The sequence below is a fragment of the Barbus barbus genome (assembly GCF_936440315.1).
Source record: "Barbus barbus genome assembly, chromosome: 30".
In the NCBI taxonomy this organism is placed as follows: Eukaryota; Metazoa; Chordata; class Actinopteri; order Cypriniformes; family Cyprinidae; genus Barbus; species Barbus barbus.
Window position 1 is genome coordinate 18177597 of NC_136758.1, and position 288358 is coordinate 18465954.

Consider the following 288358-nt stretch of genomic DNA (forward strand, 5'->3'; position numbering starts at 1 on the left):
TTTGCTGCAGTGTCTTCCTAATGGTGGTCACTATAAATAGCTCTGTCCTTCTTGAGAGAGGTGAACCTCATGACAGCAACACAGACAATGAGGGAGGCCTCGCTGCACAGAAAGTTTGGCTTCAAGAGGATCATGTTTAGATACAAACAGCTCCCTCTAGCGACGATAGTACAAACCAAAACACAGGTGATAAATTATATTGCCTTGATCTAGAAATGACATCGTGGCTTTTCCCTATTCGTGTGACTGATGGCTAACCGGTGTAGCAATGTTTATAATCTCAGCAAATAGTTTATAGCGACAATGTGATATATTCAGCTTTAAAGAAATTCACAATTGTATATTTTATCGTATATTTTAGCAACCGGAAGATGTGGATTATATAATACCTTCATCCAAAATGGTTAGCATAGTACTTTCATTCTCTAAAGAAAACAAATTCATGCAATTCTAAACACCACTGCCAACAAAGCATTTGTTACAAATAACAATAGACAAAAGAGCATTGAATGATGAGGATATGACCTTTGACCAAGTACTGAGGGAATGAGGGCAGCTACTGTCCATCCACCTTTACCCTCGCTCTGCTGGATCTCGGCTCGTTCTGTTCCTTATAACTTATCTGATTAGCCCAGGTTCCTGTCATCTGTATAATTTTTATTACAGCTTGACATTTTCCATCTTGACGTTTAAAAGTTAATTAAGAATCTGCATGACACATTGAAAATCTCCTATTCTTCTGAGCTTTCCATTCATCAAAAAATCCTAAAAAAAACAAAAAAAAAGCATCACAGTTTCCACAAAAATATTAGCTAGCACAACTGTTTAACACTGATGATAATAAAAAAATCTTTCTTGAGCACCAAATCAGCATATTAGATTGAAGGATCATGTAACACTGAAGACTGGAGTAATGGCTGCTGAAAATTCAGCTTTGCCAGGAATAATAAATTACATTTTAAATATATTAATATATATATATAGATTTAATTGTAACATTTCATAGTATTCCCGTAGTGCTGTATTTGTGATCAAATAAATGCAGCCTTGTTGAGCATAAAAGGCTCAACATAAAAAAAAAAAAAAAAAAAATCACTGACCCCAAACTTTTCAATGGTAGTGTAAATAAAACCGTATCATTTTTTTTTAAAGAGTTCAAAACACAGATGGAAATTAACTGGTAGTTTAATAATAAAATGGCAAGTAAAGGAAATCCAATAATAATTGTTTTGAGTCAGAGTGCTATTTAGAACCACATGGTCTGCTGCCTCAGAACTGTCAACTTTTCAGAGTAAGAGAGAGACAACTCTTGGAAAGAGGTGGGGGTTGTGATGGATCTGGTTCCCACCAGCAAAGAGGGAATTAACACATGATCATTTGTGTTCTTGGCTGGCAGGTGGCCCAGCACTGTAACCCAACCTGCCTGAGCTCAATCAAACACCAACTGTCACCAAAAAAGGCAGACCAGCTCATGGAAGCTCCCCGCCTCCCCCGACACATTGCAGAACTTTCTACTTCCCTTTCTTGTTGTCATGGTGACAGTTGTGCTGGAAATACTCTTCAATGATATGACTGACCGATCATGAGATAAACCACGAATACCTTCCTTTTTTCAAACACATGACGGAATTGTGTATAAGAGGACTGCGTTTACACGTACAGAATTTTTCCAAATCAAACTCCAGGCAATTACTCATTTCATGAGAACTTGTAACAGCAGTAGTACAAAAAGACACAGGTTTATTTTAAAGATTTTTATTCTACTGCTTCTGTATTCTACCTCATGTCACATTGGTCCAAATGGCACAGTTGTGATAGTTTCAGTGCAACATAATCATGGACCCCACAGGTATTAGTCGTCAGCGTTGCTCTTTACCCAGTGGCTTCTTTGTGTACTATACAGGTTTGAGTCATTGCATTAAGACGGCTTAAAGTGCAGGGTCAGTACCACGGAGATGAGCTTTGTCTGGTCACCTGAGTCGGCTCGATTGAAGCAGGGACATTACAACACACTGCGGCTGGGATGAATCCTGAGCTAGACATGAGATGATATAACGCAAAAGGTGCAAAATAAACAGTACTAGTGTAACACAGATTAGTGGGTGCGACCAATTCATTAGCAGCCAAAAGCTTGTATTATTTACAGTGTAACTGATGGTTTTATTAGGTCCATTGTTCATGTTCTATAGCTACAGTTATGACATCAGTGACCACACCAGCAATCCATTCTTCTCCCAGGACTGTAACGGAAAAGACTCTAATGCTAATCCTGCTGTGTCTGGACGGAGTTTGGGAGAAAGATGGGGTGAGGAGTGGAGCAAAAGATGGACGAAGAGAGTGATGGGTTATTCTGCAGCAAGCTCTTTTACGCCTCCTTTTCAAAAACTCATCCACTTATCTCCACATTTTCTCTAAGTCGGTCTCGACGGCCCCGAGCGGGTCTTCGCTCTAAAAAAAGACCAAAGTGCTGGTTAAAAATGGAATGAGAGAATAGGAGAAAGGGAGTAAGTAAAAAGGTAAAATTAAAGCTGCAAGCGAGTCAATTACAAAGTAAAGCAATATTATATAAGCTGTAGGCTTTGGGTCTTCCATTAAAAGTTCTTCTATTTTAAAAGGATAGTTCACCTAAAAATGTTTAATTCTGTAATCATTTTCTAACCTAAATGACTTTTGTTTGTGAGTGAAACACAAAAAGACAATATTTTGAAGAATTTACAACCGTTTATGTCTGTACAATAAAAGTCAGTGGGGTCCAAAACAGCACTAGACCCCACTGACTTTCACTAAACAGACTAAAATATCTTTTGATATACAAAGAAGAAAGATTTATGGGTGAACTATCCCTTTAAATTTGCCTGACAAGAGCAGACAAGCCAGTTTAGTAAGTGCGCCAAAACAAACATGCTCCTAATCCTTCCAAATCTCATGATTAAAACCACGAATCATAATTTGAAACACTTCCACTCGTTTGTGCAGTGTCCTCAGTGCTGGAGGTGACTGTGGTACCTTTGAGTTTTCTCTGAGCTGCTGTGTCTTCCACTGGACTGAGAGGCGGCCTTAAATGGGGCCTCCAGCCTTGAGTAGAGCCCCCCTGCAGGCTGGAACCACACAAACACACATGGGTGCAAAATACTAGAGTACAATGTTGGAATACTGCTGTAAAAGATGGTAATAAAACAACAACAAATCAGAACACGCATGTGAAAACTTCAAAAACAAACAGTCTTAATGGTGCTTTAGCAGGTTTATCTAAGAGAGTAAAGATGTTTCGTACCTCTTTTGTGTCTTTAAACTTTGTCTGCTCTTGATCACCAAAGCGTATTTTAGTGAGATTTGCTATAATCTCCTCCATTCTCCTCTGATCTAGAATGAGTTTGAACGTATAAACATCCATCAAGATCACTGCAAATCTACACATAATCTACTTGAAAGCTACCGTGTCAGAAACGCAGCCAAAAATGCCTCTAAATTATTTAATACCATTGATTAATCACCATTACAAATCATTAAATAATAGCAAGGCTACAGTTTTAATCCTATTTTGAATACAAAAGTGTTTATAAAACAAAAAGAGTGATTTAGTCTTCTAAAGAGCTGGCAGATGTACATGCTGATGGCTGGATTTAACTTTCTCTGATGAGATTTTCTAGGGTTTGAGTGGTTTTAAATCACGACTCTTTATTATAAGACTCGCTCTACCGCTGTGCAATTGTAAGAATCTTTGTTACAGTCAGAGGATCTGAAAAAGGTACCTACCCTCCTCCCTCTGTGCGTCCTGATTGTACCTCATGGAGCGTTTGCTATCCCACTTATTCCTCTGGATGCTGACGCTAAGAGCGAAAGGACAAAGAAAGTGAAAAATGTGCCAAATGTCTCATTCAGAAGCATAGAAATCCCTTCTCAATCACATGGTATAAGCATTACAATACAGTGTTTAAAAAAATACTGAGATCCCTCATACAGAAAACAGTATAACTTTGGAATTAAGTAAATTAAAGCTGCAAACAAGTATATTAAAACAAATAAAGAAATAAAGCAATACTACAGTATATAAACAGAGGACTTTGCTCTTCAATAAAAGTTCTTGTATTTTAAAGTGATAGTTCATCCCAAAATTGTAATTCTGTCATCATTTACTCACCCTCTTTTAATTGCAAACATATATACACATTTCTTTTTTTTTTTTATCTTCAAGTACAATTCAAGTAAATGGGGTCCAAAACAACACTGGACCCCAATGACTTTCACTATATGGACCAAAATATCTTCTTCTGATTTCCAAAGAAGAAAGAACAACATGAGAGATTAATTTTTGGGTGAACTATCCCTTGAAATTTGCCACTTATTCTTCTACAGAAAACTGCAATTATTTGGAATCACTTACATGAATGGGGTTGAGTCTCGAGATGGTGCCTTTAAAACAAAAGTATAGAATGAATGAAACCAGAAAAGTGACATTCAACAACAACTAAACAAGAAGTTTTCCCACATAAAAGTGCTTTTGCTTGGGAAAAAAAAACAAAAAACAATCAAGCATCAATCCATTTGTTGCACTCACCTTTTCTCCAGATTTCTCCTTACGCTGGAAACTGGGGGAGGACACTTGCCTTTTCAAAGGTTTTCCAGATTTCCTTGCTTTCTTTGCAGCTATGCACATAAAGTCACAAAACCATCTTTCAGGTCAGCCTCGTTGAAATTGTACATGACTGCCACCTTTTGACCATAGTGAAGTATTGCTTATTAAAAATTATCTGGCGATTTTATTTTTACTAATGTGGAACATTTTAGTCCACCTTGTTTTTTTGATGTGTCTTCTTCATCCCCGACCTCATCCTCTGTGACCTCTGACCCTGTAGTGTACTCCTCATCTTCAGACAGCAGAGACTGCTGCCGCTGCAACGTCAGAAGTGTTTGTCAGTTTAGGCATATAGGAAAGGTGTTGCATTTAACATTTGAGGAACTTGCTTCTTACCAGCTGAAGACTCCAGTTTTTTAACAGTGAAAACTGCAACAAAACAAAAAAGGTGCTTACAATTTGAGCATATACAAACAAATTTAGATTAAAACATTTAAACCAATGTACTTTATTGTCTCGCAATTTTGACTTAATATCTTAGAATGTAATTTTATATTATAATAATGCAAATTTATCTCACAATAGCAAATGTATTTTTTGTAGCTGTGACTTAATATCTCACTGTGAATGTCAATGCATTTTTTGCAATTGCATATTTATATTACAATTGCAACTTTATATCTCACAATGTGAAATTATTATTAAATGTTCTCTCACAATTATCACTTTTTAACAATATTGTTACAATATACAGTCCGAGATAAAAATTGGTTTCCATACAATAAAGCAGGAAAGATCTTGGAAAGGAAATTTATTATGATTTATGTTTTTTTTATGTACACAATATATGTTTCCTTCATTGTTGTTGTATTGTTTTGTGTTAATTTCTGATTGTACACTACTGATTTGAATTAGGATTTTTTTTAAATGTGTTTGAAAGAACTTTTATGCTTACCAAGGCTGCATTTATTTGATCAAAAATACAGCATCAAATCCAAAAAAACAAAATACAAATCAGCATCAAATCAGTATACTAGAAAGATTTCTGAAGGATCATGTGACGCTGAAGGCTGGACTAATTATAAAAAATTAAAATCAAACACTGTTTAATTGTTTAAATTGCAATCCAGTAATATATGGTGTTGATGATTGCATAAAAAAAAGAAAATGTTCAAGTATATAAGTCATAATGAAATAAAATAAAAGTCTCACAGCTGTGGTTTCCTTGGGTCTGTGAGCTGTAAGCACCCCTGGCTCCAGCATTACATCACATCCTGGCACACGTTCACTGCCTGCAGAAGGGTCCTCAGAGCTACAGCTAAACAAAATAGATTAGAACATAAAACATTGTCAAAAGACCCAAACGCAACACTAGGCAAAGCATCAAACGAATCAAACATGGCATGCAATAAAGAACCCATAATTTTTTTTCTAAAAGAAGTTAGTATAGTCTGACCTCTCTGGCACACACACAGCCTCTCTGTGTAGCAGCAGGTCATTGAGTATTCTGGTCTGGGTTGAGTTTACATTGTGATCGCCGCAATCACCACCATCTGCTGCACTCACAATGTGGTCTCTTATTTTACAGCCCTACACAGACAAAAGTCAGACAGGTTCAAAGGTCATCTGAGTTTAAGAGAACATATTCTAAAGCAACAACACAAACCTTGGGCATGGAGGAGGGATCGAATCTCAGGACTTTCTGGTTGCAGCAGGTGTAAAGACCAATGCAGTGCCATCTATGTTCTGCCCCAATGCCAGGATACACAACCGCCTCTGGGTGGTACTTACACTGGCCCAAATCTGTACACAGGAATACCTGCCAAGAAGATACAAGATGCACTTATTTCCCATTTTTATTTTTAAATTACTCAAGGTGGCAGCCAACCAATCAATAGCTATACATACTCGATGTCCATAATTAAAGAAAGTGTTCACCCAAAAATGAAAATTTGCTGGAAGTGTACTAACCTCATACCATACGAGTTTGTTTCTTCATAAGAACAGATTTGGAGAAATTACATCACTTGCTCACTAATGGATCCTCTGCAGTTAATGGGTGCCGTCAGAATGAGAAAGCATTTTAATAATCCACATGACTCCAGTCCATCAATTAACATATATGAAGCAAAAGGCTCTGTTTGTAACAAATTAATTCATCATTAAGATATATATATATATATTTATTAATATAAATATATATTTTAATTTAAAATGCATTTATGATGAATTTGTTTCCCATGAACATGCAACTTTTCACTTCACAAGACATTAATTGATGGCCTGGTGTCATGTAGATGACTTTGAATTATTTGGATGGATTATTATGATGCTTTTATCCTGTTTGAACTCATTCTGATGGCACCCATTCACCCATTCAGGATCCAGTGGTAAGCAAGTGATGTAATGCTAAATTTCCTGTTCCAATGAACTCATCTGCATCTTGGATGGTTAGAGGGTGAGTACATTTTCAGCAAATTTTTCTTTTCGTGTTATTCCTTTAAATCTTCCTGCCCTGTAACAAAGTCTTAAATTATGATCTGTGAAGTACACATTTGTTTACCTGTTTGCAGTGTGAACAGGTAAGGAAGTTGATTGTGCCCCAGATCCTCCAGTAGACAAGTACCCAGGACTTCAACTCTTCATAAAGCCCATTCACAAACTCATGTACCTCCCAGGTCTTATGTCTACAGACACACCACAATTACCAACATGTCAACGTATATGGGTACATGTATGTGTGTTTGTGTGTGTGTGTGTGCATGTGTATATAGAAGACTGGAATATACAGTAAGCATTTGGAGTGTTCTAAACACTTTATATGTATGTGATTAAAATACGGTGTCTCATATAACCTGGTGTGAGTGAATACAATATTTCCTCGGACATCTATGTTGATTTTGTTTGGAACACAAGGGATTTTTCTCTCTGTTTCTTTGGTTAAAAGCTTAAGGCAAAGTCCACATCTGGAGAAAGAACCACAACATTAAATTATTAAACTGAAATCCACTATTGCATCAGAAGAATCATTTATAATACTTAGTGCATGTCTATACAATAATACATCATGCTATTATCATGCTAATACAGTATTATTGCTTGCACTACAACACAAAAGTCTCTCACCTGTACAGAGTAGATGCGTTACCAGGGGAATCGTGATTCTGATAACCATCAAATAATCTCTCAATCTTCTTCTGAAACAATTTACTGGTGAGAAAGTACAAATCATCACAAATAAAATAGTGGAATACTTATATGATCTTATATGGCATATCTTATATGAACATTATATGTGACCCTGGACCACAAAACCAGTCATAAGGGTCAATTTCTCAAAATTGAGATGTATACATAATCTGAAAGGTGAATAAATAAGCTTTTCATTGATGTATGGTTTGTTATTGGTTTGTTCATTGATGTATGGTTTGGCCGGCAGGAATTGTAGGTGGGGGGAGGGAATGTCCAGCGCTCTCTCCACCCTCAATACCACGACTGAGGTGCCCTTGAGCAAGGCACCGAACCCCCAACTGCTCCCCGGGCGCTGCAGCATGGCTGCCCACTGCTCCGGGTGTGTGTTCACGGTGTGTGTGTGTGTGTGTGCATTTGTTCACTACTCACTGCTGTGTGTGTGCACTTGGATGGGTTAAACGCAGAGCACCAATTTCGAGTATGGGTCACCATACTTGACAATACGTCACGACTTATGATAGGACAATATTTGGCTGTGATGCAACTATTTGAAAATCTGGAATCTGAGGGTGCAAAAAAAATTTAAATATTGAGAAAATCACCTTTAAAAGTTGTCCAAATGACGTTTTTAGCAATGCATATTACTATACAAAAATTAGGTTTTGATATATTTACAGTAGGAAATTTATAAAATGGATATTTACTTAACATCCTAATGATTTTTGGCATAAAAGAAAAATGGATAATTTTGACCCATACAATGTATTGTTGGCTATTGCAACAAATATACCCCAGCGACTTAAGACTGGTTTTGTGGTCCAGGGTCACATATTATACATAAAAATTATATTATCTATACACTACCATTCAAAATTTTGGGGCCAGTAAGATTCCTTTTTTTAAGAAATGGATGCTTTTATTAAGCATCCATTAAGAATGAACTGAATTGATCGAAAGCAGCAGTAAAGAGATGCATCTTCTTATATTCTGAAACTGCAGCTTTGAAAGTTATTTTAAACTGTAATAATATTTCACAATATTATTAACCGTATTTGATCAATTAAATTCAGCCTTGGTGAGCACAAGAGACTGTTATGGCCAATAAATATCCATCACCTGTAGATAATTCTGTTTCTGTTTCACGTGTGTGCTGTTCTCACCTTTTGAATTTATCCTTTTTGTCCTTGAGGTCATCTGCCTCATTGTGGCTGAACAGTTCAGCGATGCGTCCAGCCAGGTTGTTGTTGATGCAGTTCATATTGCATGGCGTTGCTATGATGGCACTCATATGTTTGTGACAATACTGGATACACTCCTCAACCTTCAGATCCACAAAACACAATGATAATCAAGCCCCTGAAGCCCATTTAACAATTGGATAAATAACTTCTGATGAGATAAACCAGCATGCTTTCTGCACACTGCTCAGACAAATTTTTGGATAATAATAGCGATCTGATTATTGATAATTTTCTCCAAGCACATAAAGCCAACAAAATTCACCAGGTCTTTCCTCAAAATTACAATGGTGTGTCTCATTAGTGCTTGTCTGGGCAGTGCACAGACTTGTCCAGAAGAACAACAACACAAATGATAAAACAGCCATCATGCATCATGCACTATTACCTAAAGGTCACCCAGCTCAGAGCACACTTACTACATTACCCAAAACATTGTCACCCCTCACAACACTTACTAAAGTTTCCATCTTCAAGAACTCGGAGGAGATCAGGATTGAGATGACATTGCTGTGCTCTGCAACCAAACACCACATAACATAACCGACAACATCACAAACAGCGAAACATCAAACTCACAGCCAATGCATAACCGTTTACAAACACATGAAACACCATCCACCACTTACAAACACCATTCAGCCAGGTCAGAGAACACAGATTACACAACACCTCTGATGGTATCTTTGATTATAGAAATTAAAAACAGTAAACGCACACAGAACATCTGAAATAGTTACCAAAAGACAATTACCCAGTTTGGGTTTGTCCATGTGTTTTCCGTGTGAATGTTCAGTGTTGTGACTCTTGACGTAGTTCATGAGCCAGTCGAAGATCTGGATGTCACAGTGGACAGAAATGTCCACCTCGTCCCAGCGCTGTGGGTCCACAGAAAGATACTCTTCAAAGTAACGCATCTCTTTTACCAGAAGGTTCCTTGGACACACAAAGTCCTGCTTTAGGTTCTTTGCTTCATCACAAACGTGGATTACCATGTTGGGGCTATGTGAAAGGAAATAAAACAAAAAATAGCCGGTCATTTTTGGCGAAGACGATTCATTGATGGCCTGATTGGTGTGAATGTGCTTCACCTTTTATTCCCTTCCGTTTTCTCAATCTTCTGAGCAGGATCTGCAATCTCACTCTCTGCAGAGGCTTCTCGACCAGTAGAGATCACAGTGAGGCCTGAATATATAATTCAGTATATTAAGGTGTAATCCAGCATTAAATGACAGATTGGACATTTTTATCCAGACCCCACCCACTGACTCACCCGACACTGAGAGAATGGCTTGATTGGACGGTGGTTCCCCTGTATCTACAGTAATGTCCAATAAATTGGATTTGATGTAGGTGGAAAAGGGTTCTGATGGAGAGCTCACTGCTCCGGTCAGTGGGTTACACTGGTCATCGACATGAGGGAAACTGCCTGTAGTCTTTAACTCTTCAAACCTTTGTGCACACTATAAAAATATACGAGGAGAAGCTGAACAAGTTAAACATTTGCTGAGAAACTTCTGGATCTTCGTGTGAAAAGTGTGGGTGTTAAACTCTCAAATGTATGCACTGTGTTTGACAGCATTATGTGATTGACAATATTATTGTTATAAAATTACATATTTTATTACAGTATATTTATATTTTTAAATATCTTTTGGATTACTATATTAAATATTTTTAATAAATAGTTGTAGAATAAAATAGCACAAATTACATTTTTTTCTTACTAAGGTTAAATTCACTGGCATTCTACATAAACAATTATATATATATATATTTTTTTTTTTACTAAATTAAAACTTGACTGGACATTAATAACATTCAATGTCTCATATTTCATTTCAAGCATGCTCACTGATGCATTGTTTATTTGGTAACCAAGTACACTAACTTTAGTAAAACAATGTTGGCTGTGATAGAAATGACCCCACAACTATATAAATGTCTATATCTATCACTATAGGCTAATATCTGTAAATATCTATATAAAACATTTTCATACAACAACCATGGAAATAGTTTTTCTTTCTCATCCTTTATTTCATCATAGTCTGTGGTAAAATGAACAATGACTTTTTTAAAAACCAAGAATATATTTTTTATAGTTTATAACAAAGCAAATATAATTTATATAGTTAAAGGTCCTCATATCTCTTACCTCTTTAGGTGTGAACCCAGGGACCAACTTGGCAACATTCTCCCAGTTGATTGGCTGAGATGAAGCCCATAGTGAGCTCAGGACCATGTCCAGCACCAGGAGGTTGTTATCATATGGAAAGTTATTATTAACGGAGCACAGACGATTCATTTCTGCGAAAAAGGAAAAAAAAAAAAACCTTTATATTTTAAGAATAACCTTGACAATTAGCATCGACTAGCTCTCTACCGTCCCTTTGTATTGAGAAACAAGGGACAAACTGAGAGAATGACAGCTGTCGCATTTGATCTGGTAAAGTGATATTATGAGCTCAGATTTAACAAAAACTAACAGTGATAAGACAATATACCGTTTGCAGCAAAGAATATTCATTGTGTGCAGCCGTAAAAATGCATAGCTAGCATAATAAATAAAAGATCGTGGCACTCCCCACGTTTTGTGTCGAATCACCCTGTGAAATGCTAAGCTAATACACACACAATCGGTTTACCCTGTTCCAGATGTATGCGCTGTTTCCTCTGGTAGCAATGCTCTGCTCTTCTTTCATTCCAGCTGAGCGGTGCTGATAACGGGCTGGGTTTGAGTAACATCAACAGAGATGCTGTGCTTTACTTTGATTTTATCCGGGGAAACAAGTAATGTTCACATCCACACAGCATATACAAATAATAATAAAAACAAATACTAAGCGTGAAATTCGCAGATTTGGTGGGCATGACTACCCACATCCGTCCCTCTCCTCTTGTTAAAATGCCAGAGATCTCACGCATGGAGCTCGGAGCGCGTGTGCCATCATGATGATGCTCGCGCTGCAGTGTCCCTCCTCTCCGCTGTCTGCTGCGATGTGACGGAATGCCAAAGCTTGCCGACCCGAGCCTGAAAGAGGAAAATAACTGAACGACTGAAGGCGACGCGAGGCAGAGGATTATCTCCACATCCTTTTCTGCTCTCTATTTCCGGTGCCGCAGTGCAGCAGGTGTGCGCCGGCGTCCCCGTTGCTAGGCGACAGCCCCAACATTCCATTTGATTGATGGGATTGTTTTTAATATGGGGCCCAGACAAACTAAAATGCATTTGGTCTCTATAATCAAGTTAATTAAATTGCTTAAAGACAAATAGCACTGTAGATATGCTGACAGACTAAACACTTATTTTTAGACAGAGATGTAGCCATGGATAAAACTTGTACATACTACCGTTTAAAAGGTTGAGGTTAGTAGTATTTTAATCAGCAAAACACACAATTGTTTAAAAAAAAAGTGACAGTAAAGACATTTTTAATGTTATTTTAAATAAACGCTGTTCTTTTGAACTTGCTAGTTATCAATGAACCATGACAAATTTAACATTGCTTCCACAAAAAATTATAAATACAGGATCATGTTACATTTAAGACTCGAGTATTGGCTGCTGAAATTTCAGCTGTGCCATTACTGGAATATATAACATTTGAAAATATATTAAAATAGAAATCTGGAGATTTAAATTGTGGTAATAATTCTCAGTATCACTGTTTTTACTATACTTTTAAAACTCTCAAACACAAAACTAAAGCACACACCACTGGCAAATTGCTCAAAGTGGGTGCTCGGACAAAAATAACTTAAAAAAGAAAAAAAGAGATAATGTCGGCACACCACAGCTCTAAAAATATAGAAAAAGACTCTCAAAAAGGGGACGTTTTGAGTTCTCTTCATCAGATATGACTGCTGACTTTATCAAATGCAGCCTTAGTGAGCATGAGACATTTTTCAAAAATATTTTAAAAATCTTACTGACCCCAAACTTTTGACAGTAGAGTAACTGTTGGTAAAGCTGCAGTGTAACACAATTTTATTTATAAATGCACCTCAATTTCTTACCCAGCTAAATGTCAGTCTGAAATTTTCTGTAATCTTGAAAATGCAGGAACATTATAAATGACAGGAGATACATTTTTAAGCAGTTACTGGCAAAATAATTGCTCATTGTGTTAGTGGTATGAAAAAACAAACAAGCCTGAAAACACAGAAAAATGCACAAACTAATCCTTGATACAACACAACTTAAAATATTAAATATTCACATTGCAGAAAGATGAACAGTAATCTAAAACTCTTACATTAGGATCTTGCATTATAAATTTAGATTGATATGAGAACTCCCAATTTAAACTAATCAGATGCATTAATATGTTTGAATTTCAACATATTTGTGACATTTTATGCTTGATGCGAGCATATGAAATCAAACTGAATCCATTTTTCCTAATAATTATTCAAAATAAATGAATGGCTCTTATTAACACAGTCGTACAAACTATAATGTTGAAATACCCAATATTTTTGTAGAAAAAAGAACATGTGGACAAATATTGGTAATGGCTTTGAGCCTAACAGTCTACTGAAATCTGTGGAATTATACAGTTCATACATTATAAAGGAAAATGACCTCCCCTCCATAACACCTTCATTTTTCATTTGTTTCTCTCCTTTTTTAGGTGTTGCATTATTAAAAGTTATAAAGAGGGTGATACATTCTAATGAAGGATGCACTTTTTTGTCCCACCAAGACACACACCTTCCCACACATACAAATTATTCATAAGTCCATCTTTTCTGAGGTTATCACTACAGTATCACTGTTGTTGTTTGTGGAAGGCTGCACCTCCAGGGCAGCATGATAGCCTTGTGTTTCACCGTAAGCAGACTCCAGCAGCTCATCTGGAACTGATGTGGTAGGGACCACCAGCCTGGAGTTGGGAACAGAAGCTGTAGCCAGAGCAGTTTGAGGTGCAGGAAGGTTCTGTGCAGCCTGCTGGACCTGTGCCATCCTCTCTAATTCTGCATGCTTTCTGCCTCTCCTCCGGCCCAACACTTTGACGTAGTTGGCAGGTATGAGGCCAGTGGTCTGCCCATCCACGCTGGCTAACAGCCAGCCACGCACCCTGGGCTGTTGTTCTGAAAATAAGAGTGAAATACGCAGAGTACAAGCTGTAAGTTAGTGTTTATAATACTTAGGACAAAAGGTAAATATCAATATGCTTGATATCAGTCAAATTTAAAATATTACATTGTTTAATATGAGATGTTGCCACACTAGCTATTGTTTTTATGCATGTCAAAGTGTTTAAGTACACTTATGTTCTGAATTTTTCTTGTTCTTTTACCTTTAGGGGCAAGATTAAGCATGTCTCCAGCTTGTAGAGATATCTCTTCTTCAGATGCAGCTGTGAAGTCATACTCTGCTCGTGCTACCACATGGTCATCCTCCCCACTTGCCCAGTTATCGGCTATAAAATAGAACACAGACACATGCTTCAGAACTTCCATCAGCACAAACATACAGACGCAGCTACATATTCAGACGCATACAAAAAAACTACATACAAACACATTTAGGTCATACAATATTTTCTATAAGCTGCTGCTAAAGATGTGCATTTCTGAATGATAAAAATTACTTAACTCTGCAATAAATTCAGTAACCTAAGTGACCTACTCTTCTAAAACTTGGTTTTTGATTATAATATTTTGCATTAATTTGATAAAAAATACAGTAAAACTGCAAAATATTATTACCATTTTATTAATATTACAGTAACTGCTTTTTATTTTAATATTTAAAAATTATTCCTGTGATGGAAAAGCTAAATTTTCAGCAGCCATTACTCCAGTCTTCAGTATGACGTGATCCTTCAGAAATCATTCTAATATGCTGATTTGCTGTTCATGAAACATTTCATCATATTATCAATGTTGTAAACAGTTGTGCTGCTTAATATTATTATGGAAACTGTAATACATTTTTTTAAGGAATCTCTGATGAATAGAAAGATATTTTTATTTAACTAATTAATTTGTTTTATTTACCCTAATTATTTAAAACAGAAATGTTTTGTAACATATTATAAATGTCTTAACTGTCATAATTAATGCATCCTTGCTGAATAAAAGTTTTGATTTATTTAAAAAAAATCTTACTAATCCCAATCTTTTGAATCATTCTCAAAACTGTTCCTTATAGTCCCACATTAAAGCCATCAATCATATAAATAGCAATCATATATATTCAGCATAATAGTGGTCTCTAAAATTTTCACCACTGTCACAAACAAATAAACAATAAATGGTGAACAACAATAAAGCAAAGGTTTCCTTGGTTTTCTTTAAGAAGTCTCATGTCAGACCAAAAATAGTGATAAGAGTGTGTGCAGTTTAAGATGAGAACAGACAGAACAGGAAGGGAGAAAAATGTCTCACCATTTTCCTCAGGACCCTCAGCAGACCGCAAAAGCTTCCAGATCAAATACGGCCCTCCAAGAACTACAGCAAGAAACAAGAAAATGGGCCATGATTTGACGGAATTCGCTCTGGGGTCGTCTATCCCTGCTCCTCTGGTTCCTGAAGCAGACACCATGGGGGAAGCAGCACTGTCCGCCCACAATTCATCCACCTCTGAATCCTGACGCAACCCCAGCAGCCTCTGCAGCCTGCGATAAAGGTAACTAAGGGTCCTAACCAGGGCGAAAGCAGACAGCACTTTTGTGAAATGTACGCGCAAACGGGAGAAGTGATTGGCCACATCCAGAACAGCACGGAAGCTGTTATAGACGGCAGAGAAAGTAGCATCCATCATCATGCTGACCGACGAGAAGGCGTGCACAATGCTTTCAATGGACTGAAATGCTCCACGGCTGCTCTCCTCTGCCTGCTGAACAAAGCGGCTTGGTGGGATGTCATCCGTTAGGTTATAACGGTTATAACCCAGGCCGCCTCCAGCTCCATAACCACTGTAGCTGTAGGGGCTGTAGCCCCCATAGATGGAACTCCCATAAGGGCTGTATGAGGAGGGAAATGAGCTGTATGTAGGGCGGTATGCCTGTTGAACGGGTCTTGGAGGGATGGGTGGTGCCACACGTGTTAGAACCGGAGGACGAGACACTGATGGCCCACTTTGTGATACTGATCCAAAGTCAGTTGAGCTAGATATAAAAATAAAAAAAGTCATATATATATACACATATATATATATATATATATATGAGATCAATAATAATAATGATAACAACACTGTTGAATGTTATAAAAATAAATGTATATTTAACAGTAAAAGACAGAAAACAGCATGGGTATGTTGGAGTGAACTTTGAAACTTGCATACAAACACTTGACGTGCTAAGCATTAAGTTTGCGTAACTCGTTAGCAAGTAAAAGTGTCAACACAACGAGACAGTATAGTTTTTTTCAGTTCGCATTAACACCAAACGTATGAACATACTTGTTAATTTTATAACCACATACCGATTTGTCAAGTAAATATATTTTGGATATATAAGAACTCGACAGCTAACAGGCTAACGTTCCTACACGTCGTCTTTTGGAGATTCTGACCAAAATAAGACGAATTTTTACGAACCGATAGTTTAGTGGTGCAGTCATGGTTCCAGGGATTCGCCTTTCCCATGGTTTTGGTGGAGGCTGAGCCATTATTTAATATTTCAGACCAAAGTCAACCTGCACTGAGCAACAAACGTTAGAACATAAACAACTGGCCCATTCGTCAGACAAAGCAATCGCTCAATCACATCGTTCTGATTTTCTTGCGACGCGAGACTAAAGTAATCTATCACTGATCGATTGCAATGTGCTTCTTTCTTCCTTTTTTGTTGCCATGTTGTTGTAATCTTTAACCAATAATAAATAACTACACTAATGTGTACGTGAATAAATTCAATATGCATTTAAGATGATCTGCCGCTAAAATGAGTGAAACTAGACTCCTACTCGTCTGACGCTGCACATAAAGCAAATCACTGACTAAATCTGACACACTCTCACCCGGTTTCACAGACAAGGCTTAAGCCTAGTCCTAGACTAAAATGAAATTCTGAGCGGTTTCAACGGAAAGAAACTTGCACTGACTGATCTTAAAATATATCAGTGCCTTTGTTGTATCTCAAGATGCACACCAGTAATGTTTTTTTCCAAGGCACATTTATAAAAATGACTAAAATGTCTTAAGTGAACTATGGCCTAATCCTGGTTTAGGCTAAATCCTGTCTATGAAACCGGGCCTTTGTTTTTTACATGAAAACCGTGACAGTGAGACGTGACTGCTTTTGAGCTGTTGTAGATTTAACATGACGTTCTGCGTGAATAAACCTCGTTTTCAGGTTTAGTTGTGTCTCTGTAAAAGACTCTTGTCATAAGTGGGTTTTGAACCCACCAGAAACTCATTCTTTGGGAAGGTCGAAACCTTGAGCGCTCGGCCATTCTGACAGAACGATGAGAGCCCTATGTATACTGGTACAATTAATTTGGGAGTCCAAAATGATTCATTTAAATGCAATGTATGAATTCTGAAATATTTATTTTGAAATAAATGCAATATATTAAAAACTAAAAACATCTCGGTTAGAGAACACATAGCCTACTGCTTAAGTCATATTTTTAAAATAAGCATATAACGCGTTTTTATTTCATATCTCTTAGTAGAAGTGGGATTTTGAATGCTTGTTGCGTTAAAGGAATTATGTCCGTTTTGTTCAGCACTATCTTTGACAGTCCACAAGATGGAGCTGGAATGTTCACCACAGTTTGACTTTAGTTTACCACTACTGTAATCTATTATAAATGTGTGTCTCTGGACTGAAATAGATCAGATCTCCAGCAGCAGTGAAACACGAGTTGATCAAACAGGATTTGTGAGAGGGTATTTGCTGCCAGCCAACATGGGGATTAATTGTTTCAATCAAGTTAATGGCTGCACACCCAGTGGTTAAACATATGCATTGCTATTGGCTGAGAACTAAATTCTCAGAAGTAGTACCCTGATTTAGTATTAGAAAATGGGTTTTGGAGTAGATCAGGCTCGGTAATGTTTTGAGAAAGCTGTTTAGGTCACGTAAGTGCCTCTTCCCAATTCTGTTAAAAATGTTACTTGCAAACGTAGGCCTAAATACAGCATGTGCATTGCATGAAATATGACTGTCTGGGCAAGATTACATTTCTCAGCAGACAGGGTTTATTTTTTCAAAGACAATATTAATGAATAGATATTTGCAGTAATAAAATAAAATAATATAATATAAAATAGGCTCCAGGCTAAAAGAGTTATGCCGTAAAATGCATCACTAAAACTGTCATTTCACAGTTTAAGCCCATTAATCTCAAAGGGGCGGCTTGTTTGTTTATTTATTTATTTAAAATATATGCATATTAACATAAACAACACAATGCGAAATGTTCCATAATAATATGCAACTTTTTAACTGGGTAAATTATATAAGCAGTAAATTTTAATAATAATAATAATAATAGGCATAATAAAGGTTCCAGAGAGGAAATAATAACCTCTAAAAATTGTAGTAGAAAATGGTGCTACTTCAGACAATGCAAAACATTTCACGTTTATTTAGTAAATAAAAATGTTTTGGAGTCACATTGTTTGATTTAAAGTACGGAACTTCCTATTCAATAAATTTGTATGTTTGTTTTTTTCTCATGGCCTTTGCATTATATCATAATTTCCATTAAGTTACAAAAAAATACATTTAGTTCCCTCTTAATGATATTTGTCAGTTCAAAACATAATTTTTGTAAACTGGCTATTTTATGGAAAAATAAAGTTAAAAAATGCTTTCATTGTCATAATAACAAACACACAGGAATAATCAATATTCAGCATACAACGTTCCAGTAAGTTTCTTGTGACCATTTTTATGCATTAGCCTATTTGTCGCGATCACAGCCATTCGGTCGCTGCCCGGCAGATGCCGTCATGACGCAGGACTTCCAGCGCGTTGACGCGATGTTACGTTCCACCAATCAGCGGCAGTTTCCGAAGCCCAGGAAAGGAGCAGATGATATGGCAGCTTTGTGAGCGGCCAGGTGGAACTCGCTTTTGTTTAATCGCGTTGACAGCGGAACATGAGTACACTTTAACCCGCACGCCGCAGTGGGGGATCCGAAAATGATATACCTGATATTAATTTCTGCCTTCTCCGGGGCCATCGTCACGCTCCTTCTGCAGCTCTTACTGTTGTACCGGAGGAGCCCAGAGCCTATCGCTAGGACAGTTCAATATGTCAAAGCAGTTCCTGATCCCGCACTGAAGGATTACTTTAGCAACCAACAAGCCGAATCAACGCAGCAACAATCAGACATCACATCTGCCTCCAAACAACCAGAGGCCGCTTCTCCCAAGCAGCAAGAGACCACCGTCCCTGGCAGCAGCCCCAAACAGCAGCCGTCCTCGCCACCGCCTTCATGGAGCGACACTCGGCACACCTCCAAAGCAGAGACATGCGATTTCCTCAATGCCATATTTCTCTTCTTATTCCGCGAGCTCCGAGACACTCCAGTCGTCAGGCACTGGATCACCAAGAAGATCAAGGTAGAGTTTGAGGAGCTCCTCCAGACCAAGACCGCCGGGCGTCTGCTGGAGGGGCTCAGTCTGCGGGATTTCTCTCTGGGCAACTCTGTGCCCGTTTTCAAAACCGCCAGACTCATGAAGCCGATGGCTGTCAATGAAGACAACATGCCAGAGGAGCTCAATTTCGAGGTTGACTTAGAATATAACGGCGGCTTTCATCTGGCCATCGATGTCGATTTGGTATTCGGGAAATCTGCTTATCTGTTTGTGAAGATGACCCGAGTGGCAGGCCGCTTGAAGCTGCAGTTCACCCGCATGCCTTTCACGCACTGGTCCTTCTCCTTCCTGGAGGACCCGCTCATAGACTTCGAGGTGAAGTCTCAGTTTGAGGGCCGTCCTCTGCCCCAGCTCACCTCCATCATAGTCAATCAGCTCAAGAGAGTTATCAAGAAGAAGCACACTTTACCAAACTACAAAATAAGGTAATGTCTCTCTCTGTGTCTTACTGCAGTACTTCTCGTCTGTCCCTTGCCTGAAGTTCATCTGGGGTCTCAGGTCTGGAGTGAATGTCCTCAGCTTTGGCAGAACAGTCAAAGTTAGGGGCCTTGAAGATAAATGATTACAGATGATCCCAAAGTTAATTCCCTGCATTGTTATTTTTCAGCTGTGATGTTGGACAGTGTTTAACTAGATCTGTTTTATTATGCTGATACCAATTATTTTTTGTTAAATAGTATGTCAGACCAATTTTAAGTTATTTCAAAATATTGTTAATTATTTTCCCTGATATTTGACAGTTAGAACTGGTCAATGTAAAAGAAGATAAAATATGAACTTTTTTTTAAAGAAAGAAACTAATAACAAATAATACTAATGCTACTACTATGATAATTTTATATGTAAAATAAAAACGTTATTATCACGTTTTTTTATTGTTTTATTATAAAGATAATGATTTATTTTATAATAACTATTATTATTATTATTTCTATTATTTATGCCATAATATTTGTTAATTATTACCATCTAGACAGTTTCAATTTTTTTGTCAGTTGTTAAGCGACAAAGTCTCACTGAAGAATGAAAGACCATTCAAACAACACATTCAATAATTTACCGTTGTTGGATAATTTTATTTAGAGACCTCCCGAATAGTGGCAATTATCATTAGACCTGTTATTAAGATGAAAAGTTTAATTATCTGTAAAAGATATCTCTCAAGCTATTATCTGAGCATTGCTTCGACTGCACATGAAGAGTCAAAAGAGGTTGTGAAACCGGTAGCGTGTGTTCATGTCTGAATGGTGTTGTGAAAAGTGAACAGACAGAAGTACTGTAGCACTGCAATAACTGAGCTGATTGGTAGTCATGTGTCGAGAACAGCAAGTGTGCTTCATTTTCTCAGGGTGAAACTGGAAATGGAGGCCATCTTCCCCATTCAATCACGATTTGCTTTGCTCATATTCTTGACCGTTAAAAGTGAAAACAACTCCGAGAGTTTTGTTACGTCCTGTTTTTAGCCGAGTAAATATAAGGTCTGTGACTAAGGCGTTCAACCAAGCTGTGAATTGATTGCTTGCAGGATTCATCCACCTACACCTCACGGCTCTCTATTACTCAGCATTATTTGGAACACCTAAAACGTTTGTTTGCCAATAAACATCAAGACTTCTCAGCGACTGTGTGTGCTTTGACTGGATTTCTCAGGTTGTAAATTCTTTAGGTTTAGCATTGTCTTTGTAAGTCAGCAGGTGCACAGAATAATCTGATGCGCAGTCGTTTTTTGCTCATCAGTCTCATTGCTTGTTTTTGTTGACATACCGTGTCTGTGTACAATCAATATGAACATAATATGCAAATCTCAAAGTCAAACACAGCATTGAGCACCACACTGTGATTTTTATCCATTAAGTTAATTGTAGAGTCCATAGAAGGCACAAACAGTGAGATAAATTTAATCTGCGTCAGTTCAAATGGTGCATTTGAACTTTGACCCCACACAGCTGGGATTGTGAATGGTGAATTAGATCACTGCGCATCTGGTTAAACGTCACATGCACTTAACTATTGATTAGAGTGTCTCAATAGTAGTACGAAGAGTTTGGCTTCATCACAGACTTCTTTTCATAACGTTTCTCTCTTTCCTTTGGATTCAGCATCCTGGCATTGATGCGGTGCCCTCTGGTATACACCATAAGGACGCGTGCTGCAGAACTAAAGAGTTCTAGTCATCACAGCACACAAGCACAGCCGGCAGCAAACTTACTGAAGCTAAATGCTTTACATTACCCAAAGGGAAAGAACTTCTCAATGATGTGAGACATTAAATGATACACTCATTTTCTCAGTATTCGCATCTTCCCAAACGTCAGAATCACTTCATTGGTGTTTGAGACGAGAGATGTTTCCTCTTTGTGTGTGTGGATGGATACAGCACTCACGCACTAGTCATGTTTTACCGCCTCAGAGTTCAACGGTGTTTGTTTTAGGGCTGAGATGAAAAGTACTTACTGTTTAATTTGTCACGTGGGAGGTGACGTTAAGGAGCTGACAATATTCTCTTTTAAACAAGTGTGTGAGTGGGAACTTTGTTTAAAAACCAGACAGCATGGCCCAGGGACAAAACAAGCGGGCAGGCCAAAATCCGCTTCAGTCGTCTCTGTGTGGGATGAAAGTGTCACAGATGGAGGTGGTGTTCAGAACAGGACAAGTGTGTGTGTGTGTGTGTGTGGACAAAACTGCCAGAGACTTGAATTACATGGTGTGGTTTTAATATACTGTGACAATAAATATGGGATGACGAATCAGATTTGCTGTATTTCTGTATTTTAGATAGCTGTTTTGTGCGTCACCAGGATGAAAAAAAGATTGACTTGGTGATTATAGTGATGCTTCTGGTGAAAGTTGAAATGATTAATGGAAAGGATGAGAGAATTTTTTTTTTTTATGGTTTTGTTTTTTGGAATGCTACTCGTACTGCTGTCTTCTATTTGAATATAATTTTTGTCCTGTGACGACAAAGCTGAATTTGTTTGTAGCCATTATTCCAGTTTTCAGTGTCACGTGATCCTTCAGAAATCATTCTAATATGATGATTTGCTGTTCAAGAAATATTCCTGTAACACTTTAGTACAGGGGACCAATTCTCATTATTAACTAGTTGCTTATTAGCATGCCTATTATTGACATATTGGCTGTTTATTAGTACTTATAAAGCACATATTCTGCATGACCATATTCTACATTCCTAATACAATACCTAAACTTACTTAACAACTACCTTACTGACTATTAATAAGCAGCAAATTAGGAATTTGAGGCAAAAGTTTTAGTTAATGGTTTGTTAATAGCAAAAATTGGACCTTAAAGGGATAGTTTACCCAAAAATGAAAATTGTCATCATTTACTCACCCTCAAGTAGTTCCAAACCTGTATGAATTTCTTTGTTCAGCTGAACACAAAGGAAGATATTCTGAAGAACGTGAGAAACAGAGCAGTTTTGGGGCACCATTGACTTCCATAGTAGGAAAAAAAAATACTATGGAAGTCAATGGTGCCCCAGAACTGCTCTGTTTCTCACGTTCTTCAGAATATCTTCCTTTGTGTTCAGCTGAACAAAGACATTCATACAGGTTTGGAACTACTTGAGGGTGAGTAAATGATGACAGAATTTAAATTTTTGGGTGAACTATCCCTTTAAAGGTGCAATAGGTAATTGTCTTCAGAAACATTTTTTTGTTATGCTGGTTAAAAATCTCTTCACATACCGATAGCAATCATTAGGTTAAGTGGTCTAAATGTATTTATATGTTCTGTGGAAGGCGTAGGACCAAGAAATGTTCGTCCAATCAAAATGCTTGTTACAAGAAATTTGATTGACTTTAATACCTGCCTGTCAACATATTTGCATACCTCTGCACACCCTGTTCGTGCAGACAGGGTACGTCATCAGCACGATCACGTACGCTATGCAGACTGAGCGAGAATGGCAGACAAACAATCTCAACAACCTGATCTTCCTTCCTACTGGTATTGTAGTACTGTTACTAACTGTACTATGAAGTTTTCACTGGTTAATGACATATGATGTACTGTAGTAATGTCTCTGGTCATCTGATCTGTGTGCGTATATGCGTTAAGGGGCGTGGCTTTGGACAGCGATTTGAAGGGAGGGTGGGATGTACGCTTTCAGTACTATCAGGCTAAAGTGAGCATTTTCCAAAATGTCCTACTGCACCTTTAAAATACAATGTGACCAACATTTCTTATCAGTGTTTAAAACAGTTCTGCTGTTTAATAGTTTTGTGTTAAAAATGTTAAACATTTTTTATTAAATTACTAAAATGCAATATACTTTTGACTTTTTGGACCATTGCACATTTTACATATACGCTGGGTTTGCACTGATTCAGTGAGTCAATGTAAAGGGGCTTTTCTCAGCAAACATCTTTTGTTATTGTGTAGTGTAGAGGACAGCCTATTATGCTTATCCAGCTCCTTTGTCCAAATGTAGATCTTAACAGTCCTCAAAAAGCAGGATGACAGGAGGTCTTAACTCGGTTTAAAGTGAAATTGCCATCTTTATCTGTAGCAGTGTCATGTAAGATCTGCAATATTGGGAGATATGACAGATACAATGTATGAACAGAATTAACCCACACTGGCTTACTGTTAAATGCTGAGTAATACTTGAAATAAAATACTCTAAACTAACTAACTATAGAAAGGTTTATTATAAGCTATTCGGTGTACAGGAGTCCTGTTCTCTGTACCTGTGGGGGTGTTTATAAAACCCAAGACAATATGACGTCATCTCTGGTGCATCCTGGATGGGCTCCATGTCACAGATGGTCAAAACATGAAAGTCAGAAATGTGCATTTGTTTCTGCGCGTTTACTTGTTCTTCAGGCGTTAGTGTTTCTCAGGATGTTGTAATTAGGGAACTAACTGAGAAGGTTTCTCCCTTCCCATCATTAGTAGTTTTGTTATCACAAATAAAGTATGAATGATGTTCTCAGATGTTGTAGATGTTTGATATATGGTGTGGTGCAGGTGCATGTTGTGTGTGCGTAAGAAAGCGTTTTTATAATCTCTAAGGATTAACCCATACAGTTCTCCGGTTACACCAGTTGATGTCATGTCTGGTGTGTTTGCGTGTCTAGCTGTTATTGATAGGTGTTTAATGACACCTTCTGTTCTCAAAGATGGAGCGAGGATCGGGACAAATTTTCCTGACTGTGCCAATTTAATGGTCCAGTGCCTCAGAGGCATTAGAGAAACACATTCTCAGTAGAAAAAGACACGGCGTTCAATCCATCCATCCATATGTGTGACAGTGATGGAGTTTGGCTTTTTAAATGCCCCTTGCTGAAGAAACTTGTTTGAAACTGTCAACTTACAGCTTCTTCCTGCGGAGCACATTCAGAGCAAACAGGAATTGATGTGTCATGATTAACTAGTAACCTAGATTTAAAGTGGACTCATTTGTGTTTACTGAAGGACAAAGAACCAGAAAAATGTCAATATTGTAAGCACTCCCTTGGCAGTAATTATTATTTTTTTTTTCCTGCCCAATTTCATGAGACGGCAATGTTTGTCTGGACAAACTTTGAAGGAATTGTTTTGTAAGATGGACACATTTTTCCCCACACAAGTATTGTTAAATATTCTCTAAAAAAAATTATCAAATGTTAGATAGATTTAGTTTGAGACACCTAGCACATTAATTGGATATTCATGAGAAGCTATATTGTTTTGTCTGTGAAAACAACCATTAATCTATTTCAGATATGGATGCACAATATATTGATACCACATTGGTAACTGGCCAATATTAGATATGTTTTAATGTATTGCATAGTGGATATTTAATTGTGCTTGCTTATTTCCATGCCTTTCAAATATTATTTTGAGTATTGTTTTGTTTGGTATCAGCCAGAATTAATAAAGGCCATATCAAGAGAGGGCAGTTGAGAACTATTAAAAAAATTGTCATAAAATCTAACATATATTACGGATGCATATACTATAAAAGCTATTAGAAACTATATTTCCTTCCTATTGCTTTTCTATTATTACCATTAGGTTACCTTCTTGCACTCAAAGTTAAACTTTAAAACCAGTAATGATTCACTAACACTGTCATGTGTAATCTTTAGCAAATCTCAAAATGAATATCCATTTCATAATGTATATTATAATGTTGTGATGACTAAATTCACTGGCATTTAAAGTGACTGACTGACTTTAGAACAAACGTTTTCATTTATTTGGACAAAATAGGCGTAATGTAGAATTTAAATATATAGACTGTTTATTGATTTTCAGGAATGTCATGAAAAGGACAAACGGTAGATATAGGTTTTGCTTAGTTAACTGTGCCTTTTCTCCCTAGTCGTCACATTGAAAAGGACATCCTTGAGTGATCTATCAGTGACTCAGACTCAGTTCGTCATCTGTTGACTGTGCAGTGCGCATTGCGGCCGTCTCAGATCATCAGCCGTGATTGACTTGACCGTGATGGAAACTTATACCTCATTCTCTCTTCTTTCCCTCTCTCCGTCTCTAAAGTCCACTTATGTAAGTGCTCTTCCGAAAACATCTGCTGTACTTCCGTTTGCACGCGCTTACAAATACTTATTTTACATCCCCCTCTCACGATACACGTATTGTCGTCTTCTCTCTCTAGCCTCAGCAGTGCATTTAAAAAAATAGTAACCTGTCCCGAGCCAGATGGCACCGTGACATCAAATAATAATAATAATAATTGATAATTTCAGCCGCTTCATCTGACCACTGAGGAGATTAAACCTCATATCTCAAAGTGTAAATTTGTAGTGAAGGAGCTTCTGTGTACATTAGCAAATACAGTCAGGCCAAAGTTCAGCTGGGATGAAATCCCTTTATTTTCGCCTTCTCATGCTCTCTTTATGAATAGAACATCAGAGGCTAGAGAAAATGATCAGTTTTGTAATCACTTTCATTTGATTACATCACACAAACTCCTGGGAAAATACAAACATTCCTAAGCTCCATTTCCAGAGATATTAATGCATTTAGCTGTTGTTTTGTGTTATTTACTAAGGCCTGAAAATTCTCTTTTATTTGTAGATTTGTGTAAATTAGGGTTGCATATAAAAAAAAAAATCATGTTGTGACTCATTATCAATAAATAGCCTTTACTATTTTGTCTAAATCAATAAAAATAAAATCACTATAAATTAATCGTTTTGAATACTGCAAGTAAATTTAGGTATCACAAATGTGCAGTATAAATTTTCATTAATATTTTTTTTCAAAATTAAGGGGGTGTTTGAAGGTAATAAATAAAGGAAAAAAAGTCAGACAAAAGTCAGAATGGTACTCATATTGTTCATGCCTAATGTAAATTGCATTTTATGACAAAGTTTGTAATGGTTCTTAAGAGCCCTCTCCTGATAACTATTATATCTGTAATTTTCGTCTGTTATCAAATAAAATACTCATTGTGCAGTTACGTTGCAGTACTTAGACGTGCAGTGTAAAACAGGCACATTTTTTTTGCAGTCAGTTCGCAGAACACACATGATAAGCTCTCACAGCTTTCACCTGATTGGCCAAGTCATGGGTTTCTTCCTGCTGCACATAAAAGCAAAGCTGATTTGGTTTGTCGTCAGTGACCTGGCTGTGGTGAATATGAGCTATATTGGAGAGGTGCTGGTGATATGCGTGGGTTTTAATCCGGTCAGCAGCACATCCCCAGTCAAAGACACAGCAGGTGTGTTTGTGTAGCTTTAGCTTATATAAACTTTTATTACACTCATCTCTTACTGTATAACTCTCATATACTGTTTTTATTGTACTAATGACTGTTAGACGCTGATTAAAGCATGTATTTGGACTATAAAACCTAATTTACTGACATTTACTTTCATGGTCTATCAAAAATATATTAGGTGCATTATGAAAATGAATTATGCATTGTTAATTGTTAAATGACTGAAGACAGTCATATGCTTTATACTAACTGAGGCTTGCGTGTGAGTATTTGCCTGTTTCAAATGTGCGTGTGTGTATGTTTGTAGTCAACCAAGGAATTTCCTGTGGTTTCAGAAAAATTTAGCAGATATGGCAGAAATCTGAAATCTGTAATCTAACGCAATTATTGTGCCATTTGATTAATGATTTAAAATGGAAATGTTTTTAACTGCTTACACTTAACACTAGGGCTGCAACAAACGATTATTTTGATAATCGATGAATCTAACGATTATTAGAACGATTAATCGACTAATCGTCAATTATTTCACTGGTTAATCAGTAGACTTTGATTATTCAGCTTTCACAATCAGTCAAAATATTAAGTTATACATATTCTAACAAGGTCACTTCAGCTTTAGAAAAGCATATTATGTAATTACAATTATTATACAATTAATTGGTAACACTTTACAATAAGGTTCATTAGTTGACATTAGTTAATATGAACTAAGAATAAACAATACTTCTACTATGGAGCCCTTTATGGGACATGGTGGTAGGAAAAATTCGGGGTGGGAGGAAAAAATATTTTTCAAATGTTTTGCATTCTCTCTCAAAACTATTGCGTTCTCTCGCAATACCAGATGAGTTCGGACAAAATCTTCCTGTTTACTTTACAGCTTGCAGTGGTTCATACAGCTCCGTATGTTCACAATGAAGCAGTTCATAGAGTTTTATTTTGAACTTGGACTCAAATAAAGAAATACGTCAGTGCTTTCTACGCTTAATGTGGCAAAAGTTTTGCAAGAGACCGCAAAAAAAAAACAAAAATATTTTTTCCTCCCACCACAAATTTTTCCCACCACCATGTCCCAGAAGGGCTCCGTACTTCTACAGCATTTATTAATCTTAGATAAATGTTAATTTCAGCATTTACTAATACATTTATAAACATCACAAGTTGTTTTTTAGCATTGCTAAATGCTCTGTGAACTAACATGAACAAACAATGAACAACTGTATTTTTATTAACCAACATTAACAAAGATTAATACATAAATGTAATAAATGTATTGTTCATTCATGTTAATTAATACTTTAATGTTAACAAATGATACCTTATTGTAAAGTGTTACCAATTCATTATACAAATAGATGTATTTGGCACACAAAACAATATGACAGACAGAGACACACTCTCACCATTTAATTGGCTACATGAAAAAGTAACATTCTGCCAAACATCTCCTTTTGTAAGTCATATAGATAAGAAACAAAATAAAAGGTAAGTGATAAGACGCTTTGGACAAACTATTTTATTCACAACATAATGTCATAAAATACCTTATAGGGTTATGATAACCAAAACAGTCCAGAGCTAGATCAAGCTTTGATCTCTGTAAACCAAACTGTCACTTTAATGAAATAATTTTTTTCTCTAATAAAAATATTTTATCATTAGCTAGCTCCACACTGAGCTGCTTTATAACAGAAAATCAAGTTGTAAACTGAAAGCGACACTGACTGTTTTTCATGTTTAATACAGTAAAGCTGCTTGAATTAAGGCTATCTATTGCATAAAGTACGGACTTTACTGGAGTAACGTTACTGAAAAGCAGAGCTCATGCAAACATCCACATCGTTGTAATCAGATGCATTTTTAACTGTTGCTTTCACACTGCTGTCAGTTTTTGTGTTTCTGCTCAGGTTCGGGTGTTTCTTCTCTTGAATTGGATCCAGGAGGGCTGAACACTGGTCAAACCGCAGTATTTCAGGCTCTTACATTAGTCATATGAGATCAAACGACTACTCGACAACAAAAATATTTGTCGACAATGTCGACTAATCGTTGCAGCCCTACTTAACACTTGGTGATAGGCGAGATAAGGTCTTCACAGTGGATAGCCGTTTACTGGCCTTTTTCCCTTAGAGCTGCTTACCGCAAGTATTCTCTCACTTCTGCTGGAAGCCCTTGAAAGTACTTTAAACAGCAAAGTGTTTTGCCATACAGGTTAAGTGTTCTTCATTTCAGCTCAATGAAATTCATCCCCTTGAAGAATATCTTCTGATATATTGCGTCCTACTACATTTCCTATAGCAAGAGAGCCATAAAGTTTCCTCAGAATGACTTAAGGTGTTTTAAAGGAATAGTCTACCAAAAAATGTAGGTCCTGTCATCATTCTCTCATCATTTGCTCACCCTTGTTTCATCCCAGACCTACATAATTTTTAACATCATTGGTTGTTAAATATGTAATAATTGACTGTGATAGCTTAAATTTGAAAATGCTGAGGTGTTAATGAGATTTGAGAATAAATGATGCCATTATTGTAATATATTGCATTATAAACAGTTGTTGCTTTATTTTCCCATGATGTTTCCAACACCAGGAAGCACACAGAGACTACTTTATTCACTGACTAGAACAGTCTATTGACATGAATAGAAAGACAGCTAGTCTCACAGTATGTTAGGGTAATTACAGTTATGCTTAAACCTGTCATGCTTTATAATTGAACTCTTTTGGCCATATATAGTACTGTACATGTAACGATGGATTTGCGCAGTAACTGTATATTGCCTGTGAGATAATTACTGCTGTTAATATACACTGGTGTATGTGTGTGCTTGTAACTGCTTCCACTTGGCTTAGACGGCAAGGTCCAGACTCTCTAGGCATTGCAAGCTTCTTTCTGTGAGGTGGGTGAGTGTTGTATTTTTAATGCTGCAGGCTGGCTATGTTCCTGTAACGGTGTAGGTGGTAAGTTATAGGGCTGCGCTCCATGCCCTGTGTGTGCTCAGGAACAAACTGAAGTCATGTCCTGCAATTAAGCAGCTGGGAAATGGAGAGGAAGGAAGGGGCACAATGAGAGTGTTACCATACCAGGTCTTGTTCCTAGAGCTTTGCATCATGAGGTGTCTGGACAGGAAGGAAGTAGAATCACTGAACTGCCCATTTGAGTCGCACAACATTTTAGACCCTGTTTACACCATTGTTATTTTAGTGTAATTTATATGACATTGTGGTATTTAGTAATATTTGGAATGAGCTTTAATTGTTATATTTCAGTTAGTTTTTTTTGGTTCTTTGTTTTATTATTATTTTTATGTACTTCAACATAAGGTTTTGTTTTAGTTTACATTTTGTTTTAGTTTACATTTCTCATTTTCTTACATTTTTCATTTCATAATTTTATTTGATATTAGCTTCATTTAACAAAAACAAGTTTTAATAGTTTTAGTTTTAATTACCAAAACCAACACCCAAAAGCTGTCCACTTGTAAATGGATCATCCAAGATATCCATAAGGATATAAACTGGGTCTTTAGGTTAACAGAGCTAGGGTGAAAGATCAAGTTTGTCACAGAATCGCATTTTACCTAGTTTTAGGTGTTTTAAGTAGTTTGTAAGGGAACTCCGTGGTCACTAATACATCTCAGGCTTTAATTTAGAGCAAGACTAAAGGAACATTTTAAAAATGTAGGTCTTCCAAATCCCCTCCTGCTGGAATGGGTCGGGCTACCCTCAGAACTCTCTTTATGTAATGTTTCCTGTATTTCCTGTTAATGGCTAGAATAGAGAGGACAGATGAGTAATAATGTAATGAAGAGACAAAATTTAACAAAACTAAGCAACACAGACACAAAAACGCTGTCTCAGTTTTGGCATAAAAGATATCACTGGTACTGTTGATAAGATCTTTTGAATGCTGAGACATGCATGTATTGTTCACAGACTTTGTTTGCACAGTGCACATTGTTTTTGATTGTGAATTTTTTGTTCTCAAAGCAGTATGTCCATGTGACTCCATTAAATCGTGTCTTAATCTCAGGATTTTGCTTTTGAAAGCCTCATTAGTGTTTACATTATAGGATTGAAATTGCCTTTTGTCTGTTTGTGTGGTTTAGAGGAGTGTTTCGTTTCACTTTGACCTTTCACTTTGTGAAAGCATGTGATTGTTTCATTTTTTTTTTTCAGAGAAATGGCGACTTCACCCAGCATGCGTTCAAAGATCTGAAATGTTTAGATATTAGCACTTTGTGTTCTCAGAATATAAACATTCATGCAAAGTCCTTATATCCTCTATTATCTATTAATGATAGTGTGAAGATTTTATGGGTCATGCATAAAACCCAACGATTGTTGTTGAAAATGGGTCCTTCCTTAGCCTGTTTCCATGGCAATTTATATGATGATAAGACAGAAAAACAATCTGTCTGGAGAAAAAGGCCAATGAAGCAATTTCTGAGACTGACGGCTTTTATAATATTTTGTATCTCACAAGGGCAAATCGGAGGGCTTTGTGTACGGAGAGAGAGAAAAAGACACTTCCTGTTTTAGGAACTGTAATCTCTCAGGTTATTATTACCAGTAAAGACTCCTGAAATAGCACAGAACCGCTCTCCTCAGAGGAATGCTGCTAAACTCTCTTATCAGTGCTGCATTCTGCATGAGGAATCACCCTGTTTATAAAGTTCCTCATATTCAGTCCGGTTTCACTGCCAGTTATGATCGACCACATGATATAGACACATTTTATCACATGGACAAGTATTTCATTTTGAAACAAACACTTACTTAATGTTGTTAGTTTTAAATACTTGTAATATTTACAACACCGTTATGCACAAATAGGGGATGATCAGTCACTCTCCAGAATGCTGAATGAAGACAACTCTTTAAGAAAGAAGAATCTCCCATTACTAAACCATTTAGTTCAATATTTGGACTAAAAAATATATGGGAAACTCTATAAGTGAGGAGGTAAATGAAGAGGAGGAAGCTCAGATGAGTTTTTTCCCTGTTGACTTTCGGATCCGTTTCTCTTCATTTCATAACCTTTTTTGGTGTGAAATAAAAAGTGATTTCACAGATGATACAAGAGGAACAGAGTCTGGGTGTTTCCTAGCTGAATTGCATGCAGTCACTCATTAGGAATATTTTAATGATGATGTAAGGGCTTCCATGAATAGGGCACAAAATAGGGCCTAAAGTTTTAATCTGAAGTGGTTAACCTTCTGAAAATGTCAGCATTAGGAGGTTTGAAATGTATATGAACTGTTTGATTTTTTTTCCCCATTTATTTATTTTAAGTAATACTCGGATTATCATGCGGGGTTGATGGATATGTTAGAAAAACTACTAGTTTGCACAAAACGGTAACAGCAACAGGATCTTTGCCTCTGCTGCTTTTAAAATCCATGAGATGCCAAGGTGTAATTAAAATTCATAGAAATTGCTGGCTAATGAGTAGTAGCAGTGAAAAAGAGACCTTGAGCAAAGGCATAAGATTTAATTTCACCTTGATGCAATCTGACATTTAACATCATAGTTTTCACTTTAGTTTTGCTTGAAAGCCTACCTGTCTGATGATTTGCATAATTCAAAAGGGCCTAAAAATCCTTGCAGCAGTATTTAACTGAACCTGACCCTCAAGTCTTTGTGTGAAAGGACGAAACACACACAAAGAGCTGAAATGCTTGTTTTTCCAGTAAGGGTAGAGTGAATGGGTTACACACACCCTAAATGACCGTTGACTTTGCAAACGTTTCCTGTTGACCTCACGATTCAAGTCATGACTTACTGTTTTGCAATAATGAACTCGGGGCCAGAATTACTAACGGCTTTCAACCGCACAAACCCTTGATGAAAATGTGTGGACAGTTTTTGCAGATGACCTTATTGCGTATGCATTTGTAGGAGTTTCCCTTTCAGACATTTAAGGGAGGAGACTAAGAATCACGCATGCGGTTGTCAGTTTACTAATATGTGCACCATTATTTATTGCCCCCCTAAAAAAGCAGTTTTCCAGTTGACATGGCATGGATAGTTGGTAATTTGTGGTGCTCTTTATAGATTGCATTGGTCATTATGGAAATGAGCAGGATGTGTTTTACGCTAAATTACTCTGTTTAGTAAATCTGGCTTTTAATGTGTATAAAGCAAGGATTATTTCTGCCAGATTATTTGTTGTCTGATGATTCTGTCTGTTTTTGATCAACAGGTACAAGCCCTTTTTTCCTTTCCAAGTGCAGCCACCGCTGGCGTCATCATGTGACCTGGACATCTCCATCCGAGACACACTATTGGTGGAGGGGCGTTTACGTGTCACACTTGTTGAATGTAGCAGGTAGGGCAGATTCTGTTGCTGTGTGCGACACAATCAACATTTACCTTTCTATCTTTTTTTATCTTTTTGGGCAAATGAAACATGGGAGGTTAGTAAATACACTTGATTAGGCAACAATAGGCATAATAATGCTGGCCAGTGTAAGCAGATGGTTATTTATGTTATGGCCGATATCAAACTTCTATGTTGTTTTGTCTAAATAATATTAAAAATAAAACCAGTTATTTTAATGCTACAAGTGAATTTAGGCGTCTCAACATTTTAAGATTTGGTACACATTTAAATATAACAATGTTATTTAATTATTGGTGTATTTAAAAACTGAAGTGCTCACTTTAAGTGAGTATTAAATGAAGGCAATTGGAATACAACTGGAAAAATAAGGGAAATGATCTTGCACAGTTGAATATTTAAGCACAGCTTGTCTTGTGTCTCTTGTGCAGTTTTCAGTGTCATCCCAGATCAGGCATATTAAAGTAAAAAAATTTTATTGCTAGCCTCTATTTTGTGTGTTTAAGTGCATTTACACCTGCCTTTGTTTTCTTTAATTCTCTTTACTCATACGTAATTCTTCAAATTAGTAGCACATATAAAAGTATAGTACAAAAAGATTCATATAAAAGAGTCTGAAATCATTATAGGTGTCTATTCAGGGTAGTACACACTGCTGTTTCAGTTTTCTTATTCTTTTGGGACACAAAACTCATAGACAGCCATAACATTCTAAGCCAATGTAATTTGAAATGGCCTGGTCGCAAGCTGTTGTGTTTGAGAACACACACACACACAAACAATGCAACAAAAGCTGAATTCTTCTCACCATTGTGTGTCTTTGTGTTTTTGTCAGATTATTAACAGACTTCAATAGTGTTTATAATGGGCTTTCTATTAATAATGCAGAGCTTTTAACAATTACAAACCCAAATCGAACCTGATACGCGTGCGCGCACACACACACACACACACACACCACATAATTTGTAGTCTGCACACTGGAAATTGAGGGTTTTATAAACTTGCTGTTAAATAGCCATCCAGTGTGTGTTTGTGTGCGTGCACCGGTCAGTTTGTCTCAACTGTGCTGGGCTTTTCCACCACCAGAGGGCAACAGGGGACTATAACTTGATCAGCATTTACAATGGGGTGACCAGTCATGCTTCTGAAGGGCCAGTTGGGTTTTTGCATGTTGAGGATTTTTTAGTTACGGTTGGAGCTCAGATCTGCAGAAAGGAGGCTCTTCAGGAGCAGGATTGGCATCACTGCCTTAGTTACAAATTTGATGAAATTGATATTTATATTTGTTTATTATTAGAGAAATTGTCAAATGTTTAATAAAAGCACAATGTAAATACAGTCTGGTCAGGCTGTAATATTTCCTTATTACCTTTTATGTATATCACAAGGCTTTAATAATCTTTACATCTGTTCTTAAGTATTAGATTTTTATATTTTGTAATGCATTTACACTACCATTCAAAAGTTTGTGGTTGGTATGATTTAAAAAAAAAAAAAAGCTCACCAAAGCTGGATTTGTTTGATCAACAATACAGTTAAGCAGTAATATTGTGAAATAATAATAATAATAGCAAAATAATTGTATATATAATTAATTAAATATGATATTAATATAATACAAAAAAAATGCATTTACTTGAAATTAAATCTTTTGTAACAAAGGTCTTTACGTTTAATTTTCAAAGTATTAAAGTATTCATTTAAAAAAATCTTACTGATCACAAACTTTTAAATAGTAGTGTGTATGTATATTTTTTTATATCCCATAATGCTTCTTTTTAGTGCTTGTAATGAAAAAGTTTGTTAGCTCTAAAATACATTAGCCAGCAGATGGCAGTAGTATCTTATAAACAGTCATTTGAACTCAACGACTGTTGATCAGGTTTCAGAGCTGAATTTGCCCTATTCATTTCTTTTGATCACCGCATTATTTGTTTGTGTGAGCACATTCAGTTATTGTATATAAAGTACTGAAATATACCAGTACTTAAAAAAAAAAAAAACTTTCTCTGTGTTCTTTCTAAAGGTTGTTTATCCTGGGTTCATATGAAAGGGAGACATATGTTCACTGCACCTTAGAGCTCAGTTCTGACGAATGGCGGGAAAAAACTCGCAGCTCCATCAAAGAGGTACACATTTCACGTCCTGCTGCATGTGTTTCTCTCTGCCTGAGGGTGCTGAACTATAGGTTTGCTGCGCTGCATATGCATAAACACGCATGTTTGATATTCATTAATAAATACACATGCATAACCAGACATGCATGCACACTGTTGTCTATGACTCGGGTCAAAAGTCAAAGATGAACCAGTAAACATCCAGCTTTAATTAAACTATAATTCTGTGCTATTAATTTTAGTGTTTGCCAATGTAAACAAAACAAAAAACCAGGAGATAATGATGTGCAGCACAGCTGTACAGGTTGAAATGACTTTGGAAAATGTTTTCATAGTAACACTTTATAAAAAGGTTCATTAGTTAACAACATTAGTAAACGAATGAACAATACTTCTACAGGATTAATCTTAATGTTAATTTCATTAAAATCACAAGTTGTGTTTGTTAACATTAGTTAATGCACTGTGAACTAACATGAATAAACAATAAACAACTGTATTTTCATTTACTAGCATTAACAAAGATTAATAAATAGTGTAATAAATGCATTGTTCATTGTTTGTTCATGTTAGTTAATACATTAATGTTAACAATGACATCTTATTGTAAAGTGTTACCGTTTTCACTTCTGGGGCTGTTGTTTGGGACAATGTTCAGGAAGTAAATGTCGGTCATCATTAATATGCAAGGTTCATTTTGGTGGAAGTTGGTGTTGCTCATTTGTTCTTCTCTATGAGGAGATATTTAGACTCTGTACCAAAAATGTCAAATTGGTTGTGCTTTAGCTACTTTTTAGTTCAGTTTGTTTTATTGTTGCTTATCCACCAAAATGGGCAGCTTTGTGAAGTGGCTGGCTCGTGTCCATAATAAATCTGTAGTCTATTTCCCTCTATTATAAATGTCTGTTTGTCTTCATTTTGGAGGAAGGACAAACACCATCTAATTGCTATTGATTTAAACATATTTGCAAAAATCTTTTCCTTTTCAACCTGTTAACTGCGACTTCACCAAGCAGGCAATGACAGCGGTCAGAAAATCAACTTAAATTGCTCCGTTCTAGTGATTTTATTTTGTCTCTCATCTCCTATTAAATCCAGCAGCATCCTCACATCCGGTGTAGAAAGAGTAGGTTGACGTCACAACTTTAATTAATGTAGAATTCAACTGATGTACAGTATGCTCACAGGTGTTTGTATATCAGCTATTTCATAGAGGTTCATCCATTGTGATTGGTAATTATTAACTATTAATCTTTGAGTCTTTTGTTTTTAATGTGGGTGTTACATAATGTGGATCTGTTTGTGCACTGATGCCAGTCTCATCATTCATTTATTATGAATAATATTATCTTTTGGTTTGTGTCTGAACAAGCTGCCAATTAAGAAGATGATTACCAAAAAAGATGAAGCACTGTTCATTTGTAAAGTGTTTAATTTACTGGAAATTAATATCCAAAAAGATGGAAATATATAGCAATATAAATGTTTGAATAAATTGGTTGAATTTGTAACCAAAATAACATATAATAACATAATTCTTATTTTTCTTATTATTATTTAATTACTGTTTGCTTATTCATTCACTTGTTTGTTTTATATTATTTGATTTTTAGAAGTTCGATAATACATCTGAAATGAACAGCTGTACAGAAACTACAATATATTTCTTTGTGTGTGACTGTAGACTCTACTTAATTAAAAAACACAATAAGCCAGCCTCTGTCTGTGTGTGTGTGTGTGTGTGTGTGTGTGTGTGCGCGTGCGCGCGCGCGCGTGTGCGCGAGTGTGAGAGAGAAAGAGAGTGAGAGAGAGATCTGATCACTATAACAGGCATGCACCAGCACTGACACAGCATGTTATATGCTTGATGACTCTACATTGACTTAAGGGTTCACATGTAACATTGACCAATCCCATCAGCAAGGACATGCAGTGTTTAAGCAACTGCTTGCATGCTTAAGTGTGTGTTTGCATAGATGCTCATATGAATGTGCACAAATGCAGGCATGTTTATTTGAAATACTGAATTGTGCACGGAGATGCAGATGCACACTGGCCACTGTGCGTTTCACCTGGTGTTTATCAGCTTCCCCCAGACCCCCAGATTCAGAGCCCTCAGCAGGGACTCAAACACAGGATTAGTACAGATATCATCTGGAAAAGGTCATTGTTTTTCTTTCTCCCTCTCTCTTATGTTCTCCCACCCTTCTCTTTCTCTCTCACTCCACTGGGTATCTCTTTCCTCTCTCTGTGTTTTTCATCTCTCTATATTACGTTCCTCATATCCTAAAGTAATTTTACATGTGAAACAACGCTGTGATCTCAGCTCATAAGTGCAGTGGTTCATATACACTGTATTTACATGGGTATAACCATGGTATGTGCACAAAAGAATATGTGCATGGTAGCACTTGTGACACCCATTTTGTCTGTGTGCATGCTGGGGGATTGTTTTTCAACACAATCTAAACGCTGAAGTGTTAAAGCATGTTTTCCTAGCTTACGCCTCTGGTGCAGAGAGGCTAACACCGCTATCAGTAATAAGTAAGTGATACTGAGCCTCTGGGGTCTTTTCATTTGTTCTTATCTCCTGCCGTTCCAGCCGCTCTCACCATCGACCTGCACCGCCCTGCAGTCGCTCGCCCGCCGATGCCCATTTCCAGCAAACATCAGTGTACGTGGTCATCTAGATAAGTTAGAGACTGTAAGAAATGTCCATGCAAAGAAACCCTTTTTTAACATACATATGCTATGTAAGGTTCCTTTCACATTGGAATGCCTTGAAATGTCAGGAAGTTCTAAATAAATAAAATTATTTAAAATATAATGAAAAATAAGTAACTTTTAAAATATTAATATATAGATAGTATTATTTTTAATAATATTTTTTTTATATATATTTTGCATTGCTAAAGTGAGATCAGCTGTAAAATATTTTCTAGAAATGGAGAGTGAAAACTCTATAAAATGATTCTTAATAAATTCATAAATGATTAGTGAGGAATTCTTATTCAGTTTATTGCCCGACAGACGTAGCTCTTTTCCAATAGAGCAGCAGCAAGTGAGTTGACGTATATTTGCACATCTGACTGATCGTTTCTTTTAACAACCTGTCTTCATCCGGTCAGCGAGACCATAGTGACCCTTGGACAGAGGAAACAAAGCTTTATTTCTGTGTGGCTGTTTCTGTGCTGTCATCGGGCTTTTGCTCCTGTGAAATATTTTCTGTTGTTGTTATTCCAGCTGCAAGAAGCATTAGAAACTTGTTAGACATTTCTGTGAGAATAACGCTTTGTCTTCTTTCTTCAAAATATGGTCTGTGCGAGTTCCTTACAATCCAAATAACATCATCGAGCGCTGCAGGGGGTGTGTTTATTTGTGTGTGTGTCCATTTATATGTCAGTGTGTGTTATGGGAAGCTAGTTTTGTCACTGGGATTTTTCCGTCATCGTTGTTTAGAGAGTCGTGATGTTGTTTAAAACGTTGCCTGATCAGTGGCTTTCATTTCCTTTCCTTCATTTTTTTTAGTTGATTGACATGCATTTTGCTAATTTCAATGTGTTTTATATTTGAAGTCCTGTTACGTCCGTTATGTCCATGATGTCTTTGTGATGCTCTCATTTCAGATGTTTGCTGTTGAATGTCCCTCAGACATGCACGCACGCATACAGACTCAATTTTGTCTTCAATTTGTGGCGTGTGGGTTATCCAGCTGCCATGTTTGCGTGTTTCCATTTGCCCACTAGATTTAAATCTTATTTAAACCAAAGACAAATAACCCTCTATATACATGCTTTGTCAAGATATCAGTTCAAGTCCTATTCATCTTTGCCTATTCAGATACAGACATCTCTCATAATGGCTCTAAGATAGCGGTTTCATGCGCAGCACCTTGTCTTATCACAGTCTTTCCCCCCGAGGACTGCCACTATGATGCTGTGTTAGTGTCTATTTTATATATCTAAAGTAATAAAATGTTGTTATTTAATGTATAATTAGAAATATATATATACATTTCATAAATATAGAATGAAATGCAGAGAAAACTCTGCAGTTCTTCTTATGTTTTTTATGTTTTATTTGTTATTTTGTTGTTTCACGTGTTAGATGTTGTCAGTATAACTGTCTACGATAGATACACGCTTTTAAACATTGGTTCCTTCGTCGCGCAACGCAAACCGGACTTTGAGTTCCTGAACGCCGGCGCCTTGTTTACAGACACCGCATCAGAGCCCTTTGTCTGGGCTGCACGATCGCGACCGAAGAAACGCCGCCGGAAAAGGGGGAAGAGAGCCGGCGTCCTTGTCAGACTCAGACGCCGTCCCCTCCGACCTCCTCTCCCAACTATTTTGCTGGCTAACGTTCAGTCACTGGACAACAAACTCTGTGAACTGCGGGCACGCATCTCATACCAACGGGAAACAAGGGACTGCTGCATTATTTGCCTCACAGAAACCTGGATGTCGGCAGTGGTTCCAGACTCAGCCATCGAGCTCACGGGGTTCTCCGTGCACCGCTCGGACAGAACGAAAGAGCTCACAGGGAAAAGCAGAGGCGGGGGCGTCTGTTTCTTTATCAACAACTCGTGGTGTGATGAACGGAACCTACACTCTATTAAATCCTCCTGCTCCCCTGATCTGGAATTTCATATGCTTCTGTGTCGACCATTCTGGCTACCGAGGGAATTTACAGCGATCATAATCACAGCTGTTTACATTCCCCCTCAAGCCAACACAGACCAGGCACTCAAGGAACTGTACGGGAATATAAGTGAGCAGGAAACCGCGTACCCAGACGCGGCGTTTATTGTTACGGGGGACTTCAACAAAGCCAACTTCAGAACAATAGCTCCAAAATACTTTCAACACATCACCATCAACACGCGTGGTGATCGTGTACTTGACCACTGCTACTCTCCATTCCGGGACGCCTACAAATCGCTCCCCCGCCCACCTTTCGGCAAATCGGACCACACTTCCGTTCTGCTCCTGCCTGCTTATAGGCAGAAACTGAAACGAGAAGCACCCGCCCTCAGGACAATTCAATGCTGGTCGGACCAATCAGACGCTATACTACAGGACTGTTTTGATCACGTGGACTGGGACATGTTCCGGGCAGCGTCTGATGACGACATAGAGGCGTACTCAGATACTGTAACGTGTTTCATCAGGAAGTGTGTAGAGGATGTAGTACCGACAAAAACAATCCGCATCTACCCCAACCAAAAACCGTGGATTAACAGCGATGTTCGAGCAGCCTTGTCAGCGCGGACATCTGCCTTTAAATCCGGAAACTCTGACGATTGCAAACAAGCCAGTTACGATCTCAGGAAATCAATCAAAGCTGCCAAACGACAATATAAAAACAAAGTTGAAGAACAATTCAAAACCAACAACGCAAGAAGCATGTGGCAGGGTATCAACAACATCACAGATTTCAGAGGGAATAAACCAGCTACTGTGAACATTGCCGCCTCTGTACCGGACGAACTTAATAACTTTTATGCTCGTTTCGAGGCTCACAACACCGCCCACACAGAGCGCGCTCCCGCGGCTGTAGCAGAAGAGGCGAGCGCACTTTCCTTTTCTGTCGCAGATGTAACCCGATCCTTCCGACGGGTGAACATCCGCAAGGCTGTGGGTCCCGATGGCATCCCAGGCCGTGTGCTCCGAGCATGCGCATTCCAACTGGCCGGGGTTTTCACAGACATTTTTAACCTTTCCCTCTCTCTGTCTGTGGTTCCCGCATGCTTCAAAAAATCCACCATTGTGCCCATACCAAAGAAAAATAAAATCACATGCTTGAATGACTGGAGGCCCATTGCTCTGACACCCATCTTCAGCAAGTGCTTTGAGAAACTCATCAAAGACTACATCTGCTCTGTGCTGCCTGACTCACTGGATCCCCTACAATTTGCATATCGCAGAAACCGTTCCACAGACGATGCTATTGCCTTCACCCTGCACACTGCTCTCTCCCACCTGGAAAATAAGAACACCTATGTGAGAATGCTGTTTGTGGACTACAGCTCAGCATTCAATACCATAGTGCCTGCCACACTGGTTGAGAAGCTCCAGACTCTGGGACTAAACGGATCTCTGTGCAGCTGGATCCTGGACTTCCTGACAGGCAGATGTCAGGTGGTCAGAATGGGCAACAACACTTCATCCCCGCTGACCCTCAACACTGGTGCTCCTCAGGGCTGCGTCCTCAGCCCACTCCTGTACTCCCTGTACACACACGACTGTACAGCAACACACAGCTCCAACGTCATCGTCAAATTTGCTGACGACACAACGGTGATAGGCCTGATCACTGACAACGATGAGACGGCCTACAGAGAGGAGGTGAGAACCCTGACTAAATGGTGTCAAGAGAACCACCTCTCACTCAACATCGACAAGACCAAGGAGCTGGTGGTGGACTTCAGGAGACAGAGCAGAGAACACACACCCATCACCATCGACATGACACCTGTGGAGCGAGTAAACAGTTTCAAATTCCTCGGTGTTCACATCACTGAGGATCTCACATGGTCCGCTCACACAGATGCAGTGCTGAAGAAGACACACCAACGCCTCTTCTTCCTGAGACGGCTGAGGAAGTTTGGAATGAACCCCAGCATCCTCAGATCATTCTACACCTGCACTGTGGAGAGCATCCTGACAGGCTGCATCACCGCCTGGTTTGGAAACAGCACCGCTGGCAACCGCAAAGCTCTGCAAAGGGTCGTGCGAACTGCCCGTCACATTGTTGGAGGTGAGCTTCCCTCCCTCCAGGACATCTACACCAGGCGATGTATAAAGAAAGCCCGGAGGATCATCAATGACTCCAGCCACCCGTCCCACAGACTGATCTCTCTGCTGCCCTCAGGAAGACGTCTCCGCAGCATCCGATCCCGCACTAGCCGACTGAGGGATAGCTTTTTTCCTCAGGCTATCAGGCTAATGAACAGTCAGAACTAATACACCCTACAGCACACTCCCACTTTACAATATACCACGCACTGCACTTTAATTCCACACAGTTCAAACTGGACTACCAGTACACTACTGCACAAATACAACAATCTTTTTGCCAGCACCGGATACCATCCAATGCACATCCATGACATTTGCACATCCGGTTTATATATAATCTGCTGCATCTTCGCATATTACTGTGTGTATATAACGTAGAATGTGTACTACATACTGTGTATAATGTGTATCGGTAACTGTATGTCTGTCTAATAGTACACTGTGTGTACTGAGTATATGTATGTGTATATTACACATTGTCATCTGTATAAGTCTGTACGTATGTATGGTAATGTCTATATGTAAATTGTTTTTGCAGTGTCTGGAGCACGCTCTCAAGAATTTCACTCACGAAGGCACACGTGCTGTGGTGATGTGACAATAAAAGTGATTTGATTTTGATTTGATTTGAAATATATAATTTAAATCATTGGAATAATTTATAATAAAAAAAATTCTTATAGAATACATAATTCATTACATTTACAGTGCCCTTTTCTAGACACTCAAAGCTAGACATTGTGTGTAAGAAAGTCATTATTATTTATTTATGGTCTGTCATTAGGCTTTTCCAGGCTGTTTTTCTAATTTATATTTCCAATTGATTTTGCTCTGTGCCAATGACGATCATCCAACTAATTTGACAGCCATACTTGTGCATGACGGAGCATCTGATGGGTGTATTACCAATGCCACAGAGCTAACACTCATTGCTGGTTATTCCGGCCCCTTCGCTAAATGAATCCCAGCTCCGCCCTCCACAACAGAAAAAGCTGAACACCGATTGGTTGGCCGAATCTTGATGCACGTGAACACGAGCAGTTTAATTTTTATGTATTCAAAAGATGACGCAAGTTGCAACAGATAACGGAAATGTTACAACAGTCCAGATCATTTGTAATAAATCAATATTACGGAGATCAATTTAATGGATTTCTATCTTGAGACACAGACAATGTTTCTTAATGACAGCATTATTTTGCAAAGTGGTATAAATCCATTAGAGCCGCATTTTGTGAGGCGATGTATGGAGAAACCTCCTTGTCTTTAGTCAGCGCAGCGTGATTTTCAGCCAGTTGACTCTTGTTCCCCAGTCGAGTGTACGGGGTCAAGGACCAGGGTCTTGAACTTTGTTCTGAAGTATGTATTGGCCACAGTCAGCTACTGCTGTATTTTTAGTTAATTGTTGTTTGTACTGGGGTGTCTGACAGGCCAGCTGCTCTTTGTCTGTGCTGTTACGATTTGATGCAGTCTGAAGTATATTGCTGCTAAATCTCATTTTTATGCAGTTTATTGCTGCTCTCTGCTTGGCCGGGCACCTCTTCTGGAAATAAAAGGATTGGAGAGAGAAAGAGAGAGCTGCAGAGACGACTGTGAGGCTCTTTTTTTTTTCTTTGCTTTGATTTGCTTTGCTCATTTTCTTCGTTGCTTTTTCCATTTCCTTTTTCCTTTTCTGATTATCTTTCTCTTCTTTCCTTATTTTAATCTTTTATATACTTTCCCTTCCTTTCTTTTACTTTTCTTCCAGTATTTCCTTTCCTTACTCCCTTTACCTTATTTGTCATCTTTTCCTTTCATTATTTCCTTCCTTTCCTTACTCCTTTTCATTATTTCCTTCTTTTTTTCCTTTCCTTTCCTTTCCTTTCCTTTCCTTTCCTTTCCTTTCCTTTCCTTTCCTTTCCTTTCCTTTCCTTTCCTTTCCTTTCCTTTCCTTTCCTTTCCTCTCCTCTCCTCTCCTCTCCTCTCCTCTCCTCTCCTTTCTTCTTCTTTCTTGAACTTTCCATTCATTCACTAAACTTTCCTTTCCTAAACTCCTAAAAGTTCATAAAGTTTCCTATTTCCCTTTCCTTAGTTCCTTTTTTTCTGTCTTTCATTCTTTTAGAAATATATATTTCATACATTAATTGCTTGCAGTCAGATTGGAGCCAGGCGCAAGTCTACCCTTCAGAGTCCATCGCTCTTTGAAGCAAAATGTCACCTGTTGAATATAGAGCTGCTGGTGAGGGTGTTAAAAAGCCATGAATCTTCTGACAGTATCAGACAGCTGCCGATTGCATGGGAAGGGACATTTGAAACTCCACTTTTAAGTTACTGCCTCAGTTTAAGCTGAGAGAATGAAAATGACAAACAAAATGCCAGAGTGATAAGGACGCACTCTTGTTCCCCCCCCGCATGTTGGTTGGCCTTTGAGCGTTGATAGGAGAGACTCTTCATTTTCCCTTCCATCTTTCATTTGGTCATTCCCATTCTACCTTTCGTCCCATGCGCATCGGGGTTAAACCGGGGGCGGGTCCATGTAGATGAGGGGACAGATCCTGAGCAGCTGAATAACAATGAAGGTGCTAAAAACGGAACCGACTCGACGGACGTTAAAGAACGCTCTGGCCTCTGCATGTGAACAATTGCAAATGAGAGGGATGAGAAAGGTCTTGTTTTTTGAATGTCCCCCGTCTCCATAACAACCCTCCCTTTTGTGTGGCGCTCTCTGAAAAGCCTCATCCTATCATAAAAACATAGCGGCAACATGAAAATTCAGCCCATCCGTGATGAGACGTGACTGCATTCATCCCAGCTTTGAACAAATGCGTGCAAATAGAGTGTTTCCTGGAATAGGTTCGTCCACGAACAGAAAATGAGAAGCAATTAGTGCAACTCGCTGAACCCATGGTTGAGGGTTTCTTCCAAGAAATAAAGGCTTATTTTGTTTTGCACATAAGCTTGATTTGGAATCAGCAAATTTGTTAAAGTTTTTATGATATGTATATATTTAATAGATAATATTTAGTGCAAATTGACTTCCTCTAATTTAAAACTTTGAGTCAGAAATGGATATGGTAGATTTTGTAAATTATAACCTCATGTCATGTAACTATGTGCAATGCAGCGTTTTGTTAATTTGCGTGGATTGGGGGATGGGTGAAATGAAGAAGAGCGAGTGATTGAATTAGGCGAGAGTTGGAAAAGGGCAGTGTTGATGATATTCCACCACCGCCATGAGTTATTGTGCTTGATGTGATTCAAACCAGGCAACTTAATATAAAACACATTAATCCACAGCAACACTTCCTGTTTAATTATCCTCACTTCCTGCCAGCTTTGGCTGTCAGACATTTTGAAATTGAATTTTCATCAAGCTCTGAAATTTCTCAATATAATATTTCCATTGCTTAATTTTTAATCTTGTCACTAATGGGAAAATTGAGAATATTTTTTTCTACTTTATCTGAGGATATGTGAATCCTTGCAGTTTTGTTGTAACACTGAGTGGGGGGGGGGGGGTCATTAAGAACATTTATAGATAAATATGTGTATTAATTTTGTACTTCGTAGGCATTTTGTTTTCAAAAAAATTAATCATTGATTTCAGCTTATGTGATCGTGTTGATGAAGCGCTTGCCAGGTCATTGCAAAAATAATTTTCCAGTATTTATTATTTTTTTGAGGATAAACTATTTTATAGTATACAATACAAGTTTACTTTAAGGAAAAAAGTTAAAGATATTAACACTATTTTTCAGATAATTAATATATGTATATGTATGTTTGTATGTATGTGTGGCATGTACTTCACATAAAAAATATGAATTCTTCCTGGATGGATGGATGGATGGATGGATGGATGTCCCCAACAGGACGGATCTCTGATTGGATTTATTACATAAATTATCTAATATAAATGGGATATTTTTATTTTTATTATATTTTATTTTAGGTGCAGTTTTTTACTGGAAATCAACAAAAACTTTATGTACAATACCACTTGTAAAACAATCAAATTTGTTATTTGAGAAAACATGTTATTTTAAAATCTGACATTCACTTCTGTTTTCACCAGATCCTTCTAAAATCCTCTATCTGGCCACTTCAGCTCATCGATCTAAGCCTCCTTTCTTTCACGTCTGTTACTTTTTTTTCCTTCTTCCTTTGAAATAAACTATTAATCGCTAGAGCTCTGTTATGCTGTGCGTGCGTGCGTGTGTGTGCGCGCATGCCTTGCGGGGACTGCTACCCTATACCCTAACACTAATCTCTCTGACATGTGCCAGATGATTCGATTACTGGCCATTGCTCTGACGGCTCTCACTACTGCATCTGACCACTGAACTGAGGAAGATACAGAATGTTTGAGGAGTAGACCTGGCCAGTATACTGAAGCTAAAATAGATATCTTAATATTTTTCTGCCTTTTCTTAATGTTATTTTGTTTATTTGCTCTGACATGGCTCAAAGGGATGTTTTTTTAATTAGAGGAATCTTAATTTCAGTTTAATAGACATTGTGGCCAATTTCTTTCAAAATGTGCAATGTAAAAAGTAAAATACAAAACAATCTAAAAATGTTCTGTTTTCACACTCTTTTTCTCGAAATAAACCATATTACATGGAGAAAGTGAAAAGTTAGCGTTCTTATGCATTCATTTTATTCAAATTTTATTTGAAATATTATCTAGAGAAAGATATTTCTTTGTTGTTGCATGACTCTTTGGTTTGTGTTTTCTATTTTTGCCAGCTGGTGGGAGTGAGTCTGAATGTGCTTGTCGATCTTAATTTCATTAGCTCACCTCAGTAGTTCGGCTTGTGGATAAAACTAACAGATTAAAAAAACAAACCTTTAAGAGAAACAGGCTCAGAGGAGACCGAGTGCTACACTTTTCTCTGTGATTCTTCGTGCATCTGAAGTTTCTGAAGGTTGCTGCCTCGATCCTCGATGTTTGTCACTCAATGAAACACGTCAAAATGCACTACATTTCCAGTGAGTTATTCCATAGTTGTTTGACGATGGATCTTTTTACCAAACACCTCATTCACTCAACAAAGGACCAAATAAACCTGCTGCTTCATTGTTGATTCTGTCGATTTATCACATGATCACTCCTGGCACGAGTGTTTGACTTGGCACGGTCTCTGTCATCCCTCAGAACTTCTGTGCATTTGATCTGGAAGCTATAGGTGTGATCTAAATCATCACGATCAGATTCATCCAAGGTTTTAGTTGGCCAGCCTTTAGTAGTTTTATTCTGCAAGGAGACCTTAAATTGATCAATTTCAAATAAATGCTGTTCTTTGGATTTTCTATCCATTTAAAAAAATGCAGTTTTGTCATCACAGGAGCAAATTACATTTTAAAATATATTAAAATAAAAGTTATTTTTAGTTATAATAATAATAATTGCAATTTTGATCAAATAAATGCAGCCTTGGTGTGCATAAAAGTCTTCTGAAGAGCCAAAATATAATTTGTAAGCAAACTACAAAGAAATAATTTTCCATGTTTTTTTCCCCCTGAAAAGGGTAAAGCAAAGTATATATCAATTTTGTGTTGTCTGTTGGGCATCATCATTATCGCCCGTGTTGCTCAAGTAAAGGATGAGAGTCTGTTCTGAAAAGGGTAGATTTATAAAGGCCAGTCGAAGAGAAAGGTGGGGGATGAAGGCAGTGGGAGGATGAATGAAATGGATAGCAGGAAAAATGGAGGTAGCGAGAGAGAGATAGAAATGGAGAGTGGGAGGTTTGGCTGAACACACACAGTCGCTCCTCCAGCAACAGGTGTACACACAAGGCAACTGTCCGTTCTGCACAATAGCTTCAATGCGCATCTGTCAACAATCACACCGGTGCACGTAACACATCTACCACCTACAAACACGCATGCACTCGCTGACACCTGATGACTAGAGGAAAACTTCCATTTTGTTGTACAGAGTGTACTATATCTGGTGTCTGTGGAGTGTGTAAGGCTAATTTTGTGTGGCATGTTTTCTTTCTCTGAGCAGTTATTCATCTGTCTGTCAGTCTCTTTGAGTGCACAGTGCGATTTGATATCTGTGCGCATTTAGAGGCAGTATTAGGGTGGCCAAGCATATTGCTGTATGTTTTGTGTTGTGCATGTTGTGCAAAAGTTTGATGCTGTTTTGTTTGCCTCTCTCTCCTCGTCAGAGATGCTTTTGTATTGTAACATTGTTATTATTCCCTTTAAAAGACTGTCTCAAGATTTAGTTTTGTCGATTCAGCTTAAAGGTTTTAACATTACTTCAAATCAGTATTTACTCACCCTCATGTTGTTCCAACTTCATTTTACATTCTATCTTCCATGGAAAACAAATGAGTTTCACTAATATGTTATGTTTAGTTTACACGTGTATATTTAGCTGTGTTTTGAACATGGATGTTTTTAAAATGCATCACTTATGTTCACCAGAGATGCATTTATTTGGTCAAAAATACAGTACAAAATTAATATTGTGAAATATTATACTTTTAAATAACTCTATTTTAATATATTTTTAATGTCATTTATTCCTGTGATGGGAAAGCTGAATTTTCAGCAGCCATTACTCCAGTCTTCAGTGTCACATGATCCTTCAGAAATCATTTTGATAGGTTGATTTGTTGCTTAATCAATATTGAAAACAGTTGTGCTTGCTTAATATTTTTTTGTGTAAACTTTGATAGATTTTTTTTTCCAGAATTCCTTTAAGAATAGAGAGTTTTATTTCTTAATGAACAACATTAATTAGATTTTTTTGAAACAATGTAAAAGTCTCGACTTTCACTTTTGATTAATTAAATTGTCCCTTGCTTAATAAAAGTATTAATTTCTTTGAAAAAATGTTGCTTATTTGTTAAAAATATTGTCAGGCAACTACAAATCTTATGCCTTCTGAAGAGTACTTACATGCTGCTTTTATACTTTCTTGTAAGCTCAATTCCATATTTTAATAACAGAGAAGCAGGAACCAGCACATTATTCACAATATATATTTCACAGAAGTAAGTCATGTGATTGGCGTGATATGTGGGTGTGTAAATAATGACAAGAGGTTTCATTTTTATTGTGGTTCTATTGAATGTGTGTTGTGGTATGTAAGTGTTGTGTTTTAATTCTGACATTTATGCTGTAATCAATTGAACTGACCTGGAAATGTCCCACAGGGCCCCTGTGTTTGTTGTTGAAAAGCTGTTTTATATTTTCCTGATACTTGATGTGAGGGTGTATCTGTGAACCTTGTGGTGATGAGATGAGACGGACGACAAATTGGCACATGAACAGTGTCCTCACGTACCAGTCGGAGCGGCAGCAGTCCGTTTACCTGCACTCAACACATGCAGACACACAGTAACGCACACAATGAGTGTGTGAGTGTTCTTCCTGCTGTGCCTTTCCATGGTTGTGTAATTACCCCTTAGCCACCGCTCAGCTACAGAAATCGCCTGTAATTGCTGCTCAATGCCGCCGTTTGGTTCCTGTCAGACAAATCTTTCTTTTTCTTTAATTTCTTCTCTCTCTGTCTTTGAACCTTGTCATTTTGTCGTTCTAAGAGTGGATGTTGAGTGCAGGTGTCTCTTTCACCTTCTGCTAGTTATTTTTATTTTTGGTTTAAGGAAAATCTTCTTGTTTTCTTCTGTAATTCTAGTTTGGTTGTGCACTTTATTGTAATGAAGTCTGATGTTAGCACTCATGTGGTCATTTTCTTTTATGTAGATAACTTGATCAAATATTGCTCATTCTATCTCCAAGTCTAGGCATCATTTAATGTAGGTCCAACCAGGTTTAATGTTGAGGTAGGGCATGATCCTGTACCAGAAGACTTTGATCTGAATGTTTGGAAGTAATTTTTAGTGTTTAAGGTGAATATCAGATAAAAGCCTTCTCTTGATCACAGCCCTTGCAAACAATGGTGTCTTGGTTTCTATTTTGTCATATTTGTTTTAGTAATCAAACTCATTAAATCTAGAACATCAATTTTTTTCCTCTGGATTCCTCACATACACTTTGCTTTCATTTTCTTTCTCTATCTTGAACAGGCTGCAATAAATGATCCCAAACATGCCGGTAAAAAACAACATCAGTGTCCTCAAAAAAGCCTGAAGCTTTTGTTTTTCTCCCACAGACCCTCTCTGACATGTGTAAAGGGTGGGATCAGGTTGTGTCCTGAGGGAGGAAATGTTCAGAATTAATCATCTCTGTGGAGAGTTTAACAGCAGCCCTTCAGTCATTAGGATTTATGTTCCTGTGTATTTATTTTGTCTTTTATAAACAAACTTATCTTCAGCATCTTAGCTGACATGTATGCAAATAGTATTAGAACAAGTGTTCTCTCCTTGTCTCATTTCATACTCACTCCTATGGCTACCAAAAATGCCCTCCTTCAATTGCAATGCAATTATGTAAAAAAATATGCTTCAAAATAATGTTTGTGTGACCATTTTAAACAGTAAATATTCAAAAAAACATTTAATGTTTTTATGTTTAATCAGTGGCAAAATGGAAACAGCAACATAAGATATCAATGTTAAATAGTTATATTTATTATTAAGGTAGACCCACAGAAAAGACAGACCGATATTAATATTCAATATATGAAGTTAAAACTATCCATTTTATACTGTTGAATTTGGGTGTCTTTTTGGAAGTTGCCTTGTAAGAACTTTCAGTGGTTTCTTGAATGTTTCAATAGACAGTTAGTCATTGGTCAAAACTGGGCAAGTCAGTCTTCCGCTTGCCAGCTTGAGTTGATTGTCTGTTTTTTCATCCCATGTTTAACTCGATCAGTGCCCTTCTCAAGGGTTATAACAAATGACAGCAGCAAAATTACAGTCATCCATCTCGGCAGTGTAGATCTGCATCCTGTCTTTTCTTGCCCACCCCCAGCACAAACAACAGGGAGAGAGAACACGGGAGACATAGAGAGCATATCATAGAAAGATCAATGAAAAACAATCATACTGGTGTTTGTGCAACTATTATAAAGTCCAGATCATCATTCTTGCTTCTTGGTGGTTCTTGTGGAATCTTTCCACACTTTGGCACACTAACTTGCTCCTCATGTACCTGCTGTTGTATGGTGTCACCCCTAGGTGCAGGTGGACCTGCAGGTGGATTTTTTTGATGCGGGCTTTGTGATGCAGCCAGTCTGAAACAGCAGCTGCTACTTCGTGTCACGTTTGCAGTGAAATTAGCAGTAATTGCAGACCTCCCTTCTTTCGTTTTAGAGAGCATTGTTTTATCACCATGAAAATTGTTAGATGTGATGGGAAAAGAGAGCTTTCTATAGAAGTGAAGGCTGTCTTGTTCACATCATAATGTAGGTTGTCCGCCCTAATTATAAACTGCTGTTGCTGTCAAAAGATAAGCTTTAAAAAACACTGTCTTTTGGCTTAACCGCTAGTGCTCTTCTCAACTAGTAACAAAAGCTTCTCCAAACTTCTCCTTTCCTAACCAGTCTCAGTTGTTGATCTTATGACAACATAATGTAATGTATGCCAGAACAACACCTGCAATAAAAAAGATATTACAATTTACTAAGCTACTTGGAATTTAATTATAATTGTGAATCCCAAGTTTCTTTAAGTACACAACCTTTTCATTAATATTATTCACAAATCTGATATTGTTTCTCTTTGTCTGTTGCAGACTGAGGTGATCAAAGGACCATCTGGGAGCGTGGGAATGACGTTTAGGCATGTCCCGGCCAGTGATGGTGACACGGTGCATGTGAGCATAGAGACTGTCACCCCAAACTCCCCAGCTGCCCTGGCAGACTTACAGAGAGGAGATCGCCTCATTGCTATTGGAGGTTAGTGATTACATACAATTACTTTTACTATTCAAATGGAATGTTTGACATGGTAGATAGTTCATTTGATGCCCAATTTTGGAAGATTTTAGTAATAGATTTGCAAAGCTTCAAATGTTCTTCATTGTCTGTTTGCACAGGAGTCAAAGTGACATCCTCTGTCCAAGTGCCGAAGCTGCTAAAACAAGCTGGAGAGAGAGTGATAGTCTTATATGAGAGGCCGGTCCGGCACCAGGTGTCTACTGTGGGCTTGGGGACACTCCAAGAAACCCTAGGCCCAATGGAGGAACCCAGCTATCTTCATCAGCCTGGGGGCTATGAGGAGGACCCAGCCCCAATAACCACCATGGAAATATCTGAAAATAGAGATAATGACTCTGAGTTTGAGGAGCTAATCGTCGAGTCCAAATCAACTGCAGCTCCAGTCACTGTTGACACTAAGGAGGATTTCCTGCTCTCTGTAAACCAAAGTCCCAAAAAAACTGTGGCCAACTTGGCCAAGCCCCTTGGTTCCATCTCGCCAATTCTCAACCGCAGACTGAACCTTCAGTCCCCACTCAAACCCCAGCCCAAAGAATCACCAAAGGCGCCAACTCTCAAGACTGCTGAATCTTCTGAACCACCACAGAGACCAACGGTGCCCCCTCCACCACCTGCACGCCCTCCTGTCCCTCCTAGGCCTCATATAAAAGTCACATCTGCCTCCTCGGAAACCCAAAGCCTGGTTGAAGGTAACGAACCTGCAGTGGAAAAAAGTCCAGAAAAAACGCAACCCACTCATGCCAATGGTGACAAACCGGTAGAGAAAATCGCTGTTAAGTCACCAGAGCCGAAGCCTGTGAGCAAGCACCCAGAGCCTGCAGAGGAAATCTCAAATATTCCAGCAACAAACAAGCAAGATTCAACCAAAGACAAGATATCCGAGAGCTCCTCCAACACTAGGGACAGTGTCGATGAGCAGGGTCTCTGGGAGTCGTCTGAAACCATGTACCGCAGCAGAGCTGCCCGCTGGAACAAAGCCTCTGTGATCCTTGAGGTGGAAAGCCACCACAAATTCCTTAATGTAGCACTTTGGTGCAAGGACCGATTCAAGCTTGGTAGTCTCTTGTGCTTGGGGCACATCAGCTTGCGCTTGGAACACATAGCGCTGGAATGCTTAGCTACGTCATCTGCAGAATATCAGAGCACCTTCCGTCTATGTGCTCCCGAACCAAGGGCCAGTGTCAGCCGTACTGCTTTGCGCAGCTTGAGCACTCACAAAGGATTCAGTGAGAAACTCTGCTATGGTGATGTTACACTCAACTTCACTTACCTTGCAGATGGGGAGTCAGACCTCTCCAGTGGACTGGTAGAACATGAGCGAGAAGGGAGTCTACAGGAAGAAGACTTAAAAGACCGGGAAAAGGAACGGGAGCAGGTACTCATAGTAACCCGGGATGAACCAAGTTACAGCGGCATGCAGATCGGAGAGATGCGGCACAATTTTCAAGACACTCAGTTCCAGAATCCCACTTGGTGCGAATATTGCAAGAAGAAGGTCTGGACCAAGGCTGCCTCACAGTGCATGACCTGTTCTTATGTCTGCCACAAGAAGTGTCAGGAGAAGTGTCTAACAGAGCACCCATACTGCGTAGCCGCCTCACACCGGCGTGGGGCTGATCCTGAGGCCAAGTCTACCATCAATCGGGCAACTACTGGCCTTACACGTCACATTATCAACACTAGCTCTCGACTCCTCAATTTGAGGCAGGTGCCCAAAGCCAGACTTGCAGAACAGGTTACAGAAATGGGACCAGGGGTGGTGGAACCTTCTCCGAAACACACACCTAACACATCTGACAATGAGAGCAGTGACACAGAGACTTATGCTGGGGCCAGTCCTTCCAAGCAGCCACCTGGAAGCAGTGGCTCCAAACTGGTGCGCAAGGAAGGTGGGCTGGACGACAGCGTCTTCATCGCCGTCAAAGAGATTGGTCGAGATCTTTACCGTGGCCTCCCGACAGATGAGCGTTCACAGAAACTGGAGTTTATGTTGGACAAGTTGCAGCAGGAGATTGACCAGGAGCTGGAGCATAACAACTCTTTGAGTGTGGAAGAGCGAGACACGATTGACTCTCGACGCAAGGCCCTCATCTCGGCAGCTCTGGCCAAGTCCGGTGAACGACTCCAAGCTTTGACTCTGCTCATGATTCACTACCGTGCTGGCATCGAAGACCTAGAGTCTGTAGAAAGCACCTCACCATCTGAACAGCATGGCTTTCCGAAGGCCAAAGCTGAGGGTCTGGAGGAGGCGCTGATGGGCACAGAAGTGTACGACAGTGACATTTGCAGTCCTGTTGATGTTCAGATGCTGGATGAGATTACAGAGGAGCAGATCTGTGTGGAGGCATTACAGTAAAGATGACAAAAGGCATCAGGGGCTTGGGATTCAAGAACAAAGGCGTTTTCTCATGTTTGACTTGGTTGACCTGTGGGTGTTCCACAGGTGATTGTGAGGTTTACAAAAGTATTCCTAAAGATCATTGCAATGTACTGTCAATTTAGGAATTTTGTGAGTCTGTCAGAAGTTTAACACTTTTTTTTTTTTTTTTACATTTTAATTTTTTTTATAAATATTTTTCCCCATCTTTAGTCTTTAGTTACTGTTTTAGAGGACAGAACCATCTGTAGACTTTCAGCAGTATTACATAATACACAGAATATGAGTTCCCATGATCAAACCAAGTTTTACCTGCCTTACCTGAAAGGTGCAGTCAATTTTTTAAGCATAACAAGCTTCAAAAGGGAGAATTAGTGTGAGCTTGAAGCAAGATGAGCTTGAATATGTATTTTTATTTTAACTTGTATTGGTAGAGACTGAATTATGTACATGTGTGCTGTTAGTGATGTTCATGGTTGGAAATGCACCCTATTCATTGTGTTTTGAGCTTCAAGCCCCTCTGCCTTGCACTATATCCACTACAAAATGTAGGTTTATATCCTGAACAGCAGTCCATAGAAAATGCCATTCCTAACCAATATTTTCCTCTCTTATAAGCACATTTTCTCATGTTACTTTACAGTTGTTGCTAATTTTAAAGCATAATTTCTTTATTCTTTCATGTTAATTTTGTTATTTTTAGAATATTTCATGTTGAATTGAGGGGATCGTCATAGGACAGATAATCTTGATGCTATTATAATACTGGGGACCATTCTTTGTCTAATTTATATTTGTCACAAAGCCATAGAGACTTATTATTTCTTCTTTTTTTTGAGGGCGGGATATTTATATTGCATATGTATGTTTCATAATATATGTTTCCAATAATTGTCACATCTCATTTCATAATCTCACAATTAATTTGCTTTGAGCCTTTATGAGTTCTAAAATGGTAGCGATTATTCTCAAACCAATTTGGATACTTTTTATCCACCATCAGTTGGTTCTGGTGAATGGTTATGTTTGTGTGAATGTGTCAGCCTGCTCCTTTTTGGTTTGGAATATGTAGTTTTATCATCATGGAAGCAAATTTTCAGTATGTCTCACATTTGTGTGCTTTGGTATGATTTGTTGCCATTGAAAGTTCATTTTACATATTGTACTAATGAATGTATCTCCCAAATGACTCACTTTACATTCATTATTCCGTTCACCTCTCAACACATCACCTCTCAAAGTGTAAAACATTATTAAAACTCTTTTGTCAATGCATACAGTATTCCTTAATTCCCAAAGCTACTGTGTAAGTTCATGAAAAGTCTGTAACCTGTCTGCTGGGCACAAAAGCTGAGAGTGTGTTGTGGCCTCTGTCTGTGTATTGCTGGTTAGTTTTCATTTATTTCATTTACTTTAAATGGACTTGGAGTAAGACTCTTTTTTGCTATTACTTCATGTGGTTTACACAATAACTACTGTAATTGGCTATATGCATTACTGAATTACAATTTTTAGTAAAAACAAACGACAAACCCTTTAGGTGGCGAGGACAAAACTCCTAGCCCAGGGGTGGCCAACTTCATCCCAAAGAGCCACAGTGTAGATTTCCTCCAACCTTGATATAAACTGACCTGCTTGTAGCTTTCTAGTAACCCTTAGAGACCTTGATTAGCTTGTTCAATTGTGTTTGATTAAAGTTGGAGCTAAACTCTGCAGTGGCTCTCCAGGATTGAAGTCCTAGTCCGGTCCTTGTTCAACCAACCTGTGTTAACAGTCGTGCTGTCCTTGTTAACATTTCTGCTGCTATATAATCTATTCAATGGGCCTGGGACTTAATTTTTAAGGTTTGGTCCCCTCACCCCGGCCCAGTGAGTATGTATCACCATAGAGGACCATAGTGGACCCCCCCCCCCCCCCCTACTCAGCTGGTGTAGAATTAAGTTTTTGCTTGTGCAATATTTGCATAAGAAGTTCATTAACCACTCAAACCAGAAAATATTTTTTTCCTTTTGATTCACTTGAAGGAATAACATTTAAATGGTAAGCTTTCTAAGTTTTTTTTCTGGCTTCTTGTCTAGTAGATGCTACTGTAATCCTGTGATTTTCAAATACAACGCCACCATCATACGCTCTCAAAATATTTCTCCAATTATCTCTATCACAATAAGAAAAAAAACCAACAACGGTAAAATAACAAGTACGAAACATCACATCCTCTTCGGCAAACTGTGGTTAAGCTTTTCTGGGAAAGCTGTTGTTCTTATTGGAAGCTGTGTCATGTTTAAAGCGCTATTGTAAATAGCATAGTAATGTAGGTGACTTTCGACCCTGTTCTTTCTCCCTGAACTTGTATAGTGCTCAACATGTGGGTTCATCCTTTCTTTTTTCTTTTTTTTGGTTGTTGTTGTTTTTGCTTCATGTAAATATGATTTTGTTCTTTTGTGGGTTTTATTTATGGTGGAGGGCATCTTCTGACAAAGTGCACAGCTTTTAAACTTGCTGCAAGACCTTTACGCACTGACATATCATATTTGCTTATGCACTTGAGATAAATAAATTATTAGAAATGAAAAAAAAGTTCCTCTGTAATTTTTGCACCTTCCCGTTCTCACTGCTCTGCTGTAGGCTAGGTATATCAACAAAATTCATTTTTAAGTCTTCAGTGGTCATTTTCGCTATACATTTGATAGCTGTGAAGCCAGTTGCGTTCTCAATCCTGTATTTAATGGGAAGGTAGCACAGTGGAATGGAAAATGTGTTTAATGTGTGAATGACTCCTTACATTTAGTGGGTTAAACTTTATGGACAGTCACTTCTGAAATTCCCTGCGAGATGATATCAGGATTATCAAAAACTAAATGTTCATAACATTAGCCATTTAGAAGACATTGGGAGCAGGTGGCATTTCGTTAGTGGTGAAACCGTTAACAAGATTGCCACACTGCAGAATCAATAACAGGAAATAACACTCTTGAACCTTGGTCCAATTGAGTAAAGAAAAGCACATTTTTAAATCAATAGAACATATTAAAGTTCGATTTGATTGGATAATGCAGTCTTGAATTGTCATTCTAGCAGGTTCTCTTTTCATACCAGTACTAAAATGAATTATCAATCATGTAAAGTCTGTTGTGTTTGCAAGATTATGAAGATCATTGGGGGAAACAAGCATTATGTCTTTTTAAACATTTATTTTCTATTGCGGTCACACACACATTACCTTCAGAGCTCTAAAGCTGATGTAAAACCTAACCACCAGACCAAACACTGGATATAAAACCATCAACTCAACCTCCTAGTTGATATAGTTTAAACACAAACAAGACACACCAGTCTGAAGGCACACACTGACATTGGCACATACACTAATTTCTGATAAAACAATTTGAAAATAAATGTCATAATACTCTTAACCCTTACTGAGTAAACGAGTTAAAAAACAACATCGAGGTTAAACGACACTGCTGCAACTCAAACACTGGCAGCACATTTACCAATCTGATTAGAGTTTGCGTTTAAAAATCAGAGCTTGTTTTAGATCATTGTGTTACTGGCGAATTTTGACTGCTGACTCACGCGCATTTGTTCTGTCCACAACTGCAGTTGTTATGATAGGAGATTGGGAGCAGGGCACCGTTCCTCACATCTAACACAGACATCCTCCAGTTGTGCAGATACTTAAAGCTGAGCTAACAAGATTTTTCTCAAAGGCTAGTTCTGGTCGCAACTGATTGCAGCTCCAGAGGAAAACATCTATGACTTTATTTTCCTGGATGTATCCTGCAATAAAATGGATGTTTCCCTCAGTACAACAATGCCAAGCAAATAAAAGAGAATCAAGCTATATTGACGATTTATTTCTAAACTGCTTTACCTGTACTAGTCGGATAATTTAACTCCAAAACCAATTATTTCAGCTCATATGAAAATGCCTGATATAATCTACTTGATAAACAAAAGAAGGGAATTATACATGTTTTTAATATTAGATTAAGCTGTCATTTAGCATATGAAGAATATGGTCCATGGTACAATAAGACTGAATTCTGTTTCTCAAAAACACATTTACAGCTACTTACCATTAAATGGCGTTTGCAGCAGGTTGTCTGATTTTAAGGCATAGAATGCATCTTTATTTAATAATAATATAAATAAATATTCAGACCTGCACAGACCTCTGACTTGATAATTAAGCTCATTGCCTAAATAAATATTTATAGTCTTGATAAAACCCCAGTAATTTCATATATGGCTTTAAGATTTAAGGAGTTCAATTTAAGGCCATGTTTCATTTCACAGCCAGTTCAGTTCTTAAAAAGAAGATCAAGATAACACGAAAAGTGAAAAATGGGAAAGAGCAGTATTGAGGCATTCTTTAACAAATGAACGTATTAGCATTCCAGCACATTCAAAGGACTTACTAAAATATATCAATATAAATCTATATATACTATATACACTTTAAAAGCAAAATATAATCTAAAGTATCTGGATGTTTTACAGCAATAATTTACTTTAAACTGAAACAGTTTGTCACCATATGTAATCAAAATTTAGCTGTGGCTCATCTTTAAAAGTACAGTACATCATTTTTAGCGGACATCACGCAAGTCACACAAACAGAACGTGACAGGAGGAACTGCTGACCTTCTGCTTGATTATCTTTTGCTTTTTCAAAAATCTCCTCTCAAAAGCCTAAATGAAAACAACAGCAATGGAATCATATAATGTACCAGATTTGAAGAAATCTATCCCAAACGTGAAAATTCAAGTTTTAATTGACCTAAAATGTTCTTAAGCTGTTCTCTATAATATATGATGTAGTTTGAACTGATTATGATATGTATAGCAACATTTTAAGGCCCATTTCAAGGTGAGTTCTGACTCGAATACACTGACATTTACACCTATGAAAAGACTTTAACAGGACCAATATATACGTATATATGAAGACCATACTTTCCTACCACCACAGACAAACAATAAGTATCCAGTACATATCTGTCCATTAAGTCATACTGAATGAATCTGATCAACTACCCTGTCTGACTTTCGAATGAGAAAAATTAATATTGTCATGCTGAAGAAAATTGTAGTTAATGTTTTCCTTTTATCCTCACTCAATTCCCGCATTTTGAATCACACACAAATGTTATCCATATCGATAAGGCTGTTGGTTAGATATTTCACCTCTCCCACATTGAGAACAAACAGCAATGAAAACAACTTTGGTTTGCTTCAGAAGAACATGACCATCACAACCACAGGACAGTGTGGGACATGGGACATTCTCACCAATTAGCATTGTGGTTTTCTTTAAAGTCTGTTGTTTTCCTCTTTCATACAACAAAATAGATACTCTGGGTGACATACTTGGCCGAGGGCTTTGATGAGGCTTATTCAGGGCTCTCGGGATCAAAATCGTCACCCATTTGGTAGCTGGAGCCCTGGGTGGAGTAGGAACGGGTCTTCATTGAGCAGTTAGAGTCCATCAGAATGGCCTGAGAAAGACACAGAGATAAGAAACCATCACTGGTGTACAGGACACCTTACATTTATCTAGAATGATCTTATGCCACATACAAACCACATCAAAGCAAATATACTGTGCGTTTACATAAGACTTAGCATTTATGTATTTACACAACAATTATGTATGCAGGAAACAATTCATTACACGCTCCGATGTTGATTATCAATTTGTTTATGCAAAAGATTGACATGAAAGAGCAGCAGTGTACAGACGGAAAGGAAGAAAACTTTTGGAACATCATTCTGGAATCACAAAATCACGTCTGTCTCATTTATATAATGTGAAATTTTGGCAATTTTTAATCTCCAATGCTACTGATCCTCTGTAGACGTGCAGTTATGAAAGACCAGCAGTGACAAACAACAACATCATTAAGGAATCAATGATCAATTTATTAAATTAAACAAAATACAAATTAATAACCTGTTAAACTGACAAATAAATAGATGCACTTATAAATAAAAAATAAATAAAAAATATTATTTATTTATAAAATAAATGAAATGAAATTATTATATTTATAAAATTAATAATTATATTTATAAAACAAATTAATAAATCACTTTTCAAATTTAAAAAAATAAATTCTGAATAAAATAAATAAATGATACCTCATTTAAATTTATGTTTAGAATGTTAGCTATGTAGTAATTTATTCTGGAATCTATTCTAGTCTATTTATTTGTCAGTTTGAAATTATTTGTCAATCTGTGTTTTTTATTGTTAGTTTATTTATTTTTATTAAATACTTTAAAGATTTCTTCATTTAATTTGGTTAATTTTGAAGGTAGGGCTCTGTGTAAATCTGGTTGGCTACTGCTATTGACAGAAACTTTAATTTCAGAAAAGGACAAATAAGAGGTCTAAATTGCATAACCTCACTGTCTTTATTAGCGATGCGATTTCACACCCAATGGAAGCATATGTGACGTCATCAATTGTGGGCGGAGCTTATCTCATTGGCAATGCACCTCTGCTAGTTAGAGATGGTGGGTTTATTGCACTGTGATTGAATGAGGCTTTGATAAAGACGTACAGATCTGGCTTGTGTGCGTGTGCATGTTAGTGCTCTTCAGGAAGAGTGTAGTGCTCCTCTTGAGAAAGAAAGCCTGTGATGCTTGGCTTTGATCACGCAGCATTTGAGGGCAAATGCACAAGTCTGTTCAGATCAACATCACTCTTTGATCTTAGCTTAAGGGCATCCTGCGCAGTTTTTATTTGTAGCTATTAGGTAACAATTTTCTATTGCAGTCATATTCTATCATGTCAGTTACTTGAAGTTAGAGATGAAATCAAAATGAAAGCGAAATGAGTGAATGGCAGGTGGAGAGTGAACATATGGTCATTATTGGAATAATAATAATGATAATAATGAAGAGAGTATGGATACGAGTCAGGATACATCCGTCTTCCATCTTGCAGCGAAGTGCAATTGTATAAAATCAAGTCCCTATAGTTCTTCGAATTTAATATCCAGTTTCACATGGAAATGGTCACACTTTAGTAAAACAGATTTCAAATGAAAATTACTTGGAATTGTAAATATATGCATATGAGCTATAACACTGCATTAACATTTGTGTTTGAGAGTGAGTAGACTAGAATGAATGTAACATATGTTGAATTGATGAATGGCATGTTGTGGGGTCTGACCATCTTTTCCTCGTTGGCAGGAGGATTTCGCAGAAAGAAACAGAGAGGAGCAAACAGGATGTCTACCACACCAATGATGGTCATGAGCCAGGGGAAGCCGATGCTCCGCGCGATCGCCCCGCCTGCTGATGGACCTACACAACACACATGAGTGTTAAATGCTGATTACACTTTCCTCTAAAAAAACCTTCAAGTAGAAATTCAAATTAATTCATGAAAATGAATAACATAATTTGAAAACTTACCAAATGCGAAGCCCATGCAGAAGGCAACATCAGCAATGGCGTACACACTCCCATACACAGACACGTGCCTCAGATCTACTAGGTAACCCATGATAGGCATCATGGAGGAGTCCACCATACCTGAAGACCACAAAATATGGACTGTTTCATAAAGTGGGTCTGATGCCATTAGTGAAAATACTTCTATTTTCTGAATATAAAAAATTTTCATTACAAATTATATAGTTTTATCAGCACAACAAAGCTCACCTATTGCAAATCCAACTCCAAAGTTTGGCACAATGAGTCCGTATATGTCTTTTGCAAGAGGCACCTGTTGGACAATTAGAAGCGCTCGATAAAGGAAGCTGGTGGATATATATCTTATGAATTATTACATTATAAGTGAAAACACCAAATACAGTGAAACATTCTGTAGAACAGAACACTGATTTGTGCCTTTCCATAACCTTTTTAAGCCTGATGTTTTTTCCATATGAATAATTCCAAATGTGTACTTGACTCTCATCTGAACTTGTTTTCCAGTCTAATCTGATAAGCATCTATAAGAGAACAGACTGTCTTCCTGCTAAGCAGGATATGTCTAGGGCAAAGAGAGTCAGACCTCTTTTTTAAAATAAACTTTCTTTCCAGTCCTCAACTGTGCTAGTGGGCAACAAAACATCTTAGGCCACTCTGAGTCACAACAGTATTGAAATGACAGAAAGATTAGGTGTTGAAATATTCACAGGTGTGGCGTGTTCTTTGAGAGAAGGGACAACTTACGCAGAGAATGCTGATTCCAACCAGAAGCATCCCTATAAGCGAGCACAGCCATCTACACAGAGGGAGAGAGAGAAAAAATTGAAGATGAGGCCAACAAATGTCTGCTGTTCTGAACCAGAGGTTGCTGGGGACTAAGACATTCAGTAATAAACCTAGGTCACAAAGCTCAAACAACAGCACCAGTCCTAATAGAGATGCATAAAATTTGTAAAATGTCACAGTGCAAATCTACAGGCCCTGCTGAGTTTTTCCACTGACAATTCAAATGCTTTGCCAGACATGCCAGTCTTTTCTTAGAAACATCTCCAGGCATTTTTAAGAGAATGTCATATGTGACATGGATATGCAAACAAACATACATCCAGGGCCCAAAATTAACACTCAAAGTTTGGCCTGTAACTGTGCCATAATTCATAGTCTACAAGTTAAATTGTATAAAATGTTAGTTTGACCCTATTTGGCTCATGGAGGTGACAAGTATAAATAAAAAATGATATACACTAACATTCAAAAGTTTGAGGTCAGTAAGATTTTATTTTTGAATTACTTTTATCTTTTATTCAGCAAGAATGCATTAAATCGATAGTATCAAATGTGATAGTAAAGGCATTTTATAATGTGACAGTAGATTTCTATTTTACATAAATGCTGTTCTTCTGAACTTTCTATTCAAAGAATCCTGGGAAGAAATATCAGGTCTCCACCAAAATATTAAGCAGGAAAACTAGGTTTTTCAGCATTAATAAAAATGTGACCCTGGACCGCAAAACCAGTCATAAGGGTCAATTTTTCTAAATAATAAATTATATTTAATGTTAATGAAAAAATATTGTACAAAATATTTATAGCCAATAATATTCTCAATCCAGTTGACATTGGCAGGTGTGACTGGTAATTTTGGACCCTGCAGACAGGGCCGCATTATCTAATGGGCAACACCCAGGGCCCCAAATGCTAGGGGGCCCCCCCGAGTCAATTCTCTTTTGCATTTTATACAGGGTTGCCAACCGTTCCATATAATACGGATTCGTCCCGTATTTAAGGCATCAGTTTGTCCCATATTTGCAGTCATACAACGTATGACCACCTAGACCAAACAAATAAATTCTTATTTTTCCAAATCATTGTTTGATTTGCGAACGTAGCCGCTCAAGGACGGCTTTAACCCCATGCGGAATCCTCTGCCGCCTATCGCTCCCGCTTCACAGCAAGTGGGACTCGTGTTTTGATTTCTGCAAATTATTTTGGTCGAATGCAAAGACGTGATTATTGATCGCAAGCATGTAACATCCAGCTAGAAAACATATATCTAGGCTACCTTTTTACTATCTGCAATAGTTGGACCGAGGCTATGGAATACCTTTATCTGTGAAAGCTTCAAATTCTGTCTATGACTAAATTAGCCCAGGGCCCTGCAAAGGCTTAACGCGGCACTGCCTGCAGACATAACATATTCTAAAAATGGGAAACATGTATATGCCTCTTATAAGAGCTTATAGTTCATTAAAAGTAGTGAGTATAGTTTATAGTATAGCTTAAACAAACAAATAAACAGCATGCTGCTGAGACTGATTTTTAAAAACACAATTACAAAACCTGGCGACAGAAACTCATTTAGAGCCGTTTCAAAATAGAGGAAGCTGATAGCAAAGCGGAGGAAGATAAGGCAAGAGAAGTAGGGGAAAAAAACACATTCATTTCCCTCTCCTACCTCCCCATTTTGTGAGCCAAAACGGCAAAGATGTTGGTCCCTATTAGATATGAGATGCTGGCTGGCACGAATGCAACCCCTAAAAGGAGAGAGGAGAGAGGGGGGGGGGGGGGGGGGGGGGGGGCTCAGATAAGACGACACAATATCAGTTTGATCTCAAAGCTACTGTTCGTCTCACAGACGCTGTTATGAAGCTGCTTCTCTCATTCTCCTGCTCCTTCTCTTTCATTAGCTCTCTTGCTTTCCTTTGCCTGCCAATGACACCTCAATATCCTGCCAGACCAAAGACACTCCCTTTCCTGCCCTCACTCTCCCTGTTTCTCTGCTTTCCTTTCTCTCTCTTTTCTTTATTATCTGTCAAAGCTTTGTAAACAGCAGGAAAACCATGGAGAAACCCAGAAGAAATTAACTGTTTCAATTGTATTTTACAATCTGGAGTGTTTTACACAATTCTGTAAGTATGTGGAAATTAATTTTAAACTATTTTACTACTAAATTTACAAAAAAATTTAAAAAGACAAAAAAGTAATTTCCTCCTAAAATGAGCTTTAAATTTAATTCTCATTATAATAAAAGAAATTCATTCTCGTTACTACAATGCAAAAAAAAGTCTCATTCTCATTATTACAATAACGAAAATCATTTTATAGTAATTAAAATCTGCAATTACGTTCAGTAAAACAAATACTAATATGATGTTTACTTAAAATTGTACTTTACAAACATATTTTACAATTTAAATTATATTACATTACAGCAGTTTCAGAATGAGCTTCATAAGGGAACTTCAGGGGGTTGTGAGTTGATGAAAAGCTAATAATAAATTAATTAACAAAAAAGATACAAATTGAAATAAATAAATAATACTATTCAAATAAATAATATATTTTATTTAAAATACATTTTAAAATATACATTTTTTCTTCATGCAATATATTTTTTCTTTTAATTTTGCTGTAAAATACAACCTGGCCATTTGTATTGATATTTACTTGACCTTTTACTTATATTCACTGTCTTTTGCTTGTGTCCCTAATGTAACATTAAATTACTAAGAAATAAAACATACTTATTTGCTGTTTCTTTCACTTTGTCCATGATTGTTATTTGTAATTGTCCATAAGAAATTCATTGTAATTTATGCCCTTTTTCTATCTTGCCCACAGTAACCATCTCTCTGGAAAGATGGGAATTAAAGCAATGTGTAAGTGTGGACATTAACAAGAAGCACATTCTCCAACCTAGCTGCCATTTCCTGGAACACATAGTCTCCATCATCCAGATGGGCAGAGCTGGCTCCAGCATAGCAATGGCCATGTTAGCAAAACAAATGGAACCTGAAAAATAAAATGAGGAGGGTAAGTGGATTCATTCACTGAAGAATTCTGTCTTTCTGTCCATCTCTCCCCCTCCTTCAACGCCTATTCTTTCCCTTTCTCAGATATAATAAACAGCATCATTTTGCCCCTGCACTCAGGCCACTGTAATTGGAGAGGAGGGGAGGCAGAGACAAACACAGATGTGTTTCTTGACCACTTCACTCTCTCTCTCTCTTTCTCACATATACACACACTTGACACTTTCTTATCTTCTCTCACAGAAAGATGACCCTCTTAAATGTGACACACCCCCAAAGCACAACTAATGCCACACATAATTGACTAAAACATTGTTTTCTTTCTTTACATGTATTTGAAAAAAACACAATTCTGCATAAAAAACATTCACCTTTTTAAAAAAAGGTTTGATAAAACAGTAGGAATGAACAGTTAATTTGTGTTTACTGATCTGACCTGCTGCGATGAGGATGTATGGATCCTTCATGAGGGTAATTAGTGAAGTTCCTTTTTGGCTCTGGGAAAAATTAAAACATGAGTCCATTAATATCAAGTTTTTTTTTAATTGCAAACAATTTATCCTAAACATCAGTGTTACAGTGGAAAAACAACAGCAATGAGGCCGTTGCCAGTCAAAAACGTATCGTACTGTGGACGTGGTCTTGTGTCACAGGAAACAAATCCTGAATACCATAGTTATCCATTTATTCCTATGGGGAAATTTAAAAGAAATTTTCTATAGATTTGTGCTGTATCTGAGGTGAATACCACAACTTTCTGGAATGTTTTTATTAATTAAAGCCAAACTTTACATGTTTTCTTTATTTATGAGGATATAATAAGACATTATTTATTTGATATGGGATTTGATCACATTCCATTAACAATCATGGCCTCAATCAGGTCAGGCGAGTTTTTCTAAAGGGATGTACGTCAGGGTATATAATTCTATTTGAGAAATCTTCACCACAGCGGTTCCCATGGAGATGGGCTCCTTGAGAGTCACACAAGACAATATATATAATGCCCCGTACGCAGTCTGTTCCCTTTATGACACATCTAAGCGATCAGTGAAAAGAAGTGCCTGCATTGACACTTTTTTTTTTTTGGAGCAGTCACCAGGCAATGACTAACAATTACCTCCCTCATTAAATCAGCACTGCTTTGCTCCCCTTCACTGCACATACTGCTCCTCTGCGGACATATCATCCCACTCAAAACACCCTGTCACATTCAGTGGTACTGCCCTAACCAGGTTAATTAATTCTGCGAATGGTCTCATTGAAGATCACTGTTACGTGTATGTGTCTTCTCAGTTTCCTGTTTGCCCTTATTTGGTTTTGTTCCGGTTCTTCTCATTAGTTAATTTGCCTAATCATCATTTAGTTCACCTGTGTTTATTAATCATCTCATTTACTCCTTTGTTTCCATTTCTTTATAAACATTCAGTTTCATTGTGGTCTTTGTCCAGTCTTAAAGTAACTTTCTGTTATTTGGAAACGTTGTCTTGCTCCTTACTCTTTATTATTAAATATATTTTTATCATATCCTCGCCTCTCGTGTTTGCCTTAAGAGGAGTGATGTTACAATCATGACCCCCAAATAATTAGTTGTCACTCGCTGCTATTCTTTCCCATAATCCTGTTGGATATTGACACTCAAGGGGGCTTCTGAATGAAAGATCTGTCTGAGTATAACTACGACCTGATGTCCAAGCATTATTGATTTGATTGATTACTATGTTGAGATGACAGGTCCATCACCTTCTGGCCTCAACTGTGGTATAATGACAAAAGTAACTGACCTTTTGTCACTCTGATCTGTTGAAAATATAATCTTTATGTCACATAATTGTACAAGTATTAGCTTTTCTTAGTCAGTCTATATTAAATCTTAGCTGGCAGAAAGTGCAGAAGGACATTTGTCCCTAAATTTTTATTGCTGCCTTAAAATGTTATTTTACTTTTTCACATCACTAACTGAAAATTTACAAAAATAAAGGTTCCAAAAGAATTTCCGTGCAGTTATGCCATAGTATAACCATTTTGTGAACAGTTCTTAAAAGACAATTTTTTTCTTTCCTTTTTTTATTTTATTTTGTACAATAAAAAGATTCTGTGGATGTTAAAGATTCTTCATTGAACCATAAATTCCAATAAAGAACTTTTATTTTTAAGAGTGCAGCAACATTTCCCATTAGATTTCTTTTAAAGCTTATTTATTGCTGGAAAATAGTTGGTGAATTGCTTCATTCCTCCTATAAGATGACAAAATCTCATGGATAACCCAAACATAGATTTACACTACATAAATACACACACTTGGGGTCTCTGTAGTAACTGATACCCATCAACCCCATTGATCAAAGTCAGACATGCTTTGATTGGATCAGCCACTCCACTGTACATTTCCTATTACTGTGACGCGAACCAAAGCACTATTCCAAATACACTGTCCCTCTACACACATCAAACATGCACTACAATCTACGAATACATACACTGTAATCCATATAAACCAGTGTGAGACCCAAACTCCCCTTGCAAATCGTTCTAGTCCTGTTACTGATAAGACTTGACCAATCATAGTAAGAAACACACATCATCCCTAAAGCTGCTTCTCCCAGTTTTTGCCCACAAGAGGAATACCAAGTAAAGATTCAATGTAATGTGAAGCTAGAAGTTACATTTCCCATTAAGGTACAATTACATAATTACAAATATGAGCAAAGCAATTACAAAAATGAGCCCAAATCATGATTAATAGACTGTGCAAATCTTTTGCTAGGTCATGGTAAGCCTCTTGCTCAGGATATTATACCAAATAATTGTAATTTTAAATCCCAAATATCAGTGGAGCTATAAAACCCAAGTATTTACACCAAAACACACATTCTTTGTCAAAATGTTCACACAAAGCCTTTCAAATGCAGAGCTTGCCCTTTAGGTAAGCATTTACCTAATGCTATACATCACAACTAACCCCCCCCAAAAAATTATTCTTATCAGATCAGGAAAGAAGGTACTGTACTCACCTCTGGTTCGACCTTCGAAGGCTGAAGCACAAATAGCTGCAAAGCTGCTCATGACAATAAGAAAAATACATCAGATATGAAGCCAATCTTGTTCAGCATCAGAATTTTTTTTTGTCACCAGTATTCAATTCCACACTTGTATCACAATAACATGAAGCTTTGCTACTGAATCTGTCATTCCCATTGTTTTGATTGGAAAAATGTTGGCAAGCTTAAAAAAACAGATATTAATGATCTCACCTCCATCAAGCACCGCCAGCACTGCCAGGATAAGGAAAGGAGCCGTCTTACCAACAAACTCATACATGACACTGCCAAATGGAGGGCCAACTGCACAAAACACACACACACATATATACAGTATACTGCATACTACTCACAGACTTAATGCAAGCACTGCACCTCAAAGTATCTTCACTTTGAAAACTCTTGACGTTGACAATATGCTTTGAATCAACACAGGCCACAAATCCAATACTAATTGTCCTGCAGAGCATTCACATAACCAAAGTTACCAAACCACAGTAAAATAATAAATTGTGCTGCAACAACAAACCCCTTTCAATTCTCAAACCATCCAGATAGTTTTATAGGTTTTGACTGAAATTATTGTGCTCCATTTTTCAGCTGCACTCCACTTGATTAACAAGTACAGTATTTGTGCACTTTAATGATGACAGCAAAATGTAATCACTTAGGACACACAAGACAGCTCTTATCCGGTGGATCATTTTTTTTTAAATATACGTTATAATGGACTATCAAGGATTAAACATTTTACATTTAGTCATTTGGCAGACGCTTTTATCCAAAGCGATTTACAATTGGGGAATACAAAAAGCGATTAATCTTGAAGAGGCAATCAGACAGAGGAAGTGCTCGTAACACCAAGTCTCAGTCATTGTTCAAATAAGTACAAGCTAGTAAGCGGAGAGAAAGATAGAGGGAAAGGGTTTTTTCTGCAAGAGTGGTTAAAGCAACAGTGGTTAAAGCATGACGTCATTAACGGGAAGCACTAAGTTCAGGCCCCACTCAGGGCATTTCTTCTGACCACTACTCTTGGGCTTTAAACATGGCACTTAAAGTTACCTCCCAATCTTAAACTCCAAGGCACTTAATTCATAACCACCCAACTTAACGTTTCTCTCTTTGCTTGGTATGCGTTTCAAGGGGTAAGATTAGAGTTAGGATTCAAGATCTCCAATGTACCTGTGCAAACCAAGTTTTGCCGATCAAAATATTAAAAGAAATCCTAAACATACAGTACACACCCAAAACTCCCATGGCTAGTCCTCCTAGGGCAATTCCTATAGCATTTCCTCTTTCCTCATCATCTGTGTAAACACTCGCCAGCATCCCCATACCTGCAGAACGACACACAGAATTTACAGAGGTTAAAGGTTTTTTTTCTTGTCTGTTATATTAGTATGTCTGCTTATATTAGTATTTTGTGCAATAAAATTGATTTCTTTAGCTTTTTTAGCATTCATCAGTGTGACATCATAAAAAAGTATTTGTATGTGCTTTTTGGGGTGTACATTTAATTCTGTGTTCAAGCTCTTTCAAAAGATTGAGGCAAATATGATTCCTCACAATATTAGCCTTTTAAATTCTAGCAGTAAACCCAAAAATAAACTAGTTTTGTAATCTAGATCCAAAGCAGTAGACATATTTGAATGGGAACAGGGTACATTTTACACAAGCACCCAAACACCATTAACATTAACAGTGGCTTTATGCATGCAGAGTTCTGAGAACATCAAAGTCAAATGTGTTTTAGCGCACTCAGGTTTACAAATTGTGCACTAAATAACCATTACATTGCAGCTTTTGACAGCATCCTTTTGTATTCTAATGTAAGCACAAGGTTACATATTCTAAGGTTGCACAAGATCTGTTACCCGCCACAGAAGAACAGGAAGAGCCGACACCTTGTAGAGATCTGGCCAAAAACAGCAACGTATAGCTCGATGAAAACGCAAACACTTCACACAGAGTAAAACGCAGACAGGAGAAAAAGAAAAAGTAGACATATTTATCATAGAAATACACACAGCAGATAGTTTGTGGCTAAATCTTACATTGTATAGTGCATCTTCTCCACCCCTTTTCATAAAGACACTTGTTAATCTTTAAAAAAAGGGTTAGAAAATATGCTTAATGTACTCACTTAGGGTTGACACAAACATGATGCAGAAACCAGCAAACATCGGGATCTGGTATCCTATTCTGAAATTATAAATATGGAACTTCTTGAACCTCTTGCACCAACATTTTCCATTTGACCACAAACATTAAACTTGCAGTGCTGGCATCACTCAGAAGTAAAATCAAGATGTCATTTTACTATAATAATCATAAGATCATATAAATAATGTGTTTTTGTTTAGTTTTTCTTTTGCTTCACGGCTTGTGAGTTACTCTTAGTGCATTACTAACGGTGATGCGCACTGCTAAAAAATGTTATAACTGACTGATCCCAAGATTTTGCCATGCATAGTGAGATCCGTTCTATGCAGTGGTGCTGAATTAAAGTGGACTGGCCAATACTCAGCAGATAGTGGGGTGAAGGCACATGCACGAGTGATCACACTACTGCTGATCACTCAACAAACAGAGACAGAAAGAGAATTGCACTGCAATGTTCACCTTACTTACACTCCATTTACACTCACTGCATGCACAAACATATCATGCTCTTTTTGAGAGAAATGCTAGTTGCTGTACTTTCAAAGATAAACGTGTGATTTGTCTTAACCCACCTGTTGGTTAGGGGCCCTATGAAGGGGTTAGTAATTAACTGTACTGTTGCTTTAGATGCAAACAACAGACCCACTTTCACATTCTCATTCAGAAGCTGGTCATTTGCTTTGGGGCAGTCAGACTTATTTTGAGGGGGCATCACAGAAGTAGGGGCCAAGGTCATTGAGCTAGCCGTGCTCATCTGTAGGCTGAAGCCGGTCAGGCGTGTTGTGTTATCGTACAGAGACACAATGCTCTGAAAGGTGCCAGATGGGGACAGAGGGGACATGGAGTGATTCCGAACCGACTGAGCAGCCTCGTCGTCCACTGTGTACAGGTAGCTTGGAATAATAGGCACTACAGAGAGGAAAGAGAACAGATAATAACCATGAGACAGTGATTGATATCATTAATATGTTTATACATGGTCTTAAACTATATCCTACATTACTTGAGGTCTGACAGTGAGCAAGCTTTGTTCTACTCTTAAAACATAGCCTAGATAATATTCAGGAAATCACAAATCAGTTTTAGAATCAATGTTTACCAATCATTTTCCAGAAAAACTCAAGTTCAAAGATTTACCTAGCTGTGTAACACCACATTTGACCTTTCATGTGAACAATTGGGTTTGACATTATCATGCGTAAATAACCCACAGGGACACAGTGTGCGATAACGCTCAAAAGCCTCTTCATTCAACACTTGAGCCAAAGAATGACAGGTTCATTTTCCGCCTGGTTCCATCTGTATGTACTCACAGGCCATATTCATCGTGTGTATTATTTCCAGCTTAATTGCCGTGCCCGTTTCTTGGCTCGCGGACGTGAGAACAAACAGACAATTTAGTGCGCGCGCGTCACTGTCACACTATGAGAGCAAGCGCGCGCGGTCGGAGCTCTGGCAGCGTTTGAGGACATGATACTTTAATTCAGATCAACTGCAGCCACTGGAGCAGCCGACAATTTCGAGTTTACACGGGGAAACAGTCGTTTAGGATAGTTATAGGTATTTTATTCAGGCCTATATCCTAGGCATATTAATCAGATTTATCATTTTACTTTTAATGCAAGTTTTTTTTCTCGAACAAATTAAGTATTTGAAATCATTTAAATCAAACAATTAATTTAAATTAGTACTGCAAACCCGCTTTAAAATCAATTACTGAATAAATAAATAATTATAACCTATATGCAAAAACATTTTTTCCAATGCTAATTTCGTTTATTTAAGAAGACCCACCCTATAATTATAACATTTGTATACTCTTCGCGAAGGTTTGAGTTTTGTTTGAATTCACATTGTAATAATGCAAACATAATGCAAAATATGAAATATTAAGTTTTGTGAATATTACAAATATATTATGAAAGCATATTAGCTATGTGATAATATAAGCTGTTATCATTAAATGCAGCACGTTTATAAGGCGTGTTTGCATGAACAGTTTATCATTGAACGCTGAGGGATATCAAATATGCCTACACATGTAACAGGTGTGAACAACAGTAGCACTTACCGACCACCGTCAACAGCATGTTGTCCAACAGCAAAGCAATGAAAACGATCAACAGAATCAGCCTCCGAGACTGTCTTTCTTCTCTTAGCCATGTTAATAAACTAAAATCTCTAAGAGCATCAAATAGTCCCATTTTAATAAAATCCAAATCCAAAAAATCCAAGAGCGAGTGAAAAAGATCCTGCAACAGAAAAAAAAAGACTGCAAAAAAACATCAGTGGCATCAAAACATTATAAGATATGTTTAAGAGAAACTTGAGTGGATGATTACTAATATGAGAGAAATATGTCAAATATTAAAGTAAATTGACACTTTTATACAATTATAAATATATGCACCGAAGCTCTCTGAAAATAATAAACTGTCAACAATTGTGATTTTTCTCTTTCGTATGCTAAGTCTAAATATTTGCAATGAATAATACACCAAGTATGATTTTAATTCTTACCTTATAAGGACATTTGCATTGAGCTTAGCTGTCAGATCCCGGGTGAAAGGCACGCTGGATGCGGAGCGTTTTAGTTGTGTGACTGCTGTTTGACGTCACATAGTGAACTCAAACTGGGGGTGTGGGGGGGTTTGTGACACGGACGAATGAACCGTCACACAAAAATCAGATAGGCAGGAACACCTTATTTACTTCTTTTATTTTTAGGTATAAAGCTATCTAGCCACTACTTCATTTAATATCAAGTTTTAATTTAAGTTCTTTATAGGCTATTGTTTTAATTAAATAATAATTACTATGATGCAAGTCGTATGTATGCTTTAAGATTGTGTTGCTGTTGTTTTAGCCGACTTGACTAATGCTAAAAAGTTATTTGCTGAGGGAAAGTTACAATCAAAATTACTTGTTGAGATTAACTGCAGCACCAGCAACACTAATTTGACATCAGTATGATATCCAAGTGTTTCAGCGCGTTTTACTAGATGGGAGAAATAAGCAGAATTCTCTTCTTCAATAGTTTTACAACAGCGCCGTCTTGTGGTGCGAGAGGAAGTGTGCTACTATGAATTTGGTAGATGCTTCTTTAATGAAAATTCCATTGTATAATTTTGCATTTAAAAATGTTAGACGAACGTTAAACATTCCAGGAAAAAAAAAAAAACGTTCCATGAAAGTTGTATAAATCCTGAGTTTGTGCTAATGTTTTGAGAACATTATTAAATTGCACACGAGCGAACGTTCCATTAACATTAGTGGAGAAACGTTTGCTCATAACTTTGAGAGAACCCTGCCAAAATTATGATAATGTTGCCTGTTAGTGTTAAATCTTTGACTCACTCTAGCACCAGTTGAGAAAGAAAAGAAGAGACGTGGATAGATATTTTTGTAAGCATACAAACTCATCAAATGACACAGAATGATTCATTTATTCACTTAGTTTCAAAGTGCATAATATTACGTTTCACAGTCAAGATATTACCGGTGCTCAATCATATATTTACATACTAGCTTTTGTATAGAGAATAAATTAATTTTACATACACACGTATTTTCATAATATTAATTTCACTCAGAAAAGTAATAGCATTGATCAGAAAGTTGAATCATATTACACTCTTGGCATTGAATGAAAAACTAAAAACAATACTGGTTATATTATCAGATATATTATGAATACCCAGCTATACAGTACAAACTTCTTGCATGAACATGAACAAATGCCAAGAATAAATGGATTTAATAAGTGGCTTGCATTGCTAGTGCGTTTCTGACAAGCAACATATCTAAACAAAAATAAACAATTTCTCATGCATTTCCTTGCTTTTGGCTGAAATAGTTAACAGGAGTGTCAGCTTCATTTTGAGCCTCTTTCTCCTATACTTGTTCACTGCAGCAGGACTGTGGTTCATTTCCCTTCAACCCACTGTATATCAAACTGGCAGTGATACCCTCTAGATATTAAAACACATTACCATCTTGTGTTGAGAATGCTCGTGCTTTCCTGTAGTAATTTCATGTGCCATTAGCAAAGCCACAAAAATCAACTGCTTCTTTCTGCCTTCAGTTACTGTCTAGGTCTTTGTGTATTCCTACCTTGCCCATGCTAACAGACATTATGCACCGCCTGTAAAAGCTAACAATTTGCGATTGGCCGAGTTTGAAGGCCATACTCATAATGGCCATGCCTGTGATAATAAACAAAAAGGTAACCATGAAGTAATTTGGGTGTTGAGGCACAATGTCACCAAAGCCAATGGTGGTCAAGGTGATGAAGGTAAAATAAAAGGCATCAAAATGGTTCATCTGCTTCTCCCAGCATCTCAGAATTTGACTGCAGACCACCATATACGCAAATACCACCAGCAAGATGACCAGCAGAGGGACTTTAAAGCGGTCCATCTCCTGTCCGATGCCAATGAAAAACTTGGAGCTGGCTTTTGTGGTTGACATACGGTCAAGGTCTGGGCACGAGCAAGATTTTGTCAGAGCTGTTTTGAGCTTGAAGTTCTCCTTAATAATCATGCGGTCAAAGATCTCTTTGTTGTTACGTATCTGCAGGGAAGTGCGTCTGAGGGACGACTGGGTTTTTATCACCTGTTGAATGTTCCTTGTCTCGTGCATCACAACATCTTGGCTGAACATATAGGTGCCGTTGGTATCAGCACCTTCAACTTGTTTTGGAGATGATGCCTTTTCATGCCTGTGAATGCATGAGCGATGTAACTTCTGTTCTCTGAAGAACAGGCTGAGGCGAGTGTACGCTTTAGAAAGAAGAACAGCTAAGATATCTCCCACATCTGAAATGACTAGCAGCATGAGAGGGATGCCCACCATCGCATACAGAATACAAGCCACCTTGCCTTCATAAGTCACTGGATACATTCGTCCATAACCTGTTATACAAGAAAAACAGAGCAGAACTGAGAGTTAGAAATTCTATTTCTTACAGAATTTCCACTTTTTTTCACCTATTATGGGCAATCGTGGCCTAATGGATAGATAGTTGGACTTGTAACCACCGAGTCTCAGGTCTAGCAGGGATTGTAGGTGGGGGGAGTGAATGTCCAGCGCTCTCTCCACCCTCAATACCACGACTGAGGTGAGACCCTTGAGCAAGGCACCGAACCCCCAACTGCTCCCCGGGCGCAATGGCTGCCCACTGCTCCGGGTGTATGCTCACTACTGTGTGTACATGGGGATGGGTTAAATTCAGAGCACAAATTCTGAGTATGGGACACTATACTTGGCTACACACCACTTCCCTTTTTCCCCTTTTTTCCCTATTAGGCCAGCCAACCCTGTTCCTGACGATCGACTGTCCTGCAAAGTTTAGCTCCAACTCCTAATCAAACAGACCTGAAGCAACTAATTAAGGTTGATTAGATTGTTTGATTAGAGTTGGAGCTAAACTTTGCAGGACAGTCGATCGCCAGAAACGGGGTTGTGCACCCCTGTATTAGGCCAATGTGGCTAAGTACTGCCATCTGCTGGATATCGTTATCAGTGCATCAGTAATGCAATGCATAATAATAAAGCATAATTATAATGTATTACTTTATATAATGAGATGGCCTGAAACTGTCCTCATAATATGAGGCCATAAATTTATTTGAGATTTTAATAGGTTATTTCCATGGTCACATGGATGTTATATTTTATTTTATAAAGTACTTTCTCTCCAAAGTTCACCTGTTTTGCTGTCCCATTTTGTCCAAGCATCAAAGCCAAATTTTTCAACATTTCAAAGCAATCAAAAACATTAGGTTGTTCAACATCTGTAATTGCTTTGTCAGACAACAAATTGTTGCCACTGTTTGGGTAGGTAATAATATATTTGTATTTATTTATTTTTTATCAGAGCAAGTGTCAGAGAGTTTGATGTAAAAATAATACGATACAGAAGGAAAGTAAGAGAAAGAGAGATGAACTGATCTGAACTCATCAGCCTCTGTTGCCTCAAAAACCAATACTCATTAAAGTTAGCTGCAGAGATAATCAAAGATACGCCCTTCTTAGAGAACATAATGGACATCCACAACAATAGACTGCTGCATTTGGCACTTTTGCAATTTGCATAATGCTTTTCTGCACGAAGTTTAGAGTTTAGATTCAATAAACCAATAATATCTGAGCTGTGGTTAGCTGTGACTGACAAGTGGAGAGAGATTTTTTCCCCCCACATCCTCCACTGCTGTGAATGTAAAAGAATAAAGATATGCCACTGAATGCAGACAAAAGATGTGCTGCTTCCATGTGATTCTGTTTGGTAAATCATAATTTGATTACTATGCCTCTCTGAAGAGAGGCCCATTAATAGTTTACTGGAAATGGTTTTGCTCATTTGGGCAAGTGTGTAAATCAGTTAGTGCATAATTCCAGACTCTGCCCATCTGTATTGGAACACTGTCTGTATCTTGCTGGCAATTGCTTGAAAAGCATGATTGTCTTTGTCTGAAACTTGTATTTTTAAGCTACAGCCTATTCAGGCAGTGGGCAGGTCACCTGAGTTTGAGTCTTTTCTTGAATTTCCTATGCCTCACTGTTGTTTCCTGTTTCATCTACACTTTCCTATCTAAACATCTCAAACTGAATATGTTTTGATAAGTCTCACAAGTTTGAATAATTTTTTTACATGTTTAGTTTTTGAAGTTTTCTACATGAATTATTCTATTTTCAAATGTCTGCTCTGGGAGTAGGCCTACGTAAAAAAAAAATTGGTGAATGGATACGAAACGCAAAAAGGGCAGATTGTTTTACGGCAGAAACAATTGCACGTGTAAAGCTATACACTAATTATGACAGTCAATTCCTCTCACTTCACTGTATTGGGCACCAAAGTCGCAAAAATACACAAAACTACATACAGTTGCTGAAATTATTTTGATATTGACAATTTAAATCGTAATATTAATATTTGTGTTTACTAACTAAAAAAAACATAATAATGGGATTGCACGCTTTTGATAATATATTTCAATATATGCTTGTTTGGCAAGTGCATAACGGTAGAGGACCATAACCATATCATATTTTATCTCTCAGCTTAAACCTAGTTTTTGCCCATTGTATGAATAATGCAACACAATCAAAATCTAGAAGTCTTTTCAGTGTCTTAGGAGTCTTCCATAGGAGTATCATCCAGTTTATACTCACTGATATTAATGGATAGCCTATATGGAAACACATGATTTAATGAAAAAAAAGTCTAAATCTTAACATGCTGATGGTGACACCTGTTTTCTGTCTTATCATGGTAAGGCTGGTTACTGTGGGCAACAGTGCAATTGTGTCTGTGCACTGCAAGAGACTACAGCCAAAGGTCAGAGCTTCTCAAGCAAATAACAAACTCAATGGTGCACTGAATGCAACAACACTTTGAGACAGACATACTTAAAATATATTGGTTCAAATTAAAGCACAAGAAAACAGAAATCTTTACAAACTTTGTGAAGTGCCAGAAAAGCAAGACTACTCACCTACAGTAGTGAACAATGTACAGCAGAAGAAAAGTGAACCGTAGAAGCTCCAGTTCTGAACCTCCCTTTCATTATGGAATTTGGTCAAAATAATTTCTATTTTACTGAATAACGCTTCCTGTGTCGAGGCATCTAATTAATAAAATGAAACGGGGAAAACGCTAATTAAAACGTAAGCATAACAGAAATAGCCTACCTTATTTGAAAATACATAAATATTTACATTACTGTAGCTACTATACTGAATCACATAAAAAATAGAATGATTTAAATGCAGTGAAAGAACACAAAGCCTATAGGTTCAAATAAATGATAAGCTCAAGGTAAAACCTGTGTGATTGTGCACTGCCTCCAGCACTTTGCGCGCCACCGCACTGATGTTCTCCGGCTCACTGAATGGTTTCTTCTCAATGTGTTGAAAGATCTGCGCTCCTAAAACCGCATATAAAATGAGTGATAAAATGAGGAAAACATGCGGAAACAAACGCCAAAACAGTTTCGCGCATCTTCTTTTTGAGTCTGACTTTCGTCCCTCTTCTACCTCCACGGACATCTCTCAGTCATTCAGTGAAGCGCTAATGTCTGAGGAGATGAGACTGTCTTCTCATGGCAGTGCGGTTAAGAGCCGGATGAACACCACCCCGCTGCAGAAGCAATCTGCAGACCTAAATTGCCTGTTCAAATTAACATTTAATATCTTAAACAATGACCCCACTAGAGTCACAGCTGTACGCCCACAAAAATGTAGAAAGACTTCAGTATAATTTCACTTTGAACATAAGTTGCACATTGTTACTTTCGACCCCGTCGTAGTAAAAATACATAGAATTTTTGTGTTACTCTTGTTTTTATTAAATATACATGACTATGAGCTTGTTAATATGTAACTACAAACATATTTTGTCCTTTATTTTTGCAAAAAACATTAAATTACATTTTCATTTTAACATTGTACTGTACAAACGTGAATTGTTTAAAATACTTATTTATTCATATTTTTTTATTAAATGTATTTTTTAAAAACTTTTTTTAATAGATTGAACAATATGAAAATTAAATTAAATTAGCATAATATAAATTCTCAACATAATGTAACAGTAGGCCTATTCATGTTTCCATCCAGTTGTCCATCCATGCATAAATTCAACATGTGCATAAAAACATCTGGAAACACTGCAAATTCATAGGTGGAGGTGGAAAAGCTAAGGTATGTCTAAAACTTAAATATGACTAAGGTAAATGTGACATAGCAGCTGCCCTGAGACTGATGTTCCTGACAGATAGGCCTATGTCCAGAAACGCCCTCTCATGAACATCTGGCTGAATCAGACCTCTGTCTGTCTCTCTGACCCTCACTCTTTGCATATTCTATTGGTATAAAAGGACATAAACATGTTTTAATAAATGATGCAAGACACAGAAAGTCACAACATTAGCATGCAGCGGGACGAAAGAAACACGTGTTGTCACTGTAGGGGGGACATGTAACAAGTGTTTCTTTTGTCCCGACAGGAACTTCTGGCATTTAAAAACGATTTACTTTTATACTGAAAAACTGTGAGAAGGCAAACTTCAGGATGTGTTACAGCTCTAAATAACCTGTTTACTGATCATTACTGTGACACATGAAACGAGAAACAACACAATTTGAAAAAATTACAGCTTCCATAATTTACTTATTGTACTTGAAAACTGCTTTCTGGACCTAACCTCGGGAAACAATGACGAAATCACATGATATTTCTCAGCTTCAACAAGGGCTGCGTGCTGAATGTGCTGTCATAGCTTGGAAAGCAAATGTAGTCAGGGCTCTGAGAAAATCGCTTTGTTACTTTCGTCCCCGCTCTCCCCTACTTTATAGGCTAATATCGGTTCGTTTGCATGTATTAAATATAAATAGCTGTACAAAGTTTTATTCTATCTTGGTTAAAAGTTCTTATGTGAAGGAAAAGCAGCCAACAAATAGCCTACTCAACAACCCCGGGAACTCCTTTAAGATTGTTGGAAAACCATTCCAGCAGGTGGCTACCGCAAGAGTGAGAGAACACCAAAAGTTTCCTTGAAGAATCGAAAATATAAAACATATTCAGTGTTATTTAACAAGTTTTTGTTGACTAGGCTACATAATTCCATATGTGTTCTGCTATAATTTCAATGTCTTCAGTATTAACATACAGTGCTGAAAATAATAAAAATTAAGAAAACCCACTGAATGACAAGGTGTGTCCAAACTTTTGACTGGGACGGATGGATGGATGGATGGATAGAAAGATGATTGACTGATTTTTTTAAAGGCATAGGTATATCCAGATATCTAAAAATTGTATGAAACTTGCATATTCAAATATTAAAATGCTCATCACACATCAAAATTATTTTTTTTTACTGTGAGATGCTGGTTATTGATTTCAGTGCCTGTGCATTTTAGGTGTGGCCTTTTACTAGTATCTTCACATGTTTGAATTATTTATGACCATACTGACATGTACTTATCTAATACACCTGACTCTTATGCATCTTCAGTGTTTCAACCAGCAGGGTTATACAAAAACTGCAATGGATGTTAAAGATGCACTTGATGGGTCACTTATAGCTTATTAACTCGCAAGTGATGCACTTGAGGGGACCTTAAGTCTGACTGAAATCATTCAGCTTGCACTGTTAGACATTTCTGTCATTTCTGCAGTTATTTACTGTATATCACCCAGTGTAATACTGGAAATTCCCTTTACAATAAATAATAACTGTAATACCCTTTGCATCATGAGAATTTTCTGTGACGTCAAACCCCACATACAGAGACTTACTGTATTTTTAAAAATTGCTGTTGCTGTATCGGCCACTTTGGCGCCAGTGTTGCCAGTAAGTTACTGTAAAAACCCTTTGAAATGTCGAACAGTGTACTATAGCTAGACTGCATACACATATCATAACTATGTCAGCACATTTCCTCTCTCACTTTCACTTCACATCAAACTGAATCTTAAAACAGAAGCAGTGTGACTGCACTTCACAACCCATATAAAGAAAACCATTCTTTGTATATACCTGGCTTTGGAATGCTGTCAGAAGCTTTGACAGCTCCATTGTCTGGTTAATGTTCTAAATGAGTAAATATTTAAGCAGAAAGCCATAGTGTTGGCCACCCACAGATTCCAGATCAGCTACTGGGCAGATGCAGCTTCTTCATGGCCATTGTGGAAAATGATGTAATTTTGTTGGTCTGTAAGCAATCCCTTATAAACAATGGCATTCCTCAATCTGAGACTTGTGTTTGAGTGTTGCCCATCACGGGTGAACACACAGGGACATTCTACACATCCTCTAGCTCTTGCACGTTTGTTTATTTAATATCCTTTGCTAACTTCATTGCAAAAATCTGATTAATCCTCATGAGTCTGAGTTTGTATATCATTGGGCCATGTGGCATTGCTTTTAGTTGGGCAATAAATGAAAAAAGTCAAGTGTTTAACCAAACTGCCATTTCTTTCATTTGAACATCACAGCAATCTACATTTGCTGTTGACTTGAGAGATATGCTATTTTCACCAGCTGTCTGAATAGGTTAGATTGTTTAGATACTATTCAAAATATGTTTAGTATGAAACTTTAAATACCGTTTTGAATTAGTTTGCGTTTGGATGACACAAGTAAACATGAAGGTATAGAAGCCCAATTCTACCACATAAGAACGAAATGTAATTAAAATCATACTAATGATAAACATCATAATTCTGACATTAAAAAGTCAACATTATGTGATAAATGTAATAAAATACATAAATACATATGCATAAAAAAGAAAAAAAGGGAAAAAATTTAAGTTATAAATAAAACATTATTGGAGTATGTTTTACAAGAAAATACTATTTCAGTCTTTCGGGATTTCAAGATTTACTTGCCTTTTATTTGTGAAATTTACTAGCAAAGACTAGGTTAACAAGGTGAAAACCAAGTCAAAATGAGATAAAAAAAAAATCATAATTATGATATAAAAATTTAAAATTATGAGATAAAAATGTTACTTCATGAACATTACTACATTAAAAACTCAAAACTGACAATTTGTTTTTACAAATTCAAAGTTATCTTTTTATGTAATAAGTATATGGGATATGGTATATTAGAGGGCTAGGTTGCTCCAAATAAAATGGGGACAATACAAATTTACTTAAAGATAATATGGGCCACGTACATTTACTAAACAGGGCAAATTAGCGTTGAGTCACAAACAAAGCCATTGATAATCAGGTGAATGGAATCTGCTAACAACACAGGCACAACATTTTTAAGACATGCTTCTTTGGGGCAGTAGCGTAGCCAGAAACAGGACTCTGGGTGTGCATCAGAAAAACTGGGTGTGCCACATTTATTACCAGATTAATGTGCAAAAAAATCAGACTCTGCGTAACTACGTTACAGAACAGACTGGGCTGATATAGCCTACTCATGATCAGGCTAGCTACGTGCCCCTCCAGATTCTTCTTGTGCTCCTCGATCATCCACAGGATACTTATTTTTTTATGATTGCACACAATCTAAAAAAATCTAAACATTAAATTAGTTGCATATCAAGTTTTGGTTGCATTTTTCTTGCGCACCCCTACAACTCCCCTCACTAACAGAATTTCATGTGAAATGTTCTCGCCATATTACCGTCCTTTTAGATTCCGACTTGTAAGCATTCATGTCCTCGTCCTTTTATGAGCCATTTTCCAAAGCTTTCTCGCTCCTCAAGACAATCACATAACAGCTCTTTAACTGCACTATAGTTTCTAGTCAAACGCGCTCAAACCACGAGCCTACACACACGTCATAAATTCCTTTTAGTCCCATTTAGTACCATTTATGTTACAATGTATTTTAATAAGACTGAATTTGTATTTAACCTGATGATCACAGGTTTAATATTGTAAATTGCATGTTGCCTTTAGTAATACGTTTTTTTCAGATAGGCATTTACACACAAATTAAACGGTTTAAAAGTTTACATATAAGCTTGTTGCTTAAACGGTCCGATATGTTGTATTAAGAACTGTATTTAAAGAAAATAAAGGCAATTATCCTGTAAACATGTCGTCGTATGTAATATAGGCCTAAGTTTTGAGGATTTATTCGCCTATCTGTAAGCACGTGTTCATACGAAGTAAAAAAGCTAGTGTTTTTGTAAACAATCAAACAAGAAAGAAAGTTCCTTGTTTGATTGTAATTTCAATCTCTCCCATCAATTTTGCACCTAAAAGGGAAACTCCAGAAAATGACTGTCTACGCCTTTTCATTGCGTGTCTTAAGTAAATCCTGACCGTAGTTTTTATTGAAAAAAAGAGTTAGCGCAAGCTGTTGGTAAATCTGGCAGCAAAACAACAAACTGACAAACATGATAAAAAAAATATAAATATAAAGAATCATTAAATGTGTCTGACTACGGTTTACGTCATGAATATTTAAAAAAACACTATAGGGCCTACTTGCTATTGAGGAATAGTCAACATCCACTAGATATACTCTCAGGATGAGTGAAGCTATGACTAGAGCTAAAGTCACTGTCAGGCAGTAAGAGCTGATGAAGAACAGCAGTCATCTAATTGATTCTTGGAATACAGTAATGGAAAAAAAATTTATGGAAATTTAGACAATACAGAATATTAATTTTTATTCAATATCTGCCCCACTCGGTGCCTCACATGAAGAGATTGTTTAGCACAGGTTTACATTAGATAAAGTAATTTGACAATGCTGAATTTATGATTGACAATGAAAAGGAAACAAAACAACAACAACATGCATTTACAGTGATAAGCCAACACTCTGTTCACTTCTCAAGTCAATCAGTTGGCAGTGTAACACAAAGCTTAATTAACAGTTTAACGATCTGGTTTTCCCAATTAAATAAACAAACACTTTATAATTTAGAACTTAATATCTTCTATAACCCAACACTGGTTTTTATGACTTTTCCATGGTCTCCCAAAAACAAAACAAAAAAACAAAAAAAAAAGAACAAATAATTCTGTGGCATATAGCAGCCATCCATATCCACACTAAATGTTAAATTACGGTTGCGTATTGGTACATGTCGCACATTCACAGGTCTGATTCCACTGTCAGTTTCATTTGAAAGACAAAGCATTAACCCATCAGCATCCATCAGGCTGTTACTGGGGGGAATACTAAAACAGTGTTTCTGCCCTTCGGGTTTATTAATGGTCAGGTCACTGAAGTGCAGTGTGTTGAAGAAGTGTGTGGCACCATTTTAAAGTGCTTCTGATTATCCTTCCAGTTCTAGACTGTGTACAGTCACTGATTGTACATTCACATTTCAGAGATTCATTCAGTCGTTTTACAGGCCTGTCATTCAGTCTACCGGTCACAAATAACACTAGTTTCTATTTGCATTCTTGCTCCAGAGTATTTACAACACTTCTGGCTATTTAGCAAGAGACTTGATGATTCCCTTTGGCTAGCAGAAGCACATTTTGAGCAGACACACTTCACATTAAAGCAGCAGCCCTCGAATACCTTCTTTTACCAAACTTTTATAGTTTGAAACTACACATGTGTGACCCTGGACCACAAAACCATAAGGATTTTTCAAAAGTGAGATTTATACATCATCTGAAAGCTGAATATATAAGCTTTCTACATTGATTCATGGTTTGTTAGGATAGGACAATATTTGGCCGAGATGCAACTATTTGAAAATCTGGAATCTGAGGGTGCAAAAAAAGAAAATTAAAATCGAAATATTGAGAAAATCACCTTTAAAGTTGTCCAAATGAAGTTCTTAGCAATGCAGATTACTAATCAAAATTTAAGTTTTGATATATTTGCAGTAGGAAATTTACAAAATATCTTCACGGAACATGATCTTTACTTAATATCCTAATCATTTTTGGCATAAAAGAAAAATCGATAATTTTGACCCATACCATGTATTTTTGGCTATTGCTACAAATATACCCCAGCGACTTATGACTGGTTTTGTGGTCCAGGGTCACATATAAGGGTAATTTACTTTGACAGATGAACATGTTATGCAGTATACAACAATATTCCATGTTATTTAATGTACAGATTATCCTATCTACACACACTTACATCGTGTAATATTGTAAACATTAAGTCTGTATAAATAAATCTCTTCTGACTTTCCTTAATATTAGGATGGTTTCAAAAGCCTTGCTTTGATTCTTTATGAAAACTATTTTGCAGTAAGAGTCTGATCTAACCTCATGATAAAAACTTTGGTGCATTAAATGAGTTAAGGAAACACACGCTGAGGCCAGTCACACAAGATGTGTTCTGGCACACATCTGCACCACTTTTAGTTGTTTTGCTATGTAAACATACCCCACACAGACATCTCGGACCACAATCACTGCGTTTTGCATGTTAAAAACGGTTAAACTATTAAAACTTTTATACCTTTTTTGAAAGCAAAAACATGTCCTGTATGAACAGCCCTTCAGTCGTGACAAAGTTTGAGCAGTGTTTTGTCAAATGAACAGTATATCCTGATCAAAAAACATCAAAACTAGTCCCTCCTATATTTCATCGGTATTCTGTTTGCTAGACCAATGGATGATACCGAAAAGAAAAAGTAAATCTTCATTATGAATAACTGAACACAATCATCCAATTTTAAACACTAGGTGTCATACATATTGATGACCGGAAGTGTGTGTGCTCAGGGTTAGATTTGAAGGATTGTTGTAATGTGAAAGGCAGAACTGCCCTCCCACATTCAAAGCTTCTATAAAAACACTGCCTCTCTGAATGTTCACAGGCCAAACGAAATATTTAGACATTCAGACATTGCGGGTTAACACGTTATATAAACGTTTAAAGAGTCTAAGGTGAATGTATTGATGAGTGTGTGTGTATATATTACATGTATATGTACTGTATGTTGAAATATATATCTGTGTATGGAAGAAAGGCACTAGAAAACACTGAAGCTGCACAGGTCCCAGCTTTCAGGAAGGTACAAAGATATTCTATTTGGACGACACTTTTTTGGAAAATAAACCTGCAAAATATTTAGAAAAAGTCTTACTCCAGAATTAATAAAATTATTACAATTATTTCTTTTTAAAAAGAAATTCTGTTTCTATAACTTCCAGTTTATTCAATACAGTTTTGGCAGGTAAATGAACTTTAATGACATATTCTGCCAGACCAAGTCCATCAAGAAGACTTTGTTCTCTATCAGACTTTATAATTTTAACTATTATAAAGAGCAGCAAATCAAATCCAGTTGTTAGATGCTCTGCTCTACATATACATACCTGCTAGGGACATTGAAATGCTTCAAATACTACAAAATGATCTGTGTATAGGAGTCACAGTGTTCAACCAGTTTTGCAGGGCTTGACGGGAAGAGTGGTTTCTCTTTTAGAGTCTCACAGAGCTCCAGCCAATCAGGAGCCATGGGTCATGACTCACGGGAGTCCAGCTTACTGTACTTAACCCGGGCGCACGTCATTGTTCGTAACAAGAACGGCAGCTGGTAGTTTCGAGGCACAATGCCACGGACGTTACTCTCAAAATATTGGAATGGACCGAACCACCACACACGAGAGAACAGGTTGCCAGTGGAAATTTCCTTTAGAGCCTATAGAACAGCAGAGGAGATTAAGTTAGGAGACTTAATAGACAAAATCTAATGCCACAGTTTTCCAGAAATAGTTAAAATACAGATGTTACTGGGTGAAGACAGTTGCCCATGAATTGTAGCGAAACTTTTTTTTTTAGCTGCACACCCTCAGAAACCAACTACTGGCTTGATCAAAAGGTCATCAATATATATATATATATATATGTGAAAGTATTTATTTCTTCATAATATCTTGATAAATGTCCATTTTATATACTTTATATATTATACTGTTCTTGACTTTTAAATCTTATTTTTTTAATTACTTAGCACAAAAAACTGTTAGTTATATTGCATATTCTTTTTCTTGTCACTACTAGATTTATGTATAATTCTTTGTATAATAATATATGCATTATTATTGTATTGTACATATTGTAATTTTACATAGACATAATTATGGCAACAAAGAATTTCAAATTGAAAAACCGAATCGGATTGTTTGAAGAAGTATTTGTGCAAGGGTAGTGTAATTTATGTAACACACACACAAATAATAAATTTACTAATTACAACATATATGTCTTTCATTGCAGTTCTATTGAAGTCCATTAATTTGTCTTGTCATGCTGTAAGCTGCCTAAATAAGAAATGCATATAAATATTGATTACCACTTTAAATAAATCTTAAAAAATTGCTAATTTATAATTGATTTAATTTAGTACATAATCTAATTTAGTCTGCAATGAATACCTGCTCTATCATATTTGAGAAACATAATTACAGCATGTTTTTTTTAAATAAATCTTGTATGAATTATTATGCAAGCACAAGATGCATAAATCCAGTAAATAAGCAAAGATTTCCTAGTTTTAATCTACAAACGAACCTGCTGATTGGCCATTGTATGGTACCACCAGAAGAGGCGTGTGGTCATGAAGTAGGCCACCACCACGTCGATGGTGTAGTGATCATGAGCCAACAGGATGCAGAAGATACCGATGGCACTCAGGCACCAGCAGATCCAGTGATACCACCAGAACCTCCGTGGAGAATCTGTAAAAAAAATAAAGTAAACAAATCTGTATAATAGTTTCAAAGTGCAGGCAGACATACCAAACTCACAAATGTTATCAATGGTTTTAAGTATTTTAGGGAATTGTATAACACGTTTTAATGTTTGAGTTATTGACATCATATCCACTAGATGGTGATATCAGCCAATCACAACAACATACAGAGGCTAAAAATCTAATTTTTACTGCATATTTTGACATGATTGTTCATAAATATGTGTACTCACACTCTTTAATAAAGAGGTATGTTAGTGTCAGCATCACTGTGTGTCCACTGTACAAGTAATCTCCACACAAAGAGTGAGAGCCAGTGATTGACAGGCCACCACCGGCCATCATTTTCATTACCCGCCGTAACTGTGCCTCCCAGTCACCGAAGAGCTGGAAGACACACAAGCACAAAAACATTTAAAGATAGACAAACAACCAACATGTTATTTTCATTTCAGTATCTTTATTACTTTATCCTCTCTCATAAAATTTGATTCAAAAGGAATCCCACATGAAAAAAATACTATAGTTAAGTGTATTATACTGCATACAGTATTTACAACACTTTGTTAACAAATGCTACAGCATACTGTTGTATTAACTCTAGTGAACAGATAAACTGTAATAAATACTGTAGTATACTTTAGTTTTTACTACAATAACCTGTAGTGTTGTAGTATAATATACCCTATAGTTGTAGAAAACAGTACAGTATTGGGTAAAGTAATTTGTTTATATTAATATAGTTATATAGTACATTAGCAACTATTACTATAAATTACTATAGCATTTTTCATGTCGGATAGCCTTCACTGCCTTTTCTAGAGTATGGTTAATGCAAATTATCTTACGCTATGAAACCTGAAACTACAGTGTCACCAAAAAAACAGCCTTTATTTACAAAATATAAATGTGGTGCACACTGCTTATATGCTTCAGCAAGTGTTACAAGCTTTGTAAAAGCTTGTAACACTAACAGAGAACTCTAACAGAGAAGACCAGAAGTATAGGTCATTAGTCACAGATTATGTCTGCTGTAGCTCTTAAACATCAGTTGTGCATATTCATATTTAGAAGCAAAAACGATATCTGAAACTATGGCAGAGTTCAAGATTTTTTTGATGTCACGTGTTTTCATCTTGAGCACTTCACCCTGTTTAAACCTGTATTTAGCACTATTCGCTTTAAGTAGTATGTCTATTCTAGACCAACATTAACCTGCATAAAAGTCTAGTTTCAGTAACAAGCTATAAGTATTCTCATCCTTAAACAGTTACCTTTGGGGAGCACTTGAAGTGCATGCCTGGTACAGGTAATGTCGTAACGTACATTGTCACGCATCTGTACAAATACAGTGTTCCCACAATAAAAAAGAACCGGCGACCGATTATGGACCTGCAAACAGAGAGAAATCAGTCAAAAAATAGCCAGATCATAGGATAGGTCATAGTTTATGGATCGTAATGCTAAAGAAAGCATTCTGGACTGTTTAGGAGTCACGAGTCAGGAGATGATTTAAGTTGTGATTCAGCTGTTTAGGAGATTATGTCATGAAATAAATTTAACAAGCTGGGATGTGCTTTAGTTGATGGATAATGCAGTGGTTCTCAACCTGGGGGCCGGTGCCCACTAGAGGGCCTTAGCAAACTGCCAAAGAGGAGGTGAAGAGGACTTAAAATAACATACTTGTATGTATGTATGCGTGTACGTGTGTGTGTGTATATATGCTGTGTGTGTGCGCGTGTATAGCCAGATATATAAATATATTATTATTATTATTAGTAGTAGTAGTAGTAGTAGTAGTAGCATTATATTTTTTTCTAAAATATTTTAATATATAATATATATCTGATATAAAATAATTTATTGGGTAGAAATTGTAATAATTAAATATTCTTATATTTATTTAATATCCAATAAATAACAACGGCTGGAAAAGATCTTTAATCAACAATTATAGTTACTGTAATTTCTTTTTTAAAGGAATAGTTCACCCAAAAATTACAATTTTGTCATTTACTCACATTCATGTCGTTCAAAAACTGTATACGTTTTTTTCTCATGTTGAACATAAAAGATGATATTTTGAAGAATTTTAAAAGAACCAAAAGAGTTGTTGGTAGGGAAAGAAATACTACTTGAACTATTTGATTATCAGCATTCTTCAAAATATCTTCTTTTATGCTCAACACGAGAAAGAAAATCATACAGGTTTGGAACGACATGAGGGTGAGTAAATGACAAAATTCTGGGGTAAACTATCACTTTAATGTACAGAAACTAGGAGAGTTCACAGATTAAAAGCATTCGAAAAATGATTAAGGAACTGACCTGTGTTTAAGCAGAAGCCACTGCATAAACCACAGTCCCACAAGCAGCATGCCGTTGATCTCACAGATGGAAAACACCCACTCCACACGATCGAACAGATCAAAGAATTTATCTGGCAGGGGCGGAGAATCTTCCTTGGGTGGGACTCGTTCGTGCACCACTGAGATCACAACTGTTGTGGTGAGGAAGCAGAACAGAGCGTAAAGGAAGGCCACACCTGTTTTGAACCACTCTGTGGGATACGGCGTGCGCTCCTGCTCAGGCAGCGGCGGAATCAAGATGCGAATTGGCGCTGAGTGCAAGCCATTCTTTGGAATGCCATTGTGGACCTTGCCATTGCTCACATTGCCGTTGGCAAGAGCGATGCCAGCGTGACCGTTGATGTGGTGCCTGTTTTCATGGTTGTTGTTCTTGTGCGCCTTCATGTGGCTGGTGAAGCACAAAGTTTCTATGCGTTCCAAAAGCTGTCGACCACTGTCCCCTGTGACCAGGGACAAAGGCGAGGCCTTAAAGTCTTCCTCAGAAAGTTTCAAGAGGGCAGGGCCGCCCACGTTCCGCAATGCATCTGTGTACTCCTGCAAGCCTTCGTCGGTGAGCCAATCAGAGACGTCACTGGCTGTCCACAGCCTCACCTCCTTCATGTCTGGGTAAGAGAAAAAGTCAGAGGGCTGTTTCAAGGGTTTTCACTCAGCAGTTTGGTGCCCCGATAACAGTCATAGTGTCTCTGGGACATTGGAGGAGTGTAATTGGGAGGTCCAATTTTTCACCCCTCCTCCTCTGCTGTTGTTAAATTGAGTAATGGCAAAATCCGACTATTTTTTTAGTCTGAATCCCTTAGTGTCAGTGTGCACCAATGTATGGCCCTGAAAAAGAAAAGCACATACAAGTTAGCTAACAGAACAAGATTTGTTATTACAGAAAAAGTAAATAATTATTTGCTTTAGCTGCCCTAGAAAACACACATTTTTGCTGACAGTTACAGACGTGTGTTTCATGAGCATACATCCTGTTCGACAGTGTGGACCAACGACAGTAACTGTGAGCACAACATGCACTTTGTGTGAGTGTATTAGAGGAACATTTCATTCTGTTTGTTAGAGTGTTTCCCAACCATAGCAACTGTAGTTTAGGAGTCGCTGTAAAAAAATAAAAATAAAAAAAAATAAAAAAAAGATTTCCAACCCATACTTGTCTGAATCACCAATTTAATCTACAGTCGTTCTTCAGAATTTTTTTTAGTAGAAAAAGAGCACATTTGCTTCTCCAGAAGTCAGTACTACTGCAAGTCAATGTGAATATAACTTAATTATAAAGAATATAACAACATTTATTTAAAATTAAATGGAAAGAAAATCATGCAATCTTCTCTTACACTATTAAGGTACTGAACAATGGTTTGAACAATGTAAATATCATTATTAAATATTTTTGAAAGAAGTCGCTTATGTTCACCAAGGCTACAGTTATTTGATACACTACAAAAATAAATAGGTGTAAATTGTTCTTAATTTAGAATAATGTTTCTATTTTCATACAATTTAATATCTACTGAATTTTCAGCGGTCAGTCTTCAGTGTCACATGATCCTTTAGAAATTATTCTAATATGCTGATTTGGTGCTCAAGAAATATTTCTTATTAACATCAATGCAGAAAACATTTGTATTGCTTAATATTATTGTATAAGCGCTTAGACACTTTTTTTCAGGATTATTTGTGGAACAAAGTTCAAAAGAGCAGAAATAGAAACTTTTTGTAACATTACAAATGTCTTTGTAAAAAAACTTTCACGGTTTACTGTTTTCTTTGCTGAATTAAAGTATTATTTTCCTTTTTTTAATCTTATTGAGCCAAACTTTTGTGCATGTGAATAAACTTGAAAATAATTGTAATCAATAGTTCATAATGATTCAAGGAATGAATCATAAAATATATGATTTAATAAAAGTACAATAAGGAACATGAATGGGCAAAACACTTCCTGAAGCAACAGAGGGAGGTCACTGCTATGTTATATTCTCATGTATTGTTAGGCCCATAAAATTGAGTGGTTCACTGTAGAGCTGTACAAACTTTATTTAAAAGTCAATACGTCCAGCTTATGTCGAATCAGGAAATACATAGACATATACAACCCAAATTCCGGAAATGTTGGGACACATTTGAATAAAATAAAAACAAAGACTTCAAATCACATGAGCCAATATTTTATTCACAATAGAACATAGATAACAAATGTTTAAACTGATACATTTTTAAAATTTTATGCACAAAATTAGCTCATTTCAAACTTGATGCCCGTTACAGGTCTCAATATAGTTGGGACGGGGGCATGTTTACCATGGTGTAGCACACACACCCTAAATGTTCTGAAATGTGGATTATGACTTCTACCTGCCAAGCTGTAACTTGTATGTGTGTGTAACGGAGCACAAAGCAGAATACAAAGAGCAAACTTAGACTGAGAGAGAGAGAGAGAGAGACTGAGAGACTGAGAGAGAGAGAGAGAGAGAGAGAGACTGAGAGAGAGAGAGAGAGAGAGAGAGAGAGAGAGAGAGAGAGAGAGAGAGAGAGAGAGAGAGAGAGAGATTAAAAGACTGACTCAACACTATGTTTAGAAGACCTTTGGTTATTAAATCAGCTTAAGGGGGAAAATTCACTCACACACACACAAAGCAAAACCAGCAAGCGCAAGAAACAACAATAACAACAACAAAAACAACAACAAGTAAATAGAAACTTGGAAATGATGCCAAATAACCATAGGCCATATGTCAGATGACCAGCCAACCATTAGCTTTCATCCTTTTAACAGATCCGTGTTGCTCTTAGAGAAACGGCCTGTGGGTAAGAAGCGGTTTAGTTTACCACAATATTTATTTTAGATTTATTCTACTTTTTTTGGTCAGGCCTTAACCCTATGACATCACTAAACCGGTTTTATTTTTGGCTCACGGGAGGATATGCCACATTCACCAGCTCATGCTGTTTCCTGGTTTCTTTTTAGAAGTTATCCTGATACATATTATTGTATTTATTATAAATACAAGTATTTATGATGGAAATCAACAGCGGTGAAACGTTTCCTTCCTTGACATACCTTTTTTGCATATTAAAAGTGTAAAAGTTGAATTTTAACTTACTTGGGTGGTTAAAATTCAACAAGATTCTGTTAAACAACAAGAGGTCAAGTTGCAGTTCATGGCTTCTGAATCTTGGTAGACATTTTTTAAACATTCAGAAGTTAGAAAATGGGTCACATGAGCAAGTTCAATTCTGTTATATAAACATTCTTAAAATTCAGGACACACAGCTCATTCGGTTTAGTCAACTCACCCTGCAATATATATTAGCAACCTTAATCTTGTAAATATCTTTAGAGCCTCTCTACCTGACATTTTCAATTTAATAGTCCTAAATCAATGCATTTCCATTTAATATACGTAATCATTAACAATGAGTGTTGAGATGTTAATTATGTGTGCATCATTACAGTTTGTACCAGTTTTTCCAGTAAGTTACCTATATTAATGACAAACTGATTACATGAATAAACAAACCAAACGCACAGCATTTCTTCCCGAAAGTGTGACGTCCAAAACAGCCATGAATGAAAAAGCAACAGCATTTGACAGAAAAAAAACAAGCAGATATTGTGCGAGAACACCCACGTGGATAAACACAGACTTCAACATGAACAGCTGACAGTACAATAAAAACCAGCATGACTGATGAACACAGCAACACAATATTAAATTAACATAAAATCCCTTTACAAACACAAGGCTTTTATTTCTTCCTCTCTTTTATCAGATATCAGATGTTTTCCTTTGCTTATTCTCATCAGAAAACTAATTACATTCATATATTGTATTCAACATTAAACATTGTAACACTGTTTTAGTATTTTACAAATTTTTCCAAGGTTGTCAGTGATATTTCAGCAGATGTGGTGGGGCCAAAAAAAACAAAACATAAAACAACATGGGTGATTCGTCAAAACACCTGACTTCCCGAAATCTCAAAAATGAAACTGGATTGAGGATCTGATCATAGCCTCGACCTCCCAATTTCACTGCTTGATAATTACTACTACATCAAGGAACCATGAAAATTTATGGAACTGAATGCCATACAACTTCATGAAATTCCAAGGGATCTCATGACATACTTTGCACCACACTACAATAACATTCCATAGAATTCTCAATTCATTTCCATGACATTACAAAACATACAATTATATGACATTTGGTATTAAAAGTTGGTATTAAAAGTCTGGGTGGCGGACAAGCCCAAAATGGAGTGCAATTTAAAGGTACATCACAAAAGATTAAAATAATATACTTACTATTATCCTTTAAAACGTAGTATATTTAAAAGTAGGGCTGTACAATTAGTCAAAATACAGTTTTGAATTCGATTTCAAAATCACTTGCTGCTTTTGACTGAACAACTTTTGTAGCTTTAATAAGAAACAAATAAAGTTGAATTCTTACAGTAAAGACTATGCGGTTTTATTTTACATTAGATTAGTTATTTTCAATTATTTTGAGGACTTTTTTTTGTTTTTTACTAATATTAGTTACCCTAGTATTCTGCTATGGTATTGAGAATTGTGTTATTTCGCAGGTCTCTAAAATGTAGACGTCATAGCAACCTTATTTACAGAAAATATATATTTGATATAGATCACTATCTTTAAATAAATCATTCAAATAAAGTTTTGGTCACATGACCAACTCATAATCGTGCTAAATAATCGTGATTACAGTGTTGACCAAAATAATCGTGATTATGATTTTTGTCATAATAGAGTATTGCTATTAAAATGTATTTAAACATTCCTTTCCTTTTAAATAATCTGGGACAGAAAAATGTAATTATTAGCAAAACCATAAATAGTTAGAATATGACAACTGAAGATTAGATTACAGTGTGTTCACCAAATTAACATTTTTGCCCCAAACCCACATTTTTGCATGACTCAAACTGCATGAACATTGTTTGAAATGAAATATGAAATGTAATGCTGTATATGCAAGAGCTATATTAATGTAGCTACTCTCTGTGAGTTGATTACCTCTCATTTTACATAATCGTAAAACAAACATAGCCTCTTAACACACCTGGCTCAGTTCCTATTCACAAAAGGTGGTACATATTTACATACACAACACACATATACAAGGACACATCTCCTAGACGCGTACATGCAAGCAAAAGAAAAAGAGATCACTACAAGCTAGCAATATGAATAGAAGAGTCATCTGACCATTGAAGTCCACATCAATAATATTGTCTGTTCTTTAGCAGACAGACCAACTGATGGAAAGGTGGAAACAGTCATGCGTGTCATTGGTTAAACTTTTGTTTAACATATTACACACATGAAATTCATGTAAAACACCTGCTACCACACAAGAAGACCAATATTACATAAAAGACCAACGTATGGCCAAACAGCACACATTGATGTCTTCACTAAATGCAGTTAGTCACGCAACAGCACACACACACACACTTGTGCAGGTCAATACACAAATAGGACAGCTAAGCACTCTCTCTCAGTTTCTAATTATCATACTGAGTGTACTGGCAGTAAAGCCGCAGTTCTCTTTAAAATCATGGCAGGAATAAATAGCTTATTTACCTTTACTCCGATAAAGCACACTAGTTGGATTTGCTTACAACTGGACATTCTGGTTAATATTTAAATTTTACAGGCAGTTAAATGCATCACGCACATTACAGTATAAAAGCCATTTCTGAAAGCCATTTCAGAATTATAGAATTGGAATACATAGTTTTACATTTGTGGCATCATACTTTTTGGCTTTGATTTAGTTCATAATTTAAATCAATAATGACTCAAAGTTTATACCTTGCCCAAAAACTGTTAGGCAAGTTGCGTAAGGTTTGCTTAAGTTGAGTTCCAACCACCATTTCATAAAATTGCAGAAGTGGACATGCAGTTATAACCAGGGCTTGACATTAATGCTTTTGCTTACACTATGGCTAATGGTTTAAAAAAAACTAACCACTCAGTATTTTCACTGGCCATAATTTTGTTGCTGGGAAATTACATTTAATGCTGTCAAACGATTAATTGCGATTAATCGCATCCAAAATAAAAGTTTTTGTTTACATAATATATGTGCGTGTACTGTGTATATTTATTATGTATATATAAATATACACACGTACACCATATATTTGGAAAATTTACACATGTATTTACGTGTATATTTATATTCATATAAATTAATATATTTAATATATAAACGTAACATTTTTTCTTAAAAATACTCATGAATGTGTGTGTATTTATATATACATAAATATACACAGTACACACACACATATATGTAAACAAAAACCTTTATTTTGGATGGGATTAATCGTTTGACAGCACTACATTTTATATTATTAAAGTTCATGACTACATACTAAAATGCACTTAAATTGATTTCCAGGTAATTTTTGCCTATATAAAAGCAATCTTTTTACTAACCTTATTAAATGTGTGCATAATTTTTCATATCAAATAGTTAAATTTGACTAATAATTAGTTAATATAATAAGACACCATAGTGCTGTTACCAATTAAGTGAAATCAGAATCAGCAAAACAGATCTTTCCACTGCAGAATAAAGAGAAGCAGCTGAAGTGGCATTTAGACGCATTTTTACAAAGACAAATGTAACGAAGCTCAAATGTAGCATGCCATTAATTTCAAGCCCTGGTTATCACCAAACGTCATACACGTTATCAATTGCGATGTATTTTTACATTTTTACTTGTTTTCGGAAAAACTAAAATCAAAATGACAACATATAAAAATTCGAATTTAATAGATGACAAGCATTTTGTGTCGTGTTTGTAACTTATCTTCTGATTTTGCAAGAGAGAACAGTAAAGCCCAATGGAACCACCATAATCGCTAAGAGAGATTGTTCTTGAGAGCTTCAGTTTCTCTGTTTTCCCAAGCTAGTTTTTTAGCAGGTTGTGGAAAAGCAAATGTTTCTTTAGAGGAGGAATGCAAACCATCTACTAGATTCTCCAACTGTGCTCTGCAAGTGTGTGTGTGTGTGTGTGTGTGTGTGTGTGTGTGTGTTTTTCCATTAGGAGAGGTTTTCAGTGTCCGTCTCTTTGATTCAGAGATCAAATCAATCATTTTTGCTCTACCAGCCCTGCATGAGGAAATTACAGACTTCAGAAGCAAGTTATGGCACAGATTAATTCATCAACGCAACAAGACAACAACACTGTTTTGGTGCTATCCTGGCCTACATCCACGGCCTACATCCTCCTCACAGATGTGTACCTTTACATAGCACTGTGATCTTCAATACATCACAGATGCTATTTTTGTTGCGTTTATTTTCACTTATGCATTAGGCAGCCACTTTTTATCCAGTGCGACTTACAGTATAGGTTTACAATATGCGTGTTCCCTTGGAATCAAACCCATGGCCTTAGCGTTGCTCTACCAGATACAGGAACGCAGCTTAAACAGCTGATGCCAGTGGATTTTTTGTTTTCTATTTATATAAACAGAGAGAGAAAGTGATTTATTTAAAGTTCAGTTCAGTTAAAGGGATAGTTCACCCAGAAATGGATATTTCCTCATCATTTACTCACCCTCAAGTCGTTCCAAAGGAACGGAGGAATATTTTGGAAGAATGTTTGAACTGTCTTTGTCAATACATTGAAAGTCAATGGGGTCCAAAACAACTGAACTCCACTGACTTTTATTTTATGGACAAATAAATAAAAATAAAATAAAAAAATAAAATAAGTGAATAAATTAAACAGACATTTCCATAGAGGAAAGAATATCCTACAGCAGGGTTTCCCAAATTGATGTTTGGGAACCAACGGGGTTTCTTAAGAGAACTGCAGGGAGTTGATGAAAAGCTAATAATCAATTAAGTCACAAATATACAAAATCATTTTTATATATATAAAAAAAAAATACAATTAAATAAAACACTTAATAAAGATGACATTTTCATTGTTTACTGCATGTCATGTGATATATGCAAATGTGTTATTAAATTGTTTAAATACTACCTTCTCAGGGGTATTATATGTAAATATTTTTGGTCAAAAGGCAGTTTGGAAATCCCTGTACTACAGGTTAGAAAAGAGATGAGGGTGAATTTTAAAAAAAAATTATATACATAAACCATAAATTAATTTTTTGGGTGACTATCCATTTAAGAATAAATTACTCCTGACCAGCAATATCTGTGGACTAAATGTATTTTATGAAAGTTGTCCATTGTTGCATAAGTCTGTTGAAGGTCTCGTGGTTCCCACACCCGGCCTGTGTATGTGGATAATAAAAAGTAGTAGCTGATACTCTTATCAACAAAATACAGTACTTTATTTTCTCCAAACTTGAAAAGAAATACAATTTAACTGCAGTTATGCAAAACCTGTACTCCTCTTTTAGTGTGACCTTGACAAGGTCCTCTTTCAACCCAGCTCCTCTAAACACCTGCGACGCTAAGAACAAACTCCCATAACCTCACCTCTGCCTGTTTTACCTCTGCACTTGAAACATTTTTATTAATTAACCTTATTAGTATGCATGTTCTCATAACCATCCCCTAAGCTGGAACTATCTGACCTCTACATAACTTAAGACACTTTGTCCTAGAAAGCCAGCTCCTCCCCGCAGGTCACACATTCACAATTTAATAACTCAACCACAAAGCACTTCCTTGAATTTAAATTCATTGCCAAATTTCCAAATTTCTCTTTTTCTATTCCACTTTTTCCTCCTGCATTTGGTTTCTCTTAATTTAACTTGCAATGCACAATTCATATGAATAAACATACAACCAGTAATGGTAATATAGAGTAAACCCTTGACAGTTTTTTGTAAACATTTGCTTTGGCTTACACTATTTCCTTTGCATTCTTTGCCCAAAGCATACTGAACCACAGAACACAAAAAACAGACACATTCATAAACACTGGCACACTGAAACCAAGCTGTCATTAGTGTGTAAAGAGTGAAACGTCTTTGTAATTCAAATGTAATCTTTGTAATTCAAAATAGTTTTCTGTGCCACAAACAGAGGGGTATTGAGGGTGTTTGGGTGATTTATTCAGTCAAGGGCAGAGATGAAAAGATCTTTGAGGGCTGATCAGGTCTCCCAAAACATATACTTTAAACTTGTTATTACCTCATTATACTCATTCACCCTGTGCCGGGGCTTTAGTCTGCACATGTTGTTAATAAGATTAAATTCTGATATTTAACCTCCTTAATATGCATTGAGAACAGTAATCGTGTATTTTTATGCATGAGATGAAGTGAAGTGTGTAATCAGTGCATTAACTGGTTGAAAACACTGCTGGAATACTCCAGAGTCTTGCACTTAAAACCACATCAAAACACCACCTGCCATCTAAATGCACTAATAGAAGCTTGACTAACATTCATACAAACACGATTGCAAGGTATAGTTGCCATTTGTTTGCATTTCTTTAGAAAAGTCTATAACAGATGGAAAAGTGAAACAAACAGATGACTAGAAGACAGAACCAAGCCAGTGTACCTGAAAAGTACTGAAACTTTCCCCAAACTCATACACTTTCACTTGTGGTCTTCCACAACAAGGGGGACCTACTAATGTCTTCTATGATATAGTGTCGGCTCATTTAAAAAAAATAAAAAAATTCCTGGGTTCCATGAACTTAAGGCTCTGCTTGTGAATGTTGTTATTAACCTCCCTGGGATATTGATGATAAAAATACAGACCTCTTCCTATAATTAGACCATATGACATTTCACTTTAAGTAGGGCAAATTGTATGATAGGAAAAAAACAGGGACAAGAGGATGTGTGTCTGAGTAAAAAAAGAAAAACAGAGAGATAGAAAGAGAAACCACTAGAGACTTTGACAGAGAAGGGTGGAGCGTGAAAGAAACTGAACAGATGTCACAAAGACTCTACATCCTCATACATTCATTGCAAAACCACATGAATCACCGGTTTTAATCTTACATCACATCTAAATCACCTGAATATTTAGGATTACATAGATACGTAGAGTACATGACTCACCAGAGAGATTTAAATCTTCCTTCATGCTTAAGTCTATAGGTGAAATGTGAGTATGTTGTTATGTCCCGCTTTCCTCCACTCCTTTCCAGTAATTAGAAACATTTTTCTCACTATAGCTTCCGTGATGTGGCCCAGTTTCAAGTCATTCCAAAGAAAAAAAAAAAAGTGGTTTAGCACTCTTGTGCTTCTTTAGACAGAAACAAACTCTAACCGTGGGTCTCAAACTACAGAATTGTGGCCAACACAACAACACAGAAAACATCTGAGTCCAGATTTTGTTCTCTCCATGCCATCTAAAAAAAAAAAAAAAAAAAAAAAAAGAGTCTGAGGCTTAAGTCCAACTGTTTTAACTCTCCTATCAAAAGCGATTTGGTTTTGCAGCATTTTGACGGGTCAATATTGTCTTCCAGATATCCTCCATGTAAATCAGAGCGTACAAGGTCAAAGTCCTCACTACTGGCAGTAAATTAAGTGTGAACTGTGAAGACACAGCAATAGTTTTGCAGCTCTAGTGGACAAATTTGAATCATTCAGTAGAGATGGTCATGGAAGAGTGATAAGGGCTTACTAAACTGTATCTGAAAGTGAAAGTAAAAAAAGTGAAGTAACATACGGCCAAATATGGTGACCCATACTTGGATTTCGTGCTCTGCATTTAACCCATCCAAAGTGCACACACACAGCAGTGAACACACACCCGGAGCAGTGGGCAGCCATTTATGCTGCGGCGCCCGGTGAGCAGGTGGGGGTTCAGTGCCTTGCTCAAGGGCACCTCAGTCGTGGTATTGAGGGTGGAGAGAGCGCTGGACATTCACTCCCCCCACCTACAATCCCTGCTGGCCCGAGACTCGAACCCACAACCTTTGGATTACGAGTCCGACTCTCTAACCATTAGTTGACTTCAGTGCGAAAAATTCACTGGAAGTCGGGTACAAAATATTTTTCCTGACCCTGTTTAGACAGACCTAGATGTTTATAGGAATAGTTCACCTCAAAATGAATACTTTGTCTTTTTTTGTTGTTACAAACTCATAAGACAAAAAATGAGATCTTAGTCAGAATAATAAGACTCTGCCACAGTTCATTTTCAGTTTAAGGAACAAAGATGAAAAAGAAATGAATGCGTTTCGAACTAGGGATGGGCGATATGGCCTAAAAAATTTATCACGATAATTATTGCGATAACGATACAAATGACGATAATATATATATATATATATATATATATATATATATATATATATATATATATATATATATTTATACATATAAACACACACACATACATATACATATATATATATATATATATATATATAAATAAATTAAGTTTTAAAGATTAAGATTATTTCATATAGTATTATTAATGCAATTAACTTGAAACTTTTGTTTTTACCTTTGTAATGGCATTTTTCTAACTATTAAAAGTATGGCATCTTTTATGTCAAATTCAAATTGGACGTTTTTCCACTCTTTGTAACCACCATTTTTCTGTACACTTTGCATATTACGGTAGTTTGCTCCTCATCTGATTTTCTGTAACCAAACCAGTTGCAAATTGTGGAGGTAGCTCCTCGCGTAACAACAAGCTCCTCCTCATGGTGCGTTCACACCAGACGCGACTGAAGCGTTAAGCGCGAATGATTTACATGTTAAGTCAATGCAAAGACGCGAATAGACATCCTGCCGCGCAATTCGCGCGAATGACGCAGCGCGAATTGAGCGTTTAGAGCGAAATTCTATATTATGCTCTCTGTGGCAGTCATACATGTGCGCCTGGCAGAAGCCCCGCCCATGACGCGAATTCGCATCTCTTGTGCAGTGAATTTATTCGCGATTTATTCGCGCCCGGTGTGAACGCACTGTCAGCCTCACGTCCGCCTTCCGCCATGCTTGTTTTCACTCCGCACGTGAACAGTGAATCGGGCGCGTACAAAACTACGTCATCAACTAGACTTATCGTTATTATCGTGAGGAGACAAATTTTTATCGTGAGGAGAATTTTCAACGGTATATCGCAAACGATAAGATATCGCCCATCCCTATTTCGAACATCTGCTTTTTTATTCCACAACTAACTAAATATTGTTTTTAAATACAAGCATACATCTCTGTATATATTTCAGCTACCAATTTTCCAAAAACATTTTGGTAAACAGAAAAATTAGATAACAGTGCGAGTACGCCACGTGTACGCTCGCGAACAGAAATCGGATTTGAGTTAGGAGGTATCATAGCAACAGCTGCTAGACCGCGTGCCATCGAGAAATAGTAAGTGCTGTCTTTATTTATCGCTTTATTGCACACTTATACCTCACAATAGATCACGATAATTGTTAGTGTTTAGTATAAAACGTCTTTAAAATGGATAGCGATAAGTGAACTGGAGTCGCCAAACTACAATTTGACTCGAGCGCATCGAAAACCGGTTTACCATGCGCTGAATACTGTATTACAAACATAAATAATTCTGGCAAATTTCTCAGAGATTTTTAATTTTGGGGTGAATGATCCCTTTAATCGCTCGGGGGCATATTTGTAAACCATTTAAAATAGGACATGCTACGTAAACATCCCCAGACAGCAACATGTGGGCGACTCAACGTCTAACAAATGTATCACCCACTTTTTCTCGCTAGACTCATCAGGCTGTCACTGAGAGATATAAGTGAGATAAATTGTTACGGTTTTCGTCAACTGACGCGTCTGGCGAGAGAAAAGCGTTACAGTTCATTACGGCCATCGTGATCAGGCGCTTTTTCGACAAATGCTTTCCATTAATACGTGGCAAAAGCTGCCATTATCTCCCGGTGTGTCGTGTCATTACGGCTCTTTACCTTTAGAAACGATAGAGCTGATGATTAAGCAAGCGATTAAAGAGAGATTACACAGCAAAGGTTCACTCGATCCTAGTGGAAAACAAATTCCCCGGTTAGAAGAGACCCACAGAGGGCTAGTGGACGTCAAAATACAAACAATAAAACGTGTTCTTAGAGAGGCCCTGGAAAGTGAAGATCAACAGCTCCGTTGAGTCCAACTCACCTTGTTGTTATTTTCCCCAAAAGGAGACTTGTAGCACGTCCGATCCGATGCGATCCAGGCCAAAACAACACGCCTCTCTTGACAAGCCCGCTGTCGCGTAAAATATCCCCGTCAGAAGAGTGTAACTGTATTTTGATGGGGTTGGTGGTTTTGACCGCGTATTGCAAGCTGGAGACGTGGGCGGATTTAAAGCGTCTACTGCGTGAAGAAGAAGAAAGGGGTGGGAGGGGGGATCCCGTCTTGTCCCAAGTACTCAACGCCCCGCCCCCTCTTCTAGGTCCAACCAGAACGTAACACTGGATTTATCTGTGTATAAAATATACTACATAAAATATACTACATTATTAAGTATAGGGTTTTTTTCAGGGGACCCCTATTTTAACATTAAAATTTTCACCGACCCACCCAAAAAAAAATGAAAATAATTATGTATATATCATACATATACATCATTAAATAAACAAAAAATATTGGTTGGATGATTACAACACATGTTAACTACTAACATGTCTGACATATTAAAATAAAGTTTTGACAAAAAAGTTTTAAAAAGATAAACCTTTATACTTAAAACCATTTATAAGAAAAGAGATGAGTCAAAATTATGAATGATTATATTATTTTATCAGATTTTTATAACATTAGGTCATTTTCATCAACCGGTTAAAATTTACAACTGCATAAATTTGTTTTGATTTTTGCGTTGATTTGAACAATAAGAGACAGGCCAAAGTGGGCGAAGATAAAAATCTTTGTCATTATTTGATCTTTCTTATTAAAAACTATGAACAAAGATACACATTACAAATACATATAATATATAAATAAAACAAACAGTGCTTTATTTCCAGGTACAATAGGTGTATTTAGCAGGAGGATTCAAGAAAATTGAATGAATATAAAAATAAAAAAACTATATAGACTGATTCCTAAAGCAACTGTATTCAAGCTTTTCAGTCAAGAGTAGTGAGTGATTTTTCTCTTTGCGTTTTGTTGTTTTATTAACGTTAAATGAATAGTTCCCCCAAAAATAAAAATTCTGTCATCTGTCTGTCAATTCTGTCATGATGTTTTATTTTTCTACCATCATTTACTCAAAAGTTGTTTTAAACCTGAGTGAGTTTCTTTCTTCTGCTGAACATAAATGCTATTTTGAAGAACATGGAAAACCAAACAGTTGCTGGTCCACAGTGACTTCCATAGGATTATTTCCTACTATCAAATTCAATGTGGATCAGCAACTGTTTGATTACCCTCATTCTTTAAAATATCTTCTTGTGTGTTCAGCACATGAAATAAATTAATAGAGGTTTGGGACAATATGTGAGTGAGTAAATAATGACAGAATTAAATTTTAGGGTGAACTATCTCTTTAATGACAGTCGGCAGCATGTTTAGTTCTGTCCCTTTAAGACCTGCACGCATCTAACACAGGCACTGTATCCATTTTTCTCTCAACAGTTTACTTTCATTTTAGACATAACCCAGTCTATATGTAAACGTTGTGTGTTTTGACAGTATTAGCGCAAAATATAACTTAGTTCAGTAATCAGGCGCTGTTAGAGGCTGTTTAGTGTGCGTGCTTCAGGTGTATGCTCTCAGAAAAGCGCACGCCAGACCAACGCATGAATGAAACATTTAACCGGCAAGGATTGTATGCAAATAATGATTGCTAATTTTGCTATCACGAATAAGTGCAGTGTCCTGTCAGAGTAACTCTATGTCGTATTGTACAGTAGGCTATAGCCTATACTATAGAGACGGCGGCGCCAGAACTGTGTTTGATAGAATATTTTCTGTAGCACGATACTATGATATTTCTTCAAAAGCAGATCGTGGAGAGATTTTATCGTCCACGATCAAAAATCGTCATATTGCACACCCCTAATTCATTCATATTTTTATTCTTATAATTTCCCTCTGTCAAACCTTTCACTGCTTTCCGCCATATTTTCAAACAAAAGAAACCTACGCTGCATACTGCGACTGTGTGAGATGTTACTACCTTTGCTTAATGTTGGACAGTATTTAGGTGAGTTTTTATAATCCTGGTAAACAAATGGTTTTAATCATAATACAGAATATTAAGCGGTAGGCACTAACTGTCGGGAATTTCATCTGGTGGTCAAACTAGTGAGCTTGGCGACCTCTTGTAAATCTTTAGCGACACCCAGGTTGGGAACCACTGCTCTACAGTAATGTATACATATGTCTACTTATGTCTACATATTAAATATATGGGTTTGGTTGCTCTACAGACACCTAGTGATACATTATCTGTTTTCACATTCAGACTGAATAGCTAACATAATATGATTAATTTAAACGTATAAGTGGTCTGCTTGACCATAATGACACTGGTATGAAGGATATTGAGGATGTTAGTGGTTAAAACACCTATGGCAGGTAGTATACTGTACTATATGTTCTTTCAGAGTGATATCTAAAATGCTCAGGTGTGCTATAGTGCTTGGTAAATAGGCCTAAATGGTCACTTTGCTACCAATTTTACGTCACTGAAAGATTCAATTTTAGTCCATTTCATTTTCTAATGTATACAGAGCATAGAATAGATATGGATTTCCATGACCTGACCTAGAAATAACACTTAAAATTCTGTTTAATACGGAAGTTCTAAGCGGCCATGCATTATTATAATTTTTCTGTCTTGTTTTCTCGTGATCACGACTTAATTTTCTCGTGATCTCGACATAACGAAAGTTGTTTTGTCGTTATCTCGACTTAATTTTATCTGTGTATTCGGCATGAGAAAATGCTATAGAAGCAGCATCATCGCATCATGGATGATCGGATTCGCTTTTACTTTGATTAGGGACACACTCAAACTGAAATAATAATAACAAAAATATGGTATAAGTACCATCCCAAATATTGAAGGTGTTGTGTGTGTGACCGACTACATTGATCCATGATTGTCATGCATATTCATACTCGGCCATTTTAGCTCTGTGTCTGTCAGTGATTGACGACTTACACATAAGTGTTCGACACTTGAGAAGGAGGCTGTCGGGTCTGCAACTGCGACCCTGATTTTCTCACAATAGCTACAATTACGTCGTGAGAAAACGGTTTTTAGGTTGAGATCAACAACTTTCGTTATGTCCAGATAACCACAAAACAAATTTCGTTATGTCGAGATCACGAGAAAATTAAGTCGTGATAACGACAAAACAACTTTCGTTATGTCGAGATCACGAGAAAATTAAGTCGTGATAACGACAAAACAACTCGTTATGTCGTGATCACGAGAAAATTAAGTCGTGATAACGACAAAACAACTCGTTATGTCGTGATCACGAGAAAATTAAGTCATGATCACAAGAAAACAAGACAGAAAAATTATAATAATGCATGGCCGCTTAGAATTTCCGTAGTTTAATCTGGTATAATAACCATTTATTTGATTTATTTGACCAAGTATTTACCATAATTTATTTTACCAAGATATTTTTACCATTTGTCAGGACAAGAATAACCAGTGACTACATGCAGAGACAGAGAACGCAGAGCCACAGGGAAAGCTACTATTTGGCCAACATTTCCAGTGTCATCAGTGTAAACATCCGCGAACATCAGCCTGCGAGTAAAGTCTCATCGAAATGAGTCACTTTTCAGTTGCGCAAAAGGAGAAGAGACACCGAGCAACCCAACACAAACATGGTCAAACAAGTGGTAACAACAATATGTTTTCTTCTTTTTCATTGCATTATAAGTTACTGGGCGTTTATGTCCTCTTGTAGCATCCTTTCGTCCACAAAAGTCATCATACCAGCGATCGCCAGGTATTTTGGCACCAAAGGTCGCTATGAAGAGGTCAACACGTACTTAATCGACGATATTTTGGCCATAAACAACTCCCTCGTGACGCTGCCTTCCTCGAAATGCAGCGAAACTCATTTGACAGCTATAATCCGGCACGGGACGAGGTACCCGACCATTAAAAACATTCAGAAGATGCGCGAATTTTATAATCTCGTCGTGCGTGATGCGACAGACAACTTGAACTGTTTGTCAGAGATAAAGTCGCAGTGGAAGATGTGGTACACGGATGAGATGGACGGGCGACTGGTGGACAAGGGCCGTGAGGATCACAGGCACCTGGCGCAGAGACTCATCAAATGGTTCCCTTCTTTGCTGACCGAGGAAAATGTGCGTAATGGACGCGTGAAACTGATCACCAGCTCGAAGCACAGGTGTGTGAACAGTACCATCGCTTTCAGAGAGGGACTAATGAAAGGACTCAGCATTGAAGGTAATGCATGAGGACCCAGCCCTGCAGTTACTGCCAGCACTGAATCATCTGCATGCCATACTGTTAAATCATTCTTTTCCAGCATGAGCGTGCTTAATTTAGCTTTAGTCTGTAATCTGGGGTCTGCACACAAGATTTGCATTATGGCTCACTTGTTTCCTCTCGACAGCAGCGAGATTCATTGGAGAGAAAATGGAGACTTGCACTTTTCAGTTCAATCAAATGCCTGTTTCATTTCTGCATTTAAAGTCATATGGATGTCAAAATGTCGAATTACTGTCATGTTTTATACTTTCATTTTTTATGTTTTAAATGTATATGTTTCTTTCATTCACTAGCTGAGTTGGAACTTGCTGTGAACGACGCTTTGATGCGTTACTTTGACCAGTGCGAACGGTTTGTGAAAGAAGTGGAGAACAACAAGAGCGCCTTGGAAGAAGTGAAACACTTTAATGAAGGCCCTGAGATGAAAAGAGTAATGGAGAAAATGGCTGACAGGCTGGAGGTCCCTTATGCCAGCATCACCGATGGTCAGTGATGGCATAATACGATCATGACCCTGTTACACAAACAAACGCATTTACATTTATGCATTTAGCAGACGCTTTTATCCAAAGCAACTTACATTGCATTCAAGTTACAGTTTTACATTTTATCAGCTCTTGCTTCCCCTTGGAATCGAACCCATGATCTTGGCGTTGCTAGCGCCATGCTCTACCATTTGAGCTATAGGAAAGCTATAAGTCGCAAATGCTGAAATAAAGCAGTGTCCAAAATGTTACTGTACAGTTTAGAAGAGTGATAATGATTTTTAAATTATGATATGTTTGCTTTGTTTTATGGGAAGAGCTCTTGCAAACACAACCACAAAATTTGGCACATCAGTATATTATTACACACACTTCCTTCTCGATTTCATGTCAGACTCATGCCAAACATGTTTAGATGAGAACCTAAAGACAGAAACATAATTTGACATACATTGTTCATCTTTTCACATATTTCTCTGCAGTGAGTGTGCATGTAAAGCATCATGCAAATTAGATTAGAAATCATTGAGATTATTTGAAAATAGCTATAAAAATCTAAAAATGAAAATGGTTGGAAATTAAGAAGATTAAGAGATTCCAAGTCAATAACTCAAATTGGTTGGCAGGGCTGGGACATATGAAAATTGAACATATGAATTGCAACCACAGCACTAATGTCCCATATATTACGTAAGTTAGATAGCAGAAACTTAGAACGAATAAAGAAAATCTGCATGCAAAGTTTGCATTTTCAGCATGCAGACACACACTCATTTGCACATTTTAAAGAATTTTGAATTTCTGTTTGAGCCATTGAAACATGTATGTTAATGAGACTAAAATACTTTGTATAGTCCTTCTCCGATTTTGCATTTAATATTTATTTATTAATTTATTTTTTTTACTTTGAATTCAAAAATAGTGAGGGGGGTGTCCATACCATTTCAGTTTATTTTGGTGGAATAGTTTGCTTTTATCAAATATCCAGATTTTACAAAGAAGTAACATATAGAAATCTACAATTTACAGTCTAATTTGGTCTACTGCCTGATGGGTTAGCAAAGGACACATTGTCTTAATATTTATTTTGCTTCACAGATTCAGTGGAAGCAGGTTTCTTCCTGTGTGCATATGAGTTTGCTATCCAGGAGCTGAACTCACCCTGGTGCCAGTTGTTTGATGAGGTGGATGCACAGGTACTGGAACAGAGCACTTTGTCTGTTTGCCTATGTTTCCTCTTCCTGGGAGGTTTTATTTAAGAAACAGATAATTTTATATATGTGGACCACAAAACCTTAAGTCTTAAGTAGCACGGGTATATTTGTAGCAATAGCCAAAAATACATTGTATGGGTCAAAATTGCAGATTTTTCTTTTTAAGTAAAGACCATATTCCATGAAAATATATATAAACATAAATATATTAAAACTTAATTTTTGATTAGTAATATGCATTGCTTAGGACTTCATTTGGACAGCTTTATGGTTGAATGTGATTTTTCTTAGCTTTTGCACCCTCAGATTCCAAATTTTTAAATAGGTGTATCTCGGCTAAATATTGTCCTGCTATAAATCAGCATATTAGAATGATTTCTGAAGGATCATGTGGCACTGAAGACTGGAGTAATGATGCTGAAGATTCAGCTTTGATCACAGGAATAAATTATATTTTAAAGTATATTTAAAATAGAAAACTGTTATTTTAAATTGCAATAATATTTTTGTCTGTATTTTTGATCAAATAGATCCAGCCTTGAGCAGAAGAAACTTCTTTAAAATACATTAAAAATCTTACTGATCCCAAACTTTTGAAGGGGAGAGTACATCTGAATGTTATTGCACACTGGTGAGATGTGATATGTACCTGTAAGTGTTTGAAGGCACTGTCTTGTGTCTCTTAAGGTAATGGAGTATGCTGGTGACTTGAAACAGTACTGGAAGCGGAGCTACGGGCATGATATCAACAGCAAGTCAAGCTGCATCCTCTTCCATGATCTTTTCCATCGTCTTGACAAAGTTGTAGCCCAGATCAAGTAAGATCACTGAGCGGTCTTTCTTATCTTTATAAAATGCATATAAGGGAAATGTTTTACAATTTCCATTTTATTGCAAATCTATCTACATTTATCTGCCATTGTGCCATTGTTTCTTAATCTCAAACCTTTTATTTTTGTATCACTATGGGCTCGAGGTTAAAAATACATCAAAGTTTCATTCCCACAAAAGGGCCAGGGACCAGCTTTCATTTCAGAGAAAATATAGAATGTCTGGTGGTACCTGCTTTCACAGCAGTATCAGTTATTACGGCTGAGAAGTAAATGAATAAGATCAGCAGATACAGACAAACAACACTGGAAACAAAGCCTATTTTTTTTGACATAGTAGAGTCTTAGTTTAGCTGTGAGGGTGTCGAGGGAACATCCGTTTCACACTGTGTCTGTGTTTAGTCTTTCAACAAAGAAACCAATTCACAGCAGTAAAAGCGAGAGAAAGTTGGTTGCAAATTTCTTTATAAACTACGTTTCAAGGGAATTAAAAAAAAATTAAACTGATAAGAGCTGTATGACTGAAATCACAGTAGAAAACAGTTGTGCTGCTTTACATGTGAAAAATTGTTATACATGTTTTTCAAGATTTTTTGATAAATAGAAAGTTCAAAAGAATAACATTGGTTTGAAATAGGAATCTTACTAATCAGACACATGCTTTGGTTATTTGTTGTTGTCAGTCACTAATAATTTTACGTCTGTCGGGGAAGTCGTGGCCTAATGGTTAGAGAGTCGGACTTGTAATCCGAAGGTTGTGGGTTTGAGTCTCCGGCCGGCAGGAATTGTAGGTGGGGGGAGTGAATGTCCAGCGCTCTCTCCACCCTCAATACCACGACTGAGGTGCCCTTGAGCAAGGCATCGAACCCCCAACTGCTCCCCGGGCGCTGCAGCATAAAATGGCTGCCCACTGCTCCGGGTGTGTGTTCACGGTGTGTGTGTGTTCATTGCTGTGTGTGTGCACGTTGGATGGGTTAAATGCAGAGCACGAATTCCGAGTATGGGTCACCATACTTGGCTGAATGTCACTTCGCTTCACTTTTAGATTATAAATAATTGCAGAAAATTTGGACATTTTGTGATCTAATACGTGTTTACAACTAAAATACAGCTATAGCCTGAGAAAGCGAAGATGACAATATTTGCTATCATTATCTGTCACTCTGATTTCAGGCATTACTCAAGGCCATCGAAGTGCTTTGACTTTGACTTTGGTTACCTACCTATTGTTTGATCCGCTTCTGTCTGCTACTGAACGTTAAACCTTGCAGCAAACATTGTGTCAATCCCAAATGCTATGTGTGAACGTAGCCAGAACGATAGACTGTTTGTCTAACCAGTAATATCTCTATTTGAGAGCAGTCGAGCATGCATACAAAGTATGTTTCTTGTCAAATTTATAACCTAAATAGCGTCATACCACAAATACAGCCTTATACCCGCTGCCCACTTCACACACAGAGCCCCAACACGCCACATTACACAGAATACACAGCATTTAAACCGGAACTTGAGTGATATAATTCTATTGTGTAAAAAATCAGCAATCTAGCTTCTATTCATCATTCCCTTGGGTCTGTTAAACATCCTTTTCTGTGTTTGAATGTACTGAAGGTTAAGCAAACTTGGGTGTGGGGCAGATGTGTGTCATCAAACTAGATGGTTGAGGGTATCCACAAATAAGTATACGTGTACTTATATTTACATGTCTATATTTGGCCAGTCATTGGGAGTCAAACCTGTGTTCTTTGTCATTGCTAGCACCATTCTCTTCTGTTTAAGAAAAATCATTTACTCATTTACTTTATAAATGTAATTTTATTTGCTGAGATACTTTCGCCATAATTCTGAATGTATGGAATCTATTTGGATTCCCAGAATGGAAAAGAGCAGCTTGAACATTGTGATAAAGTTCTTCTTTTGTGTTTGACGGTGAAAAGAAGGCCATACAGGTTTAGAACAGCATGACAATAAGTAAATGATGGAATGTTCAAATGAAGTAATTTGGTCAACTATTCCTTTAGCCATTTCCAGAAATCCAACCATACCGGTTTTGCATTCGTTTCCTGATGCTTATCTGACTGTTTTTTTTTTGTTTTTTTCCTTTTTCCTTTCCTTTTCATATCTTAAAGTAGCTAATAGCATCAGACAGGTAGCAAATAAGACTATTATAATCCATTAGTTGGTAAAATACTGTAGACTGATTTGATATGGACATTCCAGACATATCTAAATTCTTGGCTATGAAATTTGGACAGGTGCTGTCTAATAATTTTGATTATGGTCACAGTCATTTTAAGATGAAAAACAAAGTGGTTGCAGGTAGTTTAGTTGTTACCATGTATGTAAAATTAGCATCTATCATTGTTCAGGGTATCGGTTATTTAAAAACTCACTTTCTGACGTCAGAAAGATGTTACAATATTAGATCAAGTGAGTATATTCTACAACTGTTAATTTCTGACCAAACATGTCCTTTTGAGACATCCTATCAGTGATAACTGAGCAAGCTTATAGCCTAGGCATCTCTCTGTCTTGAAACATTTGATTTACAGATGTTTTTGTAAAAAGAAAACTTTAAAAGAGTCATATGTTATATTTTGTTGGACACGTTAAAAATTATCCTCGATTGTTAACTAATTTTTAAACCCTCACAATTCTCAAAGTACATCAAGGTGTGATTCACTGAGTGTGTTTATGCAGCTTTTTTGGGCAGAGGAATGGACATAAACACAAAAAGAATGTTGTCTAAAAGTTAAACTACTTTTACTTTAGCTTAATGTTTTAAATGCTGTGTCATGCCCAGGTTGCAAGATGGTCAAACACGTCTGTCTAGTGTATATTTGAATGTTTGTTAAAACTTCCTGAAACTCTTCATAATACTACTTTGTACTGGCATCACCTCTAACAAATCTACCTCCCTCTGCTAGTGTTGCTTAATTGGTCAACATATTTGCAGTGAAAGTTTTTGATTATTTAGCATTCATCAGCTTTTAATTGGCTCTGCCAAATGTTTATGAGGCTTATTACCCATTCAGAAAACACTGCACAGGCCCATTTATGATCAGTGTGTTTTATGAATGATTGCACAGCAGGTAGTGTGTATTGCTGGTTCTCTTTGGCATTATGTTTAGTTTCAGTGGTGAACTCCCTGTTCACATTCCCTTTGTGTTTGTTTAATTGTTTTCAGTATAAGGACATTGATGTGAAATATACGTGTATATATTTTTTTCTTTTCAAAGATTACCTTTGTTCAAAGGTTATGGATCACTCCTCCACAATCAGTGGTTGCAAACAGTAGGGAGGGAGAAGCCCACAGTGACGTAGAAGTACCTAGGCACACTAGAAAAAATCCAAACAGTAATTTGTAATTCAAGTCTCCTGGGATTTGTAATGAAAGGCCAAGTGCAATGTGAGATAACTCTGAATCAAACTTCAAGGACATGCATTCAGAACTATTTATTTTTCAGAGTAGTATAGAATCCAATTACAGTCCATTTATTCTCATTTTTAAACCTAATACAGGGGTTCAATGTGTTCGGTCTTTTCTCTATTTAATCCTGTATTATAGTTTGTCTTCTCTCTCTTTCTCTTTCTCTCAGCTCGGATGGTATTGTATCGGAGGCTGTAACAGTGCAGGTCGGCCATGCTGAGACGCTGTTACCCCTCCTCACCCTGCTGGATCTGTTCAAGGATGACATCCCTCTCAGCTCAACTAACTTTGCAACCCAGCACAACAGAATATTTCGAAGTGGGAAGATTGTGCCGTACGCTGCCAACCTGCTGGTAGTGCTGTATAAATGCCCGGAGGGGATTAGGATGGGTGTGCGACTCAATGAGAAATCTTTGATCTTGCCTGGACTCACCGACCCTGTCCCAATGTACGAGGATGTGAAGAAACGCTACCGTGCTCTGCTAGAGGGTTGTGACCAAGAGACTGTGTGTAAAATTAACAATTCATAAACATAAAAGTGCAACACATCACAAAGGCCAGCAGACTGACATTTTCATAGAAGCAACAACCAGTAAAAAAGAAAACTGAAACATTTTTTGAATGTTATACAACATTTCACTGTTGATAGAAGAGTAAATGAAAGAAAAAGGTTTTATATATTAATTTTATATAAATATATCCAAATTTAACCCCACAGTATTACTTACGAATGTTATGGACCAGAGAGAGCTAAAATTTCAAAGCTGACAAAACCGCTCTGACCAACCATCCGATCAAATAACCACATTTGACATTTCACATGCAAAATATTTACAGTGTCATGTAGAAAAGGTCTTTAGTTTTATTATGTTTTATCATAAAAAATAGCTGCTAAACTTCTAAGCAATGAACCAACAATTGTACTTTGTTTACATGATTGAATCATATATTGCTGGTTTTGAAAGAGAGTTCAGAGGCCTCTGTTGCTTGCTTATATGGGATTTCTGTTAATACTTTAGTATATATAATCTATTCAGACCAAAGATTATTTTAAATACCCAGTATATCATATCTAATACACATATATCTAATATGTGTATATATAAAAAATATTTCCAATTCAGCAGATTGAATTTCCATGCAGTTGTGTTCTTACAAAATGAATGAAGGTTAAAAAAAATGTAGGCTACCATATGCATTTTACTTGAAACATCACAGCACACATTTTTTCTTTACATTATTTGGAAATTAATAAAATCAAGCTGTGGAAATGTCTGTAGTGAATATTATATCTTTGTAGTTATGCTCAACTCTCAAATATATAGACTAGAATTACTCTGTGAATGCAATTATTGTTACTTGATGTCAAAAATTACTTTTTTTTTTGTCTGTTAATTAGGACGGGCTGGAAATAAAAAACTCAATGGACAAAAGGTGTGGGAACCATGAAATGATTTTATATGTTGTATGATGTGTTAGTTTGTTATGCAAGTACAATAAACTGGACCTTGGGAGCAAACTTGTGTCCAGTTGAAAGTTGTCTTACAATAGATAGATAGATAGATAGATAGATAGATAGATAGATAGATAGATAGATAGATAGATAACCCCACAGTAGATAGATAGATACAATTTTAAAAGACAAAGTCATATTCAGAAATTCCTTTAAAAAGTCGACTCCTTGAATGTAATTAAATCATTTGCACTCTGCTCAAAAATCCTTTTAATTTTACACAAGAACGCAGAACAAGGGGTTCTTTTTCTCTCACATCCTTCTGCCCGCCCCCTCTCTCCCGTAGCTCATGATCCCTCCTCCTCAGTGCCTTACAGTCTTCTACCGGTACACTGCTCTCCATTCAGCCATATGCAGATTGTGGGTCCCGGGAGGTGGGACGAGGGCAGGGCCGTTGGAATGCGACGTGTCTCGCGACACTCTTAAAAACACTTCTCTTTCCGCGTCTGCATAAACCACCTTCAAGACGTCCACCAGCGAGTTTAGTCCGCCCCGCCTTCGAGCGAAGGTCCAAACCTCAGCGCATTTCACCGGAGCGAGATGCCTGGAAACGCAACACCAAAACCGGTGAGATTAGACAGAAAGCCCGTGGCAAAAGTTCTCTGTAGTTGATTGTTTATTTTGTCAGGGCTGTATTTTCTTCTTTGGCGTTCCTCAGGCACTCGGAGTGTTTTACGGTGGTTGTCTGAGATGCATGGAACTGGGGTTCTTCGAAATGTCAAATAACTTTTTTTTTTTCATGTGTTATATAACTGTCTGCGAGCATTTGGGGAGATACTGGACAAGCACTCTGCTGCAAGACAATGTAAGGCTAGACACAGGCTACTGGCTTTAAAAAAAATCATAAAAACTAGTTCATTGAGAGGGCATGAGACTGAAATACGAAAACTAATTAATTAAAAATGATGAAGAAGGCCTACTAAACAAAAAATATGAATACAGTCTTGAAAATAAAGGTGCTTAGGTTCTTCACAGTGATGCCATATAGAAGAACCATTTTTGATTCGACAAAAAAACATTCAGTCAAATCTCTTTCTTACCTTTTTATAATCTAAAGAATCTTCTTTCGCCACAAAGAACCTTTTATGAAACAGAAAGGTTCTTCAGATGTTAAAAGTTCTTTATGGAACCATTTAGACAAAAAGGTTCTTCTATGGCATCGTGAAGCACCTTTATTTCTAAGAGTGTATAGTTTTCAAGTTCCACTACACTACTGAACTTAATTGAGTTAGCTACAGTTCATTAAACACATGCTGTCCTTGTTGCACAATTGTCACAATGGAAACTTGCCATTAAACTAGGTCTTGTTTTAAACATTTTTCATGAATTGTTCTTTGCATTCCTTCATAATTGTTTTAATTAATGAATGAAAAATGTGATATTGAACAAAATAATGGTTTGATGTTTCTGAATTTCATAATTTTAGCTATACATTTCTATAATTTAAAAGTTTTATAATTTGTGACGTTGTGATATTTATGAAAAATATCTTTGTCAAATTTGAGTTAAATCTGCCTTTATTATAGTTGATTTGTGTCTTAATGTATGCAAGTATGGTTTAGTTGTTCACTTTTTATTCAACTGCTGTATCACTAAAATATGATAATACTGGAATAGTTTAAAGTACATAATTCAAAATAAAATATTTAAGAAAGTTATGAAATAGATTTGAAGTCAACAAAATCACTGCTAGGTGAAAAACAAAATATATATATATATTTTTTTATACACATACAAGAAATATGGCAACCAGTAAGAACTATACACATATCATAAGAATAATTGATTGTAATATTTAGAAATATAATACAGTTACATCTCTAAAATATAAAAGACCTTATGCTTGCAGGAGTGCTGTTGTTTTAAAGTTCATGTCAGTTAATCCAAGTCAGAGTTCAGCTGAGGCAAACTGCAGTTGAGAAAATGCCTATTACACCTGGCTGTTTGGGTGTTTTTGTGTATGTAAGCGGTATACTTTTATATAGGGTCTATAAACACTCAGATTTAATGTTTAAATGTTCTTTATATAAAAAGTCATTTTTCAAAGATAAGAATAAAACACCAGGGAGGGGATTTTCCAATACATCTTCAATACATTTTTAATATATCATTTAAATAATTTCAAATGCTGAATAAATTAATAACACTAACCTGAAGTTAGTTTAGTGGGTTTGAAGTGAGTTTAGTGATAAAAACGGCAGGAATCAAGCTTCTAAAATGGTTGACTACTTTGTCACTTATTACTCAACAGGGCAAAGAAGCCCCTCCGCATTCCTTTTGGTTATAGATAGACAGATGTCAGATAAAAAAATAAAAAATAGTTATAAGACAAATCTACAAAGACATTACATTACTTCTCTACGCAGGTCTGTTGTCTTAGAAAACACAGAAATATGACACCTGCAGCCAGTAAGGCAGGCATACAAAGATTCAGAGTCAGTTAGACCCTGTTCAGAGGTCAGATTTGATTTAGCTGATCTAATGCCAGTCATTCATATTCAGGCTGTTATCTTTGACTTCATTGGAAGTCAGTGGTATGTAATGAATGAATCTATTTGTTTTTCAAGCACTCCACAAGTAAATTCGAGACGTGGGTATGAAAAAAAGGCTGTGTGTGTGAGTGTATAGCTAAATTACGTCATCGACTGAGTTGTAAATGCATGATTTATCCATTTTTTATTTGACGTGGAACAGTCAGCAGGAATATCATGTTTGAGGGTGTGTGTCCTGTTCAAAGTTGATGCATTCCTAGTTAATGAACATAATGGTCTGTTTATAAAGCAGCATTGGTTTTCCTGCAGATCGTCCCACACAAACCCAGTATTTTTCCACCTTGGTTCTCAGTGAAGAGCTCTGCAGGAAACTGAGGCTGAGGCAATACAGCGTGTGTGTGTGTGTGTGTGTGTGTGTGTGTGTGAGAGAGAGAGAGAGAGAGAGATGTGAATAAGCCACATCATTATAGCTACAGCAGCTGCACACTGACCACACTGTATTAATGACACCAAATCTGACCAATAGCTGTAACACACACTGATATATTAAGCACTTATTCTTTCATACACTAAATCCTTTGTAAATTTCACAGAGTGACAGTTAATTCTTAGAAGCACACAATGAATTTTCCAAATCAGGAAAAGAGAAACTCTGATAAAGAGATGTTCATTGCTTTGATTTGTTCCCCACACAAATAGCATTCAAAACATTCCAATAAGATGTTTTTGAAAGAAGTCTCTTATGTTCACCAAGGCTGCATTTATTTGATCAAAATTAAAATAGCTATTTTCTATTTCAATATTTTAAAATGTAATTTCTTTCTGTGATGGAAGCTGAATTTTCAGCAGCCATTACTCTTCATAAATCATTCTGATATGCTGATTTGGTGTTCAAGAAACATGTCTTATTATTATTATCAATATTGAAAACAGTTGCTTAATATTTTTGTGGAAACCTTGATAAATTTTCAGTATTCTTTGATGAATAGAAAGATGAAAAGAACAGCATTTATTTGAAAAACAAACGTACTAAAATAAATGTTCTATCACTTTTGATTGAATGCATTCTTGATAAATATTTTCTTTATATCATATACATATATCATATCATATATATATATATATATATATATGGAAGTGTACAAAAGTGTATACCAAAAGTATAAATATAACTTGAATGTAAAATGTAAATGGAGTGTCAAAGCCCATTGTGTATTTCTGTGCTCAGATATATCAAATTCTAATACTCTACTAAAATTAGCTCTAAATGCTGGTATGTATGTGTATTTGTAGGATCTGCAAAAATCCACTAATGTGGTTTACCAGGCCCATCATGTCAGCCGCAGCAAGAGAGGGCAGGTTGTGGGAACCAGAGGAGGTTTCAGAGGATGTACAGTCTGGCTCACAGGTAATCCATGGACACACACACACACACACACACACACACACAGTTAAAACAAATACATAAAGCAAAATTGAAACGAGTTTCAATAATGAAATCCAAAACATGCTTCTGTTTAAAAACAGCAATGTCACAATATATCAGGTTGCCCTTTACTGAAATGGGGAAATAATTTGACCAACCTGTGACACCTGTACAGCAAGTTGGGCTGAACTTGAAACCGCAGGTGTTGACTATGAGGTTTTTCTGCACACTAGGTTTCTCAATACAGTTTTTTGCCTTCTGTACCTCCACTACCCTCTTAGTGTGGCTCAGGTTTCATTTCATGAACATGAACCAGAAACATGTTCCTTGTTACTGATAACTTGAGCACATTTTTTGTTTTCTTTACTTGCAAAGAAAGTGAAAAAAATCTTGATTGTAGTGATCATGAATAATCACAATTTGTAATTATACCTAATTTTTTAATGTTTTATAAAGTACTGTTTAAAAGTTTGGGGTCGGTATAGATTTTCCTCTTATGCTCACCGAGGCTGCATTTATTTGATGAAAAATACTTCTTCAGTGTCACATGATCTTTCAGAAATCATTCTAATATGCTAAATTGGTGCACAAGAAACATTTCTTATAATTATCAGTGTTGAATGTTGTCTTGCTTAGTATTTTTGTGGAAGCCATGAAACATTTCTTTCAAAGATTATTTAACGAAAAGATTTTATTGGAATTACTTTGTGTGTGTGTGTGTGTGTGTGTGTGTGTATGCAGGTCTGTCAGGGGCTGGTAAGACAACAGTGGGATTCGCTTTAGAGGAGCATCTGGTCTCTCACGCCATTCCCTGCTACTCTTTGGACGGTGATAACATCCGTCACGGCCTGAATAAGAACCTGGGCTTTACTTCTGAGGATCGAGAGGAGAATATTCGGCGTATTGCTGAAGTGGCCAAACTGTTTGCAGATGCTGGGCTTGTTTGCATTACAAGTTTCATCTCGCCGTATTCCAAAGTGAGCTATCTAACCAACATCTGGGTTTACTTTATCATTTATCCTTCGAAATTTGTTAAATTAGGTTTAAAAAACAAAGAATTGCAGTATAAACGGCTCCCATTTGTTCATTTTAGCAGATACTGTTGATCAAAGTGACTTACAAATGAAAATAACCAAAGCAGACAAATGATTTTATAGATGCAAGGAGCGATAAACACTGCTGTGTTTTCATTTTCTTTAAACATCTTTTATAAAAATGTTCTATAAAATGCATAATGCCGCCTCTGTAGGACCGTGCAGAGGCCCGGAGGATCCACGAGAAAGCAGGTTTGCCATTTTTTGAGGTGTTTGTGAACGCTCCTCTGGATGTGTGCGAGAGCAGAGACGTTAAAGGACTTTACAAAAAAGCAAGAGCTGGACAGATTAAAGGTGATATAAAAAACATAGGAACTTTAAAACTGCATTTCCCAAAAGTATGTAAAAAAAACAAAAACATTTTTTAAAAACCAAACATTTATTTGCTTTCCTTCATTTCTCACTCAGGCTTCACCGGTATAGATTCTGAGTATGAGTGTCCAGAGGCTCCTGAGCTGATTCTGAAGACCGGAGAGCTCACAGTGAATGAATGCATTCAGCAGCTCGTGGACCTTTTGAAGGAGCAGGTTAGTCAGGAGCTGAACAGAACAGGACATATCAAGAACAGCCAAAGTATACAGCACTTTGGGCTTTAAAGGTCCCATGACATCCAAGCACTTGTCGCTTACTGAATGTTTGGACTTTTAAATATGAACATAATTTGTCTGTTAATATGCGCAGTTTATTACTCAGACGCAAAACAGTGCTTCTCTCGTTTGCAAGCCATGATGTCTCTCTCTCTCGAAAAAAATTGTGCTCGCCTCGCACGGTCGTAGCTCATTTTCTCATGGGCAGGCAAAGCAGAGAAAGGGGAGGTAACCTTTCCCCGCATGACGACATAAAGGGAAGATTCCAGATCGGGCAATCTGAGCTTTCATTTTCTCAAAGGCGAAGCAGGATACCCAGGGATCAGTTTACACCTTTCGCCATTTCTAGCCACTGGGGGACCATAGCCAGGCTAAGGGAACTCATATTAATGTTAAAAAACCTCATAAAGTGAATTTTCATGCCATGGGACCTTTAAGAATACCTTTCATTTCCCAATTGGTGCACTTAACGTAATGTTTGGTCAGAAGTCCAAGATTGAAACCAAAGCAAAAGCCTCTGTCCGAAGGGCACAATCTTAGTAGACAGGGCAAGATATTTTGCTCCAGTTTACTTGTAGTAAAAATTTATATATGGATACAGAAATATCTATATAAAAATATATGAAAATAGAAATGTATAAAAAGTTATTTTAAACTGTAATTATACACAATTTTATTCCACAATATTAGTGCTGTCAAATGATTAATCACGATTAATCGGATCCAAAATAAATGTTTTTGTTTGCATAATATACTGTATGTATACATAAATACACACACATACAGAATATATTTTGAAAATATTTACATGTATTTTCAGGTTTATATTTATATTCATATAATGTATTTGTTATATAAACATAACATATTTTTCTGAAATATATACATGTATGTATGTGTATTTCTATATACATAATAAATATACTTAGTGGTACGCACATATATATTATTGTAAACAAAAACTTTTATTTTGGATGCGATTAATCGCGATTAATTGTTTGACAGCACTAATTTTTTAGAAAGAAAAAGCAGCCTTGTTGAGATTCAACCATGTTGAGTCAAAATCATTACAAAATACCGACTCCACCGACTCCAAACTTTTGAACACTAGTGTAATTGTTTTAAAGAATCTTCACATAGTTTTTTCCATCCAATAACTTCATAATTTACTGTAAGCTGGAAAAAAAAACACCACAAAGTGTTGTTCACTATAAAATAGTGTAAAACTCAGGAGTTATATTACAAGTCTTCTGAAGCCATATTGATATCTTATTCACATAAGGGAATTCACATCTACTATAATTGAACAAACCTGACAACATTGCAATTACAGCAATGAAAGTCATTTTTAAGGGTCAGATCAGATAAAATAGCTCCTTAGGGTAACAGCTGCACATGCCATTATGGAAAATACAGTACTTCTTCTATTTTTCATTCAGCCCTTTGATGATTTCTCTTTCTCAGAGCATCATTCCCAGTGGAGTTATAGACGAGATTAATGAACTCTTTGTGCCTGAGAACAGACTGAAGCTGGCACAGATAGACGCCAGCACCCTGCCCTCTATCAGCATCACCAAGGTAACCAGCAGCATTCGTCCTCGAGACCAGGGACCACTCAGGTTCATGTGTTCATAAATATGAGTGAATTATTGACAGGATGACAAACAGCTGCTTTATCAGCCCGTGAACAGTGAACAAATTATTGTGAACACAATAACAATTTGAATGCTGTTCCTTAAACTTATTCTCACCTATTATTCCATGATGTTATATAATCTCACAAACAATCAATCAGAACAGACATTTGGATGACTATGATATTAGCTAACTGTTCCATTTGTAAAAACAGCTCTCTATATTTGTGTGTGTGTAGCTGGACTTACAGTGGGTGCAGGTGTTGGCTGAAGGATGGGCTAGTCCTTTGAAGGGTTTCATGAGGGAGAGAGAATACCTACAAGTTATTCACTTCAACACCCTACTTGATGGTAACATACAAGCACATTCTTGTTCCCGTACCAAACACCTCCCTTCTTTTATTAGTGCTACTCTTTTTATTTTATTTATTTATTTTTTTTATTCTGCAGTACACACAGCAATCAGACTTAGTCAGGTTTATCATCTTTATGCTGGCGATGGTGCTTATACCAGCAGCAGAAGGCTGATCTAAGCTCTGTAATGTTATTTAGAAGATGTTTCATGCATAAAATAATTACCAGTTGCCAGAGCTGAAGCTGCTTCCAGGAGACAGAATGATGCAATGATCTGGCTTCCTGTGAAACTCACATGCTTTGTTTGGTTTAATTGCGTTGGTCAGCGAACATCGATCAGGGGAGGAAGCTGTACTTTTTAAATTGTAGTTGCAATTGCACGCAAGCAAATAACATTCAATGTGTACTGGTATACATTGTTAGTGGCACTTAACAGAGAAAGCAGCTAATGATCCATATTGAATTCAGATGTTATGTGTTAAGGGGTATTTGGGTAGTTTTTTCCTATTAAAAAATAACAAATAAATAGTTACAAATAAATAGTTTCTGTGATTCCAGTCATCTCTTTAAAATAATTTCTAATATATGTGAAGTGACATTCAGCCAAGTATGGTGACCCATACTCGGAATTCGTGCTCTGCATTTAACCCATCCAACGTGCACACACACAGCAGTGAACACACACACACACCGTGAACACACACCCGGAGCAGTGGGCAGCCATTTTATGCTGCGGCGCCCGGGGAGCAGTTGGGGGTTCGGTGCCTTGCTCAAGGGCACCTCAGTCGTGGTATTGAGGGTGGAGAGAGCGCTGGACATTCACTCCCCCCACCTACAATCCCTGCTGGCCCGAGACTCGAACCCGCAACCTTCAGATTACAAGTCCGACTCTCTAACCATTGGGCCACGACTTCCCCTAATATGCAGATTAACCTATTTCTAAATACAGGTGGTACCATCAACCTCTCAATACCCATCGTCCTTCCTGTTGCCACGGAGGTTAAAGAACGTCTACAAGGCAGTGTGGCTGTGGCTCTGGAGTACCAGGGAAAACGTGTCGCCATCTTACGCAACCCAGAATTCTATGAGCATCGAAAGGAAGAGCGATGTGCACACCAATGGGGGACAACCTGCCCCAAACACCCTTATATAAAGGTATTAATCATTTTCATAAAATGCCTTGATAATTAATGTATAACGAATCACCAAAGTATTATAACTTAGAAATGCACTAAAATGACATGCTTTAACTATTTACCTGTGAACAGATGGTTTTGGAAAGCGGTGATTGGCTGGTAGGAGGTGAGCTAGAGGTATTGGAGCGAATCAGATGGAACGATGGGCTGGATCAGTACCGTCTCACTCCACGAGAGCTAAAGGAGAGATTTAAAGAGATGAAAGCAGGTAAGAGCAAATGGGTTAAAGAGTACGATTAAGAGTTAACAAGTAACAGCGTTTACAGAGTAATCTTCTGGAGACACTTAGGATTAGTGCACTTCCTGACTTAAAAATTCCTGATAATTTACTCACTCCCATGTTATCCAAACTTTTCATGTCTTTCTTTTTTATTTGAAAAGAAATTAAGGTTTTTTTTTAGGAAAACATTCCAGGATTTTTCTTCATATAGTGGAGAGCCAATGGGTTGAAGCTCCAAATTGCAGGTTCAATGCAGCTTCAAAGGTGTCTACACGATTCCAGCCAAAGAATAAGGGTCTTGTTTAGTGAAACGATCAGCCATTTTCTCAAAAACGTAAAATAAAAAATTATATACTTTTTAACCACAAATGCTCGTCTTGCATCGAAATTCACGCAGTACATAATTACGTTGGAAAGGTCATGCATGATGTAGGTGGAAGTACTGACCCAGTGATTACAAAGTGAATGTGCAAAGAAAGTCAAATGGCCCTTACAAAAAAAAAGGTAAAACAACAATGTTGGACGGTTTTGAAATTGGAGGAGAAAATGGGATGGTGTTTTTTGATGATCTTTTTTGTAAAAAGTGAAAATGGCCAATCGTTTCGCTAGATAAGACCCTTATTCCTCAGCTGGGATCGTGTAGAGCCCTTTGAAATGGCATTGAAACTGCAGTTTGGATCTTCAACCCATTGGCTGCCATTGAAGTCCACTATATGGAGAAAAATCCTGGAATGTTTTCCTCAAAAAAACGTAATTTCTTTGCGACTGAAAAAAGAAAGACATGTACATCTTGGATGACATAGGGGTGAGTAAATTATCAGGAAATTTTTATTCTGGAAGTGAACTAATCCTTTAATCTTAATTAAATTCTCAGTACCATGCATCTCCAATGAAAACCATTGTCATTCTGGATCTAGGATGTGATTTTGTAAAATCATGTTGCCAAACATGTTCTTGGCGGGCAAAAATATGGCAGCAAGATATTGCATCAGGGGTCTATATGAAGAATCCAAAGCACTCATGTAGGGTACAATGTTAAAAATGTAATAAACAATAAAAGTGGGCTTTAATACCCACATTAAAAACCACAGCTGGCACTTTTTTGGTTTGAAAAAGCATTTTATAGAGTGTGGCTAAAATAAGTCACATGTTTACCACATATTAATTATTCATTGGCTGGTGTAAATTCGAAAAAGTCAAATAAGAAACTGAGGTTGTTAATTTGATACACCACATGAGTGTCTTGAATTTCCGGCTTTGTAGGTTCTTAGCATCCTCTTGAGAAACTAATGGACTTCACCATGGTTATGCAACAACTAATTAAAGCACTTGAATTGACCATTCTATTGTTTTCCCAGATGCAGTGTTTGCTTTTCAACTCAGGAACCCGGTGCATAATGGCCATGCCTTGCTTATGAGCGACACACGTCGACGACTGGAGGAACGTGGGTATCGAAGGTCAGTGCTACTTTTGCATCCTTTGGGTGGCTGGACCAAAGATGATGACGTGCCTCTGGATTGGAGGATGAAACAGCATGCAGCCGTGCTGGAGGATGGCATTCTAGACCCACAATCCACCATTGTGGCCATCTTTCCCTCCCCTATGATGTACGCTGGGCCTACAGAGGTATGTAGATGGTTGTCTTTCATAAACGCATATGAAAATTTAATGCTAAATGCTAATCATTTATAAGCACAACTCAATATATATATTGTATATATAAATTTTGAGTGAGAGAAATTAATAATTTTATTGACAGTAAAGACATTTATAATGTACAAAAGGTTTTTTTATTTCAAATAAATGCTGTTCTTTTGAACCTTCTATTTATCAAAGAATCGGAAAAAACTGCATCACAGACAATAGGCAGCACACAAATGTTTTAAATATTGATAATAATAATAAATGTTTCTAGAGCACCAAATCAGCATATTAGAGTGATTTCTGAAGGATCATGTGACACTGAAGACTGGAGTAATGGCTGCTGAAAATCTTTGCCATCACAGGAATAAATTAAATCTTTATATATATATATATATATATATATGTAATTATATATCACAATGTTACTGCTTTTACTGTATTGTAAAATAAATGCTGCCTAGGTGAGCATAAGTGACTTCACTTAACCCTAAGTGTAGGGTAAAAAAGTAATACTTCCTTAAAAATTAATCTAGATGGCCCACATAGTCTTAAGGCTGCATCCAAAATCACATACTCTCTGAGTAGGTACTTCTTTTGAATAATTAATACTTTGCGACCATTAAAAACAGTATGTTCTATATATTATGAATGTGTGTAGTATGAATGCATTGCCATGTTGTTGGGAAGTGATTTCGGATGCAGCCAATGATTCCCATGAACTCCTCTCATTTCACCCATAACATATATAAATATATATAAATGACACCCTTACAAATGGCTAAACTTGTTCCTTTGTCGCTCAGGTCCAGTGGCACTGTCGTGCAAGGATGGTAGCAGGGTCTAATTTCTACATTGTGGGTCGTGATCCTGCTGGGATGCCCCATCCAGAGACAGGACAGGACCTGTATGATCCATCTCATGGAGGTAAAGTTCTGTCCATGGCCCCTGGACTCATCTCTGTGGAAATTATCCCCTTCAGAGTGGCTGCATACAATAAGACCAAGAAGGCTATGGACTTCTATGACAAAGACAGGTGAGACTGAACTGCAGAGCAATTCCAGTATTTCACAAGAAATTAACATGAAGAGGTGAATGTGCATCTCTTAGACTATTTAAAATATGCTGATTCAGGAGAATTCCAATAGCAGTGATGTATGTAAATGTCTTTTTCCTACAACTGGAAACTAAAGCAAACTTTATTTGCATGTAAAAGTGGTTGCTTTAGTGATTCTGAAGCATGAAAGACAGGCTGCTTTTAACTCCTTGTTTTCAAACAATGCAGACATGCTGATTTTGAGTTCATCTCTGGGACCAAGATGCGCAAGCTGGCCCGCAGTGGAGAGAACCCTCCCGATGGCTTCATGGCCCCTAAAGCCTGGAAGGTCCTCACAGAGTATTACACTTCTCTACAGAAGGACCAGTGATGACACATACAAGACATTCCGACATACAAAACCTCAGATCACAGAAAATGTGGTCCTTACTGAGAGTGACTCAGTAAACTACTTCAAGGCATTGAAAAATGAAGGTGCATACTTACAACGAGCCGGTAGCAAAGGTGGCCAAGGTTTCCTGTGAGGAATTATTTTACTACAGCATCGTTTTAAAATTATGAACATGCTTTTTCAACTGTGAAATTGTAAACTGTAAACTGATGTGCCTTGATTAACAGATTGTCGGTGCCAAAGAGATCTTATGAGATCTTAAATTATATTTAGGAATCTGTTTTGTATGCTTTAGCAGGCATTTAAAAGAAAAAAGTATATCAATTGTAATCTAAATGAAGCAATTACTCTACTGTTCAAAAGTCTGGGGTTGGTAAGAATTTTTAAATGTTTTTTTAATGTCTCTTAATGATCAACAAAGCTGCATTAATTTGAATTACTTTACAGTTTAAAGCAACTGGTTTAATATATTTAAAATGTAATTTTTTGCTGTGATGGCAAAGCTGAATTAAGCAGCCATTACTCCAGTCATCAATGTCACATGATTCTTTAGAAATCATTTTAATATGCTGATTTGGTGCTCAAGAAACATTTATTATTATCAATGCTGAAAACAGTGCTGCTGAAAATTTTTGTGGAAACTGTGAAACTTTTTACAGGATTCTTTGAAATTTTCTGTAATAATATAAATATCAGTTTTGAGTAATGTATCTAAAGTATTATTTTTCTTAAAAAAATAAAATAAACTTACTGACCCCAAACTTTTTGTTGATGTATAATCAAAGCAGTGTTCATGCAGCTGCAAATGCAGTCAGAATAATTCTGTTTACATATGACAATTTTTTTTTTTAACCCCCAAAGAAAGGGGCCGTTATCTGGGGACCATATTGGGGAAGGCATACTAGAGAAAATATTTATTTTAAAGACAATAATGAGTAACACTGTTTTATTAAAGGTTTAACAGCAAATGCAATATTATGTCATCTGAATATGTGTAGGCTGTATCTTATCTCTTTTAATTAAATCTTATTACTATGATTACATAAATGTGACCATGTGGCTGCTTTTAGATGTTCACAGTGTGTGACTATATGTAAGGCTTGCTTTCTGTTCTCTGAAACAAGGGCAAAAGTTACATTTAACAGATGGATGGCGTAACTGCACCATCCACAGAAATATTGACCCTGTACTACCATCTGGTGGTCGGTCACCAGTGTACAGAAACCACATAGCACCATGGGAAAAACAGTTGATTATGCAAATATAACTTCAGCTAACAGTTACAGTACATAAGCAAACTGTTTTGTGGAACTTTTCATTCCCGTATGATGCAAAAAGCCATTTATAATCGGTTTATATGAGGTCGTGGCCCGAACGCAGGCATAATGTGCCCTAGAACATAGTCCCAAAATCTGTTACGGGTGAATAACTCCTAAGATGATGGATGGATGGATTTAGGGAGCAGGGCTGTGACTGTGCTCCACTAGACCCTAGGTATTCCCAAACGGATTTATGGGATTCCCAATTAGACTTAGTGCGGATGAGAGCATTAGATCCAATATGTTCTAGGTAACCCTATTTAAATCTGCTAACTGCAGTTGCAGTGTTGTGCAATTCTGAAAAGGTTACAGTATGTACAGGATGTGTGGCATGGATTTTCCCAGGGAACAAGCATCTATAAAATAAGCCGCTGGAGGCACGGAGACCTACTTTGGGTTAAGGACAGGACATACTCACCCATTTCCCTAAATCTAGTGCCTTTAATACAGGATACAGTGTTTTTCATCTAATATTTACATTTATATTTTATTTTAAGATTTATTTAAATTTAAATCATTTTAATAATTTCCTTTGAATGATAATAGTTAATTTACTGTGCTAAAACTGAATTTTGTCAGCATTTAGGCATGCACTATATATACCATTATTACTAATACACAGAGACAAAACTGTGATTTTAGTTTCTTTTAACATGTCAAATTACCTTTTTAATTCCTTTATTCTTCAAGGTGCTCAGATTTTGCTTAGCTTTTTTCATAATACATGTGAAAGGAGAATAAGTGAATAGGTGCCTTTATTAATTAAAGAGCAAGCAACACTGTAGTGTAATGTACTACAGGTGGCGCAAGGTCAATTATTACAGTGTCAATGCTTTAACCAGCTCCTATATGGCCTTACATGTGCCATCAGAAAAAATTGTTTAATTGGAAACTATAAATATACTCATACATACTAGAAGTCTAATATTACGATAACACACACCTAAGACAACAGTGCTTTAATGTTAAATTTGCACATATTTAAGTACAGTACAGATGATAAAAGTTTGAACATTTAAAAGTAGGAATATTTTTAAATAAATTAAAAAATGTAAAAATATTTTTTTACAGATTATAAAAGTATGAACACATGAAACATCTTCAGAAGCAATTTGAATGTAATTTTGATCTTTCTTATAAATGCAGTAGATTATTTTCTAAATAATAATTTTTAATAAACATTTATATAGGCTACTTTTTTTTAAGTTACTTAACAATATAAACAATAATCATATAGCAATGATTGCTTAACAGGTTATTAATTCAGTGTTTTCAACCAAGGGGCCGGGGAGGGTAGGGGGCTTCAGCAAACTTCCAAGAGGCCTTAAGATCTCTTAAAATAATTCATATTTAATTGTGATTCATATTGTTCATTCATATTTTAAGTGTGATTTCTTGACCCATAAAGACATCTAAATATTTATGTACATGGACATTTTCTAGTGAATTTTATAATGAATACATTTTACACCATATATTATTGTGTATAAATTGTGAATAAAAACATATTTATTTTAAAAATCCATATCCTTACTAAGGGGGCTCTGTTGTGGACAATGGGAACAAAATGGTTGAGAATCACTGCATTAGTTATAAAGTTAGAAACGAGTTCATAGTTATAAATCCAACGAGAATGCAAGAAAATTATGTTTTAAATATCTTCTCCGTGGACCCCCAGAGTATCATCAGGGGCCCCGTGAGGCCCACAGAGTCCGCGGTAAAAATCATCTAGGAAAATATAGGTTACTCACTCTATTGGATGTCTGTGGGGGAGAGACCAGTGCTCTGCGTGGAACGAAACAATGTACCGACACCGTGCGCGCACGTGACCGCTCTGACAGGGAGAAGCACTGCGCACATCCTCACATTCATCATATCCTTCCGCCCTTCAACACGAATGTCGCTTTATTACCATCGCGCTTGGGAACTCGCCTCGTTTCCTTTGTACACAGCGTGTTGTAGAGGTTTATTTTTTTCTTCGGCTGATATTTTTTTAAAAGCGACTGCTCTTATCGCTTTTTTAAACACTAAACGGTACGCGTCCGCGCACTATTTCTGCTGGTGGCGGCAAGATATGTTTTTTTTCTCTCTGGTTAAACGTGCCGGATTTACGTTCTTTTTTCCTCCGTGGGAAGCCATGATGGCAGTTTGAGAGCGGAGCTGCGGAGCGCCCTGAGGAGAGATGAGTCCCGCCGATAAACCGCACACCGTAACGCTTCTCCAAAGGCTACCGTCGCATATCTAGCACACAGTTCAGGTGGAGACTGTCAGTTGTCATTTTTCACGGAACCAACTTGGCCATCCAGCGACGACGATGATCATTCGTTAGGAGGGTTTTGAGGGGGGTTTAGCAGCGGTGGCTAGCGGGCGATGCTAGTCGGGAAAGGCTCGCCTGTGTGTTTTCTTCTTCGCGCGGAGATGGAGAGGATTCGCTCCTCTCTCTGGACCTGATCACGGCGCGCACACCGGACACACAGACTTCTGCCTTACTATTGTTGTTATTATATCGGATGCGTTCCGGTTTGACCGGGCCGCGGGATCGGAGGACCTTTTCAGCAGCTCGGAGGACTGAGCGATCGGGACCGGGAAAGTCGGGCCTGCTGCGCCGGAGCGGATAGAGGCCCGTCTGCGAGAAGCTGTAATCCGGCCCGCTGCGAGAGACCCACCGGGCCACACACACACGCGCGCGCACACACACACACTCTCAAGGGTGAGAGAGGCGCAGAGCCATTCCGAGCAAACACAACTTTCTAACAAAAAAACAGAATAAAACTGAAGTGATTTGAACTGCTGTCATGGCAATGGCTGCAAAAATTAAATTAATAGTCAGTCGGAATAAGAGGCGATATCAAGAGGATGGGTTCGATTTGGACTTAACTTGTATCCTTGTTCATATTTACTGTCTGAGCCACTTATATATGTTTCATGGTGTGTATATATATATATGTGTATGTGTGTGTGTGTGTGTGTCATAGCTTGTAAACGACAGGGCTTTGTGAGAATTATGCTATGCTTTCCCAACGTGGCTTCCTTCTTTTAATGTCTTCGTATATGTTAGGCAAAACCTTTTTAAAATGCTTAGTCATGACGCTCTTACTGTCTTAATAATGAAATATCTGTTTTTTTTTTTTAACCTGTCTTGTAGGACGCAGATATCTGGTTTGACAGCTACATGGCTGTAATGGCAGACAGTCTCTTTCCAGACTGCCAATTTTACATGCAGTATGAGATGCCCTGTCAATTTGTTGAACATCAGTGTGTGCATGACAGCTTCTATATGAGATTAGCACAACAATGACAGCAGTTTGCTGGAGAGATTGAACAAATCAGTGTGTATTGACAAATCCGTGATTTCTTTTACTAGCTAATGACAGCACTATTGATCATGTAATGACATGAGAGGTCTATACAGTGAACTTAATGGATAATGCAGTGTGGAGTGTGTTCTAACCTGGTTGTTCTTAGAAATCTTGGAATCAATTGATTTCCTAACATGCATGTGAAGAGAAATCGAGTTGGCTAGGATTCCCTGTCACTCCAAAGAAGGTCCGACTTGGTCCATATTGCAAGAAAATATCAAACATCTTTAGCCTATCAAAAAGGTAATTAATGTCATGTCATGTGTCTAGGTCAGCATGTAACCTGCTTTGTCATCAACTCCAAATGCTGTGGGCAAGTGATAAATTATAGTAATGACTCACAACATTTTATTTATTGTATCTATAATAGTGGTTGACCGATATCAGGTATTGAAAAACGCTCAACTCATGAACTCCCAAATCAGTTCACTTGTAAAGAATTTTAATAACAATTGCCAAAGCTGTCAGTTGAATTAGAATCTGACATAACTGACTCTCAAAATGTCCAAATAAAACAAAAGGAATATTTAATTCTTCGTACGTATTTACATGCACAGAAAAACAGAAGTTTGGTGGAAATTCCCTTTTTTTTGATTGTGAACTCATGACTATTGAAGGAATTATAGATCTTCATTTGTTCTCAGCATTTAGACCTCTTCCTCATTTTCGTCTGGCCTTTTGTTTTAACAATTTGGGTCTTGTGCGCAAACACCGTTTGTGAGGTGAGGTCTTTCTAACTTTCACGATTCAGAGAATGAAGCAGATGTGATTGTTCTTGTGCAGTTTTTGCACCAGCAAGTGGTTCGATGTTACTGCTGCTAAGCCTTGTATATTTGAGGAAGTGTGGCAGGTCAGGTATTTGACAGTAAATGGCCTGCTGTTGTCTCAGACAAGCGTTTTTAAATGGGACGAGATGTCAAGTATAAGAGTAATCTATCCGATTTCGTAAGTGAGGTCAGTAAATCCTAACTTCTGGGGGTTTTTGAAATAGTCGAAAGTCTTGCTGGTCATCATTGTTAAGCTCTGTGATGATCATGGTTGTCTACTATTGCCTGTTCCCCCGCTGCAGTGAATCTCACCTCTGGTTTTGCAAAGCTACACCACTGGCGTACTGACTGAGCATGTTGGGAAAGGTCAAATGTCATACAAGCTGTCAGAGCTGCAGATTTTTTAATGCCTCAGTTCTTCATCAGAAATATTTATTTAAATGACCGTATTCTCTGTTGCTCATGTTACATTTGTATTTAAAAAAAAAAAAAAAGTTGCAGCTTTAATTTCTTTCGCCTTTGCTTGATTTGAGATTTTTTTTTTTTGTTTATGTGTGTGTGGTTTAAGTGTCATTTCAGTATACTTTCATGCAGCTATGTTCAGAAGGGTGGAGGGTGTTTTAGCATTCTGGGTGGAAATGGTTTACATGTTAAAACCGCTGGCTCCATCAATGTGACTGTGTGTACATTGCTTAGCTGACATTGAGATATTGCTTGGCAGTTGATGAAAGAGAGGGATGCAATGCAGATGCCTTGTTCTGTTGTCTGTGGTGCACGTTACTTGCATGTGAAGAACCTGCCGGGATTGATTGTATATTTTATTTACACTGACGTTCCATATTTATATGCATAAAATGTGCACAAGAAAATTGTCATTGAATGTCAATGAATGCTTGGTTTTAAATCAACGAATGAGTGGTTTTAGCTTATCAGTGCATCTCTACTTTTGTCCTGCCTGTGAGCCCCGATCATTCTTCTCTGACATGGAGGAAGCTGTGGATTTCACTTTTTTTTTTAAAAGTGTTTAAGGCTTGTTAAACATGGAAATCTGATGCAGTTACAGATTAGACAATCAGTTTGTTTGAAGAAGTTTGATTATTGAATTTGTTGTTGGAAGGGTTTAAACTATCCCGCTGTGCTTTGAGAGTCCTCGTAAACGCTTTGTTTGCCATTGTCTTATTTTGAAGTTTCATTGGGGTGACATTTTCCTTTCCATGTACAAACCAACTTACCTTGTAGATGAACAATACAATTCTCCTACCTTTTCCTTTCTTTTTTTCTGGTCTATTGTGGTTTGTTGAGGGTATGTTAGTTGTGAACACCTGCTATTTTAGTGCTTTAGATCTCTTTAACAGAAGTTATGATGTATGAGTCGCTAACCGTTTTAAAGGAATTGGGCTAAAAATAAGCGTGACTCATCCAATTAAAAAGCTTCTGGCTTTCTGTTCTGACAGTTTACGACAGGAAACAAACTTCTCTCCCTCTTTCTCCACCGTGTTGTGGTTGAGGTGTGAACCTCCCCCAGAGTCTGCACTCATCATGTTAGCGAGAGCGTACAGTAGAAATGCCTGCAGATGCACAGCGAGCAAGGGCGGTGAAAAGTGAAAGAATGGATGAGAATGAGGCTTTGTAAGGAGACTGCACTGTCTTGCCTTGTCAAAAAGCTGCTTGATTAAGTGTGAGCTGCATATAAGCACAGTGGCTGCTTGGTGACCTTTGACCTGGTTGGTGTAGGTAAGGATTGTAAAGCGGTTTGACCTGGTTTGCGTAGGTAGAAAGTGCAGACACTCGTGTGCCTACGGTCTGACGCTTTGCTAAAAGGTCAATGCATAATGATGATGATGAGAGTGTGACATTTATACTTTACAGACAGCTGAGCTTCTGTATCACAAGTTTTGCCTTTGTTTGCTCCTTGTTGATTTTGAAGTCTTGGGTAAGTTACAAGCGATCTAAACTATGAACTGCATTACAGCATTTTTTTCCTGACCTGTAATGACACATTCTGGGGATCTCTGTCCAAATATCCAATATTGTTCCTTGTTTATGTTTCTGCATGTTTGTCTTTTTGATTGTCGTCATGTTTTTTCCTTGTCACTTTTGGGTGAACTATTCCTTTAACTTGTAAGTCTTGTAAAGTGTTGTACGTTCACCTTATTTTCCTTAACAAGCATATCAGACATATACCCTAATATAATTGCAATGGGCTTCCCTGCTGAAAGGTTGGAGGGAGTCTACAGAAATAACATTGATGATGTTGTTCGGTAAGTTCAGTCTGAAAAACGTCTTATCTCTTTTAGTTCATCCCACTTCATATTTGACAATAACGTGTTTTTGTAAGTTAGAATTAATCACAGTCTCCAAAAGAAAATACTGTCATTTCAGTCTTTCTCATATGTTGTTGTTTTCTTTCCAGATTCTTAGATTCAAAGCATAAAAATCATTATAAAATTTATAATCTGTAAGTATTTGTTATATTTGAGTACTTACACAATATAAGTGATTATTTTAAGAATATTGGGTGCTCAGTGTTGTGCTTTTCCTTCCAGATGTGCTGAACGACACTACGATGCATCCAAATTCAATTGTAGGGGTGAGTACATCTAGTTTCATTTTACGGTATTACATTTAAATTTTTAAACTGGGGCTTTTAGTTTTTTTTTTTTTTTTTTGTCTGGAAAGTAGTGATGACATAAGTACTTCACCGCAGTGTCTCTTTAATTACACCTGAATGAAAGATATAAGCTCTTTTCTTTTAGCCGACATATAACAGTTCCATTTGATTTTTAAAGCTGAAAAACAATACACAAATTTTGCCCAGATTTGCAGTCTGGAGGAGTCAGCGCTAGTTGCACAAAGTCAAAGCCAGTCTACAGATTTTGTGTGGTCAGAATCGACTAAAAATCGCCTTGTGGTTGATAAAGCACAGCATTTTTTGTAGATTCAGACTATGATACAGGATTTTCGAAAGTGGTGAGGGGTTTTCTTTTCTTAAGTTCACCGTTCATAGCACATTATATATAACTGATCATATACAACTTATTTGAGTGTCTGCTTCAGTTGTTCGATGAGATGGTTTGGTATTGATGGGAAGTTAAGTAGATTTTGTGCTAATCACATGCAGTGGCAAGCAATAACACTTGATGTCAAGTCTTTCCTAACATGAAACTATTAAAAATGAGTTTGCTTTTGAAATTTGAATTGCAGAAGATTTTCTGTTGTTTTAGTTGGTGACCATTCACAGTATCAGATTTTGATTACATGATTATTGTGGCCAAAAGAATTCACAATAATGGTATTAAATATTTAAAATTTTTACTTTTTTTCTCTTCTTTTCTTGCCTATGAATTGCCCTCAAAGTATGACTGAAGTGAGGCTACAAAAAGCATACAAAATAACCGCTTATCAACACTTCCTTCAGAACAAGTTTTCTAACATCTCGTTTTTATTCAAGATCCAAAAGAGTCCCACATCAGAGAGCAAAATCTTTTCAGATGCTGGTAGAGTGTCTTGGTTTCGTCATCTCTTCCGACATGATTTTGTGTGTCAGAAGTAGCTACGTGCTGCATCGTTGTCTTTTTTCTGTTTCATGACAAGTGGCAACTTGCATTAGAGCCACCTACTTTGAGTGTCAACCAGATTATAGTATTAACATGATATCAATATTTCATGATATCAGTACCTGAGTAATCTCTATCATAACGTTCTCACTCTCAATCCAATTCTGAAGGACTATAAAGGTGATTCTAAAATCCCCTGACGACTGAATCTTAACCCTTTTTGTCTTTAGTGGCTCAATATCCCTTCGAGGACCATAACCCGCCACAGTTGGAACTAATAAAGCCTTTCTGCGAGGATCTCGACCAGTGGCTGTCCGAAGACGAGAACCACGTGGCGGCTATCCACTGCAAGGCAGGCAAAGGCCGCACAGGGGTCATGATATGCGCCTACTTGTTGCATCGCAGGAAGTTCTCAGAGGCACAAGAGGCACTGGACTTTTATGGGGAAGTCAGGACCAGAGATAAAAAAGTATGACGGTTTGGTTCTGCATTTTATTTATGATTTTGCATTTATGATAATTTATCGTAGCTGGACTGCATTGCCAAGTTTTTCTGTGTAAGTTACTAGGCCATTTTCTTTTTTCTTTTTCAGGGGGTCACCATTCCCAGCCAGCGCAGGTATGTGTATTACTACAGCTACCTGCTGAAGAACAAGCTGGAATATAAACCCGTTGCTCTCCTCTTCCATAAAATGGTTTTCCAGACTCTGCCCATGTTCAGTGGGGGCACCTGCAGTAAGTCTTACTGTCCTTTAACCTTGTCTTAAACATGACAATGTGTCACAATTCAGCTTTTTGGAATGATGGTGTGTAAAGAAAGCATATTTGTATATATGTTGTACATACAAAATCTTGATGTTTTGAAAGTGTGTTATTTGATAATGCTGTCATGTGGGGTTGTGGTCACACTCACAAGGAGCTGCCGTTGTGTTTGTCACATGTACCACATCTTTTGGCTGTGTCCCTAACACTCTAACACTCATGGGTACGCTGTCTTTCTCTGTTCCTGTTTTCTTTTCTTTAAAAATTTCCCTTGAGGACTCTGTTCTGACATATCAGCTCCTGCAGCCCACAACACAGTCTCGTGTATAATGACATCACAGATCTCGCCCTCTGTCCTCCCCTCCCCCCATTCGTACATAGTGTGCTAGTTCATGTTTTGTTCGTGGATCTGTGCGCCACAGCCAGGCTGAACGCCAACCCGAACTGCACCCTACATCACTCCCATTTTTGGGAAGTTCTTCATGTATCAAAATTGGAACTAAAAGTGCAGAGTCAGTCTCAGAACTCCCATGATTCAAAGGTAGACTCCACAGTTCCAGTCCGTGAGTGTGTGTGTGTGTGTGTGTGTGTGAGTGTGTGAGATGGCTGTCAAGCCAGGGCCAGTGCGGTGCAGCCGAGCTCTTGGCCAGGCTGATGGTGGTGGTGTTTAACTTCCTTCTCTCTCTCTAAGGGGACAATACTGTTAAAAACAGGAGTGAGGTGAATCCCCAGGGCTTCAAGAAAGGCAACTGGCACTGGGGTAAAACGGCATTACTTTACTACTACTGTTAACGGAATTGTCTTCAAATGTCAGAAAGGCACTGCCCTGTACTGCATTCAGTACAGTTCGGTACAGCGTTTGATGCTCTAGTCTCTTTCAGGCAGGAGCCCAGAAACATGTAGAAAGAAGTCTTAAATATTTGATCTGCTCTAAAACCCTTTGAAATGTTATGTTTTCATCGAGAACAAAAAAATAGCAGTTTAATAATTATAATGATAGAACTCTAAATGAATCAAGTTACTCTGAATAAATTTGCTGTGCATTAAGTGGGCGGTATGACCCAAATTTCATATCATGGTATGAATTACATTTAAAGTGTCAATTTACTATTTTATTATTACATTATTGTTATTGTTACTAATTATATTAAATATTTTACAATGTTATATATGTACTATTGGTTATTTACCTAGTTAAAAGTTTGTGTGTGGTAAAACATTTTTAATGTTTTTGGAAGACACTTACCAAGGCTGAATTTATTTAATCAACAAAGCAGTAACAATAATATTGTGAAATGTTACAACTTTTCGAATAACTTTTTAATAATATTGAATATTGATTGTAATATATTTTAAATTGTAATTTATTCTGTAATGGCAAAGCTGAATTTAACAACTATTACTTCAGTCTTCCAGTCCTTCAGAAATCATTCTAAAATGCTTATCTTGTTTATGTTAAAAACAGTTGTTCTGTTTTTTTTTTTAATGAGTAGTTCAAATGAAATATTTATTTGAAATAGATTTTTTGTGACTGTGAAAGTCTTTACCTAATCAATGTAATGCATATTTGCTGAATAACGAAAAATAATTTCCTGTCTCTTTTAAATTTTGAACAGTAGTGTGTGTGTGTATATATACAGAAAAAAATCTTTAGGTTGACGGCGTACTATCATACTGCACACCTAGTGTACTTGTTTAAAAGAAAAACCTCCCTGTGTTACATGCTGACTGTGCTGGGTGCATGCAGGGGTGGGGCGGCTGGGTGCTTGTTCTTGGATGCATCTCTTCCTTTGCATCAAGCCCGTTTCTAATCACTGACATTGCTTTGACTGATGATGTCAGAGCCGGGAGTTAATTCACTTAGTGTGGGCTCCTTGATAATTAACACCTTTCTTTATTTCCTCTTTGCTCAATACAATGCTTTTGCTTACCTTTTTATTTTCTTTTTCTTTTTTTAAATTTTATTCCCACCATTCTCCTCCTCCTCCTCCCCGTCTCCCTCCCTTTCTCACTCTCTCCATCTCTCTTCTATCAAACAGACCCTCAGTTCGTCGTGTATCAATTAAAAGTTAAGATACACACATCAAATCCTGCCCACACACGGAGGGAAGAGAAGCACATGATCTTTGAGTTCCCTCAGCCTCTTCCGGTTTGTGGCGACATCAAGGTGGAATTCTTCCACAAACAAAGCAAGATGATGAAGAAGGTAAGTTATTGTGTAAATTTTGACCTATGACCCATAATCTCGTTGGTACACTATCACAGGATCTTGACCCCGTTGCCAAGGCTGCAGGGAAGTGTTGTCTTTTGGTGGTTTGTGGTTTTCCTATTGTTTTACCTTTGCTTTAGCAGCTACTACGTCTTTTTGCGTGTGTTCTAAATATGTTTGTTTCCTCATTTTAATTTTTGCTTCTCCAAAAAGAGCATCTCTGTCCTGTGTGTGTTTGTGTTACTGCTTCATATAAATGTGTTTATAAGTGCAGTTGTTGGAATGTGTATTTGTGTTTGTAAACACTTGCTATTTATGGCTATCCGATGCCCAAATGTAAACCTTTGCTGTGTGTTCGCAGGATAAAATGTTCCATTTCTGGATAAACACCTTCTTCATCCCGGGTCCTGAGGAAGCTGGGGAGAAAGTGGAGAATGGGTCGGTGGTCAACGACGTGGACAGCCTCTCCTCTCAGAGCCAGAGCTCTCCGGCAGAGAGTGAGAGAGAGAAGGAGAGAGGGATCGTAGCGGGAGGACTTGAAAGAGAAAAGGGTGCAGAAAGGGGAGGAGAGGGAGCAGGAGTAGCGGAAGGAGATAAAGACTACTTGATTCTGACCTTAACGAAGAATGACTTGGATAAGGCCAATAAGGACAAAGCTAACCGATACTTCTCACCCAACTTCAAGGTGAGGGCACACCATTCAACACTGAACAATGGATTGATCAAAGTAGCTTGATGGCTTTATATAGCAAATATGCAAATACTCCAGATTCACTGTATTTATTTCGACATTTGCATAATTTCAAACATATTTGGTGACTACAGGTTATACAAACTTAATGTGAAACCAAGTCTCAGAAAAGGAAAAGACAGTTTTTTTAATGAAGAACATTAAAATATTGTCAATTGCGCATTGAAACTCTTAAGTTTCTGCCAAAATAAGGGTTCAAAGATTTTAACTGCTTAAGGGTTGTGTGGAAGTGAATACATTACGACAGAATTGTATTGTACTCTTCTAATATTCTATATATTTATGAATAAGTTAATAACTTGTTTTACTGGCAGCAAACCATGACTTAATTTGAAGACAGGAGACAAGATTGCTTGAATATTGCAGCAATATGAGACCTCAGCAGTGTGGGTTTTTAAATGTTTAAATCAATGTTTGTCAAAATGTAATTGAATATATTTATTATTTAAATCGTACAGCTTCTGTGTTTTTGTTTTAACTGATGTACGCTTACAGTCATGTTTTATTTATCCTCTTGGGTTTAGGGCGTTGATCACATGACTCCAAATATTACTCTATCACAGTATCTTATTTTTCTCTAAATGACTCATGGTTGACTGTGGTATATGTGTATATATACACACTTTGATGGTGTCAAAGGTTTGGGGTCAAGAACACTCTTTATAGAAAAATAAAATTTTAGTAGCAAGGCTGCATTAAATTGATGAAAAGTGACAAGACATTTACATTCTCCTTACACAAGGATCCTGAAAATATGTAATTATGGTTCCCAAGAAAATATTAAGCAGCATAACAGTTTTCTGCATGGGCACAAAGAAAAAATCTGGCACGAGATCAGCATATTAGAAAAATTTTAGGAATTAATTAAAATTTTTGAACACATTTAAACTGAAAACAGATATTTAAAATGGTAATCTTTCACAAAATTTTAGATTTTACTGAATTATATCAAACAAATACATCTATCTGTCTGTCAGTCTGTAAAATATTAAGCAGTACACTGTTTTCAACACTGATTATAAATGATCATATTAGAATGATTTCTGAAGGATCATGTGACACTGAAGACTGGAGTAATGATGCTGGAACTTCAGCTTTGCTTCACGGGAATAAATTAGTATATTAAAATAGATAATGATAAATGTTATTTGAAATTGCTGTAATATTTCACAAAATTTCAGGATTTTTTTTCCTGCATTTTTGATCAAATAGATATTGCCTTGATGGGCAGAAGAAACTTATTTAAAAAAACAAACAAAAACAAAATCTTAAGCCTGTTATACTTTCCGCATGAGCAATCCGGACGCGTACACGGACAGCGTGGATGTGGACTACTTGTATTTATACTACCGAAAGCGTGCGCTGGTGGTCCACTTCCCAGACGTGTTCTATACATGTGCAGTAGATCGGTACATATGTAGATCGGCTTGAATAGTAAATAATCATGTGAACAAACAAATCTGGCTGTCTTTATATTGTTTTATCGACGGATAGCAACGGGCTTCTTCACACAGCCTGCGAATGCGCAGTTGGTGCTTTTGTAGCCTACTGAACAAAAAATGGGAGGCACGCGGATGTCGGCGCAGAGCCTCCGCGCACACCTTCAGATGATTTTTATGTCATGCATACCCTAGCGGACTCGGCGCACACGGAACGTATAACAGGCTTTACTGATCCCAAACTTTTGAACGGCAGCGAATTAAAAAAAAAAAAGAAATGCTGACTCATACATTAAGAATCTGTTTAATTTTGTGCTCTGCAAAGCACTCATATTTATGCTACCTTTTGCCTCTTGTCAGGTGAAGCTGTACTTCACCAAGACCGTGGAGGAGCCCTCAAACTCAGAAGCGAGCACTTCAACTTCTGTCACTCCGGATGTGAGTGATAATGAACCCGATCACTACCGCTATTCAGACACCACTGATTCCGATCCAGAAAACGAACCTTTTGACGAGGAACAGCACGCACAGATTACAAAAGTCTAAACACTTTTTGGCATCTACACACACAGACACACACGCACACAAAGACACACACATATACACAAACAAATACATGCCGGACAAAATGAGAAAAACCAACCAACACCAGTGAAATAAAAAAAAAGGAGAAAACTTGAAAATAAACTGAAGAGAAAAGGACCCTTCCTCCCCTACCCCTCCAACAGCTCGAGGACAGTCGTGTCGAACGCCATTGATCACGGACGAAGAAAATATCCTGACCAATATGTTATTTTACTTCATTTCGATCGATGAATTTCATGTGTGGATAACAACACCATTGCCTGAGGTGGGAGGGAGGGTCCTGTAGCTATTCTGTGTATATAAAATCCCTTTTTTGTGTCAAAGACGTTACAAATTTAGGCAATCAGGCGAGGAGAGGGGAGGGGAGGGGCGGAGAGGTAGAGCAGACCACACATCTCTCCTTCTCCCTGTCTTCACCCAGGCCAGTGCTGCAATCACCCTCTCCCCCTCTCCCTCGCTCTTCCTCCCCTTACTGTGAATGCTTCTCGTGCTGTCCGCAGGCGCTAAGACCTTTGACCCCTTCCTGCGCGGTGTGTGCTGGTGTACGTAGTCCTTCAGGCTGTTGTACAAAGACTACGGCGTGCCAGCGTTCCTTTTCCTAGCCTCACAACCTACCCCGCCCCCACCCCACTGTGTATAACGATAAATTATGCAGAAAAACACGACATCCCATGTAATTGTCTGTGTTTTTTTCTTTACTTTTTTTCTTTTTTATCCTAAGATAATAAAAAATATAATACATGAAAGCGCAGGGAACCAGTGTTTGCAATAATGTTAACACTCAACATTTAAAGGACAAATTGGTGTGCATGTCATTGGAGTCAGTGTCCATGTTTAATAAATGCTATATGATGTGTTTTTATTAAAACAGAAGTGTCAGAACTCTCTTAAACGGTTGTCTGAGATCCATTCACAAAGGTAAATCGGTATCAAGACTTCAAGCTGAGATTGTTTGTGTGTGTATATATGTATGTGTATATGTATATACATGTGTGTGTGTGTGTATATATACATGCATACATACAGTATAGACACCACATTGGCCGATTTTAATTTATCAGTGTTATATTTGGTTAATGCTCACTTCCCTTATTTTACACTGTTAGCTGAGCCTTTATCTGACAAGTTGAGCCTTAAAACGCTAACAATACTTAGATGTTAATTTTATTTACTGAAGATTACATTTGTTTTTATATTGTACATTATATTGTTATGCCTAAATTGCCAAATTCAAAATTATAGTTTCTTTTGTCAGTGATTTAAAAAAAAAAAAAGTGCACTATCATTTGGGGTTAGTAAGATGTTTTTTTTAATGTCATTCCATCTCGTGTGATCCTTCAGAAATCATTCTAACATTTTACGATCATGTTAAAAACAGTTGTGTTGCTTAAATGTAAACTGATTTTTTTTTTTTTTGATGAACAGTTCAAAAGAACAGCATTTATTTGAAATGTAATTTTGTAGCAATGTAAAGACTTTAAAGTCACTTTTGATCAATTTAATGTATCCTTGTTGAATAAAAGTGTTAATTTCTTTAAAAAAAATCTTACTGACCCCAAATATTGAACTGTATAAAATATAGATTTTTAATATTGGCTATTTGTTAGTTAACGTGAAATATTTTTGCTTTTGAGGAATTGGGCAGAATTTTAAACCGTGATCCTCTTTTTCCTCTCTTTCCTTAAATATTTATGTCATTTTAAGAGGGTTTCATCGTTTTGAGTCTTTTCTTAAATCGAAGCTTCCTTTTGAAACAAGGTCAATGCTGGATGCTCGCTCTCTCCTGGCTTCCTGTTTGTGCTGTTAAACTTTCTTGAGTTGGGAATGTAGAATGCATTTCACTATATTATTGCTATTATAATGCAGTCTATTATACATATATGAAATGGGGGACTTCTATTGGATTTCCAGGTTGATGAGGATATTTTTAGATTGACATACATGATGCAAATCCCTCTGATGGGTTTAGGCACAGCACTTCAGTAGTCTGAAGCAGATGTTAGTTCAGGCAGCTATTTAGGGCTTAGTGCTTCATAGTAAGTACTAGTGAAAATTGAGTCTTATAATTACAATGATAAAAATATCTTGATCGTTACTGTGGGAATGAGTATCTGACTAGTCTATCCATATAATTGTCCAGTCTTCATGCTGTCTCTGCATATCTGTAGCTTCCTGCAGTCATTAGATTAGAGCGCATAGACATAGAGGAAAATATTAATCTCATAACAAAGAGGAGAGGACATGGATATATAATCCTTCCTTCTCATCTCTGTCGTCCCTATTGCTTTTGATTTGCCTCTCGGTCAGTTTTACCCCCCTTTGTCCGTTCATGCCATCCTGTCATATCTCTTCTGATGTTGATAAAAACATCAAACTAGACTCACACCAGCTAATGATGGAGACGGGAACTGTTCCGCTACACTTTAATTGGTTGCTCAACGGGGGGAGTCATAGAAACCAGTGCTGAATGACCAATGAGGTGCTTGCCCTCCTCTGTCGGCAAGCACCGCTTCTTTCATCAGGAAGAGGTTCAGTCACCAAGAACGGCTTCGCCTCCAGTTTACATCTGAGAACTTGTCGCTGATGCAATGCCACGACAATCTGGCAACCACTGTGCCCTCTTATGCAGTTTTGGGGATTTTAAGAGCAGCTTCAACAACAGTGTGATTTGATTAGAGTTTGGGAATCCCTTAGCTTTAAGTTATTCAGTATTTCATCTACCGTAATTGCAGCATTAGCATGTTCACGTTTGTCTCGTTTTCTTTCCCTGTTTGGGAAGTATTTGCTCAACCTGGCAACCCTGCATCTACACTGTTGGGCAGCATGAAACTAATCTGGCAAAAACTTGCTGTTAGCGCACAGCTGTGCTATGTTTGGATTAGGCCCAGAATGAAACAGGAAGTGAGGATTAACTGGCCTGGGTGGCAGGTTCTGCATTTCTTTAAAAGAGCTAAACAGCCCTGAGAGAAGTACAGGGGCTGCACTATTTTTGTCCTTTGACTTTGACATTTTTAGCAAATATAGCTGTGTTCTGAGATCAAATCAAAGTAGTCTGGTATTATATTCTGTATTTAATACATTTAGGCCAGTTAACAGCATTTGTGGCGTAATATTTATTACCAAACAAATATTGAGGTTACACTGAAGCACTTTTAATGTATGTAAATGGGGCCAATGTTCAAAGATTCAAAAGCAGAAATGAGAGAGCACTTCAATAATTCTGTTAGAACTTTATGCATTATTTGAACTTTAAAATTAACATTAGGTTAATGATAATCCCATTTTGTAAAAGCATCTTAATGATCTTATGAATGGTTCATCCATTTTATTTATTATTTTTTAAATATTCCATAGTTTTTAATTGGAATGTCATAACTTTTTTTTTTCTTCCAATTTTTACATTTTTATTTTTCCATAATCTTTCCATAATCATTTGCATGTATGTTACAATACGGGAGAAAATATATCGCTACTTAGTACCACAGCTTTCAACACTGATGTTGTTTATTTGTGCCTATACTATTCAAACATTTAGTATTTCAACATTTACATACCAGCCTCATTCACTTTCACTGTAAGCAACTCAGATTTTTACCTTTTTAATAAAGAAAAGGATAGACAAGTGGTAATTAACAATGCCACAAGTGCTGTCGATTGAGCTTAACTTGTGTGGAACCACAAATAATCCTTTAATGTCTGTCATGCTCAAACATTATGGTTGTCTGTTTGTGGACAGCGCATACTCGCTCCAGTGTCAATAAATAAACACCGCTCCTTCAGGTTTCTATGATTAAATCCAGGAGGTTACCTGTATAAATGTAGACACTGAACTGATGTCTCAAAGTCTCCGAAGGAAAAGCTCAGCACTGTACTTATAGAAGAGCTGCGCCAGATACAGAGTGACAAGAATTTGCAATGTATGGGTGTTAGTATTCAGTGTGTGTGCGCTTTTTCATTTTAAAGAGCGCTTGATTAGACAGAATCCCAAGGGGAAAGGATTAGAGGATTATGGCGTGTTTTCCCCAGAGACGATCGGCCACGCTAGACCAGGCTAACATCCGTCACAGCCAAATTAATATGGGGCTCAGATAACAGACACCAACACTTCTCATATCAGCGCCAAGGAGTGTGTCCTCTCCATGAACCCGGCTTACTGTCACACATCTCATATGTGCACAAAGGCGATCATAAAGAGGTTTGAAATGGCTTCGAGTCGACCCCAGATTATGAAAAACTCAGAAACCTTCTCAGTCTTTGTTGATGTGACACATTAACAGGTCATGATATAAACACACACACACTAATACCCAATGGCAAACACACACAGGGATAAAGATAACGTGTGAATGTGCAGTCATTCCCAGCTTATACGTTTTTTAAATCCACAAAAACATCTATAGGAGCCAATAACTAAAGAGAACTGATCATGAAGACACCCAAAGCATAAAAACAGGAATTTGAGTTATTATTGCTGCATAGGAAATAGGTTGTCATTAAACAACAAATCACAGGACCAATAAAGCTGCACATTCAGATTTATAATGCAAAAACTAAACCTCTTTTTTTTCAGTTTTTTCTAACTAGCCATGCTTGTCATGTAGGAAAAAGCTTCACCTGACAGTTCTCCACCCCTACAGCTGACAATGACACGAAAGGCAACAAAGTCTCAAAAGTCGAGAGTTTGTTGTCACGAGTAAAGGGATGAGAAATCAATGAATGAGTCAGTTTTATAGCCAGTGCTAGATTGGCATTGTGTAAGAGAAAGGTGTGTTGATGTGATACTAGTGCTTTAATCAAAATAATTCTCGTTTGCACTCTTAAGCTGATGATACACTGGGCAACTTTTTGAGCAATGCTGCTGGGCAACTTTGGGAAATGTTGCTGTCAGCGGGTAACCAGGTGAGATACAGGGCCCATGACTGATCTAAAATATCCAAATAGAAATTCGGAAAAGTGCCCAAGCAATGTTGCTCAAAAAAGTTGTCCCATGTATCATCAGCCTTCTAAATAAAGGTTCCAGCCTTATAAAGTTTTTTTTTTTTTTTAAAGTGTTGCCATATAAGCAGCATTTGGTTTCCCCAAAGTATCTTAAAGTCAACAGTTCCTGAAAGAATCCTTCTTTTATTGTGATGAATTTGTAGTAATCTAAAAAAACAATGTCCCATTATGAAGATTTTTTGTACAAGTTCCATTGATGTTAAAAGTTCTTAATGGAACCACAGAACCAAAAACTGTGTACACCATACTTTAAAGGTATAATTTTCATATGTCCATAGCAGGGTATGAGCTTCAGTGATATTTATCAGTGAGAAAAGTGTGTATATTGTCCTCTGGTGCCATCTGTCAGTAACAAAGCAGAAGTAAAACATCCCATAATTCACAGCAGGAGCTCAACCAATAAGAGCATGTCAGAAACTAGGTCACACAGCTGAGAGTCAGTCTGTGAAAGAATGTGTGGCCGCAGTGTTACGTAAGATCATCAGCACACAGCGTCTCAAAATCAGACTTCCTGGCTACTAAGAAACTTATTTTTGTTGTTCAGGTATGAAAGGGTTGATCACCTTTCATACCTGACATTTATCGGGTACCTCAACTGTAATCGTTAAATGTCACCTTCCTGTGAGTTTCAGAAAAAAAAGATGATGCAACATTGTGGTAACACCCAAAAAGAGAGCGTGTGCTCACTCGCGTGCAGTTTCTGCGTATAGAACGACTACAGCAGACAAAAGGTCATGCTGAAAAAGGTTGGTAGTAGCTACAAGGTACCCAAAATTTTGTCTGCCATACAGGTTTAAAGGAAGGTAGATTGTTTTACAGAAAGCCACAGTACCTCACATTATACTTCAGTATAATTTTAGTATTGAAGACAAGCTAATATTCTCTAAAACAGCTTTTGTGTAACCTGCAGATGTCAATTTGGAATTTAAATCAAACCTAGAAATCAATCATTGTACATATTAGTTCACTGGTGATTTAACTTTGACATAGTGAGTCATTTATAGTACTGGCACTTAAAGTTCCACTTGTCTCAAGATCCTGTTTTTGGAGAACAAGGTGTTTCTAGAAACCGTTATGAAATGGCATGCATTGCCCTGCCACGTCCTGGGTTCACACAGTGTAATGGAAGAGAATGAAAATTAGCAATAAATTGTATTGTAGCTGGAATTTTATTGAACAACTGTTGTAAATCACATGACCAGTTCCGTTGCAATAGGTGGTACAAAAAAAATCTGTGTTGCACCGTTAACATACTGACAACCACCATAATAATGCAGGTGATAAAAGAGAAAGTCACAAAGCTCATCACACATAGCTTCACCACAAGCAGTATATAAAGGTGCACTGTCATTCATACAAACACAAAACACCATTGTGGTTACACACGATACTTGATGCAATAAACTTTCATTAAACAACAGAAGATGTAACAAAGCCCAAATGTACATAACTGATAACAAAAACTATTAAAAAACATGATTATTTAAACAAAATACTTTCAAATGTGGAGAGTCACGCAGGGAATTCTGGGAATATCAGTTTACAGTTTTTGACTAAATTATAGGGGAAAGGGAAGTGGTGTGTGGCCAAGTATGGTGACCCATACTCAGAATTTGTGCTCTGCATTTAACCCATCCAAGTGTACACACAGTAGTGAACATACACCCGGAGCAGTGGGCAGCCAATGATGCGGCACCCAGGGAGCAGTTGGGGATTCGGTGCCTTGCTCAAGGGTCTCACCTCAGTCGTGGTAATCCCTGCCGGACCTGAAACTCGAACCCATGACCTTCGGGTTAAAAGTCCGACTCGCTATCCATTAGGCCACGACTTATACATTGATTTGTTATTTTTACTTCTAAAAACTACAATGAACAGCATTTTACTGTAAAATTACATGAAAGGTCTGGTTAGGTCTTTTACAGTTTTTCCCTGTATATAGTATAGGAACTCACTGTTAACATATTAACAGTTTTTAACAGTTAACTATCATATACTCAGTTCAATGTGTATGTGACGACTTATTGTCTCGAGAACGGCTTGGACCAAGATTGACCGGTGTCCTGACATTTTATCCTACGTCCGTCAGATTTTCCTTCTCAAGCTGAACAACAATATTTAATGTATTTGCATTACTGTAAGGGGAAGGTTTAGGGTTGGGGTAGATATAGACGCTAATAAAACACAATCTAATAGGTAGAAAAAAATATTTATTGTTGGTTTCCGGTAGCTGTATCCCACCGCGAATATAACACGTAATTACTGTATTTGCATTACTGTAAGGGTGGGTTTAGGGTTGTGGTAGGTGTAGACATTAATAAATCATGATTTAACAGGTAGCTTTTTTCGTTGTCGAATTGTACTGCCTACTGTTTTAATGGGAGGTAGGAAAATCTGACAGCAGGGTAGCACAAATCGACAGAACCGGTTTTGGTAAGATTCGGTTCAAAAGAACAATTAGACACCACCCCTACTACTTCCGTTTATTCTCAACTCTACGTTTTGGAAAATGAAACTTGGGTGTTTTTGACTGCGGGCTGCAGTTTATCACTACTAGACCGTTTCTTTGTGCCTGTTACTCTTCAGACATGTATGTCTACAATCTCGTCGTATTTCTGTGCTGTACGGTAAGTAAAGCTTTAAATCACATTCAGTTTAATGCTGTATATAATACGGCACACTAATATATAAAACGCCCTACATCGACAACAAGACAGACATGTATGGAATTGGTTTGTACTATATTTGTCGATTGCTATTTTAAATATAATTCAATATAATTTAGTGTAAAATACTGACGTATAAACATACTAAACATTTATTGTTCTTTCACTTTCGATTTCGTTTTGGCGCTTAGTTTAGCGTTTTATGGTCGGTTTACCAATCTTATGGGTGAGAAAGCGTGCCTTAAAATAATTTCAACTAGAAAGCGTAGCTTTAATTTCAGATTTGATCTGTTAAGGGCAGTTTTTCCCTTGTTTTAGGTGGTAACTTTAGGATTGACAGAAGGCAGGCTCCGGCGCACGAGAAGCGACGCCTGTGAGTATGGGACTTTCCAGCATGAGGGAAACACTTGCTGCAATTGTCCGAGAGGTAAGATCTAATATATACACACATACACAGTATTGTCAGCGAGATAGACTTTGTTTCTTATTAACATCGAAAGTGTAGCGTTAGGGTTTGGATAGGTTTACATTCAGCAGGGCTTTATTTGTCTGATTGTAGATCACTCTTATTACGTGGCTACCTAACCAAAAAAAAAAAAGAAAAAGTCCTATACTGGCATATAGTTGGCTTGACGTTGGACGTTCGATATTCGCATATTTAGGGACCGTCTCTAAAGTTAGGCTACATGCGATATTGGTATACTACGGTGGCCGAGAAGTGCAAAACAAATCACGATTCTGAAAACAAAATAACAATTCAGAAAACATTATAACAATAAGAAAACACAACGACAAATCAGACAAACCGGAAGAGGTAGGTATAGTTTGAGACAGCCCATTGGTTTGGGGATAGATTACTCATCGCTGACTGGACGAGACATTTGTCAATCAAGGTGTGCAGGAAGAGCCAAAACAAGAACAGTAGAGTCAATTTAACCATCAACCCCAGTGGCGCAGATAGAGTGTGTGTCATCGTGCTTTTGGATGCGATTGACCCGGGTTCGAGTCCGCCTTTTGCCAAACTTTTTTCCCCTCCCTTTTTAAATCTCGTATCGCATCGGAAAGGCATTTATTTTCAATAAAAATTAGGGAAATAATCCAAAAGTTGAAAATAAAGTATCGGGTAGGGTTAGGATAGGTGTAGGGAGAGCTTTAGTGTACCAATAAGGTGGCATCAATTTGAATTAAAATGATAATTTACACTCAGTACGTTATTATTGCATACTGGATTTTTTTTAGTACAATACTGAGGTGCAGATAATTGCCACTATTTGCAACAAGTAGTATACATAGCACAAAATCCTGCTATTTTTACTTAGTGTATATAGCATCTATTGCTATTTTGCACTTAGTTAAATAGCCTCTATCGCTGTTTGCACAGTGCAAATAGCTGCTGCATAAAAATATACATGCATGTACATTTACAACACTGTACTCTGTATTATATTTCCTTTGAATCAGAATACAAAAAAACTTGTTAACGCTTATGTCAGGGTGTTTCTAATACAGTGTCGGTAAATTTTGTCAAATAGCGATAGCAGCTAATGTATTTACACTAAGTGAAAGTAGCAGGATTTTGTGCTATGTGAAGTGAAGTGACATTCAGCCAAGTATGGTGACCCATACTCAGAATTCGTGCTCTGCATTTATCCCATCCAAAGTGCACACACACAGCAGTGAACACACACACACCGTGAACACACACCCGGAGCAGTGGGCAGCCATTTATGCTGCGGCGCCCGGGGAGCAGTTGGGGGTTCGGTGCCTTGCTCAAGGGCACCTCAGTCGTGGTATTGAGGGTGGAGAGAGCGCTGGACATTCACTCCCCCCACCTACAATTCCTGCCGGCCCGAGACTTGAACCCACAACCTTTGGATTACGAGTCTGACTCTCTAACCATTAGGCCACGTTTTCTTATTGTAATAATGTTTTCTGAATTGTTATTTTGTTTTTTAGACTTGCATTTGCGTTTGTAATTTGTTATTTTGTTTTCAGAATCGTGATTTGTTTTGCACTTCTCGGTAGTATACACTTTTCTAACTTCAATAGTAAATGAGCACAATGACTTAGTCATTAAAACAACTGTAAACTGTACATCTAGGTGTCAATTATAATGCACACCTTTTACATTTTTGCTAGTTATTAAAAACTACTGTAAATCATTTGTTAAAAATTTATAATTCTATTCTATGGCCTCAAAAGCTAATTTAAAGCTCAATAGCATTTGAGCAGAATGACTTACAGTTATAACACAAACTGTAAACTGTTCATAGGTGTCAACTATAATGCACACCTTTTACATTTTTGATATTTATTAAAATAAACTGTAAATCATATGTAAGACGTAAAACCTAAAGAGTGGATGCACCTGTCTCCTATTTATACCCGTATGCACGGGGAGTGGCTCAGGTATGCAAAATCCACCAGCCAAGTCAGAAATGATTGAGGCTCCCAATCGCCTAGATGAACAGTTTGCAATTTGTATTTGTATTATGACTGCAAGTCATTCTCCTCAAATGCTATTGAGCTTTCAATTATGGCATATTGTGCATTTGAGCCCATTCGGTAGTGAAAAATAGCAATTTTTACACATGATTTACAGTTTATTTTAAGAAATATCAAAAATGTAAAAGGTGTGCATTACAGTTTACACCTAGATGAACAGTTTACAGTTGTTTTTGTGACTGAAAGTCATTCTGCTCATATGCTATTGAAGTTAGAAAAGTGTATACCAATATCGCATGTAACTCTAGAGACGGGCCATAAATATGCGTATATAGAACGTCCAACGTCAAGCCAGCTTTATGCCAGTATAGGACTTTGGTTTATCGATGAATTGCAACCTGAGTTATTTCTTTGGATTACTTAGATAACATTTAGGTACAGTTAGTAGTGTTCATCTATTCTACCTGATTTTTGTTTTCATAATTGTATATTCCTGCAGAGTGATATGAGACACGAAAGTCAGTATGTTGGGTAAACGGAGAGGCAGTTTTAACACGTCTACTGTCCACTGACACGTGCCACTGTAAACCGGACGTGTCACTGAGCACAGTGGCATGTGCGTCAGATGTCGTGCCACTTAATGTTAAAACTGCTGCTAGGTAAACGGAGAAATAAAACGCTCAACACCCAGTAGATTTTTGAGTGTCCAATGACCAATCAGGATCAAATATTTCAGACAATCATGTAAATAAGAAGGAACCATGCTCTGGAGGGTATATACAAATGTGTGTATTTGTATGTTACAGGTTTCCGGGTCTTAAATCCCTGCACAGATATAAATAAAAGACAATGTGTGAGGTGTGAGGATGACACCTTTATTGAATACAACAACAGTGAGAATGAATGCCATCCTTGTAAAGTCTGTGATTCCAATGGTAGGTCTTAACACCTGAACCTTGTTAGTTTTGACAGTTAAATTGTGATTTTCTGCAAATCTAATTTTTTTTTGTTATACTATCTATCATGAAATTTAACAAATTGGCAGAAAATAATCAAGCCAAAAAGTCACTTATGCCAGAGATTGGGCTGTTTTCAAAGGGTAGTATTGTGCTTCTTGAAGCCCAAATGGAAGCATAGTCAAACTCCTTTTAAAAATTCTTACTTTTGCTTTCTCTCCTTCCAATAGCAAACATGGAAACAAAGGAGAGATGTTCACCGTCTTCCAACACTGTCTGCGGGTGCAAGGAGAATTATTATTGTGAAAAGGGTGACCTGTGCAAGGCCTGTTACCCCTGTGACACGTATGTAGTCAGCCAAAAGCCCTTTTCTCTCTGAAAAGAAGGACAGATGTCTGTGTGCTTAGAAAGTTAGAATGGAAATTTCTGTAAAAAGCTGTGTGCATGCACATGTTACTCCCATTCAAACCAAATGCAATCTATGCTAAAAAAGACTCAGTTTGGGGAAAATACTAAAATGATCCTGACATAAGTTAACTTTATTTTTTTCTTCCTCATTCAAGAAGACAAATTATAAAAGTAACAAGAATGCTTGTGCTTTACATAATACATTGCAATATTAAATAATTGTAAACCTGGTACAGCTGGTCTAAATACAATGTTTTTTCTTTTCTTTTCATGGAGTGTTTCTGCTCATGTGACTTAAAAAGGGGTGTGCTAACAGTTCCTTTTTCAGCATTTTTATATTGTCTTAATATATATTGGTTTTTAATTTATTATTCTGTCTTCTCTCTGTTTGCCTATTGTTTACCCAACAGGTGTAAGAAACATGGAGTGAAACAACAATGCACAGAAACCGAAAACACTGTGTGCAATGCCAATTCCACAAGAACAGGCAAGTGCTGTATATGTCATTGTATATGTTAAAATGTGTTCTAAGAACACTTCTGTGTACGCACAGTATAAGCAATAACTGAGAAAAGTCGTCTAAAGCTTATGCAGTATAAACGCCAAGTACATTACAGATAATATCATTGCTTATTTCAGGGGTCATTGTAGCTGTTTTGGTGTTGCTCATACTTTTGGCTGGTGTTGGTGTGGTGTTTTGTCTATGGAAAAAACGCAAGCTTTGTTTTAAGGATGAACAGAGCAAAAATGAAATGATCCCTGAGGTAACATCTCGTATTCTAAGCTTTCATTGCACCCTTGTGGTGTTACACTGTAACTGCATGTTAATTTTTTTATTTGCATTTTCAAAACTTTTGTGCTGATGAATATGCTTGTATTTTCCCCTATAGGAACGCCTTCACCTGAATGGTATGTTTGGTAGTGAGACCTATTTGATATGTTTGCATGTTTTTTTCTTAAATATATCATATATCAGTATCCTCCCTTGAAATGGTCCTTTATTTTCATGAAATTTATTAAATTCATGTTCAGTTCATTCATTCATTTTGATTACCAATAATGTAAAAAGTAATATTAGCTTTTTACCCAGTTATTTGTTGGTAAATAAACTCTTTAAAATAACATTAAAATAAATGCATGCCTAATTTGATCCCCTATAGATGGATTGTTTCTGGAGAAAATTTGACATTAGATCACAGTTCAAATAATAGCAGGATAATAAGCTTAAATCAGTGCTGTCTTCTTTTTCTGTGTAGATTTAGACCTGAACCCTCACCTATCAAAAATTGTTGATGTTCTGGGCTGGAAAACAATGAAACGTGTTGCCCAGCGGAGTGGCATGCGTAAAACTGACATTGAGGAACATGAGTTTAATCACCGTGACGATGTGAAAGAACAGACCTACGCACTTCTGGAAGCTTGGTACCAGAGAAAAGGTTTACATGGAGCCTACCCAGCTCTCATCAAAACTCTTTGTGACATGAACGAAAGAAGAACAGCAGATGAGATCCAGAAAATTATTGAGAAAGAAGCAATAGCTCAGCCATAGACTGAATGAGAGTTGTGAACTAGAAATGTACATTAAATTATAACTTTGTCTTGACATTAGATGTTCATATTTCATATTGTGAAAACCAAGTTTGAAAATACCAATAGAAGAATTTGAATTTCTTTTACCTGTCTAAATGATGTTGATCAGTCCAAACTAAAATTCGAGATATTAATTGTTTGCTATAGATGGGGTCATTGACAGCTGGCAGCATAATAATCAAAAATAGGTCATTTTAGACTGATCTGTAAACAAAGTCAAACAATTCAAGTAATTCAGTTTTATTTTGGTGTCAAATGCCCTTTTGTCTCAGTATACCTCCACTCTGAATTTATTTAGTAATTTAATATTATTTTTAATGATTTCTTTAATGAAATTAAACTGTTAGCGCTGGGTTACTTCACTTGAAATGATGAAAGATAATGTTTCAAGTAATTTGCTGAGGATATCTTGTACAAAATAAAATTTTGTACAAATGTGACAGTCATATTCAGAGCCACAATGGCCCAAACTCAACCAATTTACTTCAAATTTTCCCAATTAGTCCAGCATAAGGGCAAAATCATTTTGCAGTTTCACAAATGTAGTGTTTTTCAGCTTTCCGATAAGACTATCATAGATTTGTTCACTGCCAGCTGGCAAAATGATAACCAAAAATAGGTCATTTTAGATGGATCTCAAAACAAAATAAATCAGTGTCATTCAGTCTCATTTAAGTGTCAAATTTTTCTCTCTGTATATTTGTCTCTCCAACTATGGAGCTTATAATATGACAAAACTATTTGAATTTGAATTGTGTCAATTTGAATTATTGACAGGTGTCATTTAACAAAACTGAATATAATGTGGCACTTAACATAGTTCTGAATTAGAATTTTTTTAAACTTGAATAATGAACATTTGAAATTAAACAACTGAATTTTTTTATGGCAGTTTTTTTTATAGACATGTATTTTCAAACAGCGGAGTTTTTTGTTCTGAATTCTTTGAATGCAAATATCCCGTTTTAAAAAATACAGCTTCAAGTTTTCATGATGAAGAAGAAATTCGGAACATTAAATTGAATATTTAAAATTCAAAGCCAGAAATTCAGATCGTACAGAAAGTAGGTCAGAGGTCATCCACAGGGAAGAGTAGATGATCTCCGAAAAGTCGAACGAAGCCTTTACTGCGACCGGGAGGGGATATGTTCGGTTCATTTAGGCTAGTTTTGTCCTGGCCACAACATATTAACTCGTGGGAGTGTGATAATATGTTGGGGCCACCATATATATATGTATGTGTGTGTATGCCTGGAGCGGTCTTATAGGGCGTCTATCTATGTCTTTGGGAACAACATCCATTTCTCGTGGCCACGAGTTTAATGTGTTTAATGTGGTCAGAAGTTACAGTGTTAATTTTTTTTCTGCTGTAACAAAATGATCGAAATGACGGAATCTATCATTTTCCTGTCAGATTTTCACTCTAAAGACAGCAATCTTGAACAGACTGTATTATTGCTTTGTCTTCTGGGTAAATTCATAAAGCCAGAACTATTCATTGTAAAGCTAACTTTAGAATGTTTTCATCTGATGTAAAATCTCTTTTTACTTCATTTAAGAATGTGTCCAAACCTTTGAATTCAAAGGCTTCTAAAACATTAAACATTCTTGAATCTGTTGTAAGCAGTGGTGGAAATGGCCGATATTTACTGGGGGGGACTCTAACTTGGGGGGGGGGGGGGGGGGGTAACAATGGTAATTGTAGATTTCCTTTCGGATGTATTTTATCATAAAAACATTTATAATCTATGAAAACATTTATTAAGAACTTATGTCATATTTTCTCTAAACCTTCTTGTACATTAAGACAGGCACCTGCAATTCTGCCCAAATTAAAGATGCGTTGTGTTTGAATTTGTGCATCTTATAATATAATTATTATTAATCACCTCTTGTGTTTAATAAAAAACAAACAAAAAAACATTGATTAGTGAAATGAACTAATGATTTCATAAAATATTAGAATGATTGTCTCTCATTGGCCTGATTAGCTAAGCCCTCAAAACACGTCTTATTTAGCGGTTCAGTATTGCATGATTTGTAGATTATATTTAATAGTTTACACTTTGCAAAAACCTTTTCAATTAGTTTTAAAAGGTAACATTACATTCTTAAGGACTCTACACTTACGTTTCTTTTCAGGAGCACTAGTGCTTCTACTTAAAAAAATAAAAAAATAAATTAGGAACACCTTCTGATCAATGACAGAAATTGAACTTACTATTATAAGATGATGTTTGACTCAAAGTATTTTTTTAACCTTTGTAATGCCATTTTTATCTTTATTAAATGTATGTCATATGTTGTGCCAAAATTAGATTTATTAACTTTTTGTAAAAAATAAATAAATAAATAAATTATTAAACAATAAATTCATTTAAAATAATAAGATACAATCAGGAAGACCTGAAATCAGCATTTCTTAATTAATCTTTGCACGGAACAGAAGAGCACAAATGTGGAATATTTACAGACTTTTTAACAAGACTCAGAGGTGGCATTAATACATTTAATAAAAACAATGTTATGAGATTGAATACAGAAACATTAAACAATTAAAATGTATACTTTAAAAATGAAACTCCCAGTAGGTGGCAGCAAGTCACTGTCTGTCACTGAATCATTCATCTAATCGATTCGTTCAAACTGCTGATTCATTAAGGAATGAAGCAAGTGACTCTCTTTATGAATGGATCATAGAATCATCGACTCACTAGATTTGTTCAAAAACAAAGATTCATTCGTAATCGAAACAGCGCTGTTTGCTTGGAGATGCGCAGTGGCTCAGCTGTGACTTTATTTCATCAACAAAATAGTTCTCAACAGATCAGACAAGTGTTCCTAAAATGTAAGTCGCTTTATATTAACTTTTGAATAAAATCAATAATGTATAAATCTGTTGTATTAATTAAATTTCACATTTGCAAACTCTTTATAATCATTAAGTTCATCGCGATCTCACAAACTTCTATTTTAGTGAATGAAGCTCTCTACACTGCAAACTGAATCTATCATTTCTACACTTTGTTTGTTACAATGAATGACAAACTGCAGTCTGCTGTCATGATCTGTGCTGTGAGGAGCAGCACGCGCAGAAATAGAGAAGCATTTCCATTGGCTGCAGTCTGCTCTTGATGGCCAATCAAAGACGGCATTGCCCAGCAAACCATAGACACAAATATCCCGCTACATTTTGTTTAGTCTGCACTGCACTACGGTTTATGCAGAACTGGGATCGCTTTTCTAGTCTTTTGAATGGATATAATATAGAAATCATTTTAATTTTCAAATAAATCTAACCAGTTGGAAATGAAACGCCGTCCCACCTCGAAATTCACTCCCCGGACTCCGTCCCCCCGCGTCCCCCCCCCCATTTCCACCACTGGTTGTAAGGTATCTGTAAAGGTTTTTTTTGTGACGTTATATTATGCTGATTTGTGTAGCCCTTATAGCTACATGTGATGTTGTCCGTATTGTCTTTTTCCTTCCACTTATATTGGGGGTGTCGTGGGGAGATATAGACATCTGTCAGGCGCCGCCAGAGATTTAAAATAAAATTATTTTTGTCGGCTTTAAGCAGGCAGATTATTAATGACTAATAGAACATTTAACTGAGCTCATGGAGGTAGTGTTGAAAACATGAAGATAATTTAAAATGTAATAGAATTCACATTGCATGATCCATCAAAAATGTTTTACAAAAGATATTAAAAAAAAAATCCAGAGCATGGTGTACGAGTTGGATTGCCATGTAACAATACAATTACATGTAAAATGTCATCGTTAACTATGTCTGACATGAAAACTACGCAATAAGCTAGTCCCATGAAATAAGAAATAGCAAATAACTCATAATAAATTTCCATTATGTTACAGTCAGGTCCATAAATATTGGGACATCGACACAATTCTAACATTTTTGGCTCTATACACCACCACAATGGATTTCAAATGAAACGAACAAGATGTGCTTTAACTGCAGACTGTCAGCTTTAATTTGAGGGTATTTACATCCAAATCAGGTGAACGGTGTAGGAATTACAACAGTTTGCATATGTGCCTCCCACTTGTTCGTTTCATTTGAAATTCATTGTGGTGGTGTATAGAGCCAAAAATGTTAGAATTGTGTCGATAGCAAAATTTGTCTGGTCCACATCTGGGCCACAACCTTGCATCACTTCTTGCCCAATTCTGGCTGGGTCCCCGGCCCAAAACTGGCCCATGGACTAAAAACCGACTCAAACTATTTCCTCTGGCCCAGATGCGACCCACGCCCTGTAAAATTACTCTTATTTATTGATCTGGCCCAGATCTGGCCCCCATACATATTTTATGTGGCCCAGGTCTGGCCCAGACACTTTAAGCCAGATCCGGCTGAGACTTGGCTTGATCCCCAGGCCAAATGTGGCCCAGAACCTGCTAAATGTAATTCAGCAGTGAAACACAAAAACAACCATTTAAAAACATTAAAAAGGCTTTTATTATAAAATTACCAAATACTTTAATATAAATATGTATTAACAATGAACAAATGCACTACAGTATAAACATTAACACTTTTTAAACCACAAACAACTAAATTATATTTACTGTATATTTTATTTATATATATATATATATATATATATATATATATATACACACACACACACACATTGTGTCATAATTCAGTTCAGTTCTTATCAAATGGCGTCAGTGCAGTCAAGTGAATAATATTGCTGAATATTAAGTGTCTTCAACTAAGCAAGACAAAAGGCAACAGTGACGAGGAACCCAAACAAGACCAGGCTCAGTCAGGAAACCAGTTCTCCTCTGGCCAAACAAATGAACGTGGTGTGATTATTCCAGGCTGCACAAGTCAGATTGTGGATTGATACCATTCAAAATATTTCATCCAACTTCTTCTGCTCGAAGAAACATCATGCCAGTAGATGAAGCTGGTAAAAAGGGTCTGTGCAGAGGTCTTGTCTTTGCTGAGGATCTGTGCTGGGGCCATCAATGAGGTCTTCACAGGGATCTGTCATCTTGTTGACATGGTCTCCACTGATATTCAGGGATGTGTTGTGGTCATTCCCAGGAGCAGATCCACCGTCTGGCCTGGATACCGGCTCGATCAGCTGATTACTGTAACCTAGGGATAAGGGTGAGACAGTAAATAAGCGACTAATATAAGCATTGATGTCATTCTTCTTACAAATTAACAAGTACATTAGATATTATGGGAAGTGTTGCTGCTTAAACTAATTGGTGCAGCATAAAAATACTTTAAGGGATTTGAATTATAGAAATGTGATAGTGTGTCATGTGTATGGAAGGTTAAAGAGATGGGACTTTTAAACTCACAGAGTGTGTCTGTCTCCTGAAGTCCACCCTTTTGATCTGCCACCTCTTCAAAGTCCCCTTGACCTCCATTTCAGCAGCATTAAAGGTTTTCCAAATTGCAGCCTTGAAATATATGTATAAATATATATTGTAAGGTAATTATTAAATCTTAAGCATTAGTTTTTTAGTCATTAGGACCAGACCCAGAATTCGCACCTGATATGTTTGATGAATGTTCATGCATAAGTTCATGCAGCAGCTCAATTTCTGTAAAAAAAAAAAAAAAAAAAAAAAAAAGTCAGATTACATATATAAAGTGTTTAGATTAAACTTTATTTTTTTTTGCTCATAATAATCCCCACCACGGTAAAACAAGTACCTTCATACTGCATATATATGCTTCAAAAGTTCATTCACTCTAAAAACTGAACCTGCTCTTGTGCAGCAGACAGATTAGGCCTCCATTCAAGAACAAAACATGATGCACTTACATTTTACGGCTTTCTCTTATGTATCTAAAGTGTTTTTCTGTGTCAGAGCTTCCCACACGGCAGTGTTACCACAAGATAAATATTATTATTAAATTCAGCAGTGGAAACTTTAACTTAGCAGGTGCTATAACAGCGTGCTCAGTTTGATTCACAAACAAATGACTCATTTGAATGGTTAAGTGAATCAAATCAGAGTCACTCGTATAGATATTTACGGCGCCAGCAGCGGAGTCGACTCCTATGATTCAATAACAATCACTCGTTGAAAAAGACGATCGAATGAATTTTAGCAAACAAAATAGAATTTAACTTAGTCAAATTGAATTGGCTAACATTATCGTGCACTGGATACAGCTCATCGTTTTTTTATATAAAAACATTTTTTTTCTAAAGAGACCGTGCCTAACAGTTGGGCCTAACGTTACTCATCAACACTCAATATATCCCATCTTAAACCTCCTAATAGAAACCATCTAAATACTCTTCGTGGCATTTAAAACATCAAACAACACGCGACTGAATATTAAATAACTTACTTTTTGCAGCTGAAGTATTCCTCTTGAGAACTGTTCCCGCCGAAATCTCCTAACCTCCAGATCTTTCTCTCAGGCGCGGATCTCCTTAATTCTAGCAGCGGCCCGCCGGAGACTAAACTAACCCGGGCCAGAGATAGAGACACTAAACTAACCCGGACCAGAGATAGAGACACTAAACTAACCCGGGCCAGAGATAAACTAACCCGGGCCAGAGATAGAGACACTAAACTAACCTGGACCAGAGATAGAGACACTAAACTAACCCGGGCCAGAGATAGAGACACTAAACTAACCCGGACCAGAGATAGAGACACTAAACTAACCCGGGCCAGAGATAGAGACACTAAACTAACCCGGACCAGAGATAGAGACACTAAACTAACCCGGGCCAGAGATAGAGACACTAAACTAACCCGGACCAGAGATAGAGACACTAAACTAACCCGGGCCAGAGATAGAGACACTAAACTAACCCGGGCCAGAGATAGAGACACTAAACTAACCCGGACCAGAGATAGAGACACTAAACTAACCCGGGCCAGAGATAGAGACACTAAACTAACCCGGGCCAGAGATAGAGACACTAAACTAACCCGGGCCAGAGATAGAGACACTAAACTAACCCGGGCCAGAGATAAACTAACCCGGGCCAGAGATAGAGACACTAAATTAACCTGGACCAGAGATAGAGACACTAAACTAACCCGGGCCAGAGATAGAGACACTAAACTAACCCGGACCAGAGATAGATACACTAAACTAACCCGGGCCAGAGATAAACTAACCCGGGCCAGAGATAGAGACACTAAACTAACCCGGACCAGAGATAGACACTAAACTAACCCGGGCCAGAGATAGAGACATTAAACTAACCCGGACCAGAGATAGAGACACTAAACTAACTCGGGCCAGAGATAGAGACACTAAACTAACCCGGACCAGAGATAGAGACACTAAACTAACCCGGGCCAGAGATAGAGACACTAAACTAACCCGGGCCAGAGATAGAGACACTAAACTAACCCGGGCCAGAGATAGAGACACTAAACTAACCCGGACCAGAGATAGAGACACTAAACTAACCCGGGCCAGAGATAGAGACACTAAACTAACCCGGGCCAGAGATAGAGACACTAAACTAACCCGGACCAGAGATAGAGACACTAAACTAACTCGGGCCAGAGATAGAGACACTAAACTAACCCGGACCAGAGATAGATACACACAACTACACCGAGTGTAGACCTGCCGCGCGTACAGCAGCTTTCAGCCGAGATCGGCCCAGATAGAAAAAGCCGTCTGTCAGCCAGAAGTGTTTTGTAGAGTCAGAGCGGCTCTGGTCCATTATCTTCTCACCGATGCCGAGACAGAGCCGACAGTGCCGCATTTCAGCCAGAATCGGCCCGAGTGTGCTTGATATCTGCGCGACGATTCCAGGATTACATCGACAAAATAATCTCGTGGCTACGACATATTATCACACTCCCACGAGTTAATATGTTGTGGCCAGGACAAAACTAGCCTAAATGAACCGAACATATCCCCTCCCGGTCGCAGTAAAGGCTTCGTTCGACTTTTCGGAGATCATCTACTCTTCCCTGTGGATGACCTCTGACCTACTTTCTGTAGATCTGAATTTCTGGCTTTGAATTTTAAATATTAAATTTAATGTTCCGAATTTCTTCTTCATCTTGAAAACTTGAAGCTGTATTTTTTAAAACTGGATATTTGCATTCAAAGAATTCAGAAAAAAAAAATCTGCTGTTTGAAAATACGTCTATTAAAAAAACTGCCATAAAAAAAATCAGTTGTTTAATTTCAAATGTTCATTATTCAAGTTTAAAAAAATTCTAATTCAGAACTATGTTAAGTGCCACATTATATTCGGTTTTGTTAAATGACACCTGTCAGTAATTCAAATTGACACAATTCAAATTCAAATAGTTTTGTCATATTATAAGCTCCATATCCAACCTGCCTTTATTTACTTGTAATTTAATATCATTTTCAATGACTTAAAATTGTATCCTGTTCATCGTAAGTAGGTTTTCAGAATGAATTGTATCGTTGTTAACAATGCCATCTGGAAGTGCTGGGTCACTTCACTTGAAACGATAAAAGATGACGTTTCAAATAATTGCAGCCATGTTTGCTGAGGACATTTGCTGTACAAACTAAAATTATTTTGTAACAAATGTGGTCAAGCCTTTAAATGTCACAATGGCTCAAACTCAACCAAATTGCTTCAATTCTCCTAATTAATCCAGCATATAGTGCAAAACCATTTTACAACTGTAGTGTTATTACAGATTTCTGATAAGCTAATATCGATGGTGTTTATACATATAGTAGATCTCTAACCTTCTGTCCTATAGTGAGTACAAAGTTTTTTTTTTTTTTTTTATAAAATTGATTTATTAGCCAATGAAGATCTGTGTGCTGAAAAGTGTTGGCAAAATAAATAGTAGCTTAATTTTTTTCAGTTCCATTCTCTGAATAGTTTGATTTCTCCACTACACAACTATTGCTGGTTTTGTTATTAAATTCTTTGTGGACTGTGCGAAGCTGCACCAGAATAATTATACAACATAGCTATAATGATAACAATGCATGTCATAAATATCCTTAGTCATATATATTGCATGTAATTACCCTGAAATGTTCTGTGGACTTTGCGCATATTAATTTGCACGAAAACAAAACCTTGCAAAGAATAGAAACTTATACGAGAAGGATCCTGACCTCATGTGTTAAATGGCCTTGTTTTGGAGATAACATTGTCATTATAAATACATAAGAGAGCTCATACAAAGTGCAGATCACTAGTGCTGGAGAAACACATCCACCAAACCAGATCACTGCTGCCCACCGTGATGGAGTAAGTTTTTTTTTTTTTTTTTTTTTTGATTTATGAAAAAAAAAAAATCTAATAATGTGGATATTTTAAGAATCAGTGATACCATAAAATATTGTCTTATTTTTTTCATTTAAGTCACGGGTATTTCTAGAACTAATACTTTTATTTTTAAGATTACTTACCATCACTAGATTACTCACCATGACTCCTTTTCTTCTCTTTGAGGATTTGTTGATTTTTTTAAATTGTACATTCGAATCAGTTTCTCAATGTCCTCTGATCCAAATGTTGTGTCAGCAGTGAATGTCCTTGTAAGACTTATTTCTTTTTCTCTGTAACTCCAGTTCCACACTGAAAAGCAACCTCAAGAGGCTGGAGTGCCACTTCACCTGGGATCTGGGGCAATATCGAAATGAGCTCCAGGGGTTGAGGAGGAACATGCTAGATGTGGAGCAGCAGGCGTGTATCAGACTGATTCACTATTATAACCTCCTGGGCTACATCCAACAGGCTCTCGGCTTCAACACAGACGCACTGAAGTACCTGCACAAAGCAGAAAGTGTGATGCAGGAGCAAGGAACAGAAGAAGCTGGAGTCCGACTGCAGGTTAACAAGGCTAACCTGGCTTGGGTCTACTTCCTTATGGGAGAGATGGATAAGAGCAAAGGATACCTAGAAGAGGCGGAGAGGCTTCAGCGAATGCATCCTGCTCCACCTGAATGTGCTTTACACCCTGAAGTCAGTGGAGAAAAGGGCTGGACGCTGGTGAAGTTCAACAAATCCAAGAAGCGGCAGGCGATTGATTGTTTTAAGATGGCTTTGAAAGCAGAACCAGAAAGGAAGGAATGGCACAAAGGTCTTGCCATAGCCATGAGCAGGGCATATATAACGTCTGAATTTACTAAACAGCTGGAGGCTGACATACTAAAGCAGGTGAAAACGGCAGCAGAGATGGACCCAAATGATTTGTTCCTTCAATCCCTTTATATACTAAAAAGGTTTGAGGTGCAGGCAGAAAAAAATGATAAGGAGGTACAGAGTTTAGTAGAGAGATCCATTAATACGGGAAACTTGGAGGGTTTGGGTTATATTCTTGAATATTTTAAGAAAATATCCAATATCCAGAGAGCGATTCAAGAAGGACAAAGGGTTCAGGAAAAGTTCCCCACTTCCCCTAAAGTTTGGAGAAACCTGTCAAATTTATACAAATGGAAACTGTTTGCTATGAATAATTACAGCCAGGAAAGGGAGATCTTGACTCAGACATGCGTGAAGCTGTTTGAGAAGTTTGTCAAACATTACCCAGATTGTGTCAGAGGATGGTTAGCCCTTGCATCAATTTACCGTTACGCACACAACACTAAGAGAGCCAATGAGATTTACCAGCAGCTCCTGTCAGAGAAAGATGATCTCCCTCCTCACACACAACAGTTCCTGTACTATAGTTATGCCTGCCATCTACATCAGAGTAGACAGTCCAGAGACCAATCAATCAACTTTCTCATGAAAGCAGCAGAAATCCAAAACATTTCAGAGGACAAACAGAAAAGCATAGAGATTCTTGAACAAACTGTGAAGAATGGCATAAGCTCTCGCTGTGAGGAGATTTCACAATTTTTAAAGAGAGTTCTTAATGACAAGTAAATATTCTCTTTATTTCACTTATTCATGCAAAAGTGAATAAATAAGTGTTTATGTGCGGTCATGTTTACCATTGTTTGGGGAATTTTCTTGGGTTTCACCGGGAAACCATTTGCAGTGAAATTTGCAGTAGGTTTAAGTTGGTCATAAGGAATCACTTCTTTTAATAATAAAGTAATTTTAGTAATTTTAAAGTTACTTCTGTGTGAGTTGTGCATAGAATATATATATATATTTTTTTTGTGTGGTTTTACATTTCTCGTAGCAATGGCAATGACAAATTATCAGACAGTGTCCATTTCACTTTTACCCTGTATTTAAGATATTTAGCCTAACACAATATGAAGTATCTTTTTTATAAATAGTTTCCCTGTATGTCTAATTGCAAGAATAACAGCTGATAAGGAGTCATCTCTATCCAGTGACGTGACACACTTTGATAATGCAGAAATTTTCCATCCCATGACCTGCAATAAAATCACTTCTTGTATGGAACTCGATAAATCTGTTTATTGTTTGTGACTTCATTGCCTGTTTCTGTTGACATGGAAAATATTTGACTGACTTTAAATACACAATGAATCTGATGAATAGAGATAGATCAAGCAGCAAAGTCTGCTGGACACAATAACATAAATGTTTAAAAGAGTTTGACTTTGTAAATAGTAGCTCGTACTGAGAGTGGAGCTGAGTATAAATGTTTGATTACACTTTATAAGGTAATTAATATCAACATTTCTCAATACATTATTAATGTTAATATTTAATGGAACAGCTAACGAACTAAAATTGACAGATGTGTTTTTACTGTAAACTAACATTAACAAAGATGAATAAATACTGCATTATATATATATATATATATACACACACAAATACAGGTGCTGGTCATAAAATTAGAATATCATGAAAAAGTTGATTTATTTCAGTAATACCATTCAAAAAGTGAAACTTGTATATTAGATTCATTCATTACACACAGACTGATATATTTCAAATGTTTATTTCCTTTAATTTTGATGATTATAACTGACAAATGAAAGTCCCAAAATCAGTATCTCAGAAAATTAGAATATCAATTAAGACCAATGCAAAGAAAATGATTTTTTAGAAATGTTGGCCAACTGAAAAGTATGAACATGAAAAGTATGAGCATGTACAGCACTCAATATTTAGTAGGGGCTCCTTTGGCCTGGATTACTGCAGCAATGCGGCGTGGCATGGAGTCGATCAGTCTGTGGCACTGCTCAGGTGTTATGAGAGCCCATGTTGCTCTGATAGTGGCCTTCAGCTCTTCTGAATTGTTGGGTCTGGCGTATTGCATCTTCCTCTTCACAATACCCCATAGGTTTTCTCTTGTCAGGCGAGTTTGCTGGCCAATCAAGAACAGGGATACCATGGTCCTTAAACCAGGTACTGGTAGCTTTGGCAGTGTGTGCAGGTGCCAAGTCCTGTTGGAAAATTAAATCTGCATCTCCATAAAGTTGGTCAGCAGCAGGAAGCATGAAGTGCTCTAAAACTTCCTGGTAGACGGCTGCGTTGACCTTGGACCTCAGAAAACACAATGGACCAACACCAGCAGATGACATGGCACCCCAAACCATCAATGACTGTGGAAACTTTACACTGGACCTCAAGCAACGTGGATTATGTGCCTCTCCTCTGCTCCAGACTCTGGGACCTTGATTTCCAAAGGAAATGCAAAATTTACTTTCATCAGAGAACATAACTTTGGACCACTCAGCAGCAGTCCAGTCAAGACGCTTCTGACGCTGTCTCTTGTTCAAGAGTGGCTTGACACAAGGAATGCGACAGCTGAAACCCATGTCTTGCATACGTCTGTGCGTGGTGGTTCTTGAAGCACTGACTCCAGCTGCAGTCCACTCTTTGTGAATCTCCCCCACATTTTTGAATGGGTTTTGTTTCACAATCCTCTCCAGGGTGCGGTTATCCTTATTGCTTGTACACTTTTTTCTTCCACATCTTGTCCTTCCCTTCGCCTCTCTATTAATGTGCTTGGACACAGAGCTCTGTGAACAGCCAGCCTCTTTAGCAATGAACTTTTGTGTCTTGCCCTCCTTGTACAAGGTGTCAATGGTCATCTTTTGGACAACTGTCAAGTCAGCAGTCTTCCCCATGATTGTGTAGCCTACAGAACTAGACTGAGAGACCATTTAAAGGCTTTTGCAGGTGTTTTGAGTTGATTAGCAGATTAGAGTGTGGCACCAGGTGTCTTCAATATTGAAAATTTTCACAATATTCTAATTTTCTGAGATAGTGAATTTGGGACTTTCATTTGTCAGTTATAATCGTCAAAATTAAAGGAAATAAACATTTGAAATATATCAGTCTGTGTGTAATGAATGAATCTAATATACAAGTTTCACTTTTTGAATGGTATTACTGAAATAAATCAACTTTTTCATGATATTCTAATTTTATGACCAGCACCTGTATATATATATATATATATATATGTATAAATATATATATATATAGTGCATTGTTATAAGTATTAATTTTTTTATATAATATGGTAAATATGCAAATCACTTGAAACTTTTGAATGGCCAGCCAGAACAGCAAGACAGTTGGTCTTGCCCACATAATATTATCAATATGACTTTGGACCACAGAGTACAAAGTACAGTGAATCGTGGACATGTTGTGCTGTAAAACCTGCACCTTAGGAGTTTATGCTTGAGGAAGAAGGCATGCTTTAAACTTTATCACTGTCATTAGGTAAAATGCACTTTATTCAGGAAACGAAACCTAAGCTGGAACAGAAATTTCCAAGAGAAGAATCCTGGGCTGACGTGTTTAATGACTTTGTTCAGGTAGATATGCAAGTGGTTTTATGAGCTTGATCATTATAAATACAGCATGATCTCTCAGTGACTCACATAAAGAACAAATCAACACCGCTGGAAGAAACATCTCTCAAACCGGACCACCACTGACCATTATTATGGAGTAAGTTGTTTACCATTCAAATATGCAAAAATGCTTGACAGATTTTTAGACTGTATATGGAAGTGTGTAAAAAATGTTGTAGTTGTTGCATCTGTTCAATGCCTGCTAGATATTCGATATTTTTATGTAAACAAAAACACAGCATCTTTTTTTTCTAAATGATTCTGTAACTCCAGCCTGGAACAACACCTTCAGAGGCTGGAGTGCCACTTCACCTGGGATCTGGGAAGCAGTAAAAATGAACTCAAGACGATACTGAGTAACTTGAAGGATGTGAACGAGGAAAGATGCACTTGGCTGATTCACTATTATAACCTCCTGGGCTACATCCAACAGGCTCTTGGCTCCAACACAGAAGCGCTGATGTACCTTCACAAAGCAGAAAGTGTGATACAGGAGCAGGGAACAGAAGAAGCTGGAGTCCGGCTGCAGGTTAACAAGGCTAACCTGGCTTGGGTCTACTTCCTTATCGGAGAGGTGGATAAGAGCAAAGAATACCTAGAAGAGGTGAAGAGCCTTCGGCAAATGCATCCTGCTCCACCTGGATGTGCTCTACACCCTGAAGTCAGTGGAGAAAAGGGCTGGACGCTGGTGAAGTTCAACAAATCCAAGAAGCGGCAGGCGATTGATTACTTAAATATGGCTATAAAAGCACAACCTGCAAGGAAGGAATGGCACAGAGGTCTTGCCATAGCCATGATTAAGGCATATACATTTCATTATTGCTCTCCAGAGCTTAAGGCAGAGATTCTAAAGCAGCTGAAAATTGCACATGAGAAAGACCCAAATTTGTTCCTACACGCTCTTTATTTAGAAAAACAGTCTGAGGAGCAACAAGAAGACAATGAGGAACAGATGCAAGATTTACTAGAGAAAGCTCTTGAGACTGGAGAACTGGAGTGTTTGGGTACTATTTTCAGGTATTTTAGAACCATTTCTGGAGATAAAGCTATTGATGCAGCAGAGAGAGCTCGAGAAAAGTTCCCTACCTCAAACAGAGTGTTGAAATATCTGGCAAATTGCAAAAAATGGAAGGTTTACAATATGAAGGATGACAAGATGGAAAGGAAGACATTGGCTATGAAATACACTGAGCTGTTTGAGGAGGTTGTCAGACATTATCCTGACTCACTCAGAGAAAAGGTAGCCCTTGCATCAATTCACAATTACGCAGGCAACTGTAAGAGTGCAGATGAGATTTACCAGCAGCTCCTGTTAGAGAAAGATGATCTCCTTCCCCACAGCCAACAGTATATTTACTATAGTTATGCCTGCTTTCTACACAGCTGCAGACGGTTAGAAGATTCAATCAACTTTCACATGAAAGTGGTAGAAATCCCAGATAATACAATTGACAAACAGAAGAGCATTAAGATTCTTAAAAAAATTGGGATGAATGGCAATAATCCTCGCTGTGAGGATATTTGGAATTTTCTGGAAAGAATGAATATTGACGATTAAAATGCAACAACCCTCAAAAATCACTACGGATGATGTTCTCTGTTTTACCTGATTTACAAACTATAATGGAGAAATTGAACAGAAAATTAGAACTTGTTGAACTTGTTTTAAAAATATGTATTTAATAGTTCTCTCTTTTTACCTCTGTGGCGGTATTTACCTGTTTAATGGCATTGTGTTCTATTTTAAAATAATGTCAAATGTAAGAACATTTAACCCAGGACAATATATATATATATATATATATATAGTTTTTCTCTGCATAATTAATTTCCAGAATGAAAAGTGGCCATTTCTTAAGTCTTTATTTAAGGACATAAACTCAGCAGTAATTTTCCATCCCAGAAGAAAATAATAAGAAAATAATAACAGCCAATGAACAGCCAATCAGAAAAATAGTTAGACACAAAAAGTCCAAGAATGGCCAGGCGATTGATTGTTGCTTTAAAAGCAGAACCAGAATAGAAATAGAGGTTTTCAAGAAGGAGAAAGGGTTCGAGAATATTTTCCTACCTCTACTAAAGTTCTTAGAATCATAGCTAACTTATACAAATGGAAGGTTTTCTTGATGAAAGATAACTGAGGAAAGGGAGACTTTGGCTAGGAAATCCAATGAGCTGTTTGAGGAGGTTGTCAGACATTATCCTGATCGTCTCAAAGTAAAGTTAGCCCTTGCATCACTGCACTGTTATGCACACAACACAGAGAAGGCGGAGGAGATTTACCAGCAGCTCCTGTCAAAAGATGATCTCTCTCTTAATGGACAACAGCTCTTATATTATAGTTATGCCTTCCATCTACATTATTCTAGACAGTCCAGAGATGACAGATTGTAAACAAAAGAGTATATATTATGAGGGGAAGAGACCCTCGCTGTTGGGAAATTTAGCATTTTCTTGAAGGAAGGAGACTTAAAGTGTACTCGTATAAACACTGTCCCAACACCATGCAACAACCCTTTAAAAATCATTATGGAGGATGTTGTCTTTACATTTCACTCTATGCAGTATACGTAATAAAGAAATGGTGGTGATGAAAAAAAAGACTTAAAAACAACTAGTCTATATTAGAATTCAATGCTATATTTTGTTGTATTAATGGATGTACTGTAACTTCCAGCACCAGTTCCATTTATATTTAAAAACACAACAACAGAAAGCAACTTCTTGGAGCTGGATCATATGCTTATTGCATTTAATTAGAACTAAAACACTTTTATAGCTGCTTTGCTTTGGGATCTTCATTTCCGAAATGTGGAAATACAGATGTGTTGCTTACATGTGCTGCTGTTTCAAATAGAATAAACATTTATTATAAAAACTGATTTGTTTAATTGATTTCTCATTTCTAATTCATCAGATCTGCCTGCTTTGTTGATTTTGAAACTTTGTGTTTTCTGTTTGCAATAATATTCTTGTGAGTGATTTTCAAACAATAGAATTGCATGTTTTCTTTTCACATTTTCCAAAGAACTTGCCAATGGAGAGACTGAAGATACATTGTAAGAAACTGAAAATGATCTATTGTAACATTGTTCCAGCACAAAACAAGGTCACATACAAGTAAATGTGTATTGTTCAGAGTCACAAGGTATTCGATAAACTTTCTAAAAGTTGAAATCAAGAGATTACATGTCAATTGCTTCTCTTCTTGTCGAATACCTATAATTCTTTTTGAAGGGAGAATACTGTCCATGGCCTTTATATGAAATACAGGTTATCTTATACTGTTTACAGATAGCATCTCATATTATTCTTGTTTCCCTGTCATTTAGCAATTTTTTCCATCCATAAAGTTTATTCACCAAAGCATTCTCTGAATGGCTCGCACAGAATATCCAAGTCCAAAGAAAGCTTTGTAGATTTATGCATAATTAGAAACAAATCCATTGCATTTTGCCATATTTAAAAACAATTGAACAATTGAAGACATTTAACATCAAAAATGTACATTTATGACATTAAAAAGGATGGCATTTGATTGGAATGTTTTTAGGACAGTGAGGTTAACAGTGGTGTATGTAGCCGTATACACTTCTTCTCAAAAGTTTGGGGTCAATATTCTTTTATTTTTTTTAAGGAAATTAAAAATTGTATTCAGCAAATTATTCCATCACACGAATAAATTACATTTTACAATTTATTAAAATAAAAATTTAAATGTAATAACATGTCAATATTTGTAATAATATTACTTTTTTATTGTATTTTGATCAAATAAATGCAGCCTTGAGTGTAAGAGACTTTTTAAAATCATTAAAATCTTACAGACCCCAAACATCTGAATGGTAGTGTACATTATAAAAACACTGAGCTGTGAATGAAGCAGTGTACATGTAACTATTGGGCCCATCTGTTCATTTCTCTGACTAGCCAATCAGAAATCAGCTGAGAGACACACACATTAAAATAACAAATAAGTATCAAATACAAAACACGTTTCCTTTGTAGCAAACACATTAAAATATTCAGAGCATTTGACTAGTTAAAAATTTAAAAAACTTTAAATTTAATTTCTTCCTTTAATTCGCTTTTAACCAATTGAAGCATGAATTCTGTACTTCGGCAGTAGAGCAGTGTATTCTTTCAATCAGTTCTGTGTTCACTAATGCTATAAAAAAGCTTGTATTTGTGGCAATCAATCTGACTGATGAGAGCTTCAGATCAGGAACACATGAAAACCATTTTTAAATCCGGAGGGGCACTTTCATGTTTCTTATGCAATATTTTTCTGCTGCTTTAGAAATCTCCTGTGTACCTGGTTGTGAGTCAGTTTAAGCAAGCGCTCCCTCTAGTGCAACGGATGATCATTCTCACAGCAGCCAGAATCACAGCACTGCAGATCAGAGCGACTCCACTGAGGAAGAATGTTGCTGTGTAGGAGTCTGTCTGATCCACTAGCCAACCTAAGAGAGAGAATTCATAAAACACTCATTTAGTTAAATAGTTTGTTTAATTTACATATCATTCAGTTAAATAGAGAGTTGAAAATTTGCTGACCTCCAATAGGTGGGCTGATGAGGTAGGGGATGGCGTGAAGAAAGTAAACAACTCCCAGAGCTGAGGTCAAGTGGGTGGAGCTGACGGTGTCAGAGGTCACCACAGGAATAAGTGCCACGTAAGCTCCATCAAAGTAGCCGTAGATGAGAGAAAAGGGGACCAGCAGGAAAAAACCATTCAGCAGAGGCAGAAACAGACAACTCAGTCCTTCTGACCCCACAGCCAGCATGTAACTCACCACCCTATATGGCCTCAAACACCTGAACACAATGCACATAGATACAGATCAAACCACAGTGTGAAAGATAGGAATTGTGAAGAATTACAATAGCAGTGGTGGAGTATCATTGAATAAGTAGTGCAGTAATCTCTACTCTCTATATTCTCAGTAGCCATTTATGCGCACTATTAATAGCACACCTTTTAAAAACTCACAGTGTACACTAAAGTCTCATGCTGTCCCAGACACCAATTTTTTAATGATTCGGAACATGAATTACTGTGTGGCCAGGTAAGATTTCAGTATGGAGATAGTAATACTGTTTGTTGTTTGCTTTTTGCTTTTGCTGATCGAGCGTTTGGACCCAGAAAAGGTGGAATGTGACATAAGACTTAACAAATGGTTAGGGTTGATTCCCAATCGTTCTGAATGTATAGACTTCATCTACATTAGAAGACATGAATATGAATTTAAAAACAGATTAAAATATCACTTTTTTATGCCTACCTCCACAGGTTTGATAAAGTTAACAGGCGTCTAGTGTAGATGTAGCTAAATACCTTTGTTTATCTGTGGAGCACAAATTAAGATATTTTTTATGAAATCTGAGAGCATTCTGACCCTCCATAGACAACAATGCAACTGAAATGTTCCCAGGCCCAGAAATGTAGTAAGGACATCGTTAAAATAGTCCATGTGACATCAGTGGTTAAACCGTAATTTTACCAAGCTATGAGAATACTTTTTGTGTGCAAAGAATTAAAAAATAATGAAAATATCTTCATTTGTGTTCTGAAGATGAACAAAGGTCTTTCAGGTTTGGAACAACATGAGGGTGAGTAATTAATGACAGAATTTTCATTTTTGGGTGAACTATCCTTTTAAATGTCTATAATATTGTAATTTATAGGAGAATTAGAAAAAAAAGATCACAACAAACTCTTACTTTCTATCTGCAATCCATCCAAAAGTGATAGTACCGACAATCCCTGACACCCCAAGTATGGACATGAGTAATGCTGCCTGTTGAGGGCTGACACCTGCACTCAGGGAATATGGCACAAGATAAACAAATGGCACACTGCAACCATATGCAAGGAACAGGAAGGACACCAACAGCAATAAGAAGTCTGGTATCAACAGGAAGGAATATTCTCTCAATACTGTTTTCCTTATGATAGACCATACATTGTCCCTGGACTCCTTTAGTAATTTTGTGTTTGCCACTTTTGACTGTGCCAAAGTATTGTGGTTAGTGTTTGATTCAGGGATAGTTGTATCCTCCTGTTTGGTGGGCAAACAGTCCAAAAGCAAGTCACCTGATTGTACTAAAGCTGGGACTGAGATGTCTGTATCTGAGCACTTTGGCTCTGATTCTTTGTCCCATTCATCTGTGCTTCTGGTCACAGTCTCTGAGTCCACTGAGTCTTCCTGTCTCAGTTTTATTTCCACATTAGAGTGTGTTTGCTTTGCATCAGAAGCCTTTGACTCCATCTGTTCTTTTCCATCGCTCTGCATATTCTCAGAATGTTCATTTTCCCCTCTCTTTTCCATATCCGTATGTTTTACCTCCACTGATCTCTGTTCCAGTGGACTCACTTCCATATTGTGTCCTGCATCAGCAAGTTTCACATATAGGAAGTCAACCTTTTTGCCACCCTCCAACTCCATCTCTTTCTGTCTCCCACTTTGGCCTTCCAACGGCCTCATAAGGGCTCCACAGACACACAGGTGGGACACCAAACCACCCAGAATGAGCAGTGCACCCCTCCAGGAGAAGAACTCAATGAGGAGTTGGACAGAGGGTGCTAGTATGAAGGTTCCGATGCTGCTGCCTGACATGGCGATCCCGTAAGCCAGCGCTTTTCTCTCGCTGAAATAAGAACCCACCATGGCAATTGCAGGAGTGTAGCTGAGAGCAAAACCCACACCTGTGCAGAGAATCGGGAAAGTTAGTATACAAGACTACGGATATGCCTGCCTAGTTTGTTACAAATTGATGTAATAATTGCAGGGCAAGGTGACTACAATAGCTTCCCCAAATGATGATTATAAAAGCTTGTATGCTGATGTATGTGTGCCAATCTGAATCACACCTGTAAGAACACCCAGTGTGAGATACAGGAACTCCACGCTGGTGGCCAGTGAGCTAAGCAGCAGGCCGGCGGAGGAAAGAAGCCCACCAATCATGATAGCTATACGAGAAGAGAGGCGGTTCCCTATATAACTACCCAATGGAGCTATAAAGAGAATGAGAAAGAGAAAGAGAATGGAGAGAAAGTGGTGGATAGCATGATAAATATTGAATATTAACTGATAAATATACAATATCAACCTATACCAATACATAAAATAATATTATATCATTATAATATTACACTGCTCTCTAAAGCAATTTATAAAAAAAAAAAAAAAACAGCCTAAAAAATGTGCTTCATGTGGTAACAAGACATCTATTAAATTACAATGGAAAAGCTACTGTTAGATTACCTAGTCTCAGATCAGGTGGAAATAGCTCCTTAACCCTTGTGCATCAATAAAAAAAAGTTACACATAGGTCCATAGTGTCAAAAAAAAAAAAAAAATCGGTCATAAAATTTGAAGCTTGGTAGCACAGACTTAAATTTGGTCTCATTTTAAAGAAGACCCATGGCAGATTATTTTTGAAGTAAAAAGTTTAAAAAGTGAAACCAAAAAAAGTTATGCAGGTTTAAGTTTATGAAAATGATTTATGAACAATATTTTATATAAAATATATATTTTATGAAACATGTTGAACTCTAAACCTGTTGAAAATCAAAGCCATAAATCTAAATAAGTTGTGTTCCAAATTTGAGGTTGATATCTCAAAAAATTAGCTTTCAGCAAGATTTTGTTTGGTGGCAGTACCACATTTTCCCCATTAAATGCCAGCAAAACATCGCTGGTGCACACAGTGGTTGGATTTGTGATTTGCAGTAGAGTTTCTCTCTCTCAAATATTACAAGAACACACACACACAATTGTTTTATGACACATACAAACCACACTCTGACATCCATACTAACACACCCCCACAATTATAGCTTCATTATTTATCCAATTGGCTTTATAATATACAGGAATAAGGAGAGTATTTGCTTTATAGGCCAAACCTGAAAAAAATGGCACCATCTGGTAAAAAATAGTAAAACATTACATTTTTAAGCCTTGCCAACAGAATGAAAGCCTATTAACAAAAATTGCATCATTTTACAGTTAAACGGCACTACGATTTAATAGCAGTTTTAATGGGTTTCAATGGACATTTTTGTCCAAAAGGTCCTAAGAGGAACTATTTTCTGTACCTAGTGCAAAATAGATTTATTAAAGGAAATGGGGGTGAAATAGTAAAATTCCAGTAAAAATACACACCTGTGCCAAAATTGATCCAGCTGCCAATAACACAGGCAAAATGATAAGAAAAAAAAAAAAAAAAAAAAACGGAAAAGGACAAAAATGTCAAAAAGGTTGCACAAGGGTTAAGGTGACATCTGCAAATTAACCTCTGCAGTGCTTTTAAAGAGTATGTTTATCTTTATGATATATTTATTAATAAATAATGTGTATGTAATCTCAAACATTTGACAAATACTATGATATCTAACTGCTTAAACTACGTAAAAGAATGGTGAAAAACAGATACCATAAGATATAACCAAGGCCCTTACATAAATATGAAAATGTGTTTCTGTGAACATTCTTTCTCACCAGCAGCAAGATAAATCTGGTTTAGAGTGGACTATGCACTGTAAACCTGTCAACAAAGACTTTTTTGAAAACAAAGTTATCCTAAAATCAATATGGTTTTATACAGTTTGAGCTGCCACCTTTGAGTCAGAGAGTTTTTCTATAGAGAGAACATTAGGGGATTTTTTTATTTTATTTTGGCATGAGTCTTACCACACAGCATTGTGGTGCAGTCCAGCAGAGAGTGTATCCATGCAGTTGCAGAATAATCTCTGGAAAAGTATGACTGGAATTCCACAAAAAAGATGGAAACACACCTGCAACCAGCATGAGAAAGTGCAGATTTGAGAAAGCATATGATAAAGGTCTTCTGGTGCTTAGAGCAAGATTCATTTTATTCCTTTTAACATCTAAAACTGGGTATTTTTCCTGGGGAAGTTGTTCTGCTTATTTAATGATTTAATATTAGAAGACATGAGTAATTCAGTCTTGGCTAGGGGCTCAGAATTTAAAAACATAAGAGAACATAAGAATCTTGGTTGAGTTTGAAGGCCATTTCTGCAGCTTTTAGTTTAATTTAGGCTCACATTAAACTTGCAAAAACTGAAGTGACATGAGGGTATCACCTTAATTCCTGGTAAGGTAAGAAATGAAAATCAAAAAAATTAAACAACCTGGGGGAGTCATAAACTAACCTAGTGACTGCACGTGTGCAAACAGTGGTGAGGAAACATCCGGCCACGATCATCCAGCCCCATCCTCCATCAGGAGCGGCAGCTGAATGTGGAGTTTTTTCACTCATCTCTAGACTTCTGCTGGACAAGATGCTTCCTCTCTTCATCCTCTCCCTCACTCTCTCACTCCTTTCAGCCTCTTGTTTCCTCTTCTGTCCAGTTTCAGCTGGTTTTGCACTCTCTGGCTCTGCTTGGGACGAATTTACTTGCTGTTTTTCTCTTGCTTTCATCTATAAGGAGCTTCTAAATGCCATCAAGCTAAATCTGCAGGAGAAACAGAACTTGTTTTTTTTTTTACTTTAGTTATCTTCACAAAATGTAAGTGCAATCTACATCAGTCTGTGTGAAAGAAATCTCTCATTTTTATTGTGAACTTACCTCAAATGGCACTGTGGTGCTTTTGATTAAATACTAAAATGTATCACTTATGTCTCTGAGAAAAAAGGGATAGTTCAGCCAGAAAATTAACATTCTTGTCATCATTTGCTCACCCTCATGAACGTGTGACTGCTATGGTTAGTGAGTAAGAGCAAAATAAAGAAATTAGAGCCTATCTGAGTCTGCCACATAAACACTCCATGATACAGAGTGTGACCAAGTTACTACACACACACACTAGTCTGGTCCAAAGGGAGGCAAGGAACACAGTGTGTCTTCATTAATTCCAAGAGAGAGGGCCAAAAACTACTTCATGGGGCAAAAGCAGTTACTTTATTGCAAAAATGATCAGACATGGAACAAAGACATGGAAAAAACAACTTTGTGGTGGGCTTGATTGGTATAGACTCACCTCAATCTATGTCCATTAAACCAGTCAGAATTTATGCGATGACTTTCAGTCTTCAAATTAAAGACTCAACAGACCGTCTCACTGAAGGTACATCTTCTGAAACTTGAAAAATTAGATAAAATGAAAAATAATAAAAAAATCTTACAAACACATTTGAAATAGATTACTGTTCAAATGTTTGGGTCAATAAGATGTTTTTTTTTTTTTCAAATGTATCTTTTAAGCAATTAGTGCTTTTATTCAGCATTAAATTTATCAAAAGTACAGTAAAGACATTACAATGTTAAAAAGACCTCTATTTCAAATAAATGCGGTTCTTTTTAACTTTCTATTCACCAAAAATCTCTGAAAAAAATGATCAGTTCCCACAAAAATAAGCAGCACAAATGTTGTCAACAGTGATAATAAGAAGAAATACTGATATATATCAATAACCAAAGGAATGTACTATGCATAGCATATCCTGTAAGTGATAAACACTTAATAAACATAAAGCCAAAAACAGACATGGAGTATTGAATACTTGCAACCAGCTGAATAGTTGAATAATCATTGAAAAGTTGTAACCAGGAGAGGCCAGAAGAGTGAGGGTAAAATCATCTTTCTGGATCAATGCAGGTACAAGCATAACATGTTCTGTCTTTAAAAACATTAGCTAGACAAATAATTATGAATTAACAGATTAAAAGAGTCATAACAGTTGTGTATAATCCCTTGGGGAGTTTTCTGAACAACATACAAACAAACCAAAAAAATACATGACTGAACGTTTGAAGAGGTCAAAGAGAATCAAACTTACTCTGAAATATACTTCCCAGTGTACAGACTCTAGAGCAGACGAAGAACAAAAACAAGCACTGCTCTCCTCCAAAGTGTGGTGGTACACATTGGCGCACATGGCTCTGCATCACTGCGCGGCGTGCGCGCTCGGACAGATCAACAGGGCGGAAAACAACAAGCCAACGAGTGGAAGTGTGGTTAAATTTCTAGGTGTGTGTGGGGGGTGGGGGGATTGCACGCTCTGTGTCTCATTGTCTCATCTCAGGGGGGGGGGGGGGGGGGGGGGGGGGGGGGGGGCGATTGCACAGAGCGTGCATTCTGTGATCGCGTGCAGTTGCTGACGCTCGCTAAAGCTTGCAATCGCTTTCTTATGTGCGCTGTTTTATCGGTACTTTCGCTTTCAAAATCGATCGCGTTCAGCAAGGAGGGGAGAGGATGGAAAGTGGGGGGCACAGTAACTCGTTTGGGGGGCGAGTGCCCCCCCTTGGCGCCGGCCCTGGCTATAGCTATAATAAAGCTATCAGCTTTATTAAGGGGGCCAGTCAGGAGATAACAGGAGAACAGCGGTTTGCCCATGCATATTACCCTAGGGCAGGGGTCGACAACCCGCGGCTCTCTCATCCCTCTGTGGTGGCTCCCTGTAGCGTGGGTGTGCAATACGCGGGGGAGGTGTCCCTTTGAATACATCCTCTTCCCCTGCACTTTTTCTTGGTGTGTTAAAGTGTGTTAAAGTAGAGGTTTTCAAGGGCCAATGTGAATAAATCTAGATTTAAATTAAAAGAGAAAAGATAGTCACATCGTTTTGGATGCGTTTTATTCGTATCCGAAACGATGTGATTGTGAACACCACAGAGCTCTCACGCGCTGTGTTTCATTCATACTCGAAGCCGAAGTCCTAAACGGACCCATATGAGAAGTAATAGGCTGTTTTCAAAATGGCACACTTGCTTACTGCTTGCTGCCCAGTACACAGTGCATACTGCCTACTATTTTTTAAAGAACAGTGTGTGAAACAGTATACAATATACAACAAATGTTTCAGAGTAGTATGCTTATTTGTCACACGACAAACACAAACATTAATTCAGCACACCCCTTACAAACAACTGTGCTAACTATTAATTTACAAAGGCTTGTTAATAAGGCTTAATATTAGTAAACAATGCTATATTGCCCAATTAAACTCATTTCATAACTGAAGAACTTTACATAGGCTATTGGACTGAACTGAATGAGTTGTCTTTAACTGAGCAATGATATTTTTGGCAGTTAGACAAATTGGAAAGAGTGATATATTCTAGATACATTAAGTGCAAATAATGATGAATTCTGTTTACACTAAAATAACAGCATTTTATTTAGCAACAGGTGTGTAAATAATAGTTAGGGGGCAGATGTTTGTACTTCAGTACTGTAGTACATTATAAAACAGTATGCAATAACATATTGAGTGTAAATTATCATAAATGTTATTTGATGAACGCACACTGTATTATTAATGAGGTGTTTAAGACACCAAAAGAGGTGGCGTCATTTGACTTGATCGGAAAAGTGCTGTAGAGATAAAGTACAATTTATGTCCTACAAATTATATTGTTTTTAGATGCACAGCAATAGTTTGTAGTTTACATGTATATACGTACGTTTGAAGATGAAACGTCACATGGAGCGCGTTGCATTCTGGGAAACAGTATCCCATGCAGCGTCTTCAGATGCATACATCAAATTTCAGCAAATGTAGCAGGTAATCCGGGCATTCCATGCAAACAGAAAATTCACATACTATTCACAGTATTCACACAGCATACTGCAGAATAGTAGGAGTTGTATGGTAGTATGCCATTTGGAACACAGCTTCTGTACTAATTTCAGTGTACATGAGTTATATTTAGCAGATTCTGGCAAATATAGTAGGTCATCCGGGTATTCCATGCATACAGAACATTTGCATACTATGCGCAGCATACATACTGAATGCTGCAGAAATAGTAAGAGTAGTATGATAGTATGGCATTTCGACACAGCCATAGTAACTTTTGACAGGCATCCCGCTATCGCTGTAGCTAAGCTGAATAACAAGCATACTCAACTAATGAACAACTCATAACAACTCAACTAATGAAGCTGAATAACAAGCATACTCAACTAATGAACAACTCATAACAACTCAACTAATGAAGCTGAATAACAAGCATACTCAACTAATGAACAACTCATAACAACTCAACTAATGAAACGTGAAGACGATATGGTTTATGTGTGTTTCTCAAGTCTTCTCCAGGTAATATGAATTTTACAGTGGTACTTGACAGCATTAATTATAGTACGGAAGCTATAAAATATATGTTCTGCCTTATTCTGTGATAAAAATAGAAAACGTGTTTGTAGTATATAGTCATTAGTAAAATATTTATCAAAAATATTATAGAAGATAAATAATTGGTTATTGTCCAGCAGTGTATTTTATTACTTAGCCGTTTTTTTTGTCAATTATACTTACAAAAATAAATATTATTATAATAATAATATTATTATTGCTACATTTGACAGTTCTGTCCCTCTCACTTCTGAAATGATTGCTACTCCTCTGCCCTGCAACATAACTGAATATAAAACTTTAGCTATATGCCATGTTATCTTTAGTTGGGCATCAAATATTTTATGGCTCCACGTGAATTTTATTCTGTGCGGAAGGGGCCAAAATGACTCTTTTGTCGTTGAAGGATGCAGACCCCTGCCCTAGGGGGCAAGGTGAGCCACTTTGCTTTTGAAAAGCATTTATCTAGTAAGTTTTTAGAAGGTAATGAATGGTTCAATTGTACCGGACATTTTTGTCCTCGTTCCCTTTCTCATGTTCAGCTTAGTTTAGTAACTCTACATTTGCATTATCACCATGTTAAGACTACAAAATAAAATAATGTTTTAAGATTTGCACAAACTTGTATACTTATTGTCTTCATTATTAAGTGTAAGCATTTTAAAATGGTTGACAATAATTGAAAAAAAAAAATCTTTTTATTGTTTTTAAACTTTATTATTCTTAAAAATTTCCTTTTTTTGAGTCTATGCATAATAGCATCCAATTAAACCCAGTGAATCACACAGACATCAAATCTCTCATATTTTCTTAACAAAGCCACAAATTTCAACACAGTGTGGCTTTAATGACATCCGAGAGGTGAAAAACAAAGACAGGAATATTTACATGTTTGTACAATCGAATATAACAGCACAAAGTATCCATTAAAGAAGCATCAAACAAGCAACTCAAAGTATAATCTAGTTTAAAATGTCAGTAGGAATTAAAAGAAAACACCCAGATACAGAAAACGAACAATAATGTGTCAAAAGCCCCTTTTCACACTTTATAAGTGTTATTGACAAAAGTGGCAAACAGGTCACGAGCAGCTAGTTTCTAACTCTCTCAACCAAGCTGCTTTTAGCAAACAACATTCAGCGCAACTGACTTTACTGCATAGCAAGAGGAGTGAAAGATCACCTTTCAGAGGAAGAGAACCATATACATTAAAATTATATAAGGATTTGTAGCACAACCGTCTATGATATAGACTAATACAGCTTTTGAACTTCAACGTCTGTGCGTTGTTTCTTTACTAAACAAAACTGCTGTAACTGGCAGCTGGTTTTGCTGCTTACTGGTATGACAACAAAAGTTACTTCAAACCTTACCAATGTTTGCAAAACACGAAGCTGTATTTTGTGGATTTAAATCTAATGCACAATGAATGACAGCTTTAAATATAGCATACAATTGTCCAGAGCAATTACTCAGGCTTGAACACTTAAAAACATGCTCATACTTGCATCTTACTAAGATTGTGTGGCAAGAACAATTTGTCAATACCATAAATGTACACGCTTCATCAATGTTAATCATCCATACAGCATTCAGCTCTCATTTTGTTTGGTATAAAAACAAACAGAGCATCATAATCTAGAATGAGGGGTTTAAAACCGGATAATAAAAAAAAAAAAAAAATTAAAATCAAATCCCATGATGACCATCAAATTTTTGTACCCAAAATATGGTGTAAAATAATTTAATGCAAAATACACAAGGCTAACCAAAGCCATATTTAAATATAAAGGTACACAACATTTTAACCACAATTTTTTTTAATTGTTTGATTTTAAGAAAAAATAAAATTATGTGAGGTCCCCAAAATCTAATTCAGATTTGAAATAACAAAAATTTAAGTTAAAATAAAATAAAAACAACCTAAAAACAGCAACAGAGGTTAAAAGAACAGATCAATCACATAGAAGGCAAGAAAGACAGCAAGGAGAATTGAACAACAGAGTTAACTAGTAAGGGAGAGGTGTTTTTATTTTTAATGACATATGATATTGGATTTAGGATCTCAGAAACACTAATGCTAGGCAACTTTTAGGAGAAGTAATGTGGCACATGGCCTGGCAAAGCAGGAATGCTGGCATTGGCAGGCTGTCTGGTTTGACTCCTCCCAGTCTCACTTTGGCACTACAATGTAAACACAATGGCTGAGTCTTAGAACTGTCTAAACATGTTTGATATTTGAATACTGAGGAATGGGGGGTTGTGGGTAACTGTTGTCATACTGACTTAATCTTTATGTTTAGTCATCACACGGCTACTGCAAGTAGTCTAGTACCATTCTAGATAAGAGGAAGGCAACCAAAGAGGAGGTATATACATATAACTGTGTGCATCCAGAAAAAGAAGACAGACATAGCTTTGGTTTAAATAGGAAATAGAATGGGAAAAGGCAGGATGAAAAAGAGGCAACGCTGGACAAAGAGGTCAAACATATGGGATGCTAGGGGAGCTTTCTATCTGAAGTTTCGGTCTAATTTGCCACTTGGTCTCACAGAATTCCCTTTCAAAAATAAAAGTGACACCCTGAGCTTTCTGTGTATCCTTTTATAAGTAAAGGCTTCATGTGAATCAGCATAAATACATCTTTAAAAAGTTAAACTATTCTGATTTAATTCCAAGAGTGAACTTATTCCGGTTTAAAATTACTTTCATGCATAAACGCATGGAGAACTCTTAACTGTAGTGAAAAGGAAGAGCGAAAGGAGAGGCAACTGGAAAAAGGTTGCTCTATGCTGTAATAGAGACCAGTGTCTTTTCTTTATTACGAGGATCCCTGTCAGTTGGCACACATCTAACATAGCACCGGAGGCTTAAAAATGAACTAGAATTGTGTGCCAAAAAACATTTTGAGTCTGGACAGCAGTTTAATGCAAAAAACTCTAAAAGGTCCATCATTTAACCAGGCCTAAAAACAGAAACCAGTTAACGGTGAATACGCTATCACCTGGTGGGCATGACAAGGATAGCAAAACTAACAGAGCAGGTTTTGGCCATCAATAAACTCTCCCTGTTCAATACACAATGATATTTACAAACATTACAAAATGAATAACAACAACAAAAACAACCAGAAAAAATTTGCAATAAGGTTACGTTACAGTCGACAGTCAGAGAGAGACTAAGTTACTCATAAAAATATTGTTTAGACTCTTATTTTAAGTGTTATTTACAGGTTAATTACTATAATGGCTTCTTTTAAATTTCCCAGTGTTCCCAGTATTCCAGTTTTCCTGTTGGAATTTCTGTGTGGAAGTCTTAAAGCACCTTCTGGATCATCAGAGATGATGGTTTCTTTCCTTTACGCATCCTCAGATGACTTCAGCAGTTCTAGAAAAGCACCGACAGCTCCAAAGTATCCCTGAAACGCCCATACACAAATATAAACATACATGTGTTCATTAAACTACCACTATATAAGATCAATTATTCTGAGAATCTTCACTGTTATACACTACTTTTAAGTTTGGGTCCAGTATTTTTTTATTCAACAATAATAATAATGAAAATATTTCTAAATCGACATATTAGAAGGATACTGGGAACTGGAGTAATGACTACTGAAAATTAAGCTTTGCCACCACACAAATAAATTACAATGCAGCCTGGGTGAGCATAAGAGACTTTGTGGGATGTTTTTAATGAAAAACATTAACAAATTTTACAGACCTCAATCTTTTTAAATTTAGTGTATTTCATTTTGAGAAAATAAATGCAACAGTAAATTATTAAAACACAGAGAGAATTACCTCATGTTCCAGGAAAAGGGCCCTCAGCTGGCCCTTGGACCAGAAGTCCATAGCATAGGCAAGAAGCTTTGTCGACACTGTGTTTATACGCAGAAAGTTCCCCACAAAAACAACCCGTTCGATTTTCTACAGGACAAAACAGAAATATCACTCAGCATGACCAGGCCCAGATAGAATGTGTGGATGTTCTTCCACATTTTCCACACTCATTTTGGAAGATAATTGCATAATTCTGTGGAACAGATTTAAACACTATTTAATTAGTTCAACTGAGTGCTGAGTACTACATTCTTGCTGCCGGCATATATTTCATGTGGGTCTGTTTATAACTCTAAATTAGATTGTTTCCTGAAGCACCAGCAGGGGGAGGACCAGCACAAGCAATTTGTTTTATGGACTTTTTATAGGAGGTGCTCTAATTGGTGTTTTTGGTAAAATTCAAAGCATTTGCCATCATCATCACCTTGTCATAGATAGCAGCTAATGTGATAAAATCAGGTATTCTCTGCATATTATGGGGAGCTTCTGCTCTGATGATGTTCTGTACACCCTGAAAGCCCTGTACAATGCTGCTTGATCACCAGGCTGCAAGGCAACACTGTAGAGAAGCCCAGAGTGGCCAGACAGATGCTCATAGCTGCTGCCGACTGCACGCAGATGCGCGCTCACACACACACACACACACGTTGGTTTTTGTGGTTTATGGGGACTCTCCATAGGCGTAATGGTTTTTATACTGAACAAACTGTGTGTGCTATTGCCCTACACCAACCCTACACCTAAACTTAGCCCTCACAGGAGACTTTGTGCATTTTTAGATTTTCAAAAAAACACCATTTAGTATGTTTTTTAAGCCTTTTGAATTACAGGGACATAGGCAATGTCCTCATAAACCACCTTCATATTGAAATACCTCTGTCATACCCATGTCATTATACAAATTTGTGTCCTCATAAACCACATAAACATGCACACACACGCACACACGCACGCACGCACGCACGCACACACACAAACAACACACCTCATTAACTGCACACATGCGTGCGATGGAGCCTATGTTGTTTGTAATTGTTACAAGCGTGGCTCGGGCCAAGTCCTCTTTAGAAATACTCTCCCTCTTCTCTTTGCTCATCATGTGCCCAAAGCTATAATAAAAACACAAGAACATATTTATTACGTACCTATCAAGACCAGTTTATCTACTTGTTGCATAATAACATAGGGCTGGATAATGCAGCAGTCCCATGGCACTCCTATAATTTACTGTACAATTACTATAGACTATGCATCTAAATCAGTGTAGATTGTGCAGTTATGATAAAAATAACCAGTAAAATAAATATAGATTAAAATGTATAAATAATACATACAAACAATTATAAGGTTATAAATGTGTCTAGTGTCCTGATTAAATCAATTAAATATATCTGTGCTGAAAAAAAGTATTAATTAAAAATTTTTTTAAAGTAAATGATAGCAAACAATTAAATGTCAGCGTAAATTCAAATAGCCATGTAAAGGAAGTGGGATCTCATGCGTTTGTGTCACATGAAACAGACAAGCCTACACGCAAGACCCCATAAATACAGCTCAGCAGCATCACATTTCATTTGTGGATCTCTGTCGTCTGACACCACGCACACAAACACTGAGTGACTTTTGTACCTTGAAGCCACCGCAGACCCTTGTAGGCCAAAGCGCTGGTAGTCCCCTCCATAGATGTCCTTCACCAGTTTGTCCACGTTGCTGCTGTCCCCTTTGCTGGCCATTTCAAGGGCCTCTTCAAATGTCTCACAACCCGTCAACAGGCAGCAGAGCCCCAAAAACGTCCCTCCACCAAGACTAAAGACAGCAAAAAAACGAGAAAGAAACATTTAAAGTCAAAACACGGTTACGGGCCACATGTGAAGGGCACACGTGCATTCATGCACACAATTTGACCTTGTGACCACAATTTAAACTATGTGTCTATGGCCAAGTTCGCAAACAGGCCAGCTTACAAAAGGAGACAAATAACAAGTGTTGGGGGTCACTGCAACACAAAGCAACATCTACATCGCATCATACTCTACCAAAGGTTTTGAATAATTAAGATTTCATGTTTTTGAAAGAAGTCTCTTATTGTCACCAACGCTGCAGTTATTTGATTAAAAATACAGTAAAATAGCAATACTGTGAAATATTACAATTTAAAATAATCGTTTTCTATTTTTATATATTTTAAAATGCAATTTATTCCTTCAGTGTCACATGATCCTTCAGAAATCATTCTATATGCTGATTTGATGCTCAATATAGCTTTCTTATTATCAATATTTTAAACAGTTGTGCTGCTTGATGTTTGTTTGGAAGCTGTGAACCACTTCAAAAGTTTGGGGTAAGTAAGACAAAGTAATAATATTTTTAATTCAACAAGGACGTATTAAGTTATAGTAAAGATCTAAAGTTACAGTAAAGAGATTTACAATGTTACAAAAAAAAAAAATCCCATTTCAACTAAATGCTGTTCTTTTGAAAAAAAATTTTTTTTTATCAAAGTAGCAAAAGCTGTTTTCCATATTGATAAGAATCATCATCATGGTCATGTGACACTAAAGACTGGGGTAATGGCTGCTGAAAATTCAGTGCTGTAATCAAAGGACTAAATTACATTTTAAAATACATTAAAATAGAAAAAAAGTTTAAAAACTTACTTTGATTTGTAACAATATTTCACACCATTACTGATTTTACAGTATTTTAATCAAACAAATGTAGCTTTGGTGAGTGTAAAAACATTCAATCATGTGAATTATTCCAAACTTTTGACATGTAGTGTAAATGAATGTGGTAGAAATGACTAAACTGAACGGGATCAAATTGACAAGGAAATGTGAGTAATCGTTCTTGATCCTCCTGCGTGACAGATTTGCACATCAGTTTTGACTACTGCTGACAAATCTCCTCCCATCTGTCAATTACGGCAGAACGGCTTCCATTCTGGCACAAGACCATTTAAAACACTCATCTGTCAATTGACAGTGAACTTCACAACCTACTCTATTGTCAATCACATTTGTTATCATCTAAATATAACTCAATCTCATGTTTCAAAAGGAAAAATGAACACAGCAGGAGGTGATTGTGTGTTCTTGTGCTTCTAACAGGCTTTTGATTCAGTGTCCATGAGAGACGAGGAAACAATCCCGATCATGTGGTTAGCAAATGGCAAATGTAAACTCATATTTCATGCTGGAGAGGGAAATTTTAAGATAAAAGCTCCATGGCATGGATGGATCTCAGCAAAAGTTGCTCATAGAAAATACAGAATAAGCAAATTGGTTTTTTTTCTCAGTAGAATAACTGTACATTGCAACCAGTACTTTGAATTTTTAGCTTGTTGTGTTTTGTTCCGTTTTTTGCAATTATCAACATTAAAACATCCCTATGCTAATTTAATTTGGAAACAAATGGACAAAATCAAAAAAATAATTTGATCACATACTGTAGTCATTGAGAGTTTAATGCACTAAAAATTGCTTTAGAATCTGCCAAATCAATGTAAATGTTAATAAACTAGTTTAAATGGGCCTGGACAAAGTCTGGCCATGTTACCGATATTCCTATTTGTAGGTTTCTTCTATATGGTGCATGTTGCTCAGCTGTGCTGACCTGGTGCCTGTCACTCTTTTGTAATCATCTTTTGCATAGACTGCCAGAATGCTGACGCCCGAGCCAATGTTGACCAGCAACATGGGAAAAAGGTTGTCAAGACAGCAGGGTCTCTTGATGCAGTTCTGTGTGTCGGAGGGGTTCTCAAAGTAATAGCACTCAGGATGACCGTTAAAACCAACAGAGTCTATGTACAGCAGCCCCTGGATTAAGCAATCCAGCTCATCCAACTTCAGCAACTCTAGGTCTGCCATCTACAAAGAAAACAAAAACAAAAGAAGGATTCTTAACTACTCATTCCTCTGAATGTAAACATATTTCCAGATTTTTTTCTTGAACATACTTTTATTAATTAAAAAATGTGATGCTTAGCCTTTCCATTGAGCAGTTTGGACTTTATCACCAAACCAAGAACTATTTTTTATAGGTCAGTTTAAAAGTAACACCGTTTCCTAAACACGATAATAAAGCAACAAGCAATAAATGTAAATCTGTCTTCATTAAAAATAAATAAATAGATAAACAATGTATATAATATATACTAAAGTTAAAAATTTTGGTGTCAGTAAAATTTCAATTAAATTCATACTTTAAATTAACAAATTAATACTTAATAAAATGGCATTATATACTTTTTTACAAAAGATTTCCATTTCAAAATGGAAATCTTTCAATGGTTATTTTGAAAACATGCTTCATCACAGCTTCCACAAAAATATTACTGTTTTCAGTAATATTAAGTGCTAAATCAGCATATCTTAGATTTCTGAAGGATCGTGTGACATTAATGAAGTTTCCATCCAGATTTTGCGCTGTTTTTTTTTGACGACAAAGAGATATGCATTAAAAAAAACTTTGCGAAATTTGCTGTCTTCAGCCTGTTTCCATCCAACTGGCCTTTTACCCATAAAATGGTTTCGTCATGACGTCATCCCTAAAAAAACGAATTGTCGCATAATTGGTGTACCTCAAAAAAATGTTGCCCTTGAGCTGTTTCCATACATAATTTATCTTATTGCATAAATTATAGGCTAGGCTAGCTGTTCTTCATCCATTTGAAACAAAAAAAAGCCTATATTAAATTGTATAGGCCTACATAAAATATTTTTTTTTAAGTGTCATGAGTTTTTTTTTTTGTACTTTGTTATAGACTAGATAGATGGGCCACTGTTGATAATCAAGCAATGATCATAAACAGTTGTAGTTGTATTATTATTTTTCTGATTAATGTTTATAGGAAATAGGAATGTTCATTTCGGTTATTTTATTTCTCCTAACCGACGGTCGTTAAGCCATATTAACGTTAACTGACAAGACTATGTTAAATTACAATTAAATTAAATTTAAATCGATAGGTGGCTTGACCCATTACAAATACCTAAATTTGTTTTCCAGGGATTGATTTTATACACGCAAAAAGCAGCATAAACAACATGAACGTGAGGATTCACGCACCTACAGCGCTTCTGCGAACGGAGAAAAACATGAGCTATTATATAAAAGAAACAGGCCCATATGCAAAATATATTTTTCTAAATAATGAATTAACAAAACAAAAGAAAAAAAAAACTGCAACAATTAGCAGCCTATATGCAGAATTTCGGTTCATTTTTGTGATGCACTCTTGAGAAAGCGGCAGTTTTCCTTTATTTCACAAAAGTACGTTTTGTTTTTTATTGTGAATGCACACAAATAAAATAAATATTTTGAATAGTTTTGAATAATATCTTACTCTTATATGACCACAAATGAAGGAGTAGGCTAGTGCAAGTTATTTCCACTTTTACAAGGAAAAAACCCAACAAAAACACAAGCGATCGTGCCGGCGCACTCCACAACAAATCATTTCAATTTAACGGTAGAAAGAACTCAGAACAAAGAAAGAATAAAAATATAAGAAGCTAACAAGCCAAAACTAATTAATTTAAACTTTTGTACTTTTCTTACCATGTATAAAATAATTTTAGATACAATTTAATAATATGAATATGATTTAATGCGCTTTTGATCTACAGGGAAACAGTGCTTTAACATGAGCAACACCATGAACACGGACGCTGCCTATAGGCTAATTCTGTCATGTGACACCACATTTATTTGCGTTAAAGCCCCTTTTCTCAACAAAAAGTGTTTCCAAACTAATTTTTGCGACATTTGAAGTATCGATATGGAATTTATGCGCTAAAGTTAAACGGAAAAAGATTTTGTTGACACATGAGAAATTTAATCGATAATTGGCATTTCCCTCAGTTATATCGTAAATATTTTAAAGCACTAAATATTTTTTCTCAAAAAAATCCTTGGATGGAAACCTGGTTATTGAAGACTAGATTAATGACTGCTGAAAATTCAGCTTTGCCATCACATTTAAATAAAATAAAATAAAAAATAATTAATTAATTAATAAAATTTAATAAATTACATTTTAGAATTTTACAAATATTTCCTAAAATACAGAAAACGTTTTTTTTTTCTTTTCTATGTAAAAAATTCACATTATTACTGTTTTTACTGTATTTTGGATAGAGTAAATTCAGCCTTGTTGAGCATAAGAGACTGCTTTCAAAAATATTATGTATATATATATATACACCACACTTCTACTTCTTTATCGTGCCATAATGTAACCCCACTGTGAAATGTCACTGGTCCAAAATACTACTTCACACAGCTGTATATTAACCATTTGATTTCACTGTCAAACCAGTTTGAAAGCCATTCTGTGGTACATCTCCTTACCGTTCTGAAATCATTCTCAAACTTGTATGCACCGCCACCAGTGGCGCACAGTGTGGTATGCAGGCTGGAGAAGTGCTTATCTCTGCCCATCTGGATGAATCTGTGCATGGCAGCAGTGGGGAAGCGGATGAAGTGCAGGGTCCCTGTGCGACCGCAGATTGTCAGGTTGCGTAGCTCCAGGTGCACATCACGGACACCGGTTTTGCCATAGGCCGTGTTGGAGGTGAGGTACCAGCGTATGCTCTTCAGATTCTCCACCTCCTCCTGCTCCTCTTCTGCAGTGATGTCTTTTGGCTCAAAGTAAACAAGCTTTACTAAAGTACCACCGATGTCCATTCCAAACCATGGAAAGGCTAGAAAGAGATAAGGAGACTGATCAACATGATTATATAAGTTGTGTTCCAAAGACAGGAGATAAACTGGATTGGCAAATAAAATCTTCCAAAGAACCCTCAAGTACACAATAAATAATGAAAGGTGAGTTCAAACATAAGACCAACAACTTGACTGTATTTTTGTAGTGCGTATACTACAGTTCAAAAGATTTTTTTTTCTCACAAAGAATTATTATTTTTTGTACTTTCTGTTCAGCAAAGAATCCTGAAAAAATGCACCATGGCTTCCACAAAATTAATATTTAAAAGAAATTTTTCATAAGCAGCATATTAGATTGATTTCAGAAAGATCATATGACACTCAAGACTGGAGTAATGGATGCTAAAAAAAATTCTGCTTTGCATCATAGGAATAAATTACATTTAAAAATATATTCAAATAGAAAACACTTATTTAAAAATGTAGTAATATTTCACAATATTACTGTTTTTATTGTATTTTTGAACAAATAAATTTAGCCTTGGTGGGCATAAGAGACTTCTTTCAAAGCCACTAATCCAAAAATATCTCACAGACCCAAACTTTTAAAATCAAGTAAGCTAATTCAGACATTGCAAGCAGGTCAGCCAAAGAGAGACAGTGACTTGCTTGCCCCAAGCAACACTGCAGCATCTAATGAAGAGTCAGGCAGTTACCATGGCAAATGGCTGTTCTAGGATGCTTAGCAGGTGAGAAACAGACAGATACACACTAAGACAGCAAAACCAGTACAAACATTCACACAGATGCACAGGTCTGTTTCTAATATTAAATACATACTGTATAAGTTCACAGAAACGTCGAATTTGACCTGAATTACAGATCAGTGTCTAACAAAGACCTGAATTACATATCAGTGTCTAACAAGCAGTGGGGGCAAAGTCTCATCAAATAACTGGTACATCATTACTGATATGACTCTTAAAATCAGACATTCACTGGACTGACCCCAGAGAAAACTGGAAGAATTAGGTCAGGGACACAGATCTGAACTTGAATAGCCTTGTACACGCAGATCAATCTGGCCTTCCAGGTATAAAAACACTGTCAGCTGGTGCTGCACTGGTGACTTGTCTGCAACCAGAACGCTCTCTGCTACAACATCATCTCAAATGACCCTCACACTTCTTTCCCTCACTAATATAGATGTTGGCGTATGCTGGGAGGGTTATTTTGGACGTCACTCTCATTTCAGAGAATGCAAATCAAGTAGACGAAAGCCTATCTAAATGAATATGCACGTGCTTTAGTTCAATCGTTTTAAAAAACACAGTGAAAAATAATATTATTTGAAGTGAAAAATGCAGAAGAACATCCTAGCCAGGAATGAAACAATGTTGCTCCTTCATTGACCTGAATGACCTGAGCCAGAAGCAGCAGGTGAACAAGGAGTGTGACAGTGGTGTGACATAATGACATCAAACAGCCCATGTGGGTGAAAGGTCTGTTTACTTCCCCCAGTCAGCCAAGGCATGGAGAGGGAGAGAGACTACGCAAGAGAGAGAAAATTGGCAGGCAAGCGTGTCCAAGTGAGGGGCTGGGAAAGGCAAAGAAGTGGCGAGAGAGAATGTGACCAACGAGAAGGAGAGGGGCTGACAGAGAGAAACTGGCAGGCAAGTGAGTGCCCATGTGACAGAGAAGGAGGGTGCAAAAGAGCAAGAATGAAGACCACCGAGTATCTAAAACACCCATCAAATTAGAACAAAAGAAACTTTTCCATCACCAAATTCAACATTAATGTCCGACCAACAATCACTCAATATAACGTACTGCAAAAGCAGTCAAAATATGCATAAACATACATTTTAATATAAGTTTTTATATTCATAAATATTTAATGTCTATTAACTTTGTGTGCTCGTGGTGCGTGAATCTGAACAAAACCACTGAAAAGAACATAAGAACAAAACCCTGTGGCAATCCAAAACTTTGCTCTTAACTACATCAAGCGGTTTTGATCAAATAATTCACTCTTCTTTTTCCATGATTTTACTATTCTTACATCCCTCCTCCTCCTAGCTGGTGCTATTCTGGACAATGTTTGAAACTTTGCGTTTTCAGTACTTGCTGTGTTATTGCCTCATAATAAATTGCTTGTTGTATTTTTCATTTGTCATCTTGGATAAAGGTGTCTGCTAAATGAATAAACGTAAAATGGAAACTGTCAGGTCATACAAGCCTTTCACAATACAGAGATAGAAATATCTTTTTAAAATTCTAAGGTTAATACACTACTCTAAATAATTGTTTATGTGCTGGTAAGAATACATTTGAACATCATAAGCCTGGGTTGAGCATAGATAAAATAACAATAAAAAATGCTGGAACAAAGGTGTTACCACACACACAAAACATGGCTGGAGCAGAGGAATGTTGACAAGCTGGCCTGGCATGCAGTCTGACACAACTAAAGACTCACTCAGTGTGAACGCTATATTAAGCATTCATTTTTCTGTTGCTGCTACCTTTGACAACACAAACTAAACCTGACACAAAGCCACTTTGTTTTACAACATTTTTGCACTTGCACAAAAAAAATCAAATCCATTTACAGTGTCACCAGAGTATGTTGCAAGGAAATAAAATTTCTATGAGAGCAATTCCAAGGAAGTAGATGTTTTACAACATCACACACGGATGAGGTGATGTCTTACCTGGCTTCCTTGAACACTTCAACTTCATCCTGCTGGTAGTCCTAATATATTCAGATGTAAACAAAAACACCCAACAGCAGGAAAGCTCATAGGCAAAACGTAATTAATAGTCTAGTTTGGCTTGTAATGCATTATAACTACAATCTAAAAGTTGAATTCTTAGCGCAGCTTTGCAAAAGTGAGAAAAAAATGAGAAATTCTGTATAGTGGAGGGTGGGGGCGTTTCTGTCTAACCCTTTAAAGCGGCCACGCGAAGACAAAAGTCAAGCGCTGATTGGTCGAAACGCGTCGCGCCTTTCAACCAGGAGCGGCTTCAGCACACCTCCTGACTTCACAACGACCAATCAGAGAGCGAGAAGGACAGCCTCAAGCTTTCCTCAAAACAAGACACTCCTTCTCGGAATAAATACTAGCATGTACTAGGATTGGAAATGAGAAGCATTTTAAAGCCAGAAGTTAATAATTTTCATGTACGTTCGAGAAGCGTTAAAAACTGGAAGTTAAAAACTGAAAAAACTGGAACGCCGTGTTAAAGCAATCTGACCGGGTTTGCTACTGAATCTCCAGCGAAAACATACGAGACCGGTTTCCGAACCAATGACTCGTTTGAGTCGGTTCTTTTTATTGAATCAAAAACATAGCCTGCGTCCCAAATTTGCATACTATCCATCCTAAATTCTATGCGATATTAGTCATTTTCAATACTATTTAGGGCAGATAGGGTGGATAGTATGCACATTGGGACACAGGGATACTGTGCGTCCAGTGTAGTCCGATTCCCGGACAAATGACTCTAATGATTCGGTTCTTTTTACAAAACACTTACGAATCAATCATAAGAGTTACTGATTTATCTAAATTAATGAACCGCGGATCATTATGATCCAAATACAGTGTTTTATCTAAAAATCTGTCAACTCCTTTTGCATGAACTTTATACGTGTTCTCTAGAAATTTGTAATTATCTCACAATTTTGGCAACATGCTTTTGAGGGCAGTAAATTAAATCAATTTTTCATTTCTCTCTACTCAAACGTATAGCCTACTAAATTTAAGAATCGATAAATTCCTGAATCCTATTTTGGTTCAAAAATCGTTATTGACGTTCCTGAGGTAAAATTGTGAGGTCTGAAGTCGATACATCTGTAACGTTAAACACCTTACAATAAATTAATTCTTTCAGTGCCGGTCACTGTCTCAAAAATGAGGGCAACTAATATAGTGTGCCATTACACTGGCAAAAATTAATTTTAATCCTAACAAATCGGCCAGTGTAAACCATTAGTCTCGCAATCATGAGTTAAGTGACATCTTAGGGCATTAGCTACTGCTTATCAGACACTGTTGAAATCAAACTTACAAATATTATCTGATGAACTCTGAAGGTGTCTATGACTATAAACTTACGCGGTCGGTTTTTCTTCCCTGATTCCATTCGCCTCCGCAGCCGACACCTCTTCGCCGGGGACCCGTTGGCTTGAGGGTCGTGGTGAAGATGGTGGTGATTATCGTCCGTCGGACTGAACGGGCTCCCATTGCTCAGCTGTCGCCGGAGTGTCTTGTGCATGCCATTTGTGCTGCAAAGACCCAATCCTTTCTGATCCATCACTGAATTGGCCTTATCCATATTTCAATGCACAAGCAAAAGCCTACAGTCCCCGGTAATAAGGTTGGAGGCGAGCCTCAAAACACACACAGACACGCGCTGGATGTGTCCTGCTTGCGAGATAAGAGAAGGCTCTTGGCTAATGACAGACGCCAAATGCACGGATTTAATCTAAAAACAGCAGCAGCGACTATAAAATCGCGTGTTTACAAGTGTCGAATCATAAACGACGAGAGTAAAACACTAGCACCCGCTGTGGTCGAGGTCATTGTCGGTCATGTTTCACTCTCGGGTCCTGGCGCTGCGGCAGCCACCCCGTCAAACACCCGGCTCGTGACGTCAGCAGCATGGCTCCACGAACCGGTTTCACAGCCCAGCACGCGCACTCACACAACTATCGTCTATCGCCAACAATAGATCAGAGTACAGAACGACCTTTCATCACAAGTCAATCGAGAATGTCTTTAAATATCTCCGTTTTGTCTGCGAGGTATATATAAAGGTGTACGGAATGTTCGCCTGCGCCACTCTTGTCGTGTGTTGATAACACTATCTATCTATCTATCGTTTCAAATGGATAATGTTAATGAATAGCAATTCAAAGCGATTTCTCTGCATGAATGTATGTGGGGTGAATGAGGTCAAAGGGGAGTTTCAGTGATTCTCGGGTATCAAGTAGCTATCAGGAGGTAAGGTAAGGAAGGACTTTAGAAAGAGAGAGATGAAGGACGGTTCAAATTAGTGAACTATTAACCAAAATAACATTTGTGTAAGAAATGCGGGCTAATTTTATAAATCACTTCAAAGAGATTGGTTTTGAATCTCTAGGTGTCTTCAGGCTGAAGTAAACAAATACAGACATCTCTAAATGACAAACAGACACCTTATGCAAACTAGTTTTTCAATGGTAGAAAAAGACTCTTCCCACTTTATCCACTTATAATAACAATTCTGCAATAAATAAAATAGGGTTAATGAACAAAACTTAATGTATTCCTATTCTTTATTTTCAATCATGTTTTGTTTTGCAGAAATTATAAAAGATTGAGAATTTGATTTAGGTTTTCAAATTAAGATGAAAATATATTTGTTTGTTTTTTATTCTTTGTGATTGCTCTCAACTGGCTTGGCCACCTAATGGGGAAAAAGAGTAACTTACAAGTAAGACTGAGTGGCAGAAACAAGTAAATACAACATTAACCGGAGGCATATCACCAGTAAGTCTCCAGTCACTACAGTAGTAACTAACTTTGGTCAGTCAAAAGTTAGTTCAAAAGAGTATATCTGACAAATACTAAAGAGTGAATAATTGCATCATTCATTTCATTCACTATTTCTGGAAAGAACTGTGGGTGGTACTTTTCAGAATAGATACATGTTAAAATAGCTACAGGACTGGGAGGGGCCAAAACATTCAGGAAACTGCAGGGAATGTGACATCAGTGACCTCAACTACTTGGGCATGCAGGGCATAATTTAATGAGGGCAAATGACAATTGAAAATGTTGTATTTAATCTATGAAACAAATGCAAAAAAAAAAAAATTGCTTTATTGGATTCTATCAAAGGAGCAAATAAATGAAAAAGTTGTTAAAAATAAAATGTAAGGCTTTCATGGATTCAATAAAAAAACTATTATAAATATAATATATATATAATTTATTATTAAAACATTTTAAGCATGCATATCGCTTTTACAATAGTACTAAAATGATTTTATATATCAAAAACCCCAAAATCCAAGTATGACATCTTTCATACTGAAATTTGTGATAAGCTCTTCTTATCTGATGTGGTAGTTCTTTGTTTTGAGCACAGCAGAGCATATATACCATTCTTAGTCAACATGAAAAATAAACAAGGACAGTAGGGGTGGGCGATATGGGAAAAATATATCATGATTTTTTTTTTTTTTGGAATTATCACGATTTTATCACAATTCTTTGTCATGTTGGTTTTACTATTTTGTCTGAGCAGTACAGCCACACTAATTTCCCTATTATAAAGACAAATCCTTTCAAGGTAACAGAATATAAAAAAGAATGGTGGATATTTAGGCCAAAGTGGGCAAATATGAAAATCTTTGTCATTATTTTATCTTTGTTATTAAAATATAAGAACAAAGATGCACATTATAAATACAAATAATATACAAATAAAACAGTGTGTTTAATTTTCAGGTAAAATAGGTGTATTTACCAGGAGCATTCAAGAAATTGAATGAACAAATATAAAAATAAAACACTAAATATATTGATCCCTATTAAAGTAACTATTTTTTTCAGTCAAGAGTGGGGAGTTATTTTTTCTATCTTTGTTGTTTTAACATTAAAGAATAAAAATTCTATCATCTGTCTGTCGATTATGTCTTTTCTATTTATAATTAGGGCTGCACCATCATGATCGAGAAATCATAATTGTCGATTATTCCCTTGAGATTGTAATTGCGATTATTAATTATTTTGAACAGATTTATGCCATTGTTTGAAGATGCATGCCATATTTTTATATAAAATATGTATTTAAAAAAAGTCTGAAAACACTCTTCCTGAACTTTTATTGCTTTTCTATAGTATTGAGCTTCAAATGTCAACTATACATTGGTTTGGTTTCTTCTTTAAACAAAAATAGGTAAAATTATGCATGGTATAATAATGTTATACTAAAACTAAAAGAAAAAAAAAGGTCTACTAAAGCTATATATTTGATTTACAAATTACAGTAACATATTACAGTACAATTTATATTATCAGGGCTCCAGACTAACATTCGAGACTGTAGCACTGAACATGTAATATTACAAGTTTTGTCTCTTAGAAATGCACATTAGAAAAGGAGCTTGAGCTCAGAGTAGCAGGAGCTTGAGTTGGGATGCAGATGTACATTTGACAATACCATTGTGAAAACTGTAACAGCCTCATCTTTTATACATAACCAAAAGTACAGCACCTCATTACCATGGTAAAAAAGTAGCCTAACTATATGGTTTCTATGGTGTTTGCATTGAAGTACAGTAGCCTAAAGACCTTGTCAATTACAAATCCACATCAACTGATAGAATAATTAACAAAATAATGTAATTATATTCCATTACTCCTTTAACATATTTAGTATAGCCTATTAATAATATAATAATACTCAATATGAATATCCTAGTTTTCTGCCACCTATGGTAAATGTGGGTGATTTGTGGATTGAAATGTGTTGCACTGCTTCTGCTGCTCCGATTTATTTGGCTTTAAACTAGTTTAAATTAAAGAGACGCGATTTGTCCTGAAGAACTCTGCGCTGAACTCTATTGCTTCTTACCGGATTTCACAGCGTTGTTTAGCGCGTGATCGCGACTGGTCACTGTAAAAACGCATATGCTCTAAGCTCGCGCTGCGCTGTTTTATTTTGAGGCGAAACATTCTTCAAAATATCTTTTGTATTCAGCACATGAAAGAAATTAATACAGGTTTGGCACAATATGTGAGTGAGTAAATAATGACAGAAATTACATTTTAGGGTGAACTATCCCTTTAATGACAGTTGGCAGCATGTTTAGTTCTGTCCCTTTAAGACCTGCACATGCATCCGTTTTCTCTCAACTGTTTACTTTCATTTTAGACATAACCAACTGAGTCTATATGCAAACCTTGTGTGTTTTGACAGTATTAGCTCAAAAGATAACTTAGTTGAGTAATCAGGTGCTGTTAGACAGGCTTTTTAGCGCGCACGCTTCAGGTGTACGGGCTCAGAAAAAACGCACGTCAGACCAGCTTAACCGGCAAGGCTTTAAGACACAAGGAAATAATGTACTTTTGTGATTGCCAATAAGTGCAGTGTCCCGTGAATGTAACTCTAACGCTGAGTTAACACTGAAAGTATGTGGCGTTGTACAGTATATACAGACGGCTGCGTGGCGCAATACTACGATATTTCTTCAAAAGCAGATTGTGGAGACATTTTTATCGCCCACAATCAAAAATCGTCATATCGCACACCCCTAGGACAGTTACAAGTCTTCCTGGAATGTATGTGTATGTTTCAAAGGTTTTCTATAAAACAAATGTCATTTTTAAATCCAGCGTTTCCTTAATATGCAAACATTCATTTTCTGTACAAGACTTTGCTTGATTTGTTTCAGCATGATTTTTCTTTGTCATTTTTTCTCTTCCACCTTTATTTTAAAATGGGGTACACACAGAATACTGTTATTTTTGACAAGACAAAGTTTACCAAGGTATTTCAGTACTGTCCCATGCATAGGCTTTACCAGTTTTGTCTATATTTAGAGTGTCTATAAGGTTCATAAGGCATTGGACTGAGTACTCTGTGCTGAACAGCTTGTCCTTGGATACGTTACGATGGTAGGGCCGAGACAAATCTGTATTCACAGTTCCAGGATGCAGGGATACACACACAATTTTAGAGCGCCCTCGTCCCAGCTCAATGGACAGGTTTCTGGTGGCCATGTTTAAGGCAGCTTTAGACATCCTATAGCTGTACCAGCCTCCAAGAGCTGAGGACAGAAAAATAAACCATCAGAAATGTGAGCTTTGGGTTGTTGAGATAGAAACAGACCAGATGCAGCTACAGACAACTCTAGTTAACTTCATCTGTGGCCACTCCCAGGTTAAAAAATAAAGTACACTTCCATAATGTACGGAAATTCACACAAGAGGCAAAATCGCTAGCAGTTTGCTGTTGACCACATACTGTGTAAAATACACATTGACTGCCTACAGATTACAGAGAACTTGGCAAAATACATTTGGAAATTCTCTAACATCACAGACATTAAATTACGTGACTTCCAAACATCAAAAATATCCCAAAAAGCTGAGGTGTGACCTTGCTTCTGAGAGAAATAAGTGACGTAAGTAAAGTAAAAAGTAACATGACATTCAAACTTGTAGGACAAGTGAACCCACCTTTCATACACTAGTACACTCAAGTGGTGACTAAATACATTATTTTAATACACAGATTGTATGTTAATAGCGCATTCTAGTTCATGTCCCCAAATAGCACAATTGAGTACACTTAGATGATCTTAAGTTTCTTAAAAAGCACTAAAGAATCCTTTAGTATATTATGTAGAAAATTGGTGTGCAAAAATAGAGCACAGGGATGGAAATTAACTTTTTTGTGGCCACTGTGGCTGGTGGATTTCAAAATCTACCAGCCACTCAATGTTTTTACCAGCCACTTTCTTGTTTTTAACCGACAATGTGTAACTGCATGTGAAAATTAATACTACAAGATCTACAATACTTAAGCAGTTTATTTAATCTCAAGTCTCAATGAAATACTGACATTTTCTCTTTCTCTCTTATACACACACAAACCATGAACTGATATACATTTCATTAAATGAGTAGGGCAGATTAAACAAAAAACTAACATTCCTCCACCCATCCTCCCCACTCCCAGTCCAATTTACGCCTGCTCGGATGATTCGTGGTCTTTTATGGCTTCCAGTTTTAGGTTTTTAGTCCCAACAATGAAACTATTAGTTTTGGCATCTTCTGAAGCGTGTTGACGACATACCGAGCAGAACATTGTCAGACTTGTCTCTTCGTAAACTAACCAATCACGGGACTCCCCATTGTCTGCTTTTCTCCATCGTTCTTTAAAAAAAACATTTTTTGACCTTCGCCTCTTTGTCCACTGGCTCCTCCTGAGATGTTTTCTCTTAGGGCTGCAACAAACGATTATTTTGATAATCGAATAATCTAACAATTATTAGAAAGATTAATCGACTAATCATCGGTTATTCCACTGATTGACCAGTAGACTTTGATAATTCAGCTTTTGTGATTAGTTAAAATATTAAGTTATACATATTCTAAAATAAAGGTCACTTCAGCTTTAGAAAAGTATATTATGTAATTACAATTATTAAACAATTAATTGGCAACACTTTACAATAAGGTTCATCATTTAACATGGACTAAGAATGAACAATACTTCTACAGCATTTGTTAATCTAAAAGTTAGTTAATTTCAGCATTTACTAATGCTGTTTTTTAAGTTTTTATTAACAGATTAATAGTTAAATGTAATAAATGCATTGTTCATTGATGTTAATTAATACATTAACTAATGTTAATAAATGATACCTTATTGTAAAGTGTCACCAATTCATTATACAAATAGATGTATTTGGCACACAAATGAAATGACAGACAGAGACACTCTCTCACCATTTAATTAGCTACATGAAAAAGAAACTGAATGACACATTCTGCCTAACTTCTCCTTTTGTAAGTCATATAGATAAGAAACATAATAAAGGTAAGTGATACGATGCTTTGGATAAACTATTTTATTCAGAACATATTTTAAAATACCTTATAGGGTTATGAATAATCAAAACAGACCTTAGCTAGATCAAGCTTTGGTCTCTGTAAACCAAACTGTCACTTTAATGAAACAATTTTTTTTCCCACTAATAAAAATATTTAATAATTAGCTAGCTCCACACTGGAGAACTGCTTTAGTCCGGACATTACTGGAGTAACGTTACATTACTGAAAAGCAGAGCTCATGCAAACATCCACATCGTTGTAATCAGATGCATTTTTAAATGCTGTTTTCACACTGCTGTCAGTTTTTATTGTGTTTATTTAGTTACTGAGACGAAAGCGCGCTATATATTAACATGTTCATCCAATCGCCGCTCAAGTTCAGGTGCATTTTCTCTGAAGCGCTGTATGTCTTCTTCTCTTGAATGCATCCATGAGGGCTGAACTACAGTCTTGCGCTACGGTGCTACAGTGCCACACTGGTGAAACCGCAGTATTGCAGGCTCTAACATTAGGTGCCTCCTCTAAAAGTGTCCGCCGTCCGGGTGAAACAGTATTCTATTTTTATTTACCCGCCACAGTGGCCGGTAGGTGAAGCGAGTTTACCCGCCACAACACAAAATCACCCGCATTTGGCTGGTGGCGGGTGCTAATTTCCATCCCTGATAGAGCACTTTAAGTACATTATGGAAGTGTACTTTTTTAACCTGGGCTCACAGCATATTGCTATAATTGTATATTACTAGGTGTTAATTATTTGTGCCTTGCTCAGAAAAGTAACATGATATTCAAAATTATATATTTTGGGTCAACTTGAATCGGGATAAAAAGTATTGTGGAAAATGTGTATGCGCATTATGAATGAATGATGCATTTATATTACATTACATTTGCATTACTATCCAAAAAAATTATAAGATAAATGTTCAATTTGTTTTGGTATTGTCATATTTGTGGTAGCCTGATTTGTATGCTCTTAAAAAGGTAATTCATAACACATTTTTTTTATTTTATGACTATTTAACAAACTATGTGTCATTTTGTTGTGTTAAAAGAAAAATGAAAAACTGTAATTGTCCAACAAAAGAGTCTGTTTTAATTATCATCCAATCACATTGCTGCTTACGTCACTTATTTCTCTCACAAGCAAGGTCGCTCCTAAGCTTTTTGGTATATTTTCGATGTTTGGGTGGAAGTCAGATAATTTACTGTATTTGATGTTTGAGAATTTCAAAATATCTTTTGCCAAGTTCTCTATAATCTGTAGACAGTCAATGTGTATTTTACACAGTTTGTGGTCAGCAGCAAACTACTAGCGATTTTGCTTCTCATGTGAATTTCCTCAAGAGGTGGTGTGATCTGCATCAACGCAACGAGACCCACTAGTGGTAACTTATTTTGAATGAGTCTTATGTTTTCCTTTGTTTCATCTATTGTAAATGAGGACACATTTAAATAATCAATCAAACTATTTTTTAACACATACGCTTAAAGAGCGCAGCACAAATTTCACGTCAGAACAGGTCAGGCAGAAGGGCTCAAGTACATTTAACTTTTTAAATTCTCAGTTTTCCACATGAGCTCATCTGATGTTTGACAGCTGAGCAATTCTTTCATAAAGTTGTTGCTTGGTTATTGACTCCCCTGAAGCCATACCGTGTTCAAACCTCATTTTCTACATAAATGGAGAAAAACTTGCTCTTGATGTATGCTTAGATACCAACCATTGTCTCCTATAGATCCCACTCTAGCAGTCATGTTCACAATGATGCCACTGTGCTGTTTCTCTTTCTTTGGGGACTGTTGGCCAAACGCCCCTGTTCCCTTCTGAAGCAAGGGGGCAAAATACTTGGCCATCACCAGTGGTCCCACTGTATTAGTGGTCAAAGTGGAAATTACTCCCTGAAGGGGGGGGAGGGGGGACGCCAAAGTATTAGAAAATAAATGTTACATGTCAAAAACATTTGAATATGCCCCCCAAAAAGTATTGGTAAAAAAGGTAAATAGGTCACCTGAGCGGACACTTCTCGTAAACTTGTTTCTCCTTTACCAGACGGATGAAGCATAGCTGAAGAATTAATGATCAAATCCACTTTCCCAAAGGAATGGCTGACACTCTCAGCCGCTCTCTTGATGTCATCTTCCCTGCAGACGTCCAGTTTCAGGACAGTCAGTCTGTCCGCGTGCTGCGCGCTCAGGGCTGCCAGATGTTGTGCGGCGTCCGGGTTTCTGCATGTGGCGACCACGGTTGTTGGAGATTTGTTTAAGAGTAGATATCTACAGAATTCAAAGCCCAGACCTCTACTCGCGCCCTGCACAAGCGCAACAGCCGCCATGACTCCTCACGAAAGCATTATGCAAGCGAATTTGTATTGGCTGCCCTCTATAGGAGGAAGAAGGACACTTACACAACCAACTAGTTTTGTAATTTATGTGTTACCGTACTACAGGGCCAACAATTACGATTTTATAAAATAATTGTATGTAGGCTATATATATATATATATAGCTGTAGTACGGAAACACATAAGTAGGCTATATATAAACAAAGGTATATACATATACAAGTATATACAAAGGTACTTCCCCAGTGGCAGCTTTTGTACTAAAGTGTACCCATCGAAAAAATACTGTCCCAGTGACAACTTTTGAACTTTTTTTCTCTTTTTTTCTGAGACTATATATATATATATATATATATATATATATATATATATATATATATATATATATATATGTGTGTGTACAAAAGTTGTCACTGAGGCAATATACTGCCGTTCAAATGTTTTTTTTAAATAATTTTTTAAAGCTTTTTTAAATATTTTTTTTTAAAGAAGTTTCTTATGCCCATTAAGGCTGTATCTATTTGATCAAATATATATAAAAAAAGCAATTCTGTAAAATATTATTGTAGTTTCTAATATTGGTTTCCTATTTTAATATATTTTAAAATATCATTTATTTCTGTGATGCAGCCCTGAATTTTCATCAGCAATATATATATAGAGAGAGAGAGAAAGAGAGAGAGAGAGAGAGAGAGAGAGAGAGAGAGAGAGAGAGAGAGAGACTACACTCTACTGATAATAATAAAGTATGGTTATCATAGGCTAAATTTACGACTATACCGAAATACCTAACAATCAAGATACATATTCTAAAAAATAGTCTTACTATATTATCATCAGTAAAAGCCATAGTAGCATAAAGCGTCACTCATGGAAAGCACTCATGAATGCATGAATGTCGTTGCATTTGACTAAAAACTAAATGGCATCTGTGAAGAAAAGATGTTTGACCGTTCCTCAGAACAAACTTTACTTTTCTTGATCATTTTTACAGTTACTTTTAAGCAGCTGCTCAGCTCCTGGTATCATTTTAGTCAATGAATGATTTCAGTTGCTCTCAAGTGCACACAGATGCCCTAGCAGAGCAGCCGCAGGTGTAGTCCATTTGTGTGCTATGCGAGCATTCAGTGCACACTTAGGTAACAGCGAATTTGCTCTGTTTTTATATTTTGTCACTAGGAGGCGACAGTGTAGCTTGTTTCTGAATTAAATTTCAGGATTGTACTGTACAAAACAAGAAGAGTTCTGTTATTCCGTCTGGTTTATGTGGAATCATTTTCTTCTTTATTGTACTCAAACAGAAGTGGTTTGAATACAAAGAGGAATTTCTATGGATTTGTATCATGACTCTCCAGACAACCTCTATTGGCCCATGAAATATTACATAAAACGGGACAGATAATAAATCATAGACCTTCAGAGTGGATTAATTATATTATTTTTATGATTTTGAGCTGTTTTATGCCTTTCTATAGGCCTATTTGTTTCAATAGTTGACCTGTTTTCAATTAAAGTGTCCTGGTGATTTGGCTATTATTTTAAAATTAAAATGAAAGTTAAAGTAAATGATATTACAACCCGAATTCCAGAAATGTTGGGATGTTTTTTAAATTTGAATAAAATGAAAACTAAAAGAATTTCAAATCACACGAGCCAATATTTTATTCACAGCAGAACACAAATAACATAACAAATGTTTAAATTGAGAAATTTTAAAATTTTATGCACAAAATGAGTTCATTTCAAATTTGATATTTCCTACAGGTCTCAAAATAGTTGGGACGGGGGAATGTTTACCATGGTGTAGCATCTCCTCTTCTTTTCAAAACAGTTTGAAGACGTCTGGGCATCGAAGTTATGAGTTTCTGGAGTTGTGATGTTGGAATTTGGTCCCATTCTTGCCTGATATAGGTTTCCAGCTGCTGAAGAGTTTGTGGTCGTATTTTCTGTTTAATGATGCACCAGATGTTCTCTATAGGTGAAACATCTGGACTGCAGGCAGGCTAATTCAGCACCCGGACTCTTCTACTACGAAGCCATGCTGTTGTAATAGCTGTAGTATGTGGTTTTGCATTGTCCTGCTGAAATACATTCACACCTTTCAGCATTCATAGTGCCTTCCAAAACATGCAAGCTGCCCATACCGTATACACATATGCACCCCCATACCATCAGAAATGCTGGCTTTTGAGCTGAACGCTGATGACACGCTGGAAGGTCTCCCTCCTCTTTAGCCAGGAAGACACAGCGTCCATGATTTCCAACAAGAATGTCAAATTTGGACTCGTCTGACCATAGAACACTTTTCCACTTTGAAACAGTCCATTTTAAATGAACCTTGGCCCATTGGACATGACGGCGCTTCTGGACCATGTTCACATATGGCTTCCTTTTTGCATGATAGCACTTTAGTTGGCATCTGCAGATGGCATGGCGGTTTGTGTTTACCGACAGTGGTTTCTGGAAGTATTCCTGGGCCCATTTACTAATGTAAATGACATAATCATGTCGATGAGTGATGCAGTGTCATCTGAGGGCCCGAAGACCACGGGCATCCAACAAAGGTCTTCGGCCTTGTCCCTTACGCACAGAGATTTCTCCAGTTTCTCTGAATCTTGTGATGATGTTATGCACTGTAGATGATGAGATTTGCAAAGCCTTTGCAATCTGACATTGAGGAACTTTGTTTTTAATGTATTCCACAATCTTTTTACGCACTCTTTTACAGATTGGAGAGCCTCTGCATCTTTACTTATGAGAGATTCTGCCTCTCTAAGACGTCCCTTTTATAGCCAATCATGTTACAGACCTGATGTCAATTAACTTAATTAGTTGCTAGATGTTCTCCCAGTTGAATCTTTTCTAAATTTCTTGCTTTTCAGCCCTTTGAGACCTGTAGCAGGCATTGAATTTGAAATGACCTCATTTAGTGGATAAAAGTGTAAATTTCTCAGTTTATACATTTATTATGTTCTCTATGTTCTATTCTGAATAAAATATTGGCTCTGTGATTTTAAAGTCTTTTAGTTTTCATTTTATTCAAATTTAAAAAACGTCCCAAGAATTCGGGTTGTAGATGGGGATAAAGAATAATATTTTTTTTGATTACCACAATGTTCACACACAAAATATTAAATGTCACAAATGACACAATATATTAAATACTATTGTTAAACCCCATCCGTTGCAGTGCAGATTGTAACACCAGCACTATTTTTTCTTGAAAAAATAGATTCAGGAATTATTTTAATTTGTATAATGGTAGCCTAAAATTAGAGACACAAAACGTTTAAATAGCCTATATTTTGTTACTCAATCAATTCAATTCATTATCAGTGCATGACTATTATACATTTGATGCTGTGAGACATCTATTTGCTAAAGCTTTGGATACACATGTTAATGCTTAAAAACAAAATGATAAACTTCCCTCTCACTCAGTTTTTGTCAGAACATGGTGTGCGAAAATGACGAACCAATGATCTCTTCTAAAAATAGAGAAATTAGCTGCGAGTCAGTGACTGAACGCTAATCGGATGCGCATCATTCATTGCGCGCGCAGCTGTGATCTCGTGCCATCATCGGCACTCTAAAAAGTTCATGGATAAAAGGAGCACGGCATGGTGCTGGGTGATACCAACAGATCAACTGCCGCGCAAAGCCACGGAGAAACTATGAAGTCCTTGATTGGCGAGGAGCGCGCGCTAGAGACAGGTGCAAGCGTGGAAACCTTTAACGGCATGATGATCTCCGAGGTCCTTATCCCTCGCCTATTCAAAATCGCGCACGAGTCTGGAGAGGTGGCAGTGGCTGCGGGCTCCGGATCCTTCGAAATGAAGCCTTCCAGCTCCCCGATCCTTCTGGAGATGATGGAGGTGGCGAACGGAACGCGCTGCGCGGAGCAGATCCTCAGCTACGGAGAGGTCGAGAAGGTGCTGATCGGTGGAGTGCTGACCATGCTGACGCTCATCACCATCTGCGGGAACTTGCTTGTGGTCATCTCCGTGTGTTTCGTGAAAAAACTACGGCAGCCCTCCAACTATCTCATCGTGTCCCTCGCGCTCGCGGACCTCTCCGTTGCGCTCGCGGTGATGCCGTTCGTCAGCATCACGGACCTGATCGGTGGCCGTTGGATTTTTGGCAAATTCTTCTGTAACGTGTTTATAGCCATGGACGTGATGTGCTGCACCGCGTCCATCATGACCCTCTGCGTTATTAGCATCGACCGGTGAGTTTTCTTAAGGGTGGACTGATTGATCATCATAATCATGATCAATGATCATGAAAAATGATTTGGCAACACTTTACAATAACGTTGTTATCATTAGTGAATCCATTAGGTATCATTCAACAGTACTTTTTATAGTATTTATAATTTTATGCTATCACTTTCTACATAAAACTAATATTTTTTAACATTAAATTCAACTCAAGTAATTTAAATTATACAACATTTATAATGCAAATAATTTAGAATGATTTTTTTTGTAATCTATTATAAACAAACATGATTTTGTAATGAACAACTTTATTAATCTAAGTGAATATTAATTCCCAAATAATTTTAATTATATAATCATATATAATAATTATAATTGTTGTTAGTTTCTAGAACATTAACTGATGTTAAGGAATTATTAAACCTTATTGTAAAGTGTTACTAATTATACATTCAGTTTCTATCAATTAGGTTTCTTTGAAATTAAATGCTTCTAAGTTTTATTTTTCTGCTTTGAAACTCTGTGTGGCATGAATTGTTTATTATGAAATGGCATGCAGTGTTGGAGAAATTCATTCTTTGGGTCCTGACTCTTTTGATCAGACCAGTAAACAAACTGGATAAAATCTAAATCAAATAGCTAAAAATTGATGGCTCATAATAGTTCATTCCATATTTATTATAACATATAGCTGAAGCAATTTTTATCATGATAAAAAGACTTTAAATAAAGTCCTGTCTTCTTACTTGTCCATGCATTTTCCCTCTATCACAGGTACCTTGGCATCACCAGACCCCTAACTTACCCAGTGAGGCAGAATGGCTGGTGTATGGCCAAAATGGTACTCTCTGTATGGCTGCTTTCTGCATCAATCACTTTGCCGCCAGTCTTTGGCTGGGCACAGAACGTGAACGATGACCGTGTGTGTCTGATCAGCCAGGACTTTGGCTACACCATTTACTCTACAGCTGTTGCGTTTTACATCCCCATGACTGTCATGCTGGTCATGTATTACCGCATCTACCGTGCCGCCAAGCTCAGCGCTGCCAAACACACCATCACTGGCTTCCCTCGACAGGAGGAGGAAGAGGAGGATGAGGCAAAAAGGGCTGATGGGGCGGAAGAACATGTGGAAGTGGATTGCGTAACCGTTGCGATCAAGCTGCAGAGGGAAGTGGAAGAGTGTGCGCGTCTGCCTCGACTCCTGCGAGGAGTGGGCAGGAGGAGCTCGGACCGCAGGAGCATCTCCATATTCAAGCGGGAACAGAAGGCGGCAGCCACGCTCGGGATTGTGGTAGGAGCTTTCACCGTCTGCTGGCTTCCGTTCTTTCTCCTCTCCACGGCCCGGCCCTTCATCTGCGGGACAGAGTGTAGCTGCATCCCGCTGTGGGTGGAGAGAACGCTGTTGTGGCTGGGCTACGCCAACTCACTCATCAACCCCTTTATCTACGCTTTCTTCAACCGCGACCTGCGCACCACCTACCGAAGCCTGCTCAGCTGCCGTTACCGCAATATTAACCGCAGACTGTCGGCCGCCGGCATGCATGAGGCCCTACGACTGGTGGAAAGACCGGAGGTGGTTGTCTCTGGGTGACCCCAACTGTGCAATCAAAGTTCAGAGGTCAACATTTGCACAGGAACTCACAAGCCTAAATGGTCATGATGGCATTTAGGGTTGTGTCATGTTTGGACAGTACCTACACAGTTCAAAAAAGTGGTCAAATTAGACAGAGGCATGCATTATGGTCAATGCAATTGCATTTTCTCATCTTTGCTGACACAGGAACACAATCACTGGCTTTCCTTTAGTAGAACAAGAGAGAAAAATACATATAGCTGATGAATCAAATAGAGTTCAGCTTCTATTTCAATTACAGATAATATAAAAGAACAAAGCAAGAAATATATATGTACTGTATATGAATTTATATACAAGAAGTGTGCAATATTGCACCGGTATCATGATATCTTGTCACTCGAGGGACTCTGGATATACAGATCAATAGAACTGTAGGGAGAAATCGATTTAGATTTATTCATTCTTCAAAACAGAAAACCACTCATCTCAGTTTCTGCGTTAAAAACGTTTATCGAGCCGTGAGAAACTCGTCTGTCAATTGTCAGCACCTGTTATTTCACTAAGTGTGATTCATCTGTGTCTGAATCTTGCGCCTCTCTGCTAAACACAACTAAAGGCAAACCATTTCATTCTGCACATGCTCACTCTAAACCACCGATTGTTTTATGCATTGATGGAAAACGCATTAAAGCACAGATCTAATGTCAGCTAAGCTTCTTTCTGCAGCTGTGATTAAGCCAGAAGGAACAGGACGTAATCTGATCACAGATCAGTATTTAAAGGGATTTTGATGAGATTGACTCGGGTCTCTTTTTTGTAGGCAGCTATTTATAGTTTGATTCTGCTTGGATCTTATGTGATTAGCTTGTATGTCGCTAGTATTTATTTATCATACATGTCACTGAAAAATTCATGCAGTTGTAATCAGGTTCACGCTTTTGAGTCCCTCACAATTACTTGTGCATAAAAATATCAACAAATTTGTAATGACTTTTGTACTTATGTCTACCTGTGTAAATATTAAAAGCTGATGCAACAAAATGTATAGACGTCTTTTTACTGTAGTAGATGTTTTAAAGTTACACCCTGTGCATATTTTGAAATAAAGGATCGAAGAACTGGGATTTTTGTGAAGTTCTTGTGTTTACCCCTTTGAATCAACCTCAGAACATTGCCAGATCTATAGAAAAGTGCTGCTCAGTTACCTCACTCATTACACATTTTTCCCATCAGGATGCCATTTCTATGACTTCACCTTGAATATTGAATACATCCAGGCGATGAGGATAAGAGAAGGATGGTGGGAGAAGGGAAGGAAAAAGAAGAGACCTGCGGGGGAGGTGTTCCCATTCACTTAGAATCACTAAAGCACTTGTTATGACTCAAATCTAATTAGTTGCCCAGTCATTGAGGCCCTGCTTGGAATTCTATTTTAAGGATCCAGTGTGTCTACCTGTGACAGCTACCTGCCGCTGCTGCAAAATCCATTCACAGAGAGGCTACACTGCTGATGATGATGCACCTGATTTCACACCAACATGAATCTGCTCTGGTCCATGAGTATTGTTTGAGCTCCTGCTGACACATAGAAATCATTTTTTTCCCACTGAGCTTAAGAAGTAAAATATAAAGGCTGACGCCGAAGAGGTTTATGGACTGGAGGACTGTAAAATTACAGGTCAGAATAATTCCATCTCATTTCACCCAACTGAGAAAATCCTTTCAGCTGTAAGAGCGAGAGAGGAGAATTTTGAGTGGGCAGTAATCACCTGTGTCTTTCTTTGCATCTTTTTATTACTTCTCTAATTTTCCTCCATCTTTATTTCCTCTTTTCCACCGACATTTAGGTGTTCTCTCCATCCATCATGACACCTCATCAGTGATGAGATTTATTCCAGATTATAGACTCACCTGAGTCTATTTCTTCTTATGAACACTAATTAATTATTTTTTGCATAAATTAATTACATTTGGAACCTGGAGATTAATTCTGAAAATCACATTATTCTCAGCTAAATTATCCCACTGAAATACCTGTAATATTTTCTGGGAAGCTCATTTGAATCCTTAGAACTCACACTTTGTCAATAGATGATAATCATAATCATAATAATACAATTTCCTCTCGCTTTCCTCTCGTCTTGCTGTAGTGGGTTCAGTGGGTTGTTGAACTGCTCTTTATGTGATTTCTGCGCTAGAAAAATAGATCTGTCTACATTCTTCATCAGTCTCCCTGCTATTTGCATATGAAGTGGCTCTGAAATGTGTTGGTCACAAAAATTGCTCAAACTACCTGCTGAGAGAAAGCGAGTGAGATGAGAGCACTGAGAAGCTGAGAAAAATAAAAAGAGCCTTCATCTGTGAGCATTCTGTGCACTTAAGACTGATTAGCTCATACTTGTGTTTGAATCTGCTTTAAAAAAGTATTAAATATTCAAGCTGGCTTATTTCACTACAACAGTAATCGCAGATGCTAATTATGATTACAGAATTTGCATTATATACAACATTATTTAACAATCAGTGGCATTCAGAAAACAAAAATAATGACATCTTTAAAGCGGTGTTCTGACTGGGCTGTTTATCAAAAGGACCCGTTGTTGCTTGTCCAAAATGTTACCTGTTACTCATCAATGCCCTTTGAGGACGTCGTGTACACTCAGATTCACTCAGTTCTGTTTCATTGCTTCGGTCTGTCACTCTTTTTTTTCGGGAGGTTGTGTCAGCGGTGTCTAACTGCAGGGCTTCCTCGCTGCACTGATTATGTGATAACCTAAGGACTGGCTCAATTGTCAGTGCAGGTAATTATTATAATGGTTAATGCAATTATGTCTAAGTAATAATACTTGATTGACTGTCTGTACAACTGGCTTCCCTCAAGTTATGTGCCTCTGGAATAAGAACTGAAAGGTAGTATTGTACATTAACTAAAAGCAACAATTTCTGAAGTGATACTCCATTTTAGTTCCATGCTCGATTTGTTAAATTACTACACAGAATACTTGAAGCAAAATTATAATCAAGATAATTAACAAGGTTTATATCAGTTCACATTGTTTCACTTATTTTTCACATAATTATGTTTAACAGTGGAATTCCTGGCAAAAAAAAAATAAAAGAAGCTAATTATGTACTACGAGTCAGTCAACATACACTATATTGCCAAAAGTATTGTGTCACCCCCTTCTAATGAACATGTTTGACTACTTTAGTAATTTCTATGAGTACAAATCTTAATGTTAAAGCATATAATGATATTCTAGGGAATTGTGTGCTTCTAATGTTATAGCAACAGTTTGGACGGGACGCTTTTCTATTCTAACATGACAGTGTCTCTGTGGATAAGGCACAGTTCAAAAAGACATGATTGATTCAGTCAGTGTGGAAGAACTTGACTGGTCTGCAGAAAGCCAAGACCTGATCCCAGCTGAACTCCTCTGGTGTGACTTTAAATACAGACCTTGAGCCAAAAACTCATCACCAAACACAATGACTTGTACATAAGGGTACTGTCATTTTAGACACATCCAAAACTGTTGCTATAAAATTGCAAACACTTTTGTCCTTATAGTGTCTATACTGTTCATTGTCCTGTTTTCTAAAAAATGTTAGCCCAGAATGTACGGTCTTAAAGAGTAAGTCTTGTTTTAACCATGAACTCATTTCATTTTGATAAATTTTGCAAAAGACAAGGCTTATTAACTTAGGTAATTTTGCATCTCAAGTAAATGTATCTGAATCTGTATCTTGATTTAAGGTTTCTTTATACATTTGCACTGGAAAACAAGACAAAAATACTACGGAAGAAAGAACCACTTTTATGCAGGTACTGTAAAAGCTATTTCCATATTCTAGGGGAGCAGAGGTATATATTTATTTTGTAACATTTATTAAAAAGTCACAGAGATGGGTTGAAACTTGTAATCATGTGTGCTTTCAAGACATCCTTAAAAATCCCTGGTCTTAAAAAGATCTTTAAAAAGTCTTAAATTTACATTCATCAAACCCGCTTGAGAAGTCTACTGGGAAATGTGATCTGGGCACTCAGTGGGTAGGACAATGTTTTTAAACAAAAAAATAAATAAATAAATAAATTCAATCTCTGAGAGCGTTATGAGTATTTAAGCCTCTATGGTCAGATCCCCACTGTGAAGCTGATTACAGAGGGCTGTGCTTCAGAGAGGAAGCACACATACACATTCAAACACACTCTCATATGCCCTATAGAAAGAAAACATATGATCATATTGAATGCATGTACGACAGGGTAGCTAATGAAACACTGATGGTTGTTTTAGCTGGTTTGCAAGAGGAAGAAAAAAGTAAGCTGTAGAGTGGCTACAACTGAATGTGAGCATTAGAGGAACACAGACTGAAGATAAGGGTGAGAACTGAGGAGAATTCAGTCTTTAAAGTCAGCAGTAAAACAATAAACAATACAATAAAATACTATGTGAAAACAGACTTTTCAAAGTTGTAAATATCCCCAAATTGCTATTCTTTTCCCAAGATATCGCTCAAGTGGTCTTTAAAATTTTGTAATGGTAATTAAATTTTATTAATCAAAAAGCATGTTTAATTAATTAAAATCATGAAACTTAATTTAACATCAATTTATTAAAAGTTTTACAAAAATGTTTAGGGCCCTATGAAATGTTTTATTTTTTCCAACCTTATGTTTTATTGTTACTAAATTCTGTTTTAGCATGTCTAATTATTTGAAAGCATAAAAACAAGTTTCATTTACTCTTACAATAGCCTTTTTTTCCCCCTCAGAAATATTGTTGTGTATTTACATTTTTTAAGGCATAAAACGTCCATTTAATTTATCTTTTAATTTTTTTTTTTTTTTGCCAAATAAAAGGTATTTAATATTACACTTAAAACATTGAAGAAATATTGTATGATTATTCCTTAAAAATAAGGTTTTAATAATTTTAGTAGTAGTGGTAGCTTATTATATAATATAATAGCAGGGGATATAATGGCAGGGGAAACACTGCAGAGCACAAACGCTGAGTTACCACCAACATTTTAATATTTCATTTAGCCTACTTCAACCCCAACAATGAGCAATAGTGATGTTGTTACCTGCCTGACCAATAAACAGCACACAGACTGTAAATCCCATTATAGTATTATCTTGCTATATATTTGGTATGTGGAAGAGATTATTGACAAAAAATAACAGTGTGTGTGGGGGATATCAAGGTGGAGGAGAGGAGGAAGAACAAACAGAAACAGGAAGAGGCTAGAGAAGAAGTGTATTTATATCTAATGCTTATATCAGATGATGGCAGGGTTATTTTTACAACACAGGAAGACTCTTCTGTAATATTATATATCATTTATGGAATACAGTTTGAAATTGTTGACCAATAATCTGAAACATGCCACATATATTCACACACATGCATGCCCATATGTTCTTCAGATGCCTCCATGCATGTAATTGATGCATTGAGTATATTAATTCCATATATAGATTCCATCTGTTATGTTTATCTGTCCTGGCTAAATGTTTCAGATCTGACTGTGCACATAATATCTTTAATGAATCACATTAGTATCTGAGAAACAGTTACACAAACAGGTCTGCAGGAACCCTCTTTAAAATTCTGTCAGACCTAATAGCCAGAAGTAGGTTTGATTGTGCCTCAAAATTAATGTTTTACACACACACACACACACACACACACACACACACGCACACACACACACACACAAACAAACACATGTTGGTTTTTGTGGTTTATGGGGACTCTCCATAGGCGTAATGGTTTTTATACTGAACAAACTGTGTGTGCTATTGCCCTACACCTAAACTTAGCCCTCACAGGAGACTTTGTGCATTTTTAGATTTTCAAAAAAACACCATTTAGTATGTTTTTTAAGCCTTTTGAATTACGGGGACATAGGCAATGTCCTCATAAACCACCTTAATATTGTAATACCTCTGTCATACCCACACACACAAACATTTTCACAGAGTTCACTACATAACCAAATCTGTGTCTGTGAGAACACAGAGACAGAAAAATACAAGCAAAAACTGTCGTGTGAGGAGACAAAATTTTGGAGAGTGCAATAATTACTATATGTTCCTTTTTTGCCATTACTTTAAACCCTCAGAAAAAAAAAAGCCATCATGTGTAGTACCTTTTCAAAAGGTAAAACCTACTTTATTTACCTCGAAATTGTGCATATTAGTATCTTAATGTTACATATTAATACTTGTTACATAATCTGACTGTACTGTAAAGATAGCAAAACACTTTCAATCAAAATATAACCACATAAATTAGGCATCTGCAAAGGGAATTCATGTTTTATATTGGTGAAGAATTCTTTATGATGTTATCCCTTTTATTCTGCTTAAATAAAAAATCACAGTCACAACTTAAAACATCCTTAAGACCAAGATTGAGATAAATTGGAATGTATACCAACACATCTTTGCTTTCAGTATCTTTAAGTCATGCCTAAGCAGGTTTTATTAAGAGCATTAATTAAATGTTTAATATGCATTAAGGTTCAGGTTTAGAGCAGACTATTAAAATTATTTATTGGCTCACACACACACACACACACACACACACACACACAGTCGTCTGAAAGTAAATGGATCTAAAAAGATGGGTTTCTCTCTAAAGCCAAGTGGATTAACTTAATTAGTCCAGTCAGCAGCGTAACTAGCAGACACATTGCGGCTTAAGATTCAACTGTTTTCTGTACTTCTAGACTGAATGTTTTCTGGAAAGCCTTTGGGCAATTTAAATGTCTGCCAGAAAGGTTTTCATAAAATTTTGATTAACAAGTGGTGTGGTAATTAGAGTGGCATATACTGAAAATGAGGTTTAGGCTCATACCTCTTTCCATAAATTGTTCCTTTCACTCATTCCTTAACATTTTGTTCTCCGCTATTCTCTAATTTCTAATTTTCATTGTGCACCTTTCTGCCAAAATCTGGGTTTGCATTCTTGATTAAGCCACTCAGAATGAGTTCACTCATCACCAGGGCTGATGGTGGCAAGTTTTAGGGTATGCTGATGACAGCTTTATTGTGCTATTAAAGGATCTTGCATAAATCAACAAAATTATGAAGGAAAGGAACAGAGAGAGAGAGAGAGAGAGGTGCGTTTGTCCTCTTCTCTGCTCTACTGAGAAGTATCTGTGCTGCTGTTTCAATGAAATGCTTCTGTACTCAGTAGTGTTTTGTGAATCATAAAGTGATAATAAAGTAAAATCAAACCAGTATCTAGAGAACAGAAGCATCAAACATCACCATCTGGCTTTGATGGAAAGATTATTTAAATAGATTATATAAGGAGAGAAATCAATGCAAGCATACATAACAGGTGGGCGATATGGCAAAAATGTCATATCACGATTTTTCTTTTATATATATATATATCACGATTTCACGATTTTATCACAATTCTTTGTCATGTTGGTTTTACTATTTTGTCTGAGCAGTACAGCCACACTAATTTCCCTATTATAAAGACAAATCCTTTCAAGGTAACAGAATATAAAAAAGAATGGTGGATATTTAGGCCAAAGTGGGTAAAGATGAACATCTTTGTCATTATCTCTGTTATTAAAAAATAAGAACAAAGATACACATTACAAATACACATAATATACAAATAAAACAAAGTGTTTAATTTTCAGGTACAATAGGCGTATTTAGCAGGAGCATTCAAGAAATTGAATGAACATATATAAAAATAAAACAATATATAGATTTATTCCTATTAAAGTAACTATTTTTTTTCAGTCAAGAGTAGTGAGTTATTTATTTTTTTTTTTTATCTGGTGCTTTTTATATGGTGCTAATAACGCCAAGGTCGCGGGTTCGTTCCCCGTACGGGCCAGCCTCATTTGTTATACAGCCTTCCTGTAGCTCAAATAGTAGAGCATGGCGCTAGCAACGCCAAGGTCATGGGTTTGATTCCCAGGGAAAGCAAGAGCTGATAAAATGTTAAAACTATAACTTGAATGCAATGTAAGTCGCTTTGGATAAAAGCGTCTGCTAAATGCATAAATGTTATCTTTGTGCTTTGTTGTTTTAACATTAAAGAATAAATATTATGTCATCTGTCTGTCGATTCTGTCATAGTGTTTTATATTTATACCATCATTTACTCAAAATCAGTTTTAAACGTGAATGAGTTTCTTTCTTCTGCTGAACATAAATGCTATTTTGAAGAATGTGGAAAACCAAACAGTTGCTGGTCCACAGTGACTTCCATAGGATTATTTCCTACTATCAAATTCAATGTGGATCAGCAACTGTTTGGTTACCCTTACACCCTCATTCTTCAAAATATCTTCTTTTGTGTTCAGCACAAGAAAGAAATTAATACAGGTTTGGGACAATATGTGAGTAAACAATTACAGAAATTAAATTTGAATGAAATTAAATTTGCAGCCATATCACCCTGCAGCCCAAGACTGGTTGCCCACTGAAGCTAAGCAGGGTTGAGCCTGGTCAGTACCTGGATGGGAAACCTCCTGGGAAAACTAGGTTGCTGTTGGAAGAGGTGTTAGTGAAGCCAGCAGGGGGTGCTCACCCTGCAGTCTGTGTGGGTCCTAACGCCCCAGTATAGTGACGGGGACACTATACTGTCAAAAAGCACCGTCTTTCGGATGAGACGTTAAACCGAGGCCCTGACTCTCTGTGGTCATTAAAAATCCCAGGATGTCTTTCGAAAAGAGTAGAGGTGTGACCTCGGCATCCTGGCCAAATTTCCCATTGGTCTCTGACCATCATGGCCTCCTAATCATCCCCTTACACTGATTGGCTTCATCACTCTGTCTCCTCTCCACCAGTAAGTTGGTGTGTGGTGGGCGTTCTGGCGCACTATGGCTGCCGTCGCATCATCCAGGTGGATGCTGCACACTGGTGGTGGACGAGGAGACACCACCCCTCACAATGTAGAGCGCTTTGAGTGCTTAGAAAAGCAGAAAAGCGGTATATAAATGTAATGAATTATTATTATTATTATCAATGACAGTCGGCTACATGTTTAATTCTGTCCCTTTAAGACCTGCAAGCATCTGTTTTTCTCTCAACTGTTTACTTTCATTTTAGAGATAACCAACTGAGTCTATATGTAAGCCTTGTGTGTTTTGACAGTATTAGCTCAAAAGATAACTTAGAGTAATCAGGCGCTGTTAGACAGGCTTTTTAGTTTGCTCAGAAAAAACGCATGCCAGACCAGCGCGTGAATGAAAAGTTTAAGGCTTGTTTAAAACATACGCAAATAATGTACTTTTGTGATTGCAAATAAGTGCAGTGTCCCGTGAGAGATACTCTACCGCTGAGTTAACACTGAATGTATGTGGCATTGTACAGTATATATAGATGACGGCACCAGAACTGTATTTGACAGAATGTGCGCTGTAGCACAATACTACGATATTTCTTCAAAAGCAGATCGTGGAGACATTTTTAAAAAAATCATCATATCGCACACCCCTAAGTCATATGGAAAATAAAAGTTGCAAAATTTTAATATTTCCTTGGACTGCCTTTAGCTTAGATTATATTCTACATTCACTCACTCTGTGAAGTCGACTCCAGCAAATCCTAAAGACTTTCATTAGGGTTAAGCTCAGGACTCTGTGGTGGTCAATTCATACATGAAAATGATTCCTCATGCTCACTGAACCACTCTTTCACAAAGTGGGTATATTTTCCAACATGGCTGTTTCAGAAGCAAAAAGCTACAGTCACTGCATCAGTTCATCAGTTAAGGTTAAAAGAATTGCTGCAAAACATACCAGAAACATGTTAACCACTGCAATCATGATCCAATCCAAAACTCTTCAGTATTTATTGCTCATTTAGATCCAAATAGAGACCTTTTTTGGCCAGGCAGTGCATTTCAAATCACAAACAAATGGCACTTATAAAAAAACAGAGTGCAACCAGTTCATTTAATAAATCGTATGAACACACAAACTCACGTTACTGGTCTGGATGACTCCAACTTATCTTTAACTGAATTAACTCAAGTGGCTACAGGATCAGCATTTGACTCATTTACTGAAGTGTGAGTTTTCAAATTTCCATTACCTTCAGTGATCCATCTTAAAAAGTTCTGTTCCTATAGGAACTTAAATCAGTTAGGTGAATTCTATAGGAAACACAGACACACACACACACAAAACTTTATAACAGTCTACATCTAAAGAACTACGGGATATGAGAAAGTGTTTAGCAGCCAGGATGAGAGGATTCCCTGAGGAGCTGATAGTTTGAGACCCTTTTGACCTAGAAATCTTTACATCATACAAGATCGACCAACCCAACTTAGACACTTGCATCTGATAAGATACTTCAAAAATTATTCTATTGAGTGACCTTAAGAGGGGCAATATGAGCCAGAAATAGTGTTTTGGTGCCTGCTGTGTGTCCCATTCACGCTCTGAAGAGCATGGCAAACGAGCATGTGAACACAGCAATCAGACAAAATGCTCAACATTAACCTCAAAAGGACAACAAAACATCTGAATGATAAAAAAAACATACAAAAAAAGAAGAAAGAACATTTGATTCTCACTCATGCTCTTTATTTAGTTGTAAAAATTGAAAAAATGGAGTGCTGTTACATTAACTTAATGGTCAAAGCATCAGTGGTAATAAGGGAGGCGACCTTTATAGCAGACGGTCAGATCTGAGCAGACAGCCATTACTGATCTCCTGCACCAGTACTGCTCCGGGCAGTTTGTCTATGAAATGCCACACGCCATCCACCTCTGGCCACAGTTTCAACCATGCTGACAATCCCAGCATTAAGGTTAAACACTTATTTGATAAATTACTATGAAAAATTGTTATGACAGTCCTTAAATGAATAGTTCACCCAGTAATGAATATTTGCTGAAAATGTACGCACCCTCTGGTTATCCAAGATGCAGATGAATTTGTTTTTTTATCACAACAGGTTTGGAGAAATTTAACGTTACATCACTTGCTCACCAATGGATCATCTGCAGTGAATGGTTGCCGTCAGAATATGAGTTCAAACAGCTGATAAAACATCACAATAATACACAAGTAATCCACACAAGTCCAGTCCATCATTTAATTTCTTGTGAAGAGAAAAGCTGCATGTTTTTAAGAAACACATTCATCTTCAAGGCATGCTAATTTTTGTCCATAATCCATAAAAATGCTTCCTCCCTGTTGTCCTCTCACGCCAAAATCTGTTTTCACTGGAGAAAACAACATCATGAATAGAGAGAGGATTTATATTTTAGCCGGAAGCAATGGTTTGAATGGTTGATCTTGATGGATTTCTTAAAAAGAGCTTTTGCTTCACAAGACCTTAATTGATGGATTGTTACTGGTCTGGATGATTCCAACTAATCTTTGACTGAAAGAACTCAGTGAATAAGAGTGGCTGCTGAATCAACACATGAATTACTTAAGTGTGAATTATTATTACTTTCAATGAATCAATTCAAAATTAAGCAAGTTTTGTGTTCTTAAGGACACTGATGGGCTAGAGTTGTGTATATTACTTGTGGATTATTGTTATGTTTTTATCAGTTGTTTGGACGGCACCCATTCACTGAAGAGAATTCTTTGGTGAGCAAGTGATGTAATGCTAAATTTCTCCAAATCTTTCCTAACTCATCTACATCTTGGATGGGCTAAAGGTTAACTAAATTCAGCTCTTTTTTTATTTTTGGGTGATCTGCACCTTTAAAGCGACTGATCTGACAGGTTGCTGTCCTTTGCTGTCCTTTTTTACTTCTGGATTTGTGCAATAGTAATTCTCATTTAGAAAGCCTTATTCCTGCAATAACGAGTAACACTGAATTTTTAAAGTCAAATAAATGCAATTAGATCACACCATCAGAGTCTCGTTTTAACTGGCCAGACGGAAATCTGTGTTTTTGTTGTCTGGCTGCCATTTTAGTTAAACTGCCTTTTAAATCCTTTTAAACATTAATTATGTCTCTGTGGTCAGAGAACAAAATAAAAAGCCAAGTACCACCCTGAAAAACAGCTGACTTATTCTTTTGTACTTCCTTTCTCCCCCAAAAAAGAACAATGTTGGGCTTTAACTTAGTGGAAAAGTCATCTTTCAGATTTTTAAATTTTTATTAATACTTTTATTCAGCAAAAATTCAAAGTCCCTTTTTTAAAGGAACACGTCACTATATCCTAATAATGCAGGTGCATAATATCACTGCACCTGCTGCACCCACGGTACGGCAGCAAAGTACCTTGATTATTACGCCAGAATGAGAGTATAGTTTTTAGCTTTATCGGCCTAAATCTAAACTTTTAATTTTCTGTCAGTCCTAGTACACGATGTAACTGCAGAACAGTCAAGTTTTAAATAGGAAACATATCAAAACTCTTTGGTCTTTTTTGAGCGTGATGCTAACAGTCTAATCAATGATCTAAGCTAAGCTAAAAGTGCTACCGCCAGACCCGGAGATCGGCTGAATGGATTCAAAAACAGTAAAACTCAACTGTTTAACTCTTGGGGAGTTGGAAAATGAGCCTATTTTCAAAAATAGTGGCGTGTTCCTTTAATCTCAATCATAGTTTCACAAAAACATTAAGCAGCACACCTAAATTTCAACATTAATAATAAGTGTTATATGTGACACTGAAGACTGAAGTAATGACTGCTGAAAATCCAGCTTTGCAATGACGGGAAGAAAATTACATTTCAAAATATATTATAACAGAAAACTAATTATTTGAAAATGTAAAGATAATTTAAAATATTACTGTTTTTAATCAAATAAATACAATTTCTGAATAGTATTTTTTATCAAATTAACAAAAGCAAGGTTCTCCAGCATGCGCCTCTGGTCTGATCAGACTCTAGACTCTTAAAACAGTGGTAGCAAATTAATTTACCCTAACTACTGAACCGTACAAGCCACGGCAGGGAAGACGGAAGACAAGAAAGAAGAAAAACATGGGGGAGGGAGAGTTATCGAACAACATCTGAATGAAGTGAGGTGGAAAATGAAAGGTGACAGAGTTTGTTGTCCTTCTGGGTCATCTTCACAGTAACACTAGCTGCTTCATATATTCAGCTGAGTTCATAAAAACCCCATTTAAAGTACATATTGCAGGTTAATTTTTTTTCAAATGAATATATAACCTTGTACGAAAATACCATATGAACTGTTAATGCAGGATTTGAAAATGTTTTACAGGACCTGAGGGCACAAATTTATCAAAAAAGTGACGGTTTCCTTGACAGTTCTCAAAAACAGCGTCCAAACTGTCATTGCCATCCAATGTTTTCCTCTGATTAAAATGGACCACTCTCCCTCTCGTTACGTTCCGGTTTTGGGGTTTTCAGATGTGGAAGTAAAATTCTCTCACGAAAAACTCCAGAAGCATTAATAGCGTATTTTAAAGAATATATAGTTCCTAGATTATTTTTCTATACATCAACTCACTGGGGTCTCTAACCTGGAATATGCACTTTAACCCTTGTGCAACCTTATGTCAATTTGAGTTTTTTTGATCATTTTGCCTGTGTTAATGCTAACTGCATACATTTTGGCTCAGGTGTGTATTTTTATTGGAATTTTAACATTCCACCCTCATTTCCTTTAATAAATCTATTTTACACTAGATACAAAAAAGTCAAACACTCAGCACTTTTTGGACAAAAATGTCCCCATTGAAACCCATTAAAACTGCTATTTTTAATCATAGTACCGCTTAACTGTAAAATGATGCAATTTTTGTTAATAGGCTTTCATTCTGTTGGCATGCAATGATGCAAATCATGCAATTCTAATATATATTGATTTGGTTAATTGCTTCTGTGATAAAAGGCCCAACATGTACATTCATCAGGGGTTATTAAACCAAACTCACAACACCCTACATGATAAATCCATTATGTTTGTAGACGATAAATACACAATGTCTAGAATCACTCACGGTGGTCAATCAATCACGGCAGGGTTCTGGAGGTGTGAAAAGTATGTAACAGCAGGTGCTAAATGCTTTTGAAAACAAACACATAAATGTGTCACTGCTGTATTGATGTGGGAAAAAATTAAAAGCAACCTAAGCACCTCAGTAAGTTAGCTGTGACCAGCCTGCGTATGCTGAAGAAATGCTTACGTATGCTTTTATATATAAATAAACAGAGGTCCACTTACATATTATATCAGAACAGTAAATTCATTCACAAAGAATTCATTATTTTCCTATAGGCGTAATATGGACGTTATTGACTGTTTCGACGAGTGCCAAGAACATGACATGTCAAGCTAAAGATTTTAAAAATGTATTTTGGGAGCAGTCAAAACATGCTAGACTGACGTCATTAAAGGGTTAGTTCACCCAAAAGTGAAAATTCTGCCATTAATTACTGTCCCTCGTGTCGTTCCAAACCTTAAGATCTTCGTTCATCTTCGGAACACTAATTAAGATATTTTGATGAAATCTGAGAGCTCTCTGACCCTCCATAGACAGCAATGATATTACCACGATCAACGCACAGAAACGTAGCAAAGAAATGGGTAAAATAGTCCATGTGACATCAGAGGTTCAACCATAATTTTATGAAGCTACAAGAATACTTTTTGTGTGCAAAGAAAATAATAACATAATTTATTCAGCAATTCTTCTCCCTGAGTTACCATCTTCTGCCATTTTGGAGAGTACCCCAGAAAGTAATCAACATAATCAGCGCTGTTTATGTTCAGCATGTGCATGGTGTCTACTGAAGGTAAAAAACGCTGATTACATTGATTATGTTCTGGGGTACTCTCCAAAACATATATACATATTTGTCAGTCATAAATAAATGAAAAAGTTATAACTAAGATTTCTGCACTCTTGATTTTATTTAAATAATCATAACATTTCAAAACATACTCAAATTGCTTAGAATCAGCATAAATCTGTTCATTATGAAAATAATTAAATGTATAAGTATGAACATGGTTAAAATATTGCTCACTGTGGAACAAGCAACATTCAATTAGTTTAAATGTATGAGCTTGATTATTGATAATAAATATTCTATCTATCATCTGTTACTTTATGTGACTGACAAAGGTGCATCACATTAGCTTAAAACTTTTTGATGTAAATGTTAGATACAATTCAAACATAAATTTTAAAGTTTTTTTTTTTGTGGCGTATACATCATACACCTTTAGATGCAAAAATGTGTTTGTGAACTCTGTGAAACACTACAAATTATAGTCACTCATCCTCACTCTGGCACAAATAGGAAAAGATGGAGTGACTACAGTGTATCAATTTTCTCAGTCTGAACAAATTGGTTGGATTAAAACAATCTGATACACAACGTGGAAATCTTCACCCAGCCTTCTTCTTGACAGACTCACTACTTTGTTACAAACCTATTTAAAGCGCATCTCCTGATGAGGCCAAGCAATTAGACCCATCCCCACAGGCTCTCAATTCTTCTGTCTCTCTTCAGCACACGACAGAGCGCCGGGAAAGATAGAGCTGCACTCTGCCTGTTTATCATTTCAAATGATATGGTAATTTTCTGCCCTAAATTATAGGTACGGCAGATGATTATTACGGCATTGTTTACCAGGTCTGGATGCTTTGGATCAAGCTGATGCTTACATGCCTCCCTGACATTTTCTGCATGCAGAGGAATGAGACGAAAAGAAATTGGAACAAAATATAAAAAGACTAGACTATGTCAATGCGTCAATTAAGTGACGCAATCAAATGACACGGACAATGACTCAACTTGAGCCCAAAAAAAAAAAGGTTACAACACATACAAACAAAACGCATGATTACAGTCTGTCTCATGACCCTACATTAACTGGTAAGCACATAAACATTCATATGTACATCATGCACATGCGGAAGTGGACCGGAAGGAAATACATTTAAGGGCATGTTTTTCACACCTCACTTATAACATTCACAAATACGAAATCAGAGGAAAATTGCACTACAAAGACCTGCACAAGCACAGCTGGGCTGCACTTGGTTCATTTTGTATGCTTTTTCTTTCTTTCTCTTCGTCTCTCCTTATTCTTCCTCCTCACATAGTTGGTTTTCACTCCTCCATTTTGTCTTCACCACATGCTCCCACACTTTCGACACTATCAAAACCATGATTCATCATTGCAAGCAGCCACCCCGTTAACATCCTGTCATTCAGTCCCAACAAAGACAGACCTGTTCCCAGTTCCTCACCCTTCCCCTCGCTCCTTTTATGCAATATTAGATAAGGGCACAAGGCCACGCGCTGCAATTGGGAAATTCAATTACCCTTCTGTTACATAAGCATTTGTTCAGTAATTCAAACGAATAGTCATTTGGGTGTCATTAGGCATCTGGCACACAGTTTTACTGACGTGGTAATGGAGAGTCTTTATCATGTGAATGGCACATATTAATGGTTTGTGACAGGGTGATACACACAAAAACAAAAGAAGGTTGACGTAGGATGAAAAATTAAAAATCACAATAAACCATAAACTTTTACTTTGTGCTATATTTTGTGTGTGTGTGTGTGTGTGCGCGCATTTTTATAGCTTGAAAAGAAGAAAGTGGTTGGGGGAAACTACAGTTTTGCATTTAAATACAGGGCAGCATAAGCACAATGTAAACTAATAACCGTGGTTTAAACATACAGCTTGTGTCAGAAATGTGCAGTAGTGATTTCTGAACTTCCATTCTAACTTGAGCAGAAAAAATGAGTTCATTCTTCCATACATGAGCTTATGAAAACTGTCCATCATCTCAACTTGCCATTAAAAGCGGCACTAGTGTTAGTTCATTTCCAGGATAATATATTATGTGCCATATTTGCTAAAAAGTAAAGAGAATTTAACTAATACATAATAGATATTGTAAATGAAAAGTGCATCAGATAATAAGAAAAAAAGATTTAAAAAATGGAGTTGATTTAGAATACAAAAAAAAGATACAAAACACAGAATAAAAAAATACATTTCCTTCCAGATTATTTCACAATTCTAGTGCGAAGACGTTTCTTGATAAGGTTTTCACTTTCTTTCTCCTCTGTATTCCGGCCAATGATCTACAAGAAAGGTCAAATGTCAGCTGTTACTAAGAACATTAATGTCATCATAGGTTGAAGTTCATTGTATACATTGACAGCGTAAAGTACACTCATTTTCAAAGGTTTTGTGTCAGTAAGATTTTTTTTTCTTTAAAGAAATTAATTCTTATATTTAATAAGGATGCATTAAATTAATCAAAAGTGAGTGTGAGACTGTTTTGAATAAATGCTGTTCTTTTGAACTTTTATTTAATCAAAGAATCATTAAAAAAAAAAAAAAAAAAAAAAAAATGGATCATGTTTTTTACAAAAAAAAACAAAAAACAAAACTGTGTTCAACACTGAAAAGAAGAAATATTTCTGAAGCACCAAATCCAACACATCAGAATGATTTCTTAAGGATCATGTGAACTGAAGCCATGGAGTCATTCAGCTTTGCCATCACAAGAATAAATTAAATTTTTAAATATATTGAAATAGAAAACACTTATTTTGAGTTGTAATATTTCACATTATTCTGATTTACTGTATTTGTAATCAAATAACTGCAGCCTTGGTGACCATATAGGACTTCTTTCAAAAACACTAAAGAAAAATCTTACAGACCACAACTTTTTGAACATTAGTGTAGGTTTACCAGTACAGTACCTGATGGGCTGGTATGTCCATTGGGGAGGAGATATCTGGTCTGTCGCGTTTGGATTTGAGTTTTAGAGACATCGCCCCACCATCAGGAGACTTTCTGCTCATCAATCCCATGATCCTCTTTGCTGAAACAGAGAAAGCATGTAATTCTCAGACAAATAAGATGGCCAAGTCTGACAAAGTCTAGAAATGATCAAAAGGGTAATAATGATGGAATATATTTTTCCCAGACCTTTACTTCCAAGAAACGTAGGAGAGCCCTGAAGAAAGTCTCCAATCTTCTGGATGGTTTTGTCTTTTTTTCCTTTTTGGGTTGACTCCTGGGCATTAGAGGGCTGAGAGGAATGACAACAGTGTTCATCACTAACGGCTATGATCAGGATTCACAACTCTCTCAGTCACAGTCTTTGAGTGTGTGTGTGATTCAGTGACTTTGAGCCACTTTCTCTCGCTTAACTCCTCCACTGCCTATACTAGGGTTGCCTCGATACCACTTTTTTAGAACCGATCCTGATCCGATACCAAAAAATTCTGAGTATCTGCCGATACCGATATCAATCCGATACATGGGTAGGTTTTTTCAGTCTTGAATTTTTATACCTCAATGTGTGTTGATATGACCTTTTGTGTTACACACAATCCACTAAATATTGACAACTTTATTGTAAAGAAAAACAACAAATGAATGCATATATAATTATAATCTATGACAAAATTACTATTACTATTAGTAAACTAGGTTACTGGATAATTCAGTAGCAAAAGTTACTCTAGAAAAATCAGGAGTGCACAATTTTATGAAATCTAAAATTAGTGGGAAAAAACTATTTAGTGGGGAACAAATAAAAGTGAGTAAGCGTAGGACTAAATCTAAAATGATAATGTAAAATGATATACATTGCTCTATGTATTGTAAAATACATTCATAAAAAAAGTAATATTTATATATAGATATGTATACTGTAAAACATTTCTTTTAAATGTATTGCACAGTAATGAGGCAGAAACATATGATAGGTAAGACGAACAAGAAAGGCTATAAATAACCTTTTTTTGGGAGTACCAACGGGGGGTGGGGGGTGGGTACTGCTGTGGGGCATGGACTCTTTTTAGGTCTGCTGCTCTCTCTCCCCCTGTCAGTTTCCACACACACACTTTTCTGTCACCAAGCACATAACTTTACACTACTTTGCCTACTTAAATGCCTGGTGAATAGGCAAGCTTGAAAATTACGTAGTGTTAGGATAATGTTATTCATGTTAGATATTTACTAAAGGTGTGCACAGAGATCACGATTCTCCCACTAAACAAAATAATGTGACAAAATATTATTGCTGCAGTCTATTTAAAAGCATTTAATTTGAACAAATTATTAAACATTTAAATTAATATGTATTTATAATATATTAGTTCATATTAAAATTATGCAAAAGTGGTTTGAATGAATGATTTAATGTCTCACTCATAAATACTTCACTTGTTTCTTTACTGGATGAATCAGCGTTTGACGAATTCACTCACAAATACATTAAGTCACTTTTCGCCACATAGTGGACAAAAGGTACATAAATAATACTGTGTAGTTGAAAAGACTGTTTGTGAAGCTGTTACCCAAACACGGTAACTGTCTGCTCTAGTGCAAATATATCAGTATTTATCCAAGTATGTGCACTTTTTTGGACTAAAAGCCCTGATACCAGGACGCTGTTCAGTGAGTGCAGCTATGAACACAAATAAACACAAACACAAATAATTCAGTGGAATAACCGCAGCATATTTGAATATGAATGTGTGCTTTTATTCTGTTCACAGTTCGTCTAGAATATCAATGCGATCACGTTGACTCCAGAGGATTAAGTTAACAACTCAATATTTTAACTTTCCACATCCACCCCAACCCGTTTACCTAATCATCCCACTTGCTAGATGGGGAATGAACCCAGTGCTCTTTCATTGCGGTTGCTTAATTGGTTTGTGCTGCACAAAGGCGTCACCAGGTTTTTGCGTAGTTTAAAGTGACAAATCGTACCGGCGTACTTTGAGAAAAATGCGTGCCCGCTACGCAAAATGCGTACAGGTTGGCAGGTCTCCGAAAGGCTTCAAATACAGAGCGGCACAAAGCGCTTATGCACTCCGCAAGTCTGCATAAAAGGTTCAAACAAATATTAATATTAACGCGATAGTTTGAGACTTTTCTTTTAACAGTTTTCAATTTCAGTTACTGTGCTCGTTAAGAACATAGTGCTCTCTAGTCCAGTGTTGTGATCTAACAGACACCAACATGATTTTGAAAACAGCACAAAGATAAAGTCCTTTTATGCAAAATCATTTATCTTTATTTACAGATCAAGTATAATAATAGGAGTATTTAATAATCTTGCAGAGAGTTTCATCTTCTTGACACTTGTAACCGAACGCGGCACGCAGTTTTAATGCTGAATGGAGGATGACAGATCTTGACTTAAATATTCATCTCTAATTAAACTGTTACGGCTTCAGAACACTATAGTGCACGAAAACTTTATGGTGTTTTATGTTTGTGGCTTTTGTGGGGCTTAACAATAACAAAATAGTATACGCACAATTTCGGATTTGGATCGGTCTCGTCTAACCGATACCTGATCCGGCAGAAAATGCCAGTGTCGGAGCCGATATCGATACTGAATATCGGATCAGCCTATACCTCCTTCTTCCACCTCATTTCTACCTTATTACATCTCTTAATTAATCTAAACAAGAATTGTATTTTTTTGATAAATGTGACCCTGGACCACAAAACAAGTCTTAAGTCGCTGGGATAAATTTGTAGCAAAAGCCAAAAATAGATTGTATGGGTCAACATTATCGATTTTTCTTTTATGCAAAAAATCATTAGGATATTAAGTAAAGATCTTGTTCAACGAAGATATTTTGTAAATTTCCTACTATAAATACATCAAAATGTAATTTTTGATTAGTAATATGCATTGCTAAGGACTTCATTTGGACAACTTTAAAGGCCATTTTATAACTATTTAGATTTTTTTGCACCCATTCCAGATTTCCAAATAGTTGTATATCAACCAAATATAGTCCGATCCTAAGAAACCATACATCAATGGAAAGCTTATTTATTCAGCTTTTAGATAAATCTAAATTTCCAATTTCGAAAAGTTGACCCTTATGACTGGTTTTGTGGTCCAGGGTCACAAATTTGCTTGAGCATTAGAATGTGGTCACTCACCTCTTCCTGATGAGGCATTAGGCGAGGAGTCATTCTACTCCTTGTATTCCTAATGTTCTCACTTTCCACCCCATCCTGAGGAATGTCAAAGCGCAAGAGTAAACAAAGGCTAACATTAATGCTTTGGTTTGCTTTAGGCCTGTTTCATTTTGTGTCTGCAAACTGTGAGAAAAGCAACAGCTACAACAACAGGTTTGTATTGTGCTTTTACACTAACAGCGTTTCTGCTGTGTAACAGACCTACACCTCTGTGCAGAAAACAAAGTGATTCCTGGCTTTCAAGATTGAAAATTTATATAAACAAAGCCTATTATTTAATATTATTAAATGGTTATTGGAAGTGGGCCATAAAGAACGTTAATAAATTGACTAGCATGAAATCTATCTATTGTTCAAATGTTTGGGGTCAGATTTTTTTTTTTTTTTTAAAGAAATTAATACTTTTATTTAGCAGAGAAGCATTAAACTGTCAAAAAGTGACAGTAAAGACATTTATAATGTTACCAATATTTGTAAATAAATGCTGTTCTTTCTATGACCAATTCAGCGTATCAGATTGATTTCTGAAGATCATGTGACACAGAAGACTGGAGTAACGGTTGCTGAAAATTAATCACAGGAATAAATTACATTTTACGTGCAGCCTTTGTGAGCCTAAGAGACTTTAAAAAAAAATAATAATAATAAAAAATCCTTACCAATCCCAAACTTTTGAACTGTAACAACCTAAACTCCAAAGTGTAGCTATAAATTGCTTAAATTGTCTGAATTCAGTCAGATTTACTGAACAAAAGGTCTTGTATGCGCCAATCGCAGCATGTAAATAACAGTTTAGCATGAATGCTGTAACCACATAATAATATGGCATGTGCAGTTCACACAATGCAGACAGTGAAACAGGCCTTAGCAGAATCTGAATGCTTGGCTGTGATTGGTCAGATAAGATGTGATGGATGTTATGATGATCAACTAGACAAGGAAAAGAACAGTTACCCAGACACAGTGGTTAACAGACCCTCTGCTTATGTTGTGACCAACAAGCAATCGTAGAATTGCTAATTATATATTAAATGCATATGGAGAAACACTGACAGCACTGGATGTCTGAGTCGCTGATCTGAATCTTTAATCCCAACAAAACACAAATTGGTTTCAGGTCAGCTGGAAACAGTGCCAGTTAAATTCTTGACACTCAAAAGATCACAGAGGATCCCCTGAGGATTAGTTGACTGAAATAGTGCCAAGAAAGCGCAGTGCATTAAATCATCATTAATAAGACAACAGAGCATCTGCCATATCCCTCTCAATCTCTCTCTGCACACACAAACATATAAACAAATACATGAAAAAAAAAAAATCTAATCTGCAGAATAAATAAATGATTCAGTCTGAAAGCGTTCTTAGTCTCTCCAGTGACTCATCGTTTTCAGTTTCTTCTTGTCTCTCTCTCTCATCAAACTGTCTGCGTTTTTGCTCCATCACTCCCTTCCTGTCACTAACTCTCTCTCTCTAGACAACAAGATCACGTCTGTGACATTGCATGTGACAGCCAATGCCACGCTCTTAACCCCCGCCAGTCTAAACAGGGCGGACAGGGGAGGATCTCTGTCTGTCACACCTGTCACCTGTTGTTTCCAGTGTTGGGAGGTGAGATACTATGCCACTCTCTGACTTGCAAGCTCGCATTAAAGGAAGAATAATGCCCTGACTTCCAGGAACCTGCCAAGTCGTTCACTGTTCAATCGTATCCGAGGGAAACACGTGAGAGATCAAGAATGATGGCTTGTTCTGCAGTCAGGTGTTGGCGTTTTCCCGCCATGAAATGGGAAAGTGTAATTACAATAATTCAGGTGTCGAGGGTGAAGGCACTGCACGATCACAATGATCTCCTCCAATTAAATGTGATCTTGAGGATTTGATGAGTGAATGATGAATTATGGGTCTATTTTAAATTCTACAGAGCATTATCTCCCAAAGCCTTTGTCGTTTATACATCATGTAGAAACAAATACCCTGGCACTGAGGGCATGGACAGCTCTTACATGAAATATCACCCTGATGGATCTGTAAACCATATAGCAAAACCCACTCCATTTACACACCCACCTTGATAGAAAGGTTATTATTTCTTTGATGCATCAAAGGCTTGTGGGATAATGACTCATAAGCTGCATTTCCACCGTCAGGAACCAAATGGCCTGGATGAAATGGTCAAAAAAACTTTACTAGGGATTTTAAAGGGTTAATAAGGCTACTGGTAGGATTTCATTTCTGTATTTTTAGACTTTATAGGTACTTCAATCAAAGAGGTCTAGGCCAAGTCATGTTTTGCTTTTAGTAAATGAGTTTGGAAGCTAAAACAGAGCCTTTAAAGTCAACATGAAACAGCATATGCAAACTTTACTTTTGTAATGGGACACATTCCACAGTAAAAAAGAATATTCAATGAGAATGAAGTAGATTTTATCCATAAGGAATAAATTGGATTGTAAACAAGTGGGGGGTTTTCTTCTCAGAATAGAGCCAGACCTAATTTCAGTTAGCAATGGACTGTGAAGGACTTCCTGTCTGAAAACTTACATTTAATTAATTTTTTAATTGTTAAAAATATTTCACAGTATTACAGTGTTTTTGATCATATAAATGCAGTCTTGCTTTGCACAAGATATTTTTTTTTTTAAAAACAGGTGAGAAGGAAAGTCCTACACCAGGAATAAGATCAGGAACGTGTATTAAATGGGGTTATGATGGGGTGGTGATGGCGCAGTGGATAAGACACATGCCTTTGGTGTGAGAGACCCGGGTTCGAATCCACTGTGAGACACCAATGTGTCCCTGAGCAAGACACTTAACCCCTAGTTGCTCCAGAGGCATGCGACCTCTGACATATATAGCAATTGTAAGTCGCTTTGGATAAAAGCGTCAGCTAAATGAATAAATGTAAATGTAAATGAATAGATGATTTAATGAACATTCAATCATTGCATACATATTTTTTTCTGTGGAACTAGAAAATATATTTAGGACTCTTTAGGCAGGTCTGTGCTGAAGAATCTTTGTGCAGCACATCAAACCTAAAACAGACTAAAAATCCTGACAGAATTTTTATTTTGTAGACCGTTCCTTTAAAGTAAAGAGAGTCCATTTGGGTTTCATGTTGATTTTAAGGACAAACTTTGCCAGTAACCAGTAATTTAATGGAACACCTTCTTCACACAGATTTGCCCAAATTGATTTAGTGTGAAGAAAAAAAATATAGAGAGGGCCAAAAAAAAAAACAAGTTACTTTACAATTTATGGATTTATACATCCAATATCCAGCTCAGTGGGATAACCTGAGGAAATTAACATGACCCTGAGTGTCTGAGAGTCCAGACCATTAGGAGTCCTGAAGGTGGAAGAGCTGTGGTAGGATTAAACAGGAAGAGAGTACCTGAGCACTGGGTTCAGAGAAAGCTTTCTTTTTCACCACGCTGCTCCTGCCTCCTTTCCTCTTCAAGTGAACAGAAGCGCCATTAAAAATTGTTTGTTCCATTCAATTACAAAAGTCTCCAACAATTAGCAGCTACAAAGCATGTGGAAGCGTGACTCTGTTGCCAGGGACAACCGGTGAGAGAGCACACAATTCTTTCTCAATAAGAGAGCACTTATTTGGAGTGGAAAGCATTTTGTCGGTGTGCAACATAACATCTTCACTGTGCTGTTTGGAGAGAATAGCATGATCTACCCAGACTAGAGACTCTTAAGTGCATAGCTACCCGTATAAAATGTAATTTAATAAAATGTTAACACCCTGTTTAGTCTGCATTTATGGTAGATTTGAATTTGTGCATCTGTAATCCCTTTGTCTGAACAATTCAATTAAATTTCCATAAACAGGTTTTAGAAATCTATAAACCTACTGTGTATTCTATTATTATTGTTATTGCTCCCAAAACAAGTGTCCGCAAGTTTTTATGTTGCCTGGAGAAGAGTGTGTGAGGTTAGGCCAAGGCATTCTCAACCACACACGCACATATAAATATATTCTCACACACAGAACTATTTGCTTAATAGGACTGCCATTTTGCTGCCCATGCACAATGAACACTGATCTTTAAGCGCAAGTGAGGAAAATTAGAGCCTTGTTAATGCCTAATTAGGAAGGGCTGTTGGCTGTGCAGATTAGGGCAGCAGCCGATGGACTGCTGGTTTTATGAAGAATATCAATAATAATAATTTTTTAATAATCAGCTAAAGGGGAGGAAAAGGACTGAACACTTTGTGATAAATCTAAACTAACATTCTACTCAATTTCCCATGATTCTAAGGCTAGAAATTGAAAAGATTAGACATACAGCTCAAGCACAAGATGATTCAAAGTCATTCCAGTCACAGTACTCCATTCTAATTTGTGTGAATTGAAAACCATTTCCTAAACCGCCTCCATCCATTTCATTTCTCACCTTCTCCATCTCTCCGCTCTTCCTTTTGCGTGTGGGTCGGGAGATTTTTACAGTAACGGCGGAGTCTTCACCCTGCCGCTTAAGAGCGAACCGATCCGGCTGCAGAGGGCTGAAGGAAATTTCCAGCTCGGGCCGCGGAAACCTGGAACGTCTGCCTGTTTCCGTGGAGATCTCTGACGAATCTAGCACCAGTGGATAGCTTCCAGACGAACTCTGTGATACGAAGATCATTATTATTAACTTGATTATCATAATCAATGGGCTGAGAAATATGTGCATATATTCATAAAGTAGATGCTTTTAATCAAAAATCCACAAATGCAGCAAAAGCAACAAATTAATTTAATGAAACAAGAGGTGACAACTGTAAAATACTAGAGATTAGACATTAGAAATCCTACTGACCCCAACATTTTAAACCGTAAACATGTCGGTACAGCAGGGGAAAAATATATATATATTTTTTTTTATTATTAAACAGTGGTATTGTGAACAAATTGCGCTTTCTTTAAATAAATTCAATTAGATTTTCCTAGGGATAAAAATATACCTCACCTTCTGCTCTAAACTAACTATATGGAGCTTGTTTACATTACTATAAGGTTACAATTAACAACAGAGCCCAAACTTAATTAATTACTATTTCTAATATAATAATCAACACAACTTAAAACAAAAAACATTGTATGCAAACATGTAAACTGCATATAATGCAGTTTTTAAATTAACTTCTTAATGATAAAATTTATATTTGTTGTTGAAATATATTCATTTACATAGTGGCTGTCAAAACTTGTTTCATAACAGATGTATTTAAACATATATTAAATAATTAAAGACATCACTAATACAAAGTTTCAGGCATTGTTCAGAGTAAGTACTAGCTAGACAGGGAGAGGTTAAGGAAAGAAAGCAAAGTTTTTTTTTTCCACTAAAAAAAAAAACTAACAGGTAAAGTAAAATATAACGAGTATATAGTCTAATATTTCTCTGCTCTTCATTTCCTTAGTGAACTAACCAGCGGTGGACACTAATGACTTGCCTGAGCTAAATTAAAAGCTATGTGACATTTGGTTTACAAGCTATTTTATTGACGTCTTCCCACGGTTGAAACACTGATTGGGCGATTATGTGAGGCATGAGTTGTTCATTCAAGTTTATTTCACATTAAAACTAGTAGTAAAGAGAAGAGATAACGCTCACTCCGCGTGGGCGTTTGATCTGTCGTGCCACACCAGAGAGTCAAAACGGCATTTATTGTTTGAATTTCCCCCAAAAAATGGACATAATTTGAAAGATGACACTGTGTTTCTTATCAAAAGTAACAACATATAAAACTATTAATCTAATAGAAACGAAAATGAATTAACGGTGAACGATAATATATTAATAAATGAATATTAATCTAAATCATTAATTCATTATACCATTAGTGTCAGCATAACAACTTTCCCTTGTGGTGTTTTTATCTATTGTTACTGACAGATCATTCAAAACTAAGAGAGATGATGAATATGCACTTGTGTGTTGCATCTACTATTGCACAAAACTAAATGCAAACTAAAAGAATAAAAATTAAAAGGAAGCAACAGAAAGTAATTGACATTTTTACATTTAAATGATAAATAAGACGCATTTCTGTTTTACCTGACTGGTGACAGATCCTCTGGCTCTGCTTGTGTGTTTAAGTGTACTGGTGTTCAGAGGCTTTGTGTCAGATAATTCTGCTTCCATTGTCTAGCACAGAAATTTAGAGACAATCAATCAACATTCCTCACTCAACATCTGATTAGAAACTCAATTTAATAAACGGCTACAGTATGTCTAATAAACAACACATATCACCTCAGGTTGGTACAAATAAATACTAAGAACTGCCTGATTAATGCATGTGTACAAAGCAGGCAGTGTGGGGAATTCTTTGGAAAGCAAACAAGTGAAAATATATAAAGGGCTATTAGAATCTATATAAAAGCTCAATTCATATGACTTACAGTTTCTCCTAGTACACAGAGAACTTAGCTCAGGTATATATATGTATATAAAAAAATGACAGTTTGAAGGACAAGGTCACTCAGCAGTGTGTTTAGTGCAAATGTCAAAATGCTTTTTGAGAACTTTCAGAGTAAAGTCACTTCAAATTACGATTTTGGTCATTCGACAGCGATTATATTTGTCATACACGGACTCTAATGAATCATCCAAGGTAACGGGTGAATGGCAGTAATAAAACACGTGTGTCAGACCTGGGTAGATGAGTTTCTGCGAAGGCTGCTGTCTATGATGCTGACACGGAGCTGTTCCTTTAGTTTCTGGATCTCTGCCTCCTTTGCAGCTAGCTCTTCCTGCAGTGCCTCGGTCCTACTGTCCTCAGTGACCTCCTGAGACAGGGACAAAATGTTCAAATAACACTTCATGTAGGGTAAAATTGATGAAGGAATGAACTGTAGAGCAACACAGCAAACAATCAGGTGGTAATACAGCTATTTAATGTGCATGGTTTAAAAATAATATATATTTGCAGAAGCAAGACTATTGTTGACAATAGGGATCTGTGTGTATACATGACACATACATGTCTTATAGTCACATAGGCTACATTACTAGGTCTCCATAATTATAATATATTTTTCGGCTGGACAGTGGTCCCAGTCAGCTTTAGTTCAGGTAAAATCAATTTCTGAATTGTATGTCATTTTTATTAGATTTGCTTGGCTTCAAAAGAGTTGTATGGCTCTTTGAAGTCCTGCTAATTTGACAATAATGCGATAAACAAACCAAGACTAAATTAACCCTTAGAATGTCTGTCAACCAATCAGAATTAAGTATTCAGTGCCACTGAACAATGATGACACTGCTATCACACTTTCCAAAATGCACCTGTACTGCTACTGAGTGAATTACCGCAAGTATTACTGAACAACATATGAATTAAGAATGCTTTTATCTCAAATTATTTTACAGTAATTTTCTTTTTGAAAATACATGCTGAACAGATACATGAAAGTTGTTTTATTGCAATGTACATGACATTCAAATAAAATATGTCCATAAAAATGTGTATATTACGATAAATCTTATCATCAACCAAAATTTATAATAATAGTGACATTTTTTGCTTATTGCCCACCCCATTATGTGCAATGATTGGCTGATGCATCTACTGGTTTCAATTAGGTTTGAAATCTGATCACCTGATCTTGATTTAATGGTCAAGAAACATTTCTTATTATGATCAAATGGTTGTATGAATGTTGAAAATAGGGCTGGGCGATAATTCGATAATGATAAATATCGCAACAATTTTCCTCGATAAAACGATATGAAGAGTTCGATAAATGTTCAATATAATGTTTTAGTCCAGGTGATATGTGAAAAAAAGGTTTTCATTAAAGCATGACATTTGGTACACTTGTACAGTTTGCGGCCCTAAACATTTTCAGAAATGGAGCCATCGCAAAAACACCTGTGTGGTTTTAACTGTGTATATCATGATTGTATGGATGTATGCTACTGTGGGAGTCCAATGCTTAAAAAAAAATTAAAAATAATCTTTGGTCAGAATAAATTTAACCATATAAAACTGAGGTTGCTACAATTTTTACAGATGTTCCTGATTTTGATAATGAACAAAAATTTACCTCTACATCCTAACTCAAGCTACTATCAAATGTGCATTTCTAAGAGACAAAAAAAAGTGATGATATTTTTAATATTATCAGGCAACCTAAACCCGTTTCTTGATTTGAAACAATATCACTCATTAGAACATGCAGAACCTAAGAAATGAATTTTTCTATTTAGATATTTATTTTGTTAAGGAAAATTAATGGTTTAAACTTTCACATTGGAGCAAAAATCTGGATTTAAACTTGAAAGAAATAAAGATTTGACATTTATCGTGATAATTACTGATATCGACTGATATGAAAAAAAGTGTGATAATTTTTTTGGCCATATCGCCCAGCCCTAGTTGAAAATGGTTGTCCTACTTCATATTTTTGTGGAAACTTATACTTTTTTTCAGGATGCTCTGATAAATAGAAAGTTCAAAAGAACAGCATTTACTTGACAATTTTATTAGGCTTTACTGCCACTTTATCAAATAAAATTTTATTTTCTAGTAGGTAGTGTAGCATGAATAAACAGAGTTTGTAACAGACACTAGACTGACCTCTGGTGCTTGGGGGGTGTTTCTGGACTGTAGGATCTTGATCTGTTGGTCTTTCTCTGCATTCGACATGATAAGCTTTTTCAGCTGAACCTCCAGAGCAGAGACGAGTGCGTCTCTCTCTTTTCTCCAGCTTTCCATCTCTTCCTCACGAGCAGCAAGACGTGCGGCAAGAGACTCCTAATAGACACAAATCAACAGTCATTCTCTCTTAAACTAAAAATATATTTAGTGTCTGAACACACACTGCTATTTACCATTTCGGCCTGTTGGCGAGCATGCCGTTCTCGATCATCAGCGTATCGCCTCATGTCTTGGTTCCTTCTCTCCTCAGCCTCTTTAGCCTGGCCAATCAGAACCAACTTCTCCTCCATCCACTTCTTGCGCTCTGCCTGGTGCTTTTCATTGGCCAGCTACAAACATGAACCCAGAAGAACCAAACAAAGAGAATGAGCACATTTCTCTTACAGCTGAAGAGAAATTGAAAAAAAAAAAAGAAAAAGGTTACACTTTACTTGAAGGGGTGTGCATAAGACTGACATGACACCTTCATAATCATGACATGACACATGTCATGAAAATGAACATTTTTTATGCATGTTTATGACAACTGTCATTAAAGTGTCATTCGCTCAGTTATGTAATTTTTAATGCAAAGATGACATTGTTTGAGATGTCTTTGTTATGGGCTAGGGTTAGGTCAAATAATGTCATCTTTGCATTAAAAATGACAAAGAGCGAATGACACTTAATGACAGTTGTCATAAACATGCATAAAACCTCCTTCATATTTTGAAGGTGTCGTGTCAGTCTTATGCACACCCCTTCAAGTAAAGTGTAACCAAAAAAATTTAGACAACAGACCTTTAAGCACTCCTGGGCCTGAGTGGTCTGTTGTCTGGCCAGTAAAACATCATCAGAGGTTGATCTGGAATCTCTCCTGTTCTTCTGTTCAGGTTGCAATTCTCTCAACCTCATCAATTCTGGAAATAAATAGAGTGAGGTTATAAATAATATAAATATAAAGATTTAAATTTGAATGGTTTTAAAACCCAAAAAAATGTCGATGCAACAATAAGAAATGTAAAATTCGGTACTTATTTTAGGTCACTAAGAAATAAGTACATGTGACTATAATCATATGAACTCCTTCATACAGATTTTTTTCCCTTTAAAGAAAAAGATGGTCTTTTAAATCACCTCAAATCACACCAGAGAACAAAGTGAATAAAGCAAAATGTGGACATACCAAATGTTGTTTTTTCTATTAAACTTGTTACATACCGTTTTTTTTTTTTTCAATTTATGTTATGTTAGACAGCAACACCCTGCAATACTTTTCACACAAAATATATATACACACACACATTTTTTTTAAATGTATGATATTATTATTAAATGCTTTACAGTACATTAAAGTATTATGAATGCAATATTCTCCATGTGATTTTGTACCCTGAGTGAGCTCATTTATCTGAGCCTCCCTGTTGTTCAGCTCCAGGTCCAGCTCTGTCTGCGTTTCCTCCTGTTCTGTCAGAGCCAAACGCATGTCTTCAATAACACGCTCGCGCTCCTGCAAATCTACAGAAACCATCAACAAACCCATTAGTGCACACACTTGTGCAGACGGAGGCAATTAAACAGCATATAGCCTACCTTTACATGCTTTCTGATAGAGCAGCAGATTCTCATCTGATTTCGATTCAGAAGATCGTTCCTGTTTTAGAACAAAGAGAAAATAATTAGTTCACATGACAGTGTCAATTAATGTTTCTCTCTTTGTGGTTTTAGTTATTCATCGCTAGGTGGTGCTTACAGCTTTCAGCTGGTTGATGGCGCGGTCCCTGTTGGCGATCTCATTCTGGAGCTGTGCTTTGGTCTTTTCTAGATCACTGAGCTTCGTTCGTAGAGATTTCTCAGCGACCCGCATGGAGGAGATCTAAGTCATAAGGAGTTTTAACACAAGTCAACAGCAGTCCGATTCAATATAAACTCTGACACATTTTGGCCCAGATGGTAAAGACGTTTGAAACAGAGTGAGTTCTCACCTCTTTCTGGACCTGCTGAATCTGTTTCTTTGAGTCACAGAGTTTTTCCCGAAGATCAGATGAATCATCTTCCCTTCTGCGCAGATCAACAGCCATACTGTTCAACTTACACTCGCTAGTTTTAATCTCCTCCTTTAACCTGAGTGATAGAAAAGCACATGCACACAGAATGAACACCAAAAAATAAAAAGAAACAATAAATCTGAGGCAAAAGTATTGATAAATGATATCTGATTAATTGGCCAGTATTTGAGGTTATCTGCATCATTAAACCATGTCTGCTTGGTCAATTAAGAGAAGTGTTTATCCTTACCTTTTGTCAGTTCCAAATAGAATTTTTTTCAGTGATGTTTGAGTAGATGTTGTGTAAAATGAGTTTTCTTTTCTCTTCAGAAAATATGCATTTAATTTGCTATTATTGAGGCATTGTAGCAACTATCCTGTTCTCTAAATATTGGCATGAACCAATGAAAAATCCATGTTGGTCAACCACTAGCTAAAAGCCTTAAAGACAAATAAAGCTCAACTTGAACTTGAACTCAGTTACAAATACACTTGCCTTTTAGTGCTTATTCAGTAAGAGAGAATAAAAAGCCTTCCAGGCTGCTAAAATAAATCAATGTCCTTGTGTGGGGGATAATCATTAATCCAACAAAAGCAGCAATCTTGAGCAATATCTTTGACAAATAAAGCAAGAAAATTCATTTCAGGGAATAAGTAATAACATTTCTCAAGCAGATTGATGCTTTCAAGAAAATCAATGCTTATAGGAAAGCTTCCAATACTCAAGTTTACGCCATTAAAGTCTGTTCTAAAAACCATAAACAAGCTTGGTTTTACAAAGAATCTACATTAAACAGCCATTCACTTCTAAACAAAAGGATCGAGTACAAGTGAATCGACTAAACACAAAATAATAATACATTATTCATTTTTCCATTTCACAAAGTGAAATGAAGCAATCCCTTATGCTCACCAAGGCTGCATTTAAAAACAGTAAAATTGTGAAATGATATTACAAATTAAAACAGTTTTCCATTTTAATATATTTGAAAATGTAGTGGAGTTTATTCCTGTGATAGCAAAGTTGAATTTTCAGCAGCAGTGTCACACGACCCTTCAGAAATAATACTAACATGCTGTTTTGGTTCTCAAGAAACATTTACTATTTTTAATGTTTAAAACAGCTGTGCTGCTTAATGTTTTTGTGGAAACCAGGATTCTTTGTTGAATACATCAAAGAACAGCATTTACTTGTACTCACTTTTGATCAGTTTCAACCACTGAACGGTAGTGTATATAAAGACATTTGAAAAAGGAAAAATAGTGAATGTGCTCGACTGTGTAAGACACTAATGCTACAAAAAAGAAAAAAAAAAGAACTGATTTTATGTGGTGGTTTAATGTAACTTGTGTTTTACGACACTGTATTGTAATTGAGGAGGAACATAACTGACCGGTTGATCTCTTCTTGTCTCTTCTGCAGCTCTGCATCTTTCTGAGCGATGGCCTCCTCTGCCACAGCCAGCAGCTCTCGCCTTCTCTCCGCCTCCCTCCTGCGTGCCACCTGCACAGCTTGCGTCTCCTCCTCCTCCAGACGCTCCTGCGCTTCCTTCAGCTTCTTCTGCAGCACTAGGAGCTGAGTCTCCTTTGACACTAGGGCGTTTTCCCTCTGTGCCAGCTCAGCTTCCTTTTCAGACATCGTGATGTTTATTTTGCTATGGGACTCCCTGTTTTTAGATCCAAGAGAGTTAGGGTTCATCAGCCCCACCTCCCTTTCTCCACGCCCCTCCTCTTTAGACAGATGTACTGTGTTTCTCTCTTCTTTCTCTTTCTCAAGGCATCTGACCTGATCCTCTAGTTCAGCTTTGACCCCACGAAGGGTTGTCACCTCAGCCTGCAGGTCACAGTTGACTTTTTTGAGGTCATCGTAGTCAGCTAATGTATTTCTGGAGGTTTCTGCTTCCCGTTGCAGTAGTGTAATTTCCTGTTTAAGAGTCAAGATGTGTTTGTTCTTCTCTCCCAGTTTGTGATCTTGCTTAGCCATTTGTGATTTGGCAGCAGCCAGTTCTTGAGAAGGACCTTTTAAATTCTCTGTAGTCTTACTATAATTGGACACAACTTCTACCTTCAAATCGCTGCAATCCACTGCTGTTACCATTGATTTAGTTTCCAAGGATGTCTGAAGTAGCTTCTCTTGTAGAATACGTTCCTGTGAAACTCTTTCTTCCAATTTAGACTTCAGATCCTGAATGCAAACCTTCAATGAGTGACATTCCTGCTCCAGATCTGTGATCTGCTTGTCTTTTTGTTTGGATTCAGAAAGGCAATGCTCCAGCTGACCTTTGACCTCAAGAAGGGCGGAGTCTTCACATCCATTATCTTGCACATCATCTTGGACTTTTGAGTCCTCCAGGGGACCTATAAAGAATGGAGAATTTTAGAAACACTTAACAGATATATATACATTAAAAAAATGTATATTAATGAGCTGTCTGCGTGACATGGAATATTTGTGTGTGTTTGTTTAATATAAATTGTTTTCATTTAAAAATTGCTTCAAGATTTAAATTAGTTTGGTACAACCAGGCATTTCAAATTTATTGCTACTGGCCTGGCAACAAAGCAAGTCATTAATTTAATCTAAAATTCACTAGTCTTTACTCGCACATTGAGCATAAAATTAATTTTCAATTTGATTTCATTCTGAAGATGAAAGAGGGGTATTTAACTGTGGAATCACTCCTGAAAGCCTCCTATTCATACCCAGGAAGCACCTCATGTTTGTGTGGGATGCTTTAATACTAAAACAACATTTCTGTTACTCTTTTTTTTATATATATATGAATAAAAGTCAAGCATCCTTTTTTATTGGCATTTACCCCCCCTTTTATAACTTATAGTGCTTTTTATTTTGTGCAGCATTCTCTATGTGTAAAATAAATATACTTCTTTATTCAGTTTATAAAAACAGTATACTTCACAGAAGCACTTTGAAATACAGGTCTTATGCACGGTGGTAATGTTTTGTAAAACATATTTATAACGATAATTTCTTTATATTCGAGAGCCTTTTTCGACCGTGAAGGTATCATCGTCCTTTAGCCCGGTTCTCTCGGCCGGCTCCTCTGGTTGTGACAAAAGCTGGGAGGCACTTTTCAGCACATGGGGCAGAGTCTGTACCTTTCTTGAGAGGGGGCTGTCCATCAAGCCCCTCCCCTTCCTGACGCCGCTTCCTGGTTTCGGTCCGTGTGTCAGGCCGCTGCTCTGAGCAGGTACAATTGCATTTAAGATGGATGATCTCCTTTTTGGTGGAGTCAATTTGAGTTCTCTGGAAATCCGCAACAAAAGAAAAGACACTTTGAATGGCAGTGTACATCCAATTATTATGGACATTTGAAAACAAATCTCTAGATGTTCACACTCACATCCTGAGCCTTTTGTTCTTCATGTTGGTCAAGAGCTGTCTGGAGTTTGGAAACCATCTCATTCTTTTGTCTACACATTTCACTCAGCTCCCATTCCCTTTGCTTGTGGCTCTCCAAAGCCTACAATCAGAAGAACAAGCTACAACTTCAACATTTTTACAGTTTCTAAAGAGAAAAAAAAAAAGTGGAGCTTGCCTATGCAGAAATCAGTGCGAGTCTGGTCTTCGCACTGTATGTTAAATTGGCGTAAGCCTTTTACAGTTGCTGTTTTACCTTCTTCACCTCCTCCAGTTCATCTGACAGTCTGCTCTGGGTTTCCAGCTCTGTGAGGCAGTATGGGGCTTGGTGTTAGATCAAGTGATTAGGAAGCCTGGTAAGGTGGCGTGTGAACACTAAGCAAGTGCATGTGGTTATAGTCCTATTGCAAAAGCATCTGTCTCTCACAATACAGAGTTCCCACACTTTCTGGCCAATTAATTTCCATGGAAATGTTTTGGTCTCACAAAAAGCAATTTCTAGCTGAAGAAATACTAAAAAAAAAAATAAAAAAAAAATAGCGATACTAGAAAATGACCTTTTAAGACTAGGGGGTGGAATTATAAAAAAAAGTGATATATATTCCCTCTCTCTTTCTATATATATATATATATATATATATATATATATATATATATATATATATATATATTGTTTTTTTTTTTTTTTTGAGAGAGAGACATTTTCCAGAATAGTGGGAACCCTAAAAGCAAAAAAAAAACAAAACAATTCAAACATTGAAGGGAGAGGGGAAGCACAAAACATTTCTGTGCAAGGGCAGATTTGTTGTGGGTCTGCTTATCTGCAGTCGATTGTTTCTCACCCTGTGTCTTGAGTGACAGCTGATTCTGAGTTTCACTGAGCAGTTCTGAAAGTTCTGTGACCTTTTTCTCAAGGTCTAGCAGCATCACAGAGACTTTAGGGTCAGAGGTCACCAAGCAGGACTGGGCAGTCTGGGCATCCTGCCTGATTCCAGCCAGGTCACTGCTCATAGAGTCAAGAACGATGTCTAGAGAGACATGGTTCTCTTCCTACACACACACACAAATTCACAACTACAATTGAGCATTAACAAAAAACATAAGATCACCTTTTAAAGAAAGTGTTTAGAAAGTATAGTACAACCTGAATGTCTAGTCTGAAAACTACAGCATATCTGTACCTCTGATTTGGTCGCAGCTGAATTAATGCTGTCGTCCTCCACAGCTGTTTTTCCCACCAGGTTTTTAAGAATCTCCAGTCTCCGTTCACAACGTTCCTCAATCAGTTCCCTGTCTCTTGATATCCGCTCACTAAAATAAAAAAAAAGAGACACGGAAAGCAGTCTGGGTCATCATATAGCATGACCTGTAATTTGCTTTAATTGCACATAATTGAGCACGGGGGCCTGTGATCTCTGACCTGTAATCTTCCTGCATCTGTGAAATCAGCTCAGAGAATTCATTTGTAACTTCATCTCGAACACGTGCTTCGAGAGCTAAGTGTTCAGCTTTCTCCTTCCTCAACTGCTGCTGAATCTCATCTATAAACTGCAGCTGGGCCTTTACATACAAATACAAAACAGCAATGCTGATGCAGAAACCTCAGTGTTATGCAAACATAAAAACATGCAGCAACAATATAAAAATATATTAATATACGCATCAATATTTGTGTGTCCTAAGTGGATGAAAAAAAAAAAAAACAGTTCAAATGTGTCTTGTGTGACACTTAAAGCTATGGCTGATAAGGAAAAAAACTAAAATGACTATAGATGTGACTTATAGTGTAAGATGCCAAATCTCACCTCATAAATCCCCCTATCGAGCAGCACAGTCTCTTTCCCCTCTTCCTCAGCATCCAGAATGGTGTTCTCCATTTCACTTTCCTCTTCATCCTCCTCAGTGTCAGAATCTTCCTGGACATCCTCAAGGCTGGGGTCCCATCGTACCAACGAGCTGCGCCGCATTTCCCGACGATCAACGTTGTTGATAATGAAGGACACCTCTCTGGCACTCCTTTTCACCACCACTGGAACGATCTTAGTGGTGAGAACCACCACCTGAAAAACACAGAACTATCCATAACACAGCTCCAAAAAAAACATTTAGTATTTCAGCAAAAACAACAACAACATTTCAGCAGTTTGAGCAATGTCAAGAAATCTATGACGGGAAACCTATTAAATGGTCCAAAAATGTAGGAAAATATAAATTGTCATCAGTTACTTGCCCTCATGTTGTGCCTAAACCCATAAGACTTTATATCATTTTTTAAATACAAATAAAGATTTTGTTTAGAGAAACCCGAGACATTTCTGTCCCTCCATTGAAAGTCCATCTCACTGAAACTTTAATGCTTAAAGTTCATAAACACATTGTAAAAATAACCCATTAGAATTGAGAAGTTGAATCTAATTCTTTTGAAGATATATACTGTGTATATATATATATATATATATATATATATATATATATATATATATATATATATATATATATATAATGTGTAGATTTAGGCTTTTATTCACATGAAAACATTGATCAACACAAATTAGCTAAACCATGGATTTAATTAGGATTTATTTTACAATCTTTTTATGAACTTTTTGAAGAATCAAAGTTTTGTTGGAATAGATTTTCAAATTAAGAGACAGAAATCACTCAGCTTTCATTAAAAATATCTCAGGTTACACTAAATATACAAAGATGAATGGCATGAGGCTTAGTAATTGATGATAATTTTCATTTTTTAATTATCTTACCCTGAGATGCAATCATATTAGGAAATTACACACCTTTTGAGCTACAGCAGAGAACTTGAGCACATTGAGCGTCTCATCATACATGGAGGCGCACTGGTTAATGTTTACAATCATACAGGCTTTACCCCGGCCAGTAAAATATCCCTGCAGATAGTGAGTGAGTTTACTCTCTCTGAATGGAATATGCTGTCTGAAAAGACAAAATAAGAGTGTTTAAAGGACAAAGAAAAGTGGGTATAAAAAAAAAAAAAAACATATTGTATACCTGGCCTGGTGGTTATTTCTCAGTGCATTGATGCATTTGCCCAGGCTGAGTAGAGAGGTGTTGATGTTTCCTGCCTCTTTCAGCCGTTCACCTTTATTTTGTGTTTTAGCACATCGCTCTGATCCGGCCAGATCACACAGCGCCAGCCTTGAACCAAAGTACATACTTTTACAAACCATTCTGAAAGACATCACAACCTGTAGAGAGCTCAGATCAGGATACACAGACTCACTCGCTAACTGACTCCACTCTGGGTATTCCCACATCTTCCACCTTCAGGATCCGGACAGAGAAAATACTGTGGCTAAAAATCAGGCAAAGACGACATGAAGTCAGAATAACATATGCATACAACAACCACTGTGTTAAAAAGGATAAACAGCAGGAAGTTACAGAATCTGTATAGTGTACCTCCTGCTGGAGAGCAGGTTGAGCTTAGTGCTGGAGATGCTCTGGTTCCTTTTGCCCAGTTTCATCACTTTTAAGGCTTCATCAGCACTGCTCACCTGCACCCATCTCAGATCTAGAAAACAAAAATTGTTATGAGCAAAGACACAATCTGATTCAGCAGCTTAAATGAACTGACTGAATCACTCATAGCATTCTTAATCTTAACTCTTAAATTTTTTCTTGTGGCTCTAGCACCAGCACCTGGCCAGTTTTAGCTATTACACATTATCCCAAGAAAAAACCCCAGAAGTCACTTCAATAATTACAAATTAAATATAATTGCTCTCTGGAATGATTTAATGAATAAATATCACAGTGTAATCTCACTCCTCCAGCTCAAACAGTATATGGTTCTAGCAAAACCAAGTTCATGGGTTTGATTCTTAGGGAATGCCTGAACTGATAAACTATATAACGAATGCAATTAAGTCACATTGGATAAAATCATCTGTCAAATGCATAAAAGAGAAATGTATGTATAATATATATATATATATAAATATAAATATAAATGCAGCCTTATGACGAGCATTATTTTTGTTGTTACATGAAAAACTTTAAAACATCAGGGTTAAATTTTTGCTTGGATGAGCCATCACCATCAGGTCCATGGAAACATTGTAACAATAGAATAAATAGCAAATTACATAAATCGATGCTAGTTTACCTTTGATGAATGCGTTTCCTTGGACATCCTGACAAAGACGGAGGCTGGTTCTCCTTGAAGCATTGTTTGAATGCTGTTCTAACAAGTCGTGGATGTTCTCATTGTAGATCTCACAGAATGAGACCCAAATAGAAAACTTGGTGTTTGTGTCCATATCCACAGCTAAACTCCTCTCATTCATTGCAGAGCTTATATCACTTAGAGTGGAACCATCTAACAGGCAACCAGAAAGTTATGGGTCAGCCAGACAAACAAGGTGTAATTAAAAAAAAAAAAAAAAAACTCTTTACCTTCAAGATCAGACTTCGAGCTTTGGCAAGATGTACTCTTCTGTGCGTCAGTCTAAAGTGAAGACAAAAACTAAAGACTGAGTCAAACGAAACAGTTGTTGTTCAACTCACTATGACATGGACAGATTACAAAAATTAATTAGTTTTAATTAGATTAAAATTACATTTTAAAATACTCGTAATCAGACTACAGTTACTTTATGGATTGCATGATTACATATTTAATTTTCCTTTCTAAAATAGCCTACCACATATATACATTCTGAAAGTCGTATAGTTTTGTGGACATTCACACAGAGATCAGTCATTAGTCAGGTTGCTACACTGCATTTGACCGCTGGATTTACAAAAATCATTTCAGGTTTCAACATTGCATCAACTACTGATGAACACATTCATTTTTATTTGAATTATCACTCTGTTGGTTATTTTACCATGTATTACTTTGGAAGGCGTTTGTCTTTCAAACACATTAAAATACACAAATTAACCAATTTTTTTTGCCATCTGATCCTCTTGCACCTATTATATTTTTATTTGAAGTACCCCTGAGATTTTAAAATAAATATTTTAATAATAAAGTATCACATTTGCATGTTAATGGTTCTCTGACTTTGGTTATGGTCTCTTTACTTGTAGGTAAACAAATATTTAATTTTTTTCATTAAGTGTTTTATTTTGATTCATTTTAAAATGATTTGTTTTATTTTTTAAATTTTTATAATCCAATTAATTATTACCTTTTTATTTAACTCATAAACCCAGTTTGGGAAACCTTGACGTAATATAACATATGGTACATATTTAAATCAAATGTACAAAAACGAGATAGGTCAAAAGTAATCTAAAAGTAGTCTGATTATATTACCTTAAATATGTAATGTATTGGATTAAGTTACTAACTACCATTTTTGTCATGTAATTTGGAATCAGTAACGGACTACAATTTGTCAACCCAGCTCTGTATATAGAGTACCTCTTTATAAAGCTTTAGCAGGTTGCGTTTGCGAACTGCTTCCTCATTTTGCTGATCTTTGGTAAGCCGGATGAAATCCCGGCACTTCTGGGGTTTTAGGCACATCTGGGTGAAGATGCGACCATCCAGACTACTGAAGATCATGTTGAGGGAACGAGGCAATATGCCTGGATCAGTATCCGGACCTAATACATCAAAACACCATCAGGACTTAATTCTTGTATTTGAATATTTCACAAAAACAAATCACTGTTAAAGTCAGCACAGCATGGAAATTTAAGCTTTGCAGTTTGTAAATGCATCTTAATTATGCATTATCTTATTATGAATGATTCACTCATGCATGCTGTATTGATACATTTTTTGACCGTGTAAGAATTGTTCAAAATGTCATGACACACACTCAGATCTGCCTCCATTCAATTAACTGATGGATAGAACCCCTGGAGAAAATGGATAGCCCTTCTTTTCATTTTTGATGCTGAACAAATGATCCATCTCTCCTTCTGTTTACTTCTGAATTAACACACTCTTTTACATGTTTGGTCTGATTGAAACTGACCTCAATTTACTGACCCTACTACACATTCCTGGCATTTATTGTCTTCTTCCTCATAGAAAAAAAATGTTTGTAATCTTTCTTTGAAATATAACAACTTTTTGGCTTGGAAGCTACTTTTGTTTCTTGCTCAAATTAAAATGGGTTGTGGAGCATTAACAGCATTATGTCAGTTACAACAGAAAATAATTCAGTCTATCAATACAATAAGAAAAACAAAATATACAAACCTAAAAAGGTGAAGGTCTTCCCAGCATTAGTGATACCATATGTAAAGACCAGAGAGTTTTGGCCTTCTAGCACATCGCTCAAAAGACCCTTCACTGTGCCATCAAACATCTCCTTCTGTGTAGTGGCTGGACCATAAACCTAAAAATACCACAAAATCAAGTTATATGCATGACTCAAGACAGAGCACAACATTTGACCTCAAACTGTATTTCCAAAGACAAATTTGAAGATTCTTCAGAATGGTTAAATAGGGAAAACTACTGGTTCACGTAATCAGTCAATCTAGATGGTTTGCGCTGATGGGAATGCTTGCCTGAGAGAACTGGAAACGTTGAGCTGTAACTGGCACTGATTTATCACTGAGCCTGGCAGAAAGAGATGATTGTGGAGCTTTGAGGAGCACAGTCTCTGGAGGCTGAATGGCCACACAGTCCTTCAAAAACACAGATAGAAGGCACAGACTAATCATTTTTAATAAGAGACAATATTTGAAACAGATTTTCCCTATTAAAATATTTTTCCTATTTAAAAAAAAAAAATCTACATGAGGGTCTGCATTTTAGGGTGCTTCAATGTGTGCAGTACCCCTGAACCATTTATTCCTATTTTCACCTGTGATTCTTCATTCTCAATCTCAGCCGATGAAAACGGTCTTATCCTAAGATACACCTTCAAATGTTCCTTCTCCGGGTCAGACGGGTCCTTCAAAAGAAACTTCGAGGGTCAAAACATTTCTGTTGATCATTTTATTAATCACAATGTAAAAATCACACTTAATCCTGTAGTATTGTTCATGGCCAGCTGTCATTTTACCTGTAAATCTGAACCTTCGATGAAATATGAGGACAGATTTCTACTTAAATCTTCCGAAGCTATCATCTCCAGTCTTTCCATATCATCCTTTAGTCCTGACTCCATCATATTGCTCTAAACAACATATGAGAAGACATAAAAGAGCAGGGTGAAATAACTATGACAACCCTTTAATCACATCTGATGGTAATAACACAGTTCCTATTTATTTTGGAATTTTATCAATTGTATGATCTTATGTTAATTTTAACAGACAATTACACAATTTTACATATTTTATAAGTCAATCTGACACACATAAAATTACAGTAACACCCACCCGAACTGACAAACGCACAAATAAGAACAGGACATCAAAACACGCTCATTGCAACAAGTTAACTTGGTTGACTTACAAGGCTGTGAGTGGATTATTTATGTTCTATTGTTTATTAGTGTTGCTTTATCTCCCAAACTGTGGCGCGCGCACTTATTTTCAAATTCCACCAATCGGATAAGCGAGAGCAACCGCAAAGGCTGCTGGGAGCTCGTGCTCGTGCACATCACAGAGACGTTATATATGCGCAGAAGGTGGACTGCGCATTTCTCATAACCAGATTAATGATTGTTCGTATTGATGCGTCTTCGATTTGTTATTTCATTTCTTAAGTTGTATTGTTTTAAGCATAGTTTGTGTAATTCGTAGAAATACGTTTTTTTAAATAATGCACATTCAAAATACAAGAATAAATAAATAATAACAACATACAAATATTCCTACATTAAAATACCAAACAAAAGTACATTGCAAAGTAATTACATCAGCAAGTAATAAAAGATAATAAGCGAACAAGAAGATGCCAAATAGAATAAGAAAAAACAGAAGAGGCTGTGCAAAACATTAAGAAGGATTGTCAAAGATGATAGTTATTCTTGTCTAGATTGCTTTCTTCTTAATAGACAATGAGGCCTAAATACAAAGTCAGTTCTTGCTTGGAGACATTAAAGTGGCATTTACAGTTTGTGTTTATATAAAGAACGTAAAACTAAATAAACAAATTTAAGTTTATAGGCTCACTGTCCATATTTTTTGTCATTATATATATAAAGAAAATGCTAATATAAGGAAGTTACATCAGGAAACACTTGGTGGCTCATACCAAAACACTTTATTCACATATATTTCAAGTGATTCACAATTACATTTAAGGGTTTAAAATAAATATTTACAAAACATATACCAATGCATTTCATAAGGGATGTCCATGTACCCAGTGCCAAAGTCTTTCACAAATCCAGTCCATAATTACATAACAATTACAGTAATATCCATCATAACAAACATTCTTAGACCAGCGTTCACATTCTGTTCCATTTCTGAACACTTATAGTTCTGCCTCCAGTCTGTCGACATTTTTCCAGTAGCTCAAACTGCCATGGACATTTTTAAAATGCAGTCACAAGTTATGAAATTAAAATAATATTAAATAATTACCTTAAACAAACATACAACCACTCACACATATTCATGCCTTGTGCCACCCACCGAAGATTCTTTGCTCTCAAAATCAAGTCAGACAAGTGAAAAAACGATATTTACAAATAACCTCAACAATATTTCAGACGCTCTATCGCCAGCAATTAGCGTCATCATTATGTAATTTGCAAAGTACTGTTTAATTTAACATTTAACATGAAAGAAAGAAAGAAAGAAAGAAAGAAAGAAAGAAAGAAAGAAAGAAAGAAAGAAAGAAAGAAAGAAAGAAAGAAAGAAAGAAAAAGAAAAAGACAGAGAAAAAGCATTTTATAACACTTCAGCATAGGGATGGATGTTGAAAAGATGTACATTTGGATTTGGTGCTTCCTCTTCATTAAAGTTATTCAGGATGTTTTTCACACCTTTTTGCCATGAAAGCAGAGTCTCCATTGGTGTCTTTCCATCCTGTAAATAACAGATAATTTTAGGATATATCCACTAAAATATACCTATTTGAACAGATTTACTAACTTCTGAGAAACACAGTATGAGACAATTCTTTTTGCACTGGCTATTTGCATTGTCACTTAGTTACAAAAGAATCAAGCATTATAAATCTGTTTGCTTATCTTATTTTTGATATTGTGGAGTCAGTACAGAATCCTGTAGTGCCTCAATCGGTCTCTAGAAGCACCATGCAAACTTCAACATCATATAGTAAGGATTGTATGTACCCTAATTGAACTTACATTGTTTTTGGCATTTAGACTGGCTCCATACATCATCAGCAGTTTTATCATTTTAAATCTGTTTATCCTCACTGCGTCGTGCATTGGTGTGTCTCCCTCCTACACAAACAAAATGCATTGGCATTAGAGAAGAAGAACTAAATGTGGGAAAATGCATTCATATCTTAAATTTGCTGTTCAAAATTACACAAAAATAGTCCATTTCAAATTAGATTATGATATCTTATATATCAAGTAATATATTATATGAAAGTAACCATGTAAAAGATTCTGAATGTTTTGGAAAATATTTGAAAAGAGTGCAGAAAGAGTTCTTACCCTGTCTTTAGCATTTACATCAGCTCCACAGTGAATAAGATGCTCAGCACATTCGTAATGTCCCGTACGAACTGCAACATGCAGGGGTGTGCTGCATAGCTGAAGATACACAACAAGAGTTTTGGTTATGGTTAGTACATTTTGTGCTAAGAGTGCAAACTACAGTGCTGCCAGAGGCACATTGAAAACTTTAATAACAAGAAGGATTAAAATTGCTTCATCGTTATTTGCTGCAAAAACTTTTGTAAGAAAAGCACGAGAATGATTTGTGAATGTTATTACCACTATCCAAAAATCCATCTGGTGACAATATGTTTGCAGGATCTTTCTATCTACCTTGTCTCTGGAGTTGAATTTGGCTCCTTTATTGAGAAGCAGCTCCAGGGCAGGCAGGCTTCCACCTCTACAGGCCCAATGCACAGCTGTGGCATCCAGCTATGAACAAGCAATAAAGAAACTGCATCTCAGAATTATAATATAAAATAACTGTGAGATGATATTCTTGCAGCACTGGTGTAACAGTCACATCCACCATCTGTGCTACCTTGTCTTTTTGATCCATGGATGCTCCACTCTCCAGGAGCTTCTGCATGATCTCTGTGTGACCTTGGGCACTGGCTTTATGTAGAGCTGAGCGCTTAAACTGAAAGAGAGAGAACAAGAGAGTCGATCGTATTGATATTGCTAACAAAAACTGTTCATTTTTTGGTTGTTAATTGAAATTAAGAGGATAAAAATAAAATCTAAATATTAGAAAAAACCTAAAAAACTAAAACTCAAAATGTTGCCAACTACAGTAAAATAAAATAATTTGAAGTTGAAGAACCAAAATAACTAAAACTAAAGCTAAACTAAAAATGAATTCAAAGTAATTATTACCAACAAAAAAACAACAACAACAAAAAAAAACATTACTGCTATATGTGACCCTGGACCACAAAACCAGTCATAAGTGTACATTTTTTTGAAATTGAGATTTATACATCATCTGAAAGCTGAATAAATAAGCTTTCCATTGGTTTGTTAGGATAATATTTGGCCGAGATACAACTATTTGAAAATCTGGAATCTGAAGGTGCAAAAAATCTAAATATTGAGAAAATCAAAAATTAAGTTTTGATATATTTACGGTATGAAATTTACAAACTATCTTCATGCAACATGATCTATACTTAACATCCTAATGATTTTTGGCATAAAAAAATCGATAATTCTGACCTACAATGTAATGTTGGCAATTGCTACAAATATACCCCAGCGACTTAAGACTGGTTTTGTGATCCAGGGTCACATATATGTTGTTCCAAACCTTCTGTGGAACACAGAAGATGATATTTTGAAGAATGTTGGTGAACAAATAATTTCAATAATAATTTCCAAGTATTTTTTTTTTTTTTGGTGAACTATTCTTTTAATTCTGCAGGACTTAACAGCACAAGTGAAGGAAAGTGTGAGATGTGTGTGTTCTTGTGTTATACACTCACATGATCGCAGGCATTGGGGTCTCCACCATCTGCTAAATATTTCTCAATAACAGGCATTTTATTCTCTGTGACAGCCTTTAGGAACAAAGCCTGGTCCACGGTTTCAGGCTGAAATAATGTTAGGTTATAATTAAACCTCAAATCTTTATGATATAGCCATATTTGTAATGCATTATGGAAGGAGTTACTCACCAGGATATCAGGCTCTGGCTGTTTCTTTGGCATTTGAATCTTCCTTTCCTTTCTCCTCTTCCTCAGCTGCAAAATATTGAAGAGGTCTTCTACAGTTTCTAGTTTTAGCTGTCCTGATCGGTCAACCTAAAAAAATGACTATGTTACTATATGAAATTGTAGCCATGTTCACTTTTATCAAGTTGTATTCATTATTACATTGAGTTTGAGGTTCTCTTCACATGGTTTGATGTCATTCTGGGTGGTGTCATTCAGGTCCTGTTGTGTCTGAAGTCCATCCTGTTTCTCCTGAATGATGCTGGTTTCATATTCTCCTGCACCAAACACCTCTGCACAGGCACCTCCAGACACCTTTCCTTCGCCTCTCTTCCCGGTGACCTGTGATTGGACGTGACACTCATCAGTCTTGGATCTCATATACGTACGAATTAAAGTCAATGGAGCCCGAGCAACTCTAGTGCGACCACAGCTTTTACATACTCAGTTTCAAGGACTGAACAGCTTCCAAAGAAAGAACAAGTGTGCAGTTTAAAGCAGATGTAGTTTAATTTAGTGATTGTGTGGGTGGGGTGGAGAGAGTGTTCAGCTGTTTTGAGAACCTAAAAAAATAATTACACACATTTGTGTCATTTCAGTTGTTTAAAATAGGAGGACAGGCCTGTGCAGTTGGGTCATTCTAGACACCCTGGATCCTTCTTAATCGTTGACAGATATATAATAACATCACACTGCTCCACCCCCCTCTCACACTCATGTTTATTTTCCTCTTTTATTTTCCTTCTTTCTTTTGTGTACTTTCTTTCTGTTTGTTATAGCCTGTTCTTTATTTCTTCACTTTCCTTATGATAATATGTAAACACAAACATTTTTCTCTTGTATATTTTATTTTATGCACTTTCTCTTGTGGTCTTTCCTTATTGTAACTTCTCTCTTTGTTATGAACTGCCTTTCTTTTTCTTGTTTTTCAATACTTTTCATTGTAAATGCTACAATTGTAGTTTGCTGTAACAGTAAATAGTGTTATTTTAGTATTACTGATACTATTACAGCATATTAATATTTTTAATTTCGCTTTTAATTTTATATTTTTCATTTATTATTTAAATTTTAAGTTAAGTTTTAGTTTTGTTATTTTCTTTTAGCTTTATGTTTATTGAATTTATTTCTGTTTTAGTAAATTTAGCATTTCATATGTTTTTTACTATTAGCATTTTTCCTCTTCCGCTATATTTCAATTGTAGCCTATAATTTTAGTTAACAATTTTCGGTAACACTTTATTTTAAGGTGTCCTTGTTACACAAGTTACATGTACTTACTATTAAAATAAAAAAAAATTATGCATAATTACATGCAAGTAACCCTAAACCAAACTGTAATACTAACCCTAACTAGTTAATTAATATTACTCAATACTTAAATGTATAATTACACTGTAACAAGGACACCTTGAAATAAAGTGCAACCCAATTTTCTTTATAATAAATCTTTAGGTAATAAGTTTCGTTTTGTCTTACAACATTTCAGCATACACAGCTTTGTCAAATTTGTGTATGTGCGTTTCTAAGTAAACACGCATTTGCATGGGATTTTTGCACGTTTATCTTGCACAAAATTCTAACTATATAAATGTTGAAGCTAGCTGAAGCTGATAACATGTCAACATTCAGATGAGACTCCCAGAAAGCTCTGCATGCATCAGCACAAAACTTACCAGCTCTTCAACACGCAGCAGTCCCATGATGTCTGTGATCTGGAAGTTTGTCTTCAGCTCTCGGTTGCGCGTTTTGCTGTAAGGCTGTCAGTGGTGAGGGATGTAGCTCTCTCTGTGGTTAATTAGAGTCCCAAAGCGATCGGTGTTGCCTGCTCAGCTCCCTGATGATCTGTGCATAATCTCTCCATCACCGCCCATATATATAGGCTACACGGTTCCAGAGTCTGACGCGGTCCATAAAAAAGTTAGATCATGTTCCTTACTTTCTCTTCACCGCCCACAAAATTCCGATGGCGCGAGACACCTTCATTCATCCTTCCCGAGCATCTACTGAATCCCGCGCAAGCGATGACTGCAAGAGGCAGGAACGCGCGCCTTCCGTTCTGGAATGGACGGCGCGGCTCGCCAGTAGCTCCAGACTGTTGGTGGGCAACAGGTGCATGACTGCATATTCTATTCAGCGCGTGAGAAAAGCAATAAAGAAGTGTGACGTGGCCTTTTTATGTCAATTATAGTAAGGGAGACTACTTGTCAGACTTTTTAGGCCTACTGCAGTGAAAATTTCTTAGGGTAAGTCTTTTTTAAATTATTTAAATGAGGTTGTGTTTAAGCACATATACATGTACTATAGTCTTGCTTACCAAAAAAGCTTCTTAAAGGCCAATTCACACCGCACAGACAAACAGCAACAAACAAGTTGGCCGTTGGATCTAGAATCTTATGAAAAATAATCATGTTCACACTGCACCAACAGACACCGACCAACTCTATATCTATAAGCATGTTCAGTTGGGTGAAAACAAACTCCAACCAATGCCAACGGGGCTAACACACTGATCCAACATACTCCAACAGACTAGTTTGTTGGCGTTTGTCTGTGCTGTGTGAATTGGCCTTAACATGTACACCATTATAGCCATTGTAAAGTGCCACACTATAGTTGTCACAAATGGTTGTCACAAAATAGTAAGTGTCCATTAGGCCTACTCAGTCCTACTTTACTTTAGTTAGTCCTAGTATAGCCTAGGTTTTTTTTTTTTTTTTCAGGTAAACATTGAAAATAAAACAATTACAAAATACAAATTAAATGATTAAAAATGCAAAATTAGAAAGTATAACACAAAAATATCAATGGAAGCCTGTTTCCGCCGTGGGAAAAAATAACCAAAAAGGTTAATTGTGGCTTTTTATCTCACAATCGCAATTCTGACTTTTTTTCTTTCTGCCACAGAATAAAGAATAAAAAAGGTAATTGCAACGTTTTACCCCAGAATCTGAGATTTTTTTCATGGAACTGAGAGTCTGTGTCTCTCAATTCTGACCTTTCTTCTCAGAACTGTGCAATTCTGAGTTTATATTTCACAATTTTGATAAGAAAAAAAGTCAGAAATTTGAAATAAAAAGTCACAATTACTTTTTTTTTTTTTTTATGGAAACAGGCTTCCATAGGTATATCCATAACTTTTTGGTCAAAAGAATATATGAAAACATAACAAACAGCTATGCAACATGTGGCAACAAGCCCTAATCCCCTATAGTATAGAACAGTACAGTATGCTTATAATAGTCTACAGTGTTGTATACTATTTATTAGTATATTTGTTTATGAGAATTACATAAGGACATTTTATATTCTTGTACATCATGGGGTCATTTTTAGTGTTCATTTCAGCATGCGCCCTTTTGCATGAGGCAATCAAGAGCTGTTAACACTCACTATATTTAATGATCGATTTAATTCAAGCTTCCATTGTAACAAATGTTCAGAAATAACACGCCACCCTGTCAAGTTGCGCAAGCCTAGCATGAGCATGACAGGTATGGAATGATGTCTGTGAATTTCCTTGCACAATACTGTCTGATGAGAGCCAGTAACATAGCCTTTAAATAGCCTCGTGGTAATGACAGAGTGACAAGTTTGAGACACGTTCTCACCTCTTATGGACAGAGAGCAATATGTACAGATAAATTTGAGCTGATGTCATTCCTCAACGGCCGTGTTTTGCAGGTGCATGCTTCTGCAAGGCGCTCATGCCCTTCAACCACAAGCTGAACAGGTGCAGAATAGCAAGTGCGATCGCTCATACGATCAGTTAGTGATACATCTAAAGTTTACTGTAAAGCATGAGGAGCTCACCCAGTCCATCAGTCGTAAATCAAAATCAAACACAAGATTATTCACAATGGTGTTTGCCTTAAAAGGAGACACTTAGGCCACTGTCTAGACCTATATCTGAGAGATGCCAAAGGTCATGACTCAAGATGAAGAAGGAGTGACTAATGAATGAGCTTTCAGTGCATTCTGAAGTGTCTTGCTCAAGGGCAGAAGCCTGGATTGCCACATGTGGGGTTTACACCTTTTTACCAACCTCAATCTTAAAAAAGCTATCAATATTATTTTAAAACCATAATACATTATATTTAGATTGTTTGTTTCAACCAAATTTTTTATGTACATACACTTTTCAGACTGTGATAATGCTTTTCAACTTTCATCAGCATTGTAAATACTGCTAAGATATACATGTACATTTATATTTAATATTTTCAGTTTTAAAATTGATGTATATTTATAACACTTTATTTTGTATTACATTACCTTTGCATAAAATTATGAAAAACTAGTAAATACTGCTAATACAGCATCTGTGTGAGTGATTGACAATTTGACATCATTCTGTCTTCTGGCTGTCATTACCAATCTCTCTATTTTCCTCTTTTTGAAATTTGTGTAAATTTGAGTTTTCTCTTTTGATATTTGAGCAAATTGGAATGCAAAAAAATATATATTTGTAGTCTGCCGTTAATCACTATATATGTTTATAATTTATAGCTTTCAATGAATAACATATATTGTTTTATTGTTTTTTTACGTAAAATTATTTACATTTTAGGGTTCTCTGGATGGATCTCCCAGGAAATTGCATACTTCCATCATTTGTCTGTGATAGTAAAGACATATTCTTCCAAATCCATCTTTTTCTTTCTTTTATTTATTCCTCTAAGTAATATGCATTTAAAAAAAAAGCAACATAAGCTGTATCTCAAATGATGCTGTCAACTTGCCAGCTAGGGACACCGTCTAAAATTCTTCAAACAATGAAATGGAGAACGTTGAATGCCAGCTTTTTCTTTTTATTTAGTTTTTCCCAAGCCAGTAGAGTGCGCACAGGTGCAAAAACAAAAAATTCCATAGGGGAAACCCCTAAAGCAGAACAAAAAAAACAACAACTTCAAAGTACAAAATCAAACAAACCAACAACAACTAAATAACCTTGGTTCAAGTATTACAATAATTCAATCAGCGTACTTCTCAAACACTACTACACTCACTGCACAAAGGTCCAAAAGACTCCTTGACTGCTTCTTTACATGAGAATTTATACTCATGGGTTCAACCATTTCTCAGAAGCTGTAATATTACATGACAATAATATGAAGTAATAGTACATAAAAAGGAGTAAAAATTGAATAACACCATTTCCTTCAATACACCAACATCAATAGCATAATATACCATAATTTCAATTCAGCAATAATCATAGAAAGTCAAATGCAAGAGTTTCCACGCCTTTCCACTCATACTTGGTATCTCCCACTCCCCATGATGCCACACAGCAAAGGTATAAAAAAGCTGACAAAAGACCTTTCGGGCCTTTTATTCAGTTCAAGATGGCTACCACCACAAATGCTGATCCAGGTAGTAACAAAACAATTTGTAAGAAAAAACTTAAATGTCCAACAGTTTTAGTGTTCAGATGGCCAGTCTGAACACAACAGTCTAGTTGCAGGTGTGTAAATATGTGTGTGTGTGTGTGTGTAAAATCCATCTCTCCTCCTCGCTGACACATCAAGGTAAATAAAGAATTTTTAAAACCCAAGTATGTTCATGTCTTAATACCAAAAGGGCTAGGCAGAGGGAACAGAGGGCAGCTCTGTGACAGATGCACTGTATACTATGCACTTAAATATTGTGTATTTATGCACTGTAACTCAACCATGTAGTGTATGCATAATATAAGTTTACTTTGTCTTTCATAGTTGAAGTCTGATAGACCCCCCCCGCTCCCTTTGCCATAATTAAACTGTGACAGTTGAATGCATGATTGCATCATCAAGCTATTTATAGTGTAATCTTCCTTTTTGGAATTGTCAGTATGAACACTACTTACACTATTTATACTACAAAACGTCATAGAATAATGTACAAGTATGTGATTTGGGACGGACCAATAGTGTTACTATGAAATGCCATTTAAACAAGAATCTTTTAGAGTATTTTAACACTTAAAATGTCTTTTAATGCCATTAAGAAGTTTTCAAATTTTAAATGTTTTAGAAACAATTAATTAAAATACATAGTTGGGTTACTCTGGTGAGCCTGAGCAGAGAAGGAAATCACGAGTCAGCCAAAGATCAGTTTTTCCTCTCTGGGTGTGGAACATTTGGACAGGGCACAGCAGTAGCCGTGCTGTAGGCTAAGTCATGGATATAGTGGAGTCCTCTCATTATTTGAGACCGCAGCCCCCAAAATATGACACTTATGCCTATTAATAGCAGTATAAATCCAATGGTGGTGTTAAACTCTTTTATGGAACAGCTGTTCGTGATTAAAAAATAAAGCAAAAACAACTAGTAATAAATACTTGGATCAGTGACTGACTCACATTTTGTGTGAATACTATATAAGTAGCTAATAAGTAGCTCCCATTGTTCAGATGTAAACAATTCCCTGCAATGCAGCATTTTTGACGATCTCTTAGACGCTGCACCGGTAATAAAGAGCGGTGACCATTCAAAATCAGACTGCATGAAAAGAAAAAATAATTATTAAAAAATAAATATATTTTGAAATTAACACCAGCCATCAACACTTTCCATGCTGAATTGCTCATTGAATGATATGTCAATCAGTTGTGTTGTAAAGGAATAGCCCCATGTGTTTTCATAGTTGCACGTGTGTATGTGTTTTTGTATTGACAGGTTTGAAGTGTAGTTACACTTATCCATTGGCTTTGTGGGTGTCTCTAATAAGGGTTATTTACAGGGTGTTACCAAGTGTATATGTGACCGTATCACTGAAGGCTTGTAAGGATTCAGAGCTCTAACCCACTAACCTTGGCAAATGGCTCTCTGGAAAGTTATTGCATGTGTGCGGCACACGCAACCGCTGCCCTATAGTTATTATTGATATAGTGATGATTTTTATTTTTGTGGATCCAAACAGGCACCGCACCAGAATAACTGGCCATACTCAGCGTTAAATAAGCAGGATATACACGGACAACCCACTCATACATACAAACATGTTTAGAAACATGTAGAGTATGAAATAATAATGAAAAAATATTGTTAAATTTTAATTGATTAAATTTTATTTGACAAATCTATATATTTTATAGTTATTTTATAGCATTAGAAGTGTTAACAAGTGTTACAAATAAATGAATACAAATACAAATGCTATTTATAATTCTGATTTAACCCAGAGCTGAAAACCATACTGAAGAGGCTTATAGGGGCAGTAGAACATCAGCAAATCAAACATAAGAATGTGGAATCATGTTCTCACAATGGCAGGGGCTTGGAATGCTATAGGGATTAGGAAGTGCTGTGAAGTTTTAGGAATGGTGAGGGGATTTAGGAACCTCCAGTTATGGGAATTCTATGTCCTCAGCTGTGACCATATGGCTCATGTGTTTTAAGATAATATATCTTTTTGCATGACAGCTCACATGCGGACCACTTGATCCCATTGATGTGTCCACAACACACATATTTCCTCATCACCTGATCATTCCAAGAACACTTGGAAAGCTTCTATCACAAGACAATCTTTTACTGGCGACTTACAATACATGTACTGGAATGCTTCCACATTTAGGTCTGAGTGATGAAAGGGCACAGTCAAACAATACAGTAAAATCAGTTCAAACAAAACATGAGTGTTGTTGTTAATAGGAGGTTCTGTTGTCATTAATTAGTTCATCTATTTTATTGTAACCTGAAGGATTCTGAAAACCACATCAGTTAATTAACTCAAAGACATATCAACAATCCAGTCTCATTAGAAAATATAACTTATGTGGTGGCGATTTTGTATGAATTTGTATCGTAATAGTATGTGGAAACCAGTAGCATACGAGGAGACCTGGGGGGGGGGCCCTCCATGTTATCTGTAAAGCGCGCTGCTATTTGGCTTCCACACTCCGCACAAACACTTAAAATTGCGCACATTTAATATAGACATTATAGCCTACATGTAATATAGAGCGGGCCCCTCGTTTTAAGATGCCCTCCCCCCTTCAAATTAAAATTCTGGCTACGCCACATTTTTAGGGAAAAATGGAATTATGAAGGTCCACCCCTAAAACTAACCCTCAGCAAGAGCATATGAAAATGTACGAATGAGATGATTGTATGAATTAGCTGCCAATTCAACAAAAAGTAAAAAATGAATTGCCATGAGAGCATGTTGGATATGAACTAAAGACACTTCCTTCCAAAGACATCTTACTTTACTGAAAAGCACTGCAGACTTCCACCAACGCCATAACCAAAAGCACAAGATGGTTGAGGTCTCAGCAGATTCCAAAGGTTGATTAAAAGAGCAGAGGACGAGAATAGGACAGAAACATGATTTATGCAAGTATGCGAAAGGCCAACGCTCAGCCTGACTGAACAAGACTATTTAACATGAGCACTTAATGTTTGTCTGGTGATAATAAACATTCACATGCTTCTAACATCAAGAGGTTTTATTACTTTAACACACTCACCAAGATTATTTGTCAGCCTGTTGCTCCTCCATGACAGTAGTTCATTTGGAAGGGAAAACGAAGAAGCCGTTTAGCCCAAGTCAGGCCAGAACAATACTTAATGCAATTACATGAACACTTGGCCAAATTGGATGTCAATAAATGTCTTAGAGAGCAATTCGTTAACCAATAAAAGTATACCCTGCATTCTCAGTACTGCCACAAGAGGCACTATAGTAGGAATTATTGTGAAGTGCTGCTTGAAAGTTTGTGAACCCTTTAGAATTTCTGCATAAATGAGATTTTATCTCATAATATCAGATTTTCATATAAGTATTGAAAGTAGACAAAGACAACCAAATCAAACAAGTAAGAGGCAAATATTTTCTTAGTCATTTATTTATTGAGAAAAATGATCCAGTGTTTTTGAACCAATGAAGCTGTGCATTGCAAAAGTATGTGAATCTTTGCTTTCAGTATCTGGTGTGACCCTCTTTTGCTGCAGTAATTGAAGGTGAAGTTTCTTATAAATGCTGATCAGTCCTGCACAATAACATGTAGGAGTTTTAGCCCATTCCTTAGTGCAGAACCACTTAAACTCTGAGATGTTGGTGGGTTTCCTCCTATGAACTGCTTACTTAGGTCCTTCCATAACATTTTAATTGGATTTAGGTCTGGACTTTGACTCTTTTTGGACTTTTTGCCATTCCAAAACATTAACTTTGTTCTTCTTTAACCATTCTTTGGGAGAATGACTTGTGCTTGGGATGGTTGTCTTGCTGCATGACCCACGTTCTCTTGAGACTCTGTTCTTAAACCGATGTCCTTATATTTATCTTTAGAATTTCTAATATATAATTCTATATATATAATATAATAATATATTCAGAATTCATTGTTCCATCAATGATGGCAAGCTGTCCTGGCCAAGATGCTGCAAAACAGGCCCAAGCCACTACCACCACTATGTTTCACAGATGGGATAAGATTCTTAAGCTGGAATGCAGTGTGTTCTTTTCTCAGAACATAATAGCTTCTCATTTAAACCAATAGTTCTATTTTGGTTTCATCTACCCAATAAGCCTTTCTCCAATAGTCCTCTGGCTTGTCCGCATGACCTTTAGCCACTAGCGTAGCCAGAAATGTTGGGTGGGCCTACAAAAAACTGGGTGGGCCTAGTGTGTAACATATGAAAACTGCATGTCAAATTGCTAAAAAAAGAAAAAAAGAAGATACAGCACCAAGGTTCATTACACAGTACTTCTAAAGCAAGCATTAACATTAGTAATTTGTTAATGTTCATCTCAAAATTAAAAACACTAATAGGACTAAAAGTTGTATCTGTTAACATTTGCCTGAGCTGGTTAACAAAGATGAATAAACACAGTAACAAATGTATTGCTAATCTTAGTTAATGCATTAACTAACGTTAACTAAGGAAGTTTATTGTAAAGCATTACTTCAGTCTGAAACAACGCAGCTTCGCAGATGATTTCATAATCAAGCGTCTCTGTCAGTTCACGCGCATCGAGGACCGCAGAAATGTGTGCAGCATTATGCAGTTTGTTGTGGCGACCAGGAGCACAACGTTATGCATTTCTTTCCACAAAGGATGCATCTGTTTAGCGGATCAAACACTGTACCTATGCTAATATGATGCTTTAAACACGCTTGGTTCAGAAGTTTCCGATCAATAAATCCAGCACCCTCAGGTGGTCTGTCGGGTTTCATTTGTAGACGGTCCGGATTTATTGCTAAGAATTTTACTTTTTAAAGAATTTATCTGATTTATGTTTGCTTCACTAGGCTATTTTCAAATTTAACTTCACAAACGCGCGCATTTTACTATTATATCCTTACGTCGTAAACATAGCATTGTGGGTGGGACCAGGGCCGTAGCTAGAGGATTGGGGGCCCTGGGTGGGACTAAGAGGAACAGAAGAATCATCATTTTGACAAGCGTGAAGAGGGAAATTTAAGAAAGGACCTGTAATTGACCATGAAAACAAGCTTTTAATATTTTTTAATAAAGTTACAGTGAAAAATAAGACATTTATTATTATAGTTTAATAAATTACATCCATTTGGAAAATTACCAACTTCTCATTGGGTGGGCTACAGATGAAAGTCAGGCCCACCCGTAGCTATGTTACTGCTTTTAGCAAGCAATTTTCTTTTTGGAGAACAGTGGCTTTCTTCTTGCAACTCTGGCATGCACAGCATGGTTGCTCAGTGTTCTCCTGATGGAGGGCTCATGAACATTAACATTAGCCAATGTGAGAAAGGCCTTTAGTTGCTTAGAAGTTACCCTTGGAACTTTTGCAATCTTGCAGACTATTACATGTTCTGCTTTGGAGTGATCTTTGTTGGTCGACCACTTCTCGGGAAGGTAACAGTGGTCTTGAATTTCCTCCATTTGTACACAATCTGTCTGACTGTGGATTTGTGGAGTCCAAACTCTTTAGAGATGGTTTTGTAAACTTTGAGCAACATCAACTCCTCAGTAGTCTCATTTGTTCATGACATGATTCACTTCCACAAACATGATCAGAAAACTGAATTTAACGCAGAAGAAAACAAGTCTGTGAGGAAAAAACTCAACGTCTTTACAATGGCACACACTGCATGAACATTTGGTTTTGAGATTTAAGATTTTACTTTTATGGCCTTTCTTGCAGCTGCTGAAGTGTTACAAATTACATAAACATACAGACACATTTCTTTATGGGCCTGTATTCTGTTTCCCTTCTCTGTGCCAAACTTGAGCACTCATTCACATACAGCCATAATGTGATGATCACCTGGTACACAGGTTCCTCTCACAGCTGTTCACTTTTAGCCGAAATGATTCTTTGAAATTCAAATATGTCTGTTATGAGTTTATGAATTGAGAATGTGTTTTTTGAGGTTTGCCTTTGTTAGCAGTGTTATGCGAGCAATATTGCTTAGCTACCACGTTCTCTCTCTTACTTTCTCCCCTTTTATTCATCTATTTCATGTCATCACAGTCAGTGGGAAGCAAAGAGTTCATTGTTCCCTTCTTTTTAGTCAAAGCAACAGAATCTTATCTGCTTCCGCAGTCTTTGTGTGAGGGGATGAGAGTGAGAGGAAGAGAACAAATGTGAGAGAGCAAGACGAGCAGGAAGGAGCACGGAATATCTTTATTAAGGTAAAAGCTATCACTCAGTATAAAGTAGCCTGTGCAAAGCTAATGATTCTCTGTTTTTAGAAATTTTTCAATTGCTTCAGCATAACAAAAATGCTGTATTTGTATTATCAAAAAGTAAACTGGAGACTGCGTTATTAAAAAGCAAGACAACCATGGAGTTTAAAGAAATGCAAGCATGTTTCATTTGTGCCAGTAGATGCTTGCATCATTATTTCACTCCATTTTATGATTTTTAAATCAATCAAATGAATTTAATAAATAATCAATACATTAATAAAAATACTTTTATTTAGTACTTTGTGCATTTTCTGTTTCTTTCTTTTGCATATGTCAATCATGACTACTATGTTATATACTAAATATTATGCTCAAGACAAGCTTTAATAAGTAATATATATTAGTGACCACGTACAGAATTTTTATAGCTATGGGAGGGTGGTTCTTGAAGTGATCCAAAGTGTATAGTTATTTATTATTAATTGATTGATTGTTTGCCAGTCCATATATTCCTCCTCATGACAGGTTATGGTTGACAAGCAAACAACCAGCAGTCAGAGTAGCTCAACAGACATAACCTTAAGCTTTATGCATCAGTTGTTGAGACACATCTCTGATGTTGTAGCAATGTATCAGTACAATGCTTTGAAGTTCTAGCTGGTCTCGAAAATGTTATTTGCACGTTAATAACTCCTGCTTTTTGAGTAGTACACATTAAATGCCTTTGAAATGACAGGAGATCACTTCTTTTGTTGTTTTCCTACATCTCACTGATTTTTTTCTATTGTTGTTGTTTCTATAAATAGTACTTTCTAATGGCAAGTGAAATCACAAGAATTTCAAGGACACCCGGAGGTATTAAAAAAAAATCTAAAAAAACAACAAACATTCCCGGTGTTTGCGTGCTCATAAAGAGAATGAAAAGAAAATGACATGGTTTCGTTCTGTATGTCTATGGACGCCACACATAATTTTAGCACCCATGTAAACAATGTGTTGATGAATAGTTACGTAGGCCTACAGATCTGAATAAAGACATCACAATGCATGAGGGAGCAGAGGTGTCAGAAGATCCTTCATTGAGGAGCTGGATATTCAGTTCAAAGGGCGCTGCACTTATGTTCTGTTGCTATGGTAACACAGTAATGGAGAGTGTTTACATTATTCAAAGCTATAACACAGAGATGTGTATCTCATCAAGAAATGTACATGTATCACCATTCACCCAGAAGAGTGTGTGCTCTTACCCACACACAAAGGACTCACCCACACACTTAGGAGTAAAGGGAAGAGTTTGAGGGCCTTTTTGTACAAGTATTCTGTATAATATAGACACTGGCTAGAAGGTTGCAGCATCTTACAGTTTTAGAGTGCATGGGCTGAAAATAATGACTTATTTTCTCATAATAATGACTTATTTTCTCGTAATAATGACTTATTTTCTCATAATAATGAGAAACTTTCTCATAATAAAGACTTTTCTCATAATAATGAGAAACTTTCTCATAATAATGACTTATTTTCTCATAATAATGACTTATTTTCTCGTAATAATGAGAAATTTTCTCATAATAATGAGAAACTTTCTCATAATAATGACTTATTTTCTCGTAATAATGACTTATTTTCTCGTAATAATGACTTATTTTCTCGTAATTACTTTTTTTCTCGAAATAATGAGAAACTCTCATAATAATGACTTATTTTCTCTAAATAATGAGAAACTTTCTCATAATAATGACTTATTTTCTCATAATAATGAGAAACTTTCTCATAATAATGACTTATTTTCTCGTAATAATGAGAAACTTTCTCATAATAATGACTTATTTTCTCGTAATAATGAGAAACTTTCTCATAATAATGACTTATTTTCTCATAATAATGAGAAACTTTCTCATAATAATGACTTATTTTCTCGTAATAATGAGAAACTTTCTCATAATAATGACTTTTCTCGTAATAATGAGAAACTTTCTCATAATAATGACTTGTTTTCTCTAAATAATGAGAAACTTTCTCATAATAATGACTTATTTTCTCGTAATAATGAGAAACTTTCTCATAATAATGACTTTTCTCGTAATAATGAGAAACTTTCTCATAATAATTACTTATTTTCTCGTAATAATGACTTATTTTCTCGTAATATGAGAAACTTTCTCATAATAATGACTTATTTTCTCGTAATAATGAGAAACTTTCTCATAATAATGACTTATTTTCTCGTAATAATGAGAAACTTTCTCATAATAATGACTTATTTTCTCGTAATAATGAGAAACTTTCTCATAATAATGACTTATTTTCTCGTAATAATGAGAAACTTTCTCATAATAATGACTTATTTTCTCATAATAATGACTTATTTTCTCGTAATAATGAGAAACTTTCTCATAATAATGACTTATTTTCTCGTAATAATGAGAAACTTTCTCATAATAATGACTTATTTTCTCATAATAATGACTTATTTTCTCATAATAATGACTTATTTTCTCATAATAATGAGAAACTTTCTCATAATGAGAAACTTTCTCATAATAATGAGAAACTTTCTCATAATAATGACTTATTTTCTCGTAATAATGACTTATTTTCTCGTAATAATGAGAAACTTTCTCATAATAATGACTTATTTTCTCATAATAATGACTTATTTTCTCGTAATAATGAGAAACTTTCTCATAATAATGACTTATTTTCTCGTAATGACTTATTTTTTTGTAATAATGACTTTTTTTCTCGAAATAATGAGAAACTCTCATAATAATGACTTATTTTCTCTAAATAATGACTTATTTTCTCTAAATAATGACTTATTTTCTCGTAATAATGAGAAACTTTCTCATAATAATGACTTATTTTCTCATAATAATGACTTATTTTCTCGTAATAATGAGAAACTTTCTCATAATAATTACTTATTTTCTCGTAATAATGACTTATTTTCTCGTAATATGAGAAACTTTCTCATAATAATGACTTATTTTCTCGTAATAATGAGAAACTTTCTCATAATAATGACTTATTTTCTCGTAATAATGACTTATTTTCTCGTAATAATGAGAAACTTTCTCATAATAATGACTTATTTTCTCATAATAATGACTTATTTTCTCGTAATAATGAGAAACTTTCTCATAATAATGACTTATTTTCTCGTAATGACTTATTTTTTTGTAATAATGACTTTTTTTCTCGAAATAATGAGAAACTCTCATAATAATGACTTATTTTCTCTAAATAATGACTTATTTTCTCTAAATAATGACTTATTTTCTCGTAATAATGAGAAACTTTCTCATAATAATGACTTATTTTCTCATAATAATGACTTATTTTCTCGTAATAATGAGAAACTTTCTCATAATAATTACTTATTTTCTCGTAATAATGACTTATTTTCTCGTAATATGAGAAACTTTCTCATAATAATGACTTATTTTCTCGTAATAATGAGAAACTTTCTCATAATAATGACTTATTTTCTCGTAATAATGACTTATTTTCTCGTAATAATGAGAAACTTTCTCATAATAATTACTTATTTTCTCGTAATAATGAGAAACTTTCTCATAATAATGACTTATTTTCTCGTAATAATGAGAAACTTTCTCATAATAATGACTTATTTTCTCGTAATAATGAGAAACTTTCTCATAATAATGACTTATTTTCTCATAATAATGACTTATTTTCTCGTAATGACTTATTTTCTCATAATAATGAGAAACTTTCTCATAATAATGAGAAACTTTCTCATAATAATGACTTATTTTCTCGTAATAATGACTTATTTTCTCGTAATAATGACTTATTTTCTCGTAATAATGAGAAACTTTCTCATAATAATGACTTATTTTCTCATAATAATGACTTATTTTCTCGTAATAATGAGAAACTTTCTCATAATAATGACTTATTTTCTCGTAATAATGACTTATTTTCTTGTAATAATTACTTTTTTTCTCGAAATAATGAGAAACTCTCATAATAATGACTTATTTTCTCTAAATAATGACTTATTTTCTCGTAATAATGACTTATTTTCTCATAATAATGACTTATTTTCTCGTAATAATGAGAAACTTTCTCATAATAATGACTTATTTTCTCGTAATAATGACTTATTTTCTCGTAATAATGAGAAACTTTCTCATAATAATGACTTTTCTCGTAATAATGAGAAACTTTCTCATAATAATGACTTGTTTTCTCTAAATAATGAGAAACTTTCTCATAATAATGACTTATTTTCTCGTAATAATGAGAAACTTTCTCATAATAATGACTTTTCTCGTAATAATGAGAAACTTTCTCATAATAATTACTTATTTTCTCGTAATAATGACTTATTTTCTCGTAATATGAGAAACTTTCTCATAATAATGACTTATTTTCTCGTAATAATGAGAAACTTTCTCATAATAATGACTTATTTTCTCGTAATAATGACTTATTTTCTCGTAATAATGAGAAACTTTCTCATAATAATGACTTATTTTCTCGTAATAATGAGAAACTTTCTCATAATAATGACTTATTTTCTCGTAATAATGAGAAACTTTCTCATAATAATGACTTATTTTCTCATAATAATGACTTATTTTCTCGTAATAATGAGAAACTTTCTCATAATAATGACTTATTTTCTCGTAATAATGAGAAACTTTCTCATAATAATGACTTATTTTCTCATAATAATGACTTATTTTCTCGTAATAATGACTTATTTTCTCATAATAATGAGAAACTTTCTCATAATAATGAGAAACTTTCTCATAATAATGAGAAACTTTCTCATAATAATGACTTATTTTCTCGTAATAATGACTTATTTTCTCGTAATAATGAGAAACTTTCTCATAATAATGACTTATTTTCTCATAATAATGACTTATTTTCTCGTAATAATGAGAAACTTTCTCATAATAATGACTTATTTTCTCGTAATGACTTATTTTTTTGTAATAATGACTTTTTTTCTCGAAATAATGAGAAACTCTCATAATAATGACTTATTTTCTCTAAATAATGACTTATTTTCTCTAAATAATGACTTATTTTCTCGTAATAATGAGAAACTTTCTCATAATAATGACTTATTTTCTCATAATAATGACTTATTTTCTCGTAATAATGAGAAACTTTCTCATAATAATTACTTATTTTCTCGTAATAATGACTTATTTTCTCGTAATATGAGAAACTTTCTCATAATAATGACTTATTTTCTCGTAATAATGAGAAACTTTCTCATAATAATGACTTATTTTCTCGTAATAATGACTTATTTTCTCGTAATAATGAGAAACTTTCTCATAATAATTACTTATTTTCTCGTAATAATGAGAAACTTTCTCATAATAATGACTTATTTTCTCGTAATAATGAGAAACTTTCTCATAATAATGACTTATTTTCTCGTAATAATGAGAAACTTTCTCATAATAATGACTTATTTTCTCATAATAATGACTTATTTTCTCGTAATGACTTATTTTCTCATAATAATGAGAAACTTTCTCATAATAATGAGAAACTTTCTCATAATAATGAGAAACTTTCTCATAATAATGACTTATTTTCTCGTAATAATGACTTATTTTCTCGTAATAATGACTTATTTTCTCGTAATAATGAGAAACTTTCTCATAATAATGACTTATTTTCTCATAATAATGACTTATTTTCTCGTAATAATGAGAAACTTTCTCATAATAATGACTTATTTTCTCGTAATAATGACTTATTTTCTTGTAATAATTACTTTTTTTCTCGAAATAATGAGAAACTCTCATAATAATGACTTATTTTCTCTAAATAATGACTTATTTTCTCGTAATAATGACTTATTTTCTCATAATAATGACTTATTTTCTCGTAATAATGACTTTTCTCATAATAATGACTTATTTTCTCGTAATAATGAGAAACTTTCTCATAATAATGACTTTTCTCGTAATAATGAGAAACTTTCTCATAATAATGACTTGTTTTCTCTAAATAATGAGAAACTTTCTCATAATAATGACTTATTTTCTCGTAATAATGAGAAACTTTCTCATAATAATGACTTATTTTCTCGTAATAATGACTTATTTTCTCGTAATAATGAGAAACTTTCTCATAATAATGACTTATTTTCTCGTAATAATGAGAAACTTTCTCATAATAATGACTTATTTTCTCGTAATAATGAGAAACTTTCTCATAATAATGACTTATTTTCTCATAATAATGACTTATTTTCTCGTAATAATGAGAAACTTTCTCATAATAATGACTTATTTTCTCGTAATAATGAGAAACTTTCTCATAATAATGACTTATTTTCTCATAATAATGACTTATTTTCTCGTAATGACTTATTTTCTCATAATAATGAGAAACTTTCTCATAATAATGAGAAACTTTCTCATAATAATGACTTATTTTCTCGTAATAATGACTTATTTTCTCGTAATAATGAGAAACTTTCTCATAATAATGACTTATTTTCTCATAATAATGACTTATTTTCTCGTAATAATGAGAAACTTTCTCATAATAATGACTTATTTTCTCGTAATAATGACTTATTTTCTTGTAATAATTACTTTTTTTCTCGAAATAATGAGAAACTCTCATAATAATGACTTATTTTCTCTAAATAATGACTTATTTTCTCGTAATAATGACTTATTTTCTCATAATAATGACTTATTTTCTCGTAATAATGACTTTTCTCATAATAATGACTTATTTTCTCGTAATAATGAGAAACTTTCTCATAATAATGACTTTTCTCGTAATAATGAGAAACTTTCTCATAATAATGACTTGTTTTCTCTAAATAATGAGAAACTTTCTCATAATAATGACTTATTTTCTCATAATAATGACTTATTTTCTCGTAATAATGAGAAACTTTCTCATAATAATGACTTTTCTCGTAATAATGAGAAACTTTCTCATAATAATTACTTATTTTCTCGTAATAATGACTTATTTTCTCGTAATATGAGAAACTTTCTCATAATAATGACTTATTTTCTCGTAATAATGAGAAACTTTCTCATAATAATGACTTATTTTCTCGTAATAATGACTTATTTTCTCGTAATAATGAGAAACTTTCTCATAATAATGACTTATTTTCTCGTAATAATGACTTATTTTCTCGTAATAATGAGAAACTTTCTCATAATAATGACTTATTTTCTCATAATAATGACTTATTTTCTCGTAATGACTTATTTTCTCATAATAATGACTTTTCTCGTAATAATGACTTATTTTCTCATAATAATGACTTATTTTCTCGTAATAATGACTTATTTTCTCGTAATTACTTTTTTTCTCGAAATAATGAGAAACTTTCTCATAATAATGACTTATTTTCTCTAAATAATGAGAAACTTTCTCATAATAATGACTTATTTTCTCATAATAATTACTTATTTTCTCGTAATAATGAGAAACTTTCTCATAATAATGACTTATTTTCTCATAATAATGACTTATTTTCTCTAAATAATGACTTATTTTCTCGTAATAATGAGAAACTTTCTCATAATAATGACTTATTTTCTCATAATAATGACTTATTTTCTCGTAATAATTGGATTGGATTCAATTTATTGTCATTGCACATGTAGGTACAAGGCAACGAAATGCAATAGAGAAGAAGAAATACAGCATAACATGAGGAAAGAGAGGAGAAAAAAAGTGTCCTCGCACTGCGTTCTTGGAAGAGAACGCAGCGCGAGAACAGACAAAAAACCTCAGCATAAAGCACAGTCAACACAGGAACATAACTTGCATAGTAATCCTAGTTCAGACGAAACAGCCATCCGGCCAGCCGCCATTACAGCGCAAACCCACGGACCCGTTAACGCCTGACAGGATGAAGCGACGAAGGCGTGGGATGGGGTTAGGGAGGTGTATGAGTGTGTGTGTATGTGTAAGTTCGTGTGAGTTCGTATGCCTTGAAATCCGTTTCGCCAGCACTCCAAACCAGTCGACTCAGTTCGCAGGTTGTGATGCGACATAGCAATTGCCATGGAAACGTCCTTGGACAGAGCACAAGCGCCCGACAATAACAAGGTGTTTTTGGGAGGAGGGAATGGAAGAAAGAGCGTCTCCCTGCAGTATTCACCGGAGAGTTGATACCAGAGCGGCCTTGCCAAGCCGTTCTGTTGTGGGAAGCCGGAAAGAGATAAGATTGTTTTGTCTTAGTGCGAACAGCTGTCTTCCAGTTTCACAGCTATTCTCATTGTCCATTCTGATCTCCATGTCCGTCGATTTTTCTATCCAAAGCCGAGAGCTTAGCCGTGATTGAATCCATATTGCGGTTAATCGCCTCAGTCTCCGAGGCGACCGCTCTGCCTACAGCCTCAATCATGACGGGCAGCCGTGAGAGGTTTTGGACAGCCAGTCCCGTCTCCTTAATTTTCTGATAATTTAGGGCAACGCCTAATCCAAATAGCAGAAACCCAGTTATCATTGTTCCGAATAAGAAGATGTCTTCAATGTCCTCCACGGAGAGAGCCGCCAGACACACGATCCGCCATCTCTCCCATGCGTCCATCGTGTAGCCAGCAGCAAACGTCCCAGCGGGACATTCCGGTTCTCCAGATCCCGCTTTCCTAGTCGAGAAGATGGTGTCAATTGCATTTAGAGACCAGTTGATCAGATCCATAATTTCGGTTTTGCAAATAGTGCAGCGAGAGTCTCTTAAGAGGACAGGACAATACAAGAGAGCAAGCAGGGAAGTTCAGGAGGGAGGGAGGGAAGAAAAATGCGACCGCCTTCGAACAGAGCCAAACGAGAATCTTTCTCATAATAATTACTTATTTTCTCGTAATAATGACTTATTTTCTCGTAATATGAGAAACTTTCTCATAATAATGACTTATTTTCTCGTAATAATGAGAAACTTTCTCATAATAATGACTTATTTTCTCGTAATAATGACTTATTTTCTCGTAATAATGAGAAACTTTCTCATAATAATTACTTATTTTCTCGTAATAATGAGAAACTTTCTCATAATAATGACTTATTTTCTCGTAATAATGAGAAACTTTCTCATAATAATGACTTATTTTCTCATAATAATGAGAAACTTTCTCATAATAATGACTTATTTTCTCATAATAATGACTTATTTTCTCGTAATGACTTATTTTCTCATAATAATGAGAAACTTTCTCATAATAATGAGAAACTTTCTCATAATAATGAGAAACTTTCTCATAATAATGACTTATTTTCTCGTAATAATGACTTATTTTCTCGTAATAATGAGAAACTTTCTCATAATAATGACTTATTTTCTCATAATAATGACTTATTTTCTCGTAATAATGAGAAACTTTCTCATAATAATGACTTATTTTCTCGTAATAATGACTTATTTTCTTGTAATAATTACTTTTTTTCTCGAAATAATGAGAAACTCTCATAATAATGACTTATTTTCTCTAAATAATGACTTATTTTCTCGTAATAATGACTTATTTTCTCATAATAATGACTTATTTTCTCGTAATAATGACTTTTCTCATAATAATGACTTGTTTTCTCTAAATAATGAGAAACTTTCTCATAATAATGACTTATTTTCTCATAATAATGACTTATTTTCTCGTAATAATGAGAAACTTTCTCATAATAATGACTTTTCTCGTAATAATGAGAAACTTTCTCATAATAATTACTTATTTTCTCGTAATAATGACTTATTTTCTCGTAATATGAGAAACTTTCTCATAATAATGACTTATTTTCTCGTAATAATGAGAAACTTTCTCATAATAATGACTTATTTTCTCGTAATAATGACTTATTTTCTCGTAATAATGAGAAACTTTCTCATAATAATGACTTATTTTCTCGTAATAATGACTTATTTTCTCGTAATAATGAGAAACTTTCTCATAATAATGACTTATTTTCTCATAATAATGACTTATTTTCTCGTAATGACTTATTTTCTCATAATAATGACTTTTCTCGTAATAATGACTTATTTTCTCATAATAATGACTTATTTTCTCGTAATAATGACTTATTTTCTCGTAATTACTTTTTTTCTCGAAATAATGAGAAACTTTCTCATAATAATGACTTATTTTCTCTAAATAATGAGAAACTTTCTCATAATAATGACTTATTTTCTCATAATAATTACTTATTTTCTCGTAATAATGAGAAACTTTCTCATAATAATGACTTATTTTCTCATAATAATGACTTATTTTCTCGTAATAATGAGAAACTTTCTCATAATAATGACTTATTTTCTCTAAATAATGAGAAACTTTCTCATAATAATGACTTATTTTCTCATAATAATGACTTATTTTCTCGTAATAATGAGAAACTTTCTCGTAATAATGACTTATTTTCTCATAATAATGACTTATTTTCTCATAATAATGACTTTTCTCGAAATAATGAGAAACTTTCTCATAATAATGACTTATTTTCTCGTAATAATGAGAAACTTTCTCATAATAATGACTTATTTTCTCGTAATAATGAGAAACTTTCTCATAATAATGACTTATTTTCTCATAATAATGACTTATTTTCTCATAATAATGACTTATTTTCTCTAAATAATGAGAAACTTTCTCATAATAATGACTTATTTTCTCGACATAACGAGTGCATGAGTGGCGGCACGCTAGCGACATCTATCATAATACTGCATCCTGAATTAGTCATTGTACTTTAAGCCACATTAAGCATTTTTCACGTTCACATGTCCTGCAAGAAGCAGTGTGGGATGCTGAAGACCAAGCGGTTGCCGTGGTAACGAACAATGATGCTTTGTGCTAGCGAGAGGAGATTGGGCTACTGTGGGCTTATGCATTTGATGCATATGGAAAGTGACAGCTAATAAAAAACTAACAAATCATCGAAATGAACATCTATTCGTAAAGTTTATATGTGTAATGGCTTTCATTTCTTCATAAAATGCGTGTGATTTTTGTTGGAATATATTCCTCTATATCTGAAGCCATGAACTTCATTGTCTGGCAGAGTAACAAAAGACTAAATGCAGATAATTTATCTGAAATCGTTATTTAATGATAGATTATACAGTTTTAGATTACAGAACAAGCCCTGTTGGCTTTGACCAGCAGATGTCGCTAGCGTGCCGCCACTCATGCACTGCGCATGCGCGGAGTAAGTCTTTTTTTTTTTTTTTTTTTTTTTTAGAAGTCATTATTACGAGAAAGTTTCTCATTATTACGAGAAACTAAGTCATTATTATGAGAAAATAAGTCATTATTACGAGAAACTAAGTCATTATTATGAGAAAATAAGTCATTATTACGAGAAAGTATCTCATTATTATAACTTACAGAATGATATTTTTTCTTAAGGTGGCGGGAACGGGCTTCCATATTCCCAAGATTTTAACTTAATTTAATAGATATTTTTTCCAGTTCCAGCTCTCTGCGGCCCACTGACTTTCAGAGATTCACCTGATAATGTTAAAATGGTGAGAAACTGTTCCAAACTGCGCTCTTCCTCCGCTGCTATCAATTCACAGCAGCGCGTAAACAAGCGCGTGAGTCCCCCGCCCCTTCTCTGCGCGAGCTGCTGCCAGTTCCGCGTCGGCCGCGAGTTTACCAGCCACGCACCGCCTGCACGCGCTCAATTCGCCACCGATCAGACTCTCTGGCTTTCGGAAACCCATTTTTTTTAGTCTCCATTAGCGGCCCAGCACAGAGCGAGGCGAGGCGCTTCGTAACGGTGAGTGTATTTCGGATGGCTACGGAACGGGGGAATCTGCGCTACGTTATCGGTTTGGGGGCACCGAATGTGTGTAAAGTTTGGGGAGGGGAGAAATTATGTCATGTGGTACGACAGAGGCTGCGTGCCCGTCAGTCCGCTCTGATGGAGCGGATAGATACATAATTACAGGATGTAAAAACGACGTCGAGACGAGCTCAACTTGCCATGTGTTCTAATTTCCATGGGGATGACGTCACGCAGTCTTTGACGCTCGCGCTGATGAGATAACGGGACTGCGCGTTTCGCATGCACACTAAACACCTACATAGGAACAGGTCATTGCGTTTTAAAGGGATGTTCACACTCCTTTCTCCTGAGTAATTAATTACGTAGTAGCCTGTGAGTTGATGTTCTCCTCTTATGCATGTGTGTATTACATAAAAGGCAGAGAGCATAGCAAGGACTTACGTCATGTGAAATGATTGACCGATGACGTTGTTTTACTGAAATACTGCTATAGTGCATGTGTAAATCTGTTTAAAAGTTTAACCCTAAGAGAACTATTTAAATATATGATAGATCTTGTCGTTTTCTTGTTGAAAGTGCTTTTAGAAAGCTTTTAGTTCTAATAAGTGTTATTTTTATTTTTTTTCTGGTGGATTTGGATATTGCAGAAATGTTGGACTTTCACAACAGTTTACTGCCATATAGGCAGGTTGTGACGACTTGCATAGTATCATGCTATTGGGGCATGTTGTCACAAAAAGGTCAGTGTGTTCAGACATATATTAATATCAGAGCAGGTCCTGGGAGATTCGTACACCTTGCATACATTCCGTCAAGCACCTTTTTATGTTTGCATATATAGAGGCCTGTACTGATGTTCCAAACAATTTGGAGTAGTTTATCTATGATTTGCCATTTTTTCAGTGGTTAAACAGAGAATTAAGGAAATAAAGGCTTGCTCGAAAAAAGGCAAGTTTTGTTCCAAAACTGTTAGCAATTGTGTTAGTAGGCAGTGCGTATTGTGTGATTATATATACACATATATATATCTCCAGTCAAAGCAGCTGATGTGATAGTAGTTTTTACTCATATTTTCTCAAATAAATGTTAATAAAATAATTTTACTGTACAACACTCAAAGTCAGCACTTCTAATAATCTCTATTTGATTTATACAATGCTAACCTACAACATAGTACAGACCCACTAAAAATATTGTTTGATATCCTACTTTTTAGGAGACTTTGGTCAGTTCTGAAATCAGGCTCTTAAATATTCAAGATTTGTTGTGTGAGCGTTTGATGCAAAAAAAGAAAGAGGCCTCAATATTCTTGCTGAATCTGGTGGTTATATTGTGGCCACATGACCTTAACATCAAGCCAATGAAAACTCAAAAGAACTTTTGAAATGGCACACCCTTAGCTTTTCCCGTCTCTTCTGAAAGGGACTTTCCTAAGAGTTTTCAGACTGAAAGGAGTCCTAAACTCTGATACACTTCGACTAATAAGGCTCAGCTCAAGTCTGGTTTGAGTTGGATTGGTTTCGAAACAGACTGTGTGGCGTAAACAGTTTTGATTCTTTGCTTGTCATGTGGAGGCATAAAATAAGTCACTAAAAGCAGGTAACAAGTGTTCCTAAAATTAACCTTTATTTGTCCTTTTTAAACTAGGGTCACTCTCTCAACAATAATGTCTTCAGATCGGAGTTACAGCTGCCTCAAAATCGAGGCGATGACAAAATCACAGTGGCAACCCTGTGTTGGTGCACAGGCAGAGCTGTGACTCTAGCTTGCGATCTCCTGACCTCTGTGACCTTTGAGTCGAGATGGCGACCCACCGAAAGCACCTGGTCCGAGATTTCAACCGATACATCACCTGCTCAATTTGCCGTGGGTATCTGATAAAGCCCACCGCTGTCACAGAATGCCTGCACACTTGTAAGTCATCCATGTCTCACACATTCTCTTCATGTCCTCTGCACCATTTCTTTTCTCTTTCTCAGAATAAAAACAAGCAGAATATTTTGTGATTATTATGTAATGGAAAAATGGCCTGCCCATACATGCTTATCTGACCTGCCTCATATCTTTACTGTCTCCAAAATCAGTTTGTTTCACGCTTAACATGCTTAACATCCAAAACATCCAAATTCTTTGTGTAACCCACCTGAAAGTCTTCTAATGTTCGGTAGATACAGCGGTGAGGTTAAGCAGTGGGTGTTTGTCTTAGAGCAGAGGGTCACTAAAAGTGACTTTATAACCTTTCAAAAAATCCAGTAGTGTAAGGGAGTGACTAACTAAAACTACAAAACCAGTGTTGTAATTGTAAACTAAAAATTGTTTTGGTTATAGTTAAACAAGCAAGTTAAACTATAAATATTCAATAAATTTTTTTTTGAATGTTACCTTGGCAACTACTTGAAATAAAATAAGTTGAAGTCAAAATGTAAATTCAAATTTATATGAAAAAATAAAATAATATAAAAAGATAATGAAAAAAGATGAAATGAAAAAAGTAATACTTTAATTCTGAATAAATAGTTCTAAAATAACAAAAATAAAAATGACGAAGTGATATAAAAATATTATAATTTTTGCTGATGCTGCTTACTGTGATTTATGGTATTTTCTAGTTTTATTGGTGGCTTTATGAGTATAAATTGTGTATTGGTGGCATTTAGTTGTAAATGTATCTGTTAAATGCTGTCATTTTAATTGGTATACTCATTGTTTTTGTTCTGATTAAAAAAAGTAATCTGATAGTTATGTACACTACCAGTCAAAAGTTTTTTTAACAGTAAGGTTTTTAATGTAATGTAAAATCTGCTCACAAAGCCTGCATTTATTTGATTTTGAAATGTTTATGAGCAGCAAATCAGAATATTAGAATGATTTCTGAAGGATCCTGTGACTGGAGTAATGATGCTAAAAATTCAGCTTTGAAATTACAGGAACAAATGACATTTCACAATATATTCAAATAGAAAACAGTTATTTTAAATAGTAAAATATTTCACAATATTACTGCTTTTGCTGTACTTTGGATAAAATAAATGCCTGATCCACTCATTCTCTTTTTTCTCTTCTGTTCTTCCTTCTCTTCCTATTCCACTCTCCTCTAGTTTGTAAGAGTTGTATTGTTCAGCACTTTGAGGAGAGTAATGAGTGTCCGGAATGTGGGATACAAGTCCATGAAACCAACCCTTTAGAGATGCTGAGGTACCCAAACTCACCCACACTAATTTCTCACATGCACAGATTAAGTACACACACGAGTCTTCCTGTGTTTTATATGGTATCTTGGCCTTTCTTTTTGCAGGCTAGATAAGACCCTGGAGGAGATAATCTTCAAGCTGGTGCCTGGACTAAGAGAGAGTGAGTGCGTTTATGCACATACATACACACTTTATTCTCTATAATGCACATCAGAGATGCACGCAGTAGTTTATGTGGGTGTGTTTTGGTTGCTAAGGGTTTCTATATCTGTTAACTGCTTCTTAATGTACTTTCTTTAAATGATTGTGTTTATTTACTAGAGGAGGAACAACAGGAAAGTGAGTTCTGGAGAAAAAATAAGATTAAATCAAATGGAGAAGGTAATGCTTATCTATTCCCTACACAAAACCCATAGCCTCTCATGCACAGAGTCATACGTACACATACAGTATATACCAAATTACTTTAAAGTTAAAGGCCAGATTTCCTTTGTCTATCTTCTAGATGGCCCTAGGGCTAAGAAAGCTTGCCTGAGTGATGAAGAGGATGATGACGGAAAAGGTGGAGACTACCACAGGAGTGATCCTCAGATCGCTATTTGTCTGGACTGTCTACGAAACAATGGCCAATCAGGAGAAAGCATAGTTAAGGTACATATATAGTATAGTATTCAAAAGATGTGTGTGTGTGTATGCGTGTGTGTGCATATTTATAATTTGCACTCTTTGTCTCTCTACAACAGGGTTTAATGAAGAAATTCATCCGTTGCTCCACCCGTGTTACTGTGGGAACCATTAAGAAGTTCCTCTGTGTAAAATTGAAGCTGCCAAGCTCTTATGAGGTAAAATACTGTTTTATTTCAGTCTCACAGGGCTGTCAACACTGATAAATGCTTCTGTATGTGTATTAAGAGTTAATAGGTTCCTTTCAGAGTTGAGAGTTAATTTTCCGTTCAATACAGATATTAATAAATGAGCTCCTACCCATCAGTTGTGAAACTTGACAGTCAATGAAAATTGTTTCTAGGGTTGTTCTTTCTGAGACGTTTCACTAAATGTGTACGTAACACACAACATGCCATACTCTTTATGTGCCTATTATTTGACTTCATGAAATATAATTTGCCTGCTGTCGACTCTGTACCTGTTTCTTACAGCTCGATGTTTTGTGTAACGGAGAGATCATGGGCAAAGACCACACCCTGGAATTCATCTACCGCACTCGCTGGAGACTTCAGGGTGACCGCGTAAGTATGTCTGGGTTAAGTTTTACCAATGTTGTTGGGAATGAATGTCCCTACAAGGATAGTAAAATGTAAAATCACCTGCACTGTATGGACCAGCCAACCATCCCCTGGAGGAAAATGGCTTTTTAAGCATCCATATTCCTTATTAATGACTCAATGATAACTTTAGGGTTTGGGATGAGAAATATCATTGGCTCACAGAGGTGGGTAGAGTACCCAAAAACTGTACTCAAGTAAAAGTAAAAGTACTTCTAGAAATATTTACTCAAGTAAAAGTAAAAGTAATAGTCTGAATAGTTACTTGAGTAAGAGTAAAAAAGTATCGGATAAAAAAACTACTCAAGTAGTTAGTTACTAGTTACTTTGGATCATATAGGTACTGAATATAGTCTATTTTTATTTAGATATATAGATTACATTTATGTAATGTGTATGTGTATACACACACACACACACACACACACACTGCCGTTCAAAATATATATATATATATATTTTAATGTAATTTATTTCAGTGATGCAAATCAGAATTTTCATCAGCCTTTACCCCAGTCTTCAGAGTCACATAATCCTTCAGAAATCATGTTGATTTATTATCAGTGCTGCTCTTTTTAGCTTTCTATTCATCAAAGAATACTGAACAAAATGTTACAGGTTCCAAAAAATATTTTTGGCAAATACAGCAAAACTGTTTCCAACACTGGTAATAAATCGATATATTATAATGTTTTCTGAAGGATCATATGACTCCGAAAACTGGAGTAACAGCTGATGAAAATTCTGATTTGCATCACTGAATTAAATTATATTTTAAAGTAAATTAATTATGTATTATCCTATAACCGCTGACACTGAAACCTCTGAAAATTCCTCCCATGACTGCTCTGAACATAACGAAACAAATGCATATTGACGGATCTTCTGTTCTGCAAAATATAAACAAATGTAGCCTATATTTTTGCAAGCTTAAATATTGTAAAAATATGAATATTAATTGTGTCTAGAACAGGCTGCGCAGAGCTAACGCGGGTTCCGCGGGTGTTCATTTCATACTCTGTGACAGCTTATTTAATGTATAAATTATACATTGTATTTAATGTAAGGTACATGTACAACAAACTGGTAATGTCATAGTGGTAACGTGGTCTATACCTGTGGAACAGTAGACAGCACACGCGGTGTTCATCTAATAAAAGAACTTCATATAGCTCTAGCAAACAAGCCTTTGCAGATTTGCATTCAACTGACTGTAGATCCAAAGCCACGTCTTCAGCGCTCTTGATGTTCATAAACTCTGTTATCTGAGTGAGAACCGCTTCAGAGACTCAGCGCGTGCGGCAGGGAACTGAACGAATCATTCAAACTGATTCTCGAACCGATTCACTGGTTTGCCAACTGGTTTGATAAAGCCTTTAAACAGAATCGACTCAAAAGAATGAATCATTCGCGAATGGGCATCGTTCATTGCCCAGAGAAAAGTAGACGGCGCGTTTGGCCGAATAAACCGAAGCATTTTTAACTTGTATTGCATTAAGATACAGTAACGAGAGGAGAGTCGCCCACAGTAACGGAGTAAAAGTACCGTTTTTTCTCTAAAAATATACTTGAGTAAGAGTAAAAGTACCCATTTTAAAATATACTCTAAAAGTATTAGTTACCCAAAAAATGTACTCAAGTAAATGTAACTCGTTACTACCCACCTCTGTTGGCTCAGTATAAAAACAACAAAAGTTATTAAAAAGTTACCACCATTATTGAAAAACAAATGTGTGTGTTTGTGTTTGTGTGTGTTTGCCAGTGTTGTGCAAGTTACTTCCAAACTGTAATACATTACAGATTACTTGTTACTGTTATTTAAAAGTAATTCCTTACCTTACAATATTACCGTCTCAGAATTGTAATGCGTTACATGACTCCTGTATTACTTTTGAGTTAATTTCACCAAAATAACTACAGAAGTAGAACTTATCATTCTAAAATGACAAAATGTACTAGAGCCCTGCACGGGCCTCAAATTTCGGCCATAGCCCGGCCCGTGTCCGACAGCTTATCAGAATTACCGACCCGAGCCTGTCTTTTTTTCCCCCCTTCTCCCAAAACGGCTCATGTTTCAGCTATTAAAACAGTTCAGTTTTGTATGTAAAGGCAAAGTGTTTATTTGATCAAGCATATAACAATGTTTAAATGTTAAACCTAGATAAATGTGCGCTGCATCCAGTAGTTTGTGCGGAGAGTGGAAGCTAAAGACAGCGAATACATGCCACACAGACATGATAAATATATCTATAGAAAGCTTTAAATTACTGCTTAACGAAATAAATAAAAACGAAAAAACAAAAACTATTTAATATAATCGTTATCCGTGAAGATACACTTCTCTCTAAAGGCGTGTCTAACGAGGAGATGGCGAATCGTTACTATTTCCCCCCCGAACACATTCATGGTAATTACTTTTGCTGGGGCCTTTGCTTTATTGTGTGTATTTGAACACAGAACTCTTCTGCTGCTGCTGCAGAACACTAAACACCATCCAGGTGCTCTTGACAGTCACGGACTCATGTTATTTCCACCAGCGCAGCAATTTTTCATCAATAACTGACGGATGTCTAAAATATAAAGATAAGGAGAAGCCTAAAACAGGCCCGAGGCGCAGCCCGCG

General features: G+C 36.5%; 19 protein-coding genes across 25 annotated transcripts in view; 9 read left to right on the forward strand and 10 right to left on the reverse strand.

The window, feature by feature from the left end:
* Positions 1–1747: 1747 nt before the first annotated feature.
* On the reverse strand, positions 1748–12125 carry LOC306850530 (SANT and BTB domain regulator of class switch recombination-like). The gene is made up of 22 exons (XM_079386206.1): positions 11891–12125; positions 11655–11737; positions 11165–11316; positions 10280–10469; positions 10098–10191; positions 9761–10008; positions 9465–9523; positions 8929–9089; positions 7703–7786; positions 7432–7542; positions 7140–7263; positions 6243–6395; positions 6033–6166; positions 5789–5894; positions 4973–5005; positions 4794–4893; positions 4559–4647; positions 4385–4413; positions 3757–3830; positions 3275–3363; positions 3007–3098; positions 1748–2448 (listed from the first exon to the last, which is right to left on the reverse strand). The coding sequence occupies exons 1-22, from the start codon at positions 11932–11934 to the stop codon at positions 2412–2414; spliced, it is 2286 nt and encodes a 761-aa protein (XP_079242332.1). The 5' UTR covers positions 11935–12125; the 3' UTR covers positions 1748–2411.
* A 218-nt stretch (positions 12126–12343) lies between these two features.
* Positions 12344–16913, reverse strand: pex13 (peroxisomal biogenesis factor 13). Its single transcript, XM_079386207.1, has 4 exons — positions 16562–16913; positions 15406–16127; positions 14313–14435; positions 12344–14103 (listed from the first exon to the last, which is right to left on the reverse strand). Exons 1-4 carry the CDS (start codon positions 16630–16632, stop codon positions 13745–13747), a joined length of 1275 nt encoding a protein of 424 aa, XP_079242333.1. The 5' UTR covers positions 16633–16913; the 3' UTR covers positions 12344–13744.
* A 2067-nt stretch (positions 16914–18980) lies between these two features.
* pdzd8 (PDZ domain containing 8) lies at positions 18981–57319 on the forward strand. Its single transcript, XM_079386518.1, has 5 exons — positions 18981–20001; positions 33485–33610; positions 35652–35754; positions 52176–52338; positions 52479–57319. Exons 1-5 carry the CDS (start codon positions 19118–19120, stop codon positions 54734–54736), a joined length of 3534 nt encoding a protein of 1177 aa, XP_079242644.1. The 5' UTR covers positions 18981–19117; the 3' UTR covers positions 54737–57319.
* Positions 57320–57940: 621 nt separating this feature from the next.
* Positions 57941–73849, reverse strand: slc18a2 (solute carrier family 18 member 2). 2 transcript variants are annotated; one of them, XM_079386520.1, is made up of 16 exons: positions 73746–73849; positions 73297–73477; positions 71798–72134; positions 71206–71264; positions 70937–71020; positions 70307–70399; positions 69276–69365; positions 69036–69079; positions 66458–66518; positions 65906–66001; positions 64665–64743; positions 62954–63005; positions 62438–62501; positions 62189–62308; positions 61944–62077; positions 57941–60258 (listed from the first exon to the last, which is right to left on the reverse strand). In XM_079386520.1, exons 2-16 carry the CDS (start codon positions 73427–73429, stop codon positions 60154–60156), a joined length of 1551 nt encoding a protein of 516 aa, XP_079242646.1. In that variant the 5' UTR covers positions 73430–73477; positions 73746–73849; the 3' UTR covers positions 57941–60153. The 2 variants fall into 2 exon arrangements, with proteins under 2 accessions (XP_079242646.1, XP_079242645.1); XM_079386519.1 differs by having other exon boundaries at positions 57947–60258; positions 73297–73497; positions 73746–73825.
* An 804-nt stretch (positions 73850–74653) lies between these two features.
* On the reverse strand, positions 74654–79325 carry kcnk18 (potassium channel, subfamily K, member 18). The gene is made up of 3 exons (XM_079385350.1): positions 79052–79325; positions 78722–78853; positions 74654–76138 (listed from the first exon to the last, which is right to left on the reverse strand). Exons 1-3 carry the CDS (start codon positions 79272–79274, stop codon positions 75306–75308), a joined length of 1188 nt encoding a protein of 395 aa, XP_079241476.1. The 5' UTR covers positions 79275–79325; the 3' UTR covers positions 74654–75305.
* Positions 79326–84359: 5034 nt separating this feature from the next.
* On the reverse strand, positions 84360–104045 carry sgms1a (sphingomyelin synthase 1a). The gene is made up of 6 exons (XM_079386265.1): positions 103842–104045; positions 90717–91579; positions 89663–89780; positions 88622–88775; positions 88208–88374; positions 84360–87335 (listed from the first exon to the last, which is right to left on the reverse strand). The coding sequence occupies exons 2-6, from the start codon at positions 91355–91357 to the stop codon at positions 87156–87158; spliced, it is 1260 nt and encodes a 419-aa protein (XP_079242391.1). The 5' UTR covers positions 91358–91579; positions 103842–104045; the 3' UTR covers positions 84360–87155.
* On the forward strand, positions 103012–115632 carry minpp1a (multiple inositol-polyphosphate phosphatase 1a). Its single transcript, XM_079386263.1, has 6 exons — positions 103012–103070; positions 107327–108114; positions 108453–108644; positions 109743–109840; positions 110546–110676; positions 114291–115632. Exons 2-6 carry the CDS (start codon positions 107520–107522, stop codon positions 114649–114651), a joined length of 1377 nt encoding a protein of 458 aa, XP_079242389.1. The 5' UTR covers positions 103012–103070; positions 107327–107519; the 3' UTR covers positions 114652–115632.
* Positions 115633–115975: 343 nt separating this feature from the next.
* papss2a (3'-phosphoadenosine 5'-phosphosulfate synthase 2a) lies at positions 115976–128771 on the forward strand. Its single transcript, XM_079385914.1, has 12 exons — positions 115976–116201; positions 119420–119534; positions 120294–120529; positions 120802–120940; positions 121055–121173; positions 122698–122811; positions 123107–123218; positions 124171–124376; positions 124490–124625; positions 125996–126264; positions 127086–127315; positions 127565–128771. The coding sequence occupies exons 1-12, from the start codon at positions 116175–116177 to the stop codon at positions 127704–127706; spliced, it is 1845 nt and encodes a 614-aa protein (XP_079242040.1). The 5' UTR covers positions 115976–116174; the 3' UTR covers positions 127707–128771.
* A 2148-nt stretch (positions 128772–130919) lies between these two features.
* On the forward strand, positions 130920–143188 carry LOC306850822 (phosphatidylinositol 3,4,5-trisphosphate 3-phosphatase and dual-specificity protein phosphatase PTEN-like). Of its 2 annotated transcripts, XM_079386730.1 has the most exons (10): positions 130920–131926; positions 135349–135433; positions 135586–135630; positions 135719–135762; positions 136960–137198; positions 137322–137463; positions 138182–138250; positions 139530–139696; positions 140061–140384; positions 142250–143188. In XM_079386730.1, exons 1-10 carry the CDS (start codon positions 131842–131844, stop codon positions 142433–142435), a joined length of 1386 nt encoding a protein of 461 aa, XP_079242856.1. In that variant the 5' UTR covers positions 130920–131841; the 3' UTR covers positions 142436–143188. The 2 variants fall into 2 exon arrangements, with proteins under 2 accessions (XP_079242856.1, XP_079242857.1); XM_079386731.1 differs by lacking the exon at positions 138182–138250 and having other exon boundaries at positions 131157–131926.
* A 6588-nt stretch (positions 143189–149776) lies between these two features.
* Positions 149777–157434, forward strand: fas (Fas cell surface death receptor). Of its 2 annotated transcripts, XM_079385590.1 has the most exons (8): positions 149777–150096; positions 150454–150562; positions 153387–153515; positions 153767–153881; positions 154355–154431; positions 154584–154708; positions 154835–154853; positions 155201–157434. In XM_079385590.1, the coding sequence occupies exons 1-8, from the start codon at positions 150058–150060 to the stop codon at positions 155491–155493; spliced, it is 906 nt and encodes a 301-aa protein (XP_079241716.1). In that variant the 5' UTR covers positions 149777–150057; the 3' UTR covers positions 155494–157434. The 2 variants fall into 2 exon arrangements, with proteins under 2 accessions (XP_079241716.1, XP_079241717.1); XM_079385591.1 differs by lacking the exons at positions 154584–154708; positions 154835–154853 and having other exon boundaries at positions 149941–150096; positions 154355–154435; positions 155178–157428.
* A 7322-nt stretch (positions 157435–164756) lies between these two features.
* On the forward strand, positions 164757–166384 carry ifit14 (interferon-induced protein with tetratricopeptide repeats 14; the record flags this gene model as incomplete). The annotated part of the gene is made up of 2 exons (XM_079386093.1): positions 164757–164761; positions 165085–166384. 2 exons carry the CDS (start codon positions 164757–164759, stop codon positions 166382–166384), a joined length of 1305 nt encoding a protein of 434 aa, XP_079242219.1.
* Positions 166385–169102: 2718 nt separating this feature from the next.
* LOC306849957 (interferon-induced protein with tetratricopeptide repeats 1-like) lies at positions 169103–171124 on the forward strand. The gene is made up of 2 exons (XM_079385349.1): positions 169103–169354; positions 169531–171124. Exons 1-2 carry the CDS (start codon positions 169350–169352, stop codon positions 170813–170815), a joined length of 1290 nt encoding a protein of 429 aa, XP_079241475.1. The 5' UTR covers positions 169103–169349; the 3' UTR covers positions 170816–171124.
* A 1194-nt stretch (positions 171125–172318) lies between these two features.
* On the reverse strand, positions 172319–180180 carry slc16a12a (solute carrier family 16 member 12a). Of its 2 annotated transcripts, none has more exons than XM_079385923.1 (8): positions 180066–180180; positions 179267–179368; positions 178438–178740; positions 177956–178059; positions 176131–176274; positions 174981–175965; positions 173815–174074; positions 172319–173720 (listed from the first exon to the last, which is right to left on the reverse strand). In XM_079385923.1, exons 3-8 carry the CDS (start codon positions 178704–178706, stop codon positions 173584–173586), a joined length of 1899 nt encoding a protein of 632 aa, XP_079242049.1. In that variant the 5' UTR covers positions 178707–178740; positions 179267–179368; positions 180066–180180; the 3' UTR covers positions 172319–173583. The 2 variants fall into 2 exon arrangements, with proteins under 2 accessions (XP_079242049.1, XP_079242050.1); XM_079385924.1 differs by having other exon boundaries at positions 172665–173720; positions 179790–180068.
* Positions 180181–183044: 2864 nt separating this feature from the next.
* Positions 183045–197538, reverse strand: LOC306850820 (pantothenate kinase 1-like). Of its 2 annotated transcripts, XM_079386727.1 has the most exons (8): positions 196999–197538; positions 192563–192915; positions 189824–190077; positions 187838–188014; positions 187194–187317; positions 186170–186295; positions 185688–185781; positions 183073–184547 (listed from the first exon to the last, which is right to left on the reverse strand). In XM_079386727.1, the coding sequence occupies exons 1-7, from the start codon at positions 197216–197218 to the stop codon at positions 185722–185724; spliced, it is 1314 nt and encodes a 437-aa protein (XP_079242853.1). In that variant the 5' UTR covers positions 197219–197538; the 3' UTR covers positions 183073–184547; positions 185688–185721. The 2 variants fall into 2 exon arrangements, with proteins under 2 accessions (XP_079242854.1, XP_079242853.1); XM_079386728.1 differs by having other exon boundaries at positions 183045–185781; positions 195592–197538.
* Positions 197539–198906: 1368 nt separating this feature from the next.
* On the reverse strand, positions 198907–205853 carry LOC306850821 (C-signal). Its single transcript, XM_079386729.1, has 3 exons — positions 205503–205853; positions 205215–205392; positions 198907–201701 (listed from the first exon to the last, which is right to left on the reverse strand). Exons 1-3 carry the CDS (start codon positions 205824–205826, stop codon positions 201415–201417), a joined length of 789 nt encoding a protein of 262 aa, XP_079242855.1. The 5' UTR covers positions 205827–205853; the 3' UTR covers positions 198907–201414.
* A 3568-nt stretch (positions 205854–209421) lies between these two features.
* htr7a (5-hydroxytryptamine (serotonin) receptor 7a) lies at positions 209422–212754 on the forward strand. The gene is made up of 2 exons (XM_079385711.1): positions 209422–210063; positions 210830–212754. Exons 1-2 carry the CDS (start codon positions 209456–209458, stop codon positions 211647–211649), a joined length of 1428 nt encoding a protein of 475 aa, XP_079241837.1. The 5' UTR covers positions 209422–209455; the 3' UTR covers positions 211650–212754.
* A 15208-nt stretch (positions 212755–227962) lies between these two features.
* On the reverse strand, positions 227963–254151 carry LOC306850300 (kinesin-like protein KIF20B). Of its 2 annotated transcripts, none has more exons than XM_079385862.1 (34): positions 254056–254151; positions 253661–253774; positions 253460–253549; positions 253161–253280; positions 252847–252985; positions 252058–252242; positions 251082–251133; positions 250792–251004; positions 250086–250197; positions 249907–249978; positions 249675–249821; positions 249443–249599; positions 248453–248707; positions 248068–248207; positions 247829–247958; positions 247490–247697; positions 246904–246953; positions 246631–246750; positions 246386–246533; positions 244660–245623; positions 243203–243341; positions 242971–243093; positions 242811–242871; positions 242610–242735; positions 242019–242137; positions 241412–241567; positions 241158–241334; positions 239230–239364; positions 238631–238720; positions 236984–237196; positions 232539–232613; positions 229548–229650; positions 229319–229440; positions 227963–228688 (listed from the first exon to the last, which is right to left on the reverse strand). In XM_079385862.1, the coding sequence occupies exons 2-34, from the start codon at positions 253766–253768 to the stop codon at positions 228611–228613; spliced, it is 5127 nt and encodes a 1708-aa protein (XP_079241988.1). In that variant the 5' UTR covers positions 253769–253774; positions 254056–254151; the 3' UTR covers positions 227963–228610. The 2 variants fall into 2 exon arrangements, with proteins under 2 accessions (XP_079241988.1, XP_079241989.1); XM_079385863.1 differs by having other exon boundaries at positions 253980–254127.
* A 636-nt stretch (positions 254152–254787) lies between these two features.
* ankrd1a (ankyrin repeat domain 1a (cardiac muscle)) lies at positions 254788–259958 on the reverse strand. Its single transcript, XM_079385774.1, has 9 exons — positions 259572–259958; positions 258058–258237; positions 257860–257985; positions 257668–257775; positions 256728–256826; positions 256520–256618; positions 256184–256282; positions 255866–255964; positions 254788–255581 (listed from the first exon to the last, which is right to left on the reverse strand). The coding sequence occupies exons 1-9, from the start codon at positions 259596–259598 to the stop codon at positions 255444–255446; spliced, it is 975 nt and encodes a 324-aa protein (XP_079241900.1). The 5' UTR covers positions 259599–259958; the 3' UTR covers positions 254788–255443.
* A 21143-nt stretch (positions 259959–281101) lies between these two features.
* The window catches only part of LOC306850296 (polycomb group RING finger protein 5-A), a 12218-nt gene continuing 4961 nt past the window's right edge, over positions 281102–288358 (forward strand). The window contains exons 1-8 of the mRNA XM_079385854.1: positions 281102–281252; positions 282909–283175; positions 284360–284456; positions 284557–284612; positions 284774–284833; positions 284958–285103; positions 285196–285294; positions 285610–285699. Of these exons, the coding sequence (XP_079241980.1) occupies positions 283064–283175; positions 284360–284456; positions 284557–284612; positions 284774–284833; positions 284958–285103; positions 285196–285294; positions 285610–285699 (660 nt within the window). The 5' untranslated portion in view covers positions 281102–281252; positions 282909–283063. The remainder of the gene's footprint in view (positions 281253–282908; positions 283176–284359; positions 284457–284556; positions 284613–284773; positions 284834–284957; positions 285104–285195; positions 285295–285609; positions 285700–288358) is intronic.

What these genes read in the sequence shown, in the direction of transcription:
- LOC306850530 (XM_079386206.1), bottom strand. Translation starts at nt 11,934, where the DNA reads ATGCGTGAGATCTCTGGCATTTTAACAAGAGGAGAGGGACGGAT. An exon ending in GCGCATACATCTGGAACAGG is followed by an intron (nt 11,317 to 11,654) that starts GTAAACCGATTG and finishes CCTTTTTCGCAG; the next exon opens with AAATGAATCGTCTGTGCTCC. An exon ending in AGACACATCAAAAAAACAAG is followed by an intron (nt 4,648 to 4,793) that starts GTGGACTAAAAT and finishes TTATGTGCATAG; the next exon opens with CTGCAAAGAAAGCAAGGAAA.
- pex13 (XM_079386207.1), bottom strand. Translation starts at nt 16,632, where the DNA reads ATGGCTCAGCCTCCACCAAAACCATGGGAAAGGCGAATCCCTGGAACC. An exon ending in TGAGGGTCCTGAGGAAAATG is followed by an intron (nt 14,436 to 15,405) that starts GTGAGACATTTT and finishes TCTATTTTATAG; the next exon opens with CCGATAACTGGGCAAGTGGG. An exon ending in GCTTAATCTTGCCCCTAAAG is followed by an intron (nt 14,104 to 14,312) that starts GTAAAAGAACAA and finishes TCTTATTTTCAG; the next exon opens with AACAACAGCCCAGGGTGCGT.
- pdzd8 (XM_079386518.1), top strand. Translation starts at nt 19,118, where the DNA reads ATGATATACCTGATATTAATTTCTGCCTTCTCCGGGGCCATCGTCACG. An exon ending in ACACTTGTTGAATGTAGCAG is followed by an intron (nt 33,611 to 35,651) that starts GTAGGGCAGATT and finishes TTCTTTCTAAAG; the next exon opens with GTTGTTTATCCTGGGTTCAT. An exon ending in TCGCCTCATTGCTATTGGAG is followed by an intron (nt 52,339 to 52,478) that starts GTTAGTGATTAC and finishes CTGTTTGCACAG; the next exon opens with GAGTCAAAGTGACATCCTCT.
- slc18a2 (XM_079386520.1), bottom strand. Translation starts at nt 73,429, where the DNA reads ATGGGACTATTTGATGCTCTTAGAGATTTTAGTTTATTAACATGGCTA. An exon ending in CATGTTTGTGTCAACCCTAA is followed by an intron (nt 71,021 to 71,205) that starts GTGAGTACATTA and finishes CTCTGTGTGAAG; the next exon opens with TGTTTGCGTTTTCATCGAGC. An exon ending in GCTGGCGGTGCTTGATGGAG is followed by an intron (nt 69,080 to 69,275) that starts GTGAGATCATTA and finishes TGTCATGAGCAG; the next exon opens with CTTTGCAGCTATTTGTGCTT.
- kcnk18 (XM_079385350.1), bottom strand. Translation starts at nt 79,274, where the DNA reads ATGTCCGTGGAGGTAGAAGAGGGACGAAAGTCAGACTCAAAAAGAAGA. An exon ending in GGCAGTGCACAATCACACAG is followed by an intron (nt 78,854 to 79,051) that starts GTTTTACCTTGA and finishes TTTATTAATTAG; the next exon opens with ATGCCTCGACACAGGAAGCG. An exon ending in TACATTGTTCACTACTGTAG is followed by an intron (nt 76,139 to 78,721) that starts GTGAGTAGTCTT and finishes CTTGTATAACAG; the next exon opens with GTTATGGACGAATGTATCCA.
- sgms1a (XM_079386265.1), bottom strand. Translation starts at nt 91,357, where the DNA reads ATGAAGGAGGTGAGGCTGTGGACAGCCAGTGACGTCTCTGATTGGCTC. An exon ending in TGGCTTCTGCTTAAACACAG is followed by an intron (nt 89,781 to 90,716) that starts GTCAGTTCCTTA and finishes CTCTGTTTGCAG; the next exon opens with GTCCATAATCGGTCGCCGGT. An exon ending in ACTTCAAGTGCTCCCCAAAG is followed by an intron (nt 88,776 to 89,662) that starts GTAACTGTTTAA and finishes TGTGTCTTCCAG; the next exon opens with CTCTTCGGTGACTGGGAGGC.
- minpp1a (XM_079386263.1), top strand. Translation starts at nt 107,520, where the DNA reads ATGGTCAAACAAGTGGTAACAACAATATGTTTTCTTCTTTTTCATTGC. An exon ending in TTATGCCAGCATCACCGATG is followed by an intron (nt 108,645 to 109,742) that starts GTCAGTGATGGC and finishes TTTGCTTCACAG; the next exon opens with ATTCAGTGGAAGCAGGTTTC. An exon ending in AAAGTTGTAGCCCAGATCAA is followed by an intron (nt 110,677 to 114,290) that starts GTAAGATCACTG and finishes TCTTTCTCTCAG; the next exon opens with CTCGGATGGTATTGTATCGG.
- papss2a (XM_079385914.1), top strand. Translation starts at nt 116,175, where the DNA reads ATGCCTGGAAACGCAACACCAAAACCG. An exon ending in TCATCTCGCCGTATTCCAAA is followed by an intron (nt 120,530 to 120,801) that starts GTGAGCTATCTA and finishes CCGCCTCTGTAG; the next exon opens with GACCGTGCAGAGGCCCGGAG. An exon ending in TGTACGCTGGGCCTACAGAG is followed by an intron (nt 126,265 to 127,085) that starts GTATGTAGATGG and finishes TTTGTCGCTCAG; the next exon opens with GTCCAGTGGCACTGTCGTGC.
- LOC306850822 (XM_079386730.1), top strand. Translation starts at nt 131,842, where the DNA reads ATGGCAATGGCTGCAAAAATTAAATTAATAGTCAGTCGGAATAAGAGG. An exon ending in ATCCAAATTCAATTGTAGGG is followed by an intron (nt 135,763 to 136,959) that starts GTGAGTACATCT and finishes TTTTGTCTTTAG; the next exon opens with TGGCTCAATATCCCTTCGAG. An exon ending in GTTCAGTGGGGGCACCTGCA is followed by an intron (nt 137,464 to 138,181) that starts GTAAGTCTTACT and finishes TCTCTCTCTAAG; the next exon opens with GGGACAATACTGTTAAAAAC.
- fas (XM_079385590.1), top strand. Translation starts at nt 150,058, where the DNA reads ATGTATGTCTACAATCTCGTCGTATTTCTGTGCTGTACG. An exon ending in TAAAGTCTGTGATTCCAATG is followed by an intron (nt 153,516 to 153,766) that starts GTAGGTCTTAAC and finishes TCCTTCCAATAG; the next exon opens with CAAACATGGAAACAAAGGAG. An exon ending in TGCCAATTCCACAAGAACAG is followed by an intron (nt 154,432 to 154,583) that starts GCAAGTGCTGTA and finishes TGCTTATTTCAG; the next exon opens with GGGTCATTGTAGCTGTTTTG.
- slc16a12a (XM_079385923.1), bottom strand. Translation starts at nt 178,706, where the DNA reads ATGAAAGCAAGAGAAAAACAGCAAGTAAATTCGTCCCAAGCAGAGCCA. An exon ending in CTGCACCACAATGCTGTGTG is followed by an intron (nt 176,275 to 177,955) that starts GTAAGACTCATG and finishes TTCTCTTTATAG; the next exon opens with CTCCATTGGGTAGTTATATA. An exon ending in CACACTGGGTGTTCTTACAG is followed by an intron (nt 175,966 to 176,130) that starts GTGTGATTCAGA and finishes TTCTCTGCACAG; the next exon opens with GTGTGGGTTTTGCTCTCAGC.
- LOC306850820 (XM_079386727.1), bottom strand. Translation starts at nt 197,218, where the DNA reads ATGGATAAGGCCAATTCAGTGATGGATCAGAAAGGATTGGGTCTTTGC. An exon ending in AGGGAAGAAAAACCGACCGC is followed by an intron (nt 192,916 to 196,998) that starts GTAAGTTTATAG and finishes ATCTCTTTCTAG; the next exon opens with CCTTTCCATGGTTTGGAATG. An exon ending in TTGAGAATGATTTCAGAACG is followed by an intron (nt 190,078 to 192,562) that starts GTAAGGAGATGT and finishes TTTTCTTTGTAG; the next exon opens with ATGGCAGACCTAGAGTTGCT.
- LOC306850821 (XM_079386729.1), bottom strand. Translation starts at nt 205,826, where the DNA reads ATGGCGGCTGTTGCGCTTGTGCAGGGCGCGAGTAGAGGTCTGGGCTTT. An exon ending in TACGAGAAGTGTCCGCTCAG is followed by an intron (nt 205,393 to 205,502) that starts GTGACCTATTTA and finishes CCCCCCCTTCAG; the next exon opens with GGAGTAATTTCCACTTTGAC. An exon ending in GGGATCTATAGGAGACAATG is followed by an intron (nt 201,702 to 205,214) that starts GTTGGTATCTAA and finishes TTCTGTCCTCAG; the next exon opens with CTCTTGGAGGCTGGTACAGC.
- htr7a (XM_079385711.1), top strand. Translation starts at nt 209,456, where the DNA reads ATGGTGCTGGGTGATACCAACAGATCAACTGCCGCGCAAAGCCACGGA. An exon ending in TGCGTTATTAGCATCGACCG is followed by an intron (nt 210,064 to 210,829) that starts GTGAGTTTTCTT and finishes CCTCTATCACAG; the next exon opens with GTACCTTGGCATCACCAGAC.
- LOC306850300 (XM_079385862.1), bottom strand. Translation starts at nt 253,768, where the DNA reads ATGATGGAGTCAGGACTAAAGGATGATATGGAAAGACTGGAGATGATA. An exon ending in TCGAAGGTTCAGATTTACAG is followed by an intron (nt 253,550 to 253,660) that starts GTAAAATGACAG and finishes TTTCTTTTGAAG; the next exon opens with GACCCGTCTGACCCGGAGAA. An exon ending in GAAGACCTTCACCTTTTTAG is followed by an intron (nt 252,243 to 252,846) that starts GTTTGTATATTT and finishes TTGATGTATTAG; the next exon opens with GTCCGGATACTGATCCAGGC.
- ankrd1a (XM_079385774.1), bottom strand. Translation starts at nt 259,598, where the DNA reads ATGGGACTGCTGCGTGTTGAAGAGCTG. An exon ending in AAGAGAACCTCAAACTCAAT is followed by an intron (nt 257,986 to 258,057) that starts GTAATAATGAAT and finishes TCATTTTTTTAG; the next exon opens with GTTGACCGATCAGGACAGCT. An exon ending in GTCTAAATGCCAAAAACAAT is followed by an intron (nt 255,582 to 255,865) that starts GTAAGTTCAATT and finishes TGTTATTTACAG; the next exon opens with GATGGAAAGACACCAATGGA.